General features: G+C 38.3%; 2 protein-coding genes and 1 long non-coding RNA gene across 8 annotated transcripts in view; 1 reads left to right on the forward strand and 2 right to left on the reverse strand.

Annotated features, from left to right (window-relative positions):
* Window positions 1–3,346: 3,346 nt before the first annotated feature.
* Window positions 3,347–234,092, forward strand: DLC1 (DLC1 Rho GTPase activating protein). 4 transcript variants are annotated; one of them, XM_056333823.1, is made up of 18 exons: window positions 3,347–3,811; window positions 18,965–20,126; window positions 61,749–61,898; window positions 64,537–64,677; window positions 101,154–101,187; window positions 207,629–207,700; window positions 210,563–210,644; window positions 217,938–218,001; window positions 220,866–222,292; window positions 223,460–223,636; window positions 225,558–225,717; window positions 225,966–226,164; window positions 228,508–228,721; window positions 229,114–229,228; window positions 230,130–230,351; window positions 231,033–231,250; window positions 231,427–231,600; window positions 232,136–234,092. In XM_056333823.1, exons 2-18 carry the CDS (start codon window positions 19,077–19,079, stop codon window positions 232,254–232,256), a joined length of 4,620 nt encoding a protein of 1,539 aa, XP_056189798.1. In that variant the 5' UTR covers window positions 3,347–3,811; window positions 18,965–19,076; the 3' UTR covers window positions 232,257–234,092. The 4 variants fall into 4 exon arrangements, with proteins under 4 accessions (XP_056189798.1, XP_056189805.1, XP_056189814.1 ...); XM_056333830.1 differs by lacking the exons at window positions 3,347–3,811; window positions 18,965–20,126; window positions 61,749–61,898; window positions 64,537–64,677; window positions 101,154–101,187 and adding an exon at window positions 132,553–132,845; XM_056333839.1 differs by lacking the exons at window positions 3,347–3,811; window positions 18,965–20,126; window positions 61,749–61,898; window positions 64,537–64,677; window positions 101,154–101,187 and adding an exon at window positions 194,760–194,862.
* LOC130147073 (uncharacterized) lies at window positions 80,458–104,549 on the reverse strand. Its single transcript, XR_008821100.1, has 7 exons — window positions 104,330–104,549; window positions 103,370–103,439; window positions 103,020–103,121; window positions 94,663–94,744; window positions 93,265–93,390; window positions 83,446–84,483; window positions 80,458–81,652 (listed from the first exon to the last, which is right to left on the reverse strand). It is a non-coding gene; the product is annotated as an uncharacterized LOC130147073 (long non-coding RNA).
* Window positions 234,093–255,448: 21,356 nt separating the features above from the next.
* The window catches only part of TRMT9B (tRNA methyltransferase 9B (putative)), a 121,408-nt gene continuing 88,498 nt past the window's right edge, over window positions 255,449–288,358 (reverse strand). Inside the window, exons 3-7 of one of the 3 annotated variants that reach the window (XM_056332057.1) lie at window positions 285,773–285,933; window positions 278,735–279,236; window positions 266,802–266,956; window positions 263,639–263,812; window positions 255,449–260,736 (exon numbers count right to left, since the gene is read on the reverse strand). In XM_056332057.1, coding sequence (XP_056188032.1) covers window positions 259,700–260,736; window positions 263,639–263,812; window positions 266,802–266,956; window positions 278,735–278,766 — 1,398 coding nt within the window. In that variant the 5' untranslated portion in view covers window positions 278,767–279,236; window positions 285,773–285,933 and the 3' untranslated portion in view covers window positions 255,449–259,699. Of the gene's footprint in view, window positions 260,737–263,638; window positions 263,813–266,801; window positions 266,957–278,734; window positions 279,408–285,772; window positions 285,934–288,358 lie in introns of those variants that run through there. The other 2 variants (XM_056332047.1, XM_056332067.1) reach the window with 2 other exon arrangements.

The raw sequence follows: 288,358 nt of genomic DNA on the forward strand, positions 1-288,358 counted from the left end.
AGTAATAGAATATGATGATTTTTCATCTAACATGACCTAAAAAGCAATTAGAGTTGTCTGAAAACCTGATTTATGGCCTAGCTTTGAGCCATATGGTTTTCTGAGCTACAGAAGTACCAACAAAAAAGACCATCTTTGTGTTTGATTTACTCTCAGAAACAGCAAGGAGCTAAATTCTAACATTTTAGTATAGCCAGTCTGAATGCAGTTGAAGTTTACCACTGCATACAAAGTACAGCAGTGTTATTAACTTCTCTCATTATTGAACTACCTTATTTCTTGTTACTCCTCCATTCTTCTATTTTCTTTTCTCAGCTCTATTGATTGTCCAAGACCTAACACTATTATTAAGATTTTCAGACTTAGATGTTATGATTACATTTATTTGTTCTTCTCTTTTTTCACCATAAAATACTGATATATGCTTTTTATTATTATTATTGTTATCATTATAGAGTTTTATCAAAGCAGCTTAGGACAGGTATTCAAATTCTGGTTATTCTTCTTTCTGTAGGTGTAGTAGCAGGAAAAGATATATAGGAGAGAGTCTGTCCCCAGCTTTATTAGAGAGGAAATGGACATTGTCTACAATGTCCTTCTTTCCTCTTTTTTAGCTATTCATCAAGCGTTAGAATATTTGAAAGCAAGCTGTCTTTGTGAACCTCTTTCACAAAGCAGACCATGTCCTAATACCTTTGTAACTTTTAAATATGTCCTCACTTATACATTTTTAAAATCTTATTCCTGTGACCAGTTTCTGGGGAGAAAAAAAAAATAAAAGAAACAAAGCCAAATAACAGAAAAAAACCACAACTATTTTATTGAAATCAAAGCTTCCCAACGGAATGTTAAGTGAAGTTTAACTGAAGAAAAATAATCGGATAAAAAACATTTTTATTAAAATTTTTTCTTGAAATGCCTGATTTTGGGGGGGAACAAGGTGTTTTAAACAGGGCTTTTTACCAATTTTTGGTAGTATCTAACCCAATATGCTCAGTAAATTTTAACTGTAAAGAAACTAAAGGCTTTTTGTTTTATTTTGATTCCCATAAAAATAGATTTCAAAATTGTGAAATTTATGCAATTGCATAATTGCAAATAAAACATGTCCCTTTGCAGCATGTAATTTATTAACTGAATTCCAAACGAGAAATCTTTCAGGAAAATAGTATAAATCACACTTTACAGTAGAGTAAAAGTTATGCATTCAGATCTTGGGCTAGCCAAATACAGTTAAAAATCATTCTGAAAAGTTATTTACCTCTGGGGCTGCACTTCTGACTGTTCAGAGTTTACCACACATATGCCATTTCCTTTTACGGGCTTCAAAGACCTCTGTCTTTGAAGATGCAGAGGTTAGGCTAGTAAGTCATTCCACTTAAGGTTGTCTACATCCACTATCCATGTACATGAAAACTACTGGGAAAAATTTCAAAGCCACTTCCATTTGGGCCTGCATAATTTTGCAACTAACTTTTAAAGTTAATACTGTAATTTTAAGGCTGAAAAATGCATGTATAAAATTACATGTATGACAATGAAGACCACATTCGGCAAATTTAGCAGACTTTAGCACAAAATTCCACGTGCTGAGGAGCTAAAGCTTGACAAATTAGCTCCAGATATGGCCATATTAGTGGGAGCTGGAGACAGCCATGCAGAGATGGCTTTCCTTTGACTAAGAAATGCCCTCGAGAAGACTCACTTGAGCTAATAAAGGCATTATATAAACAGTTAAAAGGCAGTTGTTGGAGGCTGGTAGAAAGCTCATGTATCAGCAGTTAGTAATTATGAAAGTTTCCTATCTCCTTTCAGAATAAATACTCTGTCCCAGTTGTGGCAGGCCTGCTAAATGGAGACTTTCTGGTCTTTAAATGTCCAGGCACCATTTTGTATAGCATGTGTATGTGCTGTCTTAACTCCGCAGTCTGTAGCTCCCTCCAAAGGCCAGCCAAGGGCCAAAGATTCCAATCAAAAACCTGATCAGAAATGGTGAAATCGTTTACTCAGAGTAGTAATTAATAAAGAGGGTTTCCACTGGCTGAAGGGGTTATCAGGAGATAAAAGATGTATGGCTGACCCACCCGGGAAGACAGTTAAACTTAGAAACACTTCTTTTTTTCTTTAAACTTCATCCTGTAGTTTGGAAATCATACATGGTCATTACCATTATGATTCACATTGAATTAAATGAAATAAAAATTAAGTGATTTCACCTAAAAATGAGACAGTGACCAAAAATGTTTCTTACATGCATTTATTAGTAGAATTTGCTATATGAATAGCTGATATTTATTATTAGTAGATACACTAATTAAAGCCATACTAGTCATTTCCATTAGCTTACCCTCAAACTTTTACAGAGCTGTCCGTCTGGTTTTAATCAAAACCAAATGGTAGTCCAAGTTCTCAGGCTGGAACAGCTAAGAGGAAGTCATTCAGAGGAGGCAGAAGAAAGCAGAAAAGATAAACAGATGATATTCACTAAATTTGTATAAAGCAAAGGATGTAGATGCTGTGGGTTACTCTGGAGATGTGATTCAGGCACCCTGTCAAACTGGAACGAAGTAGTTACAAGTGTTTTATGTCAGCAAAATACTAATGTGATCAAGATGGAGTCTGTCCTTTTGCTTTTACAGACCTGGATTTGTGTGACTCTGGAGGATTCTCAGAAGAGGTAAAGCAACACATACCGCTGCCTGCAATATGACTGTGTTTAAACTGTAGCGTTCATTTTCTCAGATCAGGCTTATTCTCTTGAGTAGGAATACAATTGTAGTGTACACGTGTAAACGATGTCTGTCTAACTGTGTATATTATTTGCGCGTCAGAGTAGCACTAGACCCTTTGTCAATGCAATGTGTTCATCGAGTTTAGACCATGTTGCTCTCTGCCTGTTTCTCACTACCTGGTGCCAAAGACCAGGTGCTGGGAGGTGTTCTCCTGTTGTTCTGGGTAGCTGTTATCTCTGCAGGGACATTAAAGATGCATAAAGGATTTCTTCAAAGGAAAAAAAAACACAGGAGGGAGGGGCTTGAGAATAGTTTTACATTATGTAACTTTAGCAGAGATCTTCCCGTTTGACAGAACTAGCTGAGCACTGCATTAAGCTTAACGTCTTCAAACGCTCGGTCCTGTTGTCTTTTTTTCCTTTCCCCCCACCTCTGCACGCTCCCTTTCCCTCTCCCTGGCGCAGGCAGGCAGGCTCGCTGTCTCTCTCTCTCCCGCTCCCTCTCTCTCAAAGGCAGGAAATACTTTTCAGGCAATCTGGGCCTGGTTGTTGAGGCCCCTTTCACAAAACATCAGTCTGAATTTAGTAGACAGAAGTCACTGGGAAAAGCTTGACAGGCTCGTGCTTGGTTAAGGCTCCCTCCAGCTGCAGAGGGTGTTTTTGTTAGAACCACACATTGAGCGAAACTACTTAGAATAGAGCAATGATCTCAGTAGCGAAATCTGAACTTTTATGCTAGCAGGAGCTAACTGGGACTGAGCTCGATTGTTTGTTTGTTTGCTCTTTCATTTTGGGGTTGTTTTTTTTGTTGTTGTTGGTTTTTTGGTGGTTGGTTGTTTGGGTTTTTTTTTCTTTTATTGACCAAAGATTTTGGGGAGGTCATGTCCAAACTCCAGATTCTCCTCATCTAGGTAAGGCTGCCTTGGAATCTTTCTGTACTTGAAACTACCAAAAAATACATTAAAAAAAAAAAGAAAAGAAAAAGAAAGGAAAGAAAAGAAAAGGAAAAATCAGAAAAGAAACAAGCAGTATCCAGCACTGGAGCTTTCTGCGTTCAGGATCTCGGCACTGAAACTGGAGGTAAAAAAACAATAATCATTATAAATATGTATTTAGTTGTAGGCTGTGCCCATTCTGTTTATCAAAATGCACCAGATCTATAGACAAATCTTGTGTGTTTTTCTTCATCTTTTAAAAATATGCTTGATAAGCTGACTGTTTATTTGCATTCATATATAAATAGAGCTGCGTGATCTTGCTTGCATAATTTTTAATGGACATTAAATAGGAAAACTAGACGTGTGACTGATTTCTTTTTTCACCTCATTTGCCAACAGGGAGGGCATTTAGGGCTATGCTTTGCCTCTCCCCCCACCTTCCCTTCCCTCCCTCCCAGCAGTAATGATAGTGAGGAGTGTTTTAGGTAGATCTATCAGCAATACTTCTTCTGGGCTTGGTCTCTAGCCTTTTCTCAGTCCTAGATGATATTTGTGGTATAACTGGCAATACTCTCTTAAATGTGTGCATTCTGCATCTGAAATTCCAAGGTTTATTTCTTGGCATTAGCTAGATTAGGTTATTTTTTGTAAACTATGATTCGATATGCAGTTTGGGGTGTGCTGGTCTAGCATTTAGAAGAGGGAAAACAAGATTCAGTAAATGTCAGCTGACTATAATTTTCAGTGAAGATGTATGAATTTACTCAGTCTTTTTCTTCACTTAGTAAATGATCATTTAAAATAACAAGAATCTGCTGTTAAGGAGTTTAGGGGGAAATTTGGGATATTGTCTTTATGTGTGAATGGAGCTGCTGCTATTTTATGTAAAGGTGTGATTTAATTATTAAATTGTTATGGGCATCAGAAGCGTTTTTCATGGCAATCTATATAGTATCCTTCATCTTTCTGAAAATCTAAAAGGACAGTTGTTGCTTAGGAGTAATATAAGAGATTCTTTTTTTACTTACGTGTATCATGAAGATTTCCTAGTTATTGGCCAGATTAGTAATTAAACAGGAATCAACGGTTTACATAGTTCAGGAAGTTTTTAACTGTGTTTTTACTGAATATTTTTGCAAAATGATTGTTGAGTAATGAAATGGCTTTTGTGGCATGAAAGGACATGAAAGGACACTTTTACTGTCGTTTGAATGGAAGAAAGTTTTTCATGCTGGTCAGAAGCAGCTCTGGGTTGTGAAAAGCATGGGTCTGAAGGGGACAGGGGAGAGCTGGTAAGCAGCAAATTGTTCCTCGGTATATTCTAGGGTGAATTTTAAAATCACCATCATTCATTTCCTTATGGACAAGCCTTCTCCAGTTTGGTGCCCTGAGTTGGGAGAGCTGTGGCTGGTAGGTGGTGGGACTGAGAAGTTGAGAGGAATCTGAATGTCTGAGTCTCTGTGTCACTCCTGTGAAATTTGTGCTGGAACTTTGACATCTCAAGCGATTTAGCATTAGTGGCTTTTACTGCACTGTATTCCCATACGTGCTCCTGCAAATATGTGTGTACATACTAAGTATTAGCAAGTACTCTAGTTAAATAGAAGAGAAAATACCAAATAATAAAAGTAATTATTCCATATCAAGGGGTCATCTCCTGCAGCAGTGTCTTCCGGGTTTTAAGGGATATAACGACCTCATCTGACCTCACTTGCAGATGAAAATAATTGACAGCTGAGAAAGTTGAACTATAGGGTAGGCAACAGAATAGAACCTAGAAAATATTTTCTCATTTAATTCAAAAGTTTCTTATAGACTATTAAAAAATATAATACAGCTGCCCATTTTTTGATTTAGAGGGTTTATTTTAAAGTCCTGAAGACAAATCACTCTCCAACTCTTTCTTCTACTTAGTCTAATTTCTCTGTTATGCTAACCTGGTTTTGTTTTTTAAGATATTGTTATTCAAGAAAATGAAATTAGATAAATTTTACTGTCTAAAAAATCTCTGAGAAATCTTTTCTAGAGATATATATAGCAATAATGAACACGGAAAATGAGCAGCTAAAGTCTTTGGCCTAGCTTTGGCCATTCAGAAATGTTACTGCTCTTAATATGAAACAAGATGACTCCTTTGAACAATTAAGCACATGAATTTATATCTGCAGACTTGAGAAAAATTAAGGCAAGTAGTTTTATTCATGTAATAGAAATTACTCAAATAGTTTTCCCTCAGCATAAATTTATGTGCCTACAAAGTTATTCTCTTTTGAATCTTGTACCTGTTGACCTCCATGTTAAATTCCCTAATCAGAGCACTTGAACACAGTAAGTTTGTATATTTGGGCCTACTTCATGAAGATCTCTGTAACACAAAGCAAAATTAATTTTCTCCTAAAAGAAAGTTAAAGACAAAGATAACTGCTTGAGTAGGCAGTTTTTGAATAGGCAAGGTTTATAGAAGTTCTTTGAAATTGAGCTTAAAATCAATTTTTAAATTATTTTTTAGGTGGTGAAATAGTAGAAGGATGCCTGTTTTGTTTTTTTCAGAAGTCTCAGAAGTTATTTTTTTTTTATTGTCAGAAGTGTTAAGCTGCATTTTATATTAAATTTTTCCATTGTTTTTAACATTAATTTTGTCGCTGAAACTTTTCTTCTTTGATATAAAGCTTCCCCGAAGAAGGCAGTAGCAGGAGGAGGGAGGGAACTTAGGAACAGCTTTCTCTTTTCTCAGGAAGGAGATATATTATAGAGTATTCTCTTTTTTTCTTTTAGTCATCTGGTTCCATTTTCTCTTGTTTGTTTGTCTGGAGAAAACAATTAGAAGATGATTTTTATGTTGGCGTTCTGTTCCTTTTACAAAGGAAAAAGACAAAATGGAGTAACAAAGGGGTAAGAGCAATTGAAACAGCATATCCAGAAGGGCTAGATGTTAATTTACTTCCTGGTAGGAAAGAGTCTCTGGAGGGCTCTGGTCTAGCCCCTCGCTCAAAGTGGGCCCAACCAGAGCAGGTTGCTCAGGACCTTGTCTGCTTTGGTTTTAAATATCTCCAAAGATTGTGAACAGTGTGAATACTTAGTAAGAATGTTAAACTTGGCTGTGCACACAGGTGTATTTTTTATATATATATGTATGTGTACATGTATATGTGTGTGTATATATATATAAAGGTTATACCCCTAAACAAATTTATTTAGAATTTTCACATGCAAATCCTATGTGTAGTAGGATTGTGAATATTATTGTTATGGAAATAATTACTGATACTGAATTTGAATATGGGATGCTGGCGGCGGCCTGTATTTCACCACTGATATTTGTTGATGCTTTTAGAAACTACTTATTTTAGGAACAGTCTGTTGGCAGAGAATTTCAAATTCACTGTTACCATAATTGCTTGTTTCTCTTGAATGAGGAAAAGTGCTTATGTTGAAATTAGAAATGCCTGGAGTTTTATCTCTGGCATATTGTACATCAGCCACCAAACACAAATAGAGTGGTGTGCCTTAGGCTGTATGTATCTACATTAAAACTAATTAAACTCATACAGTGTACTCTTTACCTTTAGCCTTCACTTCACTCTAGGCTCTTCTTTTTCTTGCTCTGATCTATATTTCCTGCTAGCTTTCTTATTATACCTTGTATCAAAATTCAGTAGGTTTAAATGAAATGCCCTTAAACTTTAGGGAAGTTTGTAAACAATTTCTGTTACCTCTGAATATAGTCGTTCTCCCACCCTCTAGCTCACTCTTTATCAGCTCTAGGCTTTCCAGGGTGGGTCGTTCTTATCTGTGAGAGTTTTGCACTAGATCTTAACTATGACAAACACCTTTTAAGACTAGAATAAATAAATGGTCCAACTTGAACATCATTGTAGTTGTAGAAAGCTTGCCTCTTGATGCAAAATTAAACTTTGGATAAGGGGGAGCCAGTGGTGAGATTCAAAAACAAAATTTCATTAGACTGAGAGGTGAGGAAAATCTAGAGTAGTATGGAAGATCATTGTAAGGTGTTGCTCTAAGTGAGCTAAGAGAAAATGGAAGAGGCAAGGTGAATCAGTGAGATATTCATCTAGCCAAAGCAGTTTGATTTATATTATTCCAGCTGTATAACTGCAGTTTATTAAAGAGCATTCAACAACCTTAATTTTGTATTATTAGCATCTTTGCTAAGACCACTACAAAATATGAACTTGTTTTCTTCCATGAATTTTCTCCTGCAAGATACAGACATGTAATAGGCAACAGAGACTTGCTTTGGGTTCACTGGTTCAGTCTGGAACATTTAACCCTCCACTTCTGAACAGTCCTGAGAGGCTCAACACACTGGAAGTTGTACTTTTAGATTCCTTGTGTCCTTTTTTTGTCCACAGCTAAATGACAGATAACCATTTTCATTTGCTTGAATTGTTTATCTTTGGATAATGCTGTTTTATCAGAGAGATGTGACGGTTCTCAATAATAATGCACTGAAATAAGAATTTTTTGCCAAAAGGGTGGTCTCAGAGTTGTACCTTCCACAGCAGAAGCTAAACTTGGATGATTCCATGTGCAGAGACAAACCTAAATTTTAGTTCCATTAAATAAATACCTATGGTATTTAAATAAATGTCAGTGCCTTCCTGGCAACTTCCAAACCTTGAGACACTGTCAGCTTAATTGGATATATAGCTAAAGATTTTTAACAAGCTTTTGCATGTAGCTGGTAAAGGAAATAGACCTGGATTAGTTTTCAAATCAAGTGTGTGAGCTCGAGTCATTCATTTTATTTTTTCTGTACTCATGTACTTAGAAACAGTAATTTCCAGTGCTGGGTTGTCTTTCCAGGCAGGTTACAGATGCTTAATAGGAAAGTATAATCATAAAATCAGGAGACCAGTTGATGAGTTTGGAATTGAGGTATCTCTGGAAAATACTGTGGAGAAGTTCTATCAACTATAATAGTCGTATTCACATTATGACTATTATAGAGACAGAGAGAAAGGGGACAAAGAGGTGAGGTAGAAACACACTGTACACAAGTCCTTTGAAAGATAAGCTTCCTGAATTCTGAAATAAGAATATTATAATGACAAATGGTCAATTACAAGGTTTTATTCTGATGCAGACTTTTCTTCCCCCCAGTTTCACCAACCTGGGAAATAAATTTAATTTTTACATTCCCTTATTTGAAGGTAGTGGACTTAATCAGGTCCCCCAGTGGGTTTAGAAACTATTCAGTGTCCATTAGAGGTTATTTTTCTCTGTAGTTTCAAAGAAACACCTGGTACAACAGCAATTTTGATCAATTTTTGCTTTTCACATCTTCAGTTACATTCCAGGAATACTTTCTCAGTTTGTTCCCAGTACTTTTTTACAGGTGCATCAAAATGGGATTCCAAATGATAATGTTAATGGTTCATTCCCACCAAAAAGCACAGCCATCTCAATAGTCATTCTCTCTAGACTCTTGGTGATATTTTTTCTTTATTGATGGGACAAAATAATTTTCAGCCCTTTATGTAAAATGCATAATAATATCAAAAATATTTTTTAGTGCTGTCTACACCAGGAATTAAAACATGCCTCCTACAATTCAATAAACAGACTGGTTGCCAAAAGTCATTGTCCATAGTGCCTCAGATTTCGTAGCTCATGGCCGTAATGAGCACCAGCAACATTTTCTTTAAATGGAAACACTATACTAGAACCTTAAATCTAAAAGGCATCAGGAATACAATGTGGTTATTTTATATTGTTTTTAAAAGGACCTCCTGTGGTGAGAAAATTAGCTTTTCACTAGAGTTGGCTAGAAAATGGAATTTCTTGTGTCCTAAAAAAAAATGAGGTCTGAGAAAAAACTGTCTTAATTCAGGACCAAAAATAATAGCTAGGATTTTCTGGGTTGCTATGTCCTGTGGGATGGACTTTTCTCATTTCATGTCTTCTTTTCAAGACACTTCCAGTTAAGTGAGGGGAGTAAAGGGTGTATAAGGAATCTGCCATGTGTCTTATTTATTTCTGTTCTTTGGGGATGGAAAGAAGAAATTATTTTGGGGGAGGATTGGGAGGGCAATGAAATTACCATATAGAGCAACTCCAAGTTGGAAAAGGAAAAAAAAATCAATTAAAGAAATAAAGCCATATGCAAAGAGTTGAAAGCTTTACACTTTAGATTGTTTTCATTCCAAAGAAATAAGCAATTTTATATTATGTAGAAATCAATATGGTATAATGTTTTTCAGACTACTAAATTTTGAAGACCAGCAGACTCACAGATTGCTATATATATCATGGCTCTGATACTAAAAAAAAAAAATCTATGCTAGGAACATTTTTAAGCTTAAACCCTCTTCTCTTTCTAGTGGGTAGCTCTAAATTCAATAGCTATTGTCATTCTGGAATGATGCTGTGGTGAAAGTGATGGATTACCATAACAGCTAATAAGAATTTAATGTTGATCATTAATATATGAAAAAGCCATTAATAAAATTACAGTAAATTAGTAAATTATACTATAAATACCTGAAAAAAATCTTATTTCTCTGTTCTGTTGACTATTCATCAATGCAAAATAGTAAAAAAGATGAAGTTAGGCATTTTAAATTGGTTTTAAAATTGGTTTGGATTTGATGTAAATCAAATGGGTGCAGATAATACAGATCTTTTAAGTAAGCCTGTATAACTGGATCTGTTTGGCTCCTGTCATTTCGCCTTTCTCGTCCTTGAGGAAGAGGCTCAGCTGATCTAAGGCTCAACATTGGAAATGAACCAAATACAAATGTAACCAAGCTAAAACCTGCTTTTGACTACAAGTAAAAGCCCTTCTTTGTATTATGATGAGCACTAGTAAAGCAGCTACTTTCTGAGGAATAGGGCGTAAAGTTACTCCATGCTGGTTTATGTTTTCTAACAATAAATTAAGGCAAATTGACAAAGTTTGGGCTCGTACCTTAGGAACCAATTATATTTTCACGAAACAAGCAAGACTTCGGATGTCTGAACGAACAACTTTCCAACTTAACTTTATAGTTTGAAGTATTTAATGTATTGAGATCTTACAATACTGCCAGACAGTATCACAATTTTTGTAACATGTTAAATGTCTTTTAAAGACATGAAATTAACAGCCTTACCAGTATTAAGTGTTTTTACTGACAGTAACCTATAATGACCATATCTGACATATGTCAGAATCTGTAAAGGAGAAAAGAAGTTAGCTTGCTTAAGGGATAATGAAACTGATCCCCAAAGCAAAGAGGAAATTGTTATCAAGTCACAAGAATGACTTCAGGTACTTCACTTGACAATTTTTTTTGTGTTTTTTCTTTTATCAGAAGTCATGAACTTTTTTGCACTGTATACCTTATATATACTATGCATTGTAACTTCTATTTCTTTAAATGCATAAGCCAAAAAAAAAAAAAAAAAGAAAAAAGGAAAAAAGAAAATCTTATTTCTGTTTTTATTTCTGTTTTGTATTTCTACTTTGGTCTTCTGTGCAAGTTCATGTATTATGAGGCACAATGAATAAATGTTCTCCTTCCTCATGATACTATTGATTATTATATGGCTCTAAATCCTCTCTTTCCCAGGCAGGAAATCTTAGGCTCTTTCACGGCTCCTGAGACAGAAGCTATACTATACTTTTCATTTTCTTTACTGTTTTTTGCTATACCTTTTCCTGTGCTATTTCTCTTTCTGAGATGAAATGACCATAACTGCATACAGTTTTCAGTTAATTGCATAATGAGAACTTAGAAAACATTATTATGCCACTGTATGCTCAGTCTCTCTTTTGCCTACTGTGCTACATACTTCATGATTTTCAATGAGTTTGAAATTCAGTTCGATTACCAGCCACAGTGAATCTTAGTTTGGGGTTGGTTTTTTCCTGATTGGTAGCTGATGTCATAGAGGCTTTCATTATGCATTTATAGTTAGAATTATTTTTTTTATTACTGTATGCTGTTACATTTATTAACAGGGAATTTCATATGCAATTCTGTCTCCTAGCTCTCTCAGGTCCCTCTGTATCATTAACAAACTTTGTCATTACACTGTTTTTCTCTTTCTGAATAACCTAAAAAGTGCAGGTTCTAATAGTTGCCTTTGCAAATCTATTAATAATCTCCTTCTTTATTTTAAAATAAATATACATATATTTTCTCACTTTTGGGTTTTTGTTTGTTGGTTTGGGGGCTTTTGTTAAATTTTCATTCTTCATTAGATATTCTGCATACAGAGATCAGACTTGCAAGTATGTAGTTCAGGACCAAGTGGTCTTCATTTGATTTGACATTAAAACCAGCTTTTGGCGCATCCCACTATTGGTCACAGCACCTCAAAGCTGAGTGTGCAGAGCAATTCCGTTTCTCCAGCCTTCTTATTGTGTGGAGATACCACCAGTGAGGCCTAGTAAGGACATGGGGATTTGTGGGCCAAAACCCTCTCTGCTTCTTCTTCCTTTTCATGATCAGAGAGAAAAAGATTGGGAAAAGAGTCTCTCTTTTACCCTAAAAAGGCCATACTTCCCACACTTATTCCAAGACCTGGTCACGAGCCCTTCTGGCCATGTGTATCTCCCTCCTCAAGTAAAACCCATCTCTGACTCCAAAGACATTCGCCATTAGCTTGGAAGGACATCCCTTTTGCATCTGCCCAGATTTTCCCCCTCTGCTTCCAGGCATCATAACTGTCCTCTTTTGTACCCCAAGTTACCTTGCAAGTTCAGTAATTTCTCATTTGACTGTTATTCAATTCTACCAGATGATGCCTGATAACTTTATTTTCTTGCCCTGAAACCTCTTCTAATTGAGATTTCAATATAAGTCAGTTCCTCAAACTTATCTAAGCATTGTTATCTGTTGCCTTTTTTTTTTGTTTGGTCTACAGCTTGCCAGCAGTTGGTGGTGCATTGAAACAGTCTTTTTTTAAAATCCTATATTATAGGGTATGTACTGGTAGGAATGTTTGTATGTTGCCCTTAGTTCATATCTCTGTAATAAATACTGATACCAAAGCCACACTGTCCAATGCAGTGCATCCTTCTGGTGTGTATTGAAGGCACAATGCAGTAGCATTCCAATGCTACTGTTTGAGAGCATTTTGTAAGGTTTTTTTAATATTGGCCATTATTTTAAAGTATTTTGCCAGAAAATGAGGACAAAGAATAATTCCAGAAAGCACTTTTAATTATGGTTCGTGTGGTAGAATGTCACACCCTCATGTTGCATAGCCATATTTCAATTAAAAAAAAAAAATCTGTAAAATAAAATGGCTATATTTTTTCCATAGCTGCTATTTGTTCTCCTTTATTTAAAAAACTTTTGGGATTGGCACTTGTGTTATGGTATCACCAAAAACTTAGCCTATGGCTTTCAGTAATCCTAAATAATGTAATGTATCATTCAGTTCTTACCCACCTAAGACTGTATTATACATTCAGAAACTCTCCCTTTCTGTCTGGCCTTGTATGACCAGAGTATTAAGCCTCTGAAAATTTTCCATTCAGATAGTTATAGCTGAGTCAAACTGTTAGCAAAATTTGTTTTAATTATCTCATACGTGACAGCCACTTCTATTAAGAGACAAGCTATGATCCTAGATGTTGTGTATCCAGCATTGCTGCTAGTATTACTTTCTCAGAATAAACATCCATCAATAAACAAAGTGTAAGGGAAGAGAGGGGTTAGGGGTTTTATTTTTTTTCATTCACTTCACTTTTAATACTTCCTGTCTTGAAAAGCCTGCAGAATGAAGCAGAAGACAAAAAACTTAGGTGAGCAGTGTCTAGTAAGCTGTACTGTCTCTACAGTTATGTGGATTGCATTGATTTGAGTCCTTTAAAAATATTTTTTGAAACAGAACCATGTATACAATATACCTGAGTCAGTTTTAATAATTTTTTTTGTCTTAGTTTAGGCAGGACTTCCTTAGTTTCTCTTGAAAAATGAGATTATTTAGTATGCACTGTATACTTTCACAGAATCCCCAACTCTTTTGTTGAAGCCAAGGGGACTTGGGCTATGGATTTCAGTCAATCATTAGATAGTTACCACCTTTTGGTGCTACACAAAGATTGTACTTCTATTTCTGTGCACTAATTCATGACTGAAAACAAACAGTAAGAGTTGTCCTCAAAGGAAAGAACTATCACGTGAAAAGACAATATTGGGCTGTGTTTGTGTTTATCTGTACAAAAATCAGCAACAGCTATATTTCTGGACTGTGTTCACATTTATAACATAAGTGCATCACACGTATGCACATGCAAACCTTACCATTAAGCTTTATATGAAAGATTTCAACTGTTCTAAGATTTCATTCTGAAGAGACACTTGAGGTAAAAGTACTGTGTTTTTTCTGATTTTTAGAATAAAGTTCTAAATATTTTAAAAGCAGTGCTACTTCAAACACGTTTTAATATTTGATCCTACATTAATAGCTTTTATACATAAAATAAATTAGCAAAAATGCATCTGGTATTCACTAGATTAATACCCTACAAGAAATATTATATTTCTATCTTAGGACACCAGGGTTTAGCATGTTCTATGCCTATGTACTACAAAGGCTGTTGATATAGAAACTGCAGACAAGGTGAGCTTCCACTTCAGTAAGATGCAAAGGGTGGTATATGTCCAGGAAATAAGAGAAGGAAGGATTGTAAATTCTAAAACAGGAGATGTTTTGAAATAACTAGCTGAGTGAAGACCTAGAGGTTTATGTTTTATCTCAAATTATTTGTAAACAACATTCTCTCTCAGCTTGGTATGACATTACTGAAAGGGCTGAATGTAAGCCAGACCAGGAAGATGTGAGATGATTTTATAGGAAACAGACCCTGTTCACTTAGACTTCCTTAAACAAAGTTTGCTGACTGGGGTCACAGACCAATGAAGATAAAATAATGATAACAAAATAAATATTTCTGCTTGATCTCCACTGCTTATATATGCCTAGGCCTATGTAAAAATATGTAATGAAACAGTCTTTCATTTCTGTGTAAGTTCCTAAGCTAACACTTTGCCTTATTTTTTCACAGAAAATATTTGCATCCCATGTAAAGCATTAGCAAAAACAGAATCTTGCTGGCTGGATGATAGGGGCTGCCCTCTCTGCAACTCTTCTGTCACATTTAGTAAACTCTCCCATGTTCCTTGTAACTTTCTCCCTTTCAAAGCTTTTTTATTTATTGCAATATGGAGGTGATGGGTAGTGTGATGAATTGTCGGTATGGCAGATCTGATGGAAACAGTATGGGTTGTCACAGCTGCATCAGTGGCTGTCTTCGCCTTGGCCAGCCAGGGATTCCACCAAGGCGTCCTCCTGCATGGCAGTGTCGTATTTGTACCTGGTTTTGTCATAGCACTTCCATCCTAATGGCATAGGCTTCACTGCCCCACCTTGTGTGGCACTACATTTCTCTCCTTACCTCTTACTTCCACTCTGGGAAAACCAGAGTGGGGTCTGCTCTGAAGGAAGCAGATGGAGGACGAGAGCACCCTGGTTGTGTGACTCTGCTTTTCCACTCTTGTAACAGAGGTTTTTGTGTCCTGACCTGTGCCGCAGAAGGGGAGCTGGGTCTCTGACAGGTCTGGGTAGTCACAGATACAGACATTTGACTAATTTTCCTTCCTCCTCTTTCTGTTCTTAGTCTAGCTCCAATTCCTATGTCTTCCTGCTGCAGCTTGCACAACTTTTGCAGGGTGTCAGTCATAGGTATCGGGGCAGATACTTCTTGTAGGCTTCTACATTTCCTTAAGGAGGGAAGCAAGAGAATGTAAAATGTGTTTCCTGCTGGAAACCGTTTAATTTGAGCTTCACAGAAAAAAATCACAGGAAACCTTAAAGGAAAATGTTAGACAACCAAATTATAGGAGAGCCTACCAGTTCATCTTACACATCACTTCACTCTGTGCTTTATCATAGTATTGCTTAGGTTGGAAAAGACCTTTAAGATCATCCATTAATGTCCAACCATTAACCTAGCACTGCCAAGTCTACCTCTAAACCATGTCCCTAAGTGGCACATCTACACACCTTTTAAATACCTCCAGGGATGGTGACCATTAATATTGCAATATTCAAATCAGAATATTGACCCAAAAAATAGGTCAACGTTGCCAATATTCCTTAACTGACACCTAGGATCAAGAAATTTTCTCCAGAAGTCTTTAACATTTGTGTTTTGTTTCAAACCTCTATTCTTCATAAAGTTAATAGCACTAAGCAGTAGTGAACTTTAGTGCTATTGAAACGTAAAAGCAAATTATGAATTATGGGAGGAGCTGAGTGGACTGTATCATACTGACAGATGCCTTGATCAGAAGAAAAGGTCTTTTCATTCTACAAAACATTTCAACAGACTGCTAAGACTTCATTTGCCTGTCTTAAAAATCTTGAAAATCCATACATATTAAGGTTTCTAGTTGTGGGATGTTAATGGTGGAAAGGGAGAAAGGGGGATACTTTATCCCCTGGTGAAGAGTACAAATTGACTTGAGAGGGGTATTTCTCAGAGAACAGAACATGCTGCTTGTCAAGAAAAAATGTGGGCAGCAGTAGTAGAAAAGCAGTGATCCAGGCAGGAACGCTTCCTTCTGCAAAGTGGGAATGCACTGTGCTCTCTGGCAGAGAAAGAAGCCAGTTATCAACCTCATTCAGAGGTTTAGTGTTGAATCCTCCAAAGCACAGCTTATGCGCCTGTATGTGAGTGCCGAGGAAATAGTTTATCCTGAATACACGGTAGAAGAGTTGGCCCATAAGTGTCAAGCAATTATAGCAGGAAAAGATTTTTGAAGCTGAATTGTTGCAGATAATGCAGACATTGAGGAGTGGAGAGGAAGTGGAAGAAAAGTAAGCTTCCACCAAACTATGGGCTTCTTCATGTGCCATGGGAACAAGGAGATTTCAGGTATTGGTAGCTGAAGCTGCCTGGAGAGGGGGCATATGTAAAGTACATTTTTCATACTCAGTGCTAAAGTAAGCTTATATTTTAAAGAACAATGAAAGTACCCTTGTCATGTATTTATCTTGCATTTTAAGTAAAGTATGTGATATTCTCCTGTTCAATCATTTTTTTTTCCTGCAGTCCGAGGCAGCCAAAACTAGTGATAGTGCAAGTAAAACAGAAGGGTTCCTAAAGTAAAATTTATTTGTTTTTCATCCCCCGTGAAATATAACTCTCCACATCCAAAAAATGAAAAACAGTAAGGGATCTGTTCTCCCATTTCTGCACACGTGTAACTCCATTTAGCAGCAGCAAGATTAACACACACCCATTAACTCTTTGAATGCCTGTTTTCTGTACACTAAGAGCAACCTAAATCTTAGGTAGGTGATTGCATTTGTGTCATTAGGAAATCTAATTTTTTCAGCTTTTTACACTTAATATTATTTGGGGGGAGGGGTTATTTTGTTCAGAAATTCTCCTACATGGCTGCAGCAACCATGCTTAATTTTCTGTAAGGTAGGTGGAGCTACTGTTCTAGTAGGGGAGGAGAGAGGGAAGATGCAAATGAGTTGCACCCAGATGCACCTCCAAGCAGTGTTAATGGAAAGCAGTACAAATCGTTGAGCCCCTTTTCAGTAAACCTGCCCCTTTTCTGAGGTCAAAACAAAACACAGTGTTGTTGTAAAACTAAAACAAGTGCTTCTGAAGAGCTTTAAGGTCCATCAGAAAAGGGCACAGTCGAAATTAAAAATATTATCATTATTGATTTACACTCTGTGGTAATTTTGGACCTTGCACATTTAGAAATAGTGGGAGAATATAAATATGAAATTAAGCCAGAATAAGAATGTAAATGCACTGCAAATTTATCCAATAATTTGACTTTACATTTGAATATTTAGGCTTGCTCTCATATCCGACCAGGAAAGAAAAGTTGTATTAACTTCTTACTACCAAATTTTTCCTCTGAAAGTAGATAATTTTTTTTGGCCTGGCTCTGTGTGTTATTTTCCATTTTCCTCAGCCTCCCACACGCTAATGACTTGTGCATGGAATTCTCTTACCCTGTGAATATATTTTCTTTTTAAGCACAGTCTCCACAGAGGTGGAAAATGTGAATGTGAAATTAAGCTTACCATCCTCAAAGGTTAAAGATCTAGTAGCGTGCACAACTCTATCCCGAAAGTCAGTTTTTCAGGACATAATTTACAGGTGTTCAGTTGCACAGGCATAATTCTGCATTTGTTTCAAGATGAATACTTTTATACCTTCAGGCATGTGATTTGTCAAGGCAGCTTTGTTGCCTGGTGGGCAATCAGAATTTACCTTAGTGTACTGAAATGACCCAGAACAAACTCAGTACTTAATCTTCTTTATTGCTGAAATCAATAAACAAATCCATGTTAAGTGCTGACAGTTCTTATGTAGGGAGTGTATGAAATCAATAAGCAGATCCATGCTAAGCACTGACACTTCTCACGTAGAGAGCGAAAAGTAGAAGTGTCTGCTCCTTGAACTTTGAATACTCTACAGGCAGGAAGTTTTGTTTCTTTATTTGACAACAAAATTTTTAATTTTCTTTTATAATACATTAATCAATATGAGGTATTTTCTTTGTGCTAATTTGCACAAGCAATGTTACAAGATTAATATGTCTCAAATGTCATCATCCAGAAGGCCTGATACAGCAGCCAGTGAAAAATACCCACCTAGATAATCAAGCAGGGACAGTGGGCAGATTTCCCCTGCAGCTTCATGTACTACTTGTAATTACAACTTGTCCTGAAGAGAGTGAAACAATAACAATAAAAATGAGAGCCACTGAATGGCCAAAGGTACTCATAAGACAAGTAGTTTATAACATTGGTAAATTCAGAATAACCCTCCAGTTCTGCTCTACCTCTTTGGGAAACAGCCAGAATTCTTTAGTCCATGAGCATCACTGAATGGGTAAGAAATACAATATGACTTTCTTTGGAAATCAACTACAAGGTATAATGTCATTTACACCGATGTAAATTAATATCTTATAACAGACAGCAAAGAGAGGCTTGTTGTCAAATTTTGGCTCTGGAGCTACTTGCCTGTCCATTTGTCTGTTTATACTTTTTTTGTTTACTTGATATTGGAGAGTAATCAGAAAAAAAGTTATACTGAATTATGAGTGCTGCCAATTTTTTATGAAAAGTATTAAAACTTTAAACAAAACAGTCTTCTAAATTCCTGTCCTTCTGGTCCCGCAGTCTTATCTTGCTTTTACACTTTTGTTTAAACCGCTCCTTCCCTTTTTTTTTTTCTCCTTTTTTTTTTCCCCTTTGGAGTTAATTCAATGACCCAGTCTTTTTTTATTTCTTGCAGATGTTAAAATGATGAAACCATCTGTCCCTCTGGAGCAGTGCACAGCAGCCATGATATCTCCTCTGGTCCTCCATGGAAGGTACATTGCAGCCTGCTACTGAACTGTTATGACATGTCTCTAGCAATCAGAAAGAAAAGCTGGGAAGAGCATGTGACCCAGTGGATGGGATTGGCTTTGGAGTCTGTGGAGTATAACACAGCATGTCGTCACGGACTTGTAGCTGATAACTTGCAGACAAGTATGGAAAAAGATGAGGGTTTGAGTGTGGACCGGAAAGAAAAATGTGCTTCATTTCCAGAGTGCTGTTATAGTGGAGAGCTGATTGACTTCCCTGCAAAGCAGTTGGGAAATGTTTCAAAGGAGGTGGATGAAAACGATAACCATGAGGATGAGGAGCATTTTCTGGAGGCCAGCACAGAAACTCTAGTCCATGTGTCTGATGACGATGATGATTATTCAGCACTCAACCTGGATAGCATTAATTACCATGTCACTGCTGTGGGAAGGGAACCAGAAGATGAAGAAAAGAGTTTAAATGGAGCAGGCTCCTTAACACAGATGGTACCTATAACAGAGGATAACAAGGCAGCTGAAGCATCTGGAATAATTGGAGATACAAGTAAGGAACCTGGTTGTGACACAGTTCCTAAGGAGGAGATGGAAGATGTTTGTGGTAGTATTGGCCAAAGCCTGGAGCTTTGTAATTATGAAGGTTTAAATGAAGTAGTAGGTGTAGAGAAAGAAAATCGATCTAATTCTCCAAATGCGAAAGAAATTATTATGCCTGGGAAGCAGCTGCTTCATACTGCTGTAATTGCACAACAGCGCCGGAAATCTGATGCTTTTAAAGACGGGCTTGGAAAGTCTGAGTGTAATGTGGTAGAGAGTGGGATTTCTTCTGAATCATGCACCAGCAGTGATAGACAACTATGCTCAGCAGTGGAATCCAGCAACTGCCTTGTGCAATCTTCTCCTTGCTCTCACATCCCGGCAGTGGAAAATGGTCTGGAAGAGAGTGGTTTCACAGAACCTCAAGTGGCCCCTGAAAACAAATGCCTTTCAAATGTCAGTTCAGCAGAAGACATTCAGTGTTTACATATAAGGAATCATTCGACCACACAAGAACATTCAGACAGTCAAGTGAAACTGCGCAAAAGAAAGGTAGGATGCTCATAAAATGCAGAGATTTTTTCTAATGTTTTCCCGCAATTTCTTATGAAGGTGATTCGATGACTAATTGATTGGAGATAAAATGTGTTTTTCACCCTTTCATTAATTTGTCAGATTTTTCTTCAAATCATTTCAAGAAAAAATGTGTCTATACAACAACAGAGTTGCAGGAGCTCTTTTTAAGGTCTGAAAATGGCTGAGCTGTGAATTTAGAAGATAGCTTATATTCGCTTTATATATTTATATATTTTATATATGTTGTTCAAGGTTAAATGAATAAGTACCTTCTATGAGTTTGGGTTTTTTGTTTATTTGTTTTTCTGTTGCTACCAGGTATCATTACCTGTTTCCTTTTAGGAAACAAATTGTGTCCAGTGGTTTGGAAGCCTTATTGAAAAAAAGAGAACAGGGAAAAAGTGCAGCAAAACTTTAAAAAGGAAAAAAGAAGTGGAAACATTGCAGTAGTACTTTGATTTTCAGCTCAGCCCCATGAGCTTATGTTCTTGCAAAAAGAAGTATTGCTGAGTTTGAAACAATGTTTTGTAATTTTGAAGCAACCAGAGAGTTTCACTGTCTACACAGGATAAGGAAGACTATCATTACAAAACTTTAATGGACACTTTCCCTGGCAATAAAACTCCCATTGGCTTTAATGGAAGGAGATGTGCTGAATGTGGCACTACAGAATTCATCCTAAAGCATGCTTTCCCAGCTATGCTGCTTATTCTTGCTAATAACCAATTTGTAATTGTTTACTTTTCTCTGCCTTTTTCCATTTTACATCATCCAGCTTCTTTTGTCATGTTTTTTATAAATGTTTCCTGTTAATTTTGAGGGTGATGTCTGTGTGCTGTAGTGTCTCAGTGGCCGTTTCACTAAAGCTCAAATTCATATATCTAAAGTACTAGTGCCCACACAGCATCCTGGGCTGCTGGCTATTGCTTCCTTGTGCAGACCCTTTGGTAATACTAACACTCCATTGATATGGTTAGAAGCTGTAAAAAAGTTTTGCAAAAGGTTTCAGAAGACCTCAAATCCAGCCTTCCTTTGGTAGTTTTTGCAATACAGTTAATGTGGTAACAGTTTAATTGATCTTGCAGCACATATGGCTCTGAGTTACAATTAAGAAACAAAAACCTGACTAGTAGTACCAAAAATGCTAAATTTACCCCTCTGCAGAAAACCGTTCAAGTTTTAAAAAATCAAATTAATCAAATTAACATCATATTTGAGAACTAATTGACTATTATACCTGCATTCTCAGCTGCCCTGCTTTAGCACCTTATTTTTTTTTTCTAAGCATAGTTGCTGATATTGATGTATACATTTCACACAGTTAGCAAGATGTACCATGCTATATTTTCTAATAGTTTCAGTCCTGCTAGTTTTCATGTATCCTTGTACCTTGTTTTGAGGTCATGTACTCATTCCAGTGCAACTAATGGTGAGAAAAACTAAGAAAGGACGTGAGCATAGAAAGGAGCAAAACAAAGAGTTGCTTCAAGGAAGGTTGGGAGTTATGTGGCTGTAGCAACTATGAAGCTGTGTGCACTGTAAAAGGGGATGGAGTCTCTAAATCTGAAGGAGTGACCTCGTACCACTTTGGTTAAAGTCTTTACCAACAACTGTAAAACATTTGGCAAAATGGAAAAGATATGATCTTCTGTTGCTTGTGCTATTATTCATCTGTAAGTTTTCAGGACATTTCTACAAACAATGTTCCTGTGTGCAGTATTTTATCACTTAATATCATGCGCTATTTTACAAAAGCCTGTCTGTGCCTGTAATAACCTATAATGAAAAATGTACGTATGTTTACAAACTTTCCTTGAAAGCCACTTTTGTAATTTTAACAAAACATTAGAAAAACAACAGTCTTGAAACTGAATCCATCCATAAAAGCCAAGTATTTGCTTTGCAGTGACAGGAAGACTTAAGGGATTGGGAATGGTGTATAAAAACTTTTCTCTCAAGGTCAGCAGTTCAAACAGTGCAGTTAAGGCCTAAAACACACCACTGTCTGATTAATGCTCAGTGTCAATTATAGCTACACATAAACATGTGCCCATAAAGGTCAGAATATGAGAAAAGGAACATGGAGATGAATTACTAAAGGTATTTGGGCACCCAGACCTCGAGGTGGCACGCTGGGGGAATCATAAAAAGGTGCTGAACTTCAGGTACTTCCATGACAACCAAGATCTCAGGACCTTTGAGCAGATATCATTCTGCTCTTGCTGCTACTAAATTCTTCTGAAAACATGTTCCTCATTAACATATTTTAAACTGCTTTTAATTGTGGCATAGAGCATGACCTCACCTCTTATCTTTAGATCAGCTGTCTTCAAATTGAAGCTGAGGTGAGGCAGTGTGGATCTGTTGTGCTGGCTCTCCAGATGAATTCGGGTTCGAGGGCTTAAGGGCTTAAGTTTAGCATCTTTGACCAGCACTAGCTCTGTTTCAGTAAATTACTTCAGTCATGATGGATGTACTGACACGGAAGTTGCTTTTTGCAAATAGGTCCAGCTGTTACAGCATTCTTTGCTCCCTCAAGTCGCCAGGGTTCAGATGGGTTGATACATAGCACCCTCTTTTCCTTTGCTTTCCCAGAAAGGCTTCCTAAGGGTTAGAAACAGGAAGCGCCTGAATTTAATTGTGAGAAGTTAATGATCTGAAGTCTAATTGAAGGATCCCACAGTACTGTTGTGTTGACTGATAATCAATTCAGTTGATCCACAACATGAAGTTGATGGTTATTAATAGTTCAGAGTAGCAGAAGCATAAACGGATTAATTATATGTGGCTACACCAACTAGACCATCCTGACTGCTTTCCTGGGTTAAATAAATTTTAGATTTTAAAATAGTCACTTCACTTGAGAATTGTACATTCTGAATTTCCAAAGATTGGAATGAGCTTTGGAAGGAATGAGCAAGCTGCAATGCTTGGGGTATTCCAACAGCTTGTGCGTATGTTCACATATATGATGCAATAGAGCTTTTAGGGAACAATATACAAAACCAGATAAGTATCAATTAAGAGAATACCAACAAAAGGAGAATATTTAATCATTATACACTGATTTTAAAATGGGAAAAAATAGCCATTACTTTGTAAAGGATCCTGCAAATTTTTGCATGTGCTCTGTTTTATGCTTTCTCCAAGCTGCTCATCTCATCAAACTTAAGGATAGCCAGAAAAAAACCTGCTGGGAGATATTAAGTAGGTGTACAAATGCACCAGAACTCCAACACATTAATTGCCATTCTTTTCAATCACAAAAAAACCTACTTCATTCAACATCAGCATAAAAAGGTGGTTTGAGGCATATAGTTTCACAATTCTCACCACTTCCTGAAGACAATCACAGCTATTGAGTTGCAACTTATATTAATCTGAGTTTTGTAAACGCAATTTTCAAAATAAGGCTAGGATAGCTCTTTTACATGCTGAATCAGTAAAGGAGTAGAAAGTCATAACTGTGAAGTCTGACTCCATGAAATTTAAAATAAAAATGGAACAGCAATGCACTCCACTTACAAAAGAAATTTTAACTGTCCCCCTCTATTTCATTGTTCTCGCCCCCCCCCCCATCTTAGATTTTATGCCTAGAGGTTGTTCCATATATACAGTGAGAAAACAGGTACAGAACCAGCTGTGACTGTTCATTTCTCTCTCCTGTAGGATAATGTTATATCCTCTATTATTTTTAATAGAATGCAAAGTGACTCATGAGTCCGGGGAAGAAAACAACAAAACACTGTATATAACAGCAAGTAGCATTGGTCTCAGTTCATAGGGGATTGTAATATCCCTGCATTTAATGGAAGGAGGAGAAGGAGTAATAAAAATCATTCTGCATGCAAAAAGACAGAATTACTATTAATCTGCTTTTTAATAAGGCTCAGGAAGTTGTAGTAAATATTTAAAAACAAAATTCAGTCCACAAACTAGCTTAGCAAGATAGTACCAGAAGACAGGGGAGGGGGTGAAATCTGTGAAAAGATAAACAGATTTTTCCCTGAATATACAAAAACATATAAATGCATTCTGATTTGATCCAGAGTAATTGCAGGAAATATTCCTCACGTGTATTTGGGCTGCTTTGATGTAATGGAGTTTAATAGTTGAATGCCAGAAGAAAAAGAATTTAATGAACAGAAACAAATGAAAAATTACATGTAAAAATTGTTAGTTACCTGTCCAATTGTTTTCTCAATCTGGATAATGTATATACATTGTCTTTATCCTTGCAGTTAAGCACAGGTTACAGAAAATCTGTCATTCATTACAATAATGAAGTAATTTTCTATCTCCTATGTTTTATAATCCAGACTGTAATGATATAAGCAAATAAAAATTTTCTCATGCATCTCAAAGCAATGTTCCTTTGCAATGCTTAATATTGTCATTATTTTCATTAACCTGTGGAAGAAACAGGTTCTAGAACTGCTCAATCACTGGAGAGAGGCTATTGTCACTAATTTTTTTAGAAGTCTGTGGAAAGAGTTTGGAGTAAATATTTCAAAAATAAGCCCTCTTGAACTTGGAAAACAAGTTCAAAATAGTTCGGACAAACTCTGGATCAACATTTGAAGTTCTGGTTGGTTATCTAAATTAAGTATTAATTCTGAAAATGTTGGGGTTCTCTTCTGATGTAAAACTTCTAGTTTCCTACAGAGAATTTTTATTAGAATTATTAATAAATTCTGTAAGGTTAGATATAATAAAGTACTACACACAGTGTGATGAAATAAGAAATTGATACATAATGACTGGTTTCAGCAAATGGAATTGATGTATTGTGATCTGAAGTTTGTTAGGTCAGCTGTATCCCAAGAAAAGGTAGTTTAGAATACTGTTTCAAGAAGGGCTAATCAAGGTATCAGACTAATGGGAATCTATGTGGTGAATTTGTATCAGTTTCTTTTCACAGGTAATCTCAGACTGCATTTCAGTCTCATTAAAACATTTTGCTTATGTGTTCCTGAAAAATGAATGAAGTAAACAAATGCTTTAGTGCACTAATTCCTCATCTCTCTTTTATGAGGCTTTGCTTTTAATATTTACTACTTGCAGTTCTTCATGGTGGCCTGCTTAGAAGCTTTCCAGTTTCAAAAATTTGATGTTATTTCAAAGTCATTCCTACAAGACTAAGTATAATAGTCAGGGCTATTTCCTATTGCTCACTATTATTGCTACTATTTTAATCCAGATTTCTAGATTCTAGATTAAATGCTGTGTGGTTTGCAAAGGATACTTAAAGACACAGCTGATGTCAGCATGACAGCAGCAGCCAGTGTCAATGAGATGCAAATTAATTTAAGAAAAAGACTGTCAGAAGGATGGCAGTAAATGTAGAAAGAAACCTGGGTAGAAGGTTACCTGTGGTGACACAGGTCTTTGTAGCAGCACTTTTCCCCTACACAAAAGCTGTGAGTTTTTAAAGCATGGTTTTGCATTTTCTGTACTGTTGCAATAAAGTTTGTTTCATCATTTCATCAATTATAATTACACAAATGTGAGAAAACAAAAAAAATTCTTAGCTGAATTCAAGTCTTTCCATCCAGATTTGCTACTTGAGTATTATGTTTTCCCATGAGATGTGAAGGCTGACTCTCTTCCGTTACAGTGTTACAAATTCTGTTTTACAAGGCTAAAATTATGCTCTTTATGGCAAGCTAGAAAGTTAGATTCTTCCAGGAGCTTCTGCTTGTATTACCCTGTAAATTGCTCCGCAGGAAGCCTATGGAGCCTTGTCAGCTGGCATAGTCCTCCCAGTAAGGTACCTGGGAGAGATAAAACGGAAGCTTCCCAAAAAATCATAAGAGCTACCTAGTTTACTGAAATGGCTTCTTTACAGTCTTTTCCCTGCCATCTCTACTATTCACGTTGCATAATCCTTTTCAACTTAGCAGTCATCAGCATTAGATTATTTTAAAAGTAATATGAGCTTGTTATGAACAGTAACATCCACCCTTTTAGATCTTTTTTCTTATTTTACTTGTTAAAATAACAGAGACTGAGTTTCCAGACCTGTCACAAATTGTCTTTCTGAAGTCTTAAACTCCTTTTACCTCAATTCTTTGTTGAATGGGGATAATTTAATGATTAATTCTTTTTATATACCAATTTTTAATTTAGCTTTTAAAACTCTTAAATTGTGGTGGTGGTGGTGTTTGTTGGTATTTTTTAATAGAAGCTGGTTTAGTATGGGATCCAGTCTGAACTATTACTACATAAGTAGTAACATGTCGGCATATGAAGGCTTGTCAGTGATGCACACTTGTTACTGTCACATTGCAACAATAACTCAGATCAGCATAGGAAAGACAAGCACAGAAGATAAAAGTATGAATAAAAACAGCACGAGTGTACAGGAAAACTTAATTAAAAATGGAAATGTGCCTTTTGCTGTATCCTGATTTTGTTATAAGGAATTGAATTTACTTTTTTTCTGAGATTCAGTCTGCAAATGTGTGTCAGCCAGAGGAAGATGACAGCTCTAAAAGTTGATGATTTTCAAAATAATTTATCTTTAATTGCACCTTTGCAAAGTATGATGTATAAACACCTTCATTTCCCAGTTTATGTTTTCCCATCGAGTATTTTTTAAAGAGAATAGTCTTGTGAATATTCTAGCAGAGCAATCAAAAAAACAGGGAAAAAATTCTACATTCTCAGATTTTATAATTCTGAAAATGTAGACAACAATGAATGTTGTTTGTATGGTTGTAGGAGACCAAGGCCTCACTGTTTCTCTATAGTCATGGGAGACCAAGGCTTCATTGCTTAAATCTAGATATTAAAAAAAGCATTAATGGATGTTAGTGGAACTCCTGTGTTCTTAAAGTATGTTTAAATGCCTTGCTTAACTTGGGTGTTATCAAAATTTGTAACCTTAGGGACTACAGAAGCTAGCTACTATAGATGCACTATTACAGCAAAATTACTTTCAGTTCATATGGTTCTCTATACTATATTTCATGTACAACGCAGGCCTGCACTTATGCTAGAATAGTTTAATTTTCATATACAGAGATGAATAATATAATCTTGGCATCTAGGGAATGTTTTTCCTTAGTTTTGTGAAGGACAATGGAAAATGCAAATATTGGAAATTTGATAATCTCTTTTTAAAGGTTATCATTCATGTAGCAGAAAACTATTTTATCATGTGTGGAATTTGGATTTGCTTTGGCTCCATTTCTGCATCTCTTGCCATTTTCAGATTTTCTAAAGGTATTTCAAAGTTTTTCAAACTTTCTAAAGATTTTAGGAAAGAGTATAGATCTGTTTCTCCAAATTCATAATGTGAATATTAATATCACCAAAAAATGATGAGAGATCCTAAACCACAACAGCTTTTTGAATAGTTAGTTGCTACATCTGAGACCTATAGTCTGTAGTATTAGTACAGTGGGTAACTATTACAGAGATCCACAGTTACTTCACCAGAAAGAATTTGCTGCATTTGCACATTGCTATTAAATGGTCATAATTTTGAAGGCATTGGGAAGAATCTGGCAAGAGCTGCAAGTAAAGCAAAACAAATAGTATGATTTCTTTAAAAAGCTGAAACCTTCTTGGCTGTCATGAATACTTGTTTCTCTTTCCTGCATTGAAAGCTTGCTCCCTAAATTTGCCATTTAGTAATGAAGATGTAGTTCAAAATACAAATGGGCAGTTGGGTCCAAGTTTTTGAAATTATGGATATTATCTATGGTAAGTAGTAGAAAGTGGTGGTCAGAAAGCACTCCTATTATTGTGGTTACATGACCATGAATTTTCTCTGTTGCTCTCACAAAAATATGCATCATAAATATTATCTCCATCTGGGAAGCTGAAGAATGCTTTCCCACAGACTTCCTTTGTGTTTGGACTGAAGTATGATGTATTTCAAACAATCTGAAAAGTATTTAAAACAAGCTTAGAACAGGATGGGATGATTGCCAGGCCATTACAGTATAACTTTTATGCAAATTTTCCTTTGACACATTTTTGTGACAGTGTTCAGCAATAAATTTTAAAGGCAGCCGGTGTTGTCTAGACTGCAAAGCAAGAGACTGTTGCACATCAAGTTATGCATTAGTTGGAACTGAGCTACCTAAAATGGTCATGAAAGTATTTGTATTTATACGCAGTTCATAGTTATGCGCTATCATTTCACCATAGCAATATTACATGTGTCCAGGAACCAATGTAGAGAGCTTTAGTTTCATGCAGTTTATACTCAAAAATTTATAATTTTGTCTAGATTTGCAATAATTGGCTGGAAGAAAACTTAAAACATTTTTTGTTTATTTTTAAAATTAATATTTTAAAAGTTCTGACTAGTAAAGGCCAATTATTTGCTATTTGTAGTCCATAAATTCTCAGTTGTAGGTCATATTAAGTGGACCAATGACCACTTCCTAAAATGAGACCAGATTTGTGATTAACACTACATTTTTGGGGGAAGCTGTCTTGGAAAAAATGAAGGGGCACAGTATGCAAAAGCCAAATTTAACAGTTTAGCAAATGGGAAGTGGAATTAAAACACTGGGAAAACTTTCTGGATCATACGGCATCACTATCCACTGGTTAAAGAAAAATTTTTGAAAAGGATTTTCCTTCCTAGGACTGCTCCTTTGGCACTTTCATGAACATAAAGTTCACTCTGAGTTAACAATCAAGTGGAAACAGAGAGATCTGAGAGGCACACAGAGATACAGCTTCCATCAAAAAACTAAATACAGAAGTAACCTTGTCAGTCAGTATTAGAGCATCCCTGCCTATATTAAAGAGCCTTTGAAGCCATAGCTATGGCAGAGCAGCTTTTTCAGCACAACCCTCTACTGCAGACATCACCTGTGCTAAAAGCAAAAGCTTTCCATTAGTAGGGCTCTGTCTGAGGAGGAGACACCGAAGAGCAGCCCACCCTGGCCAGCTGTGCAGCTGAGGTTTTATAGCAGTGATGTCTTTGCCACTGCTGTCAAGGAGTATTTGGCCATAGCAGTGTGGTGATGGGTTAAGTCCACAGGTATCTGACCAATTCCCATGCAGTAGTTCAAAGCAAACAAGCAAAGAGACCCCCCCCATGGGCTGAACTACAGCAGGGTGGGAGCCATCTGCAAAGTGTTTTGCACAGAGATATTTTTGTTTGTGGTGCTTTGGTTGGCCTTTTCTCTTGCTTCCTGTTGTAGTAGTCCATGTGATTGAAACACCTAAAAATGTGTTGCTCTTGCCGATGTTCTTTTACTGTTCTCTCTTAACAGCAACATAGGAGGTTTGTAAAGACAAGGGAGTCTATGCCACAGACAGGGTGTATTGAATATGGCTTTACGAAATGAAACAATACTTTTTCTGCTGCCAAAAACTATTCCAAGCTCCAGAGGATATGGCCTAAAATGGTTACTAATTCAAATTTAGAAGGATATTTTTCCTGGTATGAAAAAAATCCAGGCAGCTATTCAGCCTCTCTCTATATGTATGTGTGTCTGTGCTCACTGAGGCATATGTGTAGCAAACATAAAGCAGATCCTTGCTCTTCTTCATAACTCTGTCAGAGCTGACATCTAATGCTTTTACAACACTGGAACATAAGGAACTTGGCTTATGGACACAGCATTAATGAAAAATTGTCTCACTGTAACATGAGGATGTCTTTCAATAATGTGTCATATTACAGCAATAACTTCCGTATCTAACATTTCACATGCTTTTTACAGTCTCACCTTACATAAGAGTTAGAATAGCAAATGCAATATGCAAAATATTGATCTTAAATGAAAGTTTATTTATCTTTTCCTGTAAGATGCCTCCTTCCCAAACATTTTTGCACACAGTAGATTCAATTAAACAAAGGTTTCTATTTGGATATCCTGAGTGTCTTACTCATTTGCATAGTTTTGCTTTACATAAAATGTACCATCTAATATACCCCTTCAAAAAACAAATCTTTAAGGAGCTGATCTTGTTCTTATATAGCATGTTTTAATCTCTTGGGTGGTATCCTCAACCTTCTTAAAAAAGATGATTTGCATGCTCTAATAATCGTTGATATGTGATTCATGGCTGTTTGATATGAAGGCATGAAATACATGAAAAAAATCAGCAGTGCTAAAGCTTGTGGCTTGTGCTGCATGTAATTTTAGCTTCAAAATATTTTAAAAGCTGACAACTTTACTGCACTGAAAATGAAAAAGCATGGCAAGAAAAGCAAGCAAAAATTTGGGAATGTAAACTAAACTACTTTCCTACATCCAGGCTTTCTGAAACACTACACTTTCCTTCTGATAAATGTCAAGCTGTATTTATCTCATACAAATTTCGCAGCAACTGTAGGTGTACGCTACACCTCACTACACCTGCTGAATTTATTCCAGCATGGTAAACTCACCTGTTTACAAATATTCTCTACTGCTTGATAGATGATGACATGATGATGTAGCAGATGAGCACCACCCTGTTTAGACTTTACACTTACACAGGAAGTAAAATAGAGTGAATAAGAGAAGAAATAGGACAAAAAAAGACAGGGGTATTGAGAGACTGTCTTATAGGTGGGATAAGAATGGAAAATAAGTAGGTGAAAATGAATTGATTTTCCATATAAAGTCATCATTCAACTCTTAATTGCACAAAGCTTTCTCAGCTCATGAAAACAACTCCCAGATGATCGTTTTGTCTGTTTCCAGGCTTTCCTCAATACTGCTAGTAACAGAGACAAAGATAATTTGGGGAGAAGTTCTTCCCTATCTGTCCCTTGGTTAATATTTTTGTGGGTAAGTATTCTGCAAGACTTGTAATTTAGCACATTTCACAAATATTTTATTAAGCTTTTAGAAAGGTCCCATTGTAGTTCTTACTGTAGGGGTTTTTTTACAGTATATGTTTTAAATCAAACTATTGTGGTTTTGCAGACTGAAGCCTGTGAATAGTTATGACTGTGGGGAAATCAGCTTTAATCAAATTCAGAAGAAATACATATATTCCTGAATTTTGCTCTCTTGGGAATAGTAACAGAAGCCTTACCTTAGAATGTCAATTAGGTTTTTTTCTAGGTCATCCACACTCTGTCAGATAAAAAAAAAATAAAAATCCTTCTCCATCCTACCCATACTCTTCTAATTTCATGTGCGAAGTTCAGTGTGGCAGTACTACATTTTTTTAGCCTGTTGGAGGTTATGCATATACAAGGAAAAGATCACTCAGTGACATGAGAATACTATGTATTTTTCTCCTTGCAAGCATCAGCATTTCACAGAGTTTGATTTCAGCCTCAAGACAGCAGCCAAGCAGAGCTGTGCAGTCGCCTGAGCAGGTTAGGATGGGAATATGAAGTTGTTGGAAAAGACGGTGAGCAACTTCCACAACTCTGACTCCACTTTGGTATGAGGGGGAGAGCTATGGCAAACACCCTGAAGAGCTAGTTTTGTAGTAGTGAAAATAGTTACTAGTCTCCTTGCCCAGCCGTCATTTTTGCAGTTGTGTGAAATCTCTACTTAAATCCATCTATAAGACTCTCAAAAGCCTAACTCTTCATGTATTTTTCACAGCTTCCTTAGCAGTATAGTCTGCAGTGGCTTGGTCACTGATTCTGGGCTCCGTCTCTCAGTCCTTTCCATTACGCTTAGTTCATGGAGGACAAGCTCTCTTGTGTCAACAACGTTGCCTCATGATGCATAATAATGACAGTTTAAATGTCAGCACTGTTAGTCACTGATGATTGTTTTAGAGTTTAAATAGAAAATTCTTAGTTTCTAGCCACTGTGTTCAGAAGGAACATTAACCAGCAGCACAGTATAATTGTGGAGCTTTGATCTTTGCTTTGAAACATCTTTTAAAGTGTAAAGAAAACTCTTCTATGCTGAGAATGACATTAAAGGCTATTTCTGGAGTTAGACCAGGATTCTGAAGGTGAAAGGACACTTATCCAGCTCTCTCAACAAGTCCCTGGGAAAGTTAAAAATAAGTCTTGCTGAAAAAAATATTTGGCACTTGTTATTTGAGAAAATTTCTTTATTCCAGGAACTGCCTCATGTAGCAGAAATTTATTTACCATCTGTGTAGTCTTGAAAAATTTTCCATCTTACCAGATACACAACTGAAATAGCAACAGATTTTCCATCCCTATGCTTTCCACCGACCTCTGTTTTAAGAGTTCTGTTGTAAAAACTTATGAATTTTTTGTGTTCTTCAAAGAGGGGGGAGCACAATTGAAGCCCATCTGTCAAACTTCAAAGTTCTGGCTGTGACCTTACTGCTGCTAAAGCATGTCACTTTGGGGAGGGAAGGGAAGACTTCACAGACCTAGCAGCTGAAAATATATGCTTGTTGTAATTATTGTTATGGTACTGACTTTAATCAAAAAATAGTCACTTGAGAAATTAATTTGGGTTTTTTTGAGTACAGATGCTCTTCCTTAATTTCACAGCTCTGCAACACCAAGGGGGAGAAAAAGATTAACCAAAAAAAAAAAAAGCACTGAATCTTGAAGTACCTCTTCCTTTAAAATACGAAGCAACCTGTCTGTAACTCTGAATATCACTTTTGGGTATTCATATCAATACACAGGCCAGAAACCAATACAAGCAATTCCTGGGAGACAGAAAAAGAGGAGTTCAGGAACAGATGTCAGGGTATACAGGCTTCTGTGGATACATTTTACTTTTGTTTTTATGCACACTATGGATCCTCAAGTACCATGGGGCCTGATTCTTATTTGATGTTTTGATGTCTTTTGATCCCATCTTTCAAAATACTATTTGCGTGAGTAATAAGCTTGCTGTAAAAGGCAGGTATCAAAAGCTTCCTCTTTGAAATCCAGCAGTCTGATTTGCTTAAAGAATAAAAAAACCTTGTCTGCCATTATTATTATAATTGCATTTTTTCTGCCCCATCTATTTTTACCTGTCTCAGTATTCACTATGTTTGACTGAAGGGGCTTATCCGGTATAGGCCTATCACAGGTGCTTTTGCTTTTGTAATTCTGTGTCCTTAAACTGGTAAAATTGTAGGAGTTGTGACATTGTTTTAACTACAAGTATTACCGAACCCTTTAACCTGTATTTTGATCTGTATTTTAGACTGTGTTCTGTCTATTTTTGGACTTTTATGTAACTTTTCTATTTGACTGCATATGGTAAGGTAAGCTATTTTACATCTGAGCAAAATAACGTTAATTGTGAAAATGAACAGAGTAAATTATAAACCATTCTATTTTCTTTCTCGTTGCTGTTAAATCATTTAGAATCCCCAAATGAGGAAATCAGAATTTATATTCTCAATATGCAGCTGCATGTTATTCAGCAACAAACATTTTTAAAAGTGAGTTGCAGTTCCCAGAGAAGCAGAAGATTTTTAGTTAGGTTTGTGCTAGTGGGTTAAAGCACATATGCACTGTAGTGTTTTAGTTTGGGCCAGGAGCATGCTTTTGAAGTGAGCTGATTGATGTGATATAAAGCATAAGTGACATTGTGAATGGTGTGAGATAGTGAGATATTCACTGTGGATTGGCTGATTTTGATAGCTGCATGGCTGATTTGATATATTCTAATGCACAGGGAAAATTTTTCATATATTAGGAAGATAAAAAGGATCAGAAAGGGTAGCATATTCATATCTGCCCAGTGCAAGAGGTGTTACCTGAAACACTGGTTATCAGAGGCATTCACAGCATTGTACTCTCTCATCACTTGCAACATGTAGACATCCAACTCTGTCCTCTATCCCAACCAAACTGGCTGAAAGATACATAATTGTTATTGCTGGGCAATACTAACTACCCACAAATCTTCTGAAGACAGATTTTTAAAAGAGATCAGTACATTACATTTTCCTTTTAGATGAATTTGATAAATATTCCCTCGTAGAAGGATATGGGTTTCTGACTTGAGGTTAAAATTCAGCCCCTAAACAAGCTGGGCAGTCTCTTGAGATCTTGACAGTTTTTGTTTCAGCTGTCTGAAATATATCAGATCCAATGTAAAATTAGTGAAGAATACTTTTGCCCCTGTACTTGTGCTTTCTAGTTCTCTCACTAATTCCCAGTAGTCTTGTGGTAATGTGTTCATTCTTTTGGCCAGCCATTCAGCTGTCCATGAATACATTTTCCTGACATGCATTTCCCAGTGTTTTGCAAGGCAGTGTCCTATTCCACTTCAACATAAAACTTTTTTGAAAACAAATCTATATACCACTGAGGATCTAGACAGGGAACATCATGCAAGTATAATCAAACTCAGTCTGAGTAAGTGATGAGCAAGGAAACAGCAACTATTATGCAGCATAAGAAATAAAAGTGTTTTTAATGTGTGTTAGAAATAGAGGCTGTATCTTAGCACAGTAGGGATATTTTGTCTCTGACACAATTAACTTTCTTTTGTTATTCTTAATGACTGTCTGTAGTAGAAGGAAACTCTTTGGTTCCTTTATGTAGGCTCTTGATATTAGGACCTACAGTAAAGCTAATTGTATCCCTCACCATTGCCATTTGTATTAATTTCAGTCTTTGGTAAGGGCATAATTGTGAGCCTCAAAGGTAAGATTTGTCTGTACAAGGGGAATAGAAAGTGCATGAGCAGATTAAAACAGAAATAGCTGATTAGCTCCCTCTTGGAACACATTTGTCACCAAATATGGCTTGTGGGATTATTGAACACACGTGTTAAGGGAGCTGAAAATAAGGATGGTTTTACTCCTGGTGTTACCCCAGATCTTTCAAAACAAAAGAGAACTTGAGGAACTAGAAATCTCTCTCCTGGTCATACCAAGGCAGTTTTGAGGGGTGGGGTGTTTAATCAGAAATGCAAAAATGTTTGTCTATAGTTCATTTTAAGATTCTTTCTTTGTTTATTGTGAAGCCTAACATTAGTGCTCAGATTCAATTTGAAATGTAATTCTGTAAACAAGGAAAAAACTGTTGTGTATAGGACTGTACAATAATTACAGTTTATAGTGAGTATATTGGATTTGGGCCATCTGTCTAATTTGTACGCTCTTTCTTATTTAACACCAGCTGAGATTTACACCCAGCCCACAATCCCAGCAGGCACAGAAAATGTGGACTGTGACTTAACCCCGTAATGCACGAGGAGGCTCTGTGTCCAGATGAATCTATGGGATCTACTTGATTACATTGTTGGTCATTCTTTGGCTGAGTGGTTCTCATTACTTCATGACAAATAGATTTGTCTTCTTTACCATGACCAAAGCATAAAATATTCTACCTTTCTCTGGGGGTCCCCATGTTCTATGCATATGTATTATGTGGCTGCAGTTTTAATCATTTTTGGCAGTGTGTTGAACAGTTGCTTTGAGATTGTATCCCTTCATGTGTTCTGTAGGGAAATAAGATAAACATTCATTTGTTCTAGTCCAGTCTGTCCTTTAGAAATTCTGTCCATCTGTGTATTAGTTGTGTTTTAAAAGGCAGTATGACAATTTCTAGAAATAATCATTTATAGAAGTTTTTTTTTGTTACCAGGAGTATATAATATTTATCGCATAATCTCCAGTAAACAAAAGAAATCTCCCTACCTTTTTGGGTTGTTGTTCAGAGAATCTACCAAAAACTTAGCAGACTGGGAGAAGAGTTACTGATAACAACATCAGTGGAAGCATGAATAAATCAAACCAGAGAAGTCATCTCATTTACTATCAATCAAAGGCACAGCTTGTTTTAGGACTTGGGAGTTCCTTGAATTCCAGTGCTTCATTAAATCTTGAGGGTATGGCATACAGGCAAAGTGAGCATTTTATTATTATGAGTATTTTCAATAGCCAGTAGAATCATATGAAGTATATAACGTATATAAGGAATATCCCAGTTGAAATAATGTAACATTGTGTAACAGAAACTGGGAGAAAAACAGCAGAAAAAAGGTTTGGCTGTGTTCTGGGGATTTTTGTGAGCTTAAGCCTATTGACTGACCTTTGGTAGCCAGAAATTTTGAAATACCAGTGAAATCTGTTAATAAATTGCCATTTAATTATGCTTTTTAAATTAAAGGTTTCCTGTGGGATAAAATAGTAGATCAGATTGGGACATATCATATTTTAGGAGTGCTCTCATTACTTCTAGTTCTGTCAGATTTTTAAAGGGTTGTCTTGGTAGTTGTTGGAGCCTTCCACATTTCCTTGTTTTCACTGAGTGTCAGAAAAGATGCTAAGTAGCAATGGAGATATTTCCAGTGGGTTGTATCTAATGTCAAAGGAACCGCCTCACCTGGGACAGTCTCGAGGGCAGGTAACAGCCATACAAAGGCCGGGTGTATTGGTGAGGAAGATAGAAAAATGACAAATCTGGAACCGTGCCGATTTATCACCTACTGCTGTATCCTCACTATCCATATCCATGTAAGTCATACACAAGAATCTTATTCTTTGTCACTTGGTGGATTCAGTGAACATGACAATTGTTCTATAATATTTTTGTAACCAGTAAAAGGGTTTCATGACTATGAGAAAATACGCTGATAGGACAGAGAAAAAAAAATTAAAGAAGAAGCAGGTCTCTCAGTGTTAACATTTTACTTAAATGAACTGCTTCATGTGAACCAGAGCTCTTACAATTAGGCAGTCTTTGCTAAATTACGCTGCAGTGGAATTTACTACTGGGAAAGATAACACTTGTTCCTTGAAAGAAAAACTCAAAAGATTTGATAATTAGCTCCACTGGTTATTTTACATCTGTGGAAAAAACAGTAGAGACCTTATTTATTGACCTAGCTATCTGATAAATCAGGAAGAGATCAGTGTCATGGAATCTTTTTGAACAGACCACCTCCTGACACTGGGAAAGATCCAGATGAGGTCAAAACCCTCAGCTTCCTGTCTCAGAGAGGAAAAGAAGAAAAAAAAGCCCTGATAAACATAAAGCTACACAGAGCTGCTTTGGAAATCTCTAGAGATGAAGGGAGCAGGGGAAGAACATTACCAAAAAAGATATCCTCTTGTTAAATGTAGCAAGACAGTACGTGCATTCAGTAAATATCAAGAAAACTCTGCTTTACATGTTTTCCAGTTTGATTACACTGTCAGAATTGAGTCTGAAACATAAGGTTCAGCAATGAAGCATCCCGCAACAGACACAATCATAGAGAACACAGTCATTACTCCACTAACTAAAGTGTTAAATACACTTCCAAATGTTACCACACCAGGGATGGCTCAAAGAAGCAGGGTTAAAACCAGGGGGGAACGTAGCCCAGTGGCTACCACTGTTACTTAGGTCAAGTCCTCTTTAGCCTTGGGAAAAACACTTATCCTGCTATCATTTTCACATCCTTAAAATGGAATTAATATTTTCTCTTTTCACATGTAATGGAAAGATGCACTGAAATGCATACACTCTATGCAAGTGCTTAAGATACATAGGTGGAAGTTCCTCAGGACCCTTAGAAACTATATATCAGACCTATAATATTGCTCCTGCTTGTTACGCTCCCTTCCACTCCGTATAAAAACTCAGTTTGTTCCCAGTGAAGACAAGTCTCCAATTATTACAGTACCCTTGCTTTAAAATGAGATTTAGATGAAACTAAACAGCCCCATGCAAAATAACTTGTAGATGTGCTCTTACTCATTTGTACGTGCTTTGTCTCTCTGAGGTCTCTACTCTAAGGAAATTACATGACACTTTTTTGCAGTGCCCTTTTCTGTCATTCTTCTCTGTAAGCAAGTGTTCCTTTCAGCTCTCTATTCACCTCTCTTCAGAAATAGCATGAAAGTTTAGCTGTCTTTGAGGGTATATAAGTATCAATATTGATATGGAGAAATAGTGTGAAATGGGGACAATGGACATCGATTGTGATTGTATATGTCTGCTCAGGAATGTGGGTATGGTGACTGGTCATGGGTGTGGTGTCTGGTCACGTAGTCACACAGCTTTGAGGAGACACCTACCCTTCTTCCTCTAACAAAGGGACTATTTATAAAAAGGAGAAGAGGATGAGAGACATTTCAATGTTATCTAGAGGGAGGGAGTGCTAAGTCTTCTTGCTGGAGAAGTTCAGATGGTCACAAGGACATGAATCACCTACAAACCTGCAAGACCACCACATTCCAGGCAAAGGACTGATAAGCTAATTAACATACGAAGCAAGAGTAATCCCGTTTAGGTAACGAATATGTATAGGTGTTAATTGAATATTAATTTGTTTTATTGTATAAATGTGAGATGGTTCGTCACTTTGGACATGCACGCTTGTGGAGGAGTGATCCCCCATGCATCTGCGCGCAATAAACATACCTACTTTATAACTTTCCAGTTATAGAGTCTAATTCCGTACGTCAATATGACTATTGGACTAATTGCATATTTAGAGATATTTTTCTTAAACATAAACATCTGCTGAGCAACTGAGCCCTGGACAAGAGATAAACTCTCAGAATGAAAAGGCTTCCCTTGGGCATGGTTTCCCTGAATGACACACATAGCAGAAGGATGAAAATCAGTTTGGTGAAATCCTAATTTTGTTGCTAGCAAACTCTCAGCTACTTCAAAGGGCCTGAGATTTCACCTGCAGTCATCTAGTTATCTAGGCCTGATAATAAGCTCTATTATCTCATTTTTTAAAATCTGAGAAGAGCCAAATGGTAATTTTCTCATGTTAATAAACACATTGACTTAGTGAAACAGACATATTGCCATTTATGTGTCATGTTGGTGTGAGTCAGAGGAAGCAGGATTTAACTCAAGTAACGATGGAACGGCAGTTTATAAATATTTCGTGGGAAATTCTAGAAGGATGATGCATTTATCTTTCTTTCACATGTAGAAGGACATTTGATGTAGTAACAAGGACATGTAGATGATAGTAACATTTATTTTAATATCAAATTTCTATACAGTAAGAAATACAGATTCTAAATGTCCTGTTCTTCAAATTGAGCAATCACCAGTTCAGCACCACTCACTACAAGGTGTCTTGAATGCACTCTAAGTCTGTTGTGTTCTTGGTGCTCTTCTTCCTTGAGGAGGCCAGCTGGTAGTGACTATAAATTCACTACAGCTTGCCCTGGCACTTGCTGTAGACTGAGTCAGGTTCTTTCCCCAGACACATATTTCTGTCATTCTGCTATGCATTTCTGAGACTGTAGTTTCACTCTTTTGGCCTCATCAGTGAATCAGTAGCCAGAGTTTTCATGCAATGTTTATTTCTTCCCCTGAGCTGATTTTGTCATGGTGTGTCTTGCATTAAGCCAATAAAAGTTGGCATACACCACAGATTAAAATCAAGCCGAATAACCTGATATTAAATACACATATATATAGAACAGTATAGGGTTGGTAATTCTTCAGTTCTACTGGGATAATGTAGTCATATCTCATGAGATAATGCTTGATTAAATTGGGAAAAAAAATACTGGAGTACACTTAAATGCTCTCAAGCTAGTTATCTCAAGTTCTCTAATAGAAACATTTTGATTGTATGAGGACATAGGCTAATCTGTGCCAGCTGCTCTGTAGTTAACTATTCCAAAAGTCTCATTCTCTCTTCTCAAGCAAGTTTTTTTTCTCTGCAGACATATTTCATGCAAAAGCTATGCCGACTTTTTAAAGATGTTTTATGTTTTTGTCACAAGATGTGGTGACAGTGTTTATTTCTTTTAGTATCAGTAAAGCCTACATTTAAAAGGTTGTGTTTTTTTAACTATAGCAAAACATCTTGTTATTTCAATCTTTATGAACGGTAAATAACCATATAGCAGTATGGTTATTATAGGAATATAAGAACATTTTAAGACAGTAATGTTACTGCTTCAGCATACAGAAAACGAACTACTAATTTTAAAGAAGTTAGTAAAGTTTCAGTTAATATGTATCCATTCCTTTAATTCCTCACCACATTAGTCATTAACTGCAGATGATGGCTATTGTTTATCTTATGGACATATGTAGAAATAAAAGATATAGAAACAGTGTTGCCCTACTGTCTTATACAGCTTTTAAAAATACAACCGGTAGACATTCTTTTCCCAAAGATTATATACTCCAAAATGTACAATGCTATTTTTGTTTAGTCTATTTAATGTGCATTTGCAAGGGCAAATAAGGTGGGCTTTAGTTCTGTAGTTGCATTTCCAAACTAACAGGGCATACTGCTCAAACTCTATTTACATGAAAGCAAGGCAATGCTTTTAAATATGGGGTATGTGGTATACATACAGATATTTTTTTAAAAGGATTTGTTCAAGAAATATCCCATTACTGAAAGTGACAGTGTTGCAATGGGAGAGTCTTCTAAGATTCACATTTCTGAAGTGTGAATAATAATAAACCCTGAAAAGCAAAGGATGAAGTTCAAAATGAAGAGTGGCATTTCAGCTTGTTATCAACAAAACCTTATTTTATGACAAAGGAAAATAAGGAAAAAAATATATAAATGCTTCCATTTGGTGCAGATTTTGAAACAAACTTTTCTACTCCATTCTGTGGTGGTTTTATATCTTGTGCTTGAGGACATGCTATTGTTACTGCATCATAGCTTCATGATTCATTAAACTTCTTTTCTGTATATGTAAGAGACACTTAGTGACATACCATAGGCTGCCTATTGGATAACTGCAAAGGGGAATGAGTCACCTGGAAAAGAAGCAAGCCCAGCTAAAATAAAAGCTGCAAACTTCATTTTTATTTTGCTTTAAACAAGAGTTTGATAATTAGTCATTTGCTTGTGCATCTTAGAGACTGAAAAACATCGAATGACCAGACATTTCCATACAAATATAAATGCAAAAGATTATCCAGGACTTAAGATTTGTGGATTTATATGATCATAACATTTTGCTTGAAAAATTTAGCATATAAAACATACTTTACTGCAATCCAGATGAGTTGGAATATGCAGATACATAGATGGAAAACACTAATACATACAGTCTGCTTCCTACCCCACTGTAATTCTTTATTATTCATTGGTAATTCTATTTATCAACACTCTGTGAATCTTGACGTTTTCCCTTTTGTTTCAGTTCTACAAATAGTTGTTATATAGAGCTGATCCTGATACTGTCCACATTGTTAGTAGCTAGATTCCATTAATCTGAATTTAGTTCACCAAATCGTACTCAGAGACTAGTCTCAATTATTTCAGTAACATCAATTGTGAAGTAAATAATTTTATTCTGTTAACTTGAAGGGCTGAACCACTGAAAGTGCAGCTCAAACAGAAGCTGAGGATTTGAAAAATCAGATCAGGTTAATTGCTGGGCATTCAAATCTAACTTCACAGTTACAGGAAAAAATTGATCATTGTTATGTTCTGCAATTTCTTACACTTTAATCTTACAAGATCAATTAGAGTATCATAATCTTGACTCGAAAAATTAAGGGTCCAGAAGGCATAATCCTTAATATCACTTATTGGTAAACCCAAGGATTACAATAGCTTCACCACTTTCACTTTGTACCAGTCTCTAAAAGCATTGAATTTCTATAGCACCATCATCGGTATTAAATGGCAACCACATACTCCCACTAATGTGCTCTAACAGATCCAAAAATACAACATTATGAATTCTTGGATCTTATATTTGGATTTCAAAAACCTGGCAGGAGCCTTCCCATGATACTCATTAACAGTAAAGAAAATATTTCTACATCTTTTAATTGTATTATTTCTAACATCTATTATAATTTTTCCCATCCTTTTGTAGTTATAGATTACTATGTATCTTTTGCATTATTTGAAATGTAAGTAATACGGAAGCAGTCTATAAGTCTCTCACTAAATATCCTCATCACTGGCCTAACTTTACCATACTCCTTCCCGCTGCTTTACTCACTGATTTTCCACTCAGTCTTTACTCAGCTGAGTCTTAAATCAGACACTCACTTTCAGACCATGAGAGCTGTGACTCATTCAGTAGGTCAATCTTGCACATTGGACCTGGCAACAATTTTACTTGTATGCCCACATTGCCCATGTTTATATCCCTGAAAAGTCGAATTGACTGATCTGTGGACAGTACTGACCAACCTGTCTTTCTCACAGACCCCATGGTTCTCTGAGTCCTGCGATTGCCTTCACAGACTGGCAGCTTTTCTCAAAACATCCCAAAAGTTTCTTTCTCCTTGGGTCTTGAGACTGCAAGGCCACCTTTGATCTTGGGTTCAGTATCATTAGACATCTATTGTTGTTACCCAAATTATGATCTGAATGTGACTTACTCATCTCATTTTTTTAGTTGCTTCTGTTGCTGCACTACAACTTCTTTAAACCTCCTCTATTCCCTTGCATTAACATGCAATTGAACAGGAAGACACCATATATTACCATGAGACATTACTCAGATACTTTCTCCAGGGTCTCCCACTAGCCTTCATCCCAGAGTATTGATCATGGATTACATGTTATCCTACTTGCAAAATCTTGTCTCTGAGGACTGTTCAAGTGCAATTCAAGCATTTCCTATTATCCAGAGACTAAAATACCCCTTGTCCTCTCTGACCTGGGAATCCTGGGATGTTTGGGTTATTCTTGTTTTCTTTTTTTACAGAAATTCTCCATCAGAGTAGGGCAACATCATTAAAAAGAAAGATCTACCTAGTTTAGGCAATTGTTTCTGGTTATTTCACAAACTGTCTCATCTGCAGCCACAGATGTGTCATAGTGGACATTGACTTACTTCTTTACTGTGACTTAGTGGTTATAACCGCGTGCTTGATACATCTTGGTTACTGAAGTTTTTGAAGCTTTAATAGTCTTTGTTATTTCCTTGTGTCTATGTTTATGCTTATTTTTTGGATCAAAGATGCAAAGCCAGACTTAACATGCCCCACAGTTGCTTTTCTATTCCCTTGCTTCATCAATATATGCTCACAGGTCATTGTGTTTCTGATTTTGCTACTGTTTTTTTTTTCTCTTAGCTCAACCATTAGTGAACCACAAACGTCAGACTTGTATTTTCAATGACACAAAACAGATTAATACACCATATAACTCAGTGAGTCAAGGAAACAAAGTCAAAAAAGGCTTAGAAACAAGATTTTCCTCCAGCACTCTTGAAAACCATGCTCTCTAAATTTTGAGAGATAATGATATTTTTCAAGAGAAACATTTATTTTACAGAAACTAACTAATATTACAAGATGAGGAACTGGATGCAAACTTCATTGTGCAATTCTCACTCCTTACATCTGTGATCTTTTCCTTAAAAAGGAGAACAGTCATGGAATTCACTTGAGGGTAGGAGGGTTGAATTAGAGAGCCATGATTTGTGATCATTGCCTCTTAATCCTAGAGCTTCTTGAAATTTATGTTACTCCTAGCCCAAATGGCCCTTCAGCAAGATCATGTGGATCATTAATGATCCATTTGGTGATCCAAGACCAACAGAATTACCAGAAGTGGTTTATGTCAGGTAGGCCTATTTTAATAGAGATTGGTTAAGATTTTTCCACTGGCCTGAAGCAGGATGAATTAGGGAATGGACAAGCTAGCATTTCTGAAAATGATTGAATAAATTATGTAATTGGCTTTATTTATTTCTTTTGAACCTAAACTGCTGATATGGCTTTCATGCCCTTAAGAAATGGCAATCACACCGTGCTGAGTTTCCCAGATACAATTAAATCCAGATGAATAAACTTTCCTTGCAACATATCCAAGCTAAAAACCTTATTGGACACCTTCTCCAAATGGTAATGTACAGAGTTTTTTAAATATCCCTCACTATTTATTGTTCATATGTGAACTTTTTTACACTTCATTGGTCACAGGAGACTTTAGGCTACTTGTGAAGAATAATAGAAACCCCAAAATACTGAATTTCATATCCTTTTTTTTTTTTTTTTCCTGTCCTGAATGCTACTTTCTCCAAGGCCTTTTGTACCCTATCTTTTTGGCATGCATGAGTTTTATTCTATCTGCTTTTTTACAATGCAGCTTGTTCATTGTTAGAAACATCCTGCTTGAGTGTTTATAGTTGCCTGCTTGTCCAGTTAAAATCCACCAGAAGTGCAGTGCCAATATCATAGCAAAGTGCTGATTGACAATACTGTTTTTTTGTTCATGCTGGAGCAACATTCAGTTTCTTATTCTTTCTTTTCATATCTTTCTCTTTTCTTACTCATAATGACTTTTCTTTTCCTGTGGGTTTTTTTCAACTCTCATTCTATGGCTAGAATTTATTTTTACATTTTCTTTCAAAATTAGTGTTTTCAAAACACAACCTTACTACAAATGTAACACGTTTCCAAATGTTTTATTTATCTTAAATTTATTTTGCAGCATGTTCTGAGGTTTTGTAATATTTCTAGCTATAAATACTGGAATTCTCTAGTTACTGAAATTTTGACTTCCAGCAAGAAATACAAATTCAGATGGGAGAAAAGATTGAAAAGAATTAAAAACGTATTACAACTAAGTTATTAAAATATTTTCAAATTGTTTTGTAAGAATGAAATCACATTCACCCCCAATAACTGTTTTGTGGGATGGAATGGAATCCAGATTTGTTGAACATTAGTTAAAATAAGTTATTTAATCCTGGCTCTGACATGTTTGTCTCTCTTATTCTATCTACTTTTTGACATAACTCTTGAACTCAAACCTTCTATTTGGTAAAGCCAGACTTGGAAATAACATTAACTTCTGCATCCATTTCTGTCCCCCACCCCCCCACTCCCCACCATTTACATACATAAAATATATATATTTACATATTTGCACATTATGTTTGTCTATACATGTATCTTTTGAATTGCTGTGGTCACATTTGCAATGTAGATATGTTGAGTGTTAGCTAAAACTAGGAGTTGCAACCAACCTCGCCTCCCATTAAAATTGCCAAGCTTCTGACTGTAGGTTGCTGAGGCCTTTGTGGACAGGCACACTAACACAGACTGACCGACTGAACTCAAGTTGAGCAGCATGTCCTTTCTGAGAGACAGGCACTTCTCCCCTTCTGTTCCTAGAGGTGACAGCTGTGAAGGAAAACTGTCAATTTCAGCTCCCTGAAATGGAGGGGAGATGTGCAGGCACGTAGAGGTGCTGGAGGCTAAGCTGGGAGGCAGGAGCTCACCTCCCAGCTGGGACCAGAACAGATCACAGTGCTTTTCCTTCCTCCCAGTCCTGACTGTCAGAGCTGAGTGTTAATGCCGTTACCTGCTGCAGCCTAGCAAAAACTCTCAGAAACAAAAAGGAAAAGGAAAATGCTGTGGCTACAGTCCAGTATCAGTTGGACTGAAATCCAGCTAGTGCATCATTGCTAGTTAGCTTCTCCCTGGAAATAGGGCGTCAGGCTGCCATTTACTACTTATTTACTCATTACTGTCTCGATTAGGAGTGTAAACACAGCCTCTCGATTAGGAGTGCAAACACAGCCTGTGTTTTTTAGATAAATGTATTAAGAATTGAGGTATGATACACAATAATCTGTTGCATCAATATTTTTAATGTGTTTTGTTTTCTTTAATATTTTTTTCTCGCTTTGGTATATCCATGAGAAGTTTTCAGACATTATAGTAAGAAAGAATTAGTTTTCTGAGCATCTTATTTCTTCAGTATCTGAAACTTTTACAATTCCTTCATTGTGAAAAAAAAACTGGAAGTAGAAAAATAAGCAGTGGGGAAGAATAAAATCTAAATCTGTTTTTCCGTCTAATACCTGTGCTTACAATTTGGAATAATATATTTTTGCTATTGCTGATAGAGGAAGTGAAAATCCTCAGACAGTCCTGGCATAGGTCAAACAATAATAATCATGGCTGAGTTATGAAATGATATGTAAGAAAATTATATAGTGATATTCTGTTATATAGATGGAAGGCTATTGGTGCTGAATTTTCACTTTACTTGCGAAGAATTATAGGTGCCTTTAAAAAGAATATATTGTACTATGCAGTTTTGAAGCTATTTGTCTTACTTCCTAAAGAGGATGAGTTATCATATAATTCAGTGTAATTTGTTTGCCAGTTGGCATGGCTCCAGGGTATGGCTAACAAGCATACCCCACATAAGGCTGTATATGAAACCAGCAATACCTATCCAACAGCAGCATCAACACTAAGCGGAATAAGTAAAGAGGTAAAACATTGAGCAAAATGCTTAGCTGCATTCAGTAGTAGTAACAATACTTTCTACCTAATCTGACTTTACTAGATTTTTTAGATAGTAGTTTCCACCCAGCAATGCAAACATTAAGTAATGGGTTGGAAATGACCTCAGGAGGTCTCTCCTGAAGTAGAGCCAGGTCTGAGACCAGATCAGGTTGCTCAGGGCTTTATCCAGCTAGATCTTGAAAACGCCCAAGGATGGAGCCTATAGAACTTCTCTGGGTGACCTGCTCCACTGCTGGGCTGTCATGGGGGAAAAAAAATTTCCTGTTTCAAATTATTTGCCTCTTTTCTTAACCTTGGGAAAAGTTTCGGCCCTGTGCTCACCATTTCTGGGTGCTGAGGCCTAGCACCGGCCTGCAGCCACGGTGGGCAGGGAGCAGGGCGGCAGGAGAGGGCTGTGGCGGCCACTGCGGGTGATCACTGCCTGCCAGCCACACAGCCTGCAAGGAAAGACTGGCCTTACGCCAACCGTTCCTCGCAACCACCCACCTCTACCCACCTGTTGTTACCTTGCTGACTGACAGCCGCTTACTGCCTGCAGGCCTCTGTCAGCACTAGTGGTTTCCACCTCACAGATGCTGGGAGGGGAAATGGCTTCAGCTGACATTTATTTGCTGTCACAACAGGAAAATGTCCTGAGCACACAGTGCTTTTCCATTCCTAGTGATGCGCTTTTTACATCAGTTTTAGCCAGTGGTGAAGGTAGAGGGTTTTACAAGTCGCTTTTCAGGAAGAAAGGCCGGGAGAGACTCAAGAAAAGATGTGAGAATGGCCAGAGATGGAAGAAACCAGTCCCTGCCATTGTGGTGTGGAGGAGAAGGAATGAGCCTGAGCAAGAGACTGGGGAGGGAACATAATACCATCTCAAGGAAAAGAAAATTCTGTCATGCAGACCAAAAACTGGCAAAAGTAAGAATTAATGAGTTCAAGCTAGAGAAAGATTCTGATACCGCATTAGGATTAGGGGTAGCAGTGGAATAAAACCTTTGCTTGGGGCAGTTTTGGAGGTTTGTAAGAGGAGCTGGAGAACCATCTGTCAAGTACAACAGTCCTGTTATTGAGAGGGAGACAGGTGACGTGACATTTCAAGATCTCTTCCAGTTGTATTTTTTATGATTCTATGATTTTCTATTGTTAGCTTATAAATAGTGTATATAACTGTGCAATATTTAATATTGGGTAATATTTAAAGCAGTTAGTGTTGATGGTTTCAGATGAAAATAGTCACTAGACTTGAGAAGCTGAACTTACTGTTGAAAAAGCAGTGAATGTTAAAAACAATATACAGATTGTATTCATTTAAATGTTTATGGAAATTCACTTTAGTAGCAGTTATGTGGTGCAACTGGGACAGCTTCTAAGGATTTAGAATTGAAATGATAAAAGAAAATGAGTATTTAAAGTGAATGACAAAAATCTAAGCAGCAAAATTTTTTAGGGCATAATCAATTCAAGGATTTAAAAAGGTAGTTCCAGAAGAATAAGGCTTTCAGAGTAACTGTCTTTTGGCTGTGTGTTACATGAGCTATGTCCTTTGATGTGAATGGGTAGTCAACCCTAAAGGCTAGTTTACAGGCCAGTGTGCATCTGAGCAAGCCCTCAATGCTGTGCACTGTGCACAGATCAATCCCATTAAGTAACATTTAATAGCTACAATAATTCCAGTGTACATAAACATATTTCAAAGGCATACATGAAATAGCTGAATATATTATAAAGAAAAGCAGAATTCCTTGTCTGAACCACAGACTTTTAGAAAATTCCAGTCAACCACTTACCACATGGTCAGACACTTAGCTTTGATGAATTTCAGACAATATACAGAAGACAGCAGCTATTAAGGGGTGTCTGAGGTAAACAAGGGGTTTTTGGTAGTTTTTACCCAATTTGGGCCATTATCAGCTCTGCAGAAGGCATCTCGTAATTGGTGCAGGATTTCAGAGAAGCTGACATGACTGCAGCATCTTGGATATCTAATCCAGGAAATATCTTGGTTGTAAATCATGATGTGTGCCGTATAAAGTGTGATCTAGCTTCCTCTGATTCTGTATTTTCTCAGAACCTCTGGTTACCATTTATTACTACTGCTAAGAATTCCAAGAGAGAGAGAGAAAGCGTGCTCTATGAAGACTTTTCATGCTGTCTAGAATCTTTCTTCATGTGGCTGAAAAGGAGTAACAGTTCCCTTAACATTTCTACTCCCCACATATTAGATCCCAGACCCAGTTTGGGGGGCTTGATTTGTCTGTAACTAGGCTTCCATATACTTAAGCCAAGAAGTCTGCTAAGAACATCTACTTTTGAACCCTTATGTTAAAACACTTTTGCTGAGACAAGTTCTGAAAATTCAAGAGTGCTGGGTCTTAACCCAAACCTGAACTCTAACTTTGGTTCAGTCTTATTCACAAATACAAATTTTATCCTCATTCAAGATCAGGATTTTTACCTCAGTCACCAATAACAGTTCTCATAAATATCAATGTGTTGGGGATTGGGATACAAAACTAGCCTTAGTTTAAATCTTACTGTGCAGAAGTAATTTAATAAGAAAGTAATTGTCACCAGGACAATCCAGTTTTCACATGGGAAAGAATGAGTTCTTTTCCAAGAAAACAAGGCACTTAAACTCCTTTCACTGCATATAAAAAATTAGCAATGGATTTTCTCATGCTATCATGTTCTCCTACAAACTTGTGACATAAAAATATCTCTGGCATTTCATCAGCTGCATAGACTGGCAAAACTAAAGAGGGATACATGGGTGAATTGAGGGGCAGGAGACAGCAGTTGACTGCTCTTTTTTCACAATACGCCTCTCTTTCAGACCTTCATCAACTAAGTTACAAGTGTGCAGATTCCCTTAAGTTCTTTGTAGTGGTGTCCTGAAGAAAAACATTTGAGAAACCCCCAGACCCTACAATGTCTGTAAAATCAGCATAATCTAGCCTATAAAAACAAGGTTGCAATTATGTGGTCACTTTGCACCAACATAAATTCAGGCTCTTGAAAAAAAAGAAAAAAATAGTAAAAAAGAAAAATCATTACAGCTTTTTGTCGTGCCTTTGTTTGGCCTTCCTTGGTCAACACCGATTCTTGCACAGCTGCATGGAGAACCAGACTAGGGAACTGAGCCTGCTCAGCCCTATGCCTTTCCCAGAGACCGTGTTCAACTGCATCCCCACTAGCTTACTATTGGAAGCTAGTGCTGGTACAAAAGAAGGTGAGGGGTGGCCTGGGAAAGTAGATAAGGGAACAGAAACTTGTAACAGAACTGTGAATTTTGGGAAAACTAAAGTAACCATGAAATCATTACATGTATCAGATCATGATTTAGATATCTATTTTTTAAAACTAAATTTGGAGTACAACTATAAACAGAACAAAGTTACTAAAGAATGGAGTTCTGATCACACTTGAAGTACTAAACTATTATTAATATCATATAAGGTGAATGATATTAACCTTATCATTAGGGTTAATGATAAAGTCATCAAGTCAATGATTTGACTATTGTAAGGTTTAGTAGTGGATTTGCTATACAGTAGTGAATATCCATTGCAGTTTGTCTTGGTATCGAAAAGGATCTTTGCAAGAAAGAAATGAGCAGTCTACACAGTCCATGGAGAGGCATAGCAAAAAGCTCAGCTCATTGCTAGAGGGAAAATCAAGTGCACTTATATAGCTAATGATCAGTCTCCATATAGTAAATATAGAGGAGCTATGCAGGATACCTGGATTTACAGCAAAGCACCAGACTTGCGGCGGTGTAGTGGGCAAAATTGGGAGGCAAGTAGATCTTTGAGCTTTGGGACTTTCAAATAATGTTTGACCATAACTTTTTCTGATCATCCTTAGTTGTAGGAAGAGACACTGGTCTCCCTAGTCAAGCTTTTGTTCTGGAACATGCATGTGATATAAATACCATCACTGTTATAGTGATTGGGGGTGGGGGGTGGGGTATGTTGATTAGGCCCTGCAGTAAAAAGGTCATTCAGTTTTACAAATGTTTTTCTCTATATAGTGACAACTACATCGATTATGACATAAAAGTCACATGCAAACATAAGTAGCATGCTGAGAATCAGTTCCAGTATTTTTGTTGCAGAGAACATTCTGCCTCTGAAAGAAACAGCACTATTTTTTTTTTTTGAGTTCACTGTTTTTAAACAAATTCAGTCTTATTAGAGAAGAATTTAAATTCTCAGCTTCCCTCCTGTATTTGTCACGAAACATCTGCACAAGAAACACATGACATTGTTATAACTTCTGGAAGTTGGCAACAGCCTTCATCATCCATTGCTACATCTGCCACAACAGTAAGCAGAAGAAAAACTTTAAATAATTTTCTCAGGTCACTTGCATGACTTTAAAACTCTTCAGTTAGTGCATTTTTTCCTGATTAAATGAACCAGAAGTAACACAAAATATTTAGAAGAGATTCCCAAATAGCTTTTTATGAAAGGATGATCTATGCAGGGACAGAAAATTAACAGTTTAAGAAAATTTTGCATGTTATGAAACTTCTGTGAAATTTGCTCTTCTACATCTAACTTCACTTTTGCATTTCTGTAGTTTTCTGTACCACAAAAGTGTCCTGTTTGAATTAGCATCAATATTTCCCAGTCTCCTAGCCATTGTCTTACATTTTTAGTATTTTTTTCACCCTAGTGGTGAAGGAACAAAACTTATTTGTTCCTTCATTATTCTACAAGCCTTATTATCTGATCTGCAGTGCTGCACTTCAGTGCTGCTAAATAGCACAAAAAAATAAAATTGTCTTCCATTTTGCCCATCTTGACAATAGGACTGTAACTGCGTCTTGTCATGTCATACATAGAGCAACCCACTCCACATCACATCGCCTTGCGTCTTTCAACCTGCATTCTTAATTTAACTCTTAAATTGATAGATTAGTATTTTAACCATCTAAGAAAGTAATTTCTATTTCTCACCTGGAAGAAGTTGGAGAGTGGTTTATGGGGTTTGATTCTCAAGTGGTGCTGTCATACTTTCCTCACTGCACAAATGAAGTAGGTCCATTCTGCAGTAGAGCAGATTAACTGGTGACTCTTTCAAAGTAGGTCTTATGCACTTGGCTTCACACTTTTTGTGCCTTGATCCTGGGTGTTCTTTCAGACATGGGGTTGCTTGGACTCCCTGAGATTCAGTGTGGTTGGTATGTACCTGTGTCATACAGCTTTCAGTACAAGAACCTGAGCTCTTCTCTCCATATTGCATCCTCCACCTCATTCTTTTCATCATCAGCTCTGAAGTTCCATATTTTCTTGCCTTTTTACAGAGGTCTCCATAGTCTAGTCATGCTTCAGGATACAGAGGAAGAAAATACTCTTGTTAAATGCACCCTATCTTGGCTTTCCTTGATTCCCTTTCTCTTCTAACAGCCTCCTCCAGACATGAGAGGGATTGGAAACTGTGTTTAGCAGAGAGGCCTAGTGAATCTCTCATGTAAACTGCTAACTTGAGCAATATTACCAAAACTCAGAATGATAACTGCAGATTCTTCTGTTTCTAGATAGATATCTAAATAATGACAAGTTTCTTAGATGCTGTAAGCTCTGGGATGATTTCAGTGAGTTACAGACTGTTACAGAATGTTCCTACATTTTGTCATCCAATATATAAAAATTCTCAGGCAACTTTTGGTAATGAGCCAACCCAATCTATTTTTCTTTTAATCAGTATCTCCATTTAAACTTGTTATATTTATTTCTGCATTTAGAAAATACCAAATATTAAACTTATTCTCAATGTACAAGTGCTTTTTACTGCACAAATCAGAGTGCATGTGTGTGTGACTTGTAAATACATAGAAGTATAAATACCCACAGGACTCAAAAGAGTAATATAAAACTAAACTAAAAGGCAGAGGCAGTTAAATATTTAATTTAAAAAAAAAAAAAAAAACAAACAAACAAAAAAAAACCAAAAAAAAAACCAACCACCAGATGAAAACTTGGATGTCTTCAAGCTAAGCCCCCATGGCAAGATTTACAAGGCTAAGTAACCAGCTATACCTGCTCTTCTCACATAAGGATTTGTTATAATCTTTGTATAACAGCACATTTGTTTTATAATGCCTCCTAGCTTTTACACAAACATTTTGTTTGCAAAGAAAAGTGAATATAGGAAATTTTCTGCAACCTGTTACATTAACTGGACTTGAAACCATCAGTGGAGACTCTCTCCCCATGCACACAAATAATAAGCAAATTGATTAAGGTATTATTAGCGGGGGGGGTGGGGTGTTGTTGTTGCATTTTTTTATAGGCTTTTTTCATTTTTTTACATTGCAATCATATTAATGAACAGATACCTTATCTACAAGGATTGAGCTGACAGTGCAACCTGTATTAACACTCTTCATTTACTAGGGTAGCATAATAATCATGTAAGACAAGCACTTCTGTTTGTTTCCTGGGAGAAGTTAGAGTGTACAATGGTTTGTGGATTTTAATTGTCATGTCTGTCTTAGACTTGATTCAAAGTCCACTGCTATCATGGGAAGAATCCCATTAATTTCAGGAGACTGCTCAGTGCTGCTATTGCAGTATCTTCAGGTATCATGGGGTAGAATGTCACTAATAGACTTCATACAGGTAGTAGCCATCACCTGGTTTCTAAGTTCTCATTGGTAAACTGGAAGACAAATCTCCCACCATCCTTTTTATACTGTCCTCAGCGCAATGTAAAATTGAAAGTATTGGATTAGCTTCCCACTTGTAAATTCCTTACTTCCAAGTTTGAAATGCATTAGATGACCTCTAAATTAAATGACAGAGAAAAGGGTTGGGTTTTTCTCCCATGATGACAGTTATGGATGAAAGCAAGTTGCCCGGAGAGGCTGTGCATTCTCTGTCCTTGGGGATTTCTACAACCTGAGTGAAGCAAGCCCTGAACAGCTTGGTCTGATCTCACAGCTGGCTCTACTTGAGCAGAAAGTTGGTCTAGAGACCTCTGAAGTTCTACCCAACCAACGTATTATAAGCCTTATTTTGTTTTGTTTCATTTTGTCTATGTACCTATTCTTTGTCTCTTTTAAACCATAAGACTGACAAAAGTGAAGAAATTGAGGTGAGAAGATCACAGGTGGAGAGAATGATTTGAGCAAAATGTCCTAAATGTTACACTATATCATTTCTGTCCACTTTAAAAAGCATGTTGCAAGAAGTGTTAAAAACTATCACAGAATCACAAAACGATTGAGGTTGGAAGACACCTTTTGAGATTGGCTACTCTAAGCAGAGTCAGAACAGTTTGCCTAGGACTGCATCCAGTCAGATTTTTAATATCTCCATGATGGAAACTCCATAAAATCTCTGGGCAACCTAGTCCACTGCTCAGTTGCCCTTTTTTTTGGTTTGTTTGTTTGTTTGGGTTTTTTTCTTAGGTCGTCTTGTGTCTTGGTTGTTCCCATTTGTCTCTTGTGTTGTCTCTGGGTACCGCTAAGTGCCTGGCTCTATCTTCATATTCACTCATTAAATAGATCCCTCCTGAGCCTTGCCCAACCTAAACAGTTCCAGCTTTTTCAGCCTCTCCTCACATGAAAGATGCTCCAATCCTTTAATCATCTTCACTGGACTTGATCTGGTATGTCCATGTCTCTCTTGACCTGGGGAGTCCAGGACTGGAAACAGCACTGAACCCAGATGTCTCTCACCACGGTTGAATAGAGGGGAAGGATCCACCCCTTTGTCCTGCTGGCAACATTCTTCCTAGTGCAGCCCAGATACTTTTGGTCTTTTTTTGCCGTGAGGTTGCATTGCTGGCTCATAATTATCCTCAACTTTGTGTTTCCAGGAGTGTGTCATGTCTTCAAGAGGAACAAATCACAAGTAAGTTATGAAGTATGCTAACAGGCCAAATATATGAAATCTTCTGTGTCTGTCATATGTTCAGTTATATTTCCCTAAGTCTGAATTTGCTTTTAAGAATGGGGTGTCTTAAGTGTTTATGCAGGAATCCAGACACCTGTAACTCTTATTCTTAAGCACTTCCAAACTGGATGAACAGACAGTTGCAGTCCGAATAACTTGTCATAGTTCAAATATCGATTTACAAATTATCAGTTGTACCGCCCAGATAAGTTAATTTCTAATATTATGGAAATTTAAGTCTTCAGTAAGACTAATTGTTTTACAGATAACAAAATTGTGATATAACATTTTTAATATTATAAAATCCAATGGATAATAATAGATAAACTCAGAGACTCAGTGATTTGTGACCATTTTACTCACATTTTCTCACATGTTGTTCCTTTCAGGTGATACAATTTGGAGTTTAGACTTTCCACAGTCTCAAATAAATTATTCTTAATTCATTTGATTTCAGTAGATATGAGCACCCCTGTGAGTGATCATTGGCATAATTTTTTCTGTCTTAATTTACTTCAAATATTTAGTCTGATAAATCAAAAAGCCTTTAAAATTAGGCTTAAATGAAATTACAGAGACCAGAACAGATATCCTAAAAGGAAAACCCTCCCTCTGATTTAACTGCAAAACTAAAACAAAACAAAACAACTCCCTTTCCACCAATCTATAAAATAGGGATATGAAATATAAGTACACAAATAGGCTCACTTATTTGTGTATTTGTAAAACACATGCCGATAGACACATATCCAAGCTAAATTTCATGTCACTAATGCTTATTTTCATTGCTGATGATTAAAAGTCACTGTTTTGCCATGATTTACTCTGATTTATAGCATAACAGGAAAGCAGTAAGAAGTTCACTGAAGTATTTTCTTGTTGATTTTACACAAAATTACTAGATCTGAAGTAGTTTTGCAATAATATAAAACATGCAGCATTATTTGTCTATCACTTACATTTACTTAATCAAAGTTCTATTTAATCTCAGTGTTTTTTCAGTCTATTAGTGCTCAGATTACTGTCATAGTATTCTCCAGAAAGCAGAAGTTTTTCTCCTCATATCAAATAGAAATAGGGTTCAGTAAACATAAACACTTGCATTTTGCTTGCTTTGCTAAGCTATAGCTATAAAAGTGTAGTCGTGAGAGGTGACTTTTAGAAGTCGTATGATATTTATAATGTACAAAATATGAAGTTAAAGGAAGAAACTGGAAATTAATTCAATATTTTTATGCTGGAAAATGCATGATTAATGATTTTATGTTTAACTATATTTTTTTGCCACCGAGCAAAGACAGATTATGTTCATGTTCTACTCCATGCCTCTATGGAATGTGATTTTGGCAAATATTCATAGTCATAATCCTGACATGATGCTAAATTAGGAATGATTACTGAGAGCTGGGTGCCATCACAAAGGCTACTGCTTTGTAACTTTGTTTTTAACTTACTACTTTGTAACTCCTAAGGTAGAGATCTGGATTTCACCCATAATCTGTAGTTTATGAAATTGTATTGATATTTACATGTGTATACATATATATTTATACACGTACATATATATGTATACATATATAATTATATTATACATTGGATAAGATATATCACTTAGAGTTGTTAATTTTATGCTTGTTTTGCTTCTGTTGGTTACCTGAATTAGTGCCTCCAATTATTTTTTGCGTTAGTATTGCAGGAGTACTGGTATAATGTTAACACAGTAATGACAGTCTGAGAAGTCTGGTTTCTATTAATATCTACTTATGGTAACATGACATTAGCTAGAAAGCAACCCTGATTGACTTAGTTTCTTCTTACCGCCGAGCTCTTGTGTTTCAAGAGTAACCACTTCATGAGTAACTATTGCCTGCTGTCCCTGCTGAGTAGCCATGTAGTAATGATTCTTCAGAATGTATTGCCCCGAGTTTTTTGAGTGATTTTCCTTCTCATTAATAATCAATTGCTAAATTTCGTTATCAAAATAACATCTCTTCTAGATAGTTTATTTGGCTGACATGAAAAATGGAAAACTATAATCAAAACTGCCTGAACTAAAATAGGGCACAGCCTACAGGCTGAATATGTGTTTAGGCAAAAACAGCTGTAGGAAGGAAGTTACTAAAGAGGAATGCTTTTGTTTGTATTACATTAGCTTTGAACATGAAAGGTGGCAAGTCTCTACAGTGGAAATAAGATTAAGTTGAGGAGGCCGTATCTGTGAATAGCATGAGTTTGAAAGATCCTGTGAAAAATTAGAAAAATGGAGAAGCTTCGCCTCACTTCTAGTCCTGAAATCTTCCAATTACTGGAACTTATGAGCTTGGGTATATTTAGATTTTATGCTCTCTGTCATTTTCCAACACATTTTCCTCTTTTCCCCAGAGGGTGCAGCACTATCCCTGCAAGCACTGTGTTCCACAGAAGCAGCCATATTTTTTGTCTGGAAATATAAAAAGCATGTGTTTTGTTAAAAGAGTATGTTATTCAGAGGCTGATTTTCTGATGTAATTGTATTTATTACATTTCTTTTAAGGACATGCTAGTGAGACTCATAATTACTACACTATATAGTAGTCAAGTGCCTCTGAAGACTTCACTTTTGCAAACATAACTTATTTGTGGGTTTAACAGGAATTAAAAAGTTCACGTAAACCTGTACTATTGAATACTTTATATTTGGAAAAATTAAGTCAGCTATCTAAAGTTCTGGTAAGAAAAATTAGGGAAAAAAAGCTACTTTCCCAAAAACTTGCATGAATGTGTAGGGATAGCTACATGCATGAACATGTGTCCTCACCTGTGCACGTGCAAGCTTATGCTATTTGTTCCATTTTCAGTCTATTCTAAATAATAGTCAAAAATATGATGCTGTGATTTTTTCCTGGTATCTAGGCCTTGTGTCTTATGTCAAAAAGGAAGAGAGCACTTTAGTTTTTTCATTGTGTTTAAATGTTCTTTGCCTGCAATGCCTCCAATATAGTGAAGAACAGGACTCTAAGATGGTACTGTAGAGTGTAAAATTTATGGAAAGATAGATTTCTTAGGTATTTTTCAATGTTTTTTGACTGTACACTGCAATGTAGAAGAATGAAAATTGCACATCAGATTTATACACCTGCTAGTAAAAATCAACAGATTAATTACAAAATAGCACATTTTGCATTCATCTTTGTTTTCAGCTCAGATGAAAATTTTCACAGTATAAAATCAGTGGTTTAATAACTTTATATTTTTTCAAAAGGGTACTTTTTAGCAAGGAGAGACAAGAATGAGTAATTTAATGCCATCTGAAATACATAGCATTAATACAAGATTTTTAAGTCAGTCCAGCTGGCTGCAGATCAAGAATACCAGAAAAAACTTAGCCAACTCTTTCCATAAAAGATCTCTTTCTTTTGTGGGTAATCAAGCTCACCTTGTCAGCTGACCAAAAGACTTACCTTTAGAAACCAAAGCCTCCAAAGAAATTAGGAGCATCTTGACACAAGACAGTCAGGGAGTGAGGCTGGTGGTGCCCTGATGGCCCTATAGGGGGCTGTTTGGGGTGGGACATTCTCTTCTCTCCTTTAAGCACAAGGGACCCTGCTGACACTAATCGCAGTCTGCTCTCACCCAGAAACTAGCAGATGCTTTGAAAAGGAGCACTTACAGGAAAAGTGGGAGTGAATCAATCCTCCTGAAGGTACTAAAAGCAGAAAGTTGCTTTTGTACTAACTGCTTCTGTACAAAATTTTTGCTGTAAAACTAAAATAGGCTTTACTCTTAACAGTACAAACTTCTTTCCAAAAGGTACTCTTTGCTTCAGTTCTACTCAGCTGAAAGAGGTATGTGGGGAAAGGGATTACAATAGGAAAAGCAGCTACAGGAGGAGGAGAAAAACACAAATAAATACAGGGTTTAAGAGAGAAAGGAAGTGAACGGTGTCTGCTTCAATAGTTTTGCCATACCCTGATAAGAAAAAATGGATGTACTAAATCCAGGCTTAACTTGTGTTGTACTCCTTAACTGGTTTCTTTTGTTTGAGTTGGTTAAAATCATTGCAATGAAGTGATAATACAGGTGTATAAAACTTTTGCCACCTTAAAAAAAAAAAAGGGGGGGGGAGTACATTTAAGAAATACTCTGATCTCTGATTAATGCTGCCACTACATGTTTGTTCTTTATCCATCAAATGTTCAAAATAAAAAATATAACATTATGCACAAAGAATGTTATTTTCAGAAACTGCCAGGTGTTCTCCATGCAGAGTGCTATAGGGACATCATGTTAATAAACAAACTCTGTTTGTAAATGCAAGCACAAAGCAGCTTGTAGTAAAAAGATAAACAGTTGAAGACATAGGAGTACCCAGGGGGGAAAAAACAGTGCTATTCTTTTCAATAAGCTCCAAAGTTACGAAAGTGTCTAAAAGAGTGGGTGAATTTCATTTGCAACCATGTTATCAGAAGTGTTTTCATTTTATTAGCATTGTTTATTGATGATAACAAGAGGGCTTGTGAACAGCTTGTAAAAACATTTGGATTTCTCGTAATATGACCTTTACTTTGGGGTTTTAATACTTAATTTAAGAGTAATTCAAGCATCCTTCATTCTAGGAACAGTTACAGTGCTTTCTGTGCTAAATATGACTGTATTCATATTTAACTAGCTCCTTTATCACACCAATGAGGATGCAAACTAAAAGAAATATTGTTTTCTCCAGTATATGACCTAAGTATTTCCTCTTTGTGTGGAGACATGTTAAAAATAAAATTTCCATACAAATAACATCTCAAGTTGACCTAGTGTATATGTTTATGATACCTTCCTGAATTGCCCAATGCAAATGCCTTAAGGCAGAAATTAAGGTTGTAAGGGTGTCTTTGACCAGGCACCTTCTAATGCCTGTTTTTACTTCATAATCATACAGGTAAGATTTCTGTATAATTCTATGAATGTTATCTATATTTTTGCATTCTAATTTGGAAGGTAACCAGCTATCAGTGGGGAAAATTGTGAAAGATTGGATGCAAAGGAAATACTGTGTTTTCAAAAGAAAACAAATTAATTGCTAATATCTTGCTGGCTTTAGTTCATATCACAATTCAGTAATAAAATCTCAGAATATACACACAAGGGAGATACAAAAAAGACAAATAGGCTATAAAGCTCCTGGAATTTTATTAGATAATATCAAGGGTAAAATTGTCTAAAAATAAATTAATCTTGAAATAATTTTTATTTAATGTGTTTTACTGAATTTTCAACTCAAGATTAGCCTTTTTTATTTGTATATATTAAACTTTTGGTATAGTGTTTAGGCTTTCATGTATACAATTTAATAGTGCCCTGGCCAAAGAGAAGGTGATTATTGTGTTATTCAGTAAACTGTAAAAATAGAAACTACAGTTAAAATGTTAAAACTTCTCATGACAAGGTTGATGTCAACAGCAGTCAGAGCCACAAACCATTGCTAAGACTTCTGAACAGGACAGCTGAACTCCATACTGATAATATTATTGTTTTCTGAAAGTGGTGTTTGCCTGCAAAGCCAGCGTGCTGTGTCAAGCCTGAATATAACTTTGAGCAATATTTTGCCACCTCATCATTTCAGCAGATTCTTCTCCAGCATCCTCAGTCTGCTACATACAGAGCAAGTTTATGCTTTTTTGGCAGGATAAGTCAAACAATTTGCTTGGGTAAAACTCCAGATATTATTTTTTTTTTTTTTAAAGTAAAATGCCTGTTATCTCTCTAGTCTGAAATAAACCCCACAAAAAAAAAAAAAATCCTAAAAAAAATCAGCCAGTCACTACCACTCATTGTGGTGTGGGAGTTAACTTTTGGGGTTTAAGTGTAAATTTTAGGTTGATTAGCCTTTCCAGTGGTATATTTCCAAGCAAAACCAATAGAAATAAATAGACAGTTAGGGGACTGTCTAAGAGGCTAGTTTTGGTAGCAGCACTGGCTCCACTCTGGATGGGTAAACTGGCTATAATCTCACCCACCATGGAAAATGTATCCCTATGCCAAAAGGAGGTAATGTCTCCTTTATTAGCACACCCCTATTTGCTCCGCTGGGCTTTCTGCACCCATGCCGATTAGATGAAACAACTGATATTTTCAAACTTCAGACATCAATTTAACATCAGTTAAAATGAAGATACATGGAGTTTCAGTGAATCATTCGGGACATTGTGTTTTCAGTTTGAAAGAAAGTGAAATTTAACTAATTTCACTGATTGCTATGTTGTTTTGAGGTAATAGTCTCTCAGGGTCATTCAAAACTCAGTTCAGGTTCATCAGGAGGTCCTGAAAATTCTTCAGCTTTTTCAGTAAACCAATCCAGAACATCATGTTGTAATAAAATTTAAATACAGCTTTCCTGGGTTGGGTCTTTGCTATGAATGTTGCTCATAACTCTGCTACAGACTGACAGATTTGTATTCCTGCTTTTCTAAGATTTAGTTAACTAGCCTTCATCACCTCTGTCTTCACATAAAGACCATGTAGGCCATGTTTTATATGACTATATTATCTGTACAATTCCTTTAATTCTAGCAGGAATCATTTAATTCGTGTTTTGCAACACCTTTGAAGCAGTCAATCACTAATGAAATCCTAACTGCAGAAATTGCTGTTTAGCCTGAAAAACAGTTTAATGACTATCAAAAAAGGCTGATTTTGGCATTTATATTACCCACTTTTTGGACACAATGAAGTAATTATAACATCTGCATTTCTATTTCTTGAGAAGGATTTACAAAAAAATTATTTCTCAGTTAATGGAACTTCCTATTTTCTAACTTTCTATTGTGAAAACCTGTACAGGAACCAGGGAAGGTTTTTCATATTCCTGAATTTTGGGGCAGACTAGTTGGTTAACTTCTGTGTTAACTCTATATATAATGGGGAAAGAGAGGGAGGAACTCCTTGAGAGCATTATTTAGTCCATCCAACTGAAGATCTTGCTTTGAGTTGCTCTTTGGAGGATCATCTCTGTCTCAATTTGTTACAAATGCAGTACAGGGAAATAAGCTGAATAAACTAGGTGTTTGACTGTGGTGTGAATAGCCCTCAACCTTTCCTCTTTCCAGTCAGAGGATCTACAATGCTGTGTCTACTACAATGTTAACGTATTTCATGTATATCAAGAATTTCCAACCAGAACAGAAATCTCTGCCAAGCACTGACAAAACATAGTTATGCTGATAAGTTCCACAAGGGAAAGTAGTTGTAGTTATCCTCAGCTGGCAAATGGCTTCTTTGAAATTCCTTCTCTCCCATTTCAATCATACATTAACCTTCATCATTTGTATTTTTCAATAAAATTAATTAATTTGGTGTGAATATGTGAAGGAGTGTTTAGAATCAGTAGCTCTTTAAAGAGTATGTGTATCAAGGAAATTGTAATGATGCATTTGCACCAAACAATTGTGCTTTTCTAAAAATTTAATCGCTATAGTTGATGTATATTGAATATTAATACGGAGTTTTCCCAGCAGTAAGTCAATGCTCAGTGAATTAATTACATAAAGGGTATTTAAAAAAAAAAAAAAAAAAGAATTTTTCTGATTATTATTCAATGTACTTTTATGCCAAATTAATAAACAAAGCTTTCTTAATTTAAGCTTATTCTTTCCAAGTAATGTCATTTCAGATTTAACAATTATATGTTCTGTTCCTTAGGAAGTAACGGAAGATCGGGATCAATCACGACTGGATTCAATGGTGCTGTTAATTATGAAACTGGACCAGCTTGACCAGGACATTGAAAATGCTCTCAGTGCAGGCTCCTCCCCATCCAGCACCCCGACATACAAACGGAGGCATATACCTGTAAGCTAGTTTGCTAATCTTTCTTATTTTTCTAAGAAAAATCTGGGTTTATTTCAATTTTTATTTTTCTTTTCATTCATTCCTCACATTTATTGGCTCCTTGGTTTCAGAAGTAAAGCTCTTTTTGTAAAGATTTTTGTCTTGTATTTTTGTTTGAAGGCAGTAATATTAGCATCCAGTATTTCCTTTTGGCATCATTTCATAAATGAGAGTTTCAGAGCTCCCAGGTGAAAGAAAGGGAGATCAACAAGATTCAATAAATGTCTGGCACTCTAATTATTGCTTACTATACATGAAGATTCAGCACAGAGTCAGGATCACACCAGTCTCAGAGCGTATGTGTATGTGTCATTTGATATTAAATAGCTAGAACTGAAAGTAAGTCTGAGCTACACATCTTGCTTTTCTGCTAGTGGGAGGGTCCATGAAATTTTTGGCATAGACACACTTATGAAATCCTCTGTCATTCAAAATAAGTTTCTGGGCAAAACTGTGCACTTTAATTGCTTAAATTTATTTAATTCTTTTCTTAATTTAAATGTGACGATTCCTTGCTGAGAGTAGTCTGAATGGAGACTGGACAGCTCACAAACATGATTGATGTGTTCTTTTTTTCTGAAAAATGTTTACACATGTAACTATGAAGAACAAGAACATGAAATGGCTGACCCGAGGTGTTCTCATGCAGGCTTCCTGTTAATTTCACCCACGTGTGCTGCAGCTGGTTTTCAATTTAAGAAACCTGAGAAATACAGCTCTAAGATCACTAGGCTAACATTCAGATATTCAGATCTTTTTTTTTTTTTTTTTTTTTTGTTAGTGGCATTTTCTTTTAAGTAATGAAGGGTTATTCCTGTTGAAGCCAGATTTCATTATTGCTATATAGACAAGTGAGTGGTCTGTAGGTGAGAAAAGCTGTATTTAAGTTTCAGTTTGGTCAGCTGAAGATTATATAAATATATAATTTTTAAAGGACATAACATAATTACGCTTTTAGTAGTTAAACATTTTTCTCCTGGGCATCGATGTTCTCACAGTATGTCCTTAAGGGTTGATGCCACAGGAAAGCTGAAATATGATATTAACGTCTGCTCTCTGTATCTCACCAACCCATGTCAGCATTTTAACTAGTTTCTTACAGCAGTAAAGAGGGTTGAGGCAATCTGTATAAGTAAGCCTGCATGATAATCAGAGGTGGTACCTGTTTCCATGCTGCAAAGCAGCCCTCCAGAAAGACAGCTTGCATCAAACATGTTATATATGCTACATATGCAGACTAATTTTCTACGAATTTTTGAGCCTTTCAGTATTACAAATCAGATGATCAAAAGATTTGGTTTTCAGGATGTTTATGCATTGTGTTCAGTCTTATATCGATTTTATAGTAACAAAGCATTTGAATGTGATGCAAAAACATGGGTAACAGGGGAGGGAGCAGGGTTCTGGACTGTGGCAGCATAGCTCTGCTAAGCAGAAGCTTCTAAAGAGTACCCAAGCTGACTTCTGCAGAGGCATTTCCATGGCTCTGCTGCATTTCCTGTTGTTTCACTTGCAGAGTACTCACTGGCAGGAAGTATCTGACTCAAATTCATGATCCTACCTAGAGTGCAGCTTTCTCCCTAATTTCTAACCCTTTTCAGAAAACGGCACGTTTGCGTACTTGCTTAGAGGCACCTGTCTAATTGGCAGCTTCAGTTTGGCAGACCAGAGGCTTAACTGGAATTATGAATCAAAGGGTTGCCACTTCTTTCCAGTTCAGGAGCAGAACCCCTGAGATGTGTCTGCTCCGTATTTTGCCTATTCTAGGAACTTTCTGTTAGGAAACTGAGGCTTTGTCAGCACAGATTTGGCTGGGGTTAATAGTTCAGCCTTTTTTTTGTGTACTGTGTAGCTGTATTCATGCAGGCTGCACCTTGGCTAATAATCCTGACAGTATACGGCTGGTTCTACACATAGCCAGCTCTTTGCCAGACATGTGTCACAATTTATCTGCAAGCAGTATAATCCCCTGCCCTCAGTCTATGCAGTAAATCAAGCAAGCCCTGTATTTTTTATTTCCTCAACAATAAAACATACTATATTTCTGCTTTTTATTCTCAAAAAAGGAATGTAATCAGTGTCATTAAAAGTAAGGGCATTTTAACCAGAAATAGCATTTGGCTGATAAGTGTCTGCTGATTCCAAAAAAGCTAGGGAGCTGTACCTCTGAATTGTATAAACTCCTGGATGGTGATGTCATTTCAGCTGTGTAATGGTTTACAGATGTTCACTGAGCTTGCAATGCTGCCAGAGACAGAAGGTGGGAGCACACAGGAAATACTGAACATCAGAGAAGAATGTCAGACTTCTGCAGCCCCAAACTGATTTTTCTTACCTTGCATTCTAACATTTAGGGGAATTATAGCTTTGATGTTAATGGTGATTTATAATTTCAGAACAGCAGCTAATGCAAACCACCACACTGAAGAGGACAGCAAGTGTATGTGTAGGTAATGGAAAAGAACAAGGGGAATTACTCTTACACAGAGAATTAAGCATATACATTTGAGTGAGCCTGTCTAAACACTTCCATTATTTAGAAGAACTGGACTTTTATTTCATATTCACATTTACTAAAGAGACTTGCATTTGTTTACAGGATGTTGAATCTGGCTCTGAAAGTGGAGTGGATGTTGCTTCAGTAAGTCACTCACAAACAAACTTATCTCCTAACATCCATGCTCCTGACCTAGCATCTCCCTGTTTGGTAGCCAGCTCTGGAGCTAAACCAAAGGCTGGGGTGAGTACAAAGACTGTATTTTCTTAACTTCACTTATGATATTGGGTTGGAAGCGAAATAAAGATGTTTTATACTATTCATTACATGGATTGTACCACAGTATATGTGTGACTGAAAAAAAGGACTTATGCTCTTTGTCTCAAGGTGCCATTTGAGTGGCAAACAATCCTAGAAGCTCCATGTTTAGAAACACACTATTACCAGCTGATGATTTTAATAAACTGAGGTTTTATGTGAGAAAATAAATTAAAAGAGATAGCCCATTTTACTTAGGAATAAGGTTTTATGAAGTGGTGTCACTTGGAGCATTTCCTAAATCTTGTGGAGGATGCAGCAGAGAAAAAGATGGTTGAATCACATAGCCTGATTTATGATTCCCAAATTCAGCCACCCTAGTCCTCCTGAGGGGCTTAACTGTTGTGTACTGCAAGCAGAGGTATTACCCTGCCAAAGGGAGAATGTCATTCTAAGGCCAAATGTGGCAGGTGGTTTCACATGCTGAGGATCAGAGGGAAGCCTCCCCTTTCCTTTAGTTGCCAGTACACGCTGTGGTGAGGAAGGGCAGGTCTGAGAGCTCAGATATGGCAAGGAACCTCCTTCTGTATCCATTCATAGATACATATAGCTATGAGGAGCATGGTCCTTTCATTTGCCATTTCCATCTACTGGAGAATCCTTCTTCATAGTGCTTCAGCCCTCAACATGTGCTGAAAAGCCTGGATGTCCTAGAAACTCCTGACATACTTTCTATTCCCTCTTGCACTTGCTGTTTCCACACCCTCAAGAGGCACAGAAATTTAGACTCTTCTAAACTTTGCCTAGGCTGAAAAGTCTTAACATAACTCCTGCTCCATCTGTCCACAAATTCAGCTGCTGCTGGTAACCAGACTAGCAGAAAATCTGCGATAAAATATTAAAACATAAAGTGTGGTTAACATAAGTATTTATGTTTATGACAAGTTTATAAAAAGTAAAATAGAGGCCAGTTGTCATTTAATGCACCACAATAATAGCAAGTTAACTAATGACTTTGATTAAGACAGTAACAAAAGTTCTAGTAAATATTTACATTTAGGATTGTTCATTTGTACAAAAATAAATTCACTTGTAATTTATCATCAGTGCATAACTTTAGCAAATAGAGAGCTCTGCACTCTGTCATTGCACACAATGTAGCACAACTTCTCAAATAAGTACATATGTTATGCTAGAAGGTGATATCCCATTTTGCCAGATCCTGAGAAGAGCACAGACACTCTCAAAGGTATTAAACATCCTTTTAAAATTTAGGGGTTTCTACTAATACTTGAGGAACTCTTAACAACTGGCTTTGCAGAAATGTGGTTCGCTTGCTTTGGAGTTAGATACTGTGTGTTAATTCACCTTTTATAAGTGTTTATTTGACTTTTGCTCAGATGGATATATCAGGCTGAACATATCTGTGAATATTTTTTATTACATACTTTTTAATGTATATTGGAGATTTTTTTTTTACTTTGTAGAGTAACTGTGAATATTAATAAAATGTTTGCTGATGTGTGGGTTGTAGGGGTACAATACAGAACCCCCTTGTTTTAAAGTTTTCGAGAAGTGAAGCTAAATTTTCTCCAAATTCAACTCTCCTAAAGTTTTGCAGGCTGCAACTCACCACACTCTATAGTGGGATTTGGTGATGGGCTTTTTTTAGCAACTATGTTCAGACAAAGACCATATTTTCATTTTTATCATAGTTAGGTTTGATAAAGGAGAAAGAAGTGGACCATTTTTGCTTGAATGTAGATCTGCATATTAGGAAAAACAAGATCCTGTCAGATATTTTTTTATTCCTTTTGGCTTTGGGCTTTCAGATTGACTGTGTACCCTTCTGATCACAAACAGACTGCTAATGTGTGCTGTAGTTTCAACTATTCAAAACTTCAGCCTGTTTGCCTACCTGCAGTCAAACTTTATTTGAAAGCATAAGTTTTCTTGAAACACACTAGGAGAAAATATCCCTTCAGTCTTACCCTTGTATATCTTTACCCTTGGTTTTTCATCTGCTGCTAGGTGCTTGACTGCAAATCCATATTAGTAGAAAAGAAGTTCCTGTGCTCTTCTTGTCACGTTTAGTGTTCAGCTCTACCCAGAATGAATTTTTATAAATGGTATATTGAATGGCATGTCCTTGAAACACTGCCCAGAACAAGTGCAGTGTTTTATCTTCAAGGGACACTCTACTCATAGTTGTGTTTTGGGGTTTTTTTGTTTTTTTGGGGGGTTTTGTTTTTGTTTTGTCAGACTAGCTGATGTAGGAATAAATTTATTCTGCACTGGAAATTCAGCAAGCTACTTTTTAATGATAATGGATTGTTTCAAGGTTTGTGCTTCCTTTTTGGTGTTTGCAACTGCAGATCTTCAAGGATTCCAGATGCTTAGTCTCCAAGGACAACTTTTTTGTGTGTGTTTATTAATAATATGTAAACAGGAGTACAATGGCAATTCGCTACATTATAGAATGTTATGTGATATTTTTAAACAAACTACAGCAAACTGTTGACTGCATTAGAATCAGACTGTACAATTAAAACATGACATTGTGTGCAGTTTGGGAGGATAGGAATAATAAGGCAGAGATATCGGTTAAAATCTAGTCCATGATAAAGAACTTGTAAAATAGATTAACTACATAAGATCTTATCTTAGAGATAGGAAATTTGTGTACAGACAAACTGTCCATTCATGTTAATAGAGCTTTGTATGAATTTAAACCAAAAAAGGTTCTAACAATGTCACAAAGTGCTGGAACATCCATAAGCAGAATTTGGTTTGATAATCCCAGTTTGATAATTCACTCATAGGCTTACAGAAAATCAGGACATTTTAAATTTCCATGGGCAGATTTTATGAAATGTTAAACAAGATTTCTGGTAGCAGAGGTATTCAGATTTGTATTTAAAATTCAGTATCATTTATGATTTTGTTTGCAAATTAATGATAGATACTCTTTTAAAGAAAATTGGGTTGCAGATGTATTTACATACACAAGTTATTTAACACTTTACAAAAGTTCACTTATGGATAGCCAAATCCATTCTTGTCAGTATGAACGCCTGTGTAAAGTACACACACATACGAGCATACACATACATGTGCATACATACAGAGTACTCCTTACAGAACAGAGGCATACGGAAGAATAGGATTGTCCCCAGAGCACTGTAGAAAGGTGTTTCTGTAGAAAGGTTTCTCTATGATTCTGCCGGGTGCAACGTGAAAGCTTTTGATAGGCAGATGTACATGGTGTTTTGGGCTTATGAGAAGTACACAGTTGAATATCGTTCATCCTAAATTTAGGATGCCACTGTTACATTTCATGGTCAGGATGAAATAGCATAATGTGATGATTAGAGTGTTTAGTCCACAGTATAATGACTACCTCAAAATGTACGTTCGGCAAGGTGCACAAATGGACAGCGCTTGTGAAATCAGGATTCACATGAACAGGTACATTTCCTTCATAATTCAGGATTGGGTAGTAAGAAATATTTTTGGTATCTTTATATTGCTTATGTTTAGAAATTAAAGAATGTTCATGCTTCTATAAATAGCACATCTCTATGTTCTGGGGTTTTATTCACTAGTCTCCAAAACAGACAAGGATTTTTTACTATTAACACTTGAGGATATACACTTGGCAAGCATTAATCACATGAGAGTTGAAATCAACTTAAAAATATATTAAATCAACAGGCTTTTGCCCCAGTGGTCATGAGAAAGACTGGAAAATGGGATTGTCTGGTCTGGATTTGGAGAGCAAGGAATGTAAATATCCTGCGTGTCGTTACCTTCAACAAACTAATGCCACACATCTGGATACTTATAACCTTGTTCAACAATAAAGACCAGAAATAATTTCTTTTAAATTTTTACTTTATTATAAAAACAACATGGGGCTACAGAATTTAAAATGTTTCTTAATAACAAAAGGTAAGTTACAACAGCCTTCTCCAGCACCCAATTAAAAGCTAACTAGTTAAGGAAAGTGGAAAGCTTGAATCAATTATCATTTTCTTTTCTTTTTTTCCTAAATATAAAAACTTGGCTAAAGTACAATAGCAACTAAAGCCTAAAAATTGTGGCCAAATTTTTGTCCTTGAACATCTGCTCTGTAAAGCCTATCTATTTTCTGTTCAGGTGAAAAAAAATCAGCCATGATTATTTTCTAATGTTTTTCTTGGCAGTCCTATCACTCTTGCTTCAGCAGTGTCCAACTTAGAAAGCTGGACATCTTTAACCATGCTGTGCAAAGGTGATCAGAAATCTATTATCACCAGAAGAGCTGGTATCTAGGAGAAGATTGTTTTTCAAATTAACTGTAATGACTCATTTAAAATGCATTCATTTCTCAAAGTGATTTTAGGCACCAGTTATGCCTGCAAGTGCAAAATGACCTAGTCTGGCTATGCACTAGAATGGGATTCAGGTGCAGCTACCAATTTCAGTGAAGCCCTAGTGAGCTCAGGAGTCCACCTTCACAAGCATTGTTACTCAACTGGGACAAAAGGTTGCATTACTTAGAGGACAGTTTTGCAAACTTTTAATTTTTAGGTACTAAAATAATTTAGCCTTTCATATATGCTTTTGATTCATACTATGTTTTAAAATTCAGCTGTTTAGAGAAAGTCAAATCATTCTGTGAAGAATAACCTATAGATTTGTAGATTAAGAAATAGAGTTCAAGTTTCTTGCTACTTTACTATACTGTTTTTTAACTTATGAAAGAAGCTAAAATTTATGGTAAGAACAAGGAACTCTTGATTTCAGAATTACTTATTCATAAAGTATATCAGCAACTTTTGACATGTTTAAATTTCCTACTACATTATGTTTTATAGTAAATTCAATGAACTATGAGGTGTGCAAACACACACAGAGTATGTCAAAGAATTTGTGCAAATTTTCCACAGTGGGTCATGCCACTTGAAAGGTTGGTCACTCATACCTTTATTTTATGTTTACATATTTATTAAAGTCCTCATCATTTTTCTAAATTTTGCTGCTATTATGATGTTCCTTGAATTCTTATTTTACTCATTCAGGGAAAACTGGAAGTTATTCTGATAAACATTAGGGAGAAAGACTCTTACTATGAAACAAATAGAAGATCAGAGAAGACTTCTCAGGACCTGACCATGTAGATTAAGCTAGAATTGCCTTTCATATCTATGTTTTAAAAAAGGGGGTTTTGAAAGCAGGGTAAGACAATTAATTATGAAAGTAAATTTTAACACAGTCACATTTTCATTTGAATTCTAACAGCCTGTTATTTCACCCTACAAGAATATTTTTTCAACACATAAATTGCCATGAAGCTACATTTGCCTGTCATGTAGTAAATAACAGCAGGATTATGCTGTGTTTCTTTTATGAATTCACAAAATTTTTCTTTGACTTCAGCTTATTCCCCAAAGGAATCCGTATTCTCTTTGAAGTATAACTTCCTATGTTAATCACAAGTGTATTTTTTTTTCTCAAATGAAAGAATCAGCAAACTGCAAATGGCAAAGGTGCTTTTTGTTCTGTGAAGTCTTTTAAGCACCATAAATCTTAAAGGTGAACGCTTTTTTGCAATGAAAGTAAGCTCCTCATAGAACTTGAACCAAAACTGCTGAATCCAGTTACGACAACTTCAAGAGCCTGCTGTGGTCAGGGACAGTCTCTCTCAATCTCTCTCTCTCTCTCTCTCTCTCTCTCAACCCCCCTCTCTCTCCCTCTCTGTCCCTCAGTATTGATTCCTGAGTGATCAAAGTGTATGGAAATTCACAGTGCAATGAAAGGTGTGCCATTTTATACAGCTGCAGTATAGTCCAGGAAATACATGTATTATTTGGGCTGTCCGCTTTTGTTTCCAGCTTCGATCCCAACACAGTATGAGTTGGAATCTAAATAAACGCCCAGGTTGTGAAGTGCTCAGCATAAAGACTTGTAAAGCTTTCCAAGATGTCAAGTTGTGCATTTACATTTTTGTCTCTTCTTGCAACTTGTTTATAGCAGCTATGCTTATATACAGGTGGTTTTTTTCTCATGTTTTCCTCCTTTCTGTAGAGTTGCTGACACTATTCTTCGACACTGTATGAGTCTGGTTACATATGATAACTGTTTTCATAAAAGGAAGCAAAAGTTTGTGTCTGGTTACATACGATAACTGTTTTTATAAAAGGAAGCAAAAGTTTGTGACTATTTCAGCAGTAACATTGCTAATTGTACTCTTTCTAACGTTAAGTACATCTTTTCACTACGTACTGCCATCTGCTGCCTCGCGGTTGTAAATGAAGGGCATTGGATGGGGGACATCGGGTATTTGCACCATGTCAGGCAGTCGTGCCAATTAGAACATTTCATAATTGAACACACAGACTTGTCGTCTTTACCAAAAAAAACCCCCACAAAACAAACACACAAAAAAACACACACAAAAAAGGAAAAATCTTTGTCTTGTACAGATGTATTCTAAATATTTGTAAGATATGATAGACTGAAGGTTGACATTTTTCTGTGGGAATGAAGTTTTAGTGGAAATTATAAAGGATAGGCTATTTTTAGAGATGTTAAAAAAATTCCAATTAGCCCTAAAAAGAATTGATTTTATAATAATGGAGGAAAAATGCGGCTCTTAATGGATTTAAGATGTTTGGAAGCTTTTTAGATTAATCCTTTGAACTGTAAGTTTTATATTAGGAATTCCTCATTTTATATCCACACATGCAATAATTTATTTGTACATTAAGTTCTGGTATTCATAAAAATCATATCCTCTTTTCAGCCAGCTACATAATTACTGACACAACATAACATCTCAACTGCATGTGTACTACCATAGGAGGCATGTGGGTTTGAGAGCAGTAAGTCTCTTATACTGGAGTGTTATGGTTCCCCTTGGCATGTTGCTTATTGCTTAAAGTGGACCCGACTGGGAGGAAAAAATACTGAACATTGCACAGCCTCCCTGGAAGACAGTCTCTGTTTTGAAAAATCCAGAGTGGTTTTCATTTTTTCTCATTTTATACAAGCCTCTTGTGTCTGAGAATAGGAAAAAAAATCTCTGTAAGAAAAATTCACAGTAAGTTAATAATCATACCTAAGGTTGCCAATATTCAAGTAGTTCAGTAGAAAATTGTGAGCAAGGGTGTATTTTTGTTTAAAGTTATCATGCTTAAATATGTTACAGTCTAATGTGTTATGGTTCTGTCCACCTACACTCTTATGGTCTAAGAGGTCAAAATTTTTCAGAACAGCCTAGACCTCTAAACATATCTTGCATCTTTTCTGTATGAGCAAAAAAAGCTGAGGAAATTATCATTTTTAGTCACAAAAAGGAATGTTATTGTGGTAGGAAATGTGAAAGTTGCTCTCTGACATCCTGTTTGCATTTAGGCCTGGGCAAGACAATTCCAAAACTCTCAGAAAGGAGGGCAACCCATGTTTTGCACTACTATTTCTTCACTGCAGGTCAAACTTCAAATCAAATCTGTTGTGTTCTTGTACATCAGCATTGTGCTTATTAGTACTGCCATACATCTGAGAAATGAAACCTGAAATCTGTGACTGGAGGAATTTTATTCTGTTGCTCTCAGCACCAATACCTTTCAATGTAGCTTAAATTTAAATACTCAGGGCTTAATAGCAGGAAATCATTTTTAAATGATCATGAGCAGATGCAGAGAAAGAGAGCTTTCCAGGTTCTCTAAGAACCATACAAACTCATACAATTTAAAATTTCAGCTTCCATTTAGTTTGCGTTTTTTAAACCTCATTCTTCAATCAGTTAAATGCATTTTCTCACAGGAATAATTCTGTTTAAATCAACACGACTGTGCATGTCAGAAGTGTTACATGCATGAGTAGGTGGATATGCTTTTTGCAGAATTATGGCCTTGTGTCATAGTTAAAAGGTTTAATGGTCAGAATGATTTACCGCAAGGACACAGAATATTTCTCCCAATGCCATGCTTCTGGTATCTTAAAAAATATATACAGAAAAATCATAAGTGACCTTTCCCAAGCATCAGAAAGGTTCCTTCATGACCACTATGACTGTATTCAAGGAGCTGACTCATGCTGCATTGATTAATGAGTATTGGTCATGTAGACATTCACCACAGGGCAGCCTGAGTTTGCATTCAGGCTGATGATATAAATGAGTCATACATCCTACAGGTCCAAACAGATGTGTGATGCCTAGAAGAATTGCTAGTGCCCCATCATACAAAAGTCAAGAGAGTCAGTTCTATGCATCAATTGTCAATGTACCAGTAAGATAACATTGTGACTTCAGCACTGTCAGGTACTGTGGTCTGAAAAACGTGTGAAGCTACTGCATAAAGATGATAATAGGCTGAATTTCAGCAAAGAAGGTGTCTCAAATAGAGGCATATCCTAAGAGCTGAAATGTGAAATGCAGGAGTTTAGGCTGATATTCTAAATTACTGTGAAACTATGGCGGGGGAAAGACATTTTCTATTTAGCTTATGAATAAAGAAGTTCTGGAAAACCATACAAGTAATAAAAAATCAATTATTCAGAACATTTCTTCTGGAATTCAGTACTTTTTCAAAATTAATGACTATGATAGCCAAAGTACGCCACCTCACCAACTTACAATTCTCCCTCTGATTTATGGTTATACATCCTAGGATAGTCTAGGCAGGAGCTGAGGCTTGTTCTAGGAATGAGCTAGACATTAGCAAAAACTTTAAGGAAAAATCGTGAAGTTTGAATATTACTTTTAAGTAAATTTACCATTATTTTTAATAAGAAATATACCTTTTGATGCAAAATTGAATAAATAATAAGACAAAAGTATTTGTGAGTATAGCTCCTTATTCTGAATTACATAGTTCAGTCCTTGCTATTTGAAAATTGGTATTAGTGAAGATTCATGTGATAGATTACTGACTTGGGTTTTGGGGGAATGACTGTTCTATGTAATATCTAACAAAATGATTCTACACATAAATAAATCAGTTTAATTATTAGTGTATTTTTCAGTCAGTATTGAAAAATGGCACATTCTGACTTTGATAATCAGATGATTTGACTGAAAAAAAAAAAGTATAAGCAAACATTTATAAGGCACCTATTGACTACCCTGTTGTTCCCAAAATATTGTTTATATTGTGAAAGAAAAGAAATATGCAGACATCAATTTGCAAGTGGAAAAGAAATCAGTTTGTCTACTATACATGGATAAATTATATAACCAGTTCAGTTATTTGTGCCCCTTTCAATCAAATAGTTGCCTCTCATGATGACACCCTTACTGCCAGGTGCCTTGTCTTCCTCCAGTGGCTGGTGGATATCCATATACTATCTCATGTGCTAGCACATTCCAGGTGAAAGTTATAATTAAATAATTTATTCTAAAAGCTATTTGTAACTATTAGGTTAAAGGGTTAGCTTAAATATTATGGTGATGGAAACAGTGGGTGGACACTGACATTCCCTTAGTTTAAGGTAAAGAGCCTAAAGAAGTTTCAAAACATAGCGAACAGCAAAATTTAGACGAGCTTGCATTGCCACTGTGTTGAGTGTTCCGTATTATTAACCATAGGCTGATTTTGCAGACTAGCAGTGTGTTGAGGACAGAGATGGAGCCATGTAAATTTCAATGTATTTACACTTAAAGAAATGTTAAAGCTTATAAAAAAATATTGTTCTTCATAAGTAAATCTTTCTTTTATATGAAATCACTAGGACAAGGCTCAGTTTCTCTAGCCATTCAGAAATGGTAGGTTTGATAGAATAACAGAATATCAATGTCTTCCTTTACTTAAACAACTCCTGAAGTTATGAGTTGGTTGAGTTTGCTGGGCTTTGCTTTGCATGGCAATATGTTCTAAATGTGAGACACCACCTGAAATGTTCCTATTCATTCTCCAGTTTTATTGCCCGATAAGTTTAGTGATAGTCTCTCTTCTGTGCTCTTCCATATAGACTGAGTTGAATCCTTACCAAGTTTCCCCTTTTTTTCTTGAAGTAACTTAAATATGTTTAACCGGATGTCAGTATGAAATTTTCACTTTTTCAGCACCTGCCAAGAAAAGCTTACATGACATTTATGTCATTGTGGGGATTTTTTAAAAATACTTTGTAAATTTTCTCTTTCAATTTGTAATCCATATAGTGCATCTCTACATTGAAGAATTTGAATCCCATAATCCAGCTCTGAATTATAGTCGCACGCATGAGCAAAGATGAGCAAAACTTTTAAATCACTGTCAGAAGCCTGTGAGTGGAAAATTGCTTCAAAAGATGTAAACTCATTTTAAAGCCAATGGAGTAAATAATTTATTCCCCCTGAAGAAAAACAAAGTCCACTAAGTAGTTTTATTAATACATTTTTGTTGTATTGTTTAAATTGCTCTAATGCAGAGGTGTATGCATCTGAATTGAGTTGCATTAGTTTTGGTATGAGCCAACACTTGCAAAAGAGATCACTGCAGGAGATGGTGATTGGTATAGGTGAGGTACATAGAAAGTAATCACTACTTACAAACAAAGGACAACCTTTTTTAAAGGTTAAATCTGTGGAACTTACTGATATTTTTGAAGGTAAAAGTAAATTGATCTCAAAAAGTGTTTAGACTTCTTTTGGGAAAAAGTTTATAACCCATCAAAGCAGCAGATAGACTCTTCCATCTGTTATCATTACGGTCTTACTGTCAGTCACATGATGAAATCCTAAAGCAGGAGTTGCATTTGACTCAAGAGCCACAGTTTGCTGGCCTTTTCTGTTGGGCCTGTTGTTTGCAGTACATTAATGCCCTAGAGTTGCCAGTGGGACTGCCATGTTTTTATACACATCCTCTAATCTACTGCAGGTCTTGGGGAGGGGAAAATAGTCTACATTGATCCAATACATCACAGACATGCTCTGAACCATAGACAACTGGACATGGAAACCCTTACACGGGCTATTTCTCTTCTGTGGAAGCTTATTTTCTTGCATAGAGTATTATCTCAATATAACTTGACCTAGTGACGCGTGCCTTTTCTGTTTCATGTCTGACAGAGCATTTCAGAGCAACCAATAAATGCCAAAAATTACTGGGAAACTTGAAAAGACGGAATCTGAATTCTCCTGTTAAAATTGTACTGAGATACATTGCAACAGTAATTACATCTGTACATCTCACCATTTTTAGAATTCTGTCTCTTTGAAAGGAAATAATTAGAAGATATGTTAGGGGATAAATTTCACCGTATACAGAAGATTAGCTTCAGGATTTTTAATGAAGTCCTCAATATAGTGTTGAAGAGCATCTTGCTGTGCTGAAATTAACAGAATATATTCTGCTTAAAAGCCTTTAATAAACAACATTGAAATAGAAATATTCATAGATTTGTGGATGTTTCCATCCTGTTCACTAATAACTTAATGAGACATCTTGAAATCTCCAGAAGATAGGAAAGAGGATTTCAGAAAGGGTAAGTAGGTCGCCTTGCTGGATAGTATAAAGGAGTGGAAAGGCAGAGGGCTGCTTGGAGACTTGCTGCAGAAAGCTAGGTTGCAGATTTTCTGGGAACTGGGATGAAGGGTCTTTAAAGCTGTGAAAAAACTTGAACTTTTTATCAGTAGACCAATAGGTGACAAAAGGCTGCAACTTTATTCAGTCCAAAAGTGCTGCACAAGATTTTCAGCTAGGATAAATTGTTGTTAGATGCTGAATTGTTGGTTAACTTGTAATTTGCCAAAAGCAACTTCAGTTTTGGGTTTGGATAACTCCATGTTATCCAAAGATGATATCTTAGATATCCAAAGATTTGGTATGATATCCAAAGATGAAGAAACCCATTGTTTCTTTATCAGACTTTGAGTCTGATATTACATCTTGCTAGGAATCAGACCACTGGGAGAGAAGCAGTCAAACTAAATAGCACAGAATGACAATTGTGTTGTGACTAAGTGTCACAAGACCCTTACCTTCTCCCTTAGCAATTCAAGAGAAGGAAAAGGTCAGAGTGGTTTGAAGATGGAGAAAATAGTGTCATCCCAGGAGTTTATATGTAACAAAATGCTGGTTTAGGGGTGTGGTTCTGTCCCAGGCAATACTGCTTGCTTTCTCCTCTGCGTGACATTCATACAAGAAGGGGATTCAGATCACACAGCTGTCCCATGCTTACTATTGTCATGCAGAGCAGGTGAGATGCACTATGGTTGCAAGTATAGTGATCACATCTGAGCTGCTTAAAAACTATCAAGAAAACTACTGCTTTGAGCAACCCCTGTGCTAATCTCCAAAGTCATAACTATTAGTGACTATTTAAACTGATATTAAAAATGTTGTCCTGACAGAACTGGACCTGTTCAGTTTATTATAAAGTAGCATTACTTACTGTAAAATTGTTTTCAACTAATCTCCTAATATTAATAACCAAAAGTTTGGTGCTTGATGGGACTTCGGCCCATGTTGAGATGTTACGGAATTTGAATGCCTTTTGGAAGAACTGTATATATAAAAACAGGAAAGAGCAGAATGATTTTAAAATTATGCTTTAATTTAGCTTCATTATGCTCCTGAATCTTTAAAGTGGTGGTCTTTTCTGTTTCTTCTTCTTTTTTACTTTTTGATAGGTTTTTTTGTTGTTGTTTCTTCTTTCTTTTTTTGCTTTCTCCTTTTCTCTTTTTTTTTTATTTTCTCCTCTTTTTCTTTGATTTTCTTTTACTTTTCCACCTTTCTGACTTTTATTCCTGATTTGCATCTTGCATTAAAGTCAGGAAAGTTATTAACACCAAATCTGTATCCACCCTGCTCCAAATCTGTATCCACTTTGTCTTCCCCATGGTCCATCCATGCCTGTCTTTCACCAAATCAGTCCAGGCAAGATCACTGGCATGGTTTTGCCTGTCCCTAGAAGCATTTGAATTAGTTCACTTCTTACATGCAGCTGGATAACATGTCTACCTGCGGCTTGACCAAGGTAGAAGAAATACGAGCATTTATAGCAAACATAGGTATTAGATGTTTTCCAGGCCATGTGCTGAAGACCAATGCCTTTGGGGGACAAGTACATCACTAATAATCGTTGTTTATGTTGTCAGTCTTGTTAGTACTGAATTCAGCTTCCACGAATCCATGTCTCCACTTGCATCTGTGGTTATTTTAAGTGTGTTATCAGATATGTGATTTGGGGGGGGATTTGTGATATCTGAAATAATATGCATTTAGATGAAGAGGGAATATGTAAAACCTCAAGATAGAAAAGCTGTATTAAGGGGAAAGAAACAATGTAATATGTAAATATGCCTTTTGGTGAGAATTTCCTGTGCTTTATTTAAGAAAGAATTTCAGGCTTGAGTCCAAGACAAATAAGAGAACACAGAATGAGGGGACGAAGACAGAATTTGAGTTAGAAGAGTAGTGACAACAGTTTAACCTCTCTACCAGTAGATGGAGAGCACAGGAAAGCAGAAGCATGCACATGAAGGAGGAAAAAACCCTTGCATCAGCTTCTTGTAGGGGGTGAGAGATGAAAGAAGAGAAATGCAGGGGTGGGGGGGAACATTGCAAAGTAGGAAGAAGTTGGAAAAACTGGTTTCTGAATTTAAAGAGGAAATTACAACACCTAAATTATCAGCCTGTTGGTAGTGAATAAATATCTAGATTATCTTCTTTCGTGACTTGTACACAGTACTCTCTACTCCTGGAACGTGGTTTGAAAATGTGGCATGAATAGTTTGCATTACTGGAATGGAAGAAATCCATGTCTGCCTTTTCAAGCACTTTCCAGACACAGACATGCTGTGAGTGACATCATGCAAAACCATTTCTTCTTGTTCTTTACATATGCCTCTCTTGTAAGGAATTCTCTTGCTCCTGCGCTCTCTTTCTCCCTGTCTTTTGCCCTCTCTTTTTCTAGCCCTCTGATATGTCTCACTCAGTGCTTTTTCTCTTTTTTTCTTCCCTTTCCTTTCCGTCTTCAAAACCAGGGTGGGAGCAGGGAGCAGGGAGCAAGGGATCTGGTTAGCTCTGTGTTTAATAGTTGAAAGAGCTTGGTTTGGGGTTTTTTAATGCACAAAAATTCCTCTCAGTGAGACATGCCACACATTCTGATCTCTCCCCTTCAGGCAGTTACACACTATTAAATATGGGGTTGGAAATGACACGTGTCTGGAAATACAGAAATGAAACAGCCTTCCACTTTCTGCACTGCATTATACAATGAAGGTGTTGTAAATTGTTAATTGAATGGCATGGGCTTCTAGTTTGTTGGGCTTTCTATAAATAGAAACTGTACATTCCAGTGTGCTGCCCCTTTTTATTTCCTTCAGATTAACTACTGTACTTTGAACCTTTCTGTGTTGTAACATAGAGATTAGCAAAGTTTTTAGCTTGTCTCTTTATTCCCTGAAACATATCTTGCACTCTGAAATTTTGTTCTATTTGCCTTCTCTTACTGAACCATCTTTAAGGCATTTTTGCACTATCCTTATTTTAAAAAAGAAGTAAAATCCAAGCAACCTATAATGGTACTTAAGGCATTCCCTATATTCTACAACCCAATAAATAGTGAAATATGATTATTGTATATTAAATAATATTGCACACATTACGTAAAGATTAATAGTTAACTTACTGCCATGCAGAATACAGAAAGGCAAACAGGGTACTGCTCAAGATGGAAAGTGATCCTTTGGTCTTCCAAAGTAACTCTGAAATTTTGGGTTAACACTCTGAGAGACAATGTTGTCTGTGCGTGAATGGCACTAGACTGGGAAGTTTATTCTTCCATAGCAGTCTGTCAGGTGAACAAAAACCCCATATGAGAGGCAGCCAGTGAGGAAATATAAGCCATTGAGAGTGAAGACTTCAGTGTGAAAACTGATTAGAGTTTCATTTCAGAGAAAGGAGAGGAGCAGATGATGGAATTAATGTCTCAACAGTCCATGATGCTGCAGAATCCTTGCACTCTCTTTACAAATTTGTATACTCTCAGTCCAGCATATTTCATGTTGCAGTAGAATAGCCTTAGGAGTGTTCAACACAGTTTACGAGTATTGGTGAATAAGTGTAAGATTAGATAAATGTGGGATTAACTATACTGTTTCTTTAAAATGTGATTAATTTTGAAGCACCTTAAATGATTGGATTGGTCAAGATACATCTCCTTGAAAGCCTGAAGGAACTTTAAGATATTTAAAATTCAGCCTTTGCTGCAATTGTCAGGTTTATCTAGGAAAAAGTGTAATTAAGTATAGACCTTTCAGCTGAACAGAAACAATGAGATTTTTTCACAATAAATTCACATGGTTGATATGTTGAATGAGCAAAAAGTCCAGCAATTCAGACCTCATTGGAGAATTAGTGAGGTGATAGGCATAGGGCAGATAGTAAAAATAAAACAGAGTAATATAGCTAATTTTATATCCAGCTTCCAAACTGTTAAAGCTGAACTATGTTGGCTCGTTGTGGAACTTTGCTACAAGTCACGTGCAATTTTTCTAATTCTTCTTTTGCTGCTTTGCCAATACAAAAGCAGTTCAAGAAAGATCCAATTTTGCTGTTGCCAATGCTGAGTGATGTTTCGACATGCTTAGGGATTTCAGGGTGTTTTGAGACCTCTGTATTCTTAGGAGAGGAAAAAAAGTCTTTAACAGGCTTCCCACATTGTTTAGTGCATCCTGTGGATAATCTCTTGGAAATACAAAAATTGTAAGAAGGGGAAAACAGAGCACATAGGATTTATGTTAAGTAAAGATAGAGATATAAGATTTATTTTTAAAAATTCAGAGTATCTGGGTACCTAGAAGCCATTCTACACTTCAAGAAGACATCTAATTGTCCAAAATTGTTTTCTTAATGGAGCCACTAATCAATAATTTCTGAAAATTACTAGAAGGACAATTAAAAAAAAATTAGATGTTTAAAGGCAGAAGTAGACAGCTGCTGAGCTGAACAAATACAAAGGACCTACCTGTCACCAGATGCTGTGAATTGCATCTTATGTGACTTCCAGGACTAAGATGGTGTCCAGGAAAGGAAGCCCTGTTGCTGTATCTACTTGTATTAGCCCTGTAGCTGAACAGTTTTTACTAAGTTTTACACTTCTGAATTACTTTTGAAAATGTCTTGGTGATAACCTGCCTATGTACTCAATAATCTGACTGTAGACACTGAAAACCTTAACCTGAGTGCTCTTCTACAGCTCCTTACTAGAATGATAAATTCTCCAGGAATTACCCCAGCTAAGGAAGCAGGAAGGCAGAAGAACAAAATTCTTCCTATGATTATTTTGTTACTTGGTCCTGACTGCTCAGAAGAAGGGTAGGGAGAGAAGGAAGGGAGAATGGATGTTTAAATACATACTACAAGTAGGAACTACCTTCTTACAGGTAAAGATCAGGGGAGAAGCACCAGGACAATTTAGCTGAATCTGATTAGGTTTACATCTCAAAATATGCTGAAAGATGTCACAGGTCTCATTAAATATTTGAATGAGATCTTTTCTCATTTGGAGTTGCCTTTTTCCAAGAAATATTGACAAGCCTAATATTTTATTTTATGTCTTCTGTACTCTTTTTATTTACATATCTACCTATGATTACCTATCACTGAAGATCTTTATTTCATTAAGTATTCCATTACAGCACTGAGGCCACCACAATGGCAGAAAAAACTTTGCCAAGAAAAAGGACACCAGGGAGTTATGTGTTCTCCTCCTTGTACTTTTAAGGAGGAAGAAGATAATTTCTGCCAAAGGCCTAAGTTCTTCCTTGAAAGCAAAATTCACAGCAAAATTTTCAGCAGTCTAATTGACTTTACAATTACCGTTACTAATTTACAAAAGTCCTCTTTTGTAGGCAACTTGGGCATGTGGGAGTCAATGAGGTTAGCCTTACAAGTACTTTTGAAACTGGGCTGCTCCTCTTTTCCTCTTCCTTTTCATGTTCCAAAGGTATTTGCACTTTTCTGAAGTAGTTCTTCTCTTCAGCCATCTGAAAAAAATACAAAGAGTTTTCTCAGTTATGGGCTGTTTATACACACATAGAATGCAGGTAGTTTTTCACACCAAAGTGCTACAACAGAGAATCTCTGATAATTTTTCCCTACCCCACATCATATTTATACAGATATTTTCTTTTTTTACATCTCGGGGGTTTTTGGTGGGGTTTCGGGTTTGTTTTTGTTTGTTTTTGTTGTTGTTGGGGGGTTTTTTTGAGGGGGGGGGGGTGGGGTGCATCCTTCGACACACCTATTGGAAAACGTTTAGCTGATAGATGAGATTATTTGCCAAAGGAATTTTAAGGACTGAGAACATTTGAAGAGTGAGACCTTGAATCACTGAAGCAAAACCTATCTGTCTTGTAACTTTATTCAGAATTTCACAATCCTTGCTAAACTGCAAGATAAGGGCCAAAGGCAACAAACCAGCAGGAGCCAACTCAGAATGTGCCAAAGTTCATAGAACGGTTGCTTCAGGCTGAAGTTTGTTGACCCTTAATCACTTGGGGTCATCAGTGGTCCTGCTGCAGGGCCCTGCAGAACGTGAGTCCGATCAGATCTCCTGCTGCTGCTGTCCAGGCTACAAGTAGGGTGGAGTGAAAGCTGGGATACAGGAATTTCAAGGCAGCATTTCATGGGTGTCTGCCTGTCAGTGTGCTCTTTTGGACTGCTATCCTTGTGTAACACATGTGTTCTCTAATTCTAAACTTCCTTAATCTCTTGCAAATGGTGTAGGTGGAGTTAATCATAGCACAGGCAAAAGATTCCTTCCAGTTAGCATACCTTTTATGCTTTCAGTACTGTGTTTTATCATTGATTGAAATTAGTGTAAGTACACTGTACTTACACTTAGTGTACTTACACAGTTTAAGTTTTAAATCATTTTTTTGTCACAGTGATAGCATTGTCAAGAAATGTTCTTTTCCTGTTAAGTCTCCTTTGACTATTACTATTACCTTTAATGACCACATTGCAATGAGTATGCTAAACTGCTGTGAAGTAATAGTGTGAAAGATTGTAGGGAAATAAATGGCATTTCAGACCCTAACCTTGCAAAAAAAATCAGCATGTGAGCATGCATGAACAAAAACATGCTTCTGTCTGGTGGTCTGTGACTTGTATAAAGTAGTAGCTACTAAGGAATATTAATTTAACAATGATGCCATTCATGGAATAATAAAATCCTTAATGAATATTTTTATGGGCTCTATCATACATTTGGGCAGCTCACAAATTTTTACAAATGTAATCTTTATGACAATGATAGAACTTTAGAAAATGTCTCATCCCTACAAGCTAGAGGCATTTGAGTATAGTCCATTCAGCACACAAAATGCATAAAAATGTTTTGAAAATTCTTTCACTGTCTTCAAAAGTTTCAGAATGGTCATTGTTTCTTGTAATCTTCTTATATATGAGCGAGGCAAAAGGCAAAGGAGGTGTGAGGGCATAATGGCCTCTGGAGCAGCTGTGTGCTGCAGGAGCTGAGTGTTTGGTAATCTTCAGAACTTGATTATCCTCTTTGACAGGAAGCTGGAAGTGGGGAAAAGGAAAGGATAATGACAGTTCATGATTCGCTACAAACGAAAAGACAAAACAGTTCATGAAGAAAATCTGGTCATTGCTATCACTTAGTGATATCAAAAAGGGAAATTAACCTACCTTTGAAAAGAATCTGTAAGCACCACTGTACTTCTAAAAGACAAAATATTCTAGATCAAAAATATTCTAGATTCTGTATATGTTTAGGGTTATGAGATCGTAGATGCTTCAGAAAACTACTCACAGGATAACATTCACAACTGCAGGTAAAGCTGGAATATGGGAAACTGTATTCCTTCATGCTTTTCCTCAAAAAGACTCTTCCCACATACATCAGCAAAGTTATCTCTCTGACTGTTCAAGTGCTTTCTGTAATGTATTCTTTTGCTGGGTATCTGAAAAAGTTCAGTATCAGTCAGGATCTCAGTGTTCCCAGACTACTTAAAACATTATTTATATGACAGAAATGATAATTTTCTTCTAGTCCCACATCAGTCTGCATGAAGATTCTTGCTTTATACTGGGTTACATTCCTTCTGATGTATGGGTAATTCTTCTGCCCTGTTTGTACAGGATCTTGCACAATGAGGTTGTGGTCCAAGTCTGTGGCTTTTGAGTTCTTCAGTAATACAAATAATGTTGTCACCACTTAAAAATAGGTTTGTGAAGTGTAAGCATGTCTGATCTTGATGAGAATGAAAGCAAAAATACAAGCAGGCCACCAATATCACCATTATACTTATTTTTTAAATTGTTACAAGTATGCTGTTTAATTTCAGTAACAGTCCTACTTTAAGAAGTTTTCAGCCTAAAGACCAAGGTAAAACAGTTGACACTAGGAGACAGACAAAAAAAGTTATGGAATTATTAGTGATTAAAACATTTTTTAAAACATTTTTTCATTAACTTCTCTTCAAATAACAATGAGCTAGGGACAGCATTTGACATGGGAAGGGACACATAAGTCTTCGAGGAGATAATAGTTCAGAGAAATCTGAATGGTTGACTGTACTCGGTAAACTGTGTTTGAGAATTCGTTCTATAGCGATAGAGAAAGACATGAATAAGCCAGTGGACAAGGGATCTATGAGCCTGTTTGTCATCCAGGAAAGACGGCACACTGGGAGAAACAAATCAGTGGGGTCAGAATCACTGTCAGAGTAAAGAACAGAAGCTGGGGGTGTAAGAATAGTGATGAAGATACTGATTTGGACTGTGTTAGGTAAAATATGAAGATGATGACTGGCAATTTCCATCTGATATAGGTGGATGTTGACTATCCCTGCAAATGAAGATGGAAACAACTTCAGACAGTAAATATAATGAGTAATTTGTATTTTGAAGTATGGAAATTACATAGTAAAGGTATCATTTTAGGAACACACACAATACATAACTATAATAAGAAAGTGTAAGTGAAGAATCAAGTAGGAATTTTAAATACAAGACTATTTTTATTGATACAAAATGGACTGAGGAATTTAAATAAATAAAAAGCCTGCATGTATTTTTGTCTAGTTTGATTTTTCTTTTTAAAAGTTCTCTCTCCTAGCTATTAAAGAGTGGCTTTTTATCATTAATCTATGTGAATAAATTATACTGTTATCTTCTTCAAAAACCACACGTCATTTTCATCTACTAGCAAATAATTTTTAAGATTTACTGGAAAAACCTGTCATGTTTTTGCATTCCCTGTTGTCTTGTGGTCTGACAGTATTATAAGCCAATTCTACCCAAAGAACACTATCAGTATCACCTTCCGAAATGAGAAATGGACTCAGTTCTTCCAACCAGTAAATCACCATCCTGTGTGAATTCAAGTGGAAAATGCAACTTCTTCCATAAAATGCATGGGAAATTCTTTCCTAATTCCCGTTGAGTTCTGTGTGGTTATCTGAAGTTCCCACAGAAGCCATACAAGCTACTAAATCTCTCCTTATTGTTTTCACTGAAGTTCTAGTAGTTCAACTCCTCAAACTAGTAATTACTCTGTTACTATGTTTTTATCTCATGGGCTGTGTATGTGCATGTAAGAAGTTCCCACTGTTGCAAGCGTCTGTGTAGGTCAGCTACAAAGTTCAGCAGTGGGAGCTCTGGTTTTTACCAAGCATTGCTATTTCCACGGCTGTGTCAAACAGACCTGCGCTGACTGTCAGATTCTGAATACTCTGGAACTGACTCTCACTCAGCTGGGCAAGTGTTTTCTCAAATAGTGCAGTTGTCCTTCCATTAAAAGGCGGTACATGAGGAAAATTATACCAGTTCCACTTGTGACTCTCCCAAGTCTTGGCCCAATCAGCTGTTCATTAAAACTGTACTGATCCCACTGTGTTAAAGAGCTGTGTTCTTCACCTGCAGGATGAATTCATCCAAATGAGAGAGACTAGCAAAGTATTGAATTCTAGTATTCCCATTTATTATTTTCCGCCTATTTTATTTTGGACTGAAGGAATTTTAAAAGATTTTAGTAATTTCATTTATAAGTAATAGGTAAGTTCTTCATCACAAAGTCTACATATCACATATGTAACAATTCCATGTAATAAGATCTTAAATTACTTTGAGAAAATTATTTTTAAGCATTACCGTACTGAGTCAAATAGCAAATAAATTGGTTATCATAAGCTGCATCATGTTAGAAGGCATTTTAAACAGAGATTCAAGATTTTTTTTTAACATGGCTCCTCTAATGAAACACTATAGGACAAATCAAAAGCCTTATCCCCTTCCAATTTACTCTTATTACTCAGGGAGGAGTAGAAGATAATTGTTTGCTGACACCTTTCTATAGATGGCAGCAGGGCATGGGCTTTGTCTTACCATTGGATTTCTGAATTAGATGATAGAAGGCTTTCTAAGCATGAGGCAGATCAACAGCTCACCTCCTTCCCCCATGAGATACAACATGACACAGGCAAGATATGATCCTTACTTGAATGGGTACATTCAGTCAGTTCCCGGGTATCAACTCTTTCAAACTTTATTTCCATAACAGTTTGTAAAATACTGGGCAAGTAAAGCCACTAATGAAGGTGAAGTTGAATTAACCAAAGCAACATCAATTGCCTTAGCACTTGAAGTTAGAAAAGATCAGGGGAAAAGATAGTCTTTAGTGATTGGGGACGAAATTCAATGCTTGCCAAAGTCAAGGAAGGCTTCCCATTGACTTCTCTCAAGTTTAATTACTGAGATTCCTGCACTAAAGCTGTAACATTGTTCTGTGATTTACAAGGAACTATGCTGAGTGATTACTCTGGGAAAAGTTCATTTATCTACAGGTAATACAAATTAAATAAATAATCATAAATGGAATTGGGGTTAATTTTATCATTTCATGAGAAGTGAATACTTTCATAGCATATTTTCCATTTCTGCTAAGTAGTTAGGAATCAGCCCAAAGGATAATGAGTGGTTTGATAACTGTATGTAGGAGTGTGGAAAAGATATCTAAGAATGGATAGCTTTTAAGTCTTGCCAGCAAAGGTGTAAGAAGATTCATTTTCTATAGAACGCAATTAAATTTCAACCTTGCAATAACATCCACTTTCATAGCAAAAGGGTAGTTAATTTTTATATGGCTTACTAGAAAAGGTCACAGATTGGATTAATTTTCAGTTTTTAAAACAAATTATGTAAATGCTTTAGCAAGAAGGTTGGATCCATCCTTCCCGCCTGCCTTTGGAAAGGTGTGACATGGTTGCAGAGGTGTCTCTTGTTCGGATAGTTCCCATGCAAAATCATTTCTTTCCTAGATTATGGGCAGATCAAGATTTGTTCTGAATCGGTGTCCCTGCAACTTTCTTGCTTTAGTTTTTCAGCAAAATAAGAACTAAAATAAAACCTCACACTTTATTTGATTACCTCTAGACATCAGAACAGAATGATTATCTGTGGCTTGACAAGGGTTTTCGGAGTACAAAAGACCAGCTATGCTTTTTTCTGAAACATCACAAATGGAAATAGGATACAGAGCAGAGAGGACCACTGACGTTATGGAGACCCTCTTCTCTGGTGTTTAGCATATACTCTCAGTATTAAATCAGTCTTCAAGAGAACTTTGCAGACACAACTGACAAAAACGTTGATTTTTTTCCCTTTATCATAATGTCCAAACAAAATATGGCTTTTTTTCTATCTGGCTTATTTAAGTTAATTTACTAAATTAAACCACTGCTCAATACTTATGACCTACAGCCTGAATCTCTCCTGAACATTTTGTCTCCTTTATAATTTTAGGCTGTCTTACAAGAAAGAGAAAAAAAAACAAGGCCAAAAAAGAAAACCTAGGAGAAAAGATAATTACATTATTGAAATTCTTTAACTCCCAGAATACTTTAAGTATGTTAAACAACTTGTATAAGAAATACAAATAATAGCAAGTAATAATTTTCAGTACTTTGTAATTAGTGATAGTCTTAACAGAACATAACTTCTATCAGAACACTGAGATTTTCAACAGCAGCCAGAAATCTGTAGCTGCTGCAGCTTTCACACAGTTTCATATGAAAAAAACAGAGCTCTTGCAGATAGAGGCTATCTGCAAGTGCACTTTATAGTAATGAAGTACTAAAGCAGTATCTTGTGTCATATTTCCCTTAGCCTCACCTTCCTAATAACTTATTTGTGGAATTTTCAGCATAAGAGAAAAAAATTCAGGAAACTTGCTGCAGTGTATTTTTTTGTATGCCAGGTTTGTTCTTATGCATACACAAAAAAGTTTCTGTTTTCTCTAGAACTAGTTAAGTGGATGCTTCTAGTGCTAGTATTTCAGGACTGCATTGGGTTATGGCGAGTCAGTAATATCCAGGTTTCATAACACATATACCAATCAGGAGAGCGAGTGCCAAAATATGTGGTATTCTATGTGGTGTTTACTAAGCTGAAAGTTTGGATTATTTTGTCCTGTTCAAATGTAGCTTTGAAGCTATGTGGACTTGTAAATGCTGTCACATTCTCACAAACATAGATTGAGTTTGCTCAGACCACTTGGAAATCCATGAACATTTCTTATTATTACTTATGGCAACACCATCTCCTTCTGCTGCCATTATTTGTTTTATTGATGTCTGTAGAAAGTACTTCAAGACAATCTGCCATATATCTGCAGCATCTGTAAGGGTATGCTTTAAGCCAGCATCTTTTTCCTGCTTGGGTTTCAACTTTCAATGTATGCCTTTGATGCTTTCACAAGAAATTCTTACACTTTGCAGTTCTATAAACCAAGTTTAGTACACATAACAGGAGCTATTTCAGCTGCCACAAGTTCCCTGTGTGTCAGCAACCCAAGCCTTTGTCATTTTGGGGACTCCCTGAAATCTCATTGATTCCAGTTTTCACAGAATTTCATCTTTTCCTCAGACTGAGTGCAGAGCTGCTCTTCTGTGTTCAGCAATGTTTGGCATTACCTTCTCAACCAATTTGTACTGCATCTAAAAGATGCATCCAGGTGCCATGAGGAACTCAGAGCAAATTAGTTCTGTCTTCATTCTAAAAACTCTAAGAGAGAAGATGGTTTTGAACTAGATACCTTAGCTGAAAGTGTCAGTTTTAAGGGTTTGGCAGTTCTGAATGATGTCAGTCCAGCCATTTTTCAACTCACTGCTTTTCCAGCTCATACTTCCTCAGCTTCCAGATGAGACTGCTTTGTGAGACAGCATGTGAAATCTTACAAAGGTATGTTATAGTCACTGTTTTCTTCTGGTCCATGTAGCCAGCAATTATATCTGGGAAGGCAAATCAGGTTGATCCCTAGCCTACTGGGTCCTCACTTCTGGCTGCTCCCTTGTTTCTAAATCATGCTAAGCCCAACTGTCAGGGAGTAGGATTTGCCTATGAAAAGTAAATCAGAATGGTCTAGATTTTGACTAGACTAGAAGTACAAAATAATGGAGAAATGAGCATAAAAAAGGCAGACTGATAAATCTTGATCTAATTTATCTGCAGGTTGGCTTATTTCTTTCTCTCACTCTTTGATACTAACTACTAAAGGTTTTTATGTTTCAGCAGCTGCAAGGTGCTAAGTACCTTCCACTGCTCTCACCGCATTTATGCTTATATCAAAACAGGCAAATATAAAATAGAATTTTCATTCTATAATTCTGTCTTTAGAGACATAGCAAGTTTTTGCAACTTGCTTCATACACAGACTACTCCTTCCCCTTTGAGTTCAGTACACAAATATTGAGTTTGAAAGGTCTAAAGTGTATGGGTGGTCAAGAGTACAGCATTCTTCTATTCTTTTCAATGAAAAACAGGCACTATGTAGAAGGACTGGTACAATGTTGTTTTCTTTGTTGGTTGGGTATTTTATTTTCATTAAGCCATATTTCTGCTTACTTCACTGCCAAGACACAAGAAAGAAATTGCTTTTTTAAAAAAGCCATCTAGCCTTCCTGTGGCAGCTCTGTAATTTAAATTTACATACAAAACTAGGGACTAATGTGGGTGGATTTCAAATTTTATGTTTATCCTACTCATATGATGCCTTTCACAAATTGTTTTTCATATGAAATACAGCTACTTTGCCAGAAATCTACTCTGACAGTCTGCAGGCTATCTGCTTTCAAAAAAACACCTATTCTTTTCATGTGGTGAAACAGGATTTGTGGCTTTTTAGAGTTCTTTGCACCATCATTAATGGTCAGGAATACTTTTAAATGCTTGTGAAATACTGGTTCTAGGAGAGTTGAGTGTGAACGTAAGATTCAGTCAAAAGTGGGGTTTTTTTTCAGAAAATGTTTCATACTTGTAATAGTCTCTTTTAACTAAAACATGGAATAATTCAAACTCTCCTCAGGGGACTGGTATTGGTATGACTTTTGTGTGCTTTTGCCCTTTGGAAAGTTTTGAAAGTTTAGAAATTGTGAACTACATTTTTGTAATATGCCACACAAAGTTTGGGAAAGTTGGAACAATTCAGAAAGAAACTTTACTATTAGGGCATGATCCTGGGGAAACAGAGAGAATGCCCAGAACTTGACAGAATTTGACCTGCTTACTACTCTCAGGATCTGCAGTGTATCTGCCTGCAAGTCTGAGTGAGATTTTCGTGGGAATAGCGTGGGAACACAGACATTGATGAGATACTTCTTGCTTAGTGCCTGAAGAAACCAAAAATAAAATTCAGAACTAGCTAACTAAATAAAGTGATCCTGAAAGAAGACCAATTTTAGAACTTCTGAAAAAAGAAGGAGCTTAAAAGGGCTGTCTTCATAGTAAATATAGCAATTAGTAAATGATTTTATATAAATCCTGGCTTTTAATACTAGACTTTATTATATTTATGCATACCCATATATGCACACACAGAACTGTGTCTTTAACAAAGAAATGGACGCAGCATAGTCAAAATTATGAGAGAGAGAGATCAATTTGAGCCTTTGCTTACTGGAGTAATTAACAAAGTTCCTACTGAATTTAGCAGAATTCTGTTTTGTATCAGTAATGATATTTTTAAAATGAATTAGAAATGTATCATCTATAGAAAATAATGTTTGGAACTCATCTGAGGTAAATTAATGTCAGTATTGAATATCTGCAATTTTTAAGTGTCCCATGAAAAGAGTTTACAAAATAAAGGTTTTTCAGAGAGAGCATATCTTTCACCCGCTATAGTTAACCATTGTTTGAACAGATAATTATTATACCTGTTAATTAAGATAAAATATGCAGTGTCATTTTTATGATGTAAAAACCTGTTTCTAATTTAACACCTACTGATTCCAACAATCCAAATCTTAGAAAGAAATGATCTAAAATACAGAACTTCTTACTGGAAAATATTTTTATATCAGAATGCAAACTCCCAAAATAAATAGCATGCTAGATGATTTACAGTAAAAAAACCTTAGTAATTGTAAGAAAAAAAGTGTGTATATGTTCAAAAGTTAAGATTAATTGGTTTAATTTGTTTTAATCTTGTAATATACTAAACTTTTATACATATTATGTAGAAAAGCCTATCATAAAACAATCAGAATACTGTGCAGAATACTTTTTTCTAGGCACTTGAAGGCCCCCAGGCATCCCATTTAATGGCAAAGCATTATTGTTTACATTTTAAAGATAAGAAAAATTAGGTGTTTGTAATATTTGTAACTGGAACAAAGATTGTCCAGCTAGTATTCTTGTTCTAATACCAGATCATTACTATCTCCAGTGGTCTTACTCTAAGAAAAGTAAAACCTAGTCTGTCATCTTAACCATGCAATAAGCTCATCCTGACTTTAACCTGCAGCATATATGGCTGAACTTTAAGGTGGTGAATGGAACCCAGAATCCCTTGCAGTCAGCTGCAAAACAGGCCTCCTTCTTCCCAGGCTTTTAAAATATGTTGGCAGCATGAGCAAAACTACACAGATGTATGAGTACTTCTATTGGTTTCTGGATTTTTATGACATCAAAGATACTAGCTTGACAGATAGTATCTGGGAATGAAATGGGATTAACTGCACAAAGATTGAAGATTTGTAGCATGTGTGTTGTCTGTGCTGATGTCTGTCCATGTAAGTACGTACTATGAAATGTCAGCTCAGATATTACCAAGTTAAGCAAGGTGTTGCAAGATCCTAAAGAAATGTAGTAGGAATTGGTCATATCACAAACCTGGAGTAACACTCTTACTGGTAATACTTTCAGCTGGAGAAACTGTATGGCAAATGTAAGATGTATTTCTCCGGTTTACTAATTGTACCAGAGGAACCAAGGTTTTGGTTATATGAGCAAAGGAAATTTGATACTCAGTGTGACCAGAACTTAGATATTAAAGTAAAAATGCTTACAGTTGGGTGGGGGTCTCAAACAACAAAGGGATATTTTAACATAAAGAGTATTTTAGCATAAAACAGTTGTGCAGATGAATGTTCCATTTTCCGAAGAGGTTTTTTGGGGACTTGGGGTATTTTTTAGAACATTCATTGTGTTTGGATTAAAAAAAAGTCTACTTTGCATCATTTCCTTAGGCCCTTCTAAGAAACAAAGCTCACGTTTCTTTTCCCAGTGATAAAGAAACTTCTCATTTTTGCTTGCTGAATATTTTTATCTATTTATTGTGTCTTTCGGAAAAAAAGGGAGTTGATTTCATATAACCAATATCTTTCCAATATTTTTTTTAAATCACCTTGGAGGAAACAGATGTTCTTGAATGAACTAAAATACAAGTTTTCTTACTTTTTCATTCAAAAGATGTCTTCTTGTCTTACTGCCTCTGTCACCCACAGCCTTGACAAGTGCTTAAAGGTCAGCACACTACTTATGCAGAGAGCACTCGAACTCATTTCATTTCAGCTGTCTTTCTATTGGGTGATCTTACTAACTTAGTAAGGTCACAGTAATGGTGTTTGATTTTTAAGTTCACGCTCACTATGGACCTATGTTGGAGCATGAACAAACTGATATTCCAAAAATATGGTCAAATAAGCAAAGGAAATCCAGTTAGCATACTTTAGTGTTTATTCCTCTCCTTTCTACCTCTTCCTGCTACCCAAGGCAAAGCCACTGTCTTTGTGTGTGCTTCTACTCCTTGCCATTTGCTTTCTCCTTTTAAAAGCAAATAATGCGGTTTAAGTTGATCTATATTCCTCTATGTTTTAGTAAACCAAGAAGAAATGAAATTATCACATTCAGCTACTGACTTGGTAATAATTTAATGAAATGCATTAATTTGGCACTTACTCTATTATGTTCACCCATGCTACCTTCCAGAGTTAGATACACTTTTTTCCACAATGAAACACCCCACTGACTTTTCCAAACCTGTCACTGGTTCTGTCTGGCATGCTACCTGCCTCCATCTCTCCACCTCATGATTAGCATCACTATTATGTGACTCTTCATCTTTCTGAGCAACAAACTATGATGTTCTGCAGAAAGTAGAGGTTTCATCATCACGGAAGATGTGTAGTTTTTTAGTAATTTATTCTTCTATGCCTGGAATAAAGCTCAAAATCAAGAGCCTCCCTAAGGATCTGCTTTTGATCTTTTCCCACGTGGTCCAACAAATGTAATATCAGTGACTGAATACACGAGACTGTGAGCACAAAGATTTGAGCCAAAACATACATACCGTATTTTAAAAACTAGTTTCTCAGGGTTTGCTTTTTTATATTGAAAGAGAGAGAGACAGCGAGAATTCAACTATTGTAGCAGCTTGCTGCTGCTAACGATGGGAGGAGTAGCCAGCTGGGATTACCTACAGAGATTCAAAAGAACAAACACACAGAATCAGTGTTAGTAGGTGTCAATAATTGCTGCTTTCCCAGCAGGTGTCAATAAATTGCTGCAATGCTCTACACCTGATTTTCTTTTCAGAACATAAAGCTGAACACAGCGAGGTCTTTGTTGACCAGCTTAAACACCAATCTTTTGCATACAATGATATTCAAGAAATTCAAATATGATTTTATTGTTGGTAATCTCAGTGAGATCTGAATCCAGGAGATGAACATTAGTGGAATTCAAAAATGTAGGCAGCAATCAACCATTGGATTTGGGCTGACCTCACAGAAAGATCATTAGAATCAGATTGCTCAATTCCATATCTGATGATTTGTATTGCTAACATTTTTCTCAGTTAGCTCATGAACATCCAGCTTCTCTATTACAATAGACTCTGGTACTTGCAGCGATGGATGAGCTTCCTGATTTTCACATCTGTACCCTTCAAAATTAGTAAGTGACTTGCTTTTTTTAAGATGAAGAGTAAAGGGGTCCTCTGTTTTCTTTGAGGTGACTAGGGAAAGACAGGAATGGTATAATTTTTTTTTTTGTTATATTTTCCCCTTTTACTCTGCAAGTAGGTGCTCAAAGGTAGTTGGTAACTTTGAATCATGTAACAAATTTTACTTTCTGTCATCACGTGATTGAAAGACTTTTTTATTTACATGAAATATGGACTTATTCTAAGGTTGCAAGTTCTATATGCAAGGAGATGAGAAAAGACTGAAATCACCTGGGATTCCTGTCAGCCATGTAGAAGCATTCCCAAGATTTAAGGGCTTTAAGGCAAAATCACATTTGTAGACGTTACATGATGCCGAAACAAATGGGAAACATGAGTCTGTAATTATCTTTTACTGCTGCCTTATAGAGCTGGGTGCCCTCTGGTTCCGAAGTAGTTCAGCTTTGCCAGTGTTTTAGCATTTATTGATGTGTTTATTATTGTAAAAGGTTTTTATAAGATAAACATTAGCTAAACAAATGACTTCTGAGCTTGGGAAAAAGCTCTCTGTGTGTAAATGAACCCTAATAGAACCTCTGGTGATTGATGAAAAGCATAAGCACTCTTGGGGCTGCTCCAGTTCTAGAGGTAGTGTGTCAGATCTCAGCTTTGGTGTTAACATTCAAGTTATGTTTTCTTTTGGGAAGAGATACATATGTTTGGTGGAACTGGAGGAAGCACAGGTTTTGTTGTTACCAAAAGCTATACAAATGTTCCTTAACATTAAACTAAAATTTAACTGACCTCTCTTTTCAAGCACTGTATGTCCACCCCAGTAATTAAAGAGCAGTTCAAGTGGAAGCAGAGTTCCTTATCTGCTGAACTCCTGGGAAGTAACAAAAATAAGTTTATTTTACACATTTGTTTTCATTCCAAGTCCTAATATGCAAATAAGATGAGGTCTAACAATTGCTAGTTTTAAAAACTCATAATTACATTTAACAAAATATGTGATGGTATCTCTTGGTATGTAGGAACTTGTAGCAGCTGCTCTGAAGACTTTAGCATCCCTAAAGAGAAAGGACTTAATTCTATATTATGGCCAAATTCTACTTAATGGACAAGCTGAAGACAGGCTGTTGTCTTATCTGTCATATAAACCAGCTGTATGTGGTCCCGACAGATTTCAGAGCATTGGGAGCTTACCCTGATCTATGGGAAGTCTCTAATAACACCAAACAGGGCACAAGACAGTTATTCTGCATCTTTGTTTTGCACTTCCAATCCAACAAAAGTCACTCTCTGCCAGCTGAATGACGAAGACGCAGGAAGTTACCAGACCACCCCAAGTGCAGGCTCTTGGCAAGTGCCTCATGGAAGGAGAACTGCCAGCCATCCAGCACTAACGAGAAGGCGTCTCTGTGCATGACCTCAGTGGCATAAAGAGGTTCAAGCAAACAGAAATATCTAGTCAGAAAACAGAGTAGTTGGGGAGAAGCATACAACTGTTTGGAACATATGCAGGCAAGCGTACAGCTTTGTACTTCCACTAAGACTAAATTCATAAACTTAGCCAAAGACCTCTCAATGTGACATTAATTTCTTTTTAAAATTGAGTTAATTGATGTAGCTTTGTTGTTGGGTGGATTTTAATTGCCTTCTGCTCTACTTTAAGTAATTGCAATCTTTAGTAAAATGAAAGACCACAAAGAAGAAAGACCTTGCTAAATTCCCCTTCTGTAGATGGTCTGTCCTGAAAGTCGGTGGGTTGTTGGGGGTTTTTTTTCTTCTTTCCTTACCCAGATTTTTAAAATAATGAAATCATAAAAATCATGGAGAACTGAAAACCTACTTTAAAACTTACAAGTTTAATAAAATAATGTTTTGTAAATAATTCTGAATTATAAACTATTCATTCTCTGTTTTTCTTCTGCATTATTGCTCTGATTTCAGTTCAGTGCTAATACCAAAAGATTACTTTAAATTAATTATTATTTCTAAAAAGGTTTTCTATATGTTTACTCTCTTAATCTGACCCATTAACAGAAAATACTTTGATTTCAAAAAATCAAAACTTTCCAGTAGAGAGATATTAATTTAAAGTTTTGTTGCAATGAAGATACAATGGAGGACATTTCTGGTTCTGCACTGCAGTATTTTCCTAATTTCAAACTATGAATGATCCCGGATTTTTTTCTTCTGTAAAATAGCCCAGTTATTTTTAACTACTACTTATCCAAATTAGGAAAACCAGAGCATACCTTCAAAATAAAATAAAATGTATATTTAAGGACTCCAGATGATACAGGACGTACACTGTTGGATCAGAAATTAAATAATGCTTAAAATTTGTTTTCTGTCTAAGCATTGTCGACCTCAGTTTTCAGGTACAAGATCGCTCTTGTTTACTGGTGTAGATTTCTCTATCATTCAGTTCATTAGTCCTTCCTTGCTAATTGTATATTGTGTTGCTATTACCTCCTTTCTTGTCAGAAGCTCAGTAGATCACTTTTCTTTAGAGGTTTTTAGATTTTTGTGTGTTTTGATCATTTGAGTAGAAAGGAGACAACAGAGATATATTATGGTATACATAGCTATTTCTGGCCTTAAAATCAATTATCCCATTTAAAAACTAAATATAACATTCATTTTTATGTTTGAAAGATTTGTAGGTTGGTGTCTATTTTGCTTCTAATGCAATATAAAGTGTTTTAGAATAGGAACGTGGATTTGGTCTTGAATCATTTCAGTGAAAAACACAGTTATTACTAACATTGTTTTGCATAAAGGAAGCATCCACTAAGCTGAGAATTTAGAACGTGATTTTTGATTGCAGGAATAAAAGGTGATTACCATTAAAATGCTTCCAAAAATAAGTGGGGAATTTGTAACAACTTGAGCTCAGCAATTGCAAGTCACCTGCTCACAATTATTATGAAGGCTGGTTTTTCCCTTTCTAGTCAAGTTCCAGTATGCTAATGCTTGAACTGGAGTTTTCCCTTTACCCTATCTTCACAGGCAAAATTGTAAATAAATGCTTGCAAATCAAGATGTATCAGATCATTAGCAAAGAAATTTCCCAGCACATCTATTCAAATGCATACTTGAAAAAAGCCTGAATAGCTGACAGCCGTCTGTGGTGGAAGGGCTTTATAGAATATCCATCATGGCTGGATGGCAGTATTGATATGTGATTCACATAATGCAAAATGCACTTTTTCTTCTGCAATCAAAAAAAAAAAAAAAAAAGCAGAACTAGTATTCTGGGAAAAAAATGTGGATTTAATGGCTTTAAATTAAAGATGCTCTGTCTTGTTTGGAAAACTGAAATGTAGAGTGACTCCAATTGGTTCATGAGATACTGCAAAAATAAATAATGTCACTAGACCTTTATTTCAGAAATTGTATGCTACATGCTCCCCTACAGTAATTTGCCACTTTATACAAACCTTTGACATCTAGTGTAGTTCTTTGCAAACAAATCAGTCGTTACAGAGCTGTTAGTGTCATGTGAGTGCAAGGAAACAAAAAGATAGCTAATTTTATTCATAATGGCTTTGGTTTGGAATCTGCAGGTTTGGAATCAGTATTAAAAAAAAAACATATAGCATTGCACTACAGTTAAAGGAGAGCCACGCTGTGTTCAAGTCAAACTCTGCGTGCCTCAGCTTTTTACAATGGCAGTCTTGCAGCTCAGCGCACCCTCACTGCTGCTTCCAAATGCACTCTGTCCTTTTGGCAGATGGTGCCTCCCCTTTTCATCACTAAAACACTGCACACATCCATGGATTATACTGCTTGTAATCTGAAAAGCTCTAGTCCTAATGTTTTAGCCCAGCTCAGAGGTGAAATAGGTGAATTTTGACTGTAATGGAAGGAAAGTAATTTGGGGAGATTCTTTCTTTCCTCTTTTCACAGCAAAAAACTGCACATGTCCAAAACAAATGGTTGCTTTTGGAAATCATGGGCTTTTTTGTTTGTTTGTTTGTTTGTTTACACATTTAGTTCTCTTTCCTGTTAAAATATTCTTAAAAGCTCAGGAAAAAATAGTTATTTTCACTTTGGCCAAACAAAACTTTTAATTTCTACCAAAAAAATATTTTAAGTTCTGATTTATCAGAATTTTCCACCATCTTCTTTCTTGCTAGAAGACAACTTTTCTGTCTAATTTCTAATGAAATTCTAAAGCAGTGGTTATTTAACCCAGTATTACTGGTAAACCTTTCTGTCCAAGCAAGGCAAATGCAACTTTGAAGAAAAGTGTCCAATATAGCATTTTACATGCATTTTAATGTCATATTTGCAGACAGAATATATACAGAAAATTAGTTGCAGTACTGTAAGCATGCATACAAAAATTTTTAATATGACATTTCCAGTAAGATTTTCATAGGTTAAAAATCGAATTCTCTAATTTAAAATAAAATCCTGAGTATATTTCAGTAATGGTCTGATACAGATTTCCTGATTTCCTCTTTTTTTTTTTTCTTTTTTCCCTCCCCCTTGTTTTTCTTGGTGCTCCTAAGAGCACATACCATTAAAAATATAGAGAGGAGCCTGACTTTGGGGGGTGTTTGTTGAAATCTCTGAAGGGGGTGTAAAAAGGGCATGTGCCTGCTTTTTTTAAAACACGTGACCTGATCATGTGGAAATTCTTAGTCTAGTTCTTTAGTTTTGTAAGAGGAATGAGAAATAATGCAAAGTTACAGTGAACCCATCTGGCCAAGCAGGAAAATCCGGTTTAATTGCTCCATTGCCAGAAATGTTAAATCACTTCCTGGGAATGCGGTTCATTTGGAACATATGGAACTCATTGGAAGGTCTCCAGTGAATTCAAAACTGTACTGAAGATGAGAGCATTTCTCATAAGTAACAATCATGTTTTCCCACCGGGCAGCATGTAAGCAGTATGTGTAGCTATATTGACAAAAAACTAAACCAATAGTAGGACTGTCTGAGATCTTGTTGAACAAGATTCACTCGTGGTTTACTTAATTTTAAATTTTTAAGATATTCTAGCTGTGTTATTTTAGGATTCTTTTTCTCAGCCCTTAAGCAGCAATAGAACATCCTGACAGATTTTTTAGCTCATTTTACATCTTGATTCAGCACACTTACACGCTGTTTAGAAAACAGACATATTTAAAAGTATCATCCAAGATGTCTTTGTTAGAGTGGATTCAAAATTTATAAGTATGCCCCAGTACCATGTTCTGAGTAAAGCATTCCTGTATTTGCAATCTTTACAATGAGGAGAGTATTGATATTCTTTGAAAAAAAAAAGTTTCCCTTTCTGTTCTAAACAAAAGATTTTGCTTTCATTAACTTGATGATACTATAAGGGCGTTTTTAAAAGGTAATTTCTTTATTCTTTTTTTACTTGGATTCACATCAATTTGAGAAAACATTTGGTTCTTGGAAAATACTAATTTTTTTTTTCTTTTGCAATTAATCAATAAGACCAGATCAGAAAAAAATAATTCTTTCAATTTTAAAAACACATGGAAGAAATGGAACCATGTTTTCCTGAAAAAGTAGGCTAATTCTGATATCAAGAAGAAAAGTGAGGCAATAAAAAAAAATGTCTGTATTTACATAATGCACTATGGGGAACCTGGAGCTGTGAAAATGGTGGTTAACAGGTAGTCACCACCATATCAGGCCCTTTTCCTAATTATTCTAGGAAAACTTACATACTCTCTCTCTTTACAAATTTCTCACTTTACAAATTTCCCTCTCAGACAGACAATAATAGTGAATCTGGGGGATTCTTTCTTATTTTATTATTTTTCTTAGCCAGTGTAGCCACTTAGGTCTGGGAAAGAGAAGGAAATTATATATGGATTTTCAAAATTCTATCAATTATTTTTTAAAAGAAATCTATACGTGATATACTTTTTCTTTCTTTGCAACTGATACCTTGATTCATTCTGCGATTTTGTTGTTTCTTTGGCATGTTAACTTTCTTGTCTATGGAAGTTAATGTTTTTGTAGCATTGCTGGAGAAAAATGGTTCTTTTGAACAAATATTTGTAAAAAGCAAGGAAAAAGGCTTTTCAAGCAAGACGCTGTTGTTTTGAATAATACTAGTCTGATGGTACAATGTTTTGAATGTCATACTCAAGCAACAGATATTTAACTAGTCAGAGTATAGGTGAAACAAAGAATCACAAAATAATTCTTATGGCTATTATCGATCTGTAAGGTATTTATTAATGTATATTATCTAAGACGTGTTCTATTTAAAATTTTGTAGAAAATATTATCCAGGAAATGCTATACAATAGTATTTTATATAGCAGGACAAATCATATGCTGAAATTAAATTTTCAAAGTCTATTTCAGGAACTCAATAGAATGTCTGAAACTGGTTGGTTTGTTTTCTGTCCATCACTCCCCTTTCCTTTTCTGTGAAATGTGCAGCAGGAAAATCTGCTGAACAAAGGCTAGACAGACATAAGTGAAAGGGATGTAATATTTATACCTTAACTCACACGGCAGTTCTGCACACATTGCATACCCAATCCAATTTCTCATCCAGCCTGTCTTGCCTTTATCATATCTGCACGTTCTTTAATTCTATTTATATGTGCGTCATATGAATTCCATTTTACTATTCATTCACTCTATAACCTACTTATTTTAGGAAAAATTCACTCAGAAAGTTCTTCTGCTTTAGTCTGAAAGAAAAGCATAAAATGAAAGATTTTACATCTGTTAAAAAATAAAAAATTAAAAAAATCCAAGTCCAAAAACAATTACAGCAAGTATGAAAACATTTCCTTTACTTGCCTCTGAAAAACTGTATAAAAATTAAGAAAGTTGTATGTTACAGAATAACATACATTTGAGCCCAGATCCTAACTATATGGAGTCAATGGTACAACTTTATTTGAGTTCTGCAGAAGATTTGGCATTTTAGTCTCATCTTCAGCCACACAGGTTTTGTTTTCACTCCTTCAGAATTTAGTAATTTCCCTGTGGAATTTTGTGGGCATGTACTCTAGGATGATTATTTCAAAATGCGATCATTGGAATGTCTTATTAACTCCATCTCCTCCCTTCTTTGCTAGTCTTTTTTTTTTTTTTTCTTTTAACAGTAATTAGCATCATAATAAATTACAAGACATTCAAATGAGAACTGTATTTTTTTCTCTCCGGAGCGCTTAACACAGTGAGACCTTGGTTCTTTCCAGGCTTTCCGGACACTCATAAAATCTGCCTTAAGATTTTATAATGTTTCACTAATATTCTTATTTTTTTAATAGTGATATTACTGAATTTTTTTCTTTCAGGCTATGCCAGTTATTTCAGAGAAGGAGAAGGCTGGTAAGTAAATATTTACTTGTTTTCTCATTTCCTTGTATTTGTTTTGTGGAATAGGGTGTTACTTAACTAAGTGATAAAAGACACTTTTCAACTGTGGCGTTAGGAATGTGTAGGATTACAGACCTGACGAATGTCCATGTAAAGGTTATTTTTTGTTTTTGTTTTGTTATTGTTTTCTGAACAGGACATTTTCTCTTTCTGAAAAGCGGTCCAGCTTTCTGTGTCATGCTAATAAACATGTTTGAAACTACCCCACGAAGTACCTGGTTGAATTGCAGCTGGCCCTTACACTTCAGTCGTCTTCTAGATACTAACTTGTTACTTGATGTAAAAATCTATTTGATCTATTTGATGTCTTGATTAACAAACACGAATTCCAATGGGTTTGTTCAAGTCAGTGGAATTTGATGACTTTACTGTATGTCTTTAAGTATGACAGGAAATTTTGGTTATCTGGAGTATTTCACTGGAGATGATAATTTTTATTTTGGCTAAATACTTCCAGAATATTTTAAGGTTGTTTTTCTAGTCTTTTCTGTTTACGTATGCTTTCTGAACACTATATGTACTTTGGTGTTGGTATGTGAAATCTATTATGATTGTCTGTTAGACACTCAAATGTGTGTAATTGTAGTAAAAATTGTAGTAAACATTAGGGAATGCTGCTTTTAGCACTATAGATTTATAGAATCTCTGTTGGCTTCTTTGTCATTTATTTCAACTGACAGTTTGTTACTGTACTTCCAATACAGCTTCAAAAATACCTTGAAATATCAAAATGCCACCTGGTATTCCAATATATGACTGATTTTTGTTGGTGATGTTTTCTTGTGTTATCCTGGTGCAGTTGATTTCTTTTCTTTTGCTCATTAAGGGAGAGGAATAGGTAAAAAAAACATTTTTGAGAAAAAAGCCACAATGCTAATCAGTACTGTAAAAGCAATGGAGTTGTCTGGTCAGGATGTTGCTATTTTACCTGTTGAAGTTCATAAATAATTCCCAAACTGTAACACATATTTAATAAGCATTTTCTTTATTGATATCACCTGTGGTATTATTTGGTATTTCTTTTTCATGTTTATGTTTGGCCACATCCTTTAAATTATGTCCACATATGCAAACTGCTTATAACTGGCCCTACTATTTGGACCTAACTGCAAATACTCTGTCAAGCAGCCATGCAACATTATAGGGTTTTGTACATATTTAGCAATTATGTACTGTACAAGATCAAAAAGTACCCCAAAGTCATTAAAAAATCTTCAGGGCATAGAGGTGTAATGACCCCAGTTTTATACCAGAGGAATAGACGTGCAACAAATGGTGGCTACAGCTAACAACTTGTAAAATCAGAAATAAAACTCAAAGCTTTATGCTTTCTTCTTCAGTGTCAAAACCGCCAATTATGTCAGTGCTGATGATGGTATGAAATAAACGTGGTTTTGATGTATGCTTTATAACCTGTATATATGCATACGAATCTGTCCCTCTCTTCCTGCTCAGACTTCAGTGTTATGTTCTTTGTAGACAGCATTATATTTAATACTAAAAATATTAGGTGGCATTTCATGCTATCTGGAGTCAGTTTGCTGACACTTCCATGTACGTGAGCACAAGCTAGACTGAATGGAAATGTGGTTGCCTTTTAACCAGTTTTGGCTTTTGTTTAACTCTTTACAGCTCAGAAGCTCAAGCGGTTATACTGGTTTTTTGGAAATAGTGAGCATGTATTAGGGAGATGATTATTTAAATCAGGCCTATCGACTGAAGTCAGTTGGTTCTAGAGGTAATTAGAATTTCCCTTATTTTTCCTAAAGAAGAATTCTGCTTACCCTTCACCAGATAAATGACATTGCATAAGACTCATGAATGACAAAGCCATAAGTAAGGTGTGAAAGCCTTCAAAAACTGAATATACCTTATTTGCATGTCTGCTGTAAGAGAACAAAACAAATATTATTTTTGATATTTATTTGGAAATAACCAACAACCTAACTCTTTCCAGTTTATATTATTACAAACAGACTAAAATATTTTACAAAATATCACAGAACAAAAAGAATCTGTTTATTTTACTACTGACTATGCTAATAACACATTAGGTAAAGAGCTTGGGTAGCACTGCATTAAAATTTAAATTATATTGAAAATGTACTGAAAATGCCTAGTCAATTTTTCTCACTTTGAGTAATAAGTAATAATTCCTTGTAGCACCCTCTTTCCTACTTATAACTCTTCGGTTTCATCTGGGACTGGAATGAGAAATACAAGAAAGTAGAAAGGCTGTTATTTCAGTGTTTCTGTTTCAGAAATTCTATATACATAAGTAAAAACTTGTTTTTACAAGACTTTCTATTCTGTAGACTCCAGATGTTTTGATACTTTCAAATGCTTTTCCTATAGGCAACAAAACAGATCTTTAAATGGACCAAGCTGCTTAAGCACCTTAGAAGTTCACACATTACTGATTATGTTTATAGCAGCTGTTAATCCTTGAAATTAAATATTTTCTCAATTTTATATATTTTCCAACATGCAGTAAATTTTGACTACTTCAAATACAAACTTTCAGATGGAATACTTAAAAAACCAAAGCCCAACATACACACTATTTTTCCATTTATAGCCAAACTTAATCTGAAAACATTGCTACTTTTGCTAATTAATAACAAGGGTTGCATAACTAGTTTTGGTTGGGTTTTTTTTACAGTGGAAAGTGAAGTAAAACCTGCAATTGCAGAGTCCCTTTGGCAAAAATCTATAAATGATCAGTAGTATATTGAGCAGAACATCAGCTGTGGCTAACTGTGTACACTATTGCTTCAAGCTGTGTGAATTAGGGCATTGCAAATGATGTACTATGGCATCAGATATTTCTGAGAAATAAATTTTTAGGAAGTCTCAATATTGTTGACATTTCTGGCAATGGTGAAAAAAAGGAAATATTTCAAAAGAACTTTGCTAAGGTGGAAATTAAGATCAAACTACATGCACAGTCAGGAAAAAAGAAAGATGACTCAAGGCTGGGACTACTGGCACCTAAATCAGGAATGCAGGCCAGCAACCAGCTTCAAAAGACTTGTTTTTCAGATGCATCTGTCTGTCTTTTGAGTAATTTATGTATTTCCGTGCCTATACTTACCTTGCTGACTGTTGTGATTTTTATTCTCAAATTCTGTCCACAAACTATGAAGAAATTTGAGGGATGGAGAGTTCATCTCACCTGTCAATAATGGCGGTGTCTGTGTCAGAGTTAGCGGTGTTGGCTTCATTTATAGTCTAAAAATAATCAGCATATGAACCTTTGGTTCACCTGGTTATATATCAGCATTCGGTTTATTGATGTAAATCACACATGAGACTTCATGAATGGTATTGGTTAACTCTCAACTAACTGTGAGGTTTCTGAAGCAGTGTTGCCAAAACAAAAGTGAAATGACTGTAAGTCAACATTAGAAGTATTGCCTAAGTCTCTTTGTGGACCTACTTCACGATTTCCCAATTTATCCTCAAATATTTGTAGGGAATAGTGAACTCTGTGACTTAGACACATTGCAACAACAGAGCCAGCTTGAGAGATAGAGTGGATACCCACATCTGGTCAGGGAGTAGCACAGCTTATTTCTCTTGAGGTGATGAAACTAGGTGCTATCACATAAACAGGGCAGAAGGTTTAGTCTAGCCCTAAATAAATATTAAAAAAATATTCACACCATTGACCCATAATGTTCAGCATTATAACAAATTTTTCCTGTGCATAAAACAACTGCTCTGTGGTGTTTTGGTTGAACACACCTTGCTGCTCTAAAAACAAAATAAGGGTTTTTAAGTCATTGAGTTCTACATTTTAGTTATTAAGTACAAACTTGGATCAATTAAAAAATATAGAATGCATGATGATACAAAAAAGCAAGGGACGCTACCCCTCTGTAGCGGTAAAAACTCCCTAGCAGAATAGCAAGTGAACATGCTTTTAAGAGCTTTCATGATTTTACCAAAATATTCCCTCTTGCTTTAAAGACATACTATGAAAAAAAGTGCACAACTTCTTCAGTACTCTCCCTAACTAGTAGGTTAGAAAGGTCTACTCCCGGACAAATAAAAGTGTCAGTCTTTGACATGGAGTAGAACAGATTTGATAGCCCATTTCTCATCTCTCTTTTGGTGATCAGCAGCAAACAAGGATAAAGTATTAAGGACAAAGACAGCAGTGTCATTGGATCTCTGGCCAACGTAAAGTGTTTGAAAGCTCCCTAGTGTTAGTATTGCAATATGGGCCCAGCAGTGAACAAATCTATTTCCACCTCCCAGCGCACCCCCAGCATCATCTCTAGATCTCTGGTAAGGATACTATTTCATATAGTACAGGCTCGATGTCCTTTGGTGTTAATTTCCTGGTTGCATTTGATTCACAAGGAAGACAAATACACAGTGATTAAAGGGACCTTAACGGCAGGGTACTTCCTCTCACAGACCTTTGATTGTCAGTGTCAGGCAGCAGAGGACACTTGGTGCTTGGCCCCATGGTGAGACAAGCTGTAGAAGAGGAGGTGATGGAGTGATGACAAGGTGGGTCGGGCCCATCTGTCAGAACTCACAGTGGGAGGACCTTGAAAATCCAGTAGTGACAAGTTCACTGTCATTAAACAAGGCACATAAAAGACCAACTGCTTGGCCCAATAGGTAGAGCTCTTTTAGTTTCATTTAACTGCAGCTCTAATCAAAAGGAAAAAAAAAAGTCTTCACTAGATTTTACAAATATATTCTAGATCCAGATAAATCAATTCTTTCTACGAGCGCTGTCCACTGGATGCTCTGTTTTAATAAAGTAATTAAAGGTTCATACATACATAGCTTATTTTGAACCTAAAGCAAACATTAACAAATTTAATCTGACTGGCTACAGGATATTAGTTTCCACATAAACTGGAAAGAAATACAAGTTAATTAGCAGCAGTTTTCTGGTTGCTTTACAATATCTCTAGCCAGTGTTCTAGAATAAATTGGGCAAAATTAAATATTAATTGTTCATTTTTGTAAGTATTATAACTTGTTTTGGCAGAACAGTCTTAGTGGTTTTGTGAGACTTTAGTATGAAGTATCAGTTCCTAGCTAGGTAATCTTGATGTTGCAAAAGTTATGAAATTTGATTTAGGGGAGTGTTTTGTTTCTAAATAAAAATGTCAGGTGAGCACTCGCACTTCAATCTGTCATGCTAAAAAGCAGTTACAGAGACTCTGCCAGAATATGCATGGATGTCTACTGAACACTATTAGAAACTAATAGATATATTTTTATTCCACTGTCATTTATTTCATTTACTAGAAAAAAAGGTTTATGATGCCAATAGATACCAAAAGCTGACATTTCATGCTAAGATTCCTGATGATGTTTAGGGTTTGATTTTTCTTTATTTTTTCTAAATGCAGTAAAATAGCTGATATCATGATTTTAGGTATTTGATTTTTAGTGGCTTATTAACCACACACTACTGTAGTTGTTTCTGAATAAATTACTTTGCTTTTAAAAGTCATACCATATTCACTAGTATACATGTGTATATAAATACATAAATTTTGAAATGCATGTAGCACTATGCAAAGCCAAAGTCTCATTAATCTTAAGGTACCATGGCCATTTTCTTTAGGTTTTGGAAGTAACAGTAGATCCTTGGGACTACAGCTTTCCTCTGAAAGTCCACTTAAAACCATGCCAAATGCACTGGACACAGGATGGCCCCTAAAACTCCTCATGATTTTCTCTTTTATATTCCCTTCTTGATTCTTAAAAAGCGAAGGGTAGAGCTGGGTATTGTGAATGTGCTGTGAGAGGGATCCAGCAGTCAAGAAGACTGTAGACCATTGAAGCAGGACACAAACATACAGGTCCCATGCCTGAACAGGAAAACAGGTGTTTTCTGGAAAGCTAAAACAAATTTCATTCAGTCCCTGCATAATGACAAAGTACATCTAAATAAATATTTATTTAATAAATATTAAATATTTAGCCAGCTTCTGTTTTCTTATTTCACCTGCATTGGTATGGGCCATCACTATGGACCTGCTTATATACTTCTTTGGAAGAACTTTTTCAATCAAAATATGCTGTTGTTATCTTCAAAGGCTTTTTTTTTTCATTTCTTTAATATAGTCTCATCTATTTTGATCTTTAGTATACTTAGAAAGAAAAGCTAAACTGAATTATTTTAGGCCAATAACAAGGATAGGCTGTTACTTTGCATTGCTCCATAACTTGTACTTTAATGCTTTTGTACCTATGACACTTTCCTAGATTCTGTGATGATTGTGTTAATTGTGGAAACATCTTAAAATGTTTCCTGGACAGATATTTAAATGTCAGTATTCACTTTAGTGAAAACAAGTAGTCGCTCAGTGCTTTATATTCCTGTGGTTAGCAACTGAATTTTCCTTTGCTGTTTTGCTGTCTTTTCTGAAGTTCTGTACTAGAATTGGCTTAATTCTAAACAAGATGTCTCCCTGATAGGAATAAATATGTATAGAGTGCCACCTGAGTAATTACTGCTGCTGGCCATCATGCTAAGTCTTTCAGCTGCCCCATTTCTGTCCAATCCAATGTGGTTTTAAGGCAACATATAATTTCCCTGTTAAGGCAAGTTATTTATATCCCAGAGGCTATGTGATTAGGGGGAAAAAAAAAAAAAAGGCAGCATTAGCATTGACGTCTTAAACATATTTTGACACTAATAATATAAGTTTCATCACAGATTGATAAATTGTAAGAATATCTCTTACAACAGACTTCATCACCTATTAGTGAAATACAGTTAAACAAAAGATAACTCTCTTGAAAGGGACCTTTGGAAGTCCTTTCTCCAATCTCCTGCTCAAGCAGGGCCAGACCTGAAGCCAAAGTTGCTCAGGACTTTATGCAGTCCAGTCTTAAAAACCTTCAAATGAAGTTTGTGCAATCTCTGTAGGCTCCCTGCTCCCCAGCTGTATTGTCTCCACGGAGGAGACTGTTTTCCTTATACCCAGTCTGATGCCTTCTGGTTTCAGTTTATGCCTGTTGTCTTTTGTTGTTCTCACATGCACTATGTGAAAAGCCTAATTCAATCTTCTCATTGCCCTCCCATGAGGTCCTGGGGAGCTACTGGTAGGACTCCAAAAGCCATCTCTTCTGGCTGAACAAGTCCTGCAGTTTCAGTTCACAGGCCAAGTGTTCCAGACCCTCAGCAGCTTGGTGGCCCTCCCCTGGAATTGTTCCCTTTTATCAATATCTTTCTTCTATTGGGAGGATCCTGAAACTGGACTCAGTATTGCAGATGTGGTCTACCAAGCACTGAATAGAGGGGGATAATCCCTTGCCTCAATCTACAGGCTATGCTTTTATTGATAAATCCCAGGATGCTGCCAGCTCTCTTTGCTGCCAGGGCACACTGCTGGCTCATGCTCAGCTCGCTGTCTGCCAAGACCCTGGGGCCTTTTCCATAGAGCTGCTCTCCAGTCAGTTTTTATCATTTATTTATCCACTCTTCTCAACTGTAAAATCCTAACTTCCAAACAAAAACATTGTGGGAAACAGTGTTTCATGATTGAGCTCTTTGTTGTCAAAGCAGAAAATACAGCAGAAGGGTTACAAATTTGTTACTTTCAGCAAATTCAGTTTAGTATTACATTACAACTAATTCTAATGTGCTTACATTTTAGAACACCACCATAGAGACTGTAAACTGTTACTCAGTATGTTCTGGTTAGTATCATATATTTAATCTTAATCAAGTTGCTTTTCAGTATTCAGTTATCAGTTACGTAGTGGTTTGGTAGCTTTTATAAGACCCAGCCCAAATTGTGGTCCCTTATTGTATGTATTGGATACCAGAAATATTCTAAAGGAGGTAGTCCCTGACCAAAATAGCTTTTAAATTAAAGCAAACATAAACAAGTTTTTCTTTCCTTTTTTTGGATGTAATAAGCATAACAGAGAATAGTGATAAACAATTAATCAAGTTATTTCTAGCCTAACTTTGTTCAGACTGAATTCATGGTAAAGACCTTTGTTGATTCAGATGAAATATAAACTAGTTCACTTGGTCCTAATTAAAAATGACATGTAATCCTTAGGCCATGGTTTCCAAAGTAGTAATGTGACAGTTTTAACCCCAGCCATGAAACTAAGCACCACGCGGCCGCTTGCTCACTCCCTCCCTCTGCCCCAGTGGGATAGGGGAGAGAATTGGAAGGGCAGAAGTGAGAAAACTCATAGGCTGAGATTAAGACAGTTTAACAGGTAAAGCAAAAACCAAATGAGCAAGCAAAGCAAAACAGGGAATTCATTCATGGCTTCCCATCAGCAGGCAGGTGTTCAGCCATCCCCAGGAAAGCAGGGCTCCATCATGCATAGCAGTTACTTGAGAAGACAGACACCATCACTCCAAATGCCTCCCCTTCCTTCTCCTTCCCCCAGCTTTATATGCTAAGCATGACATTCTAAGGTATGGAATATCCCTTTGGTCAGTTGGGGTCAGCTGTCCTGGCTTTGCTCCCTCCCAACTTTTTGTGCACCTGCTCACTGGCAGAGCACAGGAAACCTGAAAAGTCCTTGATTTAGAGTAAGAACTACTTAGCAACAACTAAAACATCAGTGTGTCATCAACATTATTCTCATACCAAATCCAAAACACAGCACTGTACCAGCTACTGAGAAGAAAATTTACTTAATCTCAGCCAAAACCAGGACACAAGAATAACAGAGAATGATGATAACCAATTAATCTAGTTATTTCTAGACTAATTTTGTTTGGACTGAGTTAATGGTAAAGACTTATGTTGCTTCAGATGAAAAGGATTATATTTCATTTGGTCCTCATTGATATTGACATGTAACCATTAGGCTATGGTTTCCAAAGTAGTGATGTGACTCTTGATTTGGAAAACAGGACATGGGCTTTCTTTTTCAGTGTCCAGAAACAGTCAGCTTCTGAAAAGTTGAGATGCCCAGAGCCAAATTTTAAATTTAACTTTTGGCTACATTTTCATAGTTATTTTGGTATCTGAAGGTGAAAAAGACACTATTTGTTGTATTTTTTCCCTGTAAATGTTACCTTTGAGTAGTAAAGTCTGCACATGGCACAGAATTATGAAGGTACTTAATCATTTCTCAAAAATTTAATAAGCTCTTCTTTACTTCTTTGGGTTCCTAGACAACATTCAAAGCATCTGTAAGATCGCATTATGCTCCTCTATATTTGAAAATAGGACTTGGACTGCTAAGTTGTTTCAGAGTTTTTGAAAATGAACCAAAGAGCTGAATAATTTTAAATCGTCTTTAATATGAAGAGCTTAGAGCACTTAAGGAAGTGCAGTGGGATAATTTTTCTCTTTTTGCATCTGTTAAAACAGAAGGATAAGAAATGGTTTCCATCCCAGATAGCCAGCACAGGGTTTTGTTGTTTCTATGTTTTAGGTACTCATATACACAATTTAAACTCCTATCATTGGAATAAAAAGGTCCTTTTCAAGCTCCTTAGGGAAAAGAGAGAGTTCTTTGATGTTTTATAAAGAAACCATGTTTATTTCCATTTCTCTAAGGACATGCTGAAAATCAGATGAGAAACACCCAATAGCACACTTTGGATTAGGCACACCTGGAGGCAAAAGTTTCTTCGTGATATGGAACCTTCTGTGGCAGCACGGTGATAGGGCTGTATATAACTGCAGTGTCACAGGTTGCTCAGAATCGTTTTTTTTCCCTTGTTAGAGCTGTTGATTTCTGCTCTGAATACCTTCTCGTATAGCAAGTAATGATTGAGAGAATTTCTGTATCTCCTTGTAGTATGTTTAGCCTAATCAACTAGATTTTTTTATTGTCTGTAATAACAAGGGTTCTAACCATATCTGATAAAAGGTGGTTCTCATTACCTTGAAGATTTTAAAATACCTTGTGGTATCTAGTAGTCAAGTTTAGCCAGTGTCTCAAATCTCCTCTGCAAATACTCTTGTAAAATTAGATTGCTTTTGCACTTGTCAGGAAGTGGCAATCAAATCAAATGCTGATTCTTTAGGATATGGTAGATGTCATTTATCTTTAATATGCACCAGTGTGTAATTCTTATATGCAAAGTCAGTCGGTTGTCTCATGCAATTGCTTTCTTACCATCTTCAACCTACTTTTTTGTTGATTTTGGCTATTAGTGAATTTCCCCTTCATGACGTTTGAGGAAAGAATCAGATAACTGCATGAAATTGTTGCTTAATTCATAAGTTTTACAAATAAAGAACTGAACACCATGTTTATAGACACAATTGCCAAATGGTCTATAAACTATGAATCTGCAAGGAGTTATTCCTGCAGGTAATCCAGTCACATGAGTTTGAACTAAGCATGGAAGTAGAAGCTTGTTAAATCCAAGTCTAAAATTATTTCATTGAAATCTTCTCTGAGTGAATAGCCTCTTTAGTTCAATTGGTAGGTATTAATTTAAAGCCCAATCTACGGTGGATTCAATTGCACCTGCTGCTGTACTTTGGCCTAAAATAAGATGAGATATTTGCTAACCAATTTTAGAGTGCTAGCCAGATACATCATATCTCAGTAGACACTAACAAGCAGAATTGAAAGGCAAAGAGGAAAGTAACCAGCAATTTTAATACATATCAAAATAAAGTTTGAAATTAGAGCCATCAAAATATCTGTTAAAAGGTAAGGGAAAAAAAAATAATAAACCACTGCCTCCTCCAGACAGTTTACCTAATTTACAATGCCATCCTGGAATAAATGTTTCTTCGTGTTGCAAGGAAGAAAAAGACATTGAGACTTTTGTTAAGGATTTATCTACTAGTTGTCTTATATTGAGCACTGTTTACAGAAGAAAGCCCTACACTAGAAAGATTTTGCTCTTGTAGTTACTATGGGAGGTTCTCAAAGCAGCAGTGAAACTCCAGAACATTTGGAGAGTTCCAAGGACTTATTTTAGTGGTAAGCTCATGCTAACTCTTTGACTGGAATAATATTTCTTGTGTCAGCACAGGTGTGTCTTCAGCAGGGCTCTATTTCACATTCATAATTGATATAACTTTAAAGTGTATATCAGGTTAATCAATTTTGTGAGGTTGATTTCATCATTATCAGGGCATTTGTGGCTGGAAAATTATTGGAAAGTTGAAAGAGACTCATGGGAATAATCTCTAGTTTTCCTAAAATTTCTTTCACCCTTTTAGAGGAAGATCGCAGACTAGTACATTTTATACAGATCACCCTTACAACTTAAGTCTGACTCTGTTTTGAAGGATGGATTCAGATAGCATCTGTAGGAAAAATGCCTTTTAGCAGCCATTCAATTATCTATTGCAGGATAAGACAATAAAAAAGGATCAAGTAGAAGACAGTGTTTCTGTTGCACAAGTTAAAGTAGGATTCACTCCAAAGCAGTACTGGATTTTGCAGTCAGGGATTTTATACCTGCCATGCTTTTCAACAGTAAAAGTCTTTGCACCTCATCTCTTTTTTTTTTTTTTTTTTTAATCTCCCAGTACAGTAGCTGTCAGTGTTTAATCACTCTATATTGATAACCACTTGATGTTTATGTGCAATTTCTTGTCTGTTCCAGTAAAAAAATGAGAGGACAATCAAATAAAGGTGGCAGATTCAAAACAAAGGGGGAGGCATTTTTCCACACAGTCTAGAACTGAACTATGGGACTCCTTGCCTCAGTATATTGCAGATACTAAAGTTTTACACAGGTTTAGAAAAAGTCTAGACAAACTAATGAGAGGAATTGATTAGTATAATGCTCTCTTCAATGAACTTAATGACACCACTGATTTTTGTAAGATTTATCCAAATCATAACCCTCTATGTACCAATTCAGAACTTGCCCAAGATGTCAAATTAGTATTGCAATGTCTAGTGGATAAGTCATAATCCAAATATTGAATTAGGTTTTGATTTGTCAGACATGTTATCTTGTAGTAAAAATGTATTGAATATTCGGCCTGATATGTAAGCTGAATATATTTTTGTCATAAGTGTTTCTTACGTTTTGTAAGAAGCATGTATTTCCTCCAGGGAACAGTACCAATTATTTATCATCAAATTAAGAGTACTATATAACATATAGCAAAAAACCTCTACATGGTAGGAAACTTGTTAGCAATAATTAGAGGGTTCTTAAAATTTACAGAAATCTATCAAGGATGAGAATACAGTAAGTCAAGGCAATTCTTCAGCTGAATAAACAGGAAAGAAAAAAATTCTAAGCGTATCATAAGGATATAAAAACACAAATTTAACCAGGGACCACACTAGAAACTGTAGAGATATAGATATAGATATATTTTACAGTTACAGTGAAAACTTGGCATCATTTTGTTTTTAATGAGGAACTGGATATTGAAAAACTAACCAAGAAAGGTTCCAATCTAAGAAGTTGCTACATATATTAACTTTTGCAGTACATTTCAAAGGCATTTCCGGAGAGACAATGTATGCCACATTAGACAAACTAAGAAGAATAAGAAACAGACATCTTTTCATAAAGCAAATCTAGATAAAAATCTTCAGCAAAGTAAATTGCATTTAGTTATATTAAAAGACTGAGAGATAAGAAATGATCCATACTTTTTTTTTCCCCCAGAATAATCATTATAGCTTAAGTAAGTTAAGCTAACTCTACTGATCCATAGAAAGAATTCCACATCTGGAAAATCTTTGCTACATCTGTGTTGGGGTTTTGAGCTTTTTGGTGCTTTGTTCACCAGTTCCCATGACTCTAACTTAAACCTCTCTCTTATTTTCTTAAGTGCATTCCAGTTCAACTGAAGATGGTGTGATCATTTCATTTCCTGAGATCCGTTAGTTAAGCTTCCTAACCTGTTTTCCTTAAACAGAAAAAAAAAAACCCAACCCTGAAATATAAAGCAACATAAAAAAAAAAGACAAAGTGTCTTTGTAGTATTCTGCAGTATGGACAATCATTTGTTTGAATGATTGTCCATAGACTTCAGTCTACGGACCAAAGTAAGATGGAGAATTGTAATTGTCAAAGATAACAGGCAAGTAAATGCATTATTGCAGACTTCCAGCTGTGTTTAGCAAGTAGCAGCAAGGACAGTGCTACTAGATGAGACACATTCCAGCACTGAAACTCTCGGTTTGCCATGCACCATGCAGTAGCAGCACTGCTTAAAATCTGAATTGTGCTGGCCAGGCCAGTACAGTGCAGACAACCAGAAAAGAGTTGGCTCCTGTATTTCTGCTGATAAGAAGCAGCAGATTTCATTGATTCAGTCAGGTGAACTCAAAGGCATAATACTTGCCTGACTTTGCAACAATTAGACACTTATCCATCCATAGAATAGTCTTTTAAGAAACAAGAAAAGTGCTGTATTCTGAGCAATTCTGGTTTATGCTGTCAATAGCTCAAATTTTGGTGTACACTTTTATCATAGAATTAGGATATCTTCTTTCATCACAGCCTGTAGCAAGGCATGTTCTGGTCATTGTGCTAAACAACCTGATTTATTAAATATTGGTGTTTACTACCGAATCTTTCGAATTATTGGAGCAAATAACAGTTAAATCATAGAAGGAATTTAGGTGCATTGTAGCTTAATTCATGAAGTGCTAATGGCCTTCATATTTCATCAATTAAAAGATTAAGTTCTTTGAGCAAGAAAAAGCTAATTCATATTACCAGACACACAAAAAAATCCATACATTATCCGTAACTGCAGGATAAAATACATTTCAGAGGAGCAGTTATCACCAAACCAAAATTTACAAGATGCCAAATTTTAAATTAAGGATTATTCTTAAAGAGCACCCACATAGATTAAGGTAGGAAAACCAGAGGCATAATTCTGCTCTCCAGTGACACTGGAAAATATGCATGCCATTATGATTTAACTATCATCATAACTGTAATATCTGCTTATAGTTAACGGATTTTGAAGGTGCAATACAATTTTTTTTCTTTCTTTCATTGCCTGCTCTGGATCTCTTGAATGAAACACAGTGCCTAACTTGCAAACCAAAGTCAGTAAATTGCTTCACATCTAAGCCTCAGAGGACACACACTACTCTGTAGCTTAGACTGCAGTGCTGCATTTTGAGCAGTATAAACGCATAAAGGAATGTACCAAACCTTATAGGTCACCGATTCATTTCTAAGAAGATTCAGTTAAGTTTCCTATGCACCCTTCTAATTTATACTGGACATTTTTGAACTTTCTGGATTTAATGAGTTTCATTAAAAATAGGGACTTCATTCCCAGTTTCAAGAGTTTTTATGGAGGTTGAGCTGGATTACACTCCATCGTGCCCTTCAACTCTGCTTCCCCCCAAGTCCTTCTGCCTTCAGTGCCCTACCCCAAACATCTCCTGAGTGTGTTTACCGGGCTTTCTCAAGGAAGACCAGTATCGCTCCAAGCCTCCAGGTCCAGAGCTGACAACAATTACTTTGCCAGACCTCTGCCCATGAAGTCACACCTTCATTCTAAGCAACAGTTTACTTATTCTAAGGCACCTAAAGCTTTTAAGTAAACCACCCAGTCTTGCATAGTATGTGGGGTATTTTTTAATAATGTTCTTTTTTGCTTGCTTACACAGAAAACACAAAAATAACAAATCCAGCATTCTTTTTCTTCATTGATTTCCTCACTTTTGTGGTATTTACTTCTGGCTTAAGTTCAGTCATCTTAACATAGGATCTTACTGTAGGTCATGTTATATCACTTGAATGTGGGAGTCTTTCCAGCTCATTTTCCAGAGCATTTTCCTATTCATTAGCACAATAACAGAAAGTGATGGCTCAGTCTATGATAAACTGTGAAACTAAGTTCATCTCTACGATCTTTTGCTAAGGCTTTCTTGACACCTATTCAATTAATTTTCTTCATAGTTCGAGTTTCAGCCTTCCTCTTGGGTAAGTTTCCATTCATTCAAGCCTTTTCCTCAGGAATAGGAAAGAAAAGTAGTTCCCCTAATGCTATTTGTCATGAACTCTCTACCACAAGAGCTGACCAAAAAGCAAAGTTAGGCCTCTGAACCAGAACCTGGAACAAAACTTCCTTATTCAGTAGTGCCTACAAGGACTCACAACCCATGTGCATGTTCCCCTGTTAGCATATACAGCAGCCCATGCTGTACAATGTTTCTTGTAAACATATGTCTTAACTCAATATGATTGTATCCCTTGTCTTCCTTTCCCGTATGCTTTTAAGGCAGTTTTTCATTGTTCTTTTAAAGGGTTCATTCAACATGTAATTAGATGAGCATGATTAATTATCTCATATTTCATAAGGGAGAGCTACCCAATTGCAGAACAAAGCAGACCTTTAATGGGAATTGAACACTTTCACCATGTTCTTACTGTGGCTATACTTCATTTTTCATTTCTTGGCATTACAGTAGTCAGCTGTAGTATGCTCAGCCAACTGTACAAAATCTACGTACCTGAAATATTGAGAGAGATGTGAATCCCTAAAAGTTGTAGTAATTGTTTAGCTGTGGATCTTGATGTGGATTTGTGTTCAAATGCATGCTGTCAATTTTTAAATGGGATTTATAGCCTGGCTTGCAATTCAGGCAATAATTCCTGGTTTTCATTATGCACAAATCTGCTATCCTTGCAAAATATATATCCTTCTTCATGTACTCTGTGGGCTAGCTTGTGATTCACCTTTGCACAGGTAGGCTGAAGGTTGTGATTGCCTTAGAGATTTGTGTTGAAAGTGAGTCACAGTGTTGTTTCCCCAACTGTTTAAGTTCAGGGATTCAGCATTTTCTGTAAACCAGATCACCGAAATGATTCACATTAAGTCTATCTGGTTTTTAACCTATGTTGTTTTAGTGAGCTGGCTTTCAGCAAGCTGTGCAAACAGTTGCCCCAGTACCAAATGAGATAACAGTTTAGTGTAATAAGGGAGACACAGACAAAAAAAAAGTATGAAGGAAGAAATATTTCCTGTAGCACCCTTCTGCTGCTAGTGTCTTAGGAAATAAATGCCTGAAAGAGGCTGCACAAGGTGTAGATAGTCATAGAGAATTTTGCATAGAAAATGTATTTAAATACTAAGAAGATGCAATTCTAACTGACCTAGAATTAGGACTTAAAGCAGTCACAGAGCCATTCAGAAGCTACTACAACAGTTTTTGGTTGTAATGATGGAGTTCCTTCAGAGATTTAAGACTCTTACAGACATCAGTTTGCAGAATAAACATATCCCCTTTTGCCCCTGTGTTTGCTGTGCTGGTGTGATCATGAGGTACATACATGAGCTGCATAACCATCCTCATCCGGACTCCCCGGTACAAGACATGTGACTTACATCAGTTCTGCTGCCTTTTGGGACTCTCCCACCAGTACAGTGTCCATTGCATTAGTCCTCTAATCTGTCCCTGCTGAATTGAATTTTCTGTGGAACCTTTAGCATTTCAAAACAATCACACATTCACAATGCAAACCATTTCTTTACATAGACTGTTGATATATTACCACGCTTTAGTCCTTCCCTTTTTCGCTAAGGGCTACTGTTCCTAACAGAGGTCCCTACCATTAACATCTTTTTTTTCCTGCCAGGAGTATAAAGATCATGTAACCCCCGTGCAGAGAGAGCTCTGCTGGGAACTGTGAAAGCAGTGTGTGTTTACAGTAACACTAGACACCAGTTCAGAACACATCAGCATTTTTTGCCCAACAGGAATCCAGCACATTGGTTCTCAGGCAAATAGGAGCAGAATAGACCTAAGGTCGCCATGTGCTTGATGCTAACGCACAAGTTCAGTTCTTTGTTTCAAGCTTCAGCATCACACTTATCTAGCCTTTTCTGAGCTTCCTTGTTTGGTAGATGTTGGCAGTTGGTCTCCTACTATTTTTCCAAGACAGCTTCTTTAATGGTGTGATTTTCATTGACAAAATAAACACAGTAATTGCAAATGTTTTCACGACCTTCTCTGTGTCCACAAATTCATTCTTGTCTTTACACACCACACACCAATGTGAAAGTCAAAAAGAGAAAAAGTCCCTTTTTCCATAAAATGCTGCAAAAAATATAACCTTCTCCAGAATATGAAGTTTTGCAACAAGTATGAAGTTAGATGTGACAAGCAAGCAGGGCATTTATGGAAGAACTTTAAGAAATTACAATATTCAAAAAACTGGAGATAACCTAGACTTCCTTAGTAAAACAGAAAATATTTTATTTGGGATATATTTACATTTACTTTGTATTGCCTCTCAGAGAGGAAAAATATAACTACTGAAGATCAAAATATACTGGGGTGGTGATGAGATATGTTTAAAATTTCATAGGCAGGTATGAGAACTATGTATAGACCATGTTTTGGTTGGTGAACAGTAGTACTTCGCTGAAAACATAGCAAGGACATGTGCATAGATATATAAGATGTGTATAAAGATCTTAATTTGAAAAGAGACTGAAAATACTTTTTCTGCAGTCTTCTCACCTCCAAGGCCTTTTAAAAAGGGCCTGATTCCTCTAGACGAAGACTAATAAAAGATTTTTAATATTGCAAGCCCACAATCCAGGATCAAATTAATGTATCTTTGATCTAAATTAATTTTCAATATCCATCAAGGACATACCTGAGAGCTTTTTTGAAAGTTTACTTAAAATCATAGAATTGTAGAATGGTTTGGTTTGGAAGGGACCTTAAATATCATCTAGTTCCAACCCCCCTGCCATGGGCACGGACACCTTCCCCCAGACCAGGCTGCTCAAAGCCCCATCCAGCCTGGCCTTGGGCACTGCCAGGAATGGGGCATCCACAGCTGCTCTGGGCAACCAGTTCCAGTGCCTCACCACCTGCACATCATCTTAGCTGCCAGAAGTTCTTGCATAGTAATTTGGTTGTCCATATATTGAAATCCTACAGTTCTTACACAGGGGAGGAGGTTTTCAACATCAAATAACTAGGTTATTCAGAATGAAATGAGGTTAATTAGTAACTGAATCTAATCCTATCAACTGAAACTCAGAGCTGTCATGACTTTTTAGGGACAGAGCCTTTCAAAGCTTGTTTAATATTGAAGGACTTACATTAAAACGTGGTTTTTAATTGCCCTTTTGGGTTTTCTTATGGATTTGCATATACAGTATAGATTTATGTTTTGACCTTCTGAAATATATTTCTGTTTTATTTCTGACTTTTGTGACCAGCTAGTCCAGCTCAAATTTATTATCGGTACACTGACAGCTGCTCATTCCACTATCAACACCAAATTTCATACAGTCTTTTAAGAAGAGTACACCAAGATTAAGAGAGTATACCTGTTTGTCTACAAGAGTACAACGTTTTTGCCTATAACTTATGGTGAAAGTTTTCACTGAACTTAAAGAAGTATTTTGTTTTATTAAGCATTTCTAGTACTTGACTAAAGTGTAGTAAGTTTGGATTGAGAAAAATTACCAACATTCTTGTAAAAAAGCCATCCTTTCATATCCCCTTCGAAGAACTTCAATGTTTCTCTTTAATTTGCTTCCTTATGCAAAAAGTGTTAAAGAGCACCACTGACACGAAAAAAATCTCTTGCTTTTCTTTCAAATGTCACCTGTAGACACACTTGTTCTCAGCAAACAGGGCTGAGCTGATTTAACCCATGAAAAAGCATCCAGTGGGTGTCTGTTGTTTCAGTTAACCTTTCAGTTAAAAGGCTGAAGTCTTGATATGACAAATTTTATGTCTGAGTACCAGGTCCTTTTTCACAGGGAAGGGGTAGCAGGTTATCGAGGGGTTGTGAAACTTTCTGAGCAAAGAAAACCTACTTTCAGGGTTGGCTCTTTCTAAAAAGGGCATGAATTATGATACTGTTACATACTTCCTCTAGTGTTATATTGTGCTCATTTGTCATATTAAGTTTTGCTATTTCAATTTTGATTTTTCTAACTGCTATGTTTAAATATATACTGTTGAGGACTTGCACCATAGCTGATACATGCATCCTTCTGTTTTACATTAGCACAATTTTTTTTCCATTAGTTTTGTATTCACAAATTTTATTTTGTCTTTACACATGTTCCACAGATTAATTAGTCCTAGTTTGGAGGAAAAACATACACAAACTCAACACTTTTTTCCATGTCAGGTCAGTTTTTTGAATCTTTGTACCACCTTAAATGTTTCCCTTCTTTTCTTGATGTGCTCATGCTTTAAATACTTGTAGACTGTTATTATTACTCTCCCCTTGCATTATTAGCTGTCGTTTGGCCAAGCAGAATATGTTTTAATCTTTCCTCATAAATCAAACTCTCCAGCCCCTTAATCATCTCTTTTGTTGTTATCTGAATTCAAAACTTCTTTCAAAACTTGTTGACGCCTTCGTGGTACTGCAGAGGCTAAACCTGCATGCTGCATTTGAGAAAGGATTCTTTTCTGCCAAACAGAGTATATCTTGTTGTTCTTTATGGAAATACTAAGAATGCAAATAACAGTTGATATAGGTGAGCAAAATATTTCATATTGTGAGTAAAACATGAGGAATAGAAAAGAAGAAATGCCATACATTTTACCACACTTCTCAGTCAAACATTTGAGATGTATATCCTTTCACCGTTACTGCAATACTTTATTTTTAATAAATATACATTTAAAATATTACTTTAACTTATCAATCTCAGATGTGAGCTTTGACTTCTTGTTTGTTTGCTTCCTCAACTTCTTTGGGGAGTGTTTTATTTCCTTCTTCCAATTACCATATTTTCCTAGGAATTTCTACGTCATCTACTTATAAATGTGAAATAATTTCTCCATTATTTCCCAAATTCTTTCTTTCCCTCACCCCTTCTGTTATGAATTACTTAAAGAAACAGTTGTACTTACTTGCTACCAGTGTACATAAAGATCTGTAAGTAGTTTTTCCATGTACGTGTTGCTGCTGCTATTTTAGATAATCACATTTTTTCAAGGCCTAATTTTGCCAGTTCCAGAGCCATTAATACCTTGCAATGAATTTAAGTGCAAGACTCATATTTCCTATTTTCTTTTAAGAAACTTATAAATTCAGTATTGTAATTATGTGTCCTGGTTTCAGCTGGGATAGAGTTAATTTTATTCTTAATAGTTAGTACAGTGCTGTGTTTTAGCTATGATGTGAGAACAATGTTGATAGCACACTATGTTTTTAGTTGTTTCTGGGTAATGTTTATACTGAATCAGGGACTTTTCATTTTCTTGGGTCCTTCCAGCCAGAGTGCTGGAGGGGCACAAGAAATTGGGAGGGAACATGGCCAGGACAGGTGACCCAAGCTAGCCAAAGAGGTGTTCCATGCCGTATGACATCATGCTGAGTATATAAACTGGGGGAAGAAGAAGGAAGGTGGGGACATCTGGCATTATGGCATGTCTTCCCAAGTAACCGCTATGTGTGTTGGAGCCCTGCTTCCTTGGGGATGGCCAAACACCTGCCTGCCCATGGGAATTGGTGAATTAATTCTTTCTTTGCTTGTGTGCGCAGCTTTTGCTTTACCTTTTAAATTGTTCTTATCTCAACCCTTGAATTTTACATTCCTTTCCAATCCTCCTTCCCATTCCTCTGGGTGGGAGGGAGTGGGCAAGTGGCTCCGTGGTGCTTGGTTGCCAGCTGGGGCTAAACCACAACAGTTCTCCTATGTAGCCCACCTCATCGTCTAGATATATTTTTAACAGCAAATGACTACCGTAGTTTCAGACTGAAGAAAACCAGAGAAGATAATCTCAGTTTCAGACCCAGTTCATACGGGAATACCACCATATATTGCTTACTTTTCAAAATAATTACTTGACAGTTAAACAGTATTAGGTCAGATACCAAGATATAGCAAAACACATGTCAGGGTGTCAGCCCTACAAACCCAAGGTTCACACCTTCACCTTGCTTTTGAGTCTGTGAAGTGCAGTTTGCTAAACATATAATAATGAAAAGCCCTCCTAAAATAATCTGGGGGAATTTGCCAGGCAGTAGCTAGCCTCAGGACCCCAAAGTTAGGCTAAATACTGCTGTACCCTATCAGCCTCCTGGCCCCAAAACCAGCTAGTCCAAGTTGAATATTCTTCCCCAGCCAGCCCCCAATACCAGTGCTGTAACTTTGACTCTAAGTCAAAATTTTCCATGCACTGTAGTAATGCTCCAGAGGGCAGATATGCCATGTCTAAAATCAGATGCCAGCAGGAACAGCAAAGTGCATGCAGAAGCAATTTTGGCTGGTTAGCTGTGAAGTAAATTAAGTAAAGATATGAAGAAATCCAATTCCTAGAACAGCAAACCAGAGTGTCTCATTAAAACCTCATTTAATAGTGTTGCTAACTTAATGCAGTAAATATGAAACATTAAATTCTAATAATAACTTTAGCTGAAGTTTTAGATTTCCTTTCTAAGTGTTTAAGGTATGCTCTGTACATTCATTATTCACAAAGACTTTATTATGGATAACAAGATATATCTTTCAGTTGTTATGGTGACTGCTTTAATCTTCAGGACATTTATGTTTGACACTCCATATAAAGCTTTAACTTGCATCTGTGATACATTAAGCTTACAAAAGGTGAAGTGAAACATTAGATTCTTTATCTCTTAAAGATTAAGCATTAGAACTTGTAATCAGCAGTTGCTGCAAGACTTCAGTTGAAATAATGAACACCAGAAGAAAGACATCCTCCAAAACAGCATGCAACACTTAATGGAGTATCACAGGTTTTCTTTTTTATTATAAAAAAAGTAACATAATTGTAGCCAATATCCTGAAAAAAATTCTGTTCAGTGCAAAGATGACAATTATTTAAAATTATGTTCATTCCATTCCAACATTTATTCCATTCCATCAGAGCAGGACATAAGGAAAGTTCTCACTAGCGATGTAATAGCTGAATTTTAATTGCCAAATGGAGACACGCATTTAAAACTACAGTAGATTACAGATACACTTGCTTTTCTCTCTTGCATCTTTCCTTCTTTTCCTGTCTCTGCTTCGCAAAACTGTGTATACCAGTCTCCCTCCCAACTCCAGCAGAACGTTTTCATTCTGTAAGATATTAGATGAGGGACTAATCAATCTTCCACCTTTTTGTGAGATGAAGTAGTGGGGTCACTAAAAGCCCAGGTGAGATGGGTTCTCTCATTCATTCAACCTGTTACAGGGCTGGTAGCAGCTTAGAGCTGTGTTTGCAAAGACTTCCCAGGCTGTACATATCTCAGGTGAGAAAATACCTTCTGAGCTGTTGATCACTAACCTCCAGTGCTGCAGAATTGCTATGAAATAGAGTTTCTCAGGGGCTTGCCAATGGCTACAACAAAGGGACTTTTGGAAGGATGAAAAAAGGAATGTCTACAAAAGATCAAATTTCTGTACCAAATCATCATCAAGTATTTAAGAAAAACTTGCTAGAACTTTTAAAGATCAGGAAACTGACATTTCATTCATTTTCCCCAAAGGACTGGATTTTAAATGATTATGTAAATAAAGCACCTCAAAGAAGTTGTGTCACAGAGAACTCCAGGACAAATGGTTAAAGCATGGCAGACATCAGAAACTGAAATCTGGAGTCTGGGGAAGTTAGGCAGTATTAAAAATAAATCCCCAGTCTAACTATGCAAATAAACATTTGCACAAAAAAGGAGCAAGAAGTTACCATGCACAAACTTTCCAGCAGTGCTTTAATTAGTGAAATCTTGAAATCTACTGATGATCTGTTCCAATACCTACCTAAAAGTTTAGATTCAGTTTGGATCCTACTTCCTACATTGTTGCTTCCTATGAAAATTCCAGTATTTCTCCTGTTTTCTCTGCCACTGAGGCCACAAACCAGCAGTTCAGGGAGGGTTACATCATGCTTGTCTTCACCATGACAAAAAAACTCTGTACAGATTGTGTTTCACAGTGCTGCAATGGCAGCAGCATGGGTGAGAAGGGAGGAGGCCAACTCAGCCTCTTTACATCACTTAGTAAAACACACATTACATAGGGCAGTTCTAATTAATACAACTTACATGAGCCCCCTAAATCACACTAAATCTTCTGAGGAATGAGCTTTTTCCATCTTACCCTGCAAGCACTGGGACTTTTTCCTCGGTTTAAAATTTCTAGCTGTTCTTTGATCTCTCTGTTCAGAATGATCTCAGTCTGTACTCTGAATTATCTCCCCGCTCACCCTCTGACTTAGATGAGTCCAGCTCGTATAACACTCCCCCCACTCCCATTCTTCTCACTTCTCTGTACACAGACACCAGCCAGCCACTGCGAGATTATTTTAAACTCAGTGAGACACGTTTTACAATAAAATCGGGTTTATTCACAATCAGTGATCATGTTGGTCATTGCAGGCAAGCTCAAAGATTTTGTTGCTTTAATATCTTATTAATATTGTGCCATTTTGTATAAGGGATGTCTAAAGAGGAGGACCTTTAATCCAAGGAACTCTCCATCTTAGTATGACTGAGTAAACATGAACAGGAGAGAGGGAAAGAGAGTGGGAGAGAGAAAAAAACAGAAGACAAAGAAGGAAAATTGCTAACTGTGAACAAATATTATATAGAGAGAATTTTGATAGGAACTAAAAACAGGGAGTTGTTTGTTTGGGAAGTGATGGGCTGTTTGGAGGGGGTTTTTTTGTTTGTTGTTTGGGGTTTTTTTTGTGTGTGTGTGGGACCTGCAATTTTCTATTATTGTAATTTTGTGTACAACCACATTTGCATTTCCACTGGAAAGAAAGAAGTACCTTAGGCCATGTATTTTATTCTATGAAATTATATTAATCCTGCCATAATCCCAGTGATGGGACCATTCAAGATGACAAAAAGATATCTAGGTATGGGCCATTTGCATGTCAGGTCACTGTGAAGGAAGAAGAAACGACTCTGTTTAATGCTGTTTGCTGTGGTAAGGCATAACAGATGGCTAATGCTGAAAACTGATCTCAGTTCACAGCCTACTGCCGTCAACTATTCTGTATGAAAGAGATATTAACTGAGAAAGTTCACCAGCTCAAGTTAGGTATTTGGAAGTGCTTGGACACCCCTATATATTAATACTTCCATAAACCTCTAAACAGGTGACTCGCATGTTGTTAAACAGAATGAAGCTTTAACACTTCTCATTTGAATTTTCAGTTATGGCACCAGTGTTCATTAATATCCCATTTTTTCTCATTAACATACAGTATTTCAGAAAACAGTTGGCAGTAGGGGGAAGACTGGATTTTCTAATAATGTAGGGATATTTTATAACCAGTTACATTAGAAAACAAGTTAATACAGAACAATGTACAACTGAAACTGGGAGCATATCTTCTTTCATGTTATTCAGTTATTTGTTATTATTTTATATTTATGGCTGTGATTAGAAATGTTTTCTGCTTTCCTGTGTTGGTTTATTTATTATTTTTGGAGCACACAGTGATAGTGAGACAGCAGCTCAGAAACAGCCAGATAAGCTTACACTTTGAAGTGCACAGAACTCCAATTAAGCTATGGGGCTATTTGCAAGGCCAGGTTATAATCACATCATGAAGTCTGCTAAATATTGTTAGTGTTTATTTGGAATCATGCTTAATTTGAAACTCATAAATGTATAATAGAAGGCCAGGCTACTCAGTTTACATAAACCCATCAGCATGTATTTATCACACAACAAAAGGCAATTAAGGTAGATGCCTTCACAAGATCATCTCAGTGTTTCACCAGAAGTAGTCTTCAATGGTTACACATTAAAAAGTCTGTGAAAGCAACAACAGTTGCAGTCTGCATCATGGACTACTGCTAGGAAAGTGGATTTTGTGCATTTTCTTTACGACTACTTAAACACGCTGCTTATTCAAAAATACATGTCTGGGCCACAGCATGAGGGTATAAGGCCTGCATAACTTACAAAAGCAGTATGCACGAGGCAACGACTGTCACCTGGAGAGGGCAGGGCTGTCCTTGGGGCTTCCCTACACCCCTGCTACCACCATTGGGAAACAGTGCGGGGACAGCAGGCAGCGCGGTCTTCCCACCCCTGGAGGAAGCTCAGGGAATGTTGTCTGTTACATGGTCTACTATCTCTTCTCCAGAATGCACCCATTTAGGTCCCAGGCTGTTCAAAGGTTAACTACAGGGTGTTGACATGCATCTCACAGGGCACTTGGAACAAAATGTGGTGGGACACATAGTAACATATGGTTGAGTTGTGCACTCACATCATCAGCACCATTGCAGCAACCACCACCCAAACATTTGTTACTATCTTTTGTGCAGTTCCCACTGAGATCAGGATGCAGAGCAGCTCCACTCTGTTTTGATCAGTGTAGCAATGCTCCCACTGGCACAAAATGCTTGCAAGCCCTTGTCTATCCCAGCAGGGAGGAGTGAAAGGAGCAACATCGAGAAGAGCAGCCAGGCATAGGAATCAGAGGTCAGATGATGGAAAAGGATATAGCTGGGCCAGGGATGGGGAGGAAATGGTAGAAAGCATGATGGAGCCGTCTTTAGAAGGTAGAAGATTAAAACAGCAGCAAGGAATAACTTGTAAGGGATCTTGGAAAGGAATAAAAGAAATGGAGAGGCTGAAGAGGAGAGAACATTATACACAAATCGGCAGACAAATCCAGTCTGTGGGCTGGGGAGACTCCCAGCCTGTTCAACACCTTTTTCCATCAATGACTAATCTTCATTTTTACTTCATTTTATCTATATCATGCAGTGACACTTGACACAAAAAAGAAACCTAATGCTCTCCCTCAGTCCCATGTAAGTAGGAGGCCAAAACATGGGAGGAGAGAATAGACTTCCTCACTATAACCCTTATCCTGCCTGCCTTCCAAGCCTTGGAGATCTGGGTTTCTTTAACGTGCTGATTTTCACTTCTAGTGCAAGAAAAGATATAAATAATGTTCTGAAATTTTTATTCCTAATATGGAAGAAAAAAGAAAAAACTTGTCATGGAAAGATTTTTTTTATTAAAGTATCTCTTTGGAAATACCACAGTGTTACATACCCATCCCCCTTCCTTCCTTCAATAAATAAATAAATAATGAAAAAGTATATTTCAGAAGAGATTTTTTTTTAAAACCAAATCAAAACTAATGAAGACGTGGCTTTGTCATAACAAACATTTTGCTAAGATTTGTCAAGCTTCTATTGAAACTTTTCTGTTTCAACAAAGTACATTTTATTTGCCTGTCTCTCTGTAGAAATTTCTCTAAATCCTTATAGTCTGCTGTGATTCGTGGATGCTTCTTGTCTAAAGATCTGATATGTATCAGATTTCTCAGATACTGCAGATGTTGCAGTACCAGATTGTCTTTTGGAAAGCAACACATGTCAAAGCCAAATTCAAAGGGCTCCTTTCCCAGTCTGGTCTCCTAGATAGCATTTGGAGACATCTGCTGAGAGATGAAACAATGACACATGCTATGTGCCCAGCAGGCATTTTTAATTAGACCTAAAATTTTGATTTTGAATCATTCTTTTGTTTTGTGGTACTTTTGGAGAGTTATGGCATTACTTTTTTGTTTCTGTAACAAGGGGAAGGCGGTTGCATGCATCAGATCAGTCAAGCTGCATAGACCACCCAGTGAAGATGGTCTGAATTTGCCATACTATTTGTTGCATGCAGCCCATATGGAAGTCACAGCACAACTCAGACTGGCAGCATGTTTGAAAAATTATGTGTCTCTGAATGGCTATGCATATTTTGGATGCATACATCCTTCCAGACTCAAGGGGCCAGAATCACACAGATGAACCAGAGATAAACATAAGAATTTGCACATTCGTAAACATTCAGAAGGGAAGTTGATGCACTGTGAGCAAGCCTGAAGAGAGTGAGGCTTGCATAACTGTTTACTTCCTAGGAGCTGGATGTTGCCAGAACTAAAAATGAGATCACCATTCCCGTCCATCCTAATACCTGATGCATTCTGTCTGCTCTTTGCCTTAAAGAGGAAAAAGAATCTTTAATGTTATTTTTGCAGACCAAGGTATGGACAGAACCACTAAAGGACAGAAAACAGATATATTTGGCAAGGTTAGATCCTTCAGCTTGAACTGCTGAGGAGTGGTAAGGTGGTTAGGAATTAGCCTCTGCCTTCTGCCCTCAGCTGGTTTAAGAACAGTATGTTTAGGAAAAATGAGTGGCACTTTACAAGTAAATCCAGCCTTGAGAGAAAGACTGGAGAGGCACCACTTTACTGATATTAACAAGACCTTTTTAAAAATATTTCTGAAAAGAGGAGTGGGAGAACTCAGTGGCTGCAGCCCAGAGGCAGGCTAGGCCTGGCTAACCAGAAGGACACTGTCCTGTGAGCAGCAGTGGCGGGGCCGATCTTGGCTGGCAGGAGAGCAGGGCTCAGCCCAGCTCCAAGCTGGCTGAACAGGCAGGTGGGGATACGGTCTCTATAAATATTTGCCTGTGGAATTCCACAAAGACTTCCCTGGGCATGCATGCTGCTCCGCACATGTTCACAGTCATCTCTTTCCTGAGGGGGTACTGTCACCTTTCCCCCCCAAACACTGTCTGCTGCATTCCCCTCTTGTCAGCAATAGACCCCCTCCTTCAGATTCCTATCATACTATTTTTAGTCCAGCACACGTCTTTGCTGGCCCATCCATGTTTATCTTTTGAATATAAGAATTTCTTTGGGCTTTTTTTCATCTCAGCCATTGAACAGAAAATACTGAAAAAAGTAAAATAATTCTGGAGGATAGCTGCAGTAGTGACTGCACTATGATTGTGATCACCGTGAATATTACTCAAGTACAAAACCTGTGCCTGCTGGTGGTCTTCCTTAAGTTTCCAGATACAGTGAAGCCAAGAATAGAGCTGCATCATAAATTTTACCTAGATGCTGGTTCTGGGGTTAGGACTTTGCTTATTTTTGCCTGCATTTTGCTGTAGTACCTGTATACAGCTAATTGAATTGTAGATGTAACATATGGAAGGGTGCCCAGGCCATTTCCCAGCTAAAGGAAGGTATTTGTTTTCAGGAGATTTTCCAGGACATTTTCGAATAGAGCAGCCAAACATTTTGCCATTTTCTTTGAAAACATTTTCTTTGCCAGTCCATAAATCTCACCATTAAAACTTTTTACCTTTAATACCATTCCCAGTGCTCTGATTTAACTGTTTGATTTAACACCTTTCTCCATAAATTAATCTAATATACATTCATGTTGACCGACATCAGAGATTCACTAGCCGAGGTCTGTACACATGTACTTGGCACTAGTGGCATCCTCTCCCAGTTGAGACTGTGAGCATGAATTTACCAGAGAAATAGAGAAAGCTTTTCCATGCAATCTGGAGGTAACCGTAGGCACGTGATTCAGGTAGCTGTCTCCACTCAAACAGCTAAACTTGCAAGGCGAGAGGGAGTACGTCTGAGCTGAAAGGGCAAATATCTCTCTCTACGTGGGCAGGTATCATTTGGGCAGTAACACTTCTTCAAACACAGCGTCATGTCTGGGAATGCAGGAGGAGCTTGCCTGAGGTGCAGTGTAGGGCTCTCAACATGAGTATCAGACAATGGCACAGCAGCCATGGCAAGTCGCAGATTTCCCCTGAGTGCGTGGGTGTTGCCCAGCATAGAACTAAGAGCAACTGCCACCATCACCCTGGTGGCACCAGCTGATAGTATCCCAGAGCATCGGGTTTTGTGGATGTCTTTTCAGCATCTTTTGGGTATTGAGAGGTCCAGACCGAAACAGAGTGCATTGTTCTACAAGGGTTGTTATTTAAATAACACAAGCACAGAGACTGAAGTACAGCTCTGCTCTGATGCCTCCTTTTTAACATTATTTTTAAATCATTTTATACTTTCATATTGCATGGCAAACATTTTATGACCACAGTGAATGTTGTTCATCTCAAATTTCCTCTTTGTGTATATTTGCTTTTTAACTATCTTACCCATTAGATCTCTCAATCCACACTTTTCTATAATTGATGTCCTTTTATTTCCTATCCAGATTTCTAGCCTACTGATACCTAGCTGTTTTCTTGTCCATGGTCCATTAAGAATGTTCTGACATTTAATTAAATTCTTTACAAAATCTACTTAGATTATCCATTTCTGTGTTGTAACATCAGACAAGCAGACTCTCTTAGCCATCTTCCCCTGCTTTGTTACCGTTTATCTTTACTCCTTCTTTGCCCTTTGTTGGGTCATGCTGACATTTTCCAGCCCATTTTGTTGAACTGGTTGCGCTGACTGTTTTAAGTATTTTGGGTTGTGACATGTCTACCTATGTAACAGAACCCACAACAGTTCTCATAGAATTAAACCCTGATCAGCAGCCTATATATTGCCCTTTTTTTAAAAGTTGATTTAGCTGCTAAAATGAATAATAGTGGGTGCATTTTTATTGACATTTTAGCCTCGACCAGGTGTACGCTTTTGAAAAAGATTTTCAAAAAAAAAGGATCTCCCAACAGCACCCTTTGGTTTGTATCTCCAAGCAGTCTTAGAGCATGTGAACTGGTTTGGTTTCATATGAAACTAAGCCAGAAGATGCGTCCTGGTAGAGCACCAGTGATCTCAACCCTTGGTGAGGATTCATTCAGTTCATGAGACCCAGGTAGACCTAGTTCAAAGTAACCCCACCTCAAGATATGTTAGAACCTTGGTACCATTTATTTTGCTCTTTCTGGGCCACGTTGTTGGTAACATAGGCATAGCCACTGGTAGTTAAAAATCTGCTGAGACTGCCTTCTCCCTCATTGCCTTCTGTTTTCCTCTGACAGTGCTACTCAGCTGAAATACAGAGGTATACACATTCAGCTCCAGATATTGCTTACTACATCCTCATTTAAAAATGAACAAGTATTCTTCTGAGCTGGTCACCAATAGAAACAATAGCAGATGTCACCTGAACAGGCCGCACATGTTTCAAAGTAGATAGATTACACTCTGGTCATCATGTCAGCATTTGCCTATGTAAGCATTGTCACTTGTTCTACAAGGAAGTTTTGCTAGAATAATAACAAAAAAAAACAACCACACATTTCAAGAGTAGTTGAATTTTTCTAGAGCGTTGGATGCTTCTTTCTCCATCCAGCCTCAAAAAGTAGGAGGGGTGTAATGAAGAAAGGAACTGCAGACTGTAGAGATCCCTTGCTGCTGTTGATTTTGTTCAAAGATGTACACAGGACATTAATGTTTGCAGATGCTCTATAAAGATAAAAGACAAAAGCCTGGGAGGAAAAAAAATATGATCTGCTTTAAATAGATGGTGAGCCAATTCTTCCCTCAGTTACACTATTGCAAATCGTGTAAATTTCTTTTCATTGTTGGAATGAGATCATGATTTGTCTTAAAGGAAATGAGGACTAGTGAAAGGGAACTGAGAAGGCATTGGAAAAAAGTTACATAAGAATAAGTACAATAAGAAAGTGTGAAATAAATTATCTAGTCTAATTAAATGAAAAACTCTTTTGTTCTTAGGAAGAAATTCAAAGGGAGTGGGACTCCACAGGCTGAAATTTGTGATTCTGTAATTTGATCTGTGCACACCAACCTTGTGAGAAGTTAATCAATCAATTTTAATGATAACATAATACTTCTCAAGAAAACAACAGCATCTGACTTTAACAGCTGTAGTTGCTGTGAAAATCAAGGACTCCACCTAGAATTAAAATGAAGACAAATTTATTCAACAGTTCTTGCTTTCCCCAATAACAAAGGGGATTACGTTTTTAGGCTGGGATGTCTCACCTCTTCACATATTGGCATACATAACATTAGGAAAGGAGTCTTAGCTACCCCTTTATTCCTCCCTGTCTCCCTCAGGGAAGCCACAGGACAAAGTAATCAATTAAAAAGGTCAAAATAAGCAAGGTCAAATGGCTTCATTTACTGTGACTATTAATCTCAGTTACATACATAAACTTTTTACATATGGAACCTTCTCTTTCTACTCAGCAAAGATGCAGGGGCCTAGTTCCCTCTCCTTTTTTCTTGTCTCCCCTTTTCCTCTCACTTTTATATTTCCATCCCTTCATTACTGTGTTGGCATAAAGTACTACTACATACAGGAAACTCAGAATCAGGCCCTATTCTGTGCCACAGATGGGGTAATATGCAAGAAAAATATGGTAATGAAATAAGGTACCTGAACTGCAGATACTTAAAATTACTTTATCTCTTTTCTGTTTCTTACCTTTTTCATGTCAAACCATGAAAGATTACCTGAAATATCAGTTAAGCAGGGAAATATTATCCTAATAAATGAGCATGCAAGTATGTGCCTGGTAAGTTATTTGATTAAACAGGAAGCTAGAATCCTATAGATATCCACAAATAAAGCCCCAAATCTAAATGACTGTATCGTTAGCTCATTTGTAAACTGTTCCAGATGTAAGATTTTGGCAGCTTTCCAGTAGGCTGGCTGCAGTCTGAGCTTTTCTGCATCCGCAGTGAGAACTGCAATGCCTGACTCTTCAAGGAAAAGCTCCACAAGGCTGATGACAAATTATATAAAGTAACAACCTGCCTGCCTGGCAAAGAGAAACTCGGACAGATCCCCAGGCAAAGAATGCCCTTTTTCCCGGGGCCAAGCTGCAGCCATTTGACTCTGGATGTGTGATCGATCTGCATTATGCATCACCCAGTGAAAGCCCCTCTGAGAAGATCATTTAGTGATCATATCAGGGACTCCACTGCTAGAGCCTTGGACGTTATCTGGAAAAACACGAGAGACAGACGACTGGCAGGTGAGAAGGACATTACATAAGTATATTTTAAGATTTGTAAGGGACCATAATCAATAACGGTAATTAGTGGCATCATTTGCATAATGTATTGATGTCGCCTTTAAGTATCTCTCCAGCCTTTTGTTTCTGTGTCACGTTACTTCGGTGCTTTGCCTACGGTGGACTGTATGTGCTCCTTCAATTAGACGAGATAAACATCCGTTAAAAAAAAAAAACAACAGTGAATTTTTGTCTGATAATGACAGTGCAAACTCCTCAGACTAAAGTGCGCTGAAGCATTTTATTTTGCTGTTAGGTCAGACTGTGCTTTACTGCTGTGATGTGCTTCACTGAGTTGTGTTACAGAGAGCTTTGCAGCCAAGGAGTGTGTCAGTTGGAATATCTGGGCTGTGCACTGAGCAATTACTGGTATTTCCTCTGGCAAGGATTTCAGTGCTGTGAGCTCCAAGTGAGTGTCAGGTATGCCAGAGCTAGGTTTCTGAGATATAAATTACCATCCAACTATATGGTTACAGTTCACATTTTTATTTTGACTTGCAAATACTCAAAAACTCGAGGCAAACCATAACAGAGGGCTAGAGCAGAAGATAATTTAACTTGCTTTATTTTGCTCTTCTGTTATTGTCTGCCTGTTAGATTGAATGCTTCTCATCCACCCTGCTGGGGTTGTTACTTTTATTATTGCAACATTTAGAGGTTTCAGAAAAGGCAGCAGAAATGTACAATGGGTGTGACATGCCAGAGGGATCCTTTGGTTTGTTTGTATACTTACAGTGGGGATGGTTTATCCCGCGGGCGGGGGGGAGGGGGAGAGGAGAGAGGAGAAATGTGAATAATGATAAGATCAAGGATGAGATGATGGAGAAGCAGACGATATGGCTCACTAATGTAAACTGAACTTTTACATCATTCTCCTGCACTTATATTTTGGAGAAGAGCAGCTAAGTGCATAACAGACATTTGTGAATTCCAAATTCTGATTTGTGAATTCCAAAACTGATTACATCAGGTAATCAGGCAGGGAGTGACCATGGCATATAAAGAAACACAGGGGCAAAAACCTGCTTTAAATTAGAGCAATTCATAAAAAAACTTGTTCTGTGTCAATGGCTAGATAAATCTTGTGCCTGTTCCCATAGACTACAAAGGACAGTGAGTTTCCTGGGCAAAGGACCTCAGCATTACAACTGTTTTACAGTAAAGCCTCATGGTCACAGGAGATGGGGACATTACATTTACTTTAGTGCTCAGCAGTTAGTCACAAACATGGCAGTGTTGTGAAAGTGCTGGACATTAACCTCTCTTCCATGGCAAACTGAACTGGGCGCATAGTCCATTTCATCTCTCAAAGGTGTGTTAGAAAATTGGACTGTTTTGGTGGCTTTGAGACTGCAGGGCATGGAACATCAGTCACAATGCAGGTCCTGATGTTCAGGATGCTGTTGAAACTCTACTGGAAGGAGCACTGAGAGGAAAGAAATTCTGAGTGAAAAGGCACAGACGTTACACAAATCTATAAAAGGCAAGCTGGTGGGACCAAGTCAGCTTTTGTTTAATCTGTGTGTTGCCTGGTCAGCTGGACACTTGTTTACCCTGGCATTCATTTCCATTCCACCTGCTAGAGTTGTTTATGTGAATGCTTTGAAGTAAGCTTTTTAATTTATAGTTAAGTTCAGAATGGCATTTGTATCAACAGACTACAAGCACCTCTGGCCTATGTCCACATAAGAAAACTACTACCAACCATTTTCTATAAAATTGGTTTCCTCTCATCAGTTCACATAGGAAAGCATATAATGACATGTAATTTATACTTTCTGTATGTGACCTACATATGAAAATACACAGGTTTTATCAGGATATCAAAAGGCCTTGATAAACATATATATTTAACCTTGCATATGATTGTCAAATATTTGAGGGATGGATAACTGCTAATTATATTTCTTGAGACTGTCACATTCCTAGAAACGCAGAGTGAACATGAACCCTTTAGCCTCTTTAGCTGCACTGATAAGGGTCGGCATGTTTTTATTGTACTTGGCAGATGGTTGTGAACATGAACGTCACAGTTTTTATCAATACAAGGCTTAGATGTTAGAGGACCCTTAAAAGCAGTGACAGTTCAATTTTCCAGGTTGTGCTGGTGATGTAGGCTTGTCAGTCCACTAGTATATTTGGGCTGCTGTCAGTCAGAAAGTCAGAAAACCATCAAGCTAACCCCCCAGTAAGCAGTGCAGTATGTAAGTGGAGTAGTTAGCAGGGTATATTCTTGAAAATACTTCATGAATAACAGATTCAGGAAAAGAAACAAAACAGCAACAAGTTGTGTTGCTCTTCTGTTTGTTCTCTGGAATATCAGCAGTTTAAACTGCTGACTACCTAAAAATGGTAAAGAAGGGTCATGACACTGAAATCCACTTAGATCAGCAATTTGTGTTATCAGGACACACCTTTGAAAAAGAACACAGTATTTGCAAAAGAAAAAAGAAAATGTGAAATATGCATTCTTCATGGCATATTCAAGAAAAAGTAATCCAAAAAATGTTTTACCTTTAAAAAAAAACTGCACAGAAATAGCAAATTGTGCAATATAATCTGATATAATCATCAAACAGGCAGTACTATCTACCTTCTAGCTAGGGAAAACATCACAGAAAATGTTTTCTATTAGATCATGTAGTCTTAATGACAAAAAAGAAAGGTAGCATTAGTTTTGGGCAAAAAGTAACAAAAAAATTTAAAATGCCATTAAAATTGCATGAAACTAAAAGATAATAGCTAAAGATGCTTTGATTTTGGGCGGGCACAGTAAAGGGAGGCAAACAAATACAAACTGTCCTCTCAGGTCACCTCTGCGTGCCACCCTACCCTGGCCATGATGGAGTACCGCAGAGCGGCATCCTCACACTGCTGTTGGACACTAACACCAGGGCTGAGTTACTGTGTGTGCCATCTCATCATGTGGCAGAATCACCTGTGTTTCAGCCAGCTGGGGCCAAGCACACTTGTATAAATATGGTATATTATTATTGTATAGATATGGTGTCTTGTACAAATGGGGTACATATTTATAAAATACCTGTTCTGAGCAGCAGTGAGTTGCAACTCGGTGTAATCACATCATGATCAAACTGCCTTTGGCGGCACACGGCTCATGGTTTTCCACTCAGTGTCTTTTCTCCTCTTTCTTAATTTACGCAGACAAAGAAAATCTAGATGCATGTTTGCAGTCGTATCTGGTGATCTTAATATGGGGAAAATTAATCACTAAATAAATCACTAAACACAATGGAAGTATTTTCAATTGCTGGGACATCAAAAATGCCCAGAAGAGATGGGATACAATTTGGAGCAATGGAATGAACAGCAAAGAGTAAGAGGACAGAATAAGACTCAAGTTGCCAGATTCCCTAAATAGGCAATTTGAAAATTTTAACTTTTCCTGTTATTGCATTCACAAGAAACAGAAACATTTCCTTGGGAATTGCCAGTTTATTCCCCATACTGATGTCAAGGCTTAGCTGGGAAGGAAAGCACACTCTGGCTTCTTCAGCGACAGGCCTCCCAATAAAGACCAGGGGTTTTTGCACAAGAGGGGCGGCAGCAGTGAGCTTCTCCAGAGCATGCAAGAGTCGTTCTCAGCTCTGAAATGTACATATCCTCAAAACACTGTAGACAGATTTCTCCTAGTGCCTCCACTGTATTGCTGGGTGAATTATCTGCATGATAGACTCTAGATGACACGATGTAGCATTTATCTGCATCGTACTAAGAACCATTATGCCCATCATACCAAATGACTAAAAGGTCCTGCATTTTTCATTTTCACCAGCATTTTTTAGAAAACATGGTCAGACACTGAGTACAACCAAATACTCATATGCCCCAATCTCTTTTTTGGGCTTTTTGGTTTGTTTTGGGGTTTTTTTTTTTTTTGTTTTGGGTTTTTTTATGATAGAAAAGCTAAATAGTCTTCTGAAATATCTAGTATTTTAGAAAAAAAAAAGAATGTGTAGGTAGTCTAGGTTTGTTGAATTATGTCTAGTTTGCTGCAGTGGCTTAGTCATTGAAAGTCTGTGGGAAAACATTACTTATTTGGTATTTTAAAAATAAACCTTCAACTTTTCTATTTGAAATTATATTATTGATTGACCTACTTACCATTTATAATTTTCAATTTTCAATTTTTTCTTAATTCAGTTCACTAAAACTTTACAATATTTCATTTACCCCAGAATTAAGTTAATTTTGTGACTTTTGGCCCACTAAAAATAAAGTGGGCTTTTGTCACCCTTGTTTTTCTTGGTTTTGTTTTCTGTTAATTGCCAAAGAAATGAAAAATAACTCAGTTGAAAAGATCTGTTACAGACCACTTCTCATTATGCCTACTTTGCTAGTGTTTGAATCTAGAAAGGTTATATATGTCCTTGTCAGTTATCACTAAAGATGTAGCCACAGAGAGAACTATTTTCCATTTAGATTCCTTTTAAAGGACTATCAGTCAGCTTTCATCTATTTTCCATGTTTTTAATAAAATCTGAATTAATTTTGAATCTACTTTTGAAAAGTTTCTCTGCAGGCCCCTTTGAGTAGACCTTTTATTTTTTTAATTTATGATGATTAGCAAGAATTATATCATTATTTAAGTTTTTCTTACTACTGGCCATATCAACCTTTGCATAACTTGTCTAGGATCACTGGGAGTATCTGCAACACACTATCTGCTCTTGCTGAAGGCTGATTTGTCCTCCATTATCAGCATCCCTCTATTTCCATTTGGTTTATAGTTGCTGTTTTCTCTCATACTTCCCTCTTAATTATGATGCCTTAAAACATGCCTTTTTATGGACTGCAAAATCTGTGAGTATAGGATTTACTCATTCTTAAACAATTTCCAGCTATTGCTTACACTTCCAGGCATATACATATATAGCTATCTATAGGAAGTAAAGGAAGTAAAGAAAGGAATTTTCATCCTTGGGAAATTTTAAAGGCCCAGTTTAAGGTAAAGTGTTTTGCATTACATTTTACCTGTCTCTAAAATTAATACTTATGCAGAAGAAAAATTACTGATTAAAGTGTTTGCTTTGTTCTGAGATTGGAGAAAGATGTATAGTGTAGGTAGGTGAAATAAGATTTTAGAAAATGGATAGATATGTCGCAGAACCTAAGACACAGATTCAGATATATCACTGTTTGGCTATATCAGCATTTTTAGAAAATTACTGACTCCTAATCTGGAGACAACGTCCTATAGATTTGGTGGTTTATTCAGGCTATTTTATAAATATTAAAAATAACCACTTCCCATGAGGTAGAGAATGATCAGGTATTGATTTGATATGTACTCGTAAATAGACTCTAATTTATGGAAAAGAAACAGGAAAAGAGTAAACAACAATTGTCTGATAACAAAAGACGTTATTTGTTTGATAAAGTGCAAAACACCATAATAAAATATTTCCGGTGGATAGTCAAATATCGTTATCATGTTAGAGATTCCTCCCTTTGAGAGTAGTCAAGAGCTTTGTTGTCATCCATGTAATTATTGAACAAGCTTGTAGTGTAAGCAGGTTTTGGAGAAAATGCTAGTTTCATTCATGTGATTTATAATTCTTCACATCTTTCAAATTTAGATATCAAATGCAATCAGAAATAATACATTTCATGCACAGCATATGCTTGTTATTTTTTTTAAATATTGTCACCCTAAATTTCCGATAAGATATATAGAGTATTATGTCTTATTTAGCACTGATGTTTTGATCATGGAATGACTGTAACTCATTTAAGGAAAAGTGCTTCAGTCAAAATCCTCATTCAAAAGGGCATTTGGAATTAAATGCATCCTTAGGTTCTCATTCCATGTTCTATTTTTTAATTTCTCGTTCTCTATATGAAAACGTAGAGAAGTGCCAGAAGGGTCATAGCTGCCTGTAGCATGATTCTGGTGTTGTTTATTTTCAGCTGCCGGAATGTCTTGTTTCCAGCACTCCTCATGCTCCTAATTTGAAGTCTGTTACCAGTAAAGGTTGGAGCACTCACATAGGGAAAAGAAAGTGTGCATACTGTGTCACCTTGGCTATTTGTAGTGGATATTTTCATACAGCAGAGCTAAATTGCACTGTTGGGGGACTGGACAGTTGGAAAGTTTTATTTGTGACTTTCACATTTTCCTCCATTAGTGAAATCTAAAACATTTATTTCATGGAGCTCCACCATCATTTCTGTAATCAAGCTACAACAATGGCACTATTTTGTCCAAGTTTACAATAAGAAGTACACAGTACACTAAGCATATTATAGAAGTGGTTGCTACAAAATCCTCATGCATTCAAGTTACAACAGCTGGAGGGGATTATGGAAATACACCCTTTTTTCAGCATTCTGGTTTTCTACAGTCATCATAGCCAATTCTAGGACTGCAGCAATCAGCCAGCAGCACCATGTCCTGTCCTGTGCCTGGGATTTTGGGGATATGTATAAGAGGAATTCGGGACCAGAACACTTCAGCAATTAGGAATTTTTAGAATTAACTTTCCTGCTTTCTTGGGGACTCCAAACTGATTCTTCATAAGCATGGGCCAAGGAGGGAGGGAGCACACCCAGAGCCCAGAAAACATATCTGAGAGGAACTAAGCAGTCATGTTGCTCTGCAGAGAATGAGCACCCACGCATGAAAAATGTCACCACTGGACATGAGGGGAAGGAAAGAAACAATACACCTGGCAACAACCTGTTAGGAAACCAGCTTCATCATTTATACTTTTCAGCATGCAAGGGTTGTATGTGGTACACATTGTCAGACAGGGATTAAAAATGAGTGAGAAAGATGAAAATTATGGTCTGCTCTCTCCGGGCCCAGTTTCATAATTCATCTTTGTGGATATTGTTAAACTACAAGATAAGCAGTATCATGTCTCTGCTAGAAGTCTCTCCTTATGACAGACAACCAGGAGGCCTCATCTTCTCCTGCTCTTTGAACATTCACATGCACTTCCAAAAAATGGGGGCTCCTGATTCCCAGACTTGGCTCCCTGGACTCTATATTCTTTCGACACCAAGCAGACATTTCGCACATCTGAAAGACCGTTATGTATTTGAAACATTCCTAAAAACTGCTGAAAGTGCTGAAATGCTTTGCATCTGATTGTTTGGAAGGAGCCTCTCTCACAAAATATTTCAACTGCTACAGTTCTGCTAACATCTGGACATCTTCCTTACGTCAGAGGTTGATGATGAGATCCAGATGCTATGACTTACTGATGTTTTCATTAACTTCTTAGCAGTTTTGTCTTTGTTTTGTTTACCAACTGCAACTTCTTAACTTCAACTCACATATGTGAGTGTTACTGGGGAGAGTGGGAAGAAGAGCTGGAAAGGAGGGGGGCAGCTGGAGAAATAATTAGTGTTTGGCCAAGATCCAAAATAACTGATTTCTCTTATTACAATGTGCTGTTCCAGGATATTCAGCCTTTGGGAAGGTCAGCCCCTGATGATAGGAAACATTTTGCCAAGCTGCTATTTTCAGTAAAAATGAGCTATATTATTTACTAATTATGTTCTAATTTAAGAGTAAACATGTTTAGCTATGAAGACAACAGGAAATAAGGATGTAAGATAATATTAATTGATATTATAAATCCTGAACTTTGTATTTACAATCATGCCTAAACCTAACTGTCATATAGAGAATATTTATTACTCTGAGGGAATGCCACTATTGGAGCAGACACAGGAGGGAGCCCAGTTATGTTGCAGGCTACATATTAGGAACTAGCTGAATACTTAAGGAAGATGTTGGCAATAAAAGGAGGGGGGGGATAAAAAAAAATTTAAAAACCAACAAAACCAGAACCAAGCATCTGTATAGTATCTCTGTGGCAATAAATGTTTTATATGTTTGCTAATTTTATATGATAGCATTCCACTTACAAGAATTTCAACCATTTCCAAAGGCTAGTTCCTTCAGCTTTTTCCCACTGAAAATAGAACTAGTGCTGGCAAAACAGCTTCCATTGCAATGCACATCCCATTAAGAAGCTCAAGTGGATTTTCAAAAATGACTAAACTTGCATTTCATGTAGCTATGCAGTTAAATATGAGGAGAAGTGTGAAAGAAAGAAAGGCCTCAGAGCCCGCTGATTGATTGATACTGTTATTTACTAAACATTACAGCATCCTTAGCACTGTAAGAAACTGAGATCAAGAAAGTCCTGTTTTGAAAAGATTATAATCTGCAAAACAATCACTGACAGTGCTCACTGGAGGAGATACAGAAACCATATAAATATATTTATTATGTACCCCAAAAAATGCAGCGATCACTCAGACCAGCACAGGCAGAGAATTTATCAGCTTCCTCCTGCCCTGCCACATTTACCAGCTTGCAGGGACCCAAATGGGGCTGGGGATCTGTGGATGAGTAGGGGAGAGAAAAAATGGGCCAGATTTTCTCAGTGCAGAAAGTATCTCACTGTACTAGAGGTTGCTCATTAGTATCAGGACTTCCAGACTGTGAGGTCAATTAGCTGTATAGTTTATTTTTGGAGTTATGGATGTGTTTGTCTATAAAAATAATAGGATAGGAATGTTTAGGCAGATTCTACTTCTAAGGGGTAAATAAAAGAAGTGAATTAGCAAAATAAGAAATGGGCAGGAGCTAGCCAGTCAGTTACTTGAACAGCAGAAAAAAATACGTGTGTAGCACAAATGGGTAGTAATATCTGAGAAGGAATTTTCCACGTGATAAATTAAAATTTATGACCAGATGTGCAAAGAGGTTGCAAGGTAGGATTTTGTGACTTCATCCTACTACTTCACTCCCCGTCTCTCATTAATTTTATTTTTAATTAATCATAATAATTTAATAATAATCATCATGTTCTCTCATGTCAATAGAATAGAGCTCATCCATGACTGTAGTGTTTGGATTATACTCTAATGTAAATTAGAGTGGTTTGTTTTACAATTTCTGGCAAATAGGGATGAGAATTTTGCACATTTCTCTGAGGGAACTTGCCCAATAGAAAGGCAAAGACTGAAAAGGCGTAAGGACAAAGGAAAATCTGCATTTTGCTTTTCTCTTGTACTTTAACTTTTCATGTCTCTATTTTGTACCAGTACAACTTCATTTGGCAGGGAGGTAAGAAAGAACCCAACACAAGACTGCTAAGCTTTAGGTTGTCTTTTTCTCTCTGTTGATGCTCCAAAAGGCTTTTAGTCTCTATCAGTATTCTGAGAAGCTCATGTTCAAATTTCACAGCAACCTTTCAGAGTTTCTGCCATGTTACTCTTGTTACTTGATGAAGCTCTGTTTTGGCAACCGTCCTGCAGTAGCACAGTATCTGCCACCTGAGCTGAAGTAACAACTGGCCTGCCTTGGTGAGCCTCGGACGAGAAGGGTTTGGCACGTGCCTTTGCCTGTCACTGCCAGTCATGGCAGAAAATCTAAAGGCACAAAACTGGCTCTAGTTAGTAAGCCTAAGGAAAATGGAAATTTGTGTTGTCTGGTACATACTTTATGTAACATTAAATGCACAAAATATTCTTGTTTGCTTTTACATGGTTCATTAATCTGTTATTCTTCAAAGTTAAAAAACGTAAAAGAAATTTTCACTTCAAAAGGCTAGGCAGTAGACAGTTTTCTTTCAGCCATGGTTTTTGTATAACGTGTCTTCTTATCTGCACTTCTCTTTGCAATGTCATTTGCACATCTTTGCAGTCAGTGTTCAGAGCTGAGGGGACAGAGACTCCGCTGTGAGCTGTTCCCAGAAAGCTGGTACAAAAGAAGCCTGGCCTTGATCTTTTTTGTTCTCTCCACATCTGTCACTTGTCAAACATCTCTATTTTGCCCTCAGACAGGTATGTAGCTTCCTGGTGTGTTGTGTTTGCCTTGAAATACTAGCACTCACCATGCCTACTTCTGTCCATCTTGAACACTTTAATTTAAAGATGGCAAATTAAAGCTTCAAGCATGTGAGATCCATCTGCCATGATGTTTCTGCTGACCAGTAGTTCAGCAAATATTTCTGGTTTTTGTTGAATCCTGCTCAGAGATGAACTTCAGGGACCACGGCCATACACAGCCATGTACTAAAGTTTTTCAGTGCAAATGAAAACAGCTTTCCTGAGCAGCTTGGTAAAGAGAGGTTTGCTTTACTCTCAGTCAGGTTGTTAAAAAGTAACCAGTAATTGAGGGGCCACCCACAAATTTTGAGTGATCTTGCTGGAATACAGGAGTTCAAATTAAAATGAAAGTCTGTTGGGTTGCAAAATGCAAAGAAACCATGGATAGACATTTTGAGTTACATAAGTAAAACCAAACACTGATTTTGTCTCCCTGTCTCGCACTGCTTTTACCCGATGATGCAGTGACGGAGATGCATGTAACCGACCTGAAGAAGAAAAACTCTCACCTTGTTTCTGTCATAAGGTGCTGCCTAAAAATCTCTCTTTGTGCAGAATCAGGAGAAACCGGATTGTGATCAGACATTTATGTTGATGAATTTGTTTGTTTTTCTGCTGTAAGAATTTGCTGAATGGACATATTCACAATTCCAGCTCTTTAATACTAAAGTGCTGACCATATTCTTCTGCACACCACATATTTTAGAAACCTAAGAACCTAATGAGACTTACACTGTTGATAAAATTCTGACATACAATCTTGTAGCCAGAATTAAGAGCTTTTTTCACAGTTGTAGCAACAACAAAAAAAGGAAGATGTTTCCATGTGACTTCTTCAATCTAGTATACATTAGCACATACACTGCATATATTTATAGATCTATGTAGGATTCTTGCTATGTTGATTGGCTTTGGGGATTTCTGTAACAGGGTGAAGTGAATGAGATAAGAAGCAGTCTTAAGCAAAAATAACCCTGTAGACAGAATTTTTAAGGTTCTCTACTGATAATTTTTCCTTACCTTTAGATCTAATTTTGGCGTCAGTCCAGAGTCCCCTGAAAGGTCTTTGTTGGTGGATTGTGAATTCATCTTTTTGCATCTCAGAGCATGTGGAATAGCCATGGTTCCTTTTCTAAGGTGAAAAAGACTATTACGATCAACAGGTCTAACCTTCTACATTATAAATGCTATAAAATGTCACATAGTAATTTGCACATTATTTGAAAAAGCTATATATTGTATTTGAATTTAAAGAGTTCAGATACCTGTTTTCTGAATTTTCATGCTTTAGTAATTAAGCTTCTATAATTTCATTTGATTCTTTTGTTCATGGGAAGATAAAATTATCTGCTGTCTGTTAGGACCCTCAAGCAAACACTCAGATCCTTCAAGCAGTAGGAAAAAGGACTGCACAAATATTTGTCACTGGCATCACAAGCATTAGAGAAACATGGACTCTTTGGCTTATTTCCCAGCCATGGCAGCTTTTAAGAGAACTTCAAGCCACTTTTCAGTTTGAGTCTGTTCTTTGAAAGGACTTCATAAAACCTGTTCGATTTCTTATGGGCATACGTTGTCATCTATTGGCTTTGTTTGGCCTGCAATGTGACATAGTACAATATTACATATGTTCACTTTGTGTTATTTCAAAAGAAACCCCCTTCTGTACCTGTTCGAAATGTAGAAGTGCAGTGAAGCATATGCATGGTCATGTTCCATGGTATTTTAACCTTACTGAAGTTGATCAGTGTATGCATATGATATAATCCTCTGAAGATTTTTTCTTCAGCTGGACAGATATGCAGAACAGTTAAAAGAATAGATCAGTGAAAATTAAAAAAAAATAGACATTTGATTAGAAATTAAACATCTCTGTTGATTGAATAGTAGATATTGCTAACATGAACTTAGCTTAGGAAGTTTTGTAAATCTTTATAATAGGCTATTAGATGTGAAGCAATAAAGTTAGATGATCTCAAATGAAAATACTTTTTCATTGCAAAGAATTTAAATAGCTTATATCTTATAGGAGGAAAGATTTTTTCTGATGTGAAAGCAACAATAACTTTACTAAGGAAAGAATGTAGTCCAACCGAAGAATATTAACAAGTTGAAGACAAGGGGGTTTTATGCAATTTCAAAGATCAATAAAAAGAGTCCATATTTCTCATCTTTCCAGCTACCATGAGAAGTAGAAATAATTCAGCAAGCCTACATGGAAAAGCTTGTAACTTGTACCCTTGCACTTAACTGTCATTGCAGCATTTACGGGTGACCATAAAACCTAATTCCTTTCCCAGTATCCCACTATCTGAATTCCTGCATTGTTCTATCATCCCATCAGATCTATGTGTTTAAGAACAGAAATAATGACAATCTCTATTTTTTTCTCAGACTGCAAAAAGCAAAAATGATTGCAAAGAAACTTGTTTTACTTCTTCCATGAGTTCATATTCATCTTCCATATTTTAATTAGTAGTATTTATAATACTTCTTTTGCTCATAAGGCATCTTATATCGTAGTGTCACTGGGGTTAGCATCCTCAGACAGTCCATTTGAAAGTTGAAACCAGTAGTTTCTGATCCCTGAGCCCACCACTGCTTTTAATAAGATCTACTGAAGCTGTTAAGAATTAAAGGTCATTACAGCTTTGTGTATATTTGGGCTATTTGGCAAAATTAGCTTGCCATGGTGGCCTGATGGGTAATGATGAGCACATCTGGTTCCATTTCTTTGGAGCTACCACAGCAAGATGTAATTTCAAACACGAGGTTTCAGTATCCACCACCTGGGGAAATCTCCACAGGGATTTAACTCTTCTCTGCCCCCTTTATTTAAGATCATTCACTCCAGTTCTTCCTTTGTCTTCAGTGCATTATACCACTTCATTCCTATAATCTCAGTTTTCTTCCAGGGGCTAGTTCACAATATTAGGTACAAAATTGTTCAAGACAAGGATAGACAACAACCATGTATTCATTCAATGCCTGGAACAGGTGCTGAGCATCCTCTAACTAATACATCTCTCCATACAGTGACAGATGAAGTTTTGCTAGAGGACGAAGGGTTCATAGCAATGAGAAAAACTAACTTATTTTTTTTCTGAAAGGGAGAAATCTTTTATACTGCATAATGTGTTACATAAAAGAGATCAGAATTAGAGCAGCAGGAAAATTTACCTTAAAAAAATATAAGTATTTAAACTAATTAACTAAATAAAAATGTTTTAAACTGCTGTTCTTACATATTTTATAAGACTGTATTAAAGACAGCACAGTTAAAACATCAACTCCAGTACCACGATAGGCATAGCAAATAAACCCCCGCAGATGACTACAAGTATATTTTGATAACACAGTTTCTTAGTGCTTAAAAAAACATGTAATCACTTTTATTATTAAAATGGTGTAAAATTTAAAATATTACTAAGTCTACTTATATGTGTACATCTTACGCTTCTCTATTGTTTTGTTATTTGTTTTGCTGGTCACATTTCATTGAATCAAAAGGGCTTGTGTGGAAATAAGGGGCAACAGAGATGTTTGGCTATATATAGGATTACACCAGAATTTCCATTGATATTTTCCTGTATTCTCAAAGCAGATAAGGTTAGCATGCACACCTGCTTGTTTTACTATTAATGCTTACTAGAAAGCATAAGAAATAAAGTAAAATATTATTCAGAAATATAGGAGGGAAATATAAAAAACAGGAATAGTTTCACGGGACCAAAACTAATTTATACCAGCTCTTGAAAAACAGACTGCATTTTATACCCAAGAAGTGGTGGCTTTTTTGTTTGTTTGTTTCAACGATTTCCATGTTTCTTCTAAATCAACATGAATTCTGGAGAACAGGAACACTTTCTCCTGCACATTAAGCAACAGGACTAAAATCTCCACATGGATTTGTTCTGTCTTCTTCCCATTTCTGTGAATGCTGGCATATAATTAAATTAAAGGCAAGATAAAAACAGGGAATTAGGCACACTTGGTCGTGATGCAGAAAGCGAGAAGGGTCATCATTGCTCTTACAGGAAATCCCATAAAACTCTCTTATCCATAAAAAGCCATCTGACTTCTCCTGGGATGTGGCAAAACCATGGTGCTTTTAGCAGAAAGGTGCCCCAGCACAGCTTTTTGAAGAAAGCCAGAATAACAGACAACTAATAACTCTTAGAAAAAGAGGAAACGGAAATAAAATTCCTGTACCGAGACTGAATCTCATCTGCCTGACTGAGACATACTCTCCCATTTACCTAAAAATTTTCAACAAATTTCTCATGAAGCTTTTGCAACCTCTCCGGAATACTGCAGTCTCAGATGAATTTTTTTCTGTCATCCTGAAAACATGGTTTATAACCAGTAAAAATAAAGCAGTATGCTGGAACTGACTTATAACCACTTATAAAGATTTTTTCCCCTTTTCTCTTTCTTTGATGTTAAGTTTATTTATTAGATGTATTTGTTCTACTGAAAGGCCTGATGGATTGTATAAAATTACTTGTTTTATGGGTACAGGGTAATTAGTGCTTGAAATTGGTGAATCAGGGTAAGCAGGAAATAAGTTTAAAGCAGCTTTTTGATTAGCAAGATACCAATTTCAATCACATTTGAATTTTCTTCAGCATTAAGTACTAGTGTCACTCACAGCTTAACTGAGGTTGGGAACACCCAGTCGTCCAATATAGTGTATTGGATATTGCAGAGAAGTTCTACTCCAAAATACTCTTTCCTTTTCTCACAGACTTATTCTGGGGCAGGCTATACACCATACTATGGCTGAACTGGATGCCTCATCAAAGAAAGCATCATTAATTGTAAAGAAATTGCACCAAATATTCATTAGCAAAGTGATAATAACACTAGAAAAGGATCACAATACATGAGCAAGTTTTCCTTGTCTCTTGTTCAGAATTGACAAAAAAAGTCCTTTCATGTTTGAAGCCTCATGTGTACTTCTGCTGCCATTGGAGTACTCTAAATATGTGCACAGAAACAAGAATTTCAACTTTGAAATGCAGGTGTCCAAGGAAAGGCAAAGAAGAAAAATCTGCACATCCAGCAGTTTTGACCTTCTAAAGCTAACATAAGACTGCCCTTTCCAGAAAAGTGTTAATCGCAAACACCATGTTGTTCACGTAGGACAGCAGGATCTCCTTTCTTAATGTTTTCCCTGCAACATGCATATGCAGTAACATCAGCCCATAAAAATTTCCCTGACTCAATCAGCTCCTGGTGAAGGTGTGCAGGGTATCAGTACAGCCACCGCTCCAGAGAGCTCACCATCTCAGACTGTGGTAGTAGTGGAAATTTTCTTAATGCTTATCTATAATGTCATCCTTTAGTTACTGGCAGTTACACAAATTAATTCAGAAACATTTTCGCTCAAGGTGAAGCTGAACACTCTACCATAGTGGTGGTGGTGGCTGGAGACATGCTGCTAACCACAGCATTTTGGGCAGAGTGGCTCCTTTTAAGAAGAGCATATAACTGCTGAACCTCCCCAGCCAGCCATGGATGCACTCAGCTGGCAGTGACTATGCTTCAGCCTTACCTTACTCCAGTCCCTGTGGGACCAGGCAAATGGCAAATGCTTTGTAAGCAAGCAGGCGACTGTAAAGGTGAGGTTTCTGTTCTTTTCCCCATGAACTCAGCATGCACAGATGGGTTTACCAGGTAATTTCTTAGATGCAAGTTGAGTGCACCTACACACCACTGGGCATGAGAAATTAAAGGTGGGAAATAGTCTTGCGTTAAAAAATAGAGCCGGGCTCAAAATCAAGTTTTATATTCAAAATGTAACTCCATTATGCGGCAATGCAATAAACTTCCAGGAGAAACAGGATCTGGTTTCTGAGTGATATAACCCCTTTACCAGTTGTACCTTAATTTGAACTGGAGGCATATTTTAAATATTACTGTACTGTTAAATAGAGTGTAGTAAATTGAAATGTCACTAAAGGTAAAAAAATAATAAACTGTGCTGAGACATACTTATCAAGCAGACAGGTTTGTAAATTAAGAGTAAAAAGAAATTAGAGAAGCTCAAAATGGCATGCGCAAGAGCAATACACTTGAGCAAAAATGATGCAGCATTGACATTCACTGGAGGAGAATGAAAGGAGCTCACTCTTTAACTTATTATTCTCTGTAAAGCTTTATGAAACAGCAATAAAATTGAGAAACGAAATAATCCAGTCATTTCAGCAACAGCTAGTAAACAAGACAAACAGCAGTGTAGATGAATCTTGATTTACCTGTCTTTGGCACAACTGTTCACAGATTCTTAGCAGCTGCTGCAGTAAATAGCACTCCCCAGCGAATGACCTTTAAAGCTCTGCAAGCCTCTTTAAAATTCTGAACTTTAAAATTAGCAGGATTTAGGCACTCCGTCTTCAAAAAGCATTTTGTATGTATGTCAGGACTGTCATGAATGTGAGACACTGTGTGTGGTCAGTATAGGGCTCGTTAAATCATGTAAGTACCTGAGCTAACTACATGCAATGTACTATGCTGGTAAGTGTAGTAGGAGTAATAGGACCCCCTTGACTTATGCAAATAAGACATCACTAGTTTATTCAGCCATCTGTTCTGATTTGTTTAAGTATTTCTCAGTATGCCAGAAAATACATTTGCTTTGGTAGATAAGGTTTTTTTCTGTAAAAATTATTCTGAAGAATTCTGCCTCATTCTGAAGAATAACTTATTTCTTCTTTCACCCGAGTTCATCCCTTACAGATAAGCAAATATCAGCTCATCTGACAATAACCTCTGTCCTCACCTTTCACACTCTTTAAATATCATCAAGCAGTCATACCAACTGTTTACAAAGATATCCCACTTATGGCTGCAAGTGACATGAGTGCTTTATAGCTCTGTATTTACAAGATATCAAAGTGCTTTCTTAGAGAGTAGTGCAATTTCCCTCCTGCTCTGGGCACATGAAATCAGTGAACCTAATAAACTAGAAAAGCCTCATTAATGGAAGCAACTGTCCTTTGTGAGTGAGCAGCAGAAGCCAGCAGATCAAAGGTGCCCCACTTCCTTCAGTAATGTCTGCACATCTGTTTTCATTATATCGAATGTGTAGTTAAGCTTGCAGATTGACAACAACAAAGCTTTTTGCCATTATTGTTTTTCTAATATATGCTGACTTCAGTTTTCAACCCATCTTTTTCTAAAAATATTGAAGCATTTTAACATGAAGTTATCAGTCTGATTCATATAAGCTGTGTCTAAGTTTAACTAAGGTAGGGAGAGATGGGATGCTCCTCATCTGGCTGTACTAGATGTAAATAAAAAGATTAGACAGCACTGGGCTGAAGTCAACTTTCCTTCAAAATAACACCAAAGGCTGCTATTTTTTTGCAACTATATCCAGCTGCAAACAAGCCCAGGACTGGATCTGCTATCAGAACAGTAGATGTGCTCTCACTTTTGGAAAAGAGACAGAAATCGTAAAGAATGTTACAACCTTTGTGTAGTTTAAGAAAACCTAAATACAATCATCATTTCATAAGATCTTATTAAGCTGGGACCAAATTTGTAGAGCTAAGTATTACTTGGCAAAAATCTCATTGATTTCCTGGTTTCGGCATCTGAGAGAACCAGTTTAAATGCTGAAATGTTTTCAAAACATTATGTTCCTTGACAGTAATCTCTAAGAAATGTGCTTTTTTCCTACTTTTTATCAAATAGGAGAAACTTTACACTACCAAATTAAAGCACTGCCTACCCAAGACCATTCTTACCCTTTTCTCTATATTTTTCCACAGAAGATTTTGCAGTAGATCATTTTTACGGAATATTACCCATATTCCATAAGTACAGACTGTCATGTGGTAGTAGACTGGTAATTAGAGAATACACTAGAAGTTACTTTGTGGACAAATGTCTTAGTACTGAAAGTGGCCATATACATATGACTGAGCAGCCCATCAAAACTGTAAGGCACTAATTTGATTGTGATGAACAGTAATTATAATGAACAGTGACAAAAAATAAGAGAAAGGCTAATCCAGTAATGTACTTAGCATAATGTTGTCAGAGAGGACAGTAACAGGAGTCCTTTAAATTGTTCCCTCTCCTTGCATCTGGCATACAGAACTGAGGAAGTTGATCAAATAAAATGAATAATGTCATGTATTTTTGCATAGTACTCCATGTGTGATTAAAGACAGTGCTCAATGCCTGATGTTGGTATGACCCACATCCATTTGAGTCCAGTTGACTCCTTCCTTCTGCTTTAGCAGGCTGGTGAAACAGTACTTACACTGTGATGAAATACTGCAAATCCCTGAGTGAAGTCCACTCCAGGAATTCGTGACCAAGCTTTGCAGTGGATTTATTTCTGAGTGATTACAGTAGTCACAAAAAAAGACTCCTATTTACTTTTGAGAATGCAGGAGAAAGCTGAACAATTTGAGAAAAATAAATCTCTCATGTAAAACATGTCAAGAAACCCTTCTCTCAGGAAGGAAAACAGATAATTTTAATTCTAGTGTTTCTATTTGAAACGTAACATATTTCTTCAGCTAAAGAGTACAAGCAGTGACTTTAAATAGGTCTCCTTGTTTCCTCTTGTCCATATCACTCCCCAAAGTGCTCTCCACCCTATCCTTGTTTGAGTGATATCCTTATTCTTATTTATGAAGGTTAGGTCATCCAATTCACTTACAGAGTCAACAAGATGAGTTAACCAGGGCTTTAGACCAATAGCAAATGTTTTATAACATATGCTTTACGTACCAAGTAGAAATAGCATAAATATTTAGAAAAAAGTTCAAGGAAAATGGATGCATGGAGAATGTGTATTTGTTTGTTTAATTAGCTTTCCTTTGTTCACATGCTTACTTGTTACTTGTTTAAAAGAGAAAACTATACGGTTTTGATTAATGCTAACTTTAGATAGCAGAGAGAATGTGTATATATAAAGCTGAATTTTCCTCCCAAAGATGGAAACAACAGCCAAAGACCACCCTAACAGAAAACTACCTCTTACAAGATTTATTCTTCACGATTTTAACCAAGTATTGAAGGTAACAAGCATGTAAACTTAGATTTTGCAAGTAGTGATTCTAACTGCACTTCATTTTACATGCTTGTCTCTTAACGAGTCCAGAAGTGTCTGGGCTGTGTGAATCTGAACATAGAATTTAGGGTAGTGTCTTACAAGCACAAAGCTCACCTTAGAAATCAATTTGAGTATACCCTACCTGTATAAGGCTGCTCACAAATGGTGCATTTAAATTTGTCAGCAGAATTAAGGCAGAACCTGAGAGTAGAGGAGGTAGTAAACTGGTTATCTATGTGTTGAAAGTACACATTTAACAATCTGTATCACCCAATAAAATGAGTCTTTTTTTTCCAGCTATATCATGACTATTACTTTAAGTTCATAATATTTCTTTAATGCACTTTTTTTTTCAGTACTGATCTTTCTTATTTAAATCTAAATGATGGTGCTAATGGATATTTTGTCCATAAAGCAGACTAACAAATAGCAAGATATTATTTTCATGAGGCTTTTGATGTCATTGGTTTTCACTCAGTTTAGGCTACTAATCTCCATGACTGATTATCAGTCTGACTTGGACAGCAACATAATCATACACAAGAAAGAAAATGTGAAGTCTGGTTGACCTTTGGCAACTTGTGACACCTCTGTTAGATGCAGCCTCTAATCTATAAGTGCTAGCTTATGTCTCTTGCAATTCCAAATAAAAAGAGGTCTTCATGTTCATGGTAGAGTAAGACTTATCGAATGCCAGTGTCATTGAGCTGACTGGTAAAGTTCCAACGTCCACACTGCTGAGCCACGTGCAAAAAGAGGTATGTGTGTTTCTGGAGTAGCATTGCAGTATTGCTATAAAGTACCTTGCATTCCAGTAGTGGTACTTAGGTCACAGCTTGGGCACTTCTGTCTTAGAGATTTCCTTTGTTCTTATGATGTTAAGAGAACTGAAAAACAAGAACATAACCTGAGGAGGATCCTAAGTCATGTACTTACAAATTTAGTGACTCTGTGAATGTTTTGAGAAGGCATCATGAAAAAGTGTCAATTTTCCAGTGTATTACTTGTGGTCCTCTCTCCCCTTGATCTAGTGAAGCCTAAAGTATCTATCCTTTAAAATCAACCCCTAAAAGTTTTTGTGGACATAAGCCAAGTACTGAGGATATGTGGTGGTTATGGAAAATAAGGTTTTAATTATATTTTATTTAATTCTCTTTCAGATATAAAGGCACATACTCTCCATTCTATCACATTGATTTCCAGTCTTAATATTTGCATTAAATAGATGTGAACTGCCAGAACTTTTAAAGCATCTTTTTTACCAGTTACTTTTCTCAATTAGAGAAAAGTATTACCAGTATCTTTGACAGAGTGAATATGTGTAACTGACAAATCATTTGTGAGTTTGCCTCTTTGTTTTTATTTGTAAAATGAGCATGACCAAATAATGACTTTATGAAATATAACTGTTTCTTGACAGAAGTATTCACCAAGTTTGTCTTATATATTGAGAAAAAGTTATATTTTTGTTTTCCTACCAAAACAGTGATCAACCACCACGCTGGTATTCCTAACAGAGCATTTGGTAGTTGGATGTGGCTGCTCCAGTCTCCCAGTCCTCACTCAGCCTTCTCTGGGAAAAATTATTCCAAGATAGTTTAGTTCAGTATATCTATCGGTGTGATTTAGCTGCAACCCATTCTCAGCATCCATATGCCAGCCTATATACCACCTGACAACACTGATTTTAGACACAAAAAATTTCTATCCTTTAATGAAACATTTCATTTGAAACCCTGTTGCACTGAAGGAAGTGGGAATTTTGCCAGGGCTTCATCCTATCTACTTTCTGAGACTACCCATGAAAATGTACTATGTCACACGACATTCCCAGCACAGTGTTGGGTAGGGTATATCCTGCAGAAAGACATCTCTTGTAAACAAGATTTAGCAATCTTGGAGGGAATTTCCTGCTGTTGGTCAGATTGTTTTGAACACCATTGACCTTGCTGCAGATTTCTATTCTAAGAGCAGCTATTCATCTGTGTCCCATCCAGTTGCTTTGATGACAGTAACTGCTGGGGAGGTGGATAAGGAAATCTAGAGACACTCGTTCCAGTTGTGAGGCCTGCTGATAACCAGCCTCGACTATGCTCTGGCTAGTCTCTACCAATTTAAACACTGTTTGGAAGGAAATAGCTCCACTGAGGAAGGAAGCAAGGGAATGCGGAAAACAAAGCAAAAAAATTCCAAGTATAGCATTAACCTAGACCACATCATGCTGCCATCATACTACCAATATTGCATAAGGCAATTGTCAATAAATTGTATTGCCAATAAAACACAAGGGCAGCACATCTCAGATTGCATCAAAAATATATTTCTAAAATGCACTGGCATTTGAGGTATTCTCAGATGCTCTTCAGATTGCCAGTCCTCATTAAGCAGATGAATCTGCACCATTTGTTCCTACTTTGCAAAGAATGTTGCATTCCTCAACAAGAAAAAATATTCCACACGCCTAAGATTGTAATGATTGATTCATGGACAGTTTTTTCTGAACACAAGCAGGAGATCTATGCACAAAAGCCAAACCATAGGGAGCAAAACAGACTGATTTATTTAGTTAGCTTCATGTCTTCTAACTCAAAAACTCTTCTGGCTTTTTAATCTCTCCTCTATAAAAATATATTTATGTAAGAATTATGTTTTAGTGGACTTAATTTCTGGAAAGTAATTTTTCTTTCGTCTCTTTGGATGGTCTGACTTCACAATCCCCAAGATGTTTGTAACATAAAGTAGTTTTCACATGTCAAATAATTCATAGCACTTACAGGCTGAAGCCTCTCCAGAAAAGGACCTAATCAGATCCTAATGGAAATCCTAAATGGGAATTTAAGGTAAAACACAGACAATCAAAAAATGTGTCTTGATCATACTGCATGAAGGGCATCTTCTTAGTGGGGCTGATTTCTCCAGACAGTCTCAACATTTCATAGGAAATCTTTCAATTTTCTCTGTTTTACTACATAATAAAGAACAGACTATGACAATATAATAAAGAACAGATGTAGTCAGAAATAGTCTGAAATTATTAGAAATGTTTAAAAATTTGAAAAGTCTGCATAATGAGGATCAAATGTTTATTAAACATTCAATATTGTAATTTGATATTGAAACTATCAAGTGCATTACATTATTTTCAATACTTTAGATTCTTATGTAAAAAATAAAACAAGATTTTTATATAATGACTCAGTAAACGCTTTCAAAAAGCTCTAAAAGAACAGAATGGATGCTCAAGGTATCACTTTGCATAGATATTTAGAACTGGAATCTGAATCATACAAGCTAAACTTTAATTTAGTACATTTTCTTTCATTATGTTTAACAGGTCATTGAATGTAAATGTTTCTGTAGTTTCTTAGTGGAGGTTCTTGATTTCAACAGAAGCATATTTCTCATTGTCTTCAAATGGTTGTGGGTTTTGGTGGTAAAATTTTCAATGTCTTTCAGAAACCCTCCACCAACAGTTATGCAATGGCATCCCAGCTTTGATTTCACATCATGTGAGGTCTGGTTCAGAGGCCTACTAAAATCATTGAGCACCTTTCCACTGGCCCACAATCTTAAGCTAGTGGCAAAGCTATGTCCTAAGTCTACGCATCTATGCAGCTTTGGCTGAAACAGAACAAGAATTTCTCACAGAACCATGTATGGTCCCAACTGATGCTCATATCTGAAGTGAAAAGTAAACAATACAAGCCAAACAACTTAGACATATCTTGAAAATGATACGATACAGCATTCAAAAGGTAGGAAAAGAGAAATTACCTTTGATATTCTTCCTGAAAAGGATAAGGATAAAATACTATCTGAAAGATGAAGGAGAATGTTCCTTTATTCGAAAGCAAGTATGTTGAATTTATAATCTGGAATTCTTGTTCTTCTCTCACATATAAGATTAAAGAGGGTGATGCAGTGATAAAGGGCAGCACAAAAACAAACAGCCTATTCCATTGTTCTCTTAATATTTCAGCTGAGAGTCAAAGATTCAGGCTGTATAATGTTCTCCAGTTTTGATTAGCAGTAAGAACCAAGTTTAAATCTGTATCATGGATGATTCAGCTGTTAAACAAATTCAAGACAAAATGAGTCTGAAGAACTTTTGGACAGAATACAGATTTTCATCTTGAGTCTGCAGAATACCCAGTGATTAACATGACCAAGCTGTCTATGCCCATGGACCACCTGTTTTAAAAAGAATGAATAACTTCTGACTAAACAAGTTAGTTGAAGCTAGGCCTAATATAAAAATTATTGGGCAAGATTTTGATCTGCATTTTATAGAAGGTCTGACTACATAGTCTGGTGGGTTCCTTTATAATCCCTCACTAGTAATTCTATTTTTTTTTTCACAGATGACTGCACTGTCCTATTGTAGATACAAGAGGTGATTAGTATATGATTTTCTGAAACTAGTGTTTAGAAAATCTAATTATTTTCCAGCATTGTTCATACGTTTCTCTGAACACAAGCTGAGCCTGGTACAGCATATACTGATCATGTTTTTAGCTGTCATTCTATTGTTTTCTGTAGCTTAGGTTGAGGTTATCTTAATCAGAAAAAGCAACAGTACGCTCCTTGGGTGCAATTGCATGAAGCAGGTCCCCTTCCCACCACACTCTTATATTGATCACATCTGATCCTCTCTGCATCATCATGGCATTTATGAAACAGGGAATTTTATTTTTCACAAACCATTACACTAAGAATAAATGGCTTTCTAGACTTCTTTTTTTTAAGGGACCTTCTTTATGACCCCCAAGTTCAGGCTGATAAACATTTAACCTGTTAGAATGCTGCATGAGTCGGACAGAAAGAACCAAAAGACACGCTCTGCACTTTCTTCTGTGGCATTTCCACTCTGACATAAAGCTCTCTGTTAGGCTTACACAGCAATCAGCTATCACCTTTCCTTGTGGTTCTGCATTTCATCACTCAGTTTCCCTCTGGTCTTGCTGATGCTCCCCAGCACACTTGCTTGCAGTCACTTGCATGTCGGTCAGCAGCTGCCTTCTCACACGTCCCAGCCCCACTGACCATTTTGTGAAGTACTAGCAGATAGTGCTGTCTTTTTTTTTTTAGCCTTTCTGCATTTTAGAAAGAATATATAATCACCTAATAATATAATAAATGAGACACTCAAACATGCACGTGGCAATCATATTGAATTGCACATAGATTTTATACCATATCTAAAGAATGCAAGATGCCTTTCCTGTACCAACATTATGGGGAGAAAAAGGCGAAAAATATGAAACCTCAAAAAACTATTTACAATAGTACTGAGAGACATTGTTTTTCATTTTGGAGGTGCCTAAAAATTACTAAGGCAAACTGTACATCTGTACATTGACTGAATTTTATTATTTTAATACAAATAGAAGGAATAGGAGGTCACAAGTTTCAGTCAAACATTTCTTTAATCCTGGTAACACTGCCAAGTTACCAAATGCCCCTTCTCAGGCCTACCTACTCTTCCCAGTTTCCTTTTCAAGACTTTTCCCTATCACAACTATGGCTGTCTTGCTTAAATATTTTCCTCAGTGCTGCAGAATTTCAGGTCTCAAGAAAAGAACTATTTTCTTAACATCTCCTTTATATTCTGCCATCATGCTATTATTGTCATTTGAATCGTACTTCATAATCCCAGAAAGAATTAGTATATTTACCCCAAAGTTTACTAAAAAATTCCATCAGGTTGTCAAATGTGTGCTCAAATGTAATCCAGCACACTTAGTCTCTCACAGAGCATTTTACCCTATTTATTTATTATTTCTATTGCTTTTGTTTTGTTTAATATAACCAGATTCTGACTTATACTTTCTTTAATAAATACCAACTGTTTCAGCCTACTAGTCAGAATGACCAGTCTTGCCTAATGTTTCCTCAGTCTTCTCTTTCTAAAAACTGGTCAGGGTATCCATATACCTTCCCATAGACTAGGAATTGCTAATTCCACTGAACAAACTGTTATGATGAGGCCAGAACCAGCAGCTGAACACCGCACACTGGTGAACATATGTTTTTGCAAAGGAAAGTCACCATCTGGCTGAAATGCAGCCAAGATCCTTCCTGCCCCATCTGCAGGTGAGAGGAGACACCAGTGGAAGCAGCTGGTATGAAATCAGAATACTTAATCTTGCAGGATGTTGACCTAAAATGAAGAGGCACATGTTTATGTATTACATAACACTGGCTTTCCCCTTACTAGCAGACATTTATTTTATTAGACCTACAATAGTTGGTATAAATGCCATAATGGTAGGCATCCTTCTAAGATCTGTTTTATTCTGTGCTACATTTGAGTATGTTTTTTTTTTGACAAACCTAGTAGATTACAAAATTACTGGTTGTTGAGATAACAATGATGCAGTTTAATGACCACTTCTAAAGAAACTAAGGAGTCAGGAACAGATATGCAAATATATTTACAATATAATATGATATGCAAATATATGCAGATATACAAAAATACTAATCAAGATGTTTATGGAAGCAAAAAGGGAGGAGAAATACATAATCTTTTGAATTGCATCCTAATGCCCAATTGCAGAAGACATGACAGTTTTTGCAATAGAAAGAGAACAGATGCCAGACATTCCCAGCTTAGGGAAGGACAGAAGAGGAAGGAGGATCTTACACCTCTGTGTCCATCAAGGAACCTTTAATAATGGAATGAGGAAAGATATATTTCTGAAACAGTCTAAAATCTAAGACAGTGGTGGAAGTATATATAGATTACCTTACCAGCTATCAGATATGCTGAAGTGGTTAAAGATTTGAATTGATAAATAATCCAGAGTGGTTTTAATGTCAGCGTTGCAAACTCACATGCTTTCCTGGCCAGTGTTAGCCAGAGGGGCAGGAAAGTAAAGAAATGGCCTATAACACCCCAGTCTTGACATGCTGTGCTTTTTCAGATTCCATTGACTTAGAAAATTAGTAACGGTGATAAAACAACAGCTTCATCCTTCCTGTCCCTGCCTTTGTGCTGCTGTAAGTGACCATGTTGTCAGGTGCTGAGCTGGGGCAGGAAACGGATTTAGCTGAAAACTGGTAAGGGTTTTTGGAGGCAGGGTTGATTTGTTTTGGGGTTTTGTTTGTTTGCTGTCAGGTTAGTTTTCAGCCACAGTGATTCCGAGCCATTGTGTGGCCTTGTGAACTTTTGTGGCAGAACAAAGGCGGAAACGGGAGTTCATATATGGGGATGGAAAGCAGAGGAAGGAGGCAACATTTTGGTCCTAGCTCTCATTTATATCAGCTTTAAATGACCATGAAACTACATCCACCTTCACACAGGTAAAAAAAAAAATAAAATGTTCAGGATGTGAGCACTGCTAAGATGCCACAACATATGGTGAGAAGTGCAAATGAAGTATCCGCTCCTATCCCAGGCCTCACAACTACCAAAGGATGCAGCAGCATTTGTAACAATGAAGGATCGGGATCTCCTCTACCCCATGTCATCCTCTTCATTCTTCATGTTACGCTACAAGATGATCCGCAGTTACAGTGTCTTGCAGCTAAAACATTCCAAACAGATGTTGCTAGTTCTATTGCAAAGATCTTCACAATGGATTTCACGGTATAGTGCAATATAATATAATGCCTGACCTACTGTCAGGCAGGTATGAACCCTGTCATCTGAGCTCAGGATTTTTTATATATAATCTATGGGTTAAAATGTTCTTAATCAAATAAACAAACCAAGTAACTTTTTTCCCTTTGAGACTCTTTATAAGCCATTTTTAAGATAATTTGCCAGGCGAAAAGGATGATGTAAGTAGATACAAAATAAGATACTGATTATTGCAATCCCCACCCTGCAGAAGTGGCCATTATCAGTTGTGTGCTATGCAAGCATGCTGTGCTTGCAATAGAGAAAATATTGCCAAAGTTCTGCCAATGTGCATCAAATAGTACAAGACTCTTCAATTTTCATAAACATGCACACACAAATAGACTTGATATGCCAAGACAGGAGGCCTGGAGTATTTGAGCCACAGCAGCAGCGCCACGCAACAATAGTGCAGTTTGTATTGCTGGCAGTACTGACATACCACTGGCCAGAACTTCAAAAGTGTCCAAAAGACCAAAGAAACGGCTGCAAACAGAGAGCAACTTTAAATGCTCATAGAGTACTTTGAAGTGATTATTAACAATGCATCCCATAGCCTGAGGCATGCACAAAGTATGTCTGCACACCAAGCTGCTCAATGGAACAGGATTTGTTTATCAGCCCCTCCACCGAGACCACAGAGGCTCCCTCTGAAACAATTTATTCTTCTCTGCTCCTGCAGCTGAGTGTGCCACAGGCATTTTCTGTGGAACAGATTCAGCTAATAAATGGTCGGTTCACTGGAAGCACTAGTAAGTCCTATCTGGAGAAAGCTGTGAGCTATCTTCCATGCCAGGGAGAAAAAGGCCCAAAGGCAACCTCATGTGTCTGTGTTCCCCTCCTGGCAATGCTGGTTTGAGTTTTGGTGGTCAAATGCAACTTCCGTACAACTGCTGGCACCCTGGGTGCTGTAGGCGGGCACAGGAGAGCCAGGAGAGATCATCTCTACTGTCCTGAAGGGAATAGTAAGGGGCTTCCACTAACGGCTGTTAAGGCTGGTGCAAACCATTTCCCTTCTGCAGGCTTCTGTCTTCCTGCTAAACTTCAACCGTTTTACTGCTGTCATGCAAGCCCAAATCATGCCTCCACCATTGGTCTGTATGGTCTGTCTGCCTTTTCCTGGGACCCGGACAAAAGGCTTTCTGCAGCATGAATGGCTGCTTTGTTTCCCTGCTCTGAAGAGATCTTAGGCAAACATAGTCAAGCTCCAAGTTTGGGCGGGAAAAAACACATTCTGGCCAGGTTTGTAGCCTTCAAAACCATAGCTGAATTCTTTGAAGTTAGGATAGAATTTTTGCCCAAATCTTCTGTCCTCTGTGAAGAAATGACTTCAGCTGTGTGGCTAGGAAGTATTAGTCAGGCATGAAATAAGAAAATTACTATGAAGAGGATGACTTAGGATCTCACTCAAAGTGAATATATCCCACTTTAAAGCTCAGTGAAGAAAAGAATGAATCTAAGAAAAAAGATTTATTCCAGAGGCTGAAGTATAAAAGACCCATTAATAACAATCTCTGGTTTGGTATGCTTTTTGTTTATGTATTCATAACCCTATTGCCCTATGGACAAATACTGTATCAAGATATTTTTGGCTAAAAGATACAACCAAGCCCCAGAACCACACTGCAGATTTCAAGAAAAGGGGGATCAGTTGCATTTAAGTTGCAGCGTCCCTTTATTTAGCCAGATAAAAACAGAAACAAGTTTTTACTAGCAAATTCTAACTTCAGCTGTTGCCCATCTGTTTCCATGTATTTCCAAGAGAAGTGAACAACAAAATTTTAAGCTCTTTTAAGTTTAATTACACAAATATACTATTTTAATCTGTGCTGCTACACTAAGTTCTGAACTACCTGAAAAGATTAGCTAAAACAAAATGTCAGTGTTTGGTTTTGCTCACTGGTTACTAGCTAACATCTTTAGGAGTATAAATTGGTTTCAGATGCGAATGTCAGCAGCATGCTCTGGCTAGAAATGAAGCTCTGACTCAGAGGGGTAGAAAAGATATGATAATCACAATTTCTCAAATTAACTTCTTCAAAGTAGGGGAGTGACAGCAAGGTGGAATTCACCCCGTATCCATTGCAGTATTTTGTTCTACCCCCAAATAACTGCTGTCTTCCTACACAGTGGCATACACCATTGTGAAGCCTTTCTCCCCACACTGCTCCTCTCATGCCTGGCCTAAAATCATCCCACACCACGTTTTTCAGGTTTCCCACAACCTTGCAGACTAGTATGATTTTTAACCATCAAAGCAAAGCAGCAGGAGGATGGATTTTGAATGAAACAAAATAACAGTTTGGGGAGAAATGTCTGGTTTATGCTAAAACAGAAAGACTTTCTTCACTTTGAATCAGGAAATGGTTTGTTTCTGCTGTAGATATTTCTAACCATGCTAGTAAAAGCTTCATTTTAGGCATCAATCACAAGAATGACACAGAAGAGAGGGCAGCACTGGCGTTACTCCTGAGTGCTTTTAGTTGGTAGCCTAGCAGTTATGGTATTTATCCAAGATAATTAAGACACATGTATAGCTTATTGTACTTTACCACATGGCTAACAGCGACTCAGGGCAGCGTTGCTCACAGCTCTGCGCTGCTGCCCAACTGCACTTTGTTGAACTCCTAACCTGCTGAGTAGAGCACAGATCAGTGACAGTATTTCAGTGCCAAGAAGGTCCTTGTGTATTTTGTGAAAGGATCATCTTCACATAAGTCATGCAGTCCCCAGTGGGAAAACCTAAACTACTAGTGTTGAGCCCCAGAGCTATGGATCCTAGCCCCTTTGGGCGGCAGAGAGAGAACAAGCGAGTAAACTGAGACATGTTCAGGCCACATTTGTTTCATTCGTGGAGACGGGTGCAGACGGGGACTGCTGGGCTTCATTCCCATGACGCACCTCAGTTCAAAATTGACCAAATATCTCCCCTGAGATGTGGAGGACTAAATCACAGCTGGCTATTCTTTTCCTCAAATCAGTAATGTCAGAGGGGCTATGACAGGTTTACAGGGAATCTGCAGCAGCTGCAGCCACTGGATTTTATTTGGCTGTTTGGGACTATATGTAAGAAGCACGTACTTCCTCCAGCCTCTCGTTACCTTTTTGTTTTCTCTCCTATGCCCAGAGCAGTGTGCTATAGTATGGATATCATACCTGGCATGCTAATATTAATACCATTCTAAGCAATAAAATATCATGTGGGACTAACATGGCTTTCCTATTTTATGCCAAGGCTGACTGTTTTTCCTTGGAAATGAGTATCAGTCAAGTAGCAACATTTAGGTTTGATTTGTAGTTTGAAAACAGGCAAATCTAGTATCTAGCTCTAAGCCGAGTTTGATCATCTAGTCACCCGTTTATTCTCCCAACCTGTTTAAAGCAAGTCTCAACCTAAATTTAGCTCCTCATAAAGCCTCTGTTCCTTTGAGTGGCACTGCTTTTATTCTTGGCTTAATTGTGGCTCTAACTCTACTAAATGATTAACCAGCACAGAGTTTATCATTATGAACAGTGTGTGGATCCCTTCAAAGAACTTCATTCTCTGGACAAACCCTCAAGGGCCAAGTCACCAAAAGATGTTTTTGTCTTTCCTTCCCCACCCTTTGCCTTTTTTGCCAGTTCTAAGCAACCATAAAATATCTGCTACACACTTCTGTGATGCAGGGAGAATAATAATCAGCCCTGGGCCAAGTCACGTACAGAAGCAATGGAAGAGTATTTTAACTGAGCAGGAATGTTATTTATCTCTAAACTACTTACATTTAACTGCACTCTAAAAAAATCCTCTTCTTTAGACCAAAACAAACCTCCAAACACAGATGTTCACTAAGTATCCAAACATGAATAAAAGATATTCAGATAAATTTGGGGGAAAACGCTGAGAATATAAATCCCAAAATCCTTGCACAGATTTTATTCAGTCAGAACTTGCTCTTAATTGATGGAGGCTAAGCAATGAGTAAAGGTTTCTGAATTTAACCATCTCCTAACATAACTGCATTTTTTTAACATTAGGCTTTGTAATCTTATATCTTCATACAGCACTGCACCAGCAAACTCAAAAACTGTAAATGATCTCCTAAAAGCAGTGAAATGGAAGCCAAGAGCTTTTGACTTACTTGAAATTTGCTGTTGCAAGGGATAAATGTGCCAGATCCTAGTATGTGGGTCACTTGTTTTGCCAGACCATCCAGTGTACAAACAGATTTGTAGCTCTTATCCTGAGGAGGGCAGAGAATAAGTATTGTGACCATTTTCAGCTTTTTGTGTTTTATGGGAAAGTGTGTAATAATGAAAAACTGGAATATGGAATGTATTATATTTAGAATTTGCTCTGTCTTAATGTCCATCCCATCAGATCCTATCCTAACAGTTTGGCATGTGCATTACAACATCTACCTACTGCTAGAACGGGCACTACTTGTCTGAAGAGTATGGATCGGTAAACTGAATTACCACCTAAGCCGATCAAAATAGCATAAAAGACTATTTGGAGGGCATTTGGAACAAACATGCATAGCCACTGCCCCTGCTTTTCCTCCCCTGTCAACAAATACAGAAATTCAAATACCAAAGCTCTCAATAATTCCCACAACTGATAAGAAAAACAAAATAAACCTGTTTTTAATTACTGTTCTCTCTACACATCACAGTAGCACATAGTCCAATCTTCACAAAAGAAATCCTTAGGATCATTTATCAAGAATATAATTTCTTACTCATGTGATACGGAAGCATATCACATAATTATATGGTCTGGAAAGTGTATTCTGTGAGTCTAAATCAAATAATGACTAGGCTAAAATTCTCCATGGCCCAATTACAATAGGTAATTTTGCTTTTTATGTCCCATTCTCTGTAACTAATTAATTCTGAAGTTGAGCATTAAGAGTGCACTGTATTAAACTCTTCCTAGTCAGGCCTTAAAAAGCAAGAAAGGAAAAGTTACTGAAGAATCTGTTTACTGTGATCAAAGAGTAATATATGTTGTGCAAAAAAAATGGATGAAATTCTGTTTAGTTAAGCGTATTCTTGTAGCACGTTTTCTTTTTTATGCTTCGTTTGAGTGAAATTTACCTTTATTGCCTATCATGCACAGGACAGCTGTTCAGATTAATAGTTTTTAGGCTGTGTTATTCAGATATGCAGGAGTTTTGTTTTTAACTGCAATGTTTCTGTGCTTTGGCTTTGCAATGTGCAACATGTGATCTTTGTTAAAACCCTGCTGTGGAATGCTGACATACACACAGGATTATTTTCCCTGCCAGGAGTTCATATAGATTTATATGAAGTTTTAAAAAATGCAGACTCAACTTTTATTTTCCATTCAGAAAGAAACACAGCTGTCATGTTGGTGACAAATAGCTTTTAATTTTAAACTTTCGGATGAAAGGAATAGGGATCTTTCCTGACCATACTGTGGCAGGATAGAACTGACTACATCCTATGAGTTGAGAACCACATGTAGTATCTGTAGGTAACTGAACATAATTTTACCAACTGCTTCAGAAAAGAGCTATTCCTAAATTCAGCTTTCCTGAAAACAGATCACAGAGTCTTCCTCCTCCTGCAGTGGGGATTAACTGCTGTTCTGAATGTATCTGACATTTCCATCTATGAGCACAAAGCAAAAAGATACCTTTTCCCAGAAAGATGGAGGTACAGTAGGGAAGAAAAAAGATTTATGCAACAGTTGGAAGTAAGACATAGCTGCCTTAGAAGCTAGTAACAATCAAGTGCTTTCTTCACAAAAAAAAAAAAAAACTCCAGGCTGGGATACTGTCAGTAGGAATATTTCACTGGATAAATATTTAAGGGAAGGGATCACTTTCTCAAACCATGGATTGATTGCAGGGCCAGTCAACAAGCCTTGCAGAAAATGGTCTCTGTGGCAGCATATACCCAGCCTGAACTAAATGACATAATTTCTGTAGCAATCCCCTCAAATCTTGCCCTTGCTGTAGGGTTTTCACCTGTAAAGTGCCGAATTTCCTTCTCTCTTTCTTCTTTTAACCCCCTACCTGTTTAATTGGCTCAGACAATGCAGAGGCAAGACAGCCACAGCAAGCCACCAGGGCATGGAAGTAAAACCCATGTGTGAGCCAGCTGTGGGACACTGGGCTTCCCAACATCTGCTACCCGCATTCCTAGGTTAGACGGCCAGATCATCTCCTGAGGTCCCCCAGCAGGCTGTGCCTTGCAGAAAGGAGTGCTGCTGCTGGGCTTCCTCTAGCTGGGAGGCGGGATGAGATAGTTCTACTCTTCCCACCACAGGAAAACGCTGTCTTTGTAGCTTGTGTTGTTTTCCTTTTTGTGGTGTAAACCCCACTTTGATGTGGTTTTAGGGAACCACACTGGGAGTGTCCCTGGCTGGGTGGCTCTTGGGGGCCCACAGCAAGAAGCGGCAGCTGGGCATCAGCCCCATGACTCTGCACGGAAGACGCCCTTGCTGAGGTCCTCTCCCCCCAGCAAATCTCTTGGTTTTGCTATAAGGAAAAATTGTTTTATCTGCCCACCTGCCTGTCCACCCTCACCTTCAGTCTCTCTTGCCAGTGAAGGAAAAAAGAGAATTTCTGGCACAGAATGTCGATCATTATATAAATAAATGTGTTTTCTGTTACGATGCTGGCGCTTCGCCAGTTCACAACAACTGAGATCTACTACTCAAGACAGATATAAATGTTTACACAGTCTATTCCTAGTCTGAGAATTTAAAATATAAAATTAGTTTGAATATGTTAAAAATTGGGCCTGAGAGAGGTGTTGCAGGGCGTTTGTCCTGTGTTGGCTGGAAGAGATTGCCCTATAAATGTTGTAAATACTAGTTTTGCTATGTGGTGTGTAGATTTTTCCTGCTCGATAGACAGCTGTAATGCCATTAATGAAAATCAAATTTAATTCCATTGCCACCACACCCATATTAGGGTGACCATCCAAGCACAAGACTTGGTGAAGTGAAAACAGTTTTCTTCCGTCTTTGTAGAAATGGTCTTTGCCCCCACCCCAAAATCCATGTTCCAAATCAAAGCTAAAAAATGGATTTCCATAATATAAGTATGTCTTAATATAATAATAATTAATAATATGTCATAATATAGTAATCTTCCTACCTCAAAATAAAAGTACACTAGTCAAATTATCTACCAGTAGTCAATTAAACTATCCCACTCTTCCATGAGTCTAATAAATGAGTTAAGAATTTGAATGATTGAATGTGGTAAACAAAGCATATCTAATAGTACTTTTAAAGCTTTCCAATTGCCAAAAATGCCATTTGCCAGAAATTTTATTTTACTTGTGAAGTATTCTATCCATAATGGAATAGGAGCTTCAAATCATTGTACACTTCATGTAATAAATATTTTTATTAGTTCTAAGAACCGAGTAGAATATCTGTAATGAGAAGAAAATATTGCTCTGAACTTACTGCATCTCTGGCTGTATATTTCTAGGTAAAAAGTGAAAGGAAAGGAGTTTGAGCTTTGCCCTATCTAAACTTATCTGTAAAATATACTCAGATGTAGTCTGAATGACAGAGACAAATAGTGTGTTTAACCTTAGGAGGTGCTTAGGTTTTCCCTAATCTCGACCTGCCACATAGCTGAAAGTGGAAGCCTTTGAAATGTTTTTACAAAAATATTTACTTTTTATTAAAATTAGGAATGGAGAAGATTAACAAGGCTTTTCCTCTCCCTTTCTTTTTAACCTGGCAAACAATTTAGTCATGAACCTCTGCAGGTCGGCATGTTCTGTTGTGTTTATCTGATAGTGACAGAACAAACTTCAAATATCTCAAGGGCTCCGTTTAATCTGTTGAGCATAGAACAGCCATTTTTCTAAAGATGTCTAATTAATAGACCACTCATTCAACAATTAGCTCTGCATCATGTTAGTTTCTGTGGGAGTTTTTTCATGACAATTATGCATTAAAAAAACAGAGGGGAAGTGCACAAAATGAGTCAAAGCTGCAGAATGTGGACATCCTGGAATCATGTGCTGCTTAAAGTCTGCACGTTAGGTACATTGTCCATCTGCTTTTCTTGCTGATTTACTGACTAGCCTGGTGAGCTTTTGATGTTGAATATTGGGATACAGATATTAGGAAAAGAATCCAGCACCCAATCCAGCAGTCTTAACTATACAAAACTCTGGTACCAGCCTCATTGTTCATGATACTCAGCGTAGATTTGCTACCAAGTCCAGCAAGGACTGGAAGACTGAAACCCTCGAGACTGAAAAGGGCAGTGCAGTCATTGTGCAACTGGATGAAAGAGTAAGCGTTTCAGCATTAGGGCACAAGTAAGGACTGTTAAGACTGCTTCTTTACATGAGAAAAATATACAGCTTATTGATTCTTTGTTGTGAGCATTCTTTTGGCAGGAGTTCAGCTCCTACATAGTATACTCAACTATTAACAAAATCTAAAAGTCCCAGAACTAAAAAAGAAAAAGAAGACTGAGAAAGGAAGGAAAACATTTATTTTTTTTTTTCTTTGAAAGAACCAAAATCTATTGAAAGCAAAATAAACCAGAAATTTGGCATCAGTCTCAGTTCATCTTCATAAGCAATAAACATACCACAAATTAATGACACATTGAATATTTTAAGCTATTTCAGTTCTTTTTCATAGCCCCGTTGACATTTCCATAAGCCTCCTGGCAGCAGAGTCAACTTTTCTGCACTCCAGTTTGCCCCAGTTTAAGAGGAAATTTTCCTGTTTCTAATAATCTGCAATCTCCTATAACCCTCATTACAGCAATCTCCCAGCTAGCACAAGCTGCTGATGACAGTGCACAATGAATGACACCTCCATGCTGCTCCTAGATGCAAAAGTCATGTTGTGTCCTAGCCAAAACAAGAAATATTAAAATGACCAATTGAGAAACAGTTAAGGAAAGGGAGGGTTTGATACTGAGTAGGTGACTGAACTTTGAAGGTGTGGAAGAAATCTTGGCATTTCTAAACAACCCCACTTGGTTCATTTTATTTAATGTTCTTTTCTTTCTGCTTTAACTCCTATTGATAAATGATGATATAATTCTCTGTGAAACAAGGAAAAAAACCATTATGTGGCTTCCTTTCTCACAGAAAAACTTGATTTTCTGTTCAGTGATGAACACGCAGGTGGCTTGTGAAATGATTCGTTTGGAACCACTATTAAGTTGGCCCACATTTCTTCTAGAGCCCTTGACCTGAGGACTCCCTGCTCCAGCAATTTGAGAGGAATGCATTTTCTAATGCTGTTTTGCTAGCGTTCATTTTGTTGATGCGGCTGTTGAATTATGGAAGACAACTTGCACTGCAAGTCAGCTGTGGAAATGCTTGTCTTCAACACGTTAACTTATTCCCACAGTCTTGACAAAAGCCCAAGCCAGCTGCTAATCTGTATTAAATAAAGAAAAGACAGGTGGTTGGGATTTATGTTCGATTTATTTATTAGTTTATTATGTGGCTTGTAAGTCTGAGATGAAATTTAAAAAGGTTTTGTCTCAATTACATGGATTTTAACGTTAAATACATTCCTTTCAACCAGTAATAGCAATCATTAAATGTTTTCAAGCTTTTTCTACATGCTGCTTATATAAAATATACTCAAGTGAAACTAGTCAGTCTGCAAATACAGAAATGAGTATGAATTCTCCAGTATGTCATAGCAGCAACAGCAGCATTAAGATTTAATCAACCTGTCATTTGGACAGAAGGCTGTGGTTGCCAATGGAAATATTATAAGTATACTTTTTCAACACAATTTTCTAAGGAAATGTGGCTTATGGGAGAGCATTGGCCCTTCATCCATTCATCTGTACCCATTCCTCCAACTGTAACCAAATTTCATTTATGGGACAGATATTTCTGAGATATTAAAGGAGGCTCTTGAGCCCTTAGAAAAACGGTTTCTAGATGGAGGAGGCTCAAGACTAGTACCCACAAATGAAAACACCATTGCATGAGCAGAGCAGCAACCTGTCCTGTTGACTTAGTGTCTGGCCCATCAGCACACAGAAGGCTCAGAAGGGGCCAGAATTGTGCTGTCTGTCCCCTAGATAGTTATAAGGAGATCTAGGAGAGAACTAAGGTAAATAGAAGAGGAGAGGAAGCAGAGATGTCACGTGAATGTGGCAGCAGACATGAAATACATAGTTCTCTGAAAATGCCTATTACTGTTTGCTAACAATTAATGTAGTCCAGCTGCATTTGTTAAAGCAAGGACAAGTCTTCCTTGTGCCATTATGGAGGTACCTCACCTACTTGGTGTCAAGTTTGACCTTATAGGATTAATTAAGAAAAGAAAATAGCCCTTTGAAAATTAAGGTGCTGAAACTGGTCCTGCTTTATATGCCATCCCTTCCTTCTCTCTTTCTGTGTCATAGCCTATGTGCATACAATTATTCACAGGTCTCTCCCTAGAGTGTTAGAAGGGCTAAACCAGAAATTTGTCTAAATAAGCACTCTGGGTTGAATAAGGAATCCTGGATCTCCTCCTTGGCCAGCTTGGGTGCAGCATGGGTGAAAATGCACATTCATTCAGGGATATCCTTAGATTTAGGGTCAGCACTTGGATGAAAGGCTTCCTGACAGTACCTGAACTAATCTGAAAGGAAGGTTTGCCATGTAGTAATGAGCCAATGGCAAAGCAAGGCCTTGGAGGATCTTTACTGTTAGGAAAACAAGGTTTTAAGCAAGACACAATGACAAAATCTTGACACAGTCATTAGGACGGTTATGACTTCAACCGGTACGTTATTAAACTCACAGCTTATATTAATTTTGTATATCAATTTTTTCTGTATTCAAGACAATATTTCACTCATACTCTCAGATATACCTCCTCTCTTTATGTTAGAGTTCCTCCTTGTTGTGGCTCCCAGTGAAAACAATAGCCCATTTTGGCAGATTGTTTACAAACATTAAGAAATTTTTCCTGTTCCAAAGAGTTAACACTGGATAAGACAATGGGGAAAAGAAACAATGTGATGGCCTTACTCCCTCAAAGTCATTCGTTATTCCTGGGATTAGATGGAAACAGAAGTCAAGCCTTCTGGTGCTCTGTACACTGTTCTCTTTCACTCCCTCACTGCTTCTCCCTCACCCTTCCATTTTCTATCTTTTTTTCAGTCTCCTGTCTAGATTTTTTTCTCTTCCTTGCTTTTCCTTCCCCTTATGCTGTGTCTACCAAGTAAGGAAGGAAAATATCTTTGACAACCCTCTAAACAGGACTTCTTTTCAGAGATTTTTCAGCTCTCCTTGGGTGCTGCATTACTACACAGCTTGCACTACAGTACTAAAGTTTCAGCATATCTGGAGACAGCCATCTATGCTGACATGTTATATATTTAAATATTATTTTAGCTAGAATAATCCCTAGAGTCCCAGGGACTCCATATACTTCCTAGTATATTGAACTCAAGCCTTCTTCACTATGAGGGTGGTGAGGCACAGGAACTGGTTGCCCAGAGCAGCTGTGGGTGCCCCATCCCTGGCAGTGCCCAAGGCCAGGCTGGATGGGGCTTTGAGCAGCCTGGTCTAGTGGAAGGTGTCCCTGCCCATGGCAGGGGGGTTGGAACTGGATGATCTTTAAAACTCCTTTCCAACCCAAACCATTCTATGATTCTAACCAATTATAATGCTTCAGGTCTTTCATGGTGCAGTTCTCTGCTTTTTGTATGCCAGTGCATCAGATAGGTAGTAGTCTTAGGGATCAGATGTCTTTAACACTTTGGTTGAAAAGTTTCTTAGGAAATAACAAGGCCAATACTGCATCTGAGGAAACCATGTAGAAGCTGTGGGTTGTTTGTCTAGAAATCTAAAGCAAAGTTGGACTTTTATTTTTAAAGGAGCAGCATTGTATTATTTTGGATAAGTAGGGGATTTCTTTCTGCACTTCTGCTATCAGTTTGTTCTGGTTTTTAATTAATTCTGTTTTGCAACATTAGATAATAGGTGACATTCATGTAGAGCTCCAGATTCTCTATTGGCTTTGATACGTGGAGAGCTCCATCAGCATATTGGTCTAGTTCCCAGTGTGGCAAATTGAGTGGGAGGATACACCAGTAGGAAGGTACAGAGGTTACTTGAGCAGTTTTCTTCAGGCATTGGGCAGAGCTTATTTGGCAACCCCTCTTACTGCACAAGAAGAAAGTTGGAAAAACTTGTCAACTGCGTGCCAATAAACAAAGAAAAGGTTAGTGGCTGCTCCTGTTCATGGCTGGCTGCGGAGGAACAGGGAGCTCAGCATTTTCAAAGCACCCTGCAAACAAAACTACCTGCTGGTAATAGCTAGATCTGAACTGTGGACATATTATTTGTACGTACATACTGCTACCCATTCCTACATACCCCAACAAAAATGTTTTCACTGGGGTTTACGTTACCTGTACACTAACTTTGCTGGTGTTACTGCACCATACTTTGCACCATTATCCCTCTGTAGAGATTGGCAGCCATTTTATTTAAAGGTCAGAAAACCAACACAATTTCATAGACATTTTGATTTTTCTTTGTTGTGGAGTGAAAATAAATTCCTCAGTTAAAATTATCTTTCTGCTTTTTGTATATTAAGAAATTATGAAAAAAAAAACCCACCAACGTGCCTTGCCCTGCAAGCCATTATTCACATCAGTTATGTTTGCAGAATGTGGTCCTACTATTGTTGAGAAAATACTGCTAATTAAAAAAAAAAAAAGAAGACGACTGTTTCTTTCAAAAAAAACAAAAGTTTATTTGTATTTTTAAAGTAACATTTATTGCAGTTTTCACAAGAAAGATTAAAGTTTTACCTAAGGCAAGCAGTGGTTTTACTTTCTTATTGCACATCTTTTGGGAAAAGAAAAACTTTAGGTCATGAAAAATTCCAATAGTCTTGTATTAAAAGCGTTAAAACCTGAATTAAAGAACATAATTCAGATGGAGTTCTGGCAACTGTGCCAAAGATGACATTGTTGGCTGCTGACTGCATCCAGATTTTTAGAGCAGGTGTGTTGACTCACTCTGAGAAGCATGAGGAGAAATGCTGGCCTCGCTCCAACCCCATAAAGTGGGGCTAACTCCATCGCTACTTTGGGACTAACCACCGCTGTCAGACAGAGAAATCTGCATGGAAATGCAAAGTATTGCTTTAACATGATATTCCAGAGAGATTAGAAATGCTCTGTCCGAAGGCAAGAGTATGACTTGCAGCCATACATTTACATCCCAAGTTTCATCCCTACACTGCTAAGGCAGCTTGTGTGTTGGGAGGTTTATTGTGATTGCAAAAGCAGCAACCCCTCAGATGGCTATTTTTCCTGAGAAAGTTGCTGAATGCCTGGCCTGCAACTCCTAACTGGGTTTGGAAAACACATGTCCTTTCCAACACATTTTGAACATTGTTGCAATTTTTATTGGAGGCTGTCAATGCTTGCTTTAGTATTTAATACAGCCTCTGTTAGGTGGTGTATCATAAACATCACAGTATTTGTCATGGTGCCGGTAGCTTCCTGGTTACCTTTCTTCCTCCAAGTGACGTGTATGATAGGAAATTTATAGGAGTTTATTTTAAATGAATTCACTGTATTAAGGATGACATAGTAAGGATTTGACTTTACAAGTTATGTCTGTTTAATAAATGTATACCTTTTCAGAAGGCTGAGAAGTGGATTTGTACAATGCAAGAGAGAGTTCAGAGAACATATTTTCTTCCTGTCCTCTTCCCCCTTTCTTTAAATCTCTCACAGAAAGTTTGGAAGAATGCATAGGCCTTGCAGAGATACCTCCAAGTGAACAGTGAGCAAGGAAAAGATGACACCTTTATGGAAAGCTCTTTTCCTACAGCTCCCACATGATTAAATCCAATGGCTATTAGTGTCGCTGCCTTAATTATTTTAAAAAGTAACAGTCGTATCTATCAGAAGTGCTAGTGTTTGGGATATGCGGTGTCATTGCAGTTAAAACCTCAAGAGTTCAATGAGGATATGCAGTTGTACAGAGAAATATGGTGGAAAGCAGAGAGCCACTCTGGAGTAGTTGAAGTTCATGGAATATCTTTCTGCCCATTTGGAAAATACAGTCAGGAAGTAATGAAACCCTATGTCATAATGTTGTTTACATTTCTCTATAGGCAACAAATGCATTTATTTGTGGAGTCTGTTGGCAAGTGGCAGAATAAAACCGGGAAATCAATCAGCAGGTCTCTCATGTTGACTGATAGCAGTAGCTGGCATTTTTGTTGCTAGTATCAAAATGTTTGAGGGAGGCTGGGTCTGCTCTGTAGTTTCAATGCGTGTATGGATCACCTCTGTGGAAGTCAGGAGAACAATGGCAGCCTGAAAACTGAATTTGTTTTAAGTAGGAGAAGCTGTTCTAACAACCTCATGGCAGCGACTGATTTGTGTTGGGGTTTCTGGAGAGGCTTCCACAGCCATCTCAGAACTGTCAGGTGAGAAAACAGGACTTCATGCGGAGCTTGCAAGCTTTCACCTTTCATAGACCCTTCATCTTGATTATAAAAAATAAAAGCATCTGGAAACATGTCACTGTAATCTCCAGTCATTCATTTTGAGATTTTTTAACTTCATAGTGGAAGCTGTCCTTTGAAATATATTTTTCACGGCTGAATACCTCTGATTATTTTATTCAAGGGATCTATTTGTTTAAGCAATGCTTTCCTACAACATTTTGTACTTCTTGTGAAGCCAAGTAAAAAAAAAATAATATTTATTTAACAGGCTGATTCTACATTAGGTTCACCTAAAATGCTGGTTCTGACTCTTCTCTCCTTTGCTCTCTTTTGCTTCCACAACTCATTTTCTAAACTCGACAGGGATTTTTGAAATGGGAAATCAAGATGTGAAGGAAGATGCTTTGTGTGGTTACTGTATGGCAACCCACATTCCAGCTCACAGCTAATTACAGGCAATGCTGACATCTGAGAGCTGGGAACAAACTGGGATGCTAAATCTGCTTATTTGTACAGTAAAATCTTTTCCACAAAGTATTACTTTACTTCACGGAGCCAAGGGCAATCTGCAACATCAATGTTAGAAGAAATTTAATGTTGTGTTAATATGGGATAGTAAAAAACAATGTATTTTTATTAACTTAGCATAGAGATAGACCATGGACCAAACCATTAATCATAAGCATTCCTCAATTGACCTCCTGAAGGGCCAGACTCCTCCAGCTAGGCTTATTAATCCCCATGGGAATAATAATATCCCATTTCAACAGTGAGAACCAAACACTTGTCCTGGTTTTAGCTGATGGATGGCCTATTTTTATTTTTTATTTCTTTAAGAGAAATAACATCCCTTTCCTTTTTTGAGATCAGACAGCATGGTAACAGGCAGAGTCTGAGAATCTCTGCTGGATGGGTTCGTTGGTGATGTACTGATACTCCCTCTCATAAATACCAAGTTTTCTTTCTCTGGGCAGTTTCTTTTCATTATGCTATTTCCAACATATGGAAAGCTCATTGCTTAATATAATAGGGCCAATACTTCCCTCTCCTGTACAATGTATCCAAAAGTGACCTAAACATGGTGAAATAATAACCCCACATTTAATAATATTGTAAGAGTATCAGCCAGCTGCAGCAGATTTTCCAGAGGGTATATTGACAGCTTGCATATGTGTTTGCAAATATACTGTTTTCAGCCTCTCTAAATTATATGTGTTCATGGCTAAAGCTCGTCAGAGAAAATACTCATGGCCTACTTATTTTTGCCAATGTACAAAAGGAGGGAGTTCTTGGCTTTTCTGGAATAATTTGGATGTAAAACTAGGAGAATCAGACTCTTCTTCCTGTAGAGCACTTACTGATATATCAGCAAGGAATGGGCTGGCACAACTTTTCAGTAAGTCATTTTCAGTTCACTTTCTCCAGCACCTGTCTGTTTCATAAGATAAGAGAACAGAGCTGTGGAAAAAGGATACGTGCTGAAGAATTTCCCACCTCAGATTTTCATTAAAACAGTTTCCTTGTTTACATTTCTGGGATCTTTATTCCAGAGAAATAATTTTTTTGTCCATTTGTCTGTTCCTGCTAAAGTTTTTGTTTGCTCTTACAAAAATGGTAAAACTGAGTATAAGCTACAGAATAATATTAAGGTCAAGCTTTTCTATTAGCAAGCATATTGAGTTCTTTCTTGCTGAGGTGAGTAAAACAATATGAGCTAGATCCTCTCCCAAGCCAGCGGGACATAATAGGTACTGTAACTAAATCCCCTACTTCTGGACTTTATCAGGATAAATTACATTTATTAGTAAACCCATGTGCATTTTGCTGTAGCTCTTAGAAGCCCACATCACTGTGATTCAGCAACAAAAATGGCTACAGGAGATTTCTTCTCCTTCTGTGGCCTGTTACCATTCAGTTCCTAACTTGTGGCCATCTCTTGGTCTGTGACAAGGGTTTGATGACCTTTCCCTGCACTTAAAAAAGTTCTCCCTTTTAATGTAAATGGTATTTGGGGGTTGAGTGGAATAGACATTTCAGAGGTTAAATCCAGCACATTGCCCTGAAAGCAGAATAAATGCATGTATTTTATTCACTCTGCCTTTTCCCACTTATTTATGTATATGCCCTATGCTGCAACATCCAGTTGGAGAACAGATGTATTTGCATCAATTTTCATGCATCAGCTCCCACATGAACCCAGCTGTGCACCAGCCCCAATAGAGCACCCTTAAAATTGTTCTCTCCTTACACAGGAGGCAACATTTTTTAAAATTATTTAGCTAGGTGCCATGAAATGACCTCATGGAAACTGCACGGCTTCAAATATAAGCCTGAGCACATACACAGAAGGGAGAAAGGCATTCCTCCTACTATCCAAGTTTTGGGAGGGTAGAAAGTGAAGGCTATAGGTACAAATCCAAGGTCCAGGACCTGTAAATCAATCTGCTGTGCAATATCTCTTCCTCTTTTCTACACAAGTCTTCTGGCTGAAGTAGTACCCAGAGCTCTCAGCCAGTTGCATGGGTCAAGGACCCCATGCAATCCTACAGGCTTCCTCAAGGGCTCTGGGGGAATTGCAGGCTGTCAACAAAATCTGCTTGGAAAACAAAGTAGAGTATGAATAAGCCACTTTCCCTCTGACAAAGGAGAAGTCCAGAAACAGAGAAAAATTTTCCAGCAATTGGGCTGCAAGAAGACTTGATGGAGAGAGCAAACATGGCTGGAGGGCACCCGAGTTTGGAGCAAATTAAAAGCCAGGATCTGAAGTCCATGGTAGATCATGGAGGTGAAGGAGGCAGCACTTATTGTTCCCTACATACTTCGAAGGTAAAGAGTGAAAGGACTAGGAAAGGAACTCTGGTTTGTCTGAACTTACACTAGAGTTTGTTTCATGGGTGTTTACAGTAAAAATAACAATGACAGGAGAAAGCATACAGCCCTTATAAACCTCCCAACTGGCCTTTTCTTCTGGGTGCTTCCTACATCTGCTCAGTGCAGGTGTCTGTCCCAAGAAAGTGTTGCACAGGCAATGTGCATGACTGCTCTCACAGATGACACTCACACAGTCTCCACAGGCAATGCAAGTGTGATAGAAAGCTTTTTCCTCTGCTTGGACTGCAGGAAATTATTCCAGCATGCTTCCTCGTGTCCTTTAAACCATCTTTACCCTTTCTTGCACCCTACAGTTTCTGCAGTATTAGCTCTGATTGCTATTGTTTTTTGGTACGGCACTAATCCACTACTTTCATTTGTTACCCCTTGGTGCTTGATGCTTTTAGCACAAGTTCAAATCTGAGAAAATTTAATTATTTGCATTTTCACTAAAGTTTATGAAATTTCTTCTCTCGTTTATTCATATGAGACTGGCCCTGCCAAATATTGTAACATTAAAGGAAGTAAAAGTGGTTATAGTTGGAAATCTTACAGAAAAGTCAAGTCATACACTGACTCCTTGAACAAAATAACAGCTGCAAAAAGCAAATGACACAGGCTTTAAAATGTTACCATTGCAAAATCATGAGGAAATTGTAATTTAATTATATTTAATAATCTTCTATTAGAAGAAGAAATCTACTACACAGCATTTCAAATGTAATTGCCTCAGTAATTTTTTGTTGTGAAAGTGTTAAAACATCAATTATGCATTCATACACCTGTGCTGAAGAACTGATTTATCTATGCTTAATCATTCAAGAAAATGGACTACACTGTGTGTGCAAAGGAGATAAAATCAGTCAAAACACATGAAATTGTTTTGCTGTCCCACTCTTGCAAAATGGAACAATTCCCATTTTCCTAATATTTGATACTTCTGAAGTTGTAACTAAAAAATCTACTTTTGCAGCCTGCACTCTTCCCAGTTGACAAGGGTGATTAGTACACAACAGGAAGGTTTCTGATGCTTTAAAGACTTCTTCAGCCAGACCTCAAATGAAGTCCTTTCTGTTCTATTGTTTTCCTGAGAAATCTTATGATCAAGGTAAATTTGAATTCTCTATGTCTCAGATAATCCTTATTTTATTTCCAGACAAGCCCTTGGCACTGGAGTATGCATATAGGTATAAACCAAAGATGCAACTCAGAGAGGTCATGTGAAAGCAGCTGAGACAGAGCTTCATCCTGAATATGTAAACAGCAGCAAATACAGAAGGTGAAAAACTGGGTGAAGGGAAAAGAGAAAAAAGAAAAGGAAAAATAAAGGAAATTTTCTTTTGACTTCAAGCTGAACTGAGACAGTTCTAGAAAATATGAGAAAGTTTTTTTCTATCTCATTTCCCTTACCACTACCATTACCCTCATTAGATAACTAGTCTGGTTTTATAGTCTGAGAAAACTGAGCTCTAGGAATCTGAGCTCTGGATATTTAAACTAAATTGACCTACAAACCATTTGGAGATTTACCATCACTGAATGCCAGAAAATATGAAAGTGATCTATCTTAGAGTACTTTGTGTTCCTGACAGGGAGTTCTGGGGACTCACTGTCTTATTGTGTAATACTGGACACTAGTAACAAAACATGTTAGCAGAGAATGCAAGCTGCAGCTCACTGTTGTATTAAAATGACCAAGAAACACCTATCTTTGGATACTTAAAATTACTTTGGTAAAATGGTACAGAATGGTAGAGCTACACTGGCAAGATTATGTCTTGCATCAAGGATGTCAAATAACATAACCACAAAGGTTATTCCTAGACAAGGAGGCTATGAATGTTAGTGATAAGGTAAAAGTAAGCTACATGGGATGTATACCTGAATATATACCATGCACAAAATACAAGCCCATGCATCAAACACAATCTGTATTTTCTCCTCCTTCTCCTAAACAACACAGAACTTAATTTCTTTCATGGCATCCTTGAGATAACCATTATCTTTAATGGCATGCTCAAGACACTAACTTGCATTAGGACCAATGTGCAGCCACCTGGGTGAGTTCTCCTCTCTGAGATAAAGAAGATACTTTCTTTTCTGGGTCCTGGTAACCCTGGAAGTAGTCAGCTGCATGCTGAGGACAGAAACTTCCAGTAATTTTGGGTCTTGTGTTGGGACTAGTTGAGCTTTTTCCTCTTCTTACAATGGTGCAAAAGCAAGGCACAAGCCAGCTATAGCTATGTCCTGGGAAGTTATGGGATGCTGTGAGTGGTGCCTAAGGGTAAAGCCCAGGAAAGGGGAAAAGACTTGCAGTGTTTGTTCATGAGTTTCTTAGCCAGCTCAGAATGTAGCTGTGGAAAATGCCCATATGCTTTCATGTGCTCCAGTCTCTCTAACTGTAAAATTAGAGTTTATCCATTAAAATTACTTTGAGACTAAATACATTGCTTGCAGCATGCTTTGCAAACCTTAGTTGGAAGTATCACAGTAATGCAAGGGTTTCTTCATACAGTATTATAGGCTACCTAGTCCAGTAATGGCATAGGTAGATACAGCCTTTTTCAGCATCTTTTGCCTTTAAGTTCCTAATGTACAATCAAACACAGAGCTACTTCATTTCCTGAACTCAAACTATAGCTATAAACCAAAAAAAAAGCTATTTGGTTTTTGGTTTTCTTTTTCCTATGAAAGCTGTAAAATACTAAGGTAGGCTAGAGCAGTTGGGCCATTAATGATCTCTAAGAAATTACTGTCAGTAATTAAAAATGAATGTTTTTCTGTATCATATAATCTAGTAATCAGAAAATGCTAGGAAAAACAATGGTGATGTGAAATCAGTCACCATAATGTGTTTTGACAAGTTTCCTCATTAAGAAAATAATTACCCAAACCACTAAATATGTAGGAAAAATGTATCTTGCAAGTCTGGCAAATGATAAGCATGTTCCTTCTAATTTTCATCAATTTTTTTCTATGAAATGGAAGAATCTTCTGAAACATATCTGTAATTGCAGCTAACCCTCCAAAGGGAGGTATCCAAGGCTGTTACTTCTGGTGCCAAAACGAAACAGATAGTTGGCAGTCAAAGCATACCCGCCCATAAAGTACATTTTGGTCACAAGTAGGCAATTCCATTTTGACTCCAAGGCTCACATCCCATCCTTACCTCATCACAGATGGATGCTTCATCACTCACAGCTGTCTGAAACACCCAGATAACTCAGGCACAACAGGGAGTGAGGAGATTGCATTGTTTGCTGATCAGTATGAACTTGCTTTTTTATATATCTGTTTCCCACCTTCACAAATCACTGTCCTGATTTCCAGTTTTATTCAGGATTATCCTCTTTTAAATCTCTAGTGGGAGATCACTCCTAACTTTCACTATGGAATCAGTCTCCAGGCAAGGGATGCAGGTCCACACAGTTTAGGATTCATTTTTGCCACTCTTTAACCTCTTCCTTCTTCTTCCCATCTGTTTTTATCTGTAGAAGTGATTCCTCACATTATTCTTCACTTCTTGGCATCAAAAAAATCAAAGTTGTTATAATAAACTTGGTTAATCCCGTCCTTGAATTGTCCAAGGGATCAGGAATGAATGAAATAGAGGTCAGTGTTAGCTAATAAAATAGATTTCAATATTAACTTGGAGCTGCTCCTCTTCCAACTGCAGATGCTATCAGTCATCCATATCGACCTTTAGCATGTTTCAGAAGATCTTTTACATGCACAGATGTGATGTTTCACCAGGTCTGCCTCTTCATTTTTTCTTTTGGCAGCACTTGTCTCAGTCATAAATGCACAGAGCAGCCCTATCACATGAAGTGTCTCTCCGATCTCCAATTCTGAGCAACTACATATGCTGGTAAGGAAGAGCTGAAAAACCCACAACCCCACAACCAAAATAAAACAAAGTAACAATTGGAAGGCAATAAAAACTGGTAATGAACAAACAAACAAACCGGCCAAAAAACTAGGATCAAACCCTGATCAGGGAAAAAAATGCCAACAACTGTGCCAAGGCTCTACATAAGAAAACAAAAAGACTTCCATCCACCAGCTTGCCATCAAATGGAGCTCCATCCTGGAAGAGTTTAGAAACAAAATAATTGGGCTGCTGCAAAAAAAGCTATTTCTAATAAGATGAGATGTTCATGCCCGAGTGTGAAACAAACACCTTCCACCCAAGGCAAGGATTGCTCATGAGTAGAGCATATACAAGACCTCAGGAAACACACAGCATGTTCCTTTGATATGGATGGCCTCTGACAGTCCCATGGATATCCTACTTGTTGTTGCTATGAGGGTTATAAGAGTACACACACATTTTTTACGTGTTTTCCTGCTGGTTCAACAGGGGGAAAGAAGAAGGTTGTAATCTCAACTTGTCACTTGCCTGACTTGCATTTTAGACATTTTTCATAATTGGCTGTATTTAAGTGTTGATACGTGACAAATTTGCAGAAGTTAGAGATGGAGAAGGCCTACAACACTGTCATTTTTATTCTTCAGCAGTGCAGGACCATCTCTCTGGCTCATTTCCTAGTCACTTATCAGGTATCTTGTCCAAAAAGTGTTCCTTCCGCTTTCTTTGTGAATTTATTCCACACTTGAGTGGCTACCATTGTCAGGAAGTCAAAGTGAACTCAAATTGAACCTAACAACACCTTTTCTTAGGGCTCAAAATAGTTCATTTGTTTTGTTTTTCTTTAATTTCCATGCATCTCTGACTTGCTGATATATCCCAACAGCAGAACGCTCCAAATTTACTTCTGAGAAGACTTTTCCTGGCCCATCAAAAGCAGAAGATACAGGAAATTGTACGAGAAATGTCCATGTAGCTGTCACCATTATTTCCAGGCTGGAAAATGAGAAGAAAAATTCAGAAAATTGAGTTGTTTCTATGAAGAGATTCTTATCAGTGTCATGCATGGAAATTATACTCTTAAGTAGTTTTGTATGTGAATTTTGCAGTTAAATGTTACAAAGGGTTACTTTGACATTTTTATGGCCTGTTCTAATTAACTGAAGCAAAATCTGCTCTTCTGAGTGATTCATTTATCCTATCAACCTTTCTATTTTTGTAAGATTAAATCAGGAAGTTCGCATTAAGCTTCCTTTCCTGGAATTCCAGTTGAACATTATTACCCTTTGTTTAGACTGTATCACTTACTCAGCTGATAAGAGTAGACTGTATTCCACTGGAGATACAAAGATTCAGCAATTTAGACCCCTTAAGGAGCATTCTGTATTTTCCAGTAAATGACTATACCTCTACATGCTTCAGGAAGCTACTAAAAATGACTAGATTTTTTAAATCTGCAGATACAAAACTGTACTATTAGAATGATGTGTCTTAGCAAAGGATACATTTATTTTTTTTTGCCTTGACAGTAGGACACATGTTATAGCTTTGCATCATATAGTTCTCATTGCAATCCCACAGCTTGATTGTGATCTTCAGGACACTAAAAAAGAACCCAGGTAAAAGATTAGATACTGATTCTAAGAGAATAAAAGTTTGGAGTAAGGCACACATTCTAAACTCTGAAGTAATTTGTCATGTTTAAAATTTTTAAGTTGTCACTTGAAATCTTAAAATCAAGGTGCATTCCTAAGAGAGGTATTGCAAAATGCCAGAGATACGCAGGAATCTTAAGTGAGATTTGGAGTTTAGGTTGTTGCAATGATCCTTAAAATCTATCAATGAACAGTGATGTAAAAATACATACTTTTTAATTCTGGACAGTTTTCTGAAATTACGACTATGTACCACAAATTTGTTTATACAGGGACACATTTTCTGCCTGCATTTGTTGAATACATTTGTTTTACTCTCTAGTATCCTGGATCCTGGTCATATATGTGAAAACTGCCCAGATTCACAATGTATTTAACTTCTTAGATAATCAAATGAATTTGATTTACTTTCCCATGGAGCTGTTTTTTGGGGGTTTGGGTTGTTCGACAGGTTGTTGTTTTGGCGGGGGGGGGGGGGGGGGGTGGCCTAGGACAAAGTCTGGCTTTGCAAAGAAAAACACATTTGTTCTTAAGCTAAAACCTGAATTTGTTATATTTGCACCAGAAGCAGGTAACACTCCAGTTATGCTTCTAACATAGTCCAGCTGAATCCCAAATTATTATTTCCTGGGGTTTCCTTTGGTGACTGGATCCAGTTTGTCTTTCAGCATGGATTAGGGTAATATCTCTGCTTCTCTCTGCAGCCAAAGGTATCTGACATTATATTTACCTATACTCATAAGTGAGGGCACTAACCGATAACCTTATATAGGGGGCAGGTTTTCCACACCATCTGAAGTATACAGGAGCTGAACGCAATAAGTATTCCTAAACTGACACAAACACCTCAAAAAAATGATAGCTATATAATTCTCTACATATTTATACAATACAGGTGGACAGAAAATAGATCTTTATATCTTTTTAATGTATTTTTATGTTCTAACATATTCGTAAAATATAAAGTGAAATTAAATCGGCAGGAAGAATACTTTTTGTCTTCCCCAAATCTATCAATATCTAGTTTCCTTGCATATTAGGCAAAATCTCCATTAAAAAAAAGTAAATATAAAAACTTAGCTAAGGTGGTTGTTTGCAGGGGAGTCATATTCATATTAACTTAGAGGGGGCTAAACCTAAAAGGGTTTTTATTTCATAAAATAACTTAGTGTCTAACCCTAATTATTGCAAACAAAGATCAAAAGAAGGGCTTATCAAAAGTGGAGACAGTTTATTTCCATCTTGGAACAAAAGACAAAAGACACAGTGTCTTGTCCTTTCCTTTGAGGTTTCTCTGTCTGCTCCTTTCCACTCCCTTTCCTGGTAGGCAGCAATGTCTTGATGGCTGATCTGTTGACTAAAACACAATAATCAATTCTGGGGAATGTCAGCTACTTATTTTTATAACAGGAACAATGGAAATAGCATCACATTGTTAAAAGAGGTAAAAGTGATTAAAATACCCTCTTGAGTTTCCCTTTCTAGCTCACATCGTCACAATGCACTGGAATTGATCCAGAACAAACTATGACTGTAGAGACACACATTTTTACAGGAATCGGAGTACTTTGATTCATCTTTAGCCTATGAAGGAATGCTTGTCTTTTAAAACTGCTGCTATATGAACCAAGAATAACTAAATAGCCTTTTAATGCATACATTTCTTTTTTCAGATTACTATTTCAAATCTAAACCAAATAAAGGTATTCATTTCTCAACCAGTCTTAGAGAGCATATCTGTTTCTTTACAGGACATGCATACACAGTCTACATCAAACTACTACAAAGAAATCTGACTAAAAGCCTTTATTTGCTTTTGCTTTTTTTTTTTTTTTTTGCAGAGCCACATTCACAAGTTTGTGGCATTGCACAGAGTTTGCATAGTAGCATGTTCTGAAAATGACACTGAGTAATTAAGTATAGAATGAAAAAGGACATCACAGGTAACATCTTTAAAAGATATATTAAACTCATACATCGAGAAAGCTGCAGAACTTATTTGCCTAGCTTTAAAAAGTACCATAAAGTTCTCCAGAATTTTAGGCAAGCACAGAAAAATTTGTTCCCTGCACAACAGAGAAACGCTATTGAGCACACCAGTGCAAGTATCACTAGTGTGTTTTTATTTCCTTATTTAAAAAAAAAAAAAAAATCTCTGTGTTGATTTTGAGGATATCATATCCAGTATAAGCTTCTTGATATAAAGATGGCTAAGACAAAGATCATTCAAATAGGTGAAAACTATTTCACTGTTACAAAGATCAGATAAACAGTGCTTGGCGCACTCCTTTGAGACAAGTCACTCATTCAGTGCCAAGCATTATTAGAAATTCATTTTAGCTGACACATGGACTTTTCATGCAGACAGATCATTATGAAAAGCCTTGCTGTTCTGAGAATCTGTACTTTGATTTCTGGCATTATCAGCCAGATCAGAATAGTAGGTACAAGTGGCCAGAGGATAAAGCATCAGCTTTTCATTCTTGAGAAGTATTCTTGATGGAATAAGAGTTTCAAATGAAGTGTGGTTGAGATCACAAAAATGGTCTGTGAAAGAGCCTGAAAATCCATCACCTAAAAACTAAGGCCATGATGCACTCAAATTTCAATATACACTTCACACCAAGTGGAGTTGCATACATGATTTTGTAGGAACAAGGTTTAAATTCCATTTTACCCTGAAATAAATAAAGCCCTTTCTAATCAAGAAAGGAGATCATGCAAGATGACAAATATTATATCAAGATAAGCAGACCAATCCATTGGAATTGTCTGAACTTTCCATTATGCTCTGCACTATGTTATAGAGTAGCTATAAAACAGTAGGTAGCTCTCAATTTTTTTTACATTATACTTTGTGTGCTCTGATGATTTCCACCCTAACGTAACTAATTGCTATATAAAGCAATTCTAGCAGAAATTCAGCAGGATAATTTGAGACCATTCTCTTTCCTGTTTCATTTACTATGTTTATTCATATCCGAGGGTTCTGGGCACAGAGTATCACCTGGCTCCACGGAAACATTACATTAATTGATAGATTTTCATTAGCTGTACAATTGCAGATGTGGTTTGCTCACAGTTCACTCAGTCTAGCAGTGATCTCATCTCTCAGTCTTGCTATATTTTTCCTTTTTAGACCTAGATTCCCAGTTTCTCCTAGAAACTAGATATATCTTTATTTTGGTTTGTTTGCTTTTCTCTTTTTACTTGTTGGGTAACACTGTTCAACAGCTCTGGATCTGATGTTCCACCTGCTCTCCACTTGCATTGGCCAGAGGAGGAGGAGATGAGGAAAAGAACTGAGCAGAAAACTTGTACCCCTTGCAATCTCTATTGGTAGCAGTTAGCTATGTAGAGGCAAAAGAAGCAGAAAAGAGAAACAGAAGGAAAGAAAATGAAAGAAAAGAGGTGAAGAAACTGTCAGCAGGTGACAGAAATACCTAGCATAGGTGCTACAGACATGAAGATGAGAAATTCTTAATCCAGACACAAAGCTTTTTACATGACCTAGGGGGGGAAAAAGTAATGCAGGAAACTGTTCTGCCTTTTAGAAACAGATGGAGCACCCAAGAATCCTAGGTTAGCTAAAAGTTTGTCTTGGTGGGCAATAGCTTGCTATCTCAGAACCAAAGCTAAGGATTAATTGTCCCTGTTCTCATTCTATACGCTATCCAGGGAGTTTTCTGCATGGCCCAAATCACGATGAAGTCAGCTAACTTTCTGAAATGCAACAGAAATAGCACAGGAGCTAAGCTATCAAACTCTTCAGATATCTTTCTAACATAAAGGTGAACACCAACTTTTAGGTTTGGTTCAGTTTTTGCATGTTGGCAATCACATAAAATTCTTGTCTTTGATATTAAAACAGAGTTTCTAAACTGTATGTTTAAAACGTATTAACTTCAAGACAGTCTATGATTTTGGGGTATCCAGCTCATAATTTTTTGACACACGGGATTCTTACACCCTAGGCCAAATCGGATGTGGCTTTTACTTCCAAATGTTTTCCAAATAATTCAATTCACTTCATCAACTAAGAAATTCCATATTCTGACCTGTTAGAATCTAAGTTTTCAGGAGGTTTCAGGATGTCCTTTTGTTAGGGCTTTTTCTTAGTGCTGTCACTGATTTACATTAAGGTGCTGAGAGGCAAGCATGTGGTTTCTTAGAGCTTAGGTAATTAAGTTTGTAAGGTCAATATGACATGCATGACAGATTCTAAAGAGCTACTGGTAAATCAGATAGAAAGTTCTGCATACACACCTTTCATGTCATTGTTTATACATCCTGGCTAAAAATCAGATGCCAGGAAAACTGTTAATCTTGAGATTTAATAGACCTTCTATATCTGGAAAAAATAAAGATTCCTCAGCGAAGAAAATTGTGACTATTTCTGTACTCTAATGCTGCTCATGAGAAATATAATTCTACTGAGTGATGTAAAGGCTCTTGTTTCAAAGGAGAGAAAGTTCTAGTTTGAGCATGAAAGGTGCAAGACATCCTATCAACGTTAATCACTTGCCCCACTGATCCTAGCACAGGTATGTTCCTGGCTGCCTTGAACTCTCTGAAGTTGTGATCAAACAAAAAGCAGGTTAGGTGAATCAGACTTTTTTCTCCTATGTTACTTTTTCTCAAAACAGACCCTTCTCATTGTAGAGGTACAAAACCAGAAATGATCCATACCCTTGTTAGCACCACATCCTATAAATAATGTTGTGCAAACTGGGGCCCATGAAGAAATAATTAGGTTCCCTATCCAATTATTGTCTTGTACCACACATCATATATATTAATGAATCTTCAGTAAAACCATCAGAAACAAAAGACCCAAAGAATGCAACTGCAAAAGGCTTTTAAGAACATTAGAGCTGTATCTGTTCCAGATATGTAATTTGTCAGATCCCCACAGGGCATATCACAGTACCAGGGCAGCTGGACAGTTGGTGGTGGTAGAAGAAGAAAGGGGTTTTTCAGGATGCATTTGTTGCTATACTGAAGGTGGTGTATAAAAATGTGAATAACTTGCTATAGAATGACTAAGCCTGTTATCTGGAAGGTAAATTTGCATTACACTAGAATAAATTGTGTTTACCTGAATTACACAGATAGCTCCTTAGCTCTTGCAAATTTCTGTGCAACCTGAGGCTTCAAAAATGACCATCTACCACAGCAGAGAATCTGTTTTATAGCATTTTTTATCTAAAATAATAGGAAGTGAGTGAAGGGTTTGCTACATTGCTTTAGTGACAGAACTGTTGTAAAGCTCAATATTAACAGCCAGGCAACTCAAGTTTGTCAGCTGTACTGGACAAAGAGATTTAGATAGAAGCATCCTCCAATGCTGCTACCTGTCTTTGCATTTTGAAGTCTAATGAAAAAAAAAGGCATTTCAGAATATGAGAGGACCCTGGTTTTGGGGAGGGGTGGTGGTGGTGATGTTTGCTTTAGTAAAAATAATGCACTTTCATATATTCTCAGTAATAAGGAATGGTAAGAATCTCTCTTTAAAAAAAATCAGTTTAGATATTAAAAAACTGCTCTGGGCTACGGTTAGACATGAGAGATTCACTCTTTCAAGAACAAACTCATTCACCATGTCTCTGTAAAATGATATGAAGGCAAAAGTAAAACCTCAGAAACAAGCAGAGTAAAAAAGGTAGCCCTTCATAATGTGACAGTGTTGAAATATGAAAGCAAACTAACCACTTTCCATGTTTCTTTTTCTTGTGGTCATGTAACAAAATATGTGTCTTTGTTTTTAAAACATGCAAGCTCCTATTAACTTGTCAGTCACTTCTATGTATTGTATCATGTTCACAAATAATATACGGTACTCTTACTCTCTGTAACATGCTGGGATAGAAAGAGAAATGTAGCATAGAGGAGGAAGCATTTTTCAGCTAAATTGGCCATCCATTCAGAATTCATAATTCTAAATTTTAGAGTGACGAATGAACACCCCAACAATTCTGTTACTCCTCCTAATCCCCATCAGGTCTCGAATCTGTTGACGAAGGCCAAACAGCCACTTCTTTCTGTCTGACCCTCTCCCCTTGCTATTGCTGGCTCTCATTCAAGTCAGGATCACATTTATCTGGGTAATATACACCTAATAAATCTTCTCCAACTCTGTTCTTGCTGGCAAGACAGCTAGCTTCCCCCTCCACTTCTCTCATCTTTCCTCAGACATTATTAGGGGTGTTGACACTCCAGCAAGTTACTTAAAGTGGGCTTAAGTAAGTGTCTGCATGTATACATCTCCCGGTAAAACACAAGGTAATTGCTGTTGTAAGCTGTTTTTCAGTTACAATAAGCAAAGAACACAGGCATGGACAATGAAAGAAGTAGTCAAACTGGCAGTCTTCAAGAGCATTTTTATTAGGCACAGTATCAGCATAATAATCTCATGCAGTGCTTTCCACAGTACATCTCAAGGGCTTCGCAAAAGAGGCACGTATTATTCTCCCTATTTTATCTAGGGAAAAAAGAAGTATGAGAAAGGGAATGGAAAGACCAAGGCTGCCCAGTAAGTTAAAACAGGACAAGACTGCAGATAGGTATTTTGAGTCTCAGCTTAGCATGCTGTCAAGAACAAGACCAAGAAGGATTATTAATCTCTCCTGATTTACACCAGGCCTGACTTTGTTCACTGAATTTATTAACATATGTTTTCCTTCTTCGCTGTCTCTGTAGCTTCACTTTACGTTAACAATAGCTACTCTCCACACTGTAGCATCAAGCTAGTATGTCCCCTGATGAATGCTGAGGTGAAATTAGCCATCACAGTGTATGTGTTCCAGTTCCCATAGTTATTGTGCTTTATTGAGTCATAGGTTTAAAATTATTTCCTGAGTCCTGGAGATTCCCCAAGGCTAAAACAGCAGCAGTCTTTCACATAATGGGTCAACTGGTCCAGGTGGATGCATGTGCCTATTTCCTCCAGAGGAAACAGGTTTAATGAATATAGAGTTCATTTAACTAAAAAGCCTTGGATCAAACAAGATGGAAGATGGAAGTAAGAAAAAAATTGTTCTGGAAAGGAAATTTTTTATTGTTCATCATTCCTTTACTTACAATAATAATTTATTTTTTTTTTAAAAAGAGAGAGAGAGAAAACTTGGTTTCTCTCCCTTCTACTCCTTTTAACCCCAGCTGGGCACTGCATGGCTGACATGGTCTGTCCCAGGGTATCATGCTGAAAAGTCTAGCATCTCATGTGTATTATAACAACACAGGTGCTTCATAAACCAATTTATAACCACTGTTTTGACACGTTTAAGGCACCGGTCTTTCAGTTTTCATCTACTTTAGTGGGCAACTTGCATCTTAAATCTTGTTTTAATGAAGGTTACTGTTGTCTGTGACCTTTTTTCTTCATTAGACTGGAGGTCATGCATGAACACAGAGTGAGGTTTAAAAAAACCCCAACGCATCTTACCATTGAAATGCCTTGGAAACTTATGGGTTTAGAGGTGGAAGGTAAAATATATTTGCTTAAAAAAGAAGAGGGAAGAGCTGGTTGATTTAGTAATAATATAGCTTCTGTCACAAGAAGACAGAGTGAAAACAAGAGCACTCGTTGGAAAAAGCCCTCTTTTTTCCCAAGCAACACAAACCTGATATATATATCCTGCCTCCATTATGCACCATCATCAAGTTGCTCATCTTTTGATCATTCTGTAATACATATTTTGAGTAAAAGCATCCTTTGTGCTGTCTTCCTCTCCCACTCCATTGCACAGCATGACCTGTAAGCGCAGATGAAGAGAAGCAGGGGTGCAAATCCAGGCACAGCTGCTGCCATTCAAATGACCACAAAGAGAGGAGAGGGGCCAGGGATGACCCCGGGTGCCACAGAGCTCTGCTGCCACACTGCCACCAGGGCAGCTACCACAGCTAAACCTAGGGATGGTGCCTTGGCTGAGCCAAACCTTTGTTACAGCTTTCTCTAATGGAGAGTGTTAAAGTCAGGCCTCTGTGACCTGTGCATCCATTAGGTCTCGCTGACACAACCACTTCTACCACATACATGCAAAGGTTTTAGTCCTGATAATGTCAGATTCAGATTTGTTGTTGTGAAGCAGTGATCGATTATGGATGCCGTCTTTATCAGTAAAAGAAAGTTATTCTGAATTTTCTAAGTATAAGGAAGCAGGATTTTTTTCTATGTGCCGCAAGCAATATATTTACTCTGGATCATCTCTGAGCCTTCATCAAAGGTTAGAAATTCTAATTACCCTCTGTTAGTATTTCTTCTAAATAAGGTTTAGTTTACCCAAACCTGCTTTCCCTACCTTCTTAAAAGATAAATTCAGTTGGTTACTTTTCCAAAGGTGAATCACTTTTTAAAATGTAAAAATGCAGCTTTTAATTGAAGGGAAGGCTGATCCATTAACAGGAGAAAATTCTGCAGCCTTCAAAAAATAAATCACTAGTGACAGCTTCTTAAACACAATATGGAAAAGATACCCTCCATCTCCACCAGTTTCTATAAACCTGTGGTATTCCATGTAAGATAAGTAGTTTACCCTGTGTTTAAAACAGAATGAAAATATTTATTTCCTCTCCACCTGCTCCTGTTTATCTGTATTTATATTTTACCAAACTGTATCTTTGTCAATCAATTTTTATTTCTTATACGTTTGTGCATCCATATAATAGAGCCTTCCTCAAGTACAGTGTGAACCTGGTAATTTCATTTTCAGCCTGAACTGTTGAACTCATGGTGTTTGAAGGCATGCAAAAGCAGACAAAACCATATTGCTCACTGATCCCTTCTTTCAAAACAGTTATATGCACCACAAAGAATAAGGCAAGGTTAATTTTCTTTATTGTTTACTGTTTAAAAAAAGGGGGGGGGGAAACCCTAAATGTCGCCTGGGATCAAATATAAGTAAGAATCTTCTCTACGTGATGAGCTGGTAATATTTTTAATACTGTTTATTTCTAAAGGAAGATTTCTACAACAGCGCGCCCATCAATTACAAACAGTAGAGCAGTACCTATGTTTATGCTATGTAATGAATTTACTATGTATTTTGTTTAAAAGTCCTTTGGAAAGATGCTTTCTTCTATTTCGTGGTTCTCTAGTAGGTGAAACACTAGCTTTCCTTCTCTGAAAGCAAGGTGTTTTTAGTACCACTGATCTCTGAGAAGTGATAATGCAAATATTCTTTTTCAAGAGGCCTGAACAATTACAGACTCCTTTAAGTAATTACTTTCAGTAACGTCAAATGCTAGAAAATGCAGCCTTAATTATTTCACTGACAATGGTTGGAACATGAAGGTCCTCTGGACTGTGGAAATGCTACACACAAATACTCAGTTGACAAGGAATCCAAACCTAGAGCCAGAGGCCTGGAAACTTGGGCTGAAACAGCTCTATCATCTATCATGCTGCTGCTAAGAGGATATTAATACTAGCGTTTAGAATTGCAACCATGTGTCTGACAATCCTGTGTTTGTACCAGCAGGTCAGTTGACTAATTACAAATTGGGAGTTCTCTGTGTACTGCACTATTTAGAAGCAAAAGGATGACAAGGGTACAGTTAACCATTAAGGCATCTGGGCCTGGGAGGGAGAACAGAAGACAATCAAGTCCTTCTTATTAGATGCCATCCTCCGAATCGAATCACTTCCTTATGCACTTACAACAGAAGGAGAATTCACCTTTTAAAGTGAATAATTGTGCCTGTCGGGCAATCCTTTACAATCACTTTACCATCCAGCAAGAGCTCATTGATTGCGTTAAGGATAACAGTACTCCACAGAAACAATCCTCTTAGCCAGGCTACTTCTAAAATCCTGTGTCTCTCTCAGGCAGCTGCCTGATCTTTGCATAGCCAGAGATATAAAGAAATAAAAATATTAAAGGCCAAAGCTCTACTGATTTTTTTAAAGCCCGATGAGTGAGGGCGGCTGTAGCCTGCTGAACACCCATGCCTCAGGTGGAATGCTCCTCTGAGCACGTTTTACAATGAATGCGAGACTGGCTCCTTGCTTTTCAGCTCCAAAAATACGCCTGCTTAAGCAGCCCTATAGAATTCCAAGTTAAAATGTGAGCCAGAGAGACTGCCTGTCTTCAAGGGTTGATAACAAACTAGAATCAAAGCCTTTCTCTTTCAGATTACCAGCAAGAATCTAATCCAGGTCAGTGATAATCCTCCAGCATCTATTTAGCGATGATCCCAGCAGACAGACCTCTCCATCACAAAAGTCACTGGTTCTGACATGGCTGAGGGAATCCACAAAGACTGAATGAGGATGGAGATTCCTCCTTTGCTGTGGGAGCTGATTAGCTTTGCAAGCAGAACAGGATGGCTGAACTAAAGCACATACATAGTGTTTTATCAGCATCAGCATCATCATTCATGCTATTTTACAAAGTGGTAGACTTGAGAATGCTAACCCTTGATTTAACTATTGAGAGCTTCTCATCTTCTGTGTCTGGGCCACATTTGTTGAGTACTCACTGATCTCATCACTCAACCCTTTCAGAATCCTCAAACAAAACTCTCTGACTTCAAATTCTTGTTTTCCGTCTATCACACAGCCCTCTCACTTTTACTTCTGCATGTCTCCTCCTCTCATTCTTAGCTTTTTTTCAGTTCCCTTTCACACTGCCAGGTCCTCCAAACCCTTCTCATTTTTTCTGTAGAGTAAAAATCCACTCTGCTCTTCTTCAAAAGCTTCCTGTGGGTCCTATACAAAAGCTTCCTATATCGAGATGCAGGCTTGATTAGGGAAGCAGCCTAGGCAGTCCACGTTTACAAGAATAAACCCTGCTTTTCACTGAGAGTATTAACTTGACACACGGTGGTCTTCTGGTTCCTGCATTGTCACTGTGATGGAAATGCCTTAGTACCAGCATGCTTTCCCACGTGTTCTGGATACAATTTTGTCTCTTCCTCCCCACCCCCCCACCCCCACCCCCCTTCCTTTTGAGGACGCTTATTGGAGATTTTTCTATTTTCTGGAATTCAGACACTGAAAATCACATACAATGTGCAACCAGCATTTTCCATCTCTTGTCATGATTATTCCATCACTCCCTATTCTCCAAACTGTATAAAACTATAGACAATACAGACAGAAAGCCAATTAGGCTGGGATTATTACCTTCTCTGTTCAACAGCTGGGGCATAGCATATATCTGTCTTCCTTGTGTCGAGTTAAGAATTCACATTTTACGGGCCTGACCAACCTTGTAAACATATATCCTGGTGCCTTACAAGAAGCATTCAAAAGTGCAGGTAAATGTGGCTATGCCAAAAAGAGCCGGTACAAGTTTAGATATGAAGAGGTAATCGATTAAGCAGGCAACATGTAAAGTCAAGCCTGAAGATATAGTGCCGTTCCATCCTTTTCTGGGCTATTAAAGTTAATTAATGACCTGGAGCTGCGTAGACGTTTCCAGAAACAACACTGTAATAGCCAACTGGCCACAGTTTGCAGCCTAGAGAAGGGGGAGATGTTTATTCTTCAGCAAATTGCCTGCTCAGGCACTACACTGTATATACCCTATATCTGACAGAAATGACAACTGAATCTTAGAATAACACCAGTAAGTATAAAATACGATGTTGGCTTGGAAGAAAATGAACCAATCATGGTCTTTGATGGGACCCAGATATTTTCAGAATTTCACAGTACTTTTTCCATGCTGACAGTTTGGCAGCTGCTCAAAAGTGGCTATTTTGTGCCATTTTGAAGCCCTGAACATGAGCAACAGCCAAGAAATAAGCATCTGAACAATCTCTGCAAAATATACAGGGGAGTAAATGGTGTAGGGAGGGACTCCCAGGCACAGAGTTATGAAGCCAAGGCTTTGCTTTGCTGTCTGCAAGCCATGCCTGCCTATGGCCCTGCTGTGGTCCCCATAGGGAAAACACTTGTTGGTTTCCATCCAGGTCCAGGCTGAGACTTTCACGGTGTGGAGGCATTTTCAGCGTTTCAGAGCACTCTTGGCCAGCATCCCCTGGCCACCCTGCACAGCTTGCTGAGACTGAAGGCTCAGCATCCCCCACGCCTGGGGCTGCACAGGCCTGCCCAGCCCTCACCAACGTGTAACACCAAGTGCTGCTGTCCTCGTTGGCACTCTTTGCACGTTTCCTGCAAAAAAGTATTTAGAGCTTTGCTGAAAGCTTTTTACAGACATCACTATCGCCCACACGCGCACTGCCATAGCCGACAGCCATTCAAAATCCCACAGGAGCAAAGGGGGCAGGAGCCGTTAGGTCGTCCTCGACCACATTGCCTTTGGTTTGTGGAGGTGTGCAGCGGGGAGGGGGTCACTTTCCGCCTGTACTTATGGGTCGTGACCAGGTGGGCGCTTGCCCGGGCTGCGCCTGCCTGCGCGTAACTTTCCGTGCGCGGGCGGCGGGGCGGGGGACGCGGGGCGGGGCGGGCCGGGCCGGGCGGCGGGGGCGGGGGCGCCGGAGGGGGCCGGGCGGCCGCGCCGCGCCTCCGCGCCGGGTGTCAGTTGCAGCCGCCGCCGCGCAGGCAGGCAGGCGGGCGGGCGGGCAGGACGCAGGCGGCGCGGCAGGCGGGACACCATGATCCTCACACGTAAGCTCGGGGCTCACCCGCCCTGCCCGTTGCGGGGGGGCGGTTGCGCGCCCGGAGGCGCACGCTCCGCGCATCGCAGACAGCGCTGCCGGGAGGTGCTGCGGGGGCAGCGCGGCGGGCTGGGTGTTGGGGGTCCCTCTTTTGTTACCCCGCACCGGCCGAAAAGACAGCGCTGGCCGGAGCGCAGGCGGCTTCCCGCGGGTGGCGGCTGCCCTGGCCCGCGGTGCGGTGCGGTGCATCCGCAGCCAGGGTCTTCGTCCCGCCGGCCCGTCCGCGTTTGCGGGGCTGAAGCGCGCCCGTCGGGGCGGCAGCAGCCCCAGGTGGGACGGGCGCGCTGCGGGAGCCCGGAGTGACTTTCATCGCTGAGGAGCGCGGTCTGTTGCGGCAGCGGTCGGGGAGCGCGCGCCGAGGGGGTTACACCGCAGGGCCTGGGGCAGGAGCCGCGGAGGTGCCGCGGGCGCGGAACGGCGCGCAGGGTGCGGCCGCTGGCAGTGGAGGGCACCGAGGCTCATCTCTTCTCATTCTTTTTTGGTGTTTCTTTTACACACACACCTTTCTTTTTTCTTTCGTTTCTTTTCTTTTCTTTTCTCTCTCTTTTTTTTTTTTTTTTTTTTTTTTTCCGGGAGTCCTTGCGGAACGGGAACCGCCGAGTTTCTTTTGAAGTTCTTCGCAATTAGCCCGATGGCCTCCAGGAGCCCGGTGGCTCCCCCCGTGCGGCGGTGGCCAGCCCTGGTGTCATCCCCGGAGGCTTTGATCCCGGTGGAGGAGCAGCACCTCCCGCCAGCCGGCATCACCCCCCTCCGCCACCTTCTCGAGGCAAACAGAAAGGCGATGCTGTTTCCAGTCGGGCAGTTTTACGTGCCCTATCACACCCTCCTCTTTTTTGCAAACCACCACCAATGACTGACTTCCACCATAACCGAGAAGCTGTTGAGCGATGCGTTGCCATTAGCCTAATGAGCTCTATTCCCAGTCAAGGGCACTTAGTGATTCCCCAGTCTTTTTTTCTTCTAGTTTTTTATACCCCTGTTCTCTTCGGGAAAATCAGAGTATTGAAGAAACAACTACATTTAAACAATGTATTCGACCAGGTCAGAAGGTTCTGCCTGATGTGTCATAGTACTTAACACGTGTGAATTGGAAGACTGGGGAATGTGATTTTATCGTAGGCATGAGTTACAAATGCTTTTATGTTTTTACAGGAGTAAGTGTGATCTGTTTGAATTGCCATGCCCTGATCAAGAAATGCCCAGCAGCAAATCAGTAACAGTGCTCTGAGTCCGGTTATGTTTTGAGGTTGTTTGTAGTGAACTTGAGGATAATAGGCAAGCAGATTTCAAACGAGCCTCTGAGTACGAGTCTATCAACAGTTCAGTGCCAGACTGATTAAGCATCCGTCTCGCAACCACACTGTTGCAGGCTGACAGGACACGGAGTTAGTGTTAGGTGCCTCTGTTGATTCCACAGCTGTAGCCTGCTATCTTGTCTTCCAGGTGTCCTTACTGATGTCCTGTAGGCATCCTGATCTTCATCTCCGTAGAACCAACAAAAAAAGAGAAAGGCTGAATGGCCAGGAAGTGGGATGGATGTTACTCTAGCAAATGGTTGTGGGTTACTACTTCAGTTTGCCTGTGGGATCCTGATTAGGACTGAGATTCTTTGATTGTGGAATGTAGTATATGCAAAAAGAAGATGTAGTTACTGTTTTGTGAAGATTCCTTTAATCTGTGAGTTCATAGAAATCAAAGCATTTGGAGCTAACTTTTGTAATCTCTAGGACTTCCTGATCTCTTTATCTTTTTTTAAAATAACTTGGTTTGTTAATAGATTTATTATTTTTTTTTACCAAAAGGAAGTGCGGAGGCATTGTTTTAAACACGTGGAGCTATTGTTAAGTTTCATTTCTAAGTGGTAGTTAAAAGCAACAATGTATCTTCTCATGTTTTTATTTGAGTTTTGAATCTCAGTTGCATGGATCCAGTCTATGACTTTTAATTCTTGAGTCAGGGTCTTTCCAGCCAGTTCTGCAGCTGCCCTTGCCAGGCCAGAGAGGAAGACTGATGCTTGTCCTGGAAGCTTACAAGTACCTTGTGTATTTTGCCTCTGGCAGGGGCAGGAAGAAGGTACAGGAGTTGTCCTCATACATTAATCTAAAATGTTTATATTAGGATTCCTAGAATAAGGGGATGAGAGGTGACTTGGTTTTACTTTTCTTCTAATTAATTTCATTCTAGGCAAGAGTTTGTTTGAGGCATATGGATTTATGACTTCTGCAAATATCTAGAGATTAATTTTGCACGATAAAAGTTTTTTTCTGGTCAGAGTACCACATATGTTTGGACTTCTTGAGAGCTCCTCTTCTTATTTACCTCTGATTGGAGTTGTGCTGTTGGCTTCAGCATAAACACAACTGCACCCTTGACTGGTTAAAAGGAGATGGAGGAGGAGAACTCATGTGCTTAACAGGATGGTCCTGTACTGTAAACAAGTGCTTTTCATGCTTAACTATCCATCCTAGCAACAGGAAGAAGGAAATGAGGCTATGCAAAAGGACCCTGACACATTTCAGACAATGCCAGACCCACCCCAGCATTCATACAGTATAGCCAGAAGACTTCGGGAAATAAAAATAACTTCAGATGTTTCCCCTTCCTTCTAGTGCATATTATAGAAATATAGCAATGAAATTATCTGCAGTTCACAGAAAACTTGCTGGTTTGATCTCTACTAGGTAAAGAGATAATGTCTCTATATAATTTACCTATCTTAATTGGGTTTTATATTGTTCTGCTTACGGTCTGATCCTTGGTGTGTTCAGGGTGAATGAATTACAAAACACTACATCCACTTTGGTGATGGAGTGAGTGAGTGTAGATATCCAGTAATTTTGATAATTTCAACAATTCCAGGCCTATTTCTTGCCTGTACCTATGCTATCTAATTCTGACTGGTGCAGGGTATCAAGACTGTTTTGCATGGGTTTTTATTTCCAAAGTTTTTTTCCAAGTTTTTTCTTTTTTTTGTCTTTTTATTTTCACTTCTATTTTCCCCCTTCTCCTTTTTCAAGGAAAAAACAAAGCCTGTCTTCCAGCAATGGTGAGCAGGTCTCATGGAAAGGGGCACAGGATTGGGCTGTGATTGGAGCTTTCTGGCTCTTTTCACTGGACACTTACTGTGCCACACTTGCTGGCACTGAGTACTACCCTATCCCCCACAGCGTAGCTTTGAAATCAGTAGGTCTGTTAGTACAGTATGACATTGACATAGCTGGTAGAAGTAAAATAAAGTCAAGAATGACTTAAGCGGCCAGCTTTAATTCACTGGGTTTCATTAGCAAATATTGTCTAGCATTGTTTCCCTTGGGAATGACTGCTAGATGGGACTGGATCAAGAAAAAGAAATTACCTGGTCTCTCTTCTAATGAAGACAGAATATGATGGCCCACTTATTTCTGGTGGGGACATCTTTAAAAAAGTCTAAAATGGTGCAGAATTCCTTTGACTTAGTTTTAAATATATTCATTTCGTATTTGTCTAAATCCCTCTATTCAAACACTCATCTCGGTCTGTGCTAAGAATGCTTCCCGAGGAGAAGCATGAAAGTGTTTGCTGAAGCCAGTGGTGGACACAGTGTGACCTTCCCAGACCTATTCTTGTCATTTAGTGAAGATTCAGATTAAGAAAAAATGTATGCCTCTGCCTTCTTGCATTTTGGGGATGTTCTTTCTGTGACCCTGTGGACCCCCAAAACTGGAAGCTCTGCTGGCCACCCTTCCCCCTGCTCTCCGTATGTGTCTCTGAGGACAGATTTCCTCAGCGTGTTATAAGATACAAGATACAAGAAACTTTCCAGTGTAAAGCTTCATGATCTGTTTTAATGTCCCTTCTTCTTTCCATACATTGTTTCCCTGCTTTGCTCTGCAGTGCTACCATGACTCTGCTGTATCTAGACTCTTCTCTCAAGGTGTGACTATTAGATCAAGTACTGAGAAAAGCATTTTCAAGTGTGCAGTATCGCCGACAGAATACTGTAACTGTCAGTAATAATCTGGAAATAGAAAGTTCACAGTAGTATTTGCTTTGGGAAAATCCAGGTCTGCATCTTTAATTCTGATTTAGGGAAAGGCATTCAGCTGGGACACTACCAGCTTTATGCTGGGCTATTCCCCTGCCACTGGTATTTTGTCTCTAGTGGTGTATTATCCCTACAGTGTGCAATTTTGGGGGCTGGGTCATCAGTGAGGTAAGCAGTAAATGGTTATGATGCAAAGGTAGTCTTTCTTCTGTACAGTTCTTCCTGTGTGTGTGGGTGGTTTTGAGGTTGAGGCTTAACAAGCTAGAAGAAGTTAACTGTCTGCATAAGATATGCTTTCTTCTGTATGAACCATTGAGACATCTCAGAACAGCTCTGATACCTTTGTTATTTCCTAGATCTAAACATGTAACCAAGGCTTCAGGCATTTTGAGGAAGTATCTATCATACTGGACCTACTCACTTTATATTCTGCAAGTTTACTAGCTTGCAGGCAGGTTGCAATGGGAGGATATTAATGCTGGGCTTGGGAGTAGCAATGGTTAATGTTTGTCCTTCAGTATGTTCTCAAAGGTCATTCCAACCAAGTCATTTCTGAGAGAAGAGAAGGTTAAAGTCATCTTCTGTTTCCCAGTCTTTGGAGGAGGATTCGTTTCTCACTCTGGAATCTGTCAACATGACCTCCTTCAGAGGATTTGACTAACTGCTTTCTCTGCCCCAAATAATCCTCCTCCAAGACCACCCTGTGTTAATCAGGCCAGATAAATAACCCACGTGCCCAATTATTTCTTAAGTTTTTTTAAAGTCACTTGACATCTTGTCCTCTTCATCTGTGAACCTTCTTAAAAACGAATGGGAGAAGACCATCTTTAATCTAAAAAGAATTGTCCTTTGGCAGGAAAACTGCTACATGAAGCTTTAGTTTTCTGTTTAAACAAAGTTGGTTTTTAACTTAGATTTGTTTGGTTTTTAAATTTCTTTCCTAATCTTCCTGTATATGCTCAAAATGCAAAAAAACATTTAGAAGTAAATTACGATCCTGGTTTACATTGTAGACCAGGAGTTGTGGTAGTTCTTTTGTGTGTTAGAACATGCTTTCTCAAAGTCTTCAGCAAATAGGCAAGTAATACAGCTAACTTTAGGCAGCTAGAAGCATATTTAATTGTGTGAAAATAAGCAGTAATTGCGGTCTGTTACAGAGTGTGTAGGAAAGGTGCTTGACAGAGACATGGGCAATACCCTTTATTCTAGTACCCCTGTATTAAATCCTGAAATGGTGCTGATTTCATGCTTTTCAGAGCACAAGCGTTGCTCCAGGTCCTCCTGAGAGAGGGAAGGACCTCTTTCCAGCCAGGGCATGCTCTGGGAGTGTTATTTGTGCCCTCTCTGTCCTCCTGCCATCAGGCAGTGTGCTTTTTTGTTGCTTTGATGAGAACCTGGACTGCGCCTCATGCTTGGGATGGGGCTTACAGTAGTAAGTAGACTTAGAGAAGGCAGAAGTCTCATGTAGAATTTTTTTTTTTAAAAAAAATAACGAAGAGAACTGTGAAACTGATCCCCTTTATTCCTGAAAAAGAGTATTGTTGGGTTTTAGAGACCCATGGATCCATGTTGGGAAGAACTTAATTCCTCTGAAATTCCTGGAGACTCCCATTGATCAGCAAGTTTTGGCTCAACCCCTAAACATTTTAACTATTTTCAACAAATGCCATTTCTCTTGTTAAAGGTTTGAGCTGAAAAACTCTTTAAGTGATTTTGATATGCCAGAGACTATGAAAAGGAGATTCAAGTTGATTAGATTTTGGTTCACAAAAGCAGTATTGTGTTTCTGTGCTAGCCAAGAGGATTGGTGAGCAATTAAAAGTACTGTATTTTGTAACCTGGTACAGTTGGTAGGGAGGGAAATTACATACAGCCAATGTACACCTATGCAGATACTTTGGAAATGAGTCACGTATATTTTACCTATTTATCTTTCATCATTAAGGGAATAAACAAACTTAAAACCCATCAGTGGAAGTAAGCCATTTGCTGTTTCCAAAAGCTCTGCTGACAAAAAAACAGTGTTCAAGCTTCCTGATTATTTTTTTTTTTGAGAGAGAGAAAATAGCAATATATGATCTTAAACATCTGTTTCCTTACTTCTTCTTCATCTGTTCCCACACAAATTCCAAACATACTCTGTTTCTTCTCCCACTGTCCTGTGGTTTATACATAACATCAGCAGCATAGTTACTGCCTTGCTGCAAGGCTCCCTAACTTGAAAAAAACAGTACCATGTTTAACCCAAAACAAGCAGGGACACAAGGAGGGTGTTTCTTCAGTCGTCATCATATAGTTGAGAAATGTTTCACCACCTCTTTCTAGGTTTTTAATGGCTAGAAGGCAGTATATATATTTGGTGTCATATAGGTTTTCTTTCAAGAACTTGTGTTGTTTTCCCCCCCTCCAGAAGGTTTTTGGTAAGAAATATTTTCTTAAAAGTGTGCATGCATCCATATCAGCTTGAATTGAGTATTGAGGCTGGCAGCATTAAGTGGAGATCACAGCATGTATCATTTGACTATGGAAGGTAAATTGAAACAAAGTGAAATGCAAGAGCGTATCAAAAAAGGCAGCTGGTATTGCAAAACGGAAGTTGCACTTGAAAGGAGAAAAAGGAACCCTTTTTGGAAGATTGTTAGCTTTCACTTCAAAACCTGCAAGCTTGTCATGAGTTCAAAAGCCATGCTTGTTGTTCTCTCAGACCCACTGGTTCTTCCAGAAGTGAATCCTTCATGGGCTCAATGTGTCAGGCTAATATTTTAGCATGGTTTTATAAGATTAGATTGTTATCTTAGAATAAGAAGAGATTCCAAACCTGTTAGAAATTTGGCAAGAGCTTTTAATGGGATTTTCAGAATTCCCAAGCTTTTAGTGGCTGAGCGTTTATTGACAAAATTACCAAGTTTGAGGGCATTATCCTTATAAAATGCTATCCTTCATTAATTGCATTTTTGCTTTCTTTAGTCCTTGCTACGTGCTGCTTTCTTGAAGGGTGTGGAGCACTATGTTAACGATACTGCCTAAGAAATATTTAACTACATAGGTTTGAGATAAAACAGACTTACGAAAAAGAATTTAATTATATTTAAGTTACAGTCACGTATCTTCAAAGTGAAAACCATCTGAGGCCATGGACACGTATCGGGCTAACGCTTAGGAAGTCGTACTGTCCCAGCTTTAAAGGGCTGCATGCATATGACATTACACAGGACTGATTTATCATTTTCAGTGTCTGGCCTGCTCATTTGTAGACAGCTGTCATAGTGCGGATTTTTCCCGGTTTGTCTCAGATTTCACATCCGTGTTCATGTATCTATAGACTGAGTCGTTGGGTAGTGTGATCAAGTCTAGTTTTGGGAGCGCAGTTCACATGCCAGGGATGTAATTCCAACACTTGGAAAAACGATTGCTTGTACTTGGGCAGTGGAATTCTATCTGGAGAAGAAAATTTCCCATATATACCGCAGCTGGTCTTAAAAAATATGATTCTTAAAAAATATGAGCTTAATAGCTCAGGACGGTGTTTTAGAGTTGAACACAAATTTTGCAAAGAACCAGAAATTTCAGAGGGACATGATACATAGCAACAGGTAATGTCTGATACAGACAGAAAAAGAGGATGAGCTTCTGAGCATGCAAACCCTACTGTAGTCATTAAAGTCGAGCGTCAGTCCTGGATGGGAAAGAATCTTCTTTGTGCTCCATCTGTGCCTTAGAAAATGGGGAGTTTATGAGGTTTTATGCATTAGAGTAAGGAGCAAGCCGGTTCATCTCTAGCATTTATGGTGAGAAATCATATTCTCTGGACTGCATGGGAAAGACTTTCCTGCAAGCTAATCCAGGAAGATGATTCTTTATTAAATTTTTACATTTTTTTTTCTTTTCTGAAAAAGTCAAATGTGATTTTCAACTCGAGTGATCCGGTAAAAAATTAAGACCAAAAAGCACCCTAAACAAACCAGTTGTTAGGTATGGCATTGAAGTGAACCTTCAGCAATTAATTCCATTTTTGCTGAAATTTTATTTTAACAGCATTGATTTGACCAGTCATGCTGCATATTTTTACAGTCTGCTCAGAGCCAAAAGGTGAGATGTGTAGAACTGACGTGTGGAGGTGCTAATATGGCTATAAAGGTGCTTGAGTTGAGGCAAGAGGAAACCATCTGCTTGGAAGAACTGTTCATACAGTGTTTAACACTTAGGTGAGAATGGAGTGAGTGCATGACTGTAGAAAGATAATCTGCCTTGCACCTTGTCCTTAAGACCCTGAAAGAGCTGGTGGTTAAGTTGTGTCTTACTTCACAAAAGCAAAAAGAAAGCAAGAATGAAAGCAAATGATCTTGCCGCTCCTAGCTAGCTAGACTGCTATGGTTTTTGGTTTTGGTTTTTTTTTCTGAAAGGACATTATTGGAGCATCACACTGTGTGGTTTTTCTTTTCTGTAGGAAGGAAGGTATCATCCAACAAAAGACTATAGACAACTTATGAGTCCTTCCTTCTGCAGCGTCAGTATCAAAGTGTGAATTGAGATATTTTTGGTATGAAGTTTTAAACTTGCAGGGCCAGGAACCAAGATTAACCAAGGTTGAACAAAAAGGAAGTTAGAAGTTTCCATTTTCACTTACCAGTTTGGGGAAGCATTGGGTCCTCCTAACCCCCCCCAGGAAGTGAGTAAATAAGGACTAATGGTTCCCAACCGCACACAAAAGGCACTCCTAGCCTTGATTTGAGCACGGAGGCCTGCCTTGTGAAATGGACTAACAAATAAAGCTGTTTCCAATAAAAATTTCCTGTTTCCTCTTTAACACATTTGCCGGCTGTTTGCTTACTCAACACCAAGAATAAAGACTTCATTGTACTCCTTCTTGGTGGGTTTTTTTTTTGTTGTGGTTGTTTTGGGTTGTTTTGGGGTTTGGTTTGTTTTGTTCTACTTTCTGAGATTTTCTTCTGTATCAGGACATTTAGAAATAATAACATGATTTCTTTCTTGCCAGTGGTTCTTTCTTTTGTACAAGAACCTCCTGCTGCTGGGGGAGGGCACAGGATGCACATCTGAAACGCTGCACATACATTTCTTGCCTGGAATGTATACTGAATTGTAGTTTATTGTAAAGGTTTTAACTGGCAAGGATGTTTGATTCAGAAAGGAAGTGGCACCACAGGGATGGAGTGGGGAGGAGGGGGTGAGAACAGTCCCTTGCCCTCAGCAACTTGTATCAGCTCATCTGCCAGGTCTTTATTGTGAAGATGCTCATGGTGGGAAATTGCTTTGCCTATCACGGTAAATTAATTGGGGCTGAAGTAGGGCTTCCCTAAAATGTGTTGGTAAGCAGTGCAGAGTTCCTCTGCAAGCTCACTTTCCTCCCTGTCACTCTCAGCTGGCCCTAGCCAAGCAGATGCTGTGCTCAGTAGAGTTCGAAAATCTGGTAATGATCTGTAACGTAGGTCCCCTGGGAGATGGAATTAAGGTTTCTGGGTACCCTGTCCCTTGTAAAACGTTTTAGAAGTAGTGGAAAAAACTGATTTTGGAAGCTCTGTTCTACTCTCTTTTGTCCCTTGTTGTCCTGTTTGCCATTGATCCAGATGACGAGACCTTACATGTATTTCCATGTCCACCTGGGTATGAAAGTGTGGCAGCTAACAAACCAAGAGTCCCATAACTGATGCTGCTGAGCTGGAAGAAAGGCTGGTATTTGGATAGTGTGGGAATGGGCTTTCTCCTCTAGCATAGTTTAAATGATTTGGCCAGAACTTCAGGTTTAACGAATGTATTTTATTCTCAGAGAGATTCCAGTTATGTTGTGGTAATGGACGTTTTACCTGTACAAGCTTTCATCTGTTTAAGTTTGTATCTCTTATGTTAGGAACCTTATACTTGGCCTTCTGTGCAGCCTATTCAGTGCATCCTGGGCTGGATTCTCCCTCTGGCTATATTTTGATCTGCCTGAATTTCACATGCATACACAGTTTTGTTCATGGTGTGGCTTCTCAGTAGCCAGCAGGGCTGAGATAGGGAAGCTGGGATGGAAATGACCTTTCCATTCATCTTGTCACAGCGCATCGGCACACTCTAGTAGCAACCCTGGGTTTGGCCAACTGGAGTTAGCAAAAGGAGCTGTTTTTAGGTCCTCCCTCCGCTCTGTCACCCCTACCCCAGCCACATCCCGCCCTGGCCCATGATTTTGTGTGGATGGAGGTAACACAGAGAGCACCCTGGCTGCCGGGGACTACCTGGCCCCTTCTTCAAGAACAGCTCTCCAAACCCCTTTGCCCTTCCAAGACTTGCAGCAGGAGCCAGAGGCTGGGGCCCTGGCTTTCCCAAAATGTTGGAGATGGAAATGGGGCAAATACTGCTTTTAAACCCTTGCTGCTGTCCTGTACCAGCCCCAAGCATTTGCCTAGGCTAATCGGTGAACAGGTGCACTGGTGTTTTATCATTCTTTGTGTTTCTTGTGGCCAACTAGGAATAACTCAGGTGTTTCATTGCCTAGGTAGACTTCTTGGGGGATTCTCAAAGGTATTTTGAAAGCAAATATGCTCTGAAAATCCCAAAGGCACCTGACACCTGGGTGCTCTCAAAATATGACTTCCACATAACTTGCATATATATTTGCAGAATAGATATGCAAAGCTTCTACAGAGAAGCTTAAAAAAAAAAAGGTCTGATAAATGCATATTGGCAATTTTCTAGCTCTAGAAATATTTCCCAGGTCGTACACCTGGGGTGCTCAGCAGAGGAGGACCTGTGAACAAATATTTAAACACATTGAAGAGCCACTGTAGCAGTAAGGAATTTGACACTTTTTTTCCAGTTGCACTACAGGTATCTACCTGCATTTTTATGTAAATACTGGTTATTGGGCATAATTTTTTTTTCCAGTTTTACATCAAGTACAAGTCTCGTTCTATCCAGAGACTTCTGCAGGGTGTGACCTATAAGATAGCGCATTTTATTTTAAGTACTCTTAAAAGTTAATTGCAGGGTTTTTTTTGCTTTAGTATTTTCATTGCTTCTGAGATAGTAAAGTCCTGTTGTTTGTTCTTGCTTTAGCAGTACAAGTTTTAAATGTATTTTAGATTTTTTTTTCTTTTTTCCTTCTTTATTAGCTTTCCCATCTGCTTCCTTAGGATACTGCAATTAAAATGCTACTTTAAGCAAAACTTTACAATTGCTTGCAATTAGAATTGAAGAATGCTTTTTCTTAATGAGTAGCTAAGTCAATATGTCTGTACGTGCTTGTTCTCATGTGGTCCCATAACCTAAAGGTGAAGCAAACACAAGTTACACAAATGCCTGCTTGTCCTGACTTCAGTGAGAGTGGATTTTTAGCTGTTTATTTATCTGGAATGTTGTGCTTTGGCTCACCTTAACCCCTTGGTTTGGGTACCTATCTTAGCAAAGTAGTCTGGCAAAGCACAAATATTTTAACCCTGTTGTAGCATTTTGGAAAATTAGAGAGGGATCGCTGTCATTTTGGAAACTCTTGAGAGGTGCCTGTCATTTAACCTGATTTTAATTGTGTACCTGTATCTCACTAGGAACATTTCATAACGTGCCAAAATCTGTTATGTTTGGCTCTTCGCTGCCCTATATGCAGTAGCTTGTATTCTGAGCAGTTCTGCACAAGTCCTTTCGCAGATGGTTTCTGCAGCAGGTAGCTATAGTATCCTCTCCAAGTAGGTGGCAAAATTGTCTGCTGAGTCGTACATAATGAAGCTTTTCTTTCTGGTCCATCAAGAACAGTGAATATAATCAAAGTCAGATGAAGTCGTTAAGAGTTTCTGATTGCTCATTGTCTGTCTGATCAGTTCTAAGCATGGAGTTAATTCCCAGTAGCACTTTCTTGAATTTTTAGAAGAACAAAGTCAACCCAGTCTGTTTACTGAACGCTTGGAAAATACCCTAAATACCTTTTATATTTTCCTATTTTGAGCTAGTAAGACAACATATTCTTTATTTCTGCTTGTATTAGGTAACAAATGAATTTATGTACAATTTATTCACAGACTAATATAACACATGTTATATTCAGAATGTTTGCTTTTGGTGTCGTGTATGTGTATGTGAATAATTTCATTTTGCAGCATGTTGTTTTGGGCAGTCTGAGGGAAAGTTAGCTGTATTTCCTGTAATATACCAAGTAACTCATAAATGCAGTGAAGACCTCCAGTGAAACTTGCTTCTTCAGGGGTAGTAAATATGCTCTTGAGTGAGCTGCAATACAGTGTCGGTTGTTCTTGGGCTTGAGTCTATCAGTACTATCTACAGGATGTTAAAAGTGCGCAACAGTATTACAGGCTTTACTAGGAATTTCTGTCAAGACAAAATAGTTGTGCCAAAAGATTTGTTGAACATGCTGCTCATGTTGATTGCGATGCTGGTTTCTCTAGTGTTAACAAAACCTGTATGGAATAATCCATAACTCCTCCAGTTTTTATCTATGCCTGTTTCTCTAACTATTAAAATGATGAGCTGTTGATAAATCATGGGTGAATGCTAGTGACATTCCAGAATAAGGCATGTTTGATCACAAGAAGAAAAGGAAACTGGGATAAGCAAACCTGTGTCTCAGTTCAAAGTTGCTGAATATCTTCGTGCTTATTTTGTAACAAGAATTGTAGAAGTGGAGAGGAAGTTTTTGCTTTGCAAATCACTAATTGGAGGGTGTCTTGTTTCTGTCCTTTTCCAGAAATCGAGGCCAAGGAAGCTTGTGACTGGCTGCGGGCTGCTGGATTCCCGCAGTATGCACAGCTTTATGAAGGTAGGCACCTGAGCTTGCAAATCAATCATCCCCTGGCAATTTTTGGACAGTAAGATGTAATATTCACCAATAAATGAGGTTCAGGGGCACAACTGAAGCGCCAGCACATAAGATGACTTTCAGGAACTGGGCTACCCACCACATACATAGATGTACCAAACCCACTGAGACTCCGAAGCGCTCTTGGAGTTTTGAACTTGTTGCAGGTCTCTGTTTCAGTCTGAATTTTCCAGATGTCCTCATAGCACAAATGTTACGTTAGCATGATGGCACATTCCTTGTAGTTAACGCACAAATGAACTGTATTTTCATGAAAGTAGTCATCCACTGCTATGAGTCTTAGAGAAACACAGCAGCTGTGGCCAGCTCCACTGGCCAGCTCTGCTAATGGAGCAGAGGTAGGAAATTTTGCATATGCGTGGATGCGTCTGTACACCTCGTGATTCCGATGTCCTGTGTGTTTTTTCAGAACAGTTTGTTTTGTTGTTAGACACAGGTTCACTATGTAGGGAAAGAATATAACAAGCTGTTGTGCAGATGTGCAGCAGCTCCTCAAAGAGACTGCTGCCTCCTGCACTCACGCATCCTTCTGTGGGATGGATTCTCTTTGTGTGTCCACTTTTACAAAAATTTTGGTCAGTTACAACTGTTTTCTTCATTTACTATCTAACCTACTACGAACTAGCTGTTTTGGCATACAGTTCTTACAGTTTGCTTTGAAGTGCGACATGTATATTATTGCTCAGAATTTCCCACCACCATTTAAAATTACTTGCACTGTAGTGAAATTATGTACTCTTATCTGCCTCTTCTTTTTTATTAAACAAACTCCAGCTGCTGCTTGTAAGAATGAGCATAGAAAGTCCATTATCTACAGTGAATAACTGTTGGAAATTACAGCAAATGCTGGGCTGACCTTCTTGAAAAATGATCTTGTTGAGCTTTGATTTGCAGCTGCATTGGCAATATGAGATGATAATAGCACTTTGAAAAGCAGCACTTGGCAAAACTTTTTTTTGCCTGTTAAGAAATTAAATTTCCTTTTATTATTTCTTTTCATTTTTTTCTTTTTTGGGTGGTTTTTTTTTAATGTGTGTGCGAATGGAGATGCCAAGATTCATGCAGAGCTGGGACGGTACTTCCAGTCTTTGTTAAAACTGGGTACAAGACTCAGCTGAGTATGTGGTCTTGTGGGTTTCATGTTATTCTGAGCTGTAAATCCCCTAAAAATTTACTTACATTCAGAAAATGTGTCCTACTTATGGTTACCATTGCCCTGCCTAGGGACTCTAAATATAAAGTTTGTAACGTAGGACCATGTCCTGCCTGACATCAGAAGGACCGCAGAGGTGAGAGCAAGAGGCAAGAGCAAGGCCAGCCATACCCATTGAAAAGACAGCTGCCTTTATATGAAAACAATATACCACTGTCCTTTGCAAGTCCCCCTGGCAGTAGGAACAACAACAAAAACAGCAGCAGCATAAATTAAGCATTAAAAAAAAATATGGACTTGTGCAGATTATCAACTTCTTCCAAGTCACCTCTCTCACTTAAGTTCTCCCATATGTTTTCTTGTGGGTATCCTAAGGTACTAACTTTCTCAGTTGAAAAACTTGTATCAGCATTGGTGTAAAATACCAGTTGAATGTGCTCATCCTCTTTACTTGCACCTTGGACTTAAAATAATGAAGGGGAAACCTATGAATGAAATTAGTGTAGTGCAAGAGTTCTGAGAAGTCACCTATGTGGAGTGGTCCCACATAGTACACTTTTAAAATGCAGATTGATCAGTGAGCTCCTTTGCTAAAATCAGTTGCTTTGCTAGAAGTCAGTTCCTTTGCTAAAATTGCAGTTTTCTGTAGAAAAGACAGAATTTCTTACATTTTGCAGAATATGTCGTAATTTCCCGAGGCAACATCAGGACAAACAGTTCATTTGAGAGGTTATCTATTGGTATCGAATATTAACTACCTTTCCACAAATTAACACCACTCCTTTTCATCATTTCAGCTCATTCTTTCTCAGTCTCTGGAAATTAAAAGATTTACAGACAATCCCTTGGACCGGGAGAGTTGTATGTAACTGCAGCAGTATATGCGTAGTTTGTCCTTGTATTGCTGTGTGCCCTGAACACCCAGTGGCTTTGGTGGGAGTTCTGGCTGTGCAAGGAATGCCAGATCAGGACCTGTATGACAGTCAGGAATCTGTGGAGGACAGTAAATAATATATATATGTGATTGCTGCTTCAGAGCTGTAGTAAATTTTCAGCTGTCTGCCAACATTGTTTCCTCCCCCTCACTCTCCCAGTTGTTTACCTAAACAATCTCCTAAGGAAAGGAGGCAGTAAGGGCTCCACACAGCTTGGCTTGCTTTCATTTCAGTCAATATCTCATGAATGTTGGGTCAACCTTTTAAATAGCTTGATTAACAGCCAAGGAGCTTCAGTTTTTCATTCTTTCCCAGAGATTTGGGGCTTTCTGACCTTTTTTCTTCAATGTGAGATATTAGTGCTTTGATGGAGATTGTATATTTATTTTAAATAAAGCTAGCCAGAGTCAGTTTACACTTCTGATGTTGAATAGGGAGCTCACATTTGCCTCTTTCCCTCTCATGTTGTTTTATCTGTGCTTTACACTTTTTTCCTCCATTTTGTATATGAACTTTCATTATCAAAGCTGCATGTCAAAAATTTGTACATGAAAAGGAAGCACCTCTGGCATTTGAGGTGATAGCGTGTGTTTACCCGAGAAATGCCAGTCACTAGCATCTTGGTGAGCTCAACTGGAGGCAGCTGGTTGTTCTGAAATAACTCACCACTGGGAATAAGAGTCATTTTTATTCCATCTGTCTCTTTTCATGCAGATCTCCTTTTTCCAATTGACATCGCTCTAGTCAAGCGAGAGCACGACTTTCTGGACAGAGATGCTATTGAAGCGTTATGCAGGTAGGTGAAAAAAAATCACGTTGCATTTTGAAACAAAACCCTTCCTGTGTAATGGAAAGCATAACCTGGGGAAATCGTAACCTCAATTGAATTAGTATATAACATAAATCATACCTTTGTAACCGTTTGCTTGAGGTTTTTGGGGTTTTTTTATCCACTATTAGTATATGGTTTAATATAGAATATTATATGGTTTAACAATAGAATAATATATTGGGCTAAGTAATTTTGGGGGATCTTATTTAAAACAAATTTGGGAGGAAAGTGGCAGGAGTCTTTGTGACAGGTATTTCATAGGCATGTTTTTTATCATTATTCTTAATTAGCTTTCGTTACTTCTTTCCAAATCAGTTACACATGTGAAAGCAGAACTGTGCTGACTACAGCCATCTGCACATATAACTGTAGCATCAATTTCCACACAGGAGTTGGGGTTTGGGAGCAGTATTAGCTGCTGCATTCTGTTACTGTCCTTTCTTACATTGGTGAGCAGCTTTGTCTACAAACAAAAGAAGCTATGTATGCAAACAATCATGCTTACCTCAGTGCATCACCCTGTGTGCGCTGTGATCACCAAGGTGAATGTGGGTATGGCTGAAAGGGGTAATGTGAGTGACGCTAAGAGTTTATCACCACTGCAAAAATCAGCCTGCCCTCAGCCACGTGCTCCCATTACTTATCTTGGTTGTTTATGGGCTCCTTCCACAAACCGGTTCAACTCACTCACCCCGCAAAGAGTCTGGATACTCCTGTGCTGGTTTAGTAAATTACATCAGCCCATGGAAAGGCATAATGAAGTTCAGAGGGGGTACAGAGGATGGAGCAGGACCCCACAGCCAGCTGCACGGGCAGGAGAAGGGATGGGTAGAGAAAAAGAGGGAGCAAGTCATACTGGTGTGTGGCAGCGTGTTTTTACAGAACTACAGCCTCAGCATTACCAATTTCATCATAAAAGCAATTGTAGTGGCCCCATCTGACACTTACCCATCCATCAGTTGCCTACTCTAGCGTGAGTCCACAATCTTAAATGGCAAAAAAAAAAAAAAAGTCTTTTCATGTCTCCTAATACCTAGAAATAAGTGCAGTTTTCTGCCTCTGTCCATCAGTATGGCTTCTTTCCAAATTGTCTGCAAAATGAATGCTTTTGGATATTGCATGCACAATGTCTGCTACTCTAAACGTCAGTAATTGTAATGAATTACAAAACCTTTTTAAGAAAGGCTTTAAGTTTATAGTGCTCTCATACCATCACTGCCATACTTGGAAGGGAAAGAGAGGGACTGGAATTTAAAGTTCTTCAGAAATATTTACAAGATTCTCAAACTAAGAAAACAGATTTGTTGTCCAGTCATGAGGAGGGGAAAAATCTCATTAATGTTAAGTTCACACTCAGGATGTGCCCTTCTCAAGTGTAGGGCACCTATTCCATCGATACTAAAATGTGATGCATCGGTCTGCTTATTTTTGTGCTCTGGAACTTGTGAAGTCATTGAACAGAAAGTACAGCAATGTGAATAAATGCTGGTTCCCAGAAGCGTGGTCTTCCCTTGCCAGGAAAACAAAATACAGTCAAGCCAGCATATTTTGGACCTAGTGCTTGCCTGCAAGAATACTGGTGTTATTTATTTATATGGGGGGAAAAATGTATCAGATTGTTTCTCACTGGTGAAAGTAAGAATATGCCCTCCATATCTCTTCGAGATGTGCTGCTAGTGTGATCAATAAAAACAGTTGCACTTTTTCTGAATACAGAGGACAGCAAAAAGATCTCTATCCTAAGAATGGAAGCTTATATTGTAAGACTTCTAATAAAGGGGAGCAAACCAAAATTATATGAGTATATAGATATTTTGTGAAACTAGGAAGTCTGCTAATTGTAAAATAACTTCTTCACTTTTATCTTCAAATTGTTTTCTGTTTAATATGTGTAAGAATCCACCAGTCTTACTGTAGCTTGAGAGAAAGATGTTAAAGACTGAACTGTGTCATGCTGAAGCCTGTGACTTGTATATCAGGGTTATCTTTTACAAGATAACTTTAAAACTGAAGCTAAAGTTTCTCCAGAAGCATTCAGATCCCACCTCAAAATAAAACTGAAGTAATTCAGTTAATCTTCTCAGATGTCTGAATTTGACCCTTTAATGTTTGTGTTAGACAAAAGCAGTATATTATCACAACATTTCTACCTTTAGATTTTTTTCCTATATCTCATTGTTTAATTCTGTAAAACTTATTAAAAAACTTTGGAGAAGGCATATGGTTTGGAATGCTACATTTCTGCCTGAAGCCTGGGTTTATTTTGACTCATGCCATGGTCAGTGTGTAAACAGTAAAGGGGTTTACTCAGTGAAAGACTTAGAGCTGTTTCACAACCATAAGTCTATCACTGTTTCTTAACGGAAAATCAGAATAGTTTTTGAGTTATTTGCATTTTCAGCACAGAGCTAAATGAACACTATATGCAGAGCGCGGTAACAAAATAGTAAGTCTCCTGGGCTGGGAACCTGCTTTTCTGCATAACAACTGTTTTATGCCAGCAGTTCTAATTACCTTGTTCTAATTACTGCATGTGAAGAAATTGTTGTAAAAAGGACTGTAGAAATCACAGTGACAGGGATTTTTGCAAGTTTGAAGCATTTTAAATGATAGTTTACATCTGAAGAGTATTGTAAATTATCGTTTAATAATCTTACTAATGTAAGCAGGAAAAGTAATGGAACTGTAAAACCAGCTTATTAGTCAATGTTTTGCCAGATTCCTTTCTAAACGGAAGAGGTATCAATAGTCACTCCATTAAGGTTTTCCTGGAAAAATAAGTGAAAAGTGGGTTGAGACTTGAATTACAGAGATAGCATATGGCATTTGGTAACACTAAAGATAGAGGGTTAAGAAATGTCATTTAGTGATCTTATCATGAAATGCAAGGCTAAAAATGTATGAGTGATGGCTAATTTTCTAGAATGCTTCATGTAGTGACTGCAAAGCGCTGCTGGCCTTGGTTTTATAAGACTTTATGTAGTTTAACGACTGGTTATTTATCTCCAGAGGATAGCAGCATCATGCGCTGGTGAAACTAAGTACTGAAACATGCTTGTCCTAAAGGTTGTTGCTAAGTACCAAATAAATAGCAAGCCATGATGGAAATCTCATTTAGTCTCCTTACGGATAACTAGAAAACTGCCACACTATATACGCAAGAGGTTTATTAAATCTTTTACCATCAGGACTTCTCATCCAATAAATTGATTGCAATGGATTCACATGAGCAGCATTCACTGCTCGTATCATTTGGTTTGTAGAGAGCTGGACTCCTTTGCAGGTCAGAACGTGCAGATAAACCCCAAGAGCCAGCACAGAGGCTGTCGATTTCAATGAGACAAGAAAGCCCTTGTATCGTCAATTAATTACACGTGTAATGGAGTTGGAATTTGCTCTATGAGAAGGGATTTAAGAATTTAAATCCATCAAGAAAACACCTCAAAATTTAAAGCTAGATCATACAGTTACTCAGATTGAAAATTGTCATTTAAAATGCATAAATCTAATATTCTGCATTGCTACCACTTTTCTTGGGTGCATGGAGTGAGAATTTTCTCCTGTTAATGTCAGCAGAATGAATTATGTGAGGTTATAGCCAATGGAAAACTGACTGGTATCTAAATTAACACGGACTTCACATTATATGCACATATTTTAATTTATAAATTAGGTGAAATTAGCTGTTCACACTGCAATTTTTGATAGTGAGTATCTTGTTCAGGCTGCCTTTCTTAAAAGAAGTTCAGGCTAAACTGGTTTGTCCATTTCTGAGGAGAAGAATGGGAAAAATGCACCGTTTGCTCATTTCGGAGGGAAGCTCTAATGCCTCGTGTTTTGAGTGCAACAGGTTCGGGCTTCCAGTGTAATTGCCACTCAGGGTTGATACGGGCTAGTCTCAACTCAGGGGCTGGGACTGGGAGGCAGGTCCTGTTGCACTGGTCACCCTCAGGCAGAAGAGTTTTGCAGAGCTGTGGTGAAGGAGGATGAGAGCTTGGGCAGGAGTACGTGAGGGGCAAGTGACATCTTGGAGCTACAACACTCCGCCGGAGTAAGATACCATCTGGATGTGAAGATGCATAACGAGAGGGCTGACGCAAAGGCATTTATCGAAATGGTAACTGAGATAGGCAGACGGTGAAGGCATCTGTAACTGCTATCTGCAGCAATCCTGCCCTGTCCCTCCATCTCCCATCTTGTCCTCACGAAGGTGTCGCTGAGACAGGTTTGGGCAGAGTAAGATGGAGCTAAAGAATGAGGCAGACCTGCTGACTGCCAGTAGGGAAATGATGAATTGAATTTATAGCTGTGAATGAAACTACCAAAGGGGAAAGTCCAGAGCCAGAAGAGAAAATTGCGGTTCACGAACAAGCATATCGATTTGATGAGAAGATCTGTAGAAAATGAATGTGTACTTCTATGCTGATAAAGTATTGCAAAGCCTATGTGAAGATTAATGATAGTTGTATAGGTAACTCTCATCCTGGCAAAGCCTAAACTTTGTAAACTTAGCTTTTCAGTCTCAGTAATGGGTTTGGAAGGCAGTTTTGCATATTGTACTGTTTTCAGTGTCCTATAGCTCCAAGAACTGAGCACTGCTGAACTCGAGCAGAAGTTAAAGCAGGATGTGTGATGTATATAATGAAAGTTGCAGACCTGAGGCAATTACTGCAGAGCATTTAGGTTTTAAAAGGGAAACTGGTTTTGTGATGAAATCATGTCAAATGTGTAACAGAGCCTTTACTTGCCTCACTGCTATTGCATTTAACTTTGCTCATTGGGGGTTACCTTATCTTGCCTTCATACTCATTTTTGTGAGGTGTGTGGCAGGGGATTTTTTTTCTTCTTAAACACTCTGTGGAAACAGAGGTCTTTGCTCTACCCTTTTGCACCTATTTCAGGGTTTTAATTTGAGTAGGAGAAAAGTCTGGAGATGTAATCTTGGTGAAATCGGAGATCATCTTTATTAGTGGTCAGACAGGCTGGAGCTAGATAAAGCGTGATACAGGGATTTGGTGATAACTTCTCTCTGCCTAAGTCAAAGGTTGCAACACTGTGAAATTTGTAAATTATTACACAATATAGAACTGAAACCAGTTTCATATTCCGTGATCTTGAGGTCCAGGGGTTTGAGAGGAGAATGTTTTTATAGCAGAGAGAGGGAGGTGGCTTTCAGCTGCTGTGTGGCCTCTTAAAAACCAAAATACCAGTTTTGTTGTGTAGCGCTTAGATGGGACATCCAACCTTCACCCACACTGTAAATGCAGTTCCTCTGAACTTCACTGGACTTCTGCATGTACCCATCAGCTGCAGCCAGCAGAACTGTGACTTCTGCCTTTTAAAGTCAGGGCAAAAATGAAAATAAAGAGATCTGGATAACTTTCCTAACCTGCAACTGCCCTACTATTTGACCCATGGCAATTCTTCCTGTTTCTCTTCTTTTCTGCTGTGTTGTGGCTGGGTCTAATTATAGATCAAACTGCCTTTTTTTTTTTTTTTTTTTTACTTTATGACTGCAGCAAAAGCACCAGTAGGAGCTTTTCGATTTTCTTTGATGGCCTCAGGTTCAAGCCCTGTGTAAATAGCATCTGCAACTAATCCTGTGCATAAAAGGCAAGGGGAAAGAGAAGAAACTAGTAATTCTTCCTGTGCACACATTTTCTAGATTCAAGTTACAAGTTTCATGAATCTGAAAAAACTCATCTGAAGAAACAGGACAAATCAGCTTTTTTTTTTATTTTTTTAGGTTTTGGGGTGGTTTTTTTTTTACTTTTTTAGTTTTTCAGAGCTGCTGATACAGGCTCTACAGGCTCTTTACACTTTGCTCAGAAAAGTTATGTGACAATTATGCAACTTTCTTCAGAATCAATTAGGCTTTTTAAAGCTCAGTTCTGCTCCTGTGGAATCTGGGCTGCAGTCCGGCTGAAGGAAAGGGGCGGCTCGACTCCTCTGCCTGCCCCTTCACACACTACACTTCACGCAGCTCGGGGAACTGACCCGTGGTAAATTCAACCCAACAAAGTATTGAAAGTTTGGTTTTCAGCTTGGCTAGTCTCTTCATCCAGCCCATGGTACAGCCTTATGAGTGGAAGTACTAACACAAGGGACTAAATTGTCACTTCCATGAAGCTGCTGCTTCAGCTTTTCTGCCTTCTGTGTGGTGCTCAGCCTGTTCCTGCCCTTTGCCTTGCCGTAGCACCAGCATTTCTCTAACCATGCTTTACCATAGCTGAACCATGTCCCTGGAGCAGCTGCTGGGGAGGTGAGGGCTGGGAGAGGGGCAGGAGACCACAGAAGCCTGTACTTAGCTGTGCCTGAACTGCCGTGGAGCTGTGTGTTCAACAGTGCCAAGTCTTGCTCTGCTTTAAGCTGTTGTGCTCAGCCCTGCACACTGAGCTTCTAGGGGAGAGGGAAGGGAGATTTTATTGTTCAGGGATACCTACCAGATCATTAGGTCATCGGGGAATAGAGGGATGCTTGTATGCATTCATACTGTACTTCAAGGTATGCATCCAGACTGCTATCACATTTCATAAGGAGACTAGTTAGCTATTGTTGCTGCAGCAATTTTTTTTTAATTATTATTATTATTTTAGTCCTTCAAAACAGTATTTTTATGTATAAAAGAAATTTTCTTTAGGAAGGAGAAATCAGGTCTGTGTTTTGGTTTTTTGTGATTTGGTTTTGGTTTTTTTTTTTTAAACTGGTGATTTGTCTTGTCCCAGGACTGTATTGAAAATAATAATTGTTCACAAACAAAATAGACACTTAATAAGTGGAAAATAAGCTTTCCTCTTGGAGGTTTTAGCTTACAAAGTACAATTTTAAAGCAGCATGCTTTTTTCACACAGCATGTGTACGCAGGGACAAATAAGAAGCCTTTTCCGTTATTTTCAGTCTGTTGAGATCGAATGTTTCAGGGTTCAGATGCCTACTATTTAAAAAAATGTAATTATTACAATTCATTGAATATAATGCACTTCTCAACTTAGGCTAAGTTTCTGTTTACTTCTCTTTACTTTGATTCAGATAATTGTGACAAATAGTCATCCATCCCTCCCTTGGTCTGAAGTTAGAATACAGCCAAATGTAATGAGTTAATGGTTAAGTATAATTAGGGCTCTAATTGAAACTCTGCTTGTGGCTCTTTGTATGCAAAGCAGTTTGGAGACAGCCTTCACAAAAGCTTTTGAGCAGGAGTAGCCTGTGTCAAAACACTGGAGTGTTCTCTTAATATGGTTTCCTTTGCTTTTGCAGGCGCTTAAATAATTTAAACAAATGTGCAGTGATGAAGCTAGAAATTAGTCCCCACAGGAAAAGGGTAAGTTCCTTTAATACCTTCTGTTACAGCATTGTATATTAATAAAATTGGGAAAAAAAACCAACCATCTAGCAGATTGTTTAGCTGCAGTCTAGGATAACACCCGAGTAGAACCTGGCAAGGACACACAGTCAAAACTCTGCTTACATTTCATTTTGTGTTCTCACCGAGTGAAAACTGGGCATGGCTGTGTATAAAGGGTATTCGTCTAGCGAACTCTTCCCTGGGATGCTGCTCCCAGTCTAAAAGGAACTGAGCTTCTCTGCCTGCCAGCAAGGTTGTCAGTGTTATAGTGTATTTATTACCTGCACTCGGGCAGGAATGTAGAGTAGGCTTGATGGAGGAGATGCTGACCAGTCACCATGAACTGAATGTTAGAGCATCATCTTTGGCGTCATCTTCACAGTTTTGGTTCTTTGCCATCATGTTAGAATTGTATTATTTTATCATGATGTAGATAGGATCAGTTAGGCTGTACTTGGCCTGCAAAGAAACGAGCTAACCCTTTGTAGGATTGGGCACACTGTTTCTTTGGGTTTTAATTACATAACTCAAAATTAAAGCAATATATTTACAGAGTACATCAGCTGCCTCTTTAGAAAGTGTGCTTGTTTCCAGGGAGCTCAGCAGGGATTAGAAGTGTTTCCTGAATCTTCAGGATCCCTGTGGAGCATGGTGAGAAATGAGAGCACTTAGTGTAATTTCAGTAAGGTGGAAGAGACAGAAAGCTGAGTTGCTGGGGTTTGCTAGTAAAGTTCTGCTCAAAAGCTGTCTTAAAACTATGTGTGTGTCCTAGGAGGGATCAGTAGTTGATACTGTCCCCTGGGATATGACAACTGCAGATAAAGATGACTGAGCTAAGGCAATACAATGCTGCCCTACCCTTAACAAGAATGCATACAAATGCTCTGAGGTTGTTTACCAGGAATTAATCCCCTCTTTCCCTATCTGTTTGTGGTATGTTGGAAACAGCATCCAAGCTCCAGAAGATAACACTCTGAGGCAGCATATGTAGGAACTCATTAAAAGTAGGGGTAGACAGCTGGATTGCCATTTATGACCACCAGAAGATTTCTCCTCCTTGTTCCTGAACCTTGTTAACACTGGAATGATCAGTATTGCTGTTAGAGGTCAGACCAGACATGACTTCAGGTCCAAACCCCAGATCTCCAGAGTCTGGACGTTACCTTTTGTTTCAGTCCTTCCTGATTTTCATTCACCACCCATGTTCTGGCAGATGGGCTTGGATCCTGTTGACTCCATTAAAATCAATACTTAGCCTTTAAAGCTTTTTAACACTAGGGAAAAATTGTGCTGACAGAAACATATGTTTCCTTATGCTTGCATTGACCTCTTTGCAAATTAAGATCACTTTACTGCTACTTTTTTTCCAGTCAAACCACAGTCACCACTGAACCATCATTATTATCCATTGGCAGTTTCAGGTGACTCTCTTCCTCCTGAAAACTTTAAATAAGCAAGCCAGTCCTCTTAGGTTTTGTCTGAGTCATGGACAGAAGTAGTTTGTAGTAGCTGGAAAACAAAGAAAATTATGCTTTCTCTGTGTCTTGTGTGTATTTTGTTATAAAAAACAAATATGGTGTTTCACTTATTTTTCTGATGAAATGTGCTATAAAAAACCAAAAACATAGCAACCTAGGAGAGGATGAGGAGCTAAAGTATGCATAAATAAAATACTTGAGATATAAATAATTTACTTATTTTTCAGAGAATGAATGTTTGTGTTGCCGGCACACAAATAGTTACAGTTTGGGGCATGCACATGTTTGTTTTTAAATTACAGCAATCTAAACAAATGAAGTGAAACTCAGGGAGCTGGGTGGCAATTAGTGTTTCCTACTCTGAACACCAAAGGTTATTTTGTGGTTTCATGGTGTCTTATTAAAATATCTTCATTGGTTTTATTCTTCCAACATGAAATTTTCCAGATATTTGGAAGACCAAGTATGTCAGTCCCCGGATCATTCCCTTTCAGTATTTAGATGAAAAGATAGTAGGCGTAAGTGATGTATGTGTAATTGTGCCCTCAGGCATTACTCATACATCAAACATTAGTGGAGACGTTATTTACAATTTACAATTTACTTACGTGCTATACTGTCAGTGAGCTCTTGCTGCTCGCTATCTATGAGTGTTAAAGTTTGCCTGAAGCGAGACTGAAGTAGAAACTTCACAGGACATTCTTAAAATGTTAGCTGCTAGGCTGTGGGAGGAAGAGTGGACCAGGTAAAAGCCTCGAGGCATCACACTCTTGCAGTGCAAGAGCTTCTTTTGCTGTCTCATTAATCACAGTGAGGAGACCGTTTGGACTTCCCGAATGGGTAAGGAATTAAGCCACTACAATTCAGAACATATGAGAAACATCTTGTAATTGCAAAGAGGAGTATAAACACACAGCCACTATCAACAGAGTGTAACTTTGGAGAGAGTCCAGAGGACCCCAACCCCTGACTGACTCTAGTTTAAAATTTTATGCATGCCAGGAATTTCCATTGATCTGAGGGCTGTCCACTGTGACCAATTAATTAAAAGTCTATGGATACTAGAGTTTGTAGAAAACAACAACTTAAAGGAGATTGTATTGTTTGTTTCTTTTTACAAAGTGTGTATCTTTTGTATTTAAAAATTGTTAAAATATATTGCCTGTCCCATGTTATCTTTTACTGTGATTGGCTTTATGGCCTAATCTTCCTCTCCCTCAAGTAAAAGACTGTTTTCACTTTAAATTCAGTCAGAACAAGGTCATGCTTAAAGCAGTTTAGTGGGCATTGTATTTAAATGCAACTGCCTTTGCTGTTTGGGCAGTTTGCAAGCAGCTCTTTCAGGATTCTTCTTCTTTGCAGAGTGAAGATTCGGATGAAGATGAACCTTGTGCAATAAGTGGCAAATGGACTTTTCAGAGGGACAGCAAGAGGTGGTCAAGGCTCGAAGAGTTTGATGTGTTTCCTCCAAAACCGGACTTGAATACCCCCTCCCCAGAAGCTCCTCACCTTACCAATGCGGCAAGCCGTGAGAGTGTGCTAACAGATCTCAGTGAACGCCAGGAGGTGGCTTCTATTCTGAGCATCAGCAGCACCAGCAGCCACCAACCAACCCTGCAGAGTGAGGCATCTACCACCAGGACAAACTCGGTCGTGAGCGTTTGTTCGTCAAGCAATTTCGCAGCAAATGATGACTCGTTCAGCAGCCTGCCCTCGCCCAGGGAGCTGAGTAGCTTCAGCTTCAACACAAAAGCCAATGAGAAGAACGCCAAGTCCAAAACAAAGAGCCTGCTCAAGAGAATGGAGAGCCTGAAAATCAAGAGCTCTCACCATGGCAAGAGCAAAGCTCCTTCAAAGCTTGGCCTTATTATTAGTGGGCCCATCTTGCAGGAGGGCATGGATGAAGATAAACTGAAACAACTTAACTGCGTGGAGATTTCAGCCCTCAACGGCAATCACATCAGCCTCCCCATGGTACGAAAGAGGAGTGTCTCCAATTCCACCCAGACCAGCAGCAGCAGTAGTCAGTCTGAGACGAGCAGTGCCGTCAGCACACCCAGTCCCGTCACGCGAACACGCAGCCTCAGTGCGTACAACAAAAGGGTGGGCATGTACCTGGAAGGCTTCGACCCCTTCAACCAGTCAACTTTCAACGATGTGATGGAGCAGAACTTCAAGAACCGGGGAAGCTTTGCAGAAGACACTGTGTTTTTTATCCCTGAAGATCACAAGCCTGGCACTTTTCCCAAAGCACTCTCCAACGGCAACTTCTCCCCAACAGAAAGCAGCGCCTCTGTGAACTGGAGGACAGGGAGTTTCCATGGGCATGGCCATCTCACCCTCCGAAGGGAAAACAGCGGTGACAGCTCCAAAGAGCTGGGCATGGGGAAAAGGCGCAACTCCTCCAGCTCAGTGAGCAGCCGCCTGAGTATTTATGACAACGTGCCAGGCTCAATCCTGTATTCCAGTACGAGCGACCTCGCTGACCTTGAAAATGAAGACATATTCCCAGAACTAGACGATATCCTGTACCATGTCAAAGGGATGCAGAGAATAGTAAACCAGTGGTCAGAGAAGTTCTCGGACGAAGGGGACTCTGATTCAGCACTCGACTCCATCTCCCCCTGTCCTTCCTCTCCAAAGCAGATCCACCTTGATGTAGATAATGATCGAACGACACCAAGTGACCTTGACAGTACAGGGAATTCACTGAATGAAACAGAAGAGCCCACAGGGATGCAGGACAGGAGGGACTCTGGGGTGGGCGCATCACTGACACGGTCCAGCAGGTGAGATCACGAGTGCTGGGACTTGGGGTGGCCCTGGTGGGGTCCCCCTCCAGCCCAAGTGGCTTGACAGTAGCTGCACCACACTCGGTTAAGGTGCAGTAGAAGTTGTGGCCATTCAAGCACACACGTGCTGTTCCCATCACTTTCCAAAACAGTTCTAGGCAAGGGAAATATTTGTGCAAGACTTTTAGAGAAATGATTCCCACACTTCGTAGCTGCATGTTTGCATGCTCAGCCTGAGCTGTCGTTGAAAAGCAGTCCGCTCAGCAAGTCAGCGTTAGGAGCAATGTTAAGGCAATTTTGGGGGATGATAATTCTTCAAACTGAAATGGTATGGGGGAGGGAGAGCGGCATCAAGTAGGATTATTCACTTTTTAAGTTGGTGAGGAGAACCAGTGTAACTTATGGTCTGGTTTCTGTCAGTGGGTAGTAAAAGCCTTGACTTTTACACTGTTCCAAAAAATTGCACTTTTCGGTAGCAGGCTATTTCATAATGGCATGCTAGGGCATTAAATCTGCAGGGAAAATGAGGTTTGTTTACTTTCTCTTGATTGCTGTAGCACAGTGGGGGACGGAGGGAGTTCCAGTGTCCTCCCAGTGTCTGCTGGGAGTTTTACCATGGGATGGATGGCTGTATTTTGTATTGTGAGTAGAGCAAGAGGTTGAATTCTTTCTAGCTTTTGTTTCCAGTTTTCCTTTAAAACTGGAGCAGATCATTTAGGGCCTGGTTTCTGCTGTCACTTAGTCACCTACAGCTGCTTGTATAAACTTAATGGGACTTTTAGAAGCGCTTAGTTCCCATTTCCCATCTTAAGAGTTTGGGCTGTTTATCCTCAATAGAGTTTTTTGATTCCCACTGCCTTAGTATTGAAGGGGCTTCTGAAAAAGGGTGTTGGAGCCCTCAGAGGATATCTGATAGGGCAAGACTGTGTAGTTAATGCTGAGCTGTGGGTCAGCTCAGTGTGCACTTCCCCATCTGAAGCACCCGCATATGCTGCATTGTGCCAGGTGAGGCAGAGACAGTGCTGGGTGATGCCTGTGAAATCTCGGAAGACAGCAGCTGCCGAGAGCAGGGAGCTCAGCAGTACATTTGTGGTAACTCCTGCACGTGTCTTGCAGAGACATTTCAGTGACCAGTTCTTGCTCTGTCCCCCATCTTCTCTGCAGGCACAGGCTGAGGTGGCATAGCTTTCAGAGCTCCCACCGTCCCAGCCTCAGCTCAGCATCACTGCAGATCAACTGCCAGTCCGTGGCACAGATGAACCTGCTGCAGAAGTACTCTCTCCTGAAGCTGACGGCTCTCCTGGAGAAGTACACACCTTCCAACAAGCACGGTTTCAGCTGGTAAGGACACAGTGCCATGTGTAGACAGGCCAGCTGTACAAGCATGACAGTTGCGCTTGTCCTAAGCAACTTCTGGAAAGATGCAATGAATCAGTCCATCCCTCTTTTTCCATATTTGCACTTCTTCTTTCCTCTAGCCTGTGCTGACAGTGATTTGTGGTGTCCTAAGACAGCGCTAAAATCACTAACCCTTTACATAAGTGTAATCTTATTGGGCTTGATAAGTATGTTTACAGCGGGTATGTGAGGGAGAAAAGCAATGAAGTACAGGCCAGCTTTCTGAGCAGGAAAATGTCCACTATCCATTGCAAAAGGAGGACTAGTTGGTTATTGAGGCAGTTACTGAGAAGTGGCACAAACCTCAGTAGATCTTAACAGGCTTGCTTCTCTTCAGTTATTCTGGAGTATTGGCATATAGTTTCTCTATATAATTATGTACTTAAATAATGTAAATTTCCTTTAGTTCTGGTGTCTCTTTAGCCAAAATCTATCTCCCCTCTTTAATGCACTGTAAATCCAGTTAGCTTGCAAAAAGATGGAGGGCGGGGGAAGAAAGCTTGGGAGAGCCATGGAGTTTTATGTAGGCAGCAATTTCTGCTGTGGCCAGGTGTTTGTAATCCAATTGAATGCTTTTTGTCAGAAGAATGAAATAGAAAGCTCTTTTATTATTGTGTCTGCAGTGCAGCCCGTGTAACCTTCAGGATGCAAAAGACGCAGTAAAATTTTTCTTCTCCCTACCACAGGCCAGCCTCCTCCCTTCCCCAGGAGTCATAGAGAGTATTTAGCTTCAGCATCAAAGTACCTCCTGTTCAAAAGCTGTTATTATGTCAGCCTTTCTAAATACAGAAGTTGTTTGTTCTGAAAGACAGAAATAAGTATTGACCAGTTATCCCTGCATGCTTCAGATTCTCGGTGGAGATCGCAATGTGTTTTTTCACATTCCATTGGCATGTTTTCTGACAAAGCAAGTATTATTCATACATATATCAATAATGCACTAAACTATACAGCAATACAAATTGGTTCTGTTATACTATGTAACAGATTAGTCAGCTGTAAATTTAATGCACTGTTTGTATAGCTGTACTGTACATTAAAATATTAAATAGGTCTCCCTGTTTTCTAGTGCTACTGTGTCCTATTAGTGGTTGCAGTAGACATTAGCTTTTCTCCCTGTTTAGGAAAATGATCTCAATATTTTCACATTTTAATGGCTTCTTTTTTCCCTTTATGAAATCAATACTCTTGGGGACCTGGGGGTAAATCATTCTTTTGTATTTAGTAACTTTTCCCTCAGAGTCATAAGCAGATGGAAAGGCCTCTCATTGAAACTGGAGTGGGAGGTGGGGGTAACAACAGTCACTGGCTGACAAGGAGGGGGGTCCCTCAAAGGGGTTGTTTATAGAACTGAAGTTTTTAGCTGACAAACTCAAATGTATTACATCAGTTTCCTGCTGTTATGCACACTGGTGGGTGGTGGACCCAGTTTGAGGACTTTGCAGAACAAGTAGTAAACATACAAAAGCTCATTGTTCAAATGCCCATCTTTCCCGAAACCTAAAGAAGTAGTGCTATAAGGGGTCACTGACCGCAGGATTTATTTTGACTCTTTTGCAATTCAATCTGGCCCCTGCAGTTTTACCCTGTAGCTTTTGTCCTGCTAATATTGATGGAGTAGCACCACATTAATACTTACAGGCGGCATGCTGCCCCAAATGTCAAGCCTTTCTCTTACAGAAACTGTTTTCTGTCCTCTCCCCCTTCCCAGCCCTGAGTGGATTTGCTAATTTATACTGTCTCTACTTTTCATACTGCTGAAGTGCTTCACTTATTTTCACTGACTTTCTGAATTACTGAAAATACAGAGATAAATGGTCAGCAGAGGTTTAATTTAATTTTGTCATTCCCTTTGCTTAAATAGGGCAGTACCAAAATTTATGAAAAGGATAAAGGTGCCAGATTATAAAGACCGAAACGTATTTGGAGTACCGCTGCAAGTCAATGTCCAGCGCACAGGGCAGCCTCTTCCACAGAGCATTCAGCAAGCCATGCGATACCTCCGCAACCACTGCCTGGATCAGGTGTGTTTTGCTGTACGCTCATCCCATGTGCCGTACACTCATCCCACCCAAAGCCCAGCCTCCCATTAACTGTAATTGTTACTGTGTCAGACTGAAAAAAATGGACTCAAAACAGGACAAAATAGATAATTAATGCAGGGAAAGCTTTCCATGAAGTTAAACCCATACGTAAGAAGCTAAAGAGCATACTTACATTTCAGATTTGCTGGACTCACTGTAAATGTATTTGCCTTTCCATATATATTTAGGTTGGACTGTTTAGGAAATCTGGAGTCAAATCAAGAATTCAGGCTTTGCGTCAAATGAATGAGAATTCAACAGACAGTGTCAACTACGAAGGCCAGTCTGCCTATGATGTAGCAGACATGTTAAAGCAATTCTTCCGTGATCTCCCTGAGCCTCTCATGACCAACAAACTCTCTGAGACCTTCTTACAAATATACCAATGTAAGTAGTAAGATTTCTACAGCAGATGGCAAATGGTCATTTGTCTAGCAAGGGTGGAACTTTCTAATACTTCTCCTCTGGGCTCTACACATGTTGCATAAGTTGGTCTTTGCCTTTCTCCAGCACCCACTTTAGTTCAGGCTGCCTCATAAGGAATGGATTTTTTATGTTCTAGTTATATAGCAATTTATAGTACAAGTTCTTTTCATTTCACCTTTTTCTGTAGTTTGGGAGCAAATACAAATCCTCCATCTCTTGCTGTAAAGTTTCCTTTCTTCTTTGAGCATAGTTGGTATTACAGTGTGAAAATAAGCCACATGTAATGTGGCTAGGTAGAGGAGCTGTGCAAACACTACACAAACAGAGTTTGGGACTTTTGAGGGGATTGTCAAGGCTGCCAAAAAAAGTTTTATTTTCTTGTACATCATATTCTTCTATCCTTCACCACAACTTTTGAAAAAAACCTTTAAGTTGAAAGCTTTTCTGTCACTGACTTAGAGCTACTGTACTGATAGGTACCCTAAACAGTAAGTGCTTACAATAAGTCGCATCAATGCACATGAAGAGAAATAATTAATCCTTCTGAGATGGCAGATTCAATTCCAACAAGGGAGACATTCTCTTTTGTGAGCTAGATAAATTGAGTTCTGTATATATGGTAATTTTGTGCTGGATCTTTCCAAACAGCACATCTTTCAGAAGTTTTCTTCAACGTTGTTTCATTGAAAATGCTCTTACTTTATAAAATGGCCAAAGATGAATTAATGTTTGGTGACCAGAACTCCAATGCTTTTTGAAATATTCATGGGGGTCCAAACTGATTTATGTACTATCAGCACCTTACTGATCCTGTGGTTTCTCTCCTTAACACCACGCCAGCTCTCTCCCCACTTGTATTCTTCCCATGGTAGAACAGCTACAACAGTACTTACTGCAGAAATATGTTTTGAGTCTTTGCTGTATTTTGTGCCTTCCTTATGATGGTAGTTTCCAGAAAGGTTACAGGAACTTCCCTCAGAGCTCTGTAGGTGGAGGTGACAGTTTAAAATAAAAACATACATAACGTTATTTCAGTGCATGCATTTTTTTGTGTGTTTGGATTCCCGAGAAGGTTTATGGAGAAAATTATTCAGACTTTCCACTTCCGTGCATATTAAACAGCAACTCTTTGTGGGTTTAGTGCCGGAAAAAGTTTGACAGAGCATTGCAGAAGTATCTGTTCCTTTCCTTTCGCAGGCGGTAGGTCTGAGGAATCCCCAGAGGTGGTCGGGAAGTATTATCTCTGTGTAAAGCAAAGAGCCTTAAAGTAGCTGTAAATTTTGCTTCCCTGCAAAGGACAAAATTTCCCTTTGCTTTGGTGTTACGCACCAGGATGTGCACTGGAATTGTCCACCCATGGCTTAAATGTGCTTTGAGCTGATTGAGGGAAGAGTGTGGAAAACAGTGGATTTTTGCTTAAAACTACTTTCTAGACTGGCCTGCTAGCCTTATGAAGTTGCTGAAGCCCGAAGCAAATACCAATTAAATATCTGGTTAGCACCACATATGTTATGAGATGTCAGTGAGGCTGGTGTGGTGCTAATGACGATATAAATGCTCCAGGACTCAGACTCTGGTGTTGTCTTCAGAGATGGCTTATTGGAAATCCCTTTATAAGAAGCAGATCTGGTCTGGCTTATTTCATTTTTTGTTCCCTTCAAGTTTGGAGGAAAAGGCCTTATATAAAGACACACATCAAATTTTTTTAATGGCTGTTTGTTGTTAGTAACCAAGGAGCTGTTTAATGGTATGGGGCTTCACAGCGTTGACTTTCTTTTTCCACTGCATGACTTTGAATGATCTGCTCAATAAAGCAACCCTCTGTGTTTGGTAAAGCACTTTCTGGGTATTTTATGACATCATTGTTGAAAAGGTTTGCTAGCCAATTTATTTAATTAATTCACCTATTCTAAAATGCATTCGTGTTTTGAATTTCTTTGAAAGCCAAAGAATTTCTAAATTGGCTGGACTGTGTTTGCTTGTTCACTGCCTGACTCCAGGCTTCTGTCATTTTAGTGCATCTGCGGGAGCATGTAGCTGTTGAAATTAAATCTAAAATTAACTCTGGCCTAGGCGCAACTTCTTCTTGCTTGCATGTCTTGTGAGGCAGGAAATAGCTGAGGGTAGTTAAACTAGTGGGTTAAAAAAAAATCCCTTCATGTTTCCTATGAGTGGTATGCATCCTGAAGGAAATCACTTCAAACTCAAGTCAAATATTTGAAGCTGGAGTTTGCTTTGGGATGTATTCATGCTGTGTGTGTGGAAAATCAATGGGCTGATGAGAGAATTACTAATATTATGCAGATGTGCCGAAGGATCAGCGTCTCCAGGCTATCAAGGCTGCCATTATGCTTTTACCCGATGAGAACAGGGAGGTCCTCCAGATTCTTCTCTATTTCCTGAGTGATGTCACAGCTGCAGTGAAGGAAAACCAGATGACACCAACAAACCTGGCTGTCTGCTTAGCACCTTCCCTCTTCCACTTAAACACTCTCAAAAGAGAGAATTCTTCTCCAAGGTACGTCTCTGGGGAGCAGGGCTCGTTGCTGCTGGTCCTGAACCACAGCTATTGGCGATGTGCAACAGGCACGGTCTAGCATTGACCCTACCAACTGTGACACCTCAGAGGGCACAGGGTGTAGGACAGTTACGGGATCCTACCTTTTGTTAGAGATTTCTTAAAATATAAGCAAGTTCTTAAGAAGGGAAAAAAGGAGGAGGGATTCCAAAGAAAAAGTTTGGAGAAAGCAGTGAGAGAAGTTGGTAACACCATGCCAAGATTTGGTCCCAGGCAGCACTGCTGTAAATCACCAGCATATTTGGGAATCCTACTGTTTTCTTACCAGGCATCTCTCTTGCTCTGCGTTAAATAACTGGATGTGTGTGTGTGTGCTCTTTTCCCCTGTGAAGGGTGATGCAAAGAAAACCAAGCCTGGGAAAACCCGATCAGAAAGACCTAAATGAAAATCTGGCTGCAACCCAAGGGCTAGCTCATATGATCGCTGAATGCAAGAAGCTTTTTCAGGTAAAACACCTGTTTGCAAAACTGAGTGGATTATTGGCTGATGTGGCTTAGATCTGCTGTATAATGGAAAGCTAGGAATGTCTCTTTATTTTAATAAAGTTTAATACATGATAAGTAGCTTTTTAAAAAACTTTGCATCGCGATCTGGGTGCGTACCTGAATTAGAATTGGTGCCAGAAGAAAAGGGAGATGTTTTGTTAGCACTGGTGCTCAAAAGCCATGAGGCAATTGTGGGGTTTGGGACATTTTTGTTATATCCAAGCTGCATTTGAAATGTTTTCAAGCTTTTATGGTGCGGCCATGAGGGTCTGTGAACTTCAGGTCTAATTGCAAAGCAAAAAGCTATTTCTAGGAATTTCAGAGATTGTTTTATACTTAAATTCCCAAGAGTTAGCAAGACTAGGCCACAGAAGTGTCCTGGAACGTGACACTGTCAAACCATAGGTTGAAGGATCTGTAGGAAGTATGCTTCCTCTAGGGCCTGGGATAGAGGAACAGACAATTCTTGAGTCCTGGTTTTCCTCACTGTCATCAAATCTTTTCAGAACCCTCAACTGAAGACATGCCTGTCTCTTTTCTTGCGGCTGACAACTGATCCCTCCTTCCTTTAGTCTGCAGGATAAACTGTGCTGTGGGAATGGATCTGAGTTGTGTAGCAAAGAGGAATACTCCACAGAAATAAATAAGATACCCCCTAAATGAGAGACTAATCTGAGTGAAATGAAAGTCACAAACTTAATTTTGGCATTTCTTCATATTATGTGCTTGACCTGACATATACGCATCCCATCACTTACAAAACTAGTGTACCCATCTTTCTGTGGTTATCAAGCTGCTAGACTAACTCTGTGATGTGGGGAGAGAGCTGTAAGAGGATGATTTCACCCTTGTTACCCCTCAGATACCCGAAGAAATGAGCAGGGGCCGGAACTCATACACGGAGCAGGACCTGCGTCCCCTCAGCCTGGAGGAGCTCCGGGGCGGCAGCAGCACCGCCGAGCCCTCTGACTACCACTGCTACCTCCAGGACTGCGTGGACGACTTGCTCAAAGAAATGAAGGAGAAGTTTAAAGGCTGGGTCAGCTGCTCCACCTCAGAGCAAGCAGAGCTGGCGTACAAGAAGGTATGCACCCTGTCACTCATGCCGCAGCTCTGGGGTTTAGCTCATCTTCTCTAATATAAGCAGGCTTTTGACATATGGTATTACAGAAGGTTCAATGCACCCCTTTATTTTGCAGATACATTTAAGAAAAAAAAAACCTTAATCTTTTGATGTAGGTTCACACTGTCTAAAAACAACATATCTTTCAGCAGTACTCGGCTAACGTGCACTGATTTGTGTTCTGTTTATCCAACCCAGGAATGTTCGCTGTATTGTGTTTACATGTTTTCTCTTACATGTGCAAAGTCTTGACAGGCTGAGCAAAGCCTCCAAGCCCTGTCACTCTGCAGGCAGTTGGAAAGACATTTCTCCGCTCTCTAAGTTCCACAGCTCAGAGCTAGCACAGGGAGAAGTGTTTGGTTTTTTAAAATAAACTTGGAAAATTAGGATATTTTTCTGTAGCATCATGATTTAATAGTGTCCCATCTGGAGAAGGTAAGTGTAACTGAAAAATAATTTGGAAGTCAGCATGCAGATGCCTTTGGCTGTTAGGAAAACAAACCTAGCTTACAACAAGCTTAGTACAGTATATACATATATGTGTGTGTATTTAATTTGCTGTATTTCGCCAACACTAAAACAGAAAGGAAAAGAAAGTGTAAGGAAAAGTATAACTGAGGACTCTGTCCTGATTTTCCCCAGGTATGTGAAGGTCCCCCTCTCCGGTTATGGAAAACTACCATTGAAATCCCAGCTACGCCAGAGGATGTTTTGAATCGTTTACTTAAAGAGCAGCATCTCTGGGATGAAGATCTTATAGATTCAAAAGTAATCGAACCTTTGGATAGCCAGACAGATATATACCAGTATGTCCAGAACAGCATGGCACCTCACCCAGCCAGGGACTTCGTAGTCTTAAGGTAAGACTTTTATATGCAGTAATGTTTATATCCCACACATATAGCAACTTGCCTACAATTTCTGTGTAATATAAGTTGTGTAGGTAGATATCTATCTGTGCATAATTTGAAGTCTTGTTAAATGTTTGAATTACCGTTTGTCAAAGATAAGACTTTTTTTTCTTCTTTTTTCGTAGAACATGGAGGACAAACTTCCCCAAAGGAGCTTGTGTGCTTCTAGCAACCTCAGTGGACCATGACCGTGCTCCAGTGGCAGGTGTCAGGGTCAATGTGCTTCTGTCTAGGTATCTGATTGAGCCCTGCGGGTCAGGAAAATCTAAACTTACCTACATGTGCAGAATTGATTTAAGGTATGAATTTCCACTTTGTCCTTTTGCAGTGGTAACTGTTCTTGTATAGTTTCTGTGTAGTCAGCGCAAAATTTAGATGGTTCAACAGGCTTTATCTTGGCCAGTAGTACATACTTCTCAAAGGCTTGCAGGCAGGCCCTGAGATGTCACAGAAAATTGGCTTCAGTGCATAGCTAACAGTAGGTGTGGTTTGTTGCACTAGAAGCCTCCAGTATGGGCTCCACCATACCTATTGGTATATAATCCCGCCTTTTCCTCTGACAGATGTATTTGGATGCAAGAACATGTTATTTATTATAAATGTAGTGAAGAGGGCCAAATTCTCACAAAACTTGTCTTAACTTCCTCACTGCCACAAACTTGGGTTTTGAGCAAGTCTATGTATTATATTAGTAAGGCTGAGCTGAGCAATAAGCAGTAATAAGATTTCCTAGTCAGGCATTTAACCAGCTAGATAGGTATTTGATTATGACTAAGAAAATGCATGCAAAGTTACTGGTACCTACTTCATGATTACTTTTTCTCCATGCATCAGGGGTCACATGCCAGAATGGTACACCAAGTCTTTTGGACACTTGTGTGCATCTGAAGTTGTTAAGATACGAGACTCTTTCAGTCATCAGAGTCTCGAGAGCAAGGAAGTAAAATCCAGGTGACTACTGAAGAGGAACAGCCGTGTGCTCCACACTTCAGCAACGTAGACTTACCCAAAACAGAGGCTTGTCCGATGCAGACCAGACTAGTGTACCATCTGCAAGTCACGTCATGAAGGGATGACAGCATAAGGACTTGATATTGAGCATTACTATAGGACTGTGGCCATAACATACACTTTAAAGCTGCTTCCTGTCTGTGTAAGGTCTATAGTGTAGGCCTCGACTGGAATACATAGGAGGACTGTGCAAAAAAAAAAAAAAAAAAAAAAAAGGAAGAAAAAGAGAAAAGTACTATTAGATGGTTTGAATTGCTTCTGAGAAGCAAAATTCTTTAAATGCAAAATATATTATGAAATATGGTGAAAGCTCATCATTCCCATGTGAAATACTTAGCTTTATGTACATACTCATTTTATTTGTTAGTGTGTTGAGGGACTGGTGTATCCACTGGAATAGTTGGTACTCTTCAATGTGTTCTCACTGAGATAAGCAGAGAAAGGTTTGCACAGAGATTAAAGTGTGAATGTGTGTTAATGGTTGAAAGGATAGCAGAAGTCGAACTTGAAATGTGTCTGGTACACTGATAGGCAACCAGAATGGATTTTAGTATGCTAGATACAGTTCAACCTAGAATGGGACTCCCCTGTGGACCAGGAGTAGCCATCCTTCCCATGTGCCATTTCTGCATCTTCTCAGCTCTAACCTTGTTAAAAACTCCAAGCAGATGTTACAAGAGGCTTGCTCCGATTACTGTCCACTCCTTATCCAGATGATCTTTCAGGAGTGATTAGCAATTCTATAGCAATCTTAAGTAAATATACTTTTGAGCAGCATAGCAGCTTAGAAATAAAACGTCTATGCAATAGCAAAGAGAGCCAGTAACGTCAATTGTTAATTTGCCAAAAAAAATCTGTTGCTTTTACTCCTACCTGCATTAACTGTAAGTGTTTTAATGAACTTTTATATATTTTACTGTATTCTAACCATTCAAGAAGAAAAAGTCAACACTGGAGTTGCAGTGCTGGGAGGTGGCAGGACTCCTGCAGCAGCAGGTGGGGTGAGGCAGCTAGGAAGAGCTGCACAAGCTCTCTCCCTTTCTCTCTCTCCTTTTCCCGTTTCCCTAAAAGCTGCACGTTAACATGAACAGAACCTGGATGTGAGCAATTTGGAGAGTTGTATTTGGGGGCAGAGAGAAGGGTGGGGTTTTGTCGGGTTTAAACCCTTTGGGGTATTCCCCCCTCCTTGAGAATCAATGTGTATGAACTGTAGGAGGTCTTGAGGTCCTCTGGAAAGGTCTTTCTGTAGGTTTTACTGTAAAGGTAAAGATTGCTTTCGAGGTGCAGTATTAAGTGATAAATGTATTTTGTGGCTAGGGTATGAATGAGTTGCAAGATGGAATTTTGACTGAGACTTTGTTACCATTGTCAGTATTATTTTAAGCTTTTTGATGAAGATTTTTTTATTACGGCAAATAATGTAGTAGTACTTCCAGTAACAGTGTTCCTCATGTGTAGGAAAACCTTGTATATTCTTCTACATCAAACACTTTTGAATTTGTAAAATTGTATGTTGTACATACCATTCTATTGTAAACATGTATACTTGCCCACAGTGTACTGTCAAACATAGATAAAGCATGATAAAGATTATTTAAAATATACCTGTATTTATACCTCAGATATTCTTTTTGGGTTTTTGTACCTCAAGTATGTTTTCTATTGTAAATGTGCTTTACATGACTACGATCTACATGAGAGAAAGGAAAGTGTTTAACTTGCTATAGATGTCTGTACAGAATATACTCAATAAGTGCACTATTAAATGTTTAAAATTGGAGCAGCATAATGGTTTTTGTTTTGTTCTGTATTCTTCCTTCTGCTCTTGTGCCCAGAGGAGGAGGCATGTTTCTTACATACTGCTACCAACTGGATAGCCATCCCTGCCCTCTCCCAGGCTATTTTTAGCATTAAGACAGGTACCAAAGCAATTTCAAAATTTTTGGAAGACAAGCCTTCATGGTGGCAGACAGCTGGACAGAAATACTCTCAGACAACAGCTTTATACATTTAAAACTAAGAAGAAACCTCTCTTTTGATGCTGTCTTGCAGAACAGTACTCTTGAATTTAACAGGGAGCCAAACAAATTCCTACTTGATAGGCAGCTGTATGCAATGCTGAAAAATAAGTCACCATTTTGCTATTTTCTACAGAGAAAACGAGGGCATGATGGGCTGTGGAGTCATAGGTTTGCTGTAAAAAATGCAAGTGTGAAAGTAATTGGAGAAAGTTAAAGCACACACAGCAGCGAAACGAAGCCAAAGAGAAGGCCAGGAGGATATACAAACAACTGACTAAGGTGAAAAATGAAGCCAAAGACAGCTGTTAATTCAAGCAACTTTTAAAAGTTTTTAAAGTCTAGCCAACAGAAATATAATTTAGGCATCTGGAAAAGGATTTTGATTTGCGAGTCTTGTCCGAGAGAGTAGCTGGAGGGAGGCCTGCTGCCTTTCAGTTACCAACATCATCGTACTCTTTCTCTGCCTGAGCATCTCAAGGTCCTGATCACTATTGCTTCCCACTATGTTCCCCAGGGAGCAGCGAGGGATACTGCTTCACAGTCTGGCAAAAGCAAACCTCGTGCTGTCGTGGTACTAGTTCTTGCACACCAAAGGGTCTTGTAAGAAAACCTTTCTACTAAAACTCATGGTTTACTGTCATTCCTCAAGTAATGCACTCCACAATCAGATATTTATGAAGCTGTAAATAATCAATGGCCTTCATCTTAAAGGCCAGAAGGCAATGTCACTAACACACAGAGTCTGGGAAAGTGAGACTGCAACGATGCAAAAAGGTACCTCTGCAGTCTGGTACAAGACCTTGAAAAGAGCAGGACCTAGTATATATCCACAGTAGCCTGTACCAGGAGAAATTTGGTATGAAAACAGTATCCATGAGTTGAACTACATAATAAAATGTAGATATTTCCATTTAAGACATGAAAATTAAATGTTATACACAGATCTTCTGCTAAGTGCTGGAAGCAGTGTCCTACAGTCATAAGAAATGAAATCAAGATACTGTTTTAGTAGAGCAATGCATTAAATTTACAAAGACAAAATGCCAGTTCCTTTGCCTATGTTATACCATAAGTTTTCAATACAGCCATTGCCTGCATCCATTTTACAAGGAAATACTAAACATTTCTGAAAAATTACTTTCAGCTATTTCTCATCTGAACCTGGAGCTATTTCATTTCTTTAGGAAGGAAAGGTATCAATGTCTAAAATGATGACTAGCATAGCACTATAGGTGAAGGTGAAGTACTGTCCGTATTACAGATGCTAATACGCAAGGTTTGCATCCATGCTTCTTTTGCATTGAGCGCTATCCCAGACACTTGAGGTTTGCTCACTTTCCCCTCCCCTCTGCACCATCCTACTGTATTTTCCTGTATTGCCCGAGATGCCCAGAATGCTAGCAAGAAGTGAACTTCCAAGCTGAGACCAGGGACAGTAAAGAGAGCAGTGAAGGATGGGAAAGAATTCAAAGAAGAAAAAATTCCATCAAAAGAGATTAAGGGTCTGAAGGGGTACATTTATACAGAAAGATTCAATACACATAATCTGACCACTAGACAAGAGGGATGTAATAAATGTCTAACTAGTACTGGAAGGTCATAAAACCACTGAAGAGTTCAAACTAGCTGACTGGGTGTACAGGTTGTGATAAAAAAATCATTAATGGAAAATCTGAGGCAGAAGGAAAGGAAAAGGCATTTTCCACACAGCAAGAGATTTTGAGGCTCTGGGCTGATGGCTCCCTGAGAAGCAGCAAGAGCATAAGTCATTTAACACTGCACAGCCTCAAAGCCTGGAATCACTTCTGCACTAGCTTCCATAAAGCACCATGAAGACCTAAAAAAGGTTCTCTCTTCATTATTTGACACGATTACAGGACTTACAGGCCACCAGTTTTCACCTGTATCAGGTAGCGTTGCCTTGCTGAGTAAGAAACAATATGGTGTCAAAAATAGTTACAATTAAGTCACTCAGATTATTTTGGAAGTTGCTAATGAGCAAGTCTTACTCTAGGAATTACATTGGAGGTTGTGGGGTGCAGTCTGCTTATATTTTATAGAAATGGATATTCTTCTAAATGAGAAGATGCAGTGCCTCCCCACTATGGGCCAAGAGCAGGGGGAGGTTACCATACAACTGGGAGAGTCTTTTGCTTTTCCAACATCTATTAAAACCCAGAAAGATCTATAACTGATAAGCATGATTTCCCTATCATAGTGGGAATCAGGTCCATCATTCCATAGGCTCAATTTTTTTGTTACTAGGAGAAGAAAAAGCCCTACAGTGTGCTGTCTATGCTTCTCCAGGTACCAGTCTTCTGCTAGTCACTTCATTAGCTCAGGTAATAAAAGGGTGACGTGGTGGGTCTGAACATCACAGTTGCTCCTGACTCACACAGACATTTCTTAAAGCTTTATAACATTAAAAATAGAAAAATCCCTTAGGAACAGCATTCTCAGTGAATGAAAGGGTATTACTATTCCAAAAATCAAATATTAAAAAGGTGGAGTGTTAAAAGTGTCAGTGCAGTTATGTATGTATTCCAGGGAGTGAAATTTTCCATGATATGATGAGATAAACTTGTTATAAGCATAAAGACAGGATGGTATAGCTGAGTGGCTCTGATTTGAGGGTGCTTGTGCCTCATTTATTAAAGTTGGGAGACTTTTAGCAAATGAAATGGGAATTTCGAGAGAGGGTGGCCTCAATTAAATCACTTGAGTGTCACTTTAGAGAACTGTCATTTTTTAAAATAAGCCAGCTAGTAGCAAAAATAGATCATGTTCCTAACACAGCCCAGACTGCAAAGTGTGGGTAACAGAGGAAGGGTTCTTCTGAAAGGAAGAAGAGGACCCAGCTGGCCAAACACTTCTGACATGTTTAGTGACATAACGGCCTGAAATACCAGTTCAAAACAAACAAGTCATCTGGTAAGAATTCTCCTTTGTTTCAAAAACAGTTAAAAGAAAATGAATTTCAGTCAAGGCATTGTTGTGAGCTAGTTAAACGTGTAATCTTCAGCTAGGCTATAATTCAAGTTTACAGGAACACTGGTGGTATGGTTAGCAAAGTTCCCATAGGCCACTTTTACTCCTGCTTCTGGGGAAAATTGCACAATAGAGCGTATTTTTAATAATCCATTTAAACATTTGAAAAGGAACGCAAAAATACCAAAATATTTGTTTTAACTCAGCCATTTAGTCTCCAACAATCTGTAATCTTAATTTCTCTAAACACCTGCCAGCACCACAGCAGCACAACAGAACATCTGAAGAGCACACATTGGGTTTTGCACTGACCTACAGGAATGCATTTTTTTGTTGTTGTTGTTGATACATAAAAAGGGTTTAGGGAATTTTGCAGTCTTTGCCCTTAACATTTCTACACTGTACAGTCCTTTACTACCACTGCCCACAGGATAAAAATTCTTATTTAAGCCTTTTGTCACCTAGATCATTTATCAATTAGGGCTTCTAAGACTTACAACAAGTAATAAAGCATTCAGTAACAGTAATACCAGTAATAATCCAAATTGATTTTGAATAGCCCACCTCAGGGACATGCCTACAAAGGTAGAACTGTATTAAAATCAGTACTCTCATAAAAGGAAGAAGATGGTAAAACTTGGCTACCCATGAACAATTTCATTCACCAGCAGATCACAACGAAAGTTGCACTGGGATGCACAGAAAAGCACCTCTGAAAGCCTTGCTAGACTTTCTTAAAAAGAAAGGGAGGTCTGTTGCAGTAATGTATTTGGAAAACAGCATCTGCCCTCCCTCTACATAGACCCTATTATCTGAGACTGGGAGAAGCACGTATAGAATACTGAAACTGCAAAATTCTGGTGCTGCCTCCTGTAAACCCTCAGCAAAGGTGAGGTGTCCACCTCCCAGTGAGGGGAAAAGCAGCCAAAATCAGAGGATGCTCAGTCTTACATGGTGACAACTAACAGTGATTCTCTTCCCCCAGGGGCATCCTGTCTCTATGCCAAGCTCCTCATTAAATAAATGGTACGTGCAGCATAGAAACACATAGTCCTAATAACACAGGGCAAGTACTCAACTGAAGTGGGAACAGACCACATTTAGAAAGGGTCATAACCACCTGTGAATTCCAGGACTGTAACAGTGCACTGAGCAGCGCTAACACCACACAGCACTTGGTCTGCAAGCTCCCTGACTTGACTTTGGAGGTCGCCAAAAACACATTAAATTGTGTTTGGAGGTCTTTTAAGAATGACCTTGAACAAGTAGAAAAGTAGAAATTTCCTAGCTGACACCTGAACCATAGTCTAAAAAAAAACACTACCACCATTCACATTTGCTTTCTTCCCCTTTCCAGTCTACAAGAAGAATAAATGCTGGTGTATAAAAATAGCATATAACCTCCTAGGAAAAGCACTCGCTTTGTGGCATAAGTTGCAAACAAGGTCAGGCAGAATAGTTATCGAACTAGGTTCAATTCATCAGCCTTGCTGGACTGAGGAAGGAGGAAAGGCTACGCCCCAAGCATCCTACCGGATAAGGCAAGATCAACGAGGGAATGAATGACCCATCAAGAGCAGTGATGGAGTTCAGAGGCCCCACCGCTGAGGAGCAGAGGCTTTAGCAAGCCAGTCATGGCTAACAGACTGTTAGGCATGTATCTGATAAAAACCTGAGCAACTGGCAGACCTTGGAGAGTTTTAAGTGTCTCAAGTTTTAAGCTTGGATAGAACCACATCCCCAGCTTACTGCTAGAAACAGCCCAGAAGCACCAAATCAAAATGGCACCAAGTTTTCTGAGGAAAGAAGAAGAGGGAAAAAGAAAAAATTTAAAAAAAAAAAAAGAAGCTGATTTCTGGCACCTTCAGCTCTGTTACAGAAGTAATTGTTTTCAGTATATCATTAACATTTGGAATTCACTACAAGTCTTCAGAGGTGGGGGGTTTGTGCAGAGCTTGGAGACAAATATATTTACAGAAGTTCCTGTTATTTTTCTCATGCTTCAGTTTCTGCACTAACTACTTGGGCTTATATCTGTATATATTTTTCTGAAGAGTCTGCAGGAAGTTTCTTGTGCCGTTTTCTGAACAATCTTGCAATAGTCACTGTCAGAGAGCGCACTCATTTAAACTGATCAGCAGCACAGTCTGGGACACAGCATGATACTGTGCTCCTGTTTATAATGCACCGTGCAGAAGGGCAAGCCCAACATGCTCATCATTTTTAATTCCTTGAAAACTGCTACACATTTTTTATTGTTCAAACACTCTATCTTACTGATTTAGAGACTTTCTATGAGGATTTATAGAACTTTAAAAAAAAAAAAAAAAAAAAAAAAAAAGCTTCTTTCCTGTGCTGCCTCTTCCTCTCTTGTTAAATAGCTAAAACAGTTTCCAGGGCCAGCTGCTCTGTGCAGTGGTTTGCTGGTTCCTGATGAAAAAGCTGCTGCCAAATTTTATAAAGAATGTTCGCTGGGGCACAGAGGGGAGGGAAGTATTCTTCATGGCCTCTGTTTTCTTCCCATATTGTTTAACAAACAAGCAAACTGCCCTGCAGTCGCTCTGTCGCTCTGACCCCTGTTTAGGCATATCCCTTTCAGGCAGCCACACAAATGAACTAGGAAGGAAGTGCTGTCACGGCCCTTAGAAAAGATAGAGGGAAATAAAGGCAAACATTGTGTGTCTAAACAAACAAGCTCTGCCCTTGTCCTCTGCCTAATTCTTACAGGAACCAGCCCCAGAAGTAGCAGTTGGGCCAAGAGTATTTCCCAGGCTGTGCGGGACTCAGTTGCCACCCGCTCCACTCCCACCGCCCCTCCAGGTTTTGCACCAGCCTCGGAGATGAATGAATGATCCAAAAACCTTTGGCATAAATGGGAACCCAGCCCAGGGTCTTTGAATGGCTTAAGCCTGTCCCTTAGACTGGTTTCCCATGTTGACCTCATGCCCTCTGTACCTTGGTTTCCCTCTTTAGACTTCCCCAGAACTTCGAGGGGAAAAAGATATGGGTTTTGTGCTTCAGTAATCATAAATTGAAAGTGCAAGTTTTGCAGGAAACTGAGACAAAAATACCTAGAGGCCAAGCTGAGAACAAGTTTTCCTGTGAGCTGCTTCTTGCCTATACACAACTCCAAAGGATTTCTAAATCAAATTACTTTTGCTAGAGAAGAGATGAAACAGATGTGCTATTAACTCCATTTTGTGATTGGGGAGCTAGAGCATAAAGGATTTTGGAACTAGAGATGCAACTGGTCTATTTGAAAAGCAACCTCAATGTTGCATGCTAATCACAGGAACAAGTTTTGACATATCACAGCTGATAAACCTCATTTAAAGGATGCTTAGGTAAACTGGGGGAAAAAAAGAAGATACAGTAATTTAAAAGATTATCGGGATGATTTTTAATGTATTTCCACATTTCTCTGGTAATGTCCATTCATGGTAGTCCCGGCTTGCTGAAACCACAGATGGATATTTACCTTAAGGCAGTTATTGAATCTGAAGTCAGCCCTGGCTGAGGCACAGCATTGCCAGAGGACCGTGACCCAGCACAAGCACCGCATCACCCACATGCCCCTTGGGCTGCTGCAGGTGCCCTCTGCTCTCCAGGGCTCTGCTCAGCACAGCAAACCCTGGGGTCGCTTCTGCCCAGCCATCAGCTGTAGCCTGACCTAAAGACAAGAAATCCAATTCCAAACAAGATTCTGGGCTGATTGTAAGAGCGGTCTACACTCATCCTCTGTGGCTAGCGCAGATTTCTAGACTTTGTTTAAAATTTACCAGAGGAGCGCACAGGAGAGCAACCCAAACATTTGTGAAGGATATGTCAAGAGCGTTGCTTTGCCCTTGCTCATAGCTCTTTGTCAATAGCGCCGCACAAAGCAGACAGAAAACAGAGCTGGATCTGGTCGTCATCATGCACGGACTGTGATATGGGTGTATTTGTGCCTGAGGAACTACCTATCACTGTGATGAATGGCATTGCATTTAGCTATCTCCTTAAAGAGATAAGATGCTGTAAGTTTTTGTTATGGGTTGTGCCCAGATTTGCACCATTAAACAAAAAATTGGATTAATATTCTTAAACAAATCAGATTTGTGTTTTATACCCATTATCATGCATGCTCCAGGGGGTCATAAACTGGGATAAAAAATATACACATAGTCTGCATTTGTTTCAAGCCATGAGACAGAGAATAGCCCACAAGACACCCTTTGTAAGGAAACGTTTCCTAGGGCGCTGCTCCCTAGATCTCAGCACTCTGAAAATACTGTTTTCTTTCTTTACCTTGATTATTAATCAAGCGTACTGTGTGTGATTTAAAGATGCATGCTTCTTTCCACAAAAGCACAAACAATCCCCAAAATGCTTCCCAATCACAGGTACATTGTTCTGGTTGCTCTCAGAAAACATGGCAGGAGCAGGCAACCAAGGCTACGCAGCAACAGCCTCTGAAATCATTTGCTGCTGTTGCAGCCCTCCTGTTTTCTGTATTGCCACTTTCTGTTCTGCAAACCACCTGTCAGCACCTGCAAACCCTCTTTTTCAAGCAGTTCTCCACTGCTGGTGTGTTCTGCCTGGTTGCGATGGTTGCTCTGTCCCACCAGAGCCAGCCCTGCAGCCGGGTCAGGCTCAGCTTTTGCCATCTCATTTCCTCCTCCCTCTGCCCACCCTGATCTGATGCACAATCTGTCACAGACGTACGCACAGCTCAGGCTAGGTGGCCTATTTTGCTTATAGATGGTACCATGTTTAGGAACGCTTAAAGGTAAGGAGCTTGTCATCACCCTCTTGGAGAGCTCAAGTTCTGAACAACCAGCCTTTCTCCTGAAACAAATGAGCTTGTGCAAGAGGAGGGATCGTCCAGAAGTTTCCCTGGCTGGGACAAGAGTAAAACTTGATCAGAACTTTATCAGAAATGATAAGTAAGCCTTGCTAGCTATTTTCAAGTATAGAGAGTTACTAAACAAGGCATCCACAAGTTCAGGATCGTCAAAAGGTATTTGTCTGTTCTAAGATATTCAACTATTTTTGCCTCAGAGCAAGAAACCTTTAGCTTCTGATGTGTCCTATACCACAGCTCAGCTGCTCCTGTTGAACTGAGACCCAGTCTGGCAATGACCTGGCCCTTCTGTCAGCCTGGAAAAGCAGCCTTTACAACTTGTCCTGAATCTGATGCCTTCAGAGAAGGCAGCTGCCTCGGTGTGTTGCTGCCGGTGGCAAGCTTTGCACCCAGTCTCTTTTAACCGGGAGGGAAACCAAATCACAGCAGCACAGCCTCCCTCCAGAGCTGCTTCCTACCTGTGACACCGGGTCAAGTCTTTGAGAATCACACATGAATTCTTAGCCACTGTTGGACATGGTGTTTCTGCACCTAGGAAAAAATAATTTGGCTTTCAGCTGTCTTTTTTGGCTGTCACGTTTCCTATGATATAGCAGTGATGGGTGCGGGGGAGGGGAAGTACCGACTTTCTTTCTCCATAAACATGAATAAGCCTAGGGCTACTGCTCCATGGATGGAGATCCCTCTTGTGGCATCTCTTTCCAAAGTGACTCATCCTGTCCTTTTGGTAGTCACCTATCAATTTCCTCAGGGTCATGCAGTGACCCCAGAAGAACAGTGACAGCACTGATCACCCCATCAGGCTTTTTCAACAGCTAAATTTAACACTCTTCTGTGCACATACTAATGCTGCAGCATCTTGGGATTTAATCCTGTTGCCTTTCAAATGAGGGGGAAAACATGGAAGAGGACATTCAGTGCCAGCAGCTCTCCTCCATGGAAATACTCAGCAAAAGCCAACCTTGCATTAAGTTTAACTTGTTTCCTGCTGGATCTGCACTCACAGCAATATTCTAACTTTCTTTAGCCAGACTGATATCCACACACCCCAGTTCCACATTTTGTCCCACTGCCCTGCTCTCCTGATACAGGAGACACACCTGCAGGCCGGGCAGATGCCTGGCTCCAGCTAACAGCAGCTCTACCACCAGCAGGTCCCTCCCCCAGCTTTGCAATGGCATGGGCAGCAAGGAGGGAGGGTGATCACGGGCAGGTTTACTTAGATTTAACTTCTAAAAGGGTTGATAATTTAAACCCAGACCCATACAATGACAAAGGAACACAGCTACTATTTCACCTTCTAGTTTCCCTGCAGACAAATGCTTTGCCTCAAGAGACTGGCTGTCCTCTGGGTGTTGGTTCTGGGGCAGCCCGGAGGCTCACCGAGGCATACAGAATAGCATCAGAGGAAGCTGCTCCCTAAAAGATATCAAAGATATCTCAGGCTTTGGTCATTTTTACTCATCACTGCTCTACAGAGAATAAGAAAATATGCCCCCTGTGAGTGTCAAATGCAACACCTCTAAATTAATCCCAGTCCAGATAAACCTGCTGAGCTACCTTCGAGGGTATTTATAGTTGACACAGAGCTTCCTCAGGGAATTACAGTCTCCAAATCAGTGCAGTCGTTCAAAAAAAAAAAAAAAATGATCTGAGAAAAGCTGCTTCTTTCTCCTTCTCCTCAAGTATAGCAAGTTCCTTTCACCACAGAATCGCAAGTATGAAATTCCCTCTCAAATGCAACTGGCTGGCTGAAATAAGTTCTTGTTTTTGTGGCTGCAATGCCATGTCCAGAAACCCCAACCATCTCTAACTACACAGTCACATTCACATGATAAAAATATGGTGGCATTAATAACTTGTGCTGGAATGCCTTCCCAATTGTCAGGGCTTTACATAAATATAGAACTCGGTCTATAGATTTGTTTCAGAACCTTTTTATATCTGATTATGGCTCCAGGCAGATCATGGTCTATACAGACACAGTAATTAAGGATTGGTAATTCTGTCCGGTGGCCAGTATTCCCTACAGCAAGAGGCATATGATGGGCTGTTGGTTTCTCAGCATTTCAGAGGCTCACTGGAAGTCAGTTATTAGAAAGCTACACTGTGCAAGGACAGAGCACCAGCCTCAAAGGAAAACAGCCAGCAAGTGTTTCCATTCCGACGTCTTGGCAGGAGAAAGCAGTTGCCCTGAAGACCTCTATAGGAAAAGTTTTACTTACACAGCTCCACAGATGCACATGGAAAGCTGTAGCTCCCACGTGTTAAACCAGGGACAGGGGCTGGGAGCCAGAACTTCCCTCACGCCTCCATCTCAAACAAGTATGCAGCCACGCCGTTTCTTGGGAACAAGCCGGATACACACAGAAAAAGCGATGAGGGTTCTTAAATTTCTGAAGTACGTGTCATAGAAATAGCAAATAAATAAAACATCACAAATAAAAACTTGTTTCAGGATTGATTTCACAGAGGTGAAAATTTCAACAGCAAAATAAAACTTGACTGCAGCAGATCCCAAGTTTTATTCCCATACTTCACAGCCAACATTTCTGTCAGCTGGGAAGAAAACACAGCTAAGCTAGAAATCACCGATGTCTGCAAATTGCATGAAGAGAGCACAGCCTAATAGCAGCGCCACTCCCAGCACCAAAGACATCAGTCTTGGGTAGAACTGCAATTTTAACACAATCAGCTAATCTTGTTGGGGATTGGTTCCTGTAGGTTTGTTGTAGGCCAAGTCACACATGGCAAGGCAAGTGTGAAGTCCCCCATGGGCACTCCTGGCTCATCCCGAGACCATTGGCTCCTTCTTCCAGCCCTGCACTGTCAATACCCCTATATAAATAAGCTCTAAGAACCTTTTGGCTGAAACATTTGTATGAGCTTAATTGGAAACATATCAGACTAAAGGAAGAAAAGTTGAAGACTTGAAGAAGAGCGCAAGAGCTAAAGAACTTGGTTAAATAAGTGGGGGATGGAGGGAAAGGTAGCACCGAACTAGAGCCTCCAGCTCATATGGAAGAGCCTTCCCCAAGACACTTGTGACATATGGCTCCCAAACCCGCCACATTTACCAGGCCACGAAAAACCACCTCCTATCGGCTTGCAGCCGAGCTACTCACAGCTTAGGGGAAGGATGGCAGAAGCCAGTTCCTGGTGACCTCCAAAACATAGTCTATGTTATATATACAACTTTAAAAAGTGTTAGTATAGCTATGCTTTGAACAACAGTACCTGAAAACATTTATTGTCAATCAATGAAAAACACCTTCCAAATCAGCATGTTTCTGTGAAGTCCCCCATGCCTGATCCAGGCAGGAAACTTATTGTTTACTACACTACCACAGGCAATGTGAGACAATCATAACGTTCTTTATCAAGTCCCTGAAGTGACAGTACGAGGAGCCTGGTGCGAGGGCTTGAAGCACATGGTGAAGATGCGAGCTGATTTTATTCTCATCTCCTGAGCAGTGAAGCTGAGTTGAATGAAGACAAGGGAGAGAACTGCTGAAGGACAGCACAGGGAGGGTGAACTCCTGGCTCCCAGGTCCTCCTGCAAAGCATTGCTGCCACTTCCAGGAGGTGGCCCAGGTACCTGGTGGGCTCCCATGCCATGCTGCCCTCAACCCCTCTGCCAGCCCCACCACTGACAGGTAAGATCACGAATGGTCCTTGTTCTTCTTCTAACTGCCCTTCCTTTGGCACACCTGATTTATTCCGGTTTTTATTCAGTAAAATGGGATAACAGCTCTGGGTATTTCTGAGGGAAGAAGAGCAAACCAAGAAGCCAGCAGGATTTTTGCAGCCGCTGTCACATCTGCCCATTCTGTGTATCCTGTGAAACCATACGGGCTCACAAAATGGTTCTGTCCTTCATTGCACACAGCCAGGCCCAAACCCAACACTTAAGCAACCAAGAAGAACAATGCAATAACAAATACCATAGCCTAGTTTTTAGATTTTCTGTTAAAAGACATCTTAAATCCTCTACCAGATTATTTTAATAATATTACCATCACCACAATGGCCGCTGGGAGAAACCTAATGGCTAGGCAAATGGGGCCGCTGCACAGCAGCCAAACAAGGCAGCCCAGCCCATGAGAGTAGTAACTTGGAAAACACCACACAGAGCAGAAATTAAAAGAGTGTGAAAGAAGGGGTTTTCTGCTACCTGGATTCTGCTGGGGTAGGAGACCCCTGTGGATTACAGGAAAAGTTGTTAGCAGCTGGCAAAAAAACTCTCTGTCTGAGGAGTAGAGCCAGGGATCAGCAAGACAAGACTGATGCTGATGCCAGTATCGAAAATACAGGCTGGACAACGAAATACCACACTGGTGGTTCCTTTTAGGTCTCAGCTTGGCCAGATCACACAGCCCAGCAGCCACAGACCCAAAGCAAAACACAGAACAAACCAGTCTGCTCTGAGCAGCCTGGGGAACCAGTGCCTCCCCCTTGCCACTTTTATGGACATTGTTCACCAGATCCCCCAGTGAAGGGCATCCTCTAGCCTGAACACAATTAGTCTTTAACCCTTTCCCCAATGGACATGGGATATAAACTGAACTGATACCACAAAGCTGCTGCTCTCTTTTAACAGATACCCCTGACTCTTAACATCATGGCCCCTTGAGCAGTTTTTCCCACACCTGTGTTCCCATAGGCACCCTGCCACTCTTTACCTGGCTGGGGAGGAGAACGACCCTGCAGCTCTCAGAGTAATGGCTTTACAGAACCTCGGGGATTAACAGTCCTTATTCACATTTACGCATGCTAATTTATCTGCTTAAGAAGCTGTGGCCCATGTGAGTGTGATCTGTTTAGAGCAGCTGCACAAGTGAAGCATCACTATGAATGGTGTATCTGGGACAGGCTCACACACCAGGCTGAAACCGTTCTATTTGCTTGCTTGCTCCTTGTGCTTTCTGTAACAACCTCTGGGTCACTTCGTCCAGTCAGAGTGTCTTGCTCTGCACCATCGTTTTTCTTCCCTTTCCTGTATGCCCCTCGGGTGCTGCCCTCCCCACAGCAGCTCCAGCCTGCTCAAGGCTGGCACAAGAAGCAGTTTGTTGTCTTCAGTTGCCATTCTGGCCAGCGGTGCAGGGCTAGGGCCACCATTCAGGAGACTCATGTCAGGCTTCCCTTCTCCAATTCATATCGACGCACTTCTCTCTGCATCTGTCTTTCCTTCTCTTCCCTTTGACAATCATTCCCTACTTTAAGTTTCTGCATTCTCCCTGCACTCTCAAGACCTTTCCCAAGCACCTCACCAGGCCTTGCACGCGAAAGGTGATTTCTTTCAGTGCGATGGCAGTTCAAGGGCTTGATGCTTTGGAGCTTCCTTAAAAGGTGCTGGATTCTGCTTTCCATTGCAAGGAGAGGTACCTGAGGCACCTTTGCCTTGAAAGGGTCAAATCCTGCTGCTGCAGACCCAGGACCGGTGCGACATGCCCAAGCAATGTCTCGCTAGGCAAGGCCAGCCTGTCCCCTCTCTTGCTCCCTGCCTTCCCTTGAACCTCTTGCTCACAGATTAGCTGTGTCAGGCTTAGAGTTTGGGGAGGGTTTCTTGATTGCGGATAACTGGAAAATGTAAAGCAAACAAGAAAACATAGAGGCACAGTTAAAATGCAAGAGTCATCCATTTTGTCTCATTCTTTCAAAATGCTGCTGGTTGGTACTCACAAAAATCCCCACTATTTTTAGAGCATCTCTGCATCTGCATTTTGCTCTCCATTCGCTTCTGCAGATAGAGCCTGTTTAACCAAAGAAATAGACTGACTGACACCTAGTGGAAAATTCAAGCTTTTCTTTCTCTTATTTGGCCACGTAAAACATTTTGGGCAGTAGTTAAATCGACTTTGCATATATTACCAAACAATAATATTATACTGAATATTTTTATACACTAATAAAATAGACAAAGTGCAGGTGGATCTGGTAATCAGACAGGGCAATCAACAAAAACTCATTTTAAATATATACAGGTTCTTTGGTTAATGAAGGGGTCTGGTATTAGACACAGTACATCCCTTCCCCACGTTGAGCAGATCAGTGACACATAGCTCTGGGAGCCCCTAAAGTGCTAATAAATAAACATAAATTTATTCTCAAAACTAACAGTCTTCTGAAGCTGATGGTTCTACTAAACCGTAATTACTGATTCCCTTGTTAATTATTTATGTGTAAACATTTAGGAATTAAAAAGTAATGTTTTGCCTAAATTTTAATTTCTAATGGCCTTAGAGAAATTCATCATATGGTATCATTTAGTCTGACTAATGATAAGAATGCAAAGAGGGTTTTGCTTTGTCATTGGGATTTGTAGATGCTTTAGACTCCTGTGTCAGTGGTCGCCTAATGTTCAGCATCTGTGAAGAGATTTTGCAATGCAAGACAAATGCCAAACATAGCTTAGCTGCCTGCAGGGTTCCCACAGACTGATGTAGGTACCGTCACCCACATGTGCTTGTGACTAATAGATGTGATTGGTGCAATGCTGTGCTTTACAAGCCTTGCTGAGAAATCACTTTACAAGGTCCAGCTAGAGAAGAATTAAACAGAGGGGATTCTCTTGCAGGCAAAATCTCTGAGTAAAATTCCCTGGTAGCGAGAGGCTTTTGTATTCACTTCCTTAGGACAGCACATCTGTTCTCCCAGTACTCCTGTCCCTCTGTACTTTCCAAAATAAGTTATCACCTAAACTGCCAGATCCTGACCCAGACAATCCATATTGCTCTGCCTCGCTCCTCTGTCTCAAATGAGTGGCATGTGAGCGTTTAGAGATAATTTTATATGTATTTTTAAAATGAGAACCAGATCACTTAGTAAGTAGCTAAGAATAAAACTTGATACTGCCTGCAGTGTCATTCACGCCCAAATCCCAGAGATCTGAGTGTTAGGTTTGATAATGATTACACAACTTGATCTGAAGTCACCTCATTATATATCCAGGTCCTGAGAAGTCATTTATAAGCCAAGCCTGTTCAAGGCACTGCTACCCAAAAGCTATTTTTCCTATATAAAATCCCAGACTAATGACCCCACCATAAAAGCTTCTGCACTCCAACCACACAGTGATCAGATCTTACTTCTATTTTTGCCTATCAAAATCATTAAATAATCACATTGCATTATAGAATCAGTCTTCAATGTTCTTATTCCAATTTGTCAGATACAATTTTAATAAATTCAAAGAGTTGTACTGAGTCAAATAGTAAAATTTTAATAGTTACTTAAATGAACATTAAGCCCTTCTGACTATTTATAGTCCTACAAAGAAAAGCAAGGACTTTAGTTCATAGCTGTAGATCCTATGTTTGCATTCTGTCTTTCATAACACTTAGCTGCTTTCAATTGTCCTCTAGCTGGATATGGGAAAGTCAGCTTTTTCTGCAGAGTTTGGGGTGGGTTTTTTTTTCATTTTGGCTCATTTACCATCTCTCATTCTCCTCTGTCCCTACTTTTGGTCTCTGGGAACAACAGAAACCACAAAATGTTTTTGATTATCCACTTAATCCCCTCAGGCAGTGTAGTGTCTTTAGTCTAGACTTCAGTCAAACTACATTTATTTGTTGAGCTTTTAGTTCTCAATTAAAAAAAAAAAAAAAGTTGAGAAACTTCCTGTGGTCCCTTGAATAGACTCTTGGCCAGTTTACATGAGAAAAACACTGCCTTATATTTCATGTTCATATTTTTGTTCTTCTCCCTTAATATTTTTATGCTACTTTATTTAATATGTCTTTCTTAATTGTGGCATTCTCCAGCACTGCTACAAATATTCCTAATTATTGCTTTTCAGTCCCCTCTCTCTCTCCCATTTCTGAATCCTTTTGACATACTGGTGCCAACCTTTGCACTTGTTCTGAGAGGAAGCTGGCACACAAATGCAGGAGACTGCTCTGACAATGCTACCAATGACCTTGGCCTCGTCAGGAAAAACGTCACTCCACGTTATTCTCTGCATGCACACAACCAATCCAGGAATAGCCAGCTTTGGTACACTCAAACCATCGGGATCAAACCAGCTGAAACATAGCCCCAGATCACATGCCAGTATTTCCTTTATTGTGTTACCTTTCTCTATAATGCCTTTGTATTTAAGGAAGATTGTGAGTCTATAGACATAAGAGACTGCAGCAATGATTTTCGTACTATCAACTCAATGTAACTGATGTGGCCTTCACTGAACTCACACCTCAGAAAAGCCCACCCCACCAAATATCCCTGGACAAGGATGCAGCTCAGATATGGACCATGCTGATGGCTGAACATCATCGTTTGTAGTTTGCTCCTCAGGATGTGAGGAGGGGACCATGAGTGCCACCTCAGAGCTGCACCACTCACCAAGAGTGACATCTCTCCAGTGATGTCCAGTGGGTCAAGTTTGGAAGTTTCAGAATGCGCAGTCATGTCCCCCTTATTTGACCCTCCTTCCATACCATGGTTTCACATAGGCATCCTATAGCCTGTTCCATATAGGGAACAACCCTTCTGACTGAAGATAGCATTTTCCCCTACTTCAGTTTCATCTGCCAATGATCCATTTCCATGGCTTCGTCCCCGAAATCTCCATACTTATTATCAAATGGCTATCACTGCACGTGATTTTTTTATTTCAAACTTCAGTGTAAGAATGTTGACATTTCAGTGGGGTTTATGTATATCTGCTGTATTAAATCTCTTTTTGGTATTAATCCACTTACACGTGTTTTTTGACACACTGTCTCCAGCTAGTTCTCATTTATGTTTCTTTACTCTCAATAAGCCAGAGCCCAATGTGTTACCACAGAGACATGATCCAGCGCAGACTGAAGGGCTCATGTGGGTAACCCGCTCAGAGACACTAATGGTTTATTTAATATTTTATAGATATGTCAAGTATAAATTTGGTTCGTATTTGAAAGGCTTCTTTCCACAGCTCTAAATCACTTAATTTTTCCTGTGAGGTCCTAATGAGAACGGAAGGGCACAGGTGAGTCCGAGGTCTCTATGCAACCCCACATGCCATTTCCCCATCCTGGCTCCAAAAGACCTGCATCCCAACAGCAGGTGCACTCTCTGTGGCAAAATTCCCATTTAGAAGCTTGACCCAAACATCAGCAAAGTCCGTGGATATAACTCAAAGCAAACTTATGTACAGAATCACAGGTAAGTTTGAAAATTTTCCTTTTACTCCAGAATTTAGTGTCTCTGGCTGAGCCTTAGGTATTTTTCGTGGTAGCTAAGAACACAGATGCAAGGCTTCAGTGCTTTGAATATCCAGCTCAAGAAGCAGGTGAGAACATGTCACAGCTCCAGTCTGCCCTTCATGCTTGGATTTTTATTTTATTTCCTCATGAATCTCAGGCAGAGGGAGGACAGAGAAAGGGAGCTGGTTGTGCCTGCGGCTCACTCTCCAAGGGACTATGGAAACACCCCTGGGCAACCGTGGTCAAACATCTGTTCCACTATTAAACTGACTGGTCTGCTACATATTTAAGCATAAAGTAAATAAAATAAACTTCCCAGGGATCTTTTGTTTCTCCTCTAAACCAAAGAAAGGAAAATCCCAGGGTAAAGATAGAAAGACCAGGGAAGTCAATGGAATACACTGAATCAGATTTTGATGCAATTACTCCCAGGATCCGGTCACACTTCACAGGCTTGAGCAGTTTTCTGTTAGTCTCTTCAGGCAGTTCTCCTGGCATCCTCCCCTTCTTCCTTGCTACCTCCCCCCAGACATGCATTGGCTGGCAGCTCATTCGTACTGGTGGCTCAGTCCTTTCTTCCTCACTGTCAGACTGTCCGTTTACCTTTCAGAAACTGCACCGAGCAGTGCTCACCATTGTACTGTAACGTAAGGAAAACCTTTAATCCATGCAGAAGGAAAACAGAAGCAAAGCAAAGAAAAATTGCACCAAAAAAAAAAAAAATATACACGTATAGTTGTCCCTGTTCCTTATTTAAAACTATTAGGAGTTGGAGTAACATTTTTTGGTGGTCCTGTCGTCAGTGTTAGAACAGCCAGTTTTCATGGAGAAGGCCAAATCCCAAGAGGCAGTGAGCTGCTGGTGCTCAGTGCAGGCAGTGACCTTCACCGGGCCATGTCGCTGAATTAAACACCAATGTAAAGCAGCCTGGAGATGCTGTGTGACTTGCTTTCTATTCATTTTGTCACCGTCTCACCTCTGGTGTTCTCTCAGACATGCTGGAAAGCGGCTGTGGCCAATGAGCTACAGAACAGCATTTTCCCCCTTTTTAGTAGAAAGGTTTCACCTTTGTTGTGTGCTTTCTCTGCACTACAGCATTTGTTCTGCAAAGAAACACTTTATTTCACCCAGTCCAAATGTTCAGAACTAAACCTGATCACCCTGTCAGCCCTGTGGCAAGGAAGCAGACCTGGGAAGGGTCAACTGGTTCTCACTAATTCTGACCTGTAGCATGGGCTCTTTATAAAAACACAGAAGAGAGACACAGAAAAGAATATGACATTGCCTCACCAAAAAGCTTCCCACAAGTGACACTTTTATCCCGTGCAAGGGGAACATCAGCTTGCAATCTGACTGTGCACACACAGATTTCTCTTAGCACATCGGTAAGAGATGATACTTTCAGCTATGGGGTTAACATCTGCTTGTTTACACCCCCCTTCTTTGTCTCTTTTACTTGTTACAGTTTCAAGACGACGGAGACCTGTACAAGCAAACCTTTCTTCATTCAGGAAAGAGAATTTTAGATGCCTTGCAAACAGTAACAAGCAATTAATATTCTGTGAAAATCAACCTACAATCACAACAGAAGAGGGCAACCTAATACCATCTCACTGTTCCCGTGTCCACCGCCCCATCCACAGCCTCGTCAAAGTGTAGCACCTTGTCGACCGGGCTAGTGGGGATGAAGAATTCATACCTAAACATCTTTTCAAAGCCAAGAGCACCACTCGTAATATCCATATTTTCTTTCTTTTCCCACATTTCTATTTCAGTTTGGATATGATCATAACTGCTGAAGCACATCCTACTAAGGTTTTGTTGTTTGTTTGGGGGGATTTGGCTGGTTGGTTTGCTGGGTTTTTTTAAATGAGATTTGGATTCTGTTCAAGACAACTTTTCTCTGTTGGGCACTGGGAGAAGCAGCAGGAGCAGGTGCTGAACTGCCACAACAGCGACACAGGCACCTGCTGTCCGCAAGCAGCCCGGGCTCTAGGAAGATACAGGCACAGCTTAAAGCGTTCAAAAGGTACCTAGGTGAAAACAGTGATGAATAAACAACAACTGAGGAAAAAAGGAGGAAAAAGCATTACGTATAGATGATACGATTACATTTGCCCTACTAGAGATCTGAAGTGTCCATAATCCCCTGAACTGGTCGCTGTAATGAGGTTTCTTGTGATACTTTAAGGTATTAAGGGGGCGGGGCTTTTGCACTTTTGCCTTCAGCTGTCAGAGGTAGAAGTATGAAAACAGCCTGGAAATATTAACTGCAAATAGAGATTTAAGGGTAAAAATGAGAAATACACATGAATTTGTGGTAATCCAAGGAGCCACTGCTATATTTATTGTTTGGCTGTATCTATTGAATAGGAAGGAGAAAGGCTGAAGTAGAGAGGCTTTGGAAGGAAAGGCTCAGAAAAAAGGAAACAAATTAAATTAGAGATAGAAAGAAACATAAATGAAATAAATAGAAATAGCGGAGCCCTTTATTAGTCAAGCAAAGGGGGGGGGGGCTGTGCAATCACATTCATCTGCTAAATACATTTACTACTTCAGTAGCAAACCAAGTATCTGGTAGTTCAGTCAAGGTAGATTTTGAAATTTATCCAAATATCAAAGATGCAGGTATGTGCCTGGTACATTCTTCTACAGCATGCACACATCTAATGTGTTAAGAGGGAATCTCAGAGCAATCATTTCATTATTCTGGATAACATGCTTTAGTTACTGTACAAATAATAACAGCAAGCCACTGGGATCATTAACTGCTAAAAATATGCACCTTTTTGTGCCCTAATAGTTGTTCAATCTGTCCATACAACCCTTTCTACATGCAAAGCTTGTACCAGTGCAACTGTATTGGTAGCAGAGGTACCTAGCCAAAATAAATGCAACGCCAGATTGTGGGAATAGTTGAGCGATGTCAAATCAACCAGAGCAAACTGAAGCACTCAGCAAGAATAAAAAGAATAAAAACAGAACATGCTGCAATGAAGTGATGGAGGTACAAAGGAAGGAAAAATTGTTATCCCTAACCAATCTTCATCTGCATACACCTAGCCTCGGAATTGTACAGAAAGAGTATTGAACTCCAGGTGGTGGGCAAGAGGTGCATTCCTCCTTCTGCACACGCTCATGAAGTAAAACAGCAGGGAGAGATCAACTAAACCCTCCAGAAAGTAAGAGCAGTCACACCCAGGACCTCTGCGTATGCCAAGAATATCCAGCAGTGCTGATGTGCTTTCTCTGCTGTAGTTGCTCCCACCTTTGCCATTCCCCTTCATTTCTCTGTATACTTCTTGTCTTTGTTCTTTTTCCTTAGCTTTTCTGAACACTGTATCATTCCTTCTTCATAAAGACCATTCCATATCCCCCTGAAATTACATCTGTTACCACCCTATTGTCCAGCCTGTGCACATACTACTTTCCCATAACCTAAACACTATTAGGTTACATACTACTGGGCATGTATTAATACTCACCTGGATAGTGCTTAATTACTACTAGATCCTTAGTCATTACTATAATAAACATATCTGCACAATAAGTAATCGCTGCTATTGTACATACACAATAAACTATCACTGCAACTGTGAAAGCACTTTTAACACAGCAGGGCTATAACCTCACCAGGCAATTGCATAATTCTAATTACATTCTTCTTTTTTTTTTTTTTTTCTGATTTCAGCTGGTGCAAAAAGAACATCGACAATCCCAAAGAAATACTTCAATGTTATCTTACACCACAAAGCTTAGTCCTGGTTGACTGTAAATAGATCAGAAGGAGCATGAAATGTAGCTCTGTAGCAATTCATTCTGCTGATCCATGCTGCTTTTCTGTCATCAACAGGACATATAATACTGACGTGGTAAAAACCACATTTCATCACCTTTATTTATCTTTAAAGGATCACATTTATGGTTAGGTTGAGACTATGGTTGTCTAAAGTAAAGGCAGACTCCCTGGCTTCATAGCAGATCAGTATGCTTACCTGCTCTGCATCACCTTCACGTGGTCTAACTTACTGAGCAAACAGCACTAAGAGTGTCTTCTCAAATTTAACATTCATTAAGAACTTTCCAAGACACAGAGTTTCCAGTGGCTAATATATTTATTAACTAGTCTGAAAGCACAGAAGTTCTGTAGGAAGTAATATTTTAACCAAGTAGGATTCATTTTCTGCCAAATACCATAGAATAGGTTCCATGCACAAAGAACTGATTACAGAGCAGTAGCTAAGCATGGTTTTAACCAGCAGATCAGAAGATAAAATCACAGGTAGCTGCCAGAATCCATATACTGTAAGAGTAAGAAATGCTGAACTCACAGAAGATATACACAATTGTATATATTTAACACTGACACCCATCATTTTCCTGGGGTAAAAAAGCAGCCACAAATCCTGGAAAAGTGCTGAGCAACAGAAGTGGGTAGACCAATAGATTCAACACAATGTTGATACTAATGCAGCCCAACAGTGATAGGAATAGTCTGATGGAGGCATGACACAGCAGAGAGGACACAGGACCAGAGCCATTATTTCTGTTCAGAATATACCCAGGTAGTTCACTAACGATATTCTGCTGGTAGAACATAAACAGCTCTTCACTCAGCATTGTAAACTGTGCACATAAATATTCTAGCAGATTTTTTCTGGTACATATTTATATACAAGTTACTTATAACTTTCATTCCTCATCTGTGCTTTTAAAATTTCTACACCATAAGCTTGGAAGAAAGTAAATTAGTTACCATTAGTACCAAAAAATATTCTATTTCCACACTTCTAATATAAATGTTTACATGTATTAAAAAAAAAAAGACAAAATTACATTTATCAAAGACTGCAATTATATTAGTCCTTCAAAAGTAAGTCTGTTCAATTGTACCTTTTTTTATTGCAACTGTCCTTTTGGATTACAGCCTGTAAGAGTAATAAGGTAGCAGCTTTTGTTTAGCCAGTTCAGACTGACAATGAAACTAGTAAATTAAATCGTAGAAATCCAGGGCATCTTTTCTCATGTAATCAAGACTTCTCTATGTGCCGCTTAAAGCTAGATGAGCCGCTTGGGAGCAACCCTAGCCCACTGCCACCATAAGCAGGTTTGTTATCGGCATAACTAAGGTGAGAATAATGCTCACTTGTCAGACAAGAAATACAAGAACACATTTGCCTTTACCTTATAACAGTTAGATCTTGCAACCTGAACACTGCTGAGAGTTTTAGCATGCGAGGACAACCGGGTTTTATTTACTTATTCATTTACTGTGGACTTCTCAATGGTATACACACTTCTCTGAGCACATTAACTATGTCTGTAAGCTATTAAAGAGCGAGATCACATGGATTATTCCGGAAATTACATTTTGCCTAAGAAGGGCCTCATCAAAAGAGAAACCAATCAAGAGAGACATTCATCATGATCTGAGTGAGGTAATCTGGCTTCCTACAAGATGATAAATCTGTTACAGACCGAGGCAGCCTCCACAAATGGATTGGGAGACTGCATACAGGAATAAAGGCTTGCTGTGCAGACCTCACACTCATGATCCTCAGTCTATAAAAATTACATTACATGGTGAAAAAAACCCCAACCAAACAGTTTACCAAACCTCTCCTTCTCCCAGGGATTTATAATAATACAATCCAAACTTACATGTAACACAACTTCATAGCATCAGCTCAAAACAAGAGAAAAAACAATACAGAAATAACTGGGGATGCTTTTCACAATTACTTAAGACTCTCAAACCAAACAATGCATAGAAAGTCTACAGAGACAAAAGCTGTTTAAAGTAACTCAGTGGTTTTGATGTGAGAGCTCTTATTCATAGAGCTGATAGAGGAAGAAGCTTTCATTGGAGCCTGAAACACAGGTTCAGCCTCTTGCAAGGATAGCAAGTCTCTGTTGTAAAGAGAATGGACACCTTTCCTTTCTCAATTCACCCCAAATTTCATCAGCCTGCTTGACTACGCACCAAATACTCCACAGACAGACTGCAGAAACGCAGGTAACAAACTTAAAACGTTCCTTCCCCCAGTCAGCTAACCCAGCTGTCAGTTTAGATTAGTAATATTTTATAAATATTTTATATACACACAATAGAGTTTCTGCCTGCTGGAGTTTAGGGATGAACTTTCAAAATTGGATATAGGATGGTAATCAACTACCTTCTTCCTAAACACTGCCCAAATTCCAGGGATGCTCAATATCCACTGGTACATCTTACCTGGAAGCAAGTGAGTTTTCTTCTAAAATCCTCAGCTCCTCCAGAAATTCCCAACGAATGAGGCAGGCCTTGTCTGTCTGACACCAGCATGTTGCAGATGGGGTGTGGAGCTCAGCACGATCCGTGGTGGCTCTGCAATGTGCCAGCACGGGTATTTTTGCACCATGCTTCCAAAACTGGAGCTTGAGGATGCAGCAGGAGCAGCCCTCTCAGCCAGCAGCAGCTGGACCCAGCAACACAGAGAGCACTGCCAGTTTTGTGAAGTATGGCTCAGACACAGAATCTGAGAACCACAGCCCCAAGCTGTATCAAAAGTAGCACTTAGAGTAGAACAGTATTTCAGAAGTCTCTTTTATTTTCAGTTTTATTTTCAAAAGGCATCAGGGAGTGCAAGCGGTACACACCCAGGAAAGATAAAGCTCAAGGATCCTAAACTATGAGGAAGACAAAGATGATTGCTCTATAAGCATTGCTCCAGTAAATAAATCTATAATGCATTACCATGTGGCAATTACTCCTCAGCAGATACACCTGAAAATACTCAGCACCATCAGGGCTTTCTATTGGACAACCCTAAATCCATCTACTCAGGCAGTGGAGATTAGAAAAGTTAAACATTTCACTCCTGTTGTTTCACATTCAAAGTTATTTGCTCAACAATAGGGCAGAATGTGGGTCTCTGAAACTGCTGTAACAGAAGGATGGATCTTTGGGGTGAATCTCTGCAGCTCCATTAAAGGTCATGAAATCTAGCTGAAGATGTGCCCTACACTACAACCACTGGCAGCAAATAAAGCCTAGAAATAGAGTAACTGTGCTAAAAGGGCAATTAGCCTATTCTACCCCTGCTTCTGGTGGTAACAATTATTGTTTCACTACTGATCTTCAGAAGCCAGGTGCATTTTATCCACAGCATATAAAACCTCACATCAGCCTCTCACTGAAAGGGGGGAGATCATTTGAGTGTAAAGAACTATATGAGAGCAACTGCTACAATATAATACAACTGGATGATGATTGGGCACCATGTTCAGCAAAATTTATGTCTTACAGGGAATGGGAAAGCTGTTTAAGCACTTTATTATGATTTAAATGTGAAAAGATTCACTTAAACTGCAGAAGACAGGAATTTGTATTTTACATACAAACTGGACTTGTAGTCTCTTCCTATCTACATTACTTAACACACCATTTAATATATATTCTCATGCTGGTGAATGAGAAGAGCAAATATGACAGTTGACCAGATATGCACTGGATTTTTATTAATTTTATCGTAGCTTCCCAGGCTTATTACAGAGATATATGTAACTCAAATACTTTATATTTTGTGACCTTTACATAATACTGATACTCTCACGAATCCCTCTGACTTCTATATACACATAACCAATGAAAAACTACAGCAAAGGAAATAAAGTAGTTCTGAAAACTAACACATAAAACTTAACCTGCACCTGAGAAACAAATTAAATTTTTTTGAAAACAAAAGTTCAAAATTTGTTCTGTCATTTGCTCCCAAATACACACATCAAACATCAGAATATGTAGAGCTTGTTTTGTATATAGTTTTTGCCCATTAACAACTCTAACCCGAATGAAGTAGCACTGGGACCATGCTTGCTCCCAGTTCTGCAGTGTGCACTCTAGCAATATAGAGTCAAGTATGTTTTTATAGGTGCCTGTGTCCCTATTTATAGGACTTTGTGAACAGAGAGTCATGTGACACATGTTCAGCATTTGAAGAACAAAGCTTAGACTTCCTACTGAGAGGGTATTTCTCATAAAAGATGCCCTGATCCTTGTCTTATAAAAAGGTTTTATTTCTCAATAGAAAAGTATATTTAAAAACAACCATTTGCTAAAAGCAATACAAAACTCTCCAGTTTTAACTTCATAAAAGTTTAACAAAACATAAATATTGTTTACTGCTTACATTCCTATATACAGACCTTGCATTAGACAGTTAAACAGGTAGAGAGATAATAACTCAGAAATGAATGGAACACAACTACATGAGATTCAAATTCTGTGTCACAATGCACAATCACAGGTATACAAAGAGCAGCTTAAAATCCTCAGTCACTGGGTTCTGCTTTGTTCTCTTTACAGCTATGTTCCTCTTTTCTCTGCAATAATGCACCAGTTCCCATGGTCATAGCAGGAAGAAAGTATCTGAAGCTCAGGCACGTTTTCTTCTACCAGAGAGCACAGCTCCCCTTCCCGAAAAACATGGTAATAACGCATGAAAGCTTTTGTATCCAACGTGGCACCAGTCTGGTCCCCAACAGACACTGCTGAATCCAAAGCAGAGTCAGTGGAGTCAGTTGTTGAAGTTCTTTGGAAAAACTTGCCGGCATCAGACTTACCAGCACCATCTTTATTACAACCACAGCTGCAGTCCCTGTCTTCCACTGGGCCATTTATAAATGAGGCTTCTTCACTCTCGCTCTGAGCTACACTTTGGTGTCCTCCATTTAAACTTAAATTCTTCAGTGCATCTGTGGCTGGTGACCAGTGTGCTTTTTTGAGAGGCAGGCTTTCCACGAACACATCATCATCATCTAAACTTCGTTCTTTTAACAGTGTCCCACGGTGACCTAAATCCAAACTGCAGTGTCGCGAATGCTGAAGGGGTACAGTACTGTTTGCCCATTCTCCTTCATTCTTCAGAGGCTTCACTTTATCAGTCTGTTTTCTCAGGGCTGATTCATCAAGGGATCTGGAGAAAAACCATGAGCGGAAAGATCTTCCTAGAGCACTGTAAAATCTGTTTTCTTCTTCAGAAATTTTCATGCAGCAGGCTCTGGACAAGCAATGGTCCGTATTCTGGGAGTGTTTTGAATCAGTTTCTGGCTGCAGATTGGTTTGGTAGCTGCAGTCAGAGATGACTAGCTGTGTAGGGTGCATGTCTTGGCTTTTTACAGCACGCACAAACTCACCCTTATCTCCAGGTTGATTCGATTCTGAAAAATGCCGTGAGCACAAGGCCTTGTTCCAAGGAACAAATACATCTTGTTTCTCAAAGCGACGATTCTTTTGTTCCATAGCCCAAACATAAATCATCATCTGGCCCCCAGGTATCAATACCCTTGCCATTTCCTTTATTGCTTTGATTCTTCTTTGTTTAGTTGAGAAATGATGGATCACTGTGAGAAAGGAAAGGTGTTACATATTGAACATTACTAAGGATACAGCATACTTGTCTTACAACCTGGTCTATGTGTTTACTCATTTTAGTCGCCATATCCCAAATATCACTCACTGCAAGTCAGCTACAGTGTGGAATTTATTGGTACCACAGTGCAATATACCCCAGAATGCTGTCTTTTACATTTATGTTCAACGGATAAAAATAGGGAAAATCCTAAGAAGGAAAATAATCTCATCTCAAAATAGGGATTCAAGAAAAGTCAGGCATATAAGCTGGAGGCTTCTTTTTCTCAACATCAACCATAAAAGACCACAGCATGACTAGCTTTCACTTAAAATGCCTGGCCTTTAGGTGAGTTAGGTAATATTAAGTTTGACTTTATTTTTTTGGAACACTTTTCAGACTTCCTGAAAACAGAAGATCTTTTCACCATCTAATAAGTACAGAAAAATGTCATATCAGAAAAAAAGATACTGTGTAGTTTTATATTAGTGCACCTTCAAAAGATCGAGTGAGAAACTAGACAGAAACATTTTCCACTGCTTTAATTTTGTAGAAAGGCATTGCCTTTACAGATTGTTTTGGAGGGGAAAAAAAGAGAAGTGTCTCAGTCTAGTTTGCATGTCTGAAAATGATGACTTTTTGTTACATTATGTTATGCTATTGATAATTAAAAAGTCAAATTCAAAATAAAACTATTGATCACTATATTTGAATTTTCTTCACAGGATAATTTCCACATTTTCAGATTTCACTGCAGTGTGAAATGAAGCTACATTTCAATACTTCTACATTGTTTCTACCTTCCTGTTCACCTGAAGGAACCAATTTTAATAGCCAGAGAATAGCTAAGACAGCTATTTTCTCTCTAAGCTCTCAGAAACATTAACTTGCACTGAGACTGGCCATGTTGGTCATGTTGTTCTATATGTCATCAGTACTAAATGTGATTTAATCAATGACATAAAGAGGACTGATTCCATAAGTCTCAAGTGGACTTTGAGCCAGCCACTTCTACATGCAAAATATTCAATCTACCCATATAACAACGTATAATAATAGTCTATGTTCTTAGCTGAGGAAATCTCCATACCTTTCAAAAAATTAGATTATCTTTGTGTGTGCTGCTTGACAGTAGCCAATTCTACTTGTAGAAACAGTGTTACTTCAACACTGTAGTTATGAAAAATGTGTCCAACTAGCCCTGCCTTTATTCAAAACAATGATTAAATTACCAAGGGGAAAAAACGTAGCTTTTTTTATGCAAGCCAAGAAAAGCACTCTTGGCGGCTGATATTAACTAGGCCCTCACAAGCAGCTGAGAACACAAGATAGCAAGCTCTGAGAAGAGTTCCCCAGTCTATACGGTTAGTGTTTGTTTCCAGGTACTCCTGACTCTCCTCAATATTGTTTCAAACTTTGCAAAAAAAATTACAAAATACTATTTCAATTTCTTGAACAAGATGGGGAGAAAGGAACTGATGTTTCTCATACTGGAGCTAGGCCACATATCACCACAGAACCTCCTGCAAAATAATATCAAAACCGAAAGAGACAACATAAGCATGTGAGCTTAGTTCACCAAAAAGAAGTGCAACCAACCAACAGAATCTGTGCAAGCTCTATCTAAGCAATTCATTAAATGGGTTAAATATTCTTCATGTTTAACATTATATAATCACTCTGGTGGTTCTGCAAAAATATAAATCCTATAAACAGGATTATACCAGCAAAGCCTAGAAAAGTATTTGACTATGTACATAAATACTTGGTGTTCTCTGGAATGGGATGAAACCCCCTTTATTTAGAATCAGATGGACACAGGAATACCATGCCTCTATTTAAGAGGCATTAAAATCCATTATTGTTAAATGTGGAGAAATACCATGTGAACTTCTCATCTTGTCAGGTCTATATTTGGTATAAACATTAGATAGGTACACTACCCTTACAGGTCAGCTGATCTGACAGCACTGAAATTATTTGAAAACAAGACCTGAAAACTGGATAGGGCTCACTCATTAACTCGTCAATACAAAAGCAAAGTAATATAGATACTGCTTGCATATTAGTCACCCTTTCTTTCAACCTGCATATGTGAAAACTACATTTTAAAACACATTTCTATAATATTTCAAGTCATCTGATGACTGCTGCCAATAATAATTATCACGTTTTATATTTTTGTTGATACAATGAAACAGCCTGAAAGAAGCTCAAGCAAAGGTAGAGCTAAAAATGTACACTGCAACTGGGTGCTCTAAGAATCCCTCATCTACCTTTTTCCAGTTTATACTTCTCAAATTACGAGTAACAGTTTCAAAAAGAGAGGTCAGAGGAGTTAAGATGCTGAGATGCTTCACTCATACAACAGGCACTTGTATGTCTCTAAGTTCTGATTTCATTACTATTCTAAGGGAAATTTGAATTCATAACACCTAATAGTCAACATGAGTTTCAAGTTCTGCTATAGAGAAAGGAAGTTTTCATTTCAATGCATTTGCTGGTCAAAATAGATCCTAAGGAGGAACCAAGAGTTTATCCTGACCACCTAATCTGTTTAAACTGCGAGCAGCCACGTTTACATTAGTTTTCACTTGTTTAAAATGCATGCTAGAAGGAATTTTATTCTCCACAGGGTGACCAAGGCCACATTTATATGGTCTTTTATGGCTATTTATCAAACAAACAATCCGCATACTTCCCTGGTCAACAGCACCTCTGTGCAATGGAACTGATTTCTTTTTTCATGTTTACTACATTCATTTCAGTAATGCCTGCTGTGATTCCAAGGGAATCGGTTCAAAATTAATTTAACTGAAATACAGACACGTGGAAAGAAAAGGATCCCCAAAAATTCTCATTTGCTGTGGGCCAGAATGCGTGTACGTTCTTACCTCCAATGGAAATGACTGCATTGAAGCACTGGTCCCTAAAGGGAAGGTTAAGGTTGTCACATACCAGGACTTCATCATCTTTCTTCCTTGCAATCTCTACCAATGGCTCGCAGTAATCACAGCCAAGATTATACACTTGACTGTTGACACTGAGATACTTTCCAGTTCCACAACCTAAAGAAAAGAATACTACATCAGAAGTCATATGTTCCAGACATTCGCTATCCCTCCCAAGCATTGAAAATAATGGGAGGGCTTTCCTAATTCTAAGATTTCCTGAAAAACAAAATGAGGGCTTGCTCCTACTAGCCTAACTGTTGCAGAGTTCATTTGGACTCTTCGAAAGTATACGCTCACACCGTTAGGAGTGTAACAGTAGCAACACCACCAGCAAAAAAACTTATTTACACAGCCCTGTGTAATAGCAGGTTATGTGTATTTTTTGGGGGAATAAGGGTAAGTGCAGGTGGGAGGAGGAAGGAGTGGTCCTCTGTAGGCAGTGTTGTATGTCTTAGAGCAAAAATCCAACTATGCTGCCTCACACCAAGCCTTTATATAGCCCGGTATCCAGTTTCCAACAAGGAACGTAAATGGGCACCCAGGAAAGAGTAAGAACAGGGTAAGCATTATTGACCTTTTTTCCTCAATACCCTTCCAGCTTCCAACTACTTTCTGATCAGGGGATTTCCTGAAGCCAGTGTGTTTTGTCTTTTTAGTTGCCTGCAGTAGATCTCTCTTCCAAGTCCTTCCCCAGTCTTTGCTAAACCCTGCAGAGTACCTCTCCAATGCATCCCATTTCTCTCCAAGTCCTAAACCACAGCTGTCACTGACACAAGTTCGAGAGGAAAATTTTAACCTCAAGTACAGACTTGAAAATAACCGTGAATCATAAAAATTCCTGCCATGTCGCAGGCATGTCCCCTTCCTGCTTTTGTGCCTATGCATTATAACACATGTAAAACAAATGAACAGTTCCAGAATGTGTTCCACCTAAAAGTATGTCTTCTCAAGGTCTGTGCTGCACTAAATTGAAATCTTTCAGAGTGTTCTTCAATGTCATATGCATAACAGGCACTTTTCAAAATTAGATTAGGAAACATTCACTGCAGTTATGGGTCAGTAGTGAAGAATAATTTCTGAAAGTTGACAGCCAAGCAATAGGGTAGCAGCTTGGCAAAGAGAGCCATCACAGTATTAGTAATTCGATTTAAAGGCCTGGAGCTATCTTTAGAAACACCACTGCTTCTTGCAGTGCTGCTGCTTTCATTGATGTTAATGTGCACCATTATCTAGAGAGACAGCACAGGAACTGCTGGAGAACAGCACAACACTTCAGCGGTGAAAAAAGAGCACATGTTTAAAGCAAAAAGCAAGCACTATTCTTTGAAGTAACACTTGAGAGAAATGGAAAAGATTAATATTGTTGAGGCAGTTCAAGGAATATATGCAATAAAACATGAAGCTCTGCATCTTAGAAAGCGTAAGTTTTAAAATTAGTATAAAGTATTATTGGTTACTGTGTTTGCAGAAGGAGCACATTTGTCAAACATGCATTAATTTAGAAGATTCAGTTGTTTAATACATGGCTTTTGGTGAAGTGCTTTTTAATCACAGTGAGTTTTTGGAAGTATATGGTCCTCTCTGGAATGAAGTTAAATAGTGACAAAGTTCCCAGTACCCTAAAAGATTTTTAGGAGGAGATTCACTTTTAAATGAGTCATCAGGAGGGTGGATTCCTTCATGAAGCTGTTAACAATGGCCATGCTATTGTAATTTATTTTGATGACTGAACAAGAAGGCAATTATACAAAAAGATATTTTAATGAAAGGCAGTATTATATAGAAAATGAAATTATCAATTATCCCATTTTGAAAATTTTAGGTCCAGTAGGCAACTTTCCTCCCACAATACATACCAAAAATAAACACAATAGTCAGATTCCTGTAGATCTTATTAAACCTCATAAAATGAGATGATAACTTGTATGCCTTGATGGGAAATATCCTTATTGGCAAGTAAGCATCTGCCTTCTCTCTGGGTGTATCACATGCATCTAAATTATTTCAGCTGAAATTGTAACAGGGTGATCTTAAGCTTTCAGCAACCACCGCGATACCTGCTGATAAAAGCCTCAAAGAACTTCAGCTAAGCTTCAAATAACTTCTATTGAGGTGAAAAAAAAAATTTGGCTGAGAAATATTGTTAAGCTGACTGTTGGATGAGTGTATGCCACAGGATATTTCCTGAGATTATTAGTGAAAATGGCACAGACATTTGAAAGAAGATACATATTAAAAATAACAGTAATCAAGTATTTTTGGGGTACTGCTCAGAGGCAGCAAGATAACTATGTATTATCTTTGATTATGGCCTACAGTATCTTCAAATAATGCTTGCCTCTTATAGGATAAGGCAGATGGATAATTTGTTGTGTACATTTATTACATCTTGCTGTGTAAAAGTATTTTATTAGTCTAAACAATGAGGAAAATCCAATGATGCAAAGGAGCATCTGGTTTGCAATGATGTGCTGTATAGGATTGAAGTCACAACACAAACAAAGGAACCAAGACCTGAAAAACCCTGAAAACTCTGTAAGTGCAAGAAAAAATCAAGGTATAAATTGAACACGCAGGGAAGACAATGCCACAGCAGGAAAATGAGGGTTCGGTGTCCCTATTCAGGATCACAGGGAGATTCTCAAATCATAATTTATTTTTTTTTAATAGCAATCACATCAGAAGCTTTCTCTTAAGATAAAGCCTAGACAGGAGGGGTTTTAGAACAAATGAAAAGCAATAAATTGCAGACCAGCAGTACTTAAACCAAGAGACTGAAATATGAAGTAACTGAGCTAATACCACCATTTTTAAAAAAGGCCTCCAGGGGGATCACAGACCACTGTGGGGAAACTGGTAGATTAAGGCTTAGGTCAACAATGCAAAAAATGTATTTACTGGCTACTTGATACACTGTCAAAGAAATAAAATAAGGTGGTATATGGCATCTAATATGGGTTTTAAAACACTTATAAAACATCTTTAAAACAAATTTAAATGAGTTTTAAAGACTTCAGAGTTGCTCTGAAGGATATATATGACTAATATATAAACTAATAAAGCTTATAAACAATATTTCGTGCTACCTCAGAGAATAACTTACCTATATCAGCAACGAGACTGCCAGGCTTTTGCTCCAGCAGAAAGTTTCGAACACGAGGCCATGCTTTGCTCTGCAGATCATTAAAGTAGGCAGCTGTATTTTCATACACACTATGCACGTGCTGCTTTTCTAGCTGGGTAGCCTCATGTTCCATCCTGAAAACATAATGAATAAAGATTATGTACAACAAAACACAAACCGTGTTTTGCGTAGTGTAGACTTTGCATTTCATAGGCATGCATAATTCAGGACCTTGTAAATTCACATTCATAAAATCATTACAACCATCTAACAGCCATCATATTTATAAAATGGTCTTTACTCAAAAGTATCTGATTTTATTTCATGGAAGTCAAGAAAAAATTGAAATATATCATCTTGCCTGAGGAGTGTTATATAACTGCATGTGCCTGTTCAATAACATGCATATTCCTAATTAAAGTTCACCGATGCAGTAAAAGTTTATCTGGTGCAAAACAGGGCCTGTATTCAGCAAAAACACAGAATGATTAAGCACAGGACACTAAGAATAGACTTTTCAGTTGTAGCTAAGGTGAACAGGTAGACAAACTATTAGTATGTTATTTGAAATGTAACATGGACCCTGAAACCAAAGCCCCTAAATCACACATAAATTATTTGTGGTTGACCTACCCTCTAGAAGTGATGAGTTGGTTGAAATTTTTCAGCCACAAAACTATGATTTCCCTGCTCCCACTCCACTATCTTAAGTTCTTAGCAAAGTATTTTATTTTAGTGATTCACTTGAAAAGTGGTATCTTCTTAGACTTTTAATATTAACCCTAAACTCATGTAAAACACCAAGTGCATGCAGACGCTGAGTCCCTTTATACAGAATGTTACATCTTCTTTAAGAATTCCCCCCATCCAAGCACCAACCAAGTCAGGCTTTAGTATCTGATGCAGGCTGATGACATTATATTTCAAAGTGTCAAGGCATCCTTGAAATTAATGAAAACTGCCTGTTTATTCAGGAAGTATTCCTTCCCATTATTAAAACTTTGCTTAAGTATCAAAGTATTCAGCAGAGATTAAAGCCTGTTTCCAAACTTCTTCCAAGAAACTGAGCAATATATTATCAAGATGAAACTATAGAAGTGACTCCTTTGGCTGCATCCGAAAATGTCAGAAGTAAAGGCTTTAAATATACAACAAGTTCTTCTTTTCCTTTCCTTGATTTTCAAATAATACACATTTTGGAATCATAATAAGAAATGTTTCTTTCTGTCTTTTACTGTTGAAAAAAGTTATTATGAGAAAAGATTTAAAATAAAGTATTACATATAACAAGAAATAATGTGTGGTCTTCAAAATACCTGTTTTACAAACACAATCTTTTTTCATTAAGAAAATGGGAGTTAATCCCAGTGGCTGCAAAAAAAGTATTACTGTACTTCAAACTAAGTGTGTGTGAGTGCTTACAAGAAGAGTATGTAAGACTTGATCCATTTCACTGGGTTTATGTACTCTGCTATGCAAGGCTGGGCCAAATTGTTAAAATCGTCACATTCTGTTCTGACTGTAGTATCTATGAATATGTCTCCTCAAAACATTTATGTTCAATGTTTTCACAATCCTTACTTTCTTTTTTTCTGGTACGATCCACAGTTATCTTTTGTGATGCATTATCTCACCTTTTACTACCTGAATATATGTATATTCATATATTTATACACACACACAGAGAATTCAGTAACAGTATAGCAAATTCCCAATAGGCACATTTTCAGTGTAATTTTGAAGAGCAGAAAACAGACTGCACAACAGAAGCAGACAGTATTGAAACACAGGCTTAAAATTTTATTACATGTGCCAGAAGTCACTCAATCAGAACTTTTCTCAGAATGCCATTTCAAGTTATGTTGTCAAACAGGATGGGTTGGTTGCAGTAATTTCAAACAAAGATTCCTTAAGAGTCAAAAGCCCATTCTTTTTTTCTTATTTGACCATTAAATAAAACAAATTGGGTGTTTCATGTCTGCAGCTGTCTTTCCTCTCTGCCTCAAAACACACTCTATTTTGTTGTTCAACTGCCTAGAAATCCTCTATTTATAAGCAGAAATTCCAAAGACTAACAATCATTTATTTTCTTTTGTCATCTGATAAGCTCCTTGCTCTAGTTTATATTTCATGTTTGGTTACTATGCGGCTCAGTGTTTCCAAGTGTTTTTAACTTTCTAGTTGAAGCTCTTTGTTCAAACTTTGCTGTTCCTAAAAGAAAAAAGGAGAATGTTTTTAATCATTCATACTAAATTCCAAATGCTACAGAAATTCCAGTTTATGCCAACTACGGAAGTAGCTGTCTGAACTGAACGTTAATTTGAATATTTAAAAAAAACACAAAAGCCAACTTGACTTCGACGACGGTAAGAATTTTCCCATTGATACAATGTTATATTATACTTTTCCTAAAAAGTCTTTATTGAATTCCAATGTAGGCTGAAATTCGGCTTACTGTCCTACTGAATCACAAGGCCATTAAGTTTCTCCTTTAGCTTTCTCATTCACTTGGACTGGTAATGACTCTTCTGCTATACGGGACACGGTAGAGAATTCCATATACTACAACACTGCACTGCAGGTTATTTTTTTTAGATACAATTAATATAAACATTGTCAAGATAATTATTTGGTTAGAATCTTAGAATAACAGTAGTCGATTAAAATACAAACTATTTCATTTACTGTTTCATTATGATTTCAATTCCTGCTAATTGTTCATATTTTGTAGATAATTAAGTCACAGGCTGAAATTAGACTTGCCAGACTGACTTTCCAGTCAAGATCCGTAACACTTACCAGGTTTTACTGTGAAGCGCGGCAGGGAAATGTTCTAGCAATAAACCTCTTCATTGCAATGCTTACGAAAGGCAAGAAACCTGCGTGTCTGATCAGACCTGCAGCTGTACCAGTTTCACACAAGTCTAATGTCATCGAAAACATCAGAAACATAGAGCTATGTAACTTCACAAGCCAAACTCAACACCTCTATTTCTCTTTATAAACAAAAACAACCATTACACCTTCTTTGCCTCGAGTACCAGAGAGTGTCTCTGTTGCACATGCATTGTAAAAAATGTTCAGTTCATCCAGCTTCTGGATTATAACTTCCAGGATAATTGCAAAGTTTGTTTTGCAAAGGAGGTAATTAAAATCTGAGACGTCCAGAAATCCCACTGCTTCAGCATCTGCTCCAGTTCTCATTTAAGCTTCCTGGAAGCTGTTTGATAAAACCAGCAAAGAGGAGAAGAAGAGCAGAAGGTGGTAATTATGGACAAGCTTTCCCCATGCTCAATTCTTTTCTTGTGCTTACGCTCCTGTCAAAGGGCTCATGCAGAGACCGGGTGCAGAGTAGGGAGTGTGCAGTAAATTGGCACCCAGCTGTTCAGTCACTCCACAGCAAGTCTTGACAAGTCCCCAAAATGCGGATGCAGCTTCCTGCACACCAGCAGTTTGGGTAAAAAAATGAAGAGCAGGATTTTCTCGCCTGTCAGTCTTTCCTGGTCAGCAAAGTTTGCTCGTGAGACTACAACAGGCCCTTGTTGCAACTGATCTATGAAGTGAGAAAACTGGATGAAAATTGCAGTGTAATTTCTGCTGAATTTGTGGGGAAATGGATCACCAGTCCATCAGATGTAACTATGGTCTATGAACAAAACTGTTTGAAAGTGAACAAGTTATAGCCCATTGACTCTTTCCTATGTTGCTGTTTTCCTTCTTTGTTTAAAGAAAAAAAAATAAACAAAAATCCACAAACAAACTAACACCAACCAAAATATTATAGCTTTCCAGGAGGTACAAGGAATTGTACAAGCATATGATATCCTGTATTTTCATAGCTGCATATCTCACTCAAGGTAATCAAATTTCTTCCTTTTCCATTAACATTGTGCAACCTTTTAGATAATTAACTTTTCAAGGATACTGCTTTAAGGAAAGTCATGTTGCTTGGACATCTATCGCTGCTGAAATAATAAATACATTTAACCATGTGACCTTGAAATGACAACTACCAAAAGTTAATAATCCCAGTTTCCAATATTTTTTAAAAATCAGGATTATTTTTATTAGCCGGGGGAAGTGCATTCAGACTTTCTGTTTGTTTGTTTTTGAAAGTGTCTGACTTGCAGTTTTGACTATACCATATTACATACCTTTATCCTCAAATCGACAAAACAGTTGGTGGCTCCCAGATGCAAGGGGGTGCCCTGACATCAAAGCACAGGAGGTAGCGTCCAGTCCAAAACCTCTGCCTCTACCACAGCCCACCCAAAGCTTTCCACACCTTCCAGCAGTTCTTCTGAACCCCTTGCAGCCCTCCTCAATGAGGTTACCCACTCCCATCCACCTAAGATTTTCACATCTTCATCTATCTTAGCATGTGTTATGCCACCACCACTATTTTAATTTGATGTATAATCCCGTGAAGTCTTGACCTGGCTCATGTGCAGTTCCCACTTGCCTCTATTTCCAGGCCAGACACGTGGAACATGTTCCAAACTTTTTGTCAATGGCCTCTTGGAAGCACCCTGTGATTTTCACAGTAGTAATCAAATCCTGCATTGCTCTCATTTGTCTGCAAATCAATTGCTCTTGATCAATTTGAGCCACAGGCTTTCCTTTTGCCTTCTCTCTTGCAGCTGCCTGTTTTCTCTAACCCTTTGATGAGCTGCAGGAATTAACTCAGTTTGAGAGTCAGATATGCAAGGTTTCAGTCTATTAATGAGGATCCCTCTCAGTTACACTCTTCATGCACTGATGGGAATTCTCAATCCCATTTTGGATTAGGTGAACTCCTACTTCAAAGATCTATGAAATTCACCACAGTTGTGTCTGTCTGTGTTGCCACAGCAACATAAATCTTGGTTACGCATGCAACTCCAGCTATGGGTCCAATAACCTAATTAATCACTGGCCTTAAATTGAACAGCATAAACCACAAGAGCCAGGTCTATGTCCCACAGTACCTTGCTCTCCAGCAATAACATGTGCAGCTGTAGCTGACACTAACAGCTAATTAAAAAGTGAGGTAGTCCAATTTGCACTCTCTCCCCTCGTCTACAGAATAGGGAGAACTACATACACAGTGAGAAATACTTTCAGTTTACTTCCAGTTTACTTCAGACTTACCAGTCTTTTCACTCAAATATAAGCAGCCACAGAAAGTTAAGTGTGCAGCCCTAATGGTCACCTATAAACCACATGTCTTTTCTTCCAAGCAAATACAAAAATCCAATTAATCTCCAACTGCAAAACCTCACTGCAGCCCTTCAATACAGACCTAGGATTTCTCTATCAGGACTTTGCTTACAGTTGGGATTGAATTTATAAATCATAGTAATAACTTCCATTCTGATTGACAGTACTTTCTCATTTCAATAATGAAGGCAACAAATTGGACTATGATGACATACTAAATTGCTTCCAGATATGAATCATTACGTAAAACAGCTTTATTAGTAAACAAAGGATAATGAAACAAAATTATAGGAATCCTGCCATGAATAGCTAAACTAGCTGCATGAAAGTTTAGCAAGAGGATACAGTAGATGATTTGCTTACATAAGGCTAACAACTCCAGTTATTAATTTCACCCACGCATGAACTGCTACAATCCCATGAAAATGCACAGCTTGAAATTAGAGCAAGGGGAACTCTGTGCAGCATATCTGAAACCTTATTGAGCTGAAGTCATGATTAAGAATCCTTCCTCCAGTAAAATCTGGGAAATTCTGAAGTGAAAAACAAAGAGCTGAGATACATTTGACAAGAATCACTGTTAGTTGAAATGCTCACTGTGAACCTAGAATTTTAAAGCAATTTCATTGATTGAAATAAAGTCACTATCATTGTATTTTTTCTTACTACAAAATAGAGATGACCTTCCCCCAAAGAGAGACTGAAAGCACTGAGGCTGTTCTTTCAAGATCTCGGGCTAAGTAAGTTTACAGTTCAAGCTCTAGTTACTCAAAATAACAAACATTCACCACCACATTCATTTTGTCAGCTTCATTTTGCAGTCCAGGCAAAACCTAGTACTATTCACTGCACATTCTTGGATCAGTTAATCATTTAATATTCCCTTTGCTGTTTTGCATTTAGGGTCATGGTCTACCACAGTCTGCGTAGCTGAGAGGTTGCACTGTAAAGAGATTTACTTCACCAAGTACATAAACTCCATTCTGTAGGTAAGTAGCATTCTGCTAAGATGACAATGCACAAACATGGACCCTTTGCCATTAAAAAACACTGAAAGAAGGAGCATACTCATGCAAAAGTTGCACAGTCCCTTTAAATGTCTGTTCATCTTTACTATCACATCAAAACTCATAAATCAGCTCCCAGCAGATGGTCTCTTCCTACCAGATTCCCATACAGTCAAAAATCCCTGGTGCTAGATGTGCACTGATGTGCATCTTCAGATCCTGCACAGAAACACTATGTACTGACATTAAAATAGAAGGGAGGACTAGGAAAAAAATGTTAATAAATGGTGCTGAGAAGAGCAAAGTGTTTAGGTTTTTCTTCTTCTTCACTATTCTTATTAATTGCCACCAAGCAGCTAATATATCAGTGACAAAGGGAAAAGAATATAGGGAAGCAATAGATTGGGACTTTTTAAATAAGTTCAGAGTTTTCAAAACAACTAGCCTAATAAACAGTATTTAGGGAACTGATTGCACTGGCCTCTGATTTGCCAGTCTTAGGGCCACAAGCAATTAGTTTTGAGAAACCTGTGGGCAGCACGTATAGTCCCTGGTCTCATGATATTCTTGTAAACAAATTAGGGACAGTTGGTTTAGATGAAATTGCAGCAGAAGTTAGTACTGTTCGGAAGTGTCAATTTAGAGTGTAGTTATCAACAATTCACTGTCACGCTGGAAGGATACCCTGAACAAATCTGGTCAAGAGTCTGTTTTGGGTACTCCTCCGTGATTTCTTTGCATAATGGATTAGGGAATAGCATTCTATCTGCAGACGGACCAAACTGGCAAGGGTTCAAATGCACTGGATAATGGTGTTAGAATTCAAGTGTTTTAACAGATCGAAAAATACAAAAGCAAAGCATTTCATTTAGATAAGGATAACAAACTGCACAAATATAGTCTGAAGGACGACTGGCAGCAGCTCTACAAAAGTAGGTCTGGGCGTTATAACATCTCACAGATTTAACACCATACGTGCTATGGTGTTATGGTAGCTTTTACAAGATACTGTTGAAAAAAAAAAAAAAAAAAAAAAAAAAAAAAAAAAAAGTAAGACCAGCACACAGAAATAGGGCAGATACTTTGAAGTTACATAAAGTTGTTCTTCTCCTACAGTCAGCACTGCTGATGTATCAGTTTGAGTATTATGGCCAATTTCAAGCAAGAATAATACAGAAGAGAACAAAAATGATCAGAGATCATTGCAAATCTCAAAGAGATCAGAAATCAAGTAAACCACTGGGAAAGATGGTTGTTTCAAATTGTTTGTTCAGGACAAGACAGAACCATCTTCTCATACAAGAAGGGCTGCTGAAAAATAGGAGGGAATAACCTGTTCTCCAAAACAAAGGGTAGACAAAAAATAGCGGGCTTAAACTACAGCAAGGAAGATACAGGTGAGGCATTTTAAAAACAAGGACAGAAAACCACTGGAGACAACTGTGTGTGGACTGGGTAGGTCATGAAGAAGCCTCCATCAATGGGCTCTTAAAAAGATAAATCATTTAAGCAACTGTCAGGAAATACATTGATGTAACACGTAATTGATGCAGCTTCAGGGGAGGCAGATGATACCCCAACATCTAGCCTTGTGACTCTGTGTGTCTATGAAGTACAAAACTTCAGCTATTCAAGTTATGAGCAAGATTTCAGTGACCTGCTGTAGAAAAAAAATAATGAAAGGCTGAAAGGCTGCTTCACAATGTTTACCACTCTTCAACACAGGAGTTGTTTCTACAGCTAAATTAGTACAGATATTAAACTAATTTCCTCCTGACTTTCAGCAGGTTGGTTTGATTCCTGATAGCGCTGCACCAGTATCTCAAAGTCCCTGGCCGTGCTACCCTACTCATAAGCTTTAGATGTGGCTATTTTGCCTCCTTGGTCACTGTATCTCTCAAATACTTGTAAACAGTTCTCTTCTCCTCTCCTTTATTTACCAGCAGTTAACTAAGTATTAAATATTTACTTTTCATCCTCCCTGATGAATCAGTCTAGGTGGTCTTTTACAAGTATTGTTGTTATTCTCTGTATCCTCTCCATATGTCTGCATTCTTCATGCCAAACTATATTCATAGGAATATTTGATTCCTTAATGTCATCCTACAGTTCTGGAATTATAGCTTTCTAAATTCCTTCTGTTTCCTCACACTCTGGGTTTGCATTCACACTACTATGCCCTGACGGATTAGTTTTAATTTATGCAGTATAATTCTCCTCGTTCACCAGCCCATAGAGCTCATCACTGTTGGTACTTATATTGTACTTGGTGCTACACACAAAGCCTCCCCAATTAAAACAATTTACAAACTGACTTAAGACATTCAATTACTTTAAAATTCATCTTTTGCTGAAACTGGATATCTTGGTGACAGAAAGATAAGCAGCACATTATCAAACAAGTTTCCAAATTAAGGCTGCCAATGTTTACCTTTGATCCAAAGATTAAATATAAAATATTGCACAACAAATTACAGTAATTATGGAACTACTAAATGGATTCTCTTGATACCTTTTATAAACTACTCTTATCACGTTTATTATAACCAAACATACAATTTCCTATCTAAAAATATTCTTATACAAATGTATTTAGTGCTCAGTATACTCACCAAATACAATTTCAAAAGAACAAGCATTGTGGCAGACAGTATTAGGTATCAAGTTAACCTCAGGATGTCTCATTCTGACCATCCAAATGAGAGCAAAGACAGAATTCCGTTTTTATTATCCTACAAAACTCAAAAATCTGACTGGTTAGCTTTTATTTTCACGTTACTGTTAATCATAGGAAGTCATGTATTTGTATTTGCTTTCTTGAAAGAGAAAAGGTGTTTCACAGTGCTCAAAGACCAAAAGTTATTTTAAGTACTATCTGATAGTAATTGGGTGCTTACGCAGCTGACAAAGGCATCTGAAGATACACCAGTAATCCTATCAGGATTCAGAGCTAGACTTCAATGCAGAAAAATTGCATTATGTTGTTACTAAAAGGTCGAGTTGCAACCCTCCAAGAAGTGTCTTGCCACTATCAAAGACACAGGTTCTTCCAGTCGCAGCTGGAGTGGACTGAACTGAGCAGCGTAAAGGCTTAGCATCCCTGCAGCCAAAATGCCTAGAAAAGGTTCTTGTTTCCATAAACCACCACAGTCTCACTGAAAGGCTGTTTCATTTTAAGTGCTTTATAGTATGAGTGATACCTTTTTACATAACTCAATATATCTAAGCCCTCTATTTTAAGGCAAAGAAAGGCCTTTATATAAAGCAATTTTTCCTATTTGGCATAGAAAGAAAAACCTCCCTAAGGGAGCTGAAATTTCATACAACCACCACAAAAGTTCTCTGGAAAAATATCTTAATACAACGGCCTTTTTAGATGCAATTTTTTTATTTTCTTAAAATCAATATTTTCCAGGAAATTATTGTATGATGCCGAACAAGAGTTGATACCTAAAAACATTGGTATCTGAATCATCAATAGAAATATTTTTTAAAACAACTTTGGTCCACAAGTAATTAATTTTTCTGAAATTATTAAATGTAGACCCAAAAGTAAAGCTTTCTTCAAAATGGAATATTTTTCAACAGCAAAACACAAACCTAAATATACAGTGCCTCTGGTCCAACTGTGTTATGTTTAAACTTTTCTGAGGAAAAAAAATAAATCGGGTAGGACTCGGTGTCACATGAGTTTTAGTCAAGTACGTAAAGCCTGACTAAGAGACAAATATTTATTTTATTTTTCAATAGTTAGACTTTTTTTCTCCCAGTAATTCAGTTGGTATTTCTGTCTCCATTTACGAAGGTATATACATAACTTTTGAAGAAGCAGTGTCTTTAATGTTAAGCACTTTTGAACAGAAGTTCATTTTTCATTTTTAAATTATTTTCAAATTAATTCATAAGCATAGAAAAGTCTGAAGTATTTTTCCAATCTCGTTCATCTTTAGAAATTAAAAGACGTGCAGCCCTCAAACTGTGGTTTTCTGCCACACCGGATTATTCTGTATCTAGTATTACTTACAAACTTGGATATGTAGATCCTGTTACTGCAAAGACATGGACATCTGCTTAACTTTATGTATTGTAAATCATCTTACTGACCTCAGGTAGCCTATTTAGTAATAACTAAAGGCAGGAATTTGCACATAACTTTTTCAGGACAGAGCCTTATGCCATTTGTATTGTCCCATATTCTGATTCATCCATCCAGAATGGATGGCAGAATACTCGCAAATCTGAGTGTTTGCATGGAAAGTGTTTATCCGTTGATGCCGGGCTGATTTCAAACTAAATTTGCTTTATAACTTCAGTGGTGGATTTATGATTGGATTACTTTAGAAAATGTAGAAAATTATGAAGTTACTTGCATTTTTTTCTTCTCACCAAGTCCAGTTTAGCATTATATACAGACTTGAAAATGTTTTATGCCTTTGAAGATGTCCTTGCCAGAGGCGATATTAAAATGCACTCCACAGTTACCTTACACGTACCTAATCTGCCCAAAATGCACATCTCTGTAAGTTAAACAATAGCAGCACCACTGAACTATCTCAGCGTGCAATCCATTACAAATACACAATGTGAGAAGGAAATCAGTAAATAAAAATGTGCTGGTTCAAAGACGTGTTCTATAAATAGCATATACAACTGAAATAAATATATTGCTATACTAGACTGAAAACAAATTACAAAAATGAAACCCAACCCCCTGGAGTCCATTATGGGGCATTAAAACGTCCCCAGAGGACCTTTTCTCTTGCTCATGGAGAGGCTGCTGCATGCTTTTCTTATCTGTTTCTCGAGTTTCATGCTGAAAATCATAAACTCCAGAAGCATGCTTCACCTGAACAGCTGTATCAGCAGGGAATGTCGTGCTGTGCACCACATTAGCACAGCAGTGCTGCTGAATTAATTCTGCACTCTCTTTCTTTGCAAAAGAAAAGGAGCTGGTGACCCGACTCCCTGAGCTCTCGCTGCTCCCACTGACATTCAGCGGGAATGAAAATCCTTTTACATCCATTAAATAGTGAACACGCTGCAAGAGTGAGGGCTCTATGTGGCCTTACAAAAGCGATACCTAGATATTTTGAATTTTCTCGGAAGAGAAAAAAAAAAGAAATTAACTACTACGGTATAGGATGCTCCAGATCATTGCTTCGGACTGTTTGCCAATGCGCAGAGCATACTTCATTTTTAATTAATCAGGAGACCAGGGAGAAACTTTATTATTTCTGTTGCAGTTCCCCCCACGGCTCCTAGAACCCACCCTCCCCAACCGCGCCGCCAAATCCCGCGCCAGCCGCGTGCGGGCTCCCAGCTCCGCCAGCCGCCGCTCCGTTCGGTTAAAAGGGGAAAGGGGGAAGGGGGGGGGGGTGGGGGGGGGTGGTGTAAAAACCGAGTTAATCCCGAAATCCTTCTGTCCCGGGGTGGGTCAGCGCCCCCGGGGCACCCCCGGCTGGGCGGCCAGTGTTTGGAAGAGAACCATGCCGATCTGCAAAAATCTACCGCCGCCAGCCCTCAGCGGTGCTTTTTTGGGGGTGGTTTGGGGTTGGGGATTTTGTCGCCTTTTTTTTATTTATTTATTATTATTAGTATTTCCCCCCCCTACGGGCAGCCCAGGGCGAAGGCGGGGGGAGCTGCCCTCCGCACCTCCCCGCGCAGCGCGGCGGCCCCGCTCCCCCCCACCCCCGCTCCGCTCCTTACCTGCACCCGCGGGGCGGTGGCGGCGGCTGCATCCCGCCGCGGGGGCGGCGCTTGGCCGTGCCGCGCCGTGCCGAGCCGAGCCGAGCCGCGCCGCGCCGCGCCGTGCGGAGCCGTACCGAGCCGCGCCGTGCCGTGGTGCCGAGCCGTGCCGTGGTGCCGAGCCGTGCCGCGCCGTGGGCTGGGAGGGCGGCGGAGAGGCGCGAGGAGGGCGCCCTCCCCGCGCCTCTCCGCCGGGCCCCCCCCGGCCGGCGGATCCCGATCCCCCACTTCTCCGCAGGCAGGCGGAGGCGGGCGAGAAGGGCCGGGTTAGCGCTTCCCCTGTTAACTCTTCTCCTTGCGGTCTCGTCTCATCCCTTGGGCGTCTCCTGCCAGGAGCGGAGGGTGGTGCTGGTGGAGATGGTGATGGTGGTGCTGGACTGCTCCCGTCGAGGGGAGGGGGGGGGGAGCGGCAGGGTCCCCGGGATCCTCCAAACCGAGGTTGATGGGAGCCGTGCTGTCTCTGCTGGTGGTAAAAGCGGCCAAGGAGGATTAGCTCTTGCTCATGTAAAGGTTAAGCTCAAAGCCAACCTCTGCACTAGGTCCTGCCTGCAAGGGTTCCCATCCCGAGTGCCGAGGGGGAAATTTTTTTTCCCCTGTGCTCCAGCACCGACTCCTACGAAAGCAGTCTAAAAATGGCAGATTGCTTCTATACTTTCACATATTTATTGGTGTTTATTAGACAAGTACAGAGAACCCCAGCCAAGCACCAGGACTCTGATACTATTAGCGATATAAACACCAGATATAGTCCTGTCTCAAGACCTTATAAATTATGTATAAGAGATTACAGATAGAGAAGACTGTGATGAAGCAATACGAGCCAATATGACAGGCAGGGAACTCGGCACAGCATCGCACAAAGTACTGCAGGTACTGAACTATTTACTGTTATAGGTAGCCTTTTGCTCAAACCAGCTTTGAAGGTACCTGGAGATAGGATTATGAGGAAACAGTGGGAATGTGACCATGTATTGATAGTATTTTCAAAACTGCCAGAATTACTCAGGATCATGCATTCCTTTTATTTTGACAATTCCACCTGAACTAAAAAAACAAAAACAAAAACAAAAAAAAAAACCCAAACCAAACAAACAAACCCACAATAGTGACACAGGAAGATTATAAGAACAAGCTGAGAAAAACTACACTAAAGACATAGGAACCTAATATTCTATTAAATACACCAAAGTCATGGAGCAATGATGAAGCTCTTGGTCTTCATTATCAAGTTATTCAACAGTCAGAGCTGTTGGCTAAATCATAATTAACCTTCTTAAGTCCTTCAAAGAGCTTTGACTGATCTGTAAGACGTGATTGTCCTCTACAAACATCATGTTGACCTGTCCCTGTTGCTCCATACTTGCACGTACATCTGCTAATTTAACTCTGTAACGTAATGTCAGCTAAATTGGCTGGTGCAGACAAATGAGGGCCTGCCATTCCCAGATTTCTCAGGTATCTGTGTATGATGCCATCATACTTGGCTCGTTCTCATTTACCTTCAAGTACCAAGCTTATTTCAGCAGAAGGCTACACAAAACAGCTTATAGTTCGGCACCTGCAGTAACTTCGTACCTGAGTTTCATAAATATTCCTCAACTGTGAATGCCATCTGGTCCATGTTGTTTGCTGACACAGTTACTGACTTGTTTTAAAAGCTCTTCAGTTTGAAACAACTGCCTCAAATTTAACCTTTTTATAAAAAGATTCTGATGTAGATTCCCTTAAAACTCCCCCATGGTGAATTCATGCAGCCTTTCCCCTTACAAATTAATCTTTTCTGGATGCCCTTTAGAACTACGATTATCTACCAGTCCTATACATTCTCTGGCAGACTTCCTGCTTCCCATGCATTTGCAATAGATGTCAGTCACGTAGCTTCATGCACCACAGGTATTAAGGTCTCAGCATGGTATACAAATTTAGGCAGAATCAAAATAGAATACTTTTTCCTTTCTAGTACTTATGCATCTATAATTGCATAACAAATTGCAGTCCTTAACAACCCGTCCTCCCTAAGCAATTAAAAGACCTCACTGAAATCAATTTTTTCTATATTAAAAAGGATTTAGGTCACCCAATCAAGTGGTCAAAGGCTGGGAAAGCCAGAAGGCTACCCATGAAACCTTAATTCAGGCTTCTTGTGCATGTGTATTACAACCCTGTATTTAATTATGAGTTTGTCTGCAGAACGCCAGGCTCCACTTGGAACATTTAGAATTATGTAGTGGCAAGCATGTGAGAGTGGCTAATCATGCCTCTGCCTGTTATCCCTTTGCTTTCTAGGGTGTCTTTTCTGCTCATCCCTTACCAACTCTCATGTAGAAATTTCTCTTTTCCTGGTCTGTCTGAAACTCTGATCCTTAGATAACTACTTTAGCAGTGAATCAGGTAAAGGTTTTTACCACAGGGTCGCAGAGATTGCTAATTATTCCTTCAAAGGTTATTTGTTATCTTTCTCCAGAGGTGAGAAAATATGGAAAGAAAAGGAAGGAAAACAAAGACAGGAAGAAAGAGAGTGAAAAACAAGGAAACAAAAGTTTCCAGGTTGAAGCAGAAGGGAAATAAGGAATTGAGGTCAGTCTTCATGATACCATACAGCTTCCTTCTTACAAAGGATCAGCTCTTAAATTATAAGCTTTACAGAGAGAGACGGTTGTAGATGAAAGCAAAAGGAAGGCATTAAGTTGCCTGATGTCTTGGACAGGAAGGATCATACCGTATTTATACATCATGCTACACTATCTCAGTAGACATTCTGGAAAATTAATTTTTTAAAAAAAAAAATTATGACAAAAAATCTGCTTTCTATCTGCTTCTCTTAGAAGAAGGGCTCACCAGTCAAAGCCATTGTTTCCTCTCTATGCTAGGTATTACAAAGGATAAACACTTTGCAGAGGCTTATTTTCTATGGAGATGCTTAAGATGTAATCATGAGCTAATAGCTTACATCTTTGGTTGCTGAATTGGGTCTTCACATAGAATTACAATGTTACCTTCAAACTGTAATGTTGTTTTAAAAAGTTTTCCAGCAGAACTAACAAAAACTGGAACCAGTGGCCTTTGTGACATCAGTAAGTCAGCATTATTACAGTGAACTAAAAGCAGTATTGACATTTCATTTTAGTCATATTTAGTCATAAAATACAGGGAAATTTTAGACCTGAAACAGGCTAAAGCAATAGCTATTCAATATTCTTTTTTTTATTTCTTCTTTTTTTTTTTTTTTCTGGAACACAAAAATTCAAAGAAAATTACCTAGAAAAACATACTATTTCCTGAATGAAGTGGGGTCTCTGAATACTTCAGTTCCCCAGTAAAATTTGGTATAAGCATATTTTGTCTGCAGTCAACCTCCATATCACAAAACTCATGTTTTCAAAAGAAGTCGGTGAATATGGTAGTTACTCTCCTGAGTGTTTCAGTCTTTAGAGACTTTCTGACCCTTTCCCGTGCATTTTCTCTGCAATCACTGGCACTAGAAACTTCATTTCTTAAATAAAATTCAGATTCTCTGCTTATTTTTAATAATAAAATATATCCTCAAAATTGTGATAATACTGTGTGCTGAGCAATGCTGCAGAGTATAACAGATTTACCTTGAACGGGATAAGAAAGCAGAACCAATTTATTGAAAGTAAGGCTTGTTACAGCCCAGTAAAATTAGCATTCATGACTTCACGGATGTAACTGCAGGTATTTTTTTCACGTAAGCTTAGTATGCAGGCCAGCTCATACTGTGTGACATTTTTAATGTGTGGCCTTCATAACCTACCACACAAGGCTGCTGTGGGGATTAACTAGTTAAGATTTGTAAAGTGCTTTGAAGATTATAAGGCATTAAGTTGCATAAGTGCTAAGCACTATTATTTAATACTTGAGCATTATAACCGAGCTTTACAGGACAATTCATGTTCACCTCGCTAGTATGAGTCTTTGTGATTTCAACATAGCTGCTGCAAGAGGTAAAGCACAGAACCAACCACAGAAGAGTGAAATTATTTTCTTGTTGCACTATCAGAGGCTAAAGTGAGATACAACTGTAATGGTGTTGTGGAAAATTTAATTGAAAAATAATTATTATGAAATGCAATAGTAGATCCAAGAAATCCACATAAAAATGCACGGCTCCTTAAGGTGCCCTTATTTAATCTATGTCCTATCTTACCCAAGCAGACCCATTGACTGTTCTCCAGGAAGTACAACTCCAAACCCCAGATCCATAGATGGACCGAATACATCAATTATATACCAACTGAAAATGTTGCCAAGTGTCAGGAAGGATGGGTAAAATCTGTACACTGTTAAGTTGCACTTCATACATATTTTAGCTTTGGCTTTAATCAATTAAAATTTTAAAGCAAATATTTTGGAAGAAAGATGAACACAGAGAGACTGTTGTCTTTATCAATCAGATTGAGAATACCTTTTTTTGATACAATTGCTTCGTTCAGTTTCATTTTGGCATCAACCTTCCTCTCCTTTGTTTTGTAATGTCAGTTTTCAGTAGTAGAAGTAGTTGGGTTTTTTTGTGGTAGTGAAGAGACAGAGCATTTGTAAATAAAATAACAATGCCAAAGAGAAACAACATGACATAATTTTGTGCCTAACTATGTTGGAGGCAGAGGAACACCAGCATTTCAGGACTGCTAGCATCCACACACTATAGATGTTAGGATGGCATGTTATCAGACCCTGGGATGCATCCCAGCATCCTGAAGGCATAAGACTCTATTTGGCATGCAGGGAAGGAGAGTTGGATTTATTTACCTTACAAAAACTAATTATTATTCAATGGCCATCTCTTTGCAGGACAAAGCACTCAGTACTTAAATATCTTTCCTCTGCAAAAGTGCTGCAGACATTGCACAAGGATAGGCTCTTCAAGTATATGCATTTCTTCTCTATGGCTAAGAATAAAGATTACTTTCCTATAGTGTTTTGACATTTTGATCTGAATTGAAGCATATAATAAAAATGCACTTCACTGAATGCCTCCAGTATGAACTGAAATTCAGCTTCAGAGACAAGTAAATGTAAAAGAGGGCAAACAGAGAGTGAATAGTGCACTTGTACAATAAAACACAGATCCTTGTCATTTCCTGGGTCAGGAAGATGCAGGCCTCTAATGCTCCCACTTCTTTTTGGAAAGCATAAACTTTCTTCCTCTATTAAGTTATTAACAATAATTGTGTCACAGGAGATCAAAATATTTGTCCCAAAACACACATAAAGTCCATGAAAAAGCCAGCACTCAACTCACCTTTCTAGACATTGATCCCCATCCCAGACTGTTTGGGCCATCAGCCTAGAAAGAGCTTAAAACAGACTAGAACAGTGCAGTGCACATTGTCTACAGAAAATATTTGTCTATATATGATGGCAAATTTGATTCCACGCACTCTGTTAACAGGGTCTTACCGGTCTTTTGACCAGCTACCCCAGGAGATGTGGGAAACTGGAGGTAGTTCAGTCAGACTTAGCTCCTTAAGCTCAAAAGTGTTCACGAGACTCAGGGATTCTTTGTTCTTGTCAGGTTTTATAGGTTTTCTAATCCTTTACCTGAGGCTCCACTCACCTCCACAGTTGTTCTCCCACCTGTGTCACAGCTAAAGCAAGAAAAGTAACTCAGCTATAATGTTCTTTTCTTTTCTTTTGCTTTTTCAGGCACCTTTTTCTTAGATTTCCTTACTGCCTTCTGTTTTGTTCAGTCTTAAATCATACAATGGTAGCTACTCATTATTCATTTTAGATTCAAATTATGGGTTACTTATGCTGTTGCTCATACCAACAGTAAACCACTTGACCTGCGTTAATACTCTCAATGCTTATTTTGGCAGAAGTGAAATTGTGTTTCTGAAAGGGCAGATATTTACCAGGTGCATTACAAATCTCGTTAGAATTTGAAAAAAAAAGCAGCTGGGTCTTCTGATGCCTGAATTTCTGAGCTTGAAAGATCCAATGACTGCTATCAGTTTCACGTACTGTGCAGAGTATGACACATACATTTTAGAAATAGGTGTATCTTGCTCGGTTTTCATGTGATTTTAGTATATTGAGCAAGACTGAAACACTAAAAACAGAAACATCAACAAATGTTTTTGAATGTTGTTTAAAGCTAGTATCTGGTGCACAGGACAGAAAGAAACACAATAAGTGAGCATCCCATCAGTCTCTCCCTGCAATGGATCACAGGCCACTAAGAAGGCTGTGCATGTGTGTCAGACTGGCAGTAGCCACATGTAGCTACACAGTGGACAGTATTGAAAGATGGCACGTCCACAGCCTCCCCATGTTCACAGCAGACCAAATCTGTTACAAGAAGACCATGTGCTTCTTTTTCATCTTCTTCTTACTTTAGATGGCAGATGAGTTCAGAATACTCTGGGCCTTAAATATTGTCTTTCTCAGCTGAACTATCTACCAGGAGTACTGTGAATATGTCAGACTTCTGGTACCAAGAGATCTCAGCAGAAACCATTTTCCTGGAGCTGTGGAGTCCACTGTCTTTTCTCCTTAGTCCCTAGGGCTCCTATTCTTCCCATATATACCCACATCCTATAACTGTCAGGACAAAATAAAGCAATGTGCTCAACTCAACCCAATGCATTGGGCTCTGTTTTCTTGTCTGTTAGCCCATTTCATAGGGGTGGGGGGTAGTTAGTCTAATTTAATTCCTTCTGATCACCAAGGAACAGAAAAAAGGAACACACTCCAGTTAGATCCTCCTGTCCAAACTGCATCAGAGCTAGGAAAAGTCTCATGTTAGCTGCATGTATGTATAGCATGGTTTCCCATCCCAAGTAGGGAAAAACTCCAGAACAAACCGTCTTTCTGCTTTTCACTTCTTATCTTGAAAATGCACCTTCTTTAGTTCACTAAAGCTGCAGGTCCACTTCTCCTGTGTCTCTGAAGTGAGATCCTAATACTGGTAAGATCACCCAAAATGCATAATAGAACTTTAACAGATTTTGAAATGGTTAACCATTTTAAGCTTACCCATACAACTTGCTTTCTGAGGCCCTTCAGATTTCTCCTTTGGAAGCAAACTGCTGTTACACTCAATGCCACCAGCAGAGAGAGGAAGCTAACATGTTTCTCTGTTGATGTCACTTGGAGCTTTTAGGCCTTGAGAGAGTGACCACTGGCAGGGAAAGCACCTGACATGAGGAGTAGAAAAGATGTGGTTAAAATGTGCCCCCCCCCCAAAAAAAATCTTTACATCAAAAATATGTGTAAAAGTTCTTGACCACTAGTAGACTTCAGGTTAGCATCTCCACGTCTTGGCAGGAATCACAACAAAGATCTGAAGGGAAATGTCTGATCTGTACCAGGGAGGGACAGAAGTTAGAGGACTGAGGTATGCTACACTACATTCAAACCAATGAATTTTTGAAAGGCCACTGCTTCCCTACTCCCAGACCAAGATGTTCAGTGTTATTGCATAGCACATGGAGCAGGGAACTGCTTTTTAGGAAAAATCCCCAGCCTGTGCTGTCTTCTGAGCCAAGCTCAGGAATTGTCTGGTGAAATCCTAACTGGCATCTGCCAAAATATCGCAGGAAGCATGCTAACAGCTAAACAGTTTGGAAAATCTGAGCACAGTGGTTAAGCCCAAGTGCCTTCTTTTCTTTTAATCCTTGCCAGTATAGATGTAGACCTGTTTACCTGAGAAGAATCCTATGCCCTGCTATCATGGGCAGTGGCTTCTCTGATACGGCTTCAGCTCAGGCATGACCACCCATCACAAAAAAAAAAGCCGTGTAAAACACGCCATAAACCAGTTTTTTCTTTCCGGATCCAATGGGTGCAACTGAGGCGATTGCTGATGGCCTTAATGAGAGATGCTAAGCTCTGAAAACTTCTCACTAATGGAAAGCAATGAGTTAGTTGAAAACCAGGAGGAGGAAACGGAGGTGGATTAAAGCTATTGCTGTGTCTAAAAGAACAGTGTGGTGAGAATATTCCCGCTCTACTTTCCTGTTTTCTACACATAGAAAATGTGTTTCTGCTTGTATAGCATTATGATGGTGTATCATTCATGATCCTTACAGCTATCTCATGACTATCTTCATGCTGCAATGCACTTCTTCACCTTCTCTGGATATGCTTACACAGTAAGTTGTTTTTCTTCTACCAGTTTAACCGCTACCAATCACACCTGTCACATAGCTGTGCACTAGTTCTGCATCCACCGTGCAGATTTTTAGACCCTGATAAACACATCCCTGCACTTACATTTGGATAACATATACAATTCCCTCTAAATCAGACAAATGGATGCTGTTGAGCCATCTGAAGATATGTTTAGATACGTCACCTGAGTTGGAAGTATTTCCTTACAGATGAAGATATTTCAGTTTAGATGGCTACAGAGAGGGGCCTGTCACCTGAAATATCCCCACAAGACTGGAAAATACGATGCAGGAACTGTACAAGATCTGTGCCCTTCTGCAGCAAGTTTGTGGAGGCCTGACAGGATCCCCTAGGTCATCACAAATGGCATGGAAGCCTACGCTTAGACCACTGAGCCCTGGTATCTTCATTTGACTGAGTATCTAAGATCCCTTTAGTCAACATGAGATCTACTCAGACTTACTCAGCTGGAGTTCAGGGAGCAGGTCAGATGCCAAATATGGGAATGTTTGGATCTATGAGTCCTAACCTTTAAAAAAAAATATGCATTATTTCTGGCTGATTCAGAGTAAGAATCACAAGATCAGATTCTGTTCCCAAATTTGCACATGCTACTAATGCAAAGTGCCCATTAAGATTCTTGTACTGCTTTAACAGATGCTTACAAGCAGTCAAACTAGAAATTTGACTTGCTTTCCTTAGTGTACTACATACAGATTAACTTTACATATTTATGGAAGCATGTAATTTGTTGGGGTTTAATACATTAGCCATCTTTACTGCAGCATTTCAGGAGTTACATTGTACTACATTACAGTAGTTCACTTGTATTGCTTCACAGTTTGCTTTATAAAATATGTATACATATACCATATTATAATAATAGGAACAAATATTAATCAGACATTTTCAGTGCTCTTGTCTAAAAGTCATGATATTTTGCCCAGTTTCTGTTTGGTATTGTTACAAACGAAATGTTTTTGCTTTGTATACTTGTCTCCCTTGTTCACTTCACTGTGCTTTTCTGTTCCAGACTCTCAACCTGTACTCATCATCTATGCATCTGAATCACTTTTCAAGTGTATAAGCAGTATGAGGGGTATAGCATCAGTCAGCAGTCCCACGATTCTGCCTTGTCTATTTAGCTCAGCCCTTGCACCCCAACCTCATATCTGAGAAAGGAGATGGGTTTAGTGGACACCCCAGCCCAAAAGGCCCGCTACCCCAGGTTGTTGCAGCTGAATTCAGCACTAGGCAGGAAGGTTTGGTGTGTCACACCTTTTAAGCATACCCTAAAGTCTCTAAAACCTTTCCATGAGCACGAGTGTCCTTATTCAAGAGTTTTGCAAGGAAGTGGTTCTCTTGTGGTGGAAGATTATGTGAACAAACCCTTCCAGAAGTCATGCTGGTGTGCATTCAGGACATTCAGTTGTCAAGATTAAAGGATCA

The sequence above is a fragment of the Falco biarmicus genome, chromosome 1, assembly GCF_023638135.1.
Source record: "Falco biarmicus isolate bFalBia1 chromosome 1, bFalBia1.pri, whole genome shotgun sequence".
In the NCBI taxonomy this organism is placed as follows: Eukaryota; Metazoa; Chordata; class Aves; order Falconiformes; family Falconidae; genus Falco; species Falco biarmicus.

Bases quoted from the DNA above. Each gene is read 5' to 3' on its own strand.
- DLC1 (XM_056333823.1), top strand. From the start codon at position 19,077: ATGTCTCTAGCAATCAGAAAGAAAAGCTGGGAAGAGCATGTGACCCAG. The intron at 20,127-61,748 runs GTAGGATGCTCA...TCTGTTCCTTAG, and splicing joins TGAAACTGCGCAAAAGAAAG to GAAGTAACGGAAGATCGGGA. The intron at 207,701-210,562 runs GTAGGCACCTGA...CTTTTCATGCAG, and splicing joins GTATGCACAGCTTTATGAAG to ATCTCCTTTTTCCAATTGAC.